We start from the raw sequence: 279,533 nt of genomic DNA, 5'->3' as shown, positions 1-279,533 counted from the left end.
AATAGGAAGTACTATGGGATTACGGTATCTGCTCTTTCAGATTATAGCAGCCACTTCGGCACTCTATTAGCTGGAGAAATGGGAGTCTGGCTGCGTGTCCGTCTTTCACACCCACTCTCCCCGCTGCCCTGCTATGGCTTCACCCTTTCCTCCTCCAACCCATGGATCTCTGTCCTAGGAGGTGGGAGTGGGGGCTCCCCCAAGGGAAGCACTCAATCTGAGATGCACGCTGAGAACAGGAACATCAAGATGGACAAGAGCTGATAGTCACTTATGACAGTTGGTGGGGATGGAAAACATTATCTGGGCAGGGTTTGTGAAGAAGACAAAAATAGTGTACATTTTGGGAGTTGGAAGAGAGGACCCCGGGGGAGATGGGGGCTTTTCACCAATGCTGGGGTCTCCTCCACCTCCCCAGACACTGAGCCCTCTGGACCCTGACTGGGGCTCTCGTCAACCCTGTGCCTTCCAAAGCACATGGAAAACCTGGGGGAGGTGTCAAAGCAGGGACACGGAGTTGGAGAAAGCACTGGAGACTCAGCTCAATGAGGAAAGGGAAAAGGAATTACAGACTGTGTCCAAGTCTACAAGAATTAATTACTCAGAGGGACCAGCTGTTCCCCATATTCAGTGAGGACAGAACAAGAGGAAACAGGCCCAGAGATTTAGATTTAGATACTCAGAGGATTTCCCAGCAGTGCGTGAAGCAAAGGCCTGGAGATCCTGGGAAGGGTGTGCAGGGTGATGCTTCACGGAGATCCTCACCTCTGGAAGGCAAGCACATGGAGTCTGGCATGAAGGCAGGGAAATGGACACCGTGACCTTTCAGGGTCAGCTATGAGTGTGCAGTTCAAGCTCACTTGATACCAGGACAGAGCTAGCTTCATGGGTGTGTGACCTGTGCAGATGCACAGGGCCCCATGTTAGTTTAATGCTCTGCTGTGGCCATCTTGAACTTCTTAATAATATTCTTAATGATGTTTGAACAGTGGACCCAGCATTTTCATTTTGCGTTGGGCTCTACAAATTATGTAGCCAGTTTGCACCAGGGTGAGTAGGGAGAAAAAGCAAGAGAGGAAAACCAGCAGGGGGTGAGCTGGGCTTTGCTCCTCTTAGATTGCAGAGGGGGAGAATTAAATTAGGCAGTTTAGGCATTTTTCAAACACAAGAGACATGAAAACAGTAGAGCAGGGTACCCCAGGAGAAAGAACTGTGGGTCTCCTTTAGGGGAGACAGGGGGAAGATACCTGTAAATTCCATGTATCCATCTGTTCAACACACAGAGGAGATGCCCAGTTCTGTGAGTGAAATGGAGTCTGGAGGAAGAGGGAGAAGAAATGACCCCACTAGGCCTTCTTCAGCTCAGGGCAGAAGGCACCATGGTGTCTGAAAAGAGAGTAGACTGTGGATCATGGGGCCTGGGTTCCAGGCCTGGATCACTTCTCTGGGTCTCAGTTTCTTCCCCTGTACACTGAGGGCTTTACACCAGGTAATCCTGAAGGTGCTTCCCAGCCTTATGTGATCTTCTTTGGCTCTAAGTCTCAGGAAACTACCTGGTCCCAGGCCTTGCCACTGTAACTCAGGTAAAAGAGCAGCTTGGCTGGTGCCTATGTTTGGGGAGGGTGGGGGTGGCCAGAGCTCTGCCCTGCACCTCAGGAAGAGGCTGGCAGACACAGGCCCGATTCCCAGACTTTGCGCCGCCAAGTCATCTTCCTCTTCCTCTCCAGTGCTTCCAGATTTCCTCTAGATGAGTTTGTCCACTCCTTGCCCAGCCCTGAGCCCTCAGGATGGCTCAGCTCAGGACGGAACCTCTTGAGGAAGGGATGGCATGCCTGGGCAGGAGAGTCTTGGGGTCAGAAGGTGTCCACACGATGACACAGGGGTGGGTAGGCATGAAGCCTGGTGTCCATTGAGAAGCTGTTTCAGTGTCACCTCCTCCCCGCAGTCCAGTGGGCTCTGCATTGCCCCTCCCCAGCTTCCCAGAGGCGCTCTCGCCCCCTGCACTGGCCGGCACTGGCTGCACAGAGGAAGAGGAGAGGTAGTGGCAAGGGCGAAAGCTTAAGAGTTGGAACACCTGTGTGTGAGCCTCAGTTTCCATACCCATAGGAAGGGGTTGATAATTCCTTCTGCACCACATTCTCAAACTAAAAGCAAAATATCTGTGAAAGCCCTCTGCGGCTGTGAAACCTACAGAAACATTTGGTTTGTTTGGAGGGAGGGGGCAGAGCTGATGGGGAGGAGAAAGAGCACTGAACCGGGAGTCAGGAGGCCTCAGGCGTGGCTGCACAGCGGTGGAGGAGCCTCTGTCTCCTTCCCTGCTCAGCGATGCGTATTGAGTGGTGCCTCTTCCACTAACGGCTTGTGAGGGCCATCACACAGGTGAATACGTAGCCACTGGAGAGGGCTGCAGAGGGGGAGGCAGCCATTTTGAAAAAACCCAAGAAATCCCAAATAAACATGGGGTAAAATAAATAAGTAAAATTTTGCAGAAGAGTTTTTTATGAAAAGCAACTGTGCCCATCCCCTGACCCTCTTGCGGGGGCCAACACTCTTCTCAAAGTTCCAGATATTTGTTTCTCTGACATTTGCTTCAGTAACTCTCAGTAATATGTGTACACTCTCTCTCGATTTGAAAGCTTTGTGATTTAGGCCATTTAGATTCTCTCCCTCTAATTATTGATCATTATATTAAATATTATTACTTTGTAAATTTAAATAATGTACCCAAACCTTTAGTTTCTGTTCTGTTGGTATTAGACAGTGTGTCTTGACTCCTCACTAATTAAGCATGTGCACCCCACACTTCCCCGGGGCTGCAGGGAGGGCAGACGTGTCACTTAGCTGTAGGGAGCAATCTTGCCGTTGGGGGGTGTGCAGCTGAAACTCCTGAAGGTAGAGCTGACTCGAGGGCCTTGCTGAGCTCGTGCTGGAGGGCACAGGAGTTCCTTGAGGCAGTGAGCCTTTTGCCCACCGTAATGAAGAGCAAGGCCTGAGTTTGCTTGGCTGGCAAGGGCGGGGAGGGCTGGCAGGCTCTTGGGTGGTGCTGAGGGGTCCCTTGCTGCCTGGGGAGAGAGTGTGAGGGGCTAAGATGACCATCTCCAGTGGGAAGGGCTTGGTATTTGGAGGGGTCCCCAGACTCTGAGAGTCGGTAATGGCCCTGGCTGGGAGAGAGTGTTTGGAAGAGGGGGCTGCGCAGCTGGACGAGGCCAGAGCCAGCGGGATTTCCTTCAACTCCAGCCGCTTGGGTGGGTGGGACCGGATTGCTCATGCTGGACACAGGAATCTGCCTTTGTTTCCAGCTGGAGGGGAAATGCCATAAATCCTGCCCCTTCCCTGCTCCTCCAGCATCCGTGCCCAGGCTCTGCCCCTCCCAGGACTAGAGGGCCAGGGACTGGGGGCACTCAGGCCAGCACTTGTCTCCAGCAGCCCCAAACCCACAGGCCTCTGCCCCTTGTGCCCCCAAGGCAGGGCATGTAGGAAATAGGGGCCAGGGGTTATCCAAGGCTGGTCTAGAGTAAACAGGCACCAAGACGGATTTAGGTTTAGACCTGCTCAACGCTCCCCTTTCCTTCAGAGAGACCGCGGCTCTTCACAGTTAGGGAAGACACCAGGCTGGAAGGGAGGACTTAAGGGCAGGGCTTGGGCCTCCCTCAGCGGCCCCAGCTCCTGCTGTAGATGGTTGGACAGACTCTGCAACTCCAACCACAGTCACACAGGCGAGGTACGCAGCTGGATGGCTGGGGCAATGGATGCAAATGTTTCGGGACAGAGGGGACAGAGAGCATGGGCCAGGAGGAGAGGTGGCCCTGTCTTTATTTTTTCTTGGTCAGGGAGACTATGTTTGTGTACCTGTGTGACCAAGTGTGTTGCCCCTCTGTGTGCGACAGGGAGTTTGTGGGCCAGTGGGGTTGTGTGTACATCTGTGCCTGTGAGCCTGAGGGTCCCACAGGCTGACGGTGTGTCTGCATGTGACACTGCCTGTGTGACTGTGGTCGAGATTTCAGAGTCTGTCTGACCCTCTGCAGTAGGAGTTCGCAGGGGCAGGGCTGTTGAGGAAGGCCCAAGCCTTGTCCTCAAGCCCCCCCTTCAGACCTGGGTATTTTCCTCAGTGATGAAAAGCCACGGACCCTTGAGGGAAAGGAGAGAGGAGAGCAGGTCTAAACGTCTGTGTGAGCCCTGGCCAGATGGCTTCTCCGCGTAGCCAGCTGAGATCTGATAGGCAAAAGGTACTGACAGGCCCGGGTGAGGAATGTCCTCCCCACATATTTATATACGTGCCTTCTCCTGACCTGACAGGGGTTTCCTGGATATGTCCTGGAATAACCGAGGACACTGCCGCTCCTAGGATAAAGGGCAGCCCCTGAGAGGAGGAGGGAGATGATAAAGTACCACCCCCCCACCCCCCCCAAAGCATCCCCGACCTTAGTGGAACCTGAACTCCATTCTTTCCTAGGCATGTGTATTGAGGCTTGCGTGGGCCAGGGGCCAGGGATACAGACATGGTCCCTTCCACACAGGAGTGAGTAGGGTTCCCCAGGAGTCCCCACGAGACTGGCTGATGCCCCAGTGTGTCAGGACAGCCAACCCTGCAGCCCAGGTATAGGAGCCCTCCCTGTCTGCCATAGTGGATGTGCACACACGTGCACACGCACACGCAGGGAGCACTGGCCAGCCGCCAGCCACCAGCCACCAGTGAGGGGCAGCAGGCTGGGAGTGGGCCTGGGCTGGGGGACACAGAGATGTGCAGCGGCTGGTCCGAGAAGGCTGTCTAGGATAAGTGTGTGTTTTCATTTTAGGGGCCACCAGAATGGTACCATAGAATCACAGGGGAGGCCATGGGGCCCCAGAGGACATATCCACCACCCTCCTCCATGGCACCCTTGGCTATTTCCTGCAGCACAGTAACAGCTGCTGCTGACCTACCATACGTGACCGTACGTGACCGTGTGCCAGGTGCTGCTCAATGCCTTGCATACCCTGCACAGCTTAAGCCACACAACAACCTGGGAAGTAGCTATTGTATGTTACTAACGAGGTGAGGGGCCTGGGAGAGGCCTGGCTCTGTGGGATTCCAAATGCAGCACCCTCGCCGTCACAAGGAGGCCTGGAGTGCCCTGCATTCTGCACAGCCTTGTCGTGGGTTTTCAGATTGGAAGCCTCAGGGGCTGGGATGAGGGTGGGAGAGCCAGGATGTTAGAGGAGGCACAGGCAGAGCAGCTCCAGGCCTTGAGGGTTCCCTGCCTCTGCTCAGCCTGAAAGGGTTTAGGGGGAGGAGGGAAGGCTGCTGCCAGGAGCCAGTAGAGAATTAGAGGGAGGGAGAATTGCGGGAGTGAAGTCCTGGGTCCCTCGCTGCCCTGGAGGTGGCCAGGGACCACAGGGGTGGGTCTTCTCCAAGGTGGAGCGGCTCCCTCTGCTGGACACTGTTGTCCGACCAGGGGCCCAGGCATCACTGTCCCTTCCAGCAGATGCCCAGGCCAGCCAGGACGGAGAGGCAGAGAGAACGGCAGAGTGTGAGCTCCCTGGCCTGGAAGGTGCAGCGGCCCCCCCAAGCAGGTTGGAGGTGGGAGGGAGGGGCTCAAAGAGTCAGAGGAGCCCTGGCTGTGGGCAGAGGCCACGTGCTGCGGTGGAACGAGCCCAGGCTTTGGAGTCTCACAGACTTGAGCTCCAAGCACCGCTTTGCCACTTATCGGCTGTTGACATTGGGCAAGTCGCATAAGCTTCGTAACCTCAGTTTCCTCAACAGTGAAAAAGGAAGGTTATGAAGATTAAATAAGAAAGTGATATTAATAAGGCCAGGTACAGTACTGAGGACTGCGTTATCTCACTTGGCTCTCACAGCAGCCGTGTGAGCGTGTTTTGCCTACCTCCATTCTACACACGGGGGCTGTGAGGCTCAGAGAGGTTGAGAGCTTGCCCAAGGTCACAGGCCAACTCCCAGGCTGAAGCATCCGGCCACCATGCTGTTCCAAGACTGCAGATGGAGTTTCTTTCCCCGTCTGTGATGCCCAATGCCAAGGCTGGCCTCCTGTGCCGCAATTTCAGCAGTGGGTGGGGAGGAAAGAACTCCCGCTCACCCTGGAGGCCTGGAAACCTCTCGGACTCGCTTCCCCAGGCCCTTCCTTAATACCCCACCTCTTTTTTTTTTTTTCCGAGACGGAGTTTCACTCTGTGGCCTGGGCTAGAGTGCCGTGGTGTCAGCCTAGCTCACAGCAACCTCAAACTCCTGGGGTCAAGCGATCCTCCTGTCTCAGCCTCCCAAGTAGCTGGGACTTTAGGTGCATGCCACCACACCCGTCCAGCTCATTTTCTTTTTCTCTATTTTTTTAGTAGACATGGAGGTCTCCCTCTTGCTCAGGCTGGTCTTGAACTCCTGAGCTCAAGCAATCCTCCTTCCTCTGCCTCCCAGAGTGCTAGGATTACAGCCATGAGCCACTGAGCCTGGCCAATACCCCACTTCTTGACAACATTGTACGGTCTGCAGAACCCTTGCACCCATATTATCTGAGGAATCCCTCCAACAGCCCTGTTTGCTCCATTTAACAGAGGTGAAAGCTGAGGCAAAGGAAACCAAAGTGTCTTATTCAGGATCAAACAGGTGGGAATTAGCAAGGATAGCCTTGAGCCCATTCCAGTCCTCCGTTATTGCCTTCAGGGCCCTCTGGGAGGAATCGCACATTAACCCTATTAGTCATTTTCACCTCAGAGTATATATGTGGGGGTGGGGGGTCCGCTATTAAAAGAGCAAATTTAGTTTTAAATTTTTCACAATACGGTAACACATAATTTAAAAGTCACCATGCTCCGTGCAGAATTCCAAATAATTTAATTACTCTATCCTCAAGGGGATGGAGTGTAATTCCCCACGCCTTTAGTATGGGCTTCACATAGTGACTTTCTTCCAAAGAGTGCAGTACAGAGTGGGGAAAAGAGGACTTCACAGTGGGGAAAACTGACAAACACTACCTCGGCTGCGTGATCAAGGCCAGCATCAACAGTGGTAAGTCACGCTCCTAGTGTGTGCCCTTGATGTCCCTTTGAAAGTGAAAACTTTACCTCTGTCTGTGCTCTTCCTGAAAACCCCTGACCGCAGACTAATCCTAAGAAAAACATCAGACAAATCCCGATTGAGGGACGTTCACAAAATACCCGACCAGTACTACTCAAAGCTGTCAAGAGCGTCAGAAGCAAGGGAAGTCTGAGAAACCGTCACAGTCAAGAGGAGGCTAAGGAGATGTAACAGCTAAATGTAATGTGGCACCCTGGATGGGATTCTGCAATAGAAACGGGACATTAGGTACAAACTAAGGAAATCTAATAAAGTATGGATATTAGTTAATAACAATACTGTATTAATATTGGTTCATTAATTGTAACAAATGTACTACACTCACATTAATAATAGGGGAAACTGGGTGTTGGATATGTGGGAATTCTGTGTATGATCTTCACAACTTTTCTGTAAATCTAAAACTATTCTAAGAAATTTTTTTTTTAAATCAAAAGTTTCAAAAAGATAATTTAGCGGAAAGTCTCTTTCCCACTCCTGCAGCTGTGCAGTCCTCTTCCGGAGAAATTCACTGTGTTTCTCTCCAGGGATGTTCCAGTGAGGCAGGATCGTGTAGTATTAAGAGCCTGGAGGCCACAGCTGGATGGCTGGGCCTCGATCTTGATCTCTGCCAGTTTCTAGCTGTGGGACCTGGGCAACTCCTTAGCTTCTCTGTGCCTTGTGTCCTCAAAGACAAAAATCCTCAGGATTATTTAAAGGGTTAAATATGTTAAAATATACAGTAAATATCTTATAAGTGGTTGCTATAATTATTATGAATATAAAAGCAAATATATTTATACAACAAATGTGTTCAGAAAAAATATCCAAAACTTGTAAATAAGGCCAAAAAAGTTACTAAGTGCCCTTTCAAAGATATTTTAGATCATTAGCTAGTAATCTTACCTATGAGTCATCTAGGGGAAGTTTATTTACTATTGATTAGGGCCCAGACTCACTAAAACCCGAGGTTAACCTGTTAAAGATCGATAAATAGCAAATTATTTTTGTCTGCTAGAAAAAGATAAAAACGTTTAAGATTTTACTGCCAGGTAGTAATTAACTTTTTTGTATCTAACTTTGCAATCTGATTCCAGCATTCTTTTCTCCACTGACTGTCATTTCTTTCTTTGATCTATCCTGCTAGTTCACTCATTAGGTAGTTAAAAAACTTGGTGCTCAGTGTGTATTTGCCTTAGTTATGTTTATCTTTGTGGAAGTTTTATTTTGACAAATAGGAACATACTGTTCCACCCTCAGTTATTTTCACTTAATACATCTAGAAGATAGTTTCATATCAGAATATAGGTTCTTTATTCCTATTTTATAATATGCTGCATAGAATATACTATATGGGTGTACAGTAATTACACACCTAATCAACTTAGCAGTCCCTCCCCTTTTTTCCTTTTAGAGTCTAGGTCACCCAGGCTGGAGTGCAGTAGCTAGATCATGGCTCAAGCAAATTGATTTTCCTACCTCAGCCTCCCCAGTAGCTAGGATTACAGGCATGCACCACCATGCCTGGCTATTTTTTAAAAATTTTTTTATAGGGACAGGGTCTCTCTATGTTGCCCAGGCCAGTCTCAAACTCCTGGGCTCAAGCGATCCTCCTGCCTCAGCCTCCCAAAATGCTGGGATTACAAGCATGACCCACTGAGCCTGTTGATGGACACTTAGGTTGTTTCCACCCCTTTACTGTTGCAAACAACGCTGTAATGAATGACCTTGTACATAGGTTGAGAGCAGATACACTTAGGCAGAGGTGGATGGGAAAGCAGAAGAGGCTCTAAAGGGAAAAAGAGCCTAGAGAGGGGCCTGTTTACCTGTTCCCAGCCTGGCCTAGCCCTCCTCCTGCCTCCTCCTCTCCATCCTGAGCTGCTGATACCGCCAGAGAGGAAGGGCCAGACATCGATGCCCCGTAGGACTGGGGTTCAGCTTGCGCTGGTGGGAGGATGAGGATGCCTTGGAGAGGAGGATCTTGGGGACTTGGGGCCTCGGGCTGCTACTGTCCCTGGGCTGTAGCCACTGAGGGCACACACTCAATATACCCTGAGGGCTCTGGTAGGGGACAAAGACACGGGAGCCAGAGACTACCAGGGGAGGAGAGGGGGCTGGGGGAGGGGGCGGGGCAGTACCTAGCAGCTCCGGCACCGACTTGCTTCGAGTGCCCAGTGTAGGCGGGTGGTCAGGGCACAGAGTGTGGCAGGCAGTGGTGACGAAGGGACTGGCCAGGCTGGTCGTGAGAGTCACAAGGTGGTCCAGGACACCCCCCTCTTGAGGAGACTGGACAAAAGGGAGGCTCAAGGCGCCCTGTAGCCGCTCTAGGAGGGATGGAGCAGCCTGGGCCTGGGCCTGGGCCTGGGCCACGAGCCCCGCCAAGGCCGGCCACTCGGGCTGGTAGTGCTGGCTGAGCTGCTCCACTTGTGGCCGCCGCAGCAGCTGCCGGATCCTCCACACTGTGTCGAAGCTGTCAGTCAGTACTGCCCACTCCAGGGCCGTCTTGCCCCTAACAGGATCCACTGCTGTCAGGTCAGCACCTGCGGGGCGGGAGGGCATAGGAGTGATGTGGGGTGGGATGGAGATTGGTGATTTGTGGAAGGGCAGATTCTTTAGCAGCAAGACTGACTTGGGTTACAGTCAAAACCATACAGTCCCATCCTGTTGAAGCTGCGATCTTGGAGGCCAGTATTGCAACCTCCTGTTTAAGAGACATGAGCAGACTTAACTCCAGAGAGGGGAAAAGACTTCATAGAGACCTACTATAAGTCTCCAACCTGGAGCAGAATAGGGACCTACTGAATGCAGGGAGCAGAGCAGAGGAGCGGTGTGCAGGTGACCCAGGACAGGTGGTGTCCTGAGCTGCACCTTCTGGAGCTTAAGGCGGTGTTCTGCTGGTTCCCTCTCCTGGTTCTCCTCTGCGTCACCACACTCCTCTAATGGGTGGCGGGCAGTTACTCGGAGACAAAGGAAGGGGTGTGGAGCTCCCTCCTTTCTTCCCCCAGACCCAGTCTGATGGGGTGGGGCAGGGAAAAGCTGGAGGCTGGGGTCCCCCAGAGTGACCAGCAGAGGACAGTCTCACCTTGGGGAGTAATGGGGGCCAACATCTCCATGGACAATGTGGACTTCACCCGCAACAACTCCACACAGCCACATGCCTCAGTGACAATTCACTGTGTCCCCTGGAAGCCTGGCTTGCGGGAAGCCATCTGCCCAGGGCCACTCCGACAGTGGCAGGGCCAGGACTAGAACCCAAGAGTCTGGTTCCAGACACCAGCCTTTTTTGTTTTAGGTTTTCCAGCTGGGCTAGGTCACCCTCCCGAGCTTTCCATTCTGGGCCCCCCACCCACAATGTAAAGAGAGCTAGCAAGCGCTGGGTTTTGTTGATTGTGAAGAGCCCCCTCCTCCAGGAAGCTGAATTAGGTTGATCCTCTAGCTCCACCTCTCTCCTCTCTGCAACTAAATGATAGCTGACTTACTGTGTGGTGGGGAGGCTTGGGGGAGGGACTGGAGGCCACACACCCTGCTCCAGGCCCCACACACCTGCCATGAGGAGGGCAGCCACGCATTCGGAGCGGTCCCGTATGGCAGCCTTCATCAGTGCCGTGAGCCCCCGCTGGTCCCGGCGCTCCAGGTCCAGCCCCGCGTAGTAGTTGACCAGGAGACTCACCAGAGGTACATGGCCTGCAGGGCACCAAGGGCAGAGCTTGGCCCCCCAGGAAAGGGGGTGATGAGGCTCCAAACCCACCCTCCACCCAGCATGACAAAGCCTGCACAGGAGAATGTTGTGCAATGAGTGTGGGGCTGTGGGGGGTGGGGGGCTGGAGGAGGGTGGAGCTCAGCAGCCTCGCACCTGCTTGGGCAGCCAGCATGAGCGCTGTGTTCCCATCTTTGTCCTGCTGGTTCACATCCAGGAAAGAACACCGGCTGAGCAGGGCCACAACATTCCCGAAGCCGTGGTAGCATGCGACCATGAGGCCTGTCTGAGGGCAGGGCAGCTCAGTCCCCTGATTTGCTCCAAGGGCTCCCCAGGCCCCTTGTACTCTCTAAACCCACATTTGTCCCAGAGGCTGTCCCAACCCCCATGAAGACCCACCCTCGCCCATTCCCTTCCTCCTAAGGACCGGCAGTAGGTCCCAAAACTCTTTCAGGGAGTCAGATCAGGCTGGCGTGGTGGGGAGACCAGGCTGCCCCTAGCTGTCCTGGGTAGCACGCGGGGCATCTCACCCTCCCATTGCGGTCCACCTGGGTGGCCTCCTCTGGGGAGACCCCTCCATCCAGTATGGCTTGGAGCTGAGTGGGGTCATTATGGACACAGGCCCAGTACAGGGCCCCCAGCCTGCAGCCTGGGGCAGGGGGCTTATTGCCGGGGCAGGACAGTGCCTCAGACATGTCCAGCCTTCCCCTGTGCAGTGGCCGCTCTTCCTCTTCCAATCTGGGGGCAAGAAGACAGGCAGCTGGCATCTAGAACATAGAATGGAGAGGAGCGTGTCTCCCTGAGTCCTGGGGGGACGGGGAGTCCCAGCAGCTGCAAATCGCCCAACCCTTGCCCCAGGGAAAGCCTTTATCCCAGCAGGTGTCTGGCCCCATCTATGGGGAGAGAGGACAGGCAGTGGGCCAGGAGACCTAAGCAGGCAGGGTAACTTCACTCTAGGTCAGGACCCCCGTGAGATTCACGAAGGTTGGGGTGGTCGTTTTTTCTTTCCCACCGGGCCTTACCTGGAGTTTGAAAGGTCTCTATGAGGCAGTCATCCTGGGGCACAGCCTTGGGCCAACAGCATCGCCCCAGACTTCTCAGAGGCAACCTGAGAGGCTTCCTTCCCAGGAAGCAACGCAGGTAACAGATGGTTGGACTTTGAGAAAAAGCTGCTGCAAACACCTCAGGGCTGAGCTGGATCAAGCCGGGTTAGGAAGGGATTGGGGGCCTGGAGGGGCGGGTGCTCCTGTCTCAGAGCTGACCAAGACCCGCCCCAAGATCCCGCAGAGTGGGCGGGGCCTGTGCCAGGAAGCCCCTCCCACTAGGGGCTCTCCGTCCTGGAAGGCAGCTAGCCTCACCACTATACCATCAACGCGGGCATGACTCCCCGCCCTGAACGCATGCACCTTAAACCTGTTGGGGACACCAGCTGAGCTCCCAAATGGAGCCTTAGAAGGTGGAAGGTTTATGAGGTCTCGAACCCAGCTCTGAGAACCTGAAGCTCTCCTCCCCCCACCTCCGCCTGCTTTGGAGGAGTGGAACTTGGGGAGGAGGTGATGGTAGGAGAGGGTATGAGTGAGTGCAGACAGTGCAGACATCTCACTAAATAGGGCTGGGACTCTCAAAACGACTGTGGGGTGGGGGCCTCCGGGGTCACCTGGACCGATCTTTTAGGGTTTTGGGGAAATCAAAACATGAAGAATTGTCAAATTAGGAGTACAGAAATTATGATATATTAAACTTCATAGATTAGTTTGGCATTGTAAATTAAATATGAAATATTTAAATTAAATTTTATTAATTTAATAATTATTATATTGATATTTAAATTAATATTAAATATTAAATTTAGTGGATTGGTTTTGGACCTCAGATGTAGAAAACCGAGCCAATAATATTCCTCCATTTGTATCACTCCCACCATCAGACTATACAAGACCTCTCATTTTATTTTACTTTATTTAGTTTCTCTCTTTCACCCCCACAGCCCATTCTCCTTTTCCCTTTGCTGGTTGGCACTTATATATCAATATCCTTGAAAATGTACATTTCATTGAAAAAGATAATGTCGATTTGTGTGTGTGTTTAACATGTTATGAATTGTGCTACAGAGCTCATTGTTTGTCTGTTTTCACTCAATACTGTGTTTTTAAGATCCACCCTTGTTGCTTTATGCACAGTGTATCAGCTAGGAGCGCATTTGGTGATAGACTGGCTGCTCAACATCAGTCCCAAACTCCTTTTAGTGTTTCTTCTGAACTGCAGAAACTGGAAAGCTAAAACAACACGTCCCAGATTCTTCTGAGCTAGGAATCTGTGGCTTAGGTTATGCTCTTGCGCAAGATAAAAATTTCGAACAGAGCTACATAACATGGGACATCCGTTTTGCTGTCACAGGTCATGACAGCTGCCGTGGGCCTCTAGTGTGCAGTTTCCTGATTCATCATCTTCCCTTAGTAGAGACTGTTGTTTTCCCACTCACGGGCGGAGGTCATGTGACTCTCAAAGCTGGGAGTTGTCCCTGGACCCAGAGCCTGCTTCTCCATCCCTTTCTGTTTAAACTAACCAGATTTATTTCTGTTGGCTGCAATGGAACTCTAACTGACACGCGTGGCTTCAACAGGGGTTTATTTTTTCACACGTGATAAAAAGTTCAGGGATAGGAAGCTATTGGTGTTGGTTAAGGAATTTGATGATGTCAGGGCCTTCTCTGGGATTCTCTTGACTTTTCCTCAAGATGACTGCCATATCTCTAGCCATCAAAGTAAAATGTGGTAGATGCACACTGTGGAATTCTGTGCAGCAGTTAGAAGAAATCTACCAGGTTATATGTCAGACATCTCTCATTAGCTGATACAAGCCTTATCCATAACCCCCCTTCTCTCTAGTCACCTTTTAGTTAGGTTTGATCATGCAACACAATTTTGGCCAATGAAATGCATACAGATGTCTGATGGGCAGGGCTCCGGGGAAAAACTTTGCTCTTTTGATAAAAAAATGTGGGGGGCACTATTTTGCTTCTTTCTTTCCCCTTCTTCCTGCTGCACAGAGTTCCATAGTGTGCATCTGCCACCTTGTACTGATCCATTCTTCCAGTGGTAGATGCCTAAGTTGCCTCCAACTTCCTGTCACCACAAATAATGCTGTAGTGAATGTCCTTGTACGTATCTAGTTGTTGACCTGGGCACAGGTCTCTGAGATTTCTGGGTTATAGGGCACATACATGCTTATTGACGGGATACTGTCAGATTGCACCCTGTTTTGCAGTGTGCCCACCAGCAGTGCACGAGAGTTTCCTACATCCTTGCCAACACTTGTCATTATTCAGCCATCTAAATTTTGTCAATCAGATAGTCCAGAAAGATAAAGTGATATTGCTATTTCACATTGAATTTTTCTGATTGTCAGCAAGGTGAGCATCTCTCCACATGCCCTGATACCCATGCTTCTTTCCTCTCCTGTGAATTGCCTGTTCATGGCCCTTGCCCAATGTTCCATTGGATTTTCCTGTCCTTTTCTTGTTGATTTTTCAGGACTGCCTTTTAATATTCTAGATAATAACCTGTTATCATATGAGTTTTAGATATGACAACTGTACTATAAACCTTTCTGTTAGCTTTATCTATGGTCACCTTCATTGAAAGAAATCCTAAATTTTGATATGGTTAAATTCATTAAACTTTCTCCTTATACTTTGTGCTTTGAGTCTCGTTTAAGAAGAATTTCTCATTCCAAGATCACAAAGATCTTCATTTTTTAAATTAATCTTGAACCTTTATTTTTACCATTTGGTCATTAATTTATCTGTAATTCACTTTTATAATATTGAAAAAGGTCTGGGCATGGTGGCTTGTACCTGTCATCCCAGCACTTTGGGAGGCTAAGGCTGGAGGATCACTTGAGGCCAGGAGTTCAAGACCAGCCTGAGCAAGAATGAGACTCCGTCTCATTTCTATCTAAAAAATAGAAAAATTAGCCAAGTGTTGTGGCGCATGCCTATAGTCCCAGCTACTTGGAGGCTGAGGCAGGAGGACCGCCTGAGCCCAGCAGTTTGAGGTTGCAGTGAGCTATGATGATGCCACTGTACTCTAGCCAGGGTGACAAATGAGACTGTGTCTCAAAAGAAAAACAAAAAAAAAAAAAAAAAAACCAAAACTCACCATGCAAAGATTCTATTGATGTTCAGAAGTAACCAAATTTGTAAATACCTGTTTTCTGTTATGAAAATGAATAAAACTAAATATTGTTCCCAGTTAAAGGATTAGAGTATGAATTCTGTACTGCATATTACTACACAAGATGTTAAGACCTGACACTGGTGTATCTCTGGGTGTATAAGATAAATAATCAGTTTCTTTATTCCAAATTAGATGACTAACCAATTATGAAAATTTTAATAATTAGATATATTTATTTTTCAAATTATGTTTTTCAATTTTGAATTTAAAGAAGAATCTCTGATATATATTGTTATTTTATCTGCTTTTTATCTGCTTACAACATATGAAAATAAAGTGGGAACAGAGTTCAATTATTTTGATTTTGATTTTTAGTATTTCCTTGTGGTGGTTAATAAATTAACAGTAAATGGTAAATTACTAGATTTCAATTATTTTACCTTTTCGTTTTTTTGTTCTTTGTCAAAAACTTCTTGGTCATTTTTTATAGTTTCCGATGACCTGTAGATATTTTCCAGCTTGATTCTTTTTTCTTTAAACATATGAAACATGGTTATTTTATATTCTGAATGTGATCACTCCTGTCTGAAGACCTTGCAAGTCTGTTTCTGCTGTTTATGATTTCTGCTAGATCTTGCTCATAGTCCTTTTTTTCCCCTTTTGTGTTTAGTGATTTATTTTTATTTATTTATTTATTTATTTATTTTACTGTGAGCTATTTACCTGGAAAATGATGTTGGAAATTTCTTGAGGTTAAGGATGAAGATGTCTTCCTTCAGAGAATGTGGGTTTTTTTTTCTGCCAGGCACTTAGAGGTACTACCAGTCCTGAGCCATCTTAAACTAAATACCTGACTTGGATAGTTTTGGACCACCCAAGGTAATGTGAACTTGGGCTGCAGATCAGCTCAAGGACGAGTTAGTAGTTACAGCTCAGGGAAGAGCCTCCCCATGAGTTTGGCAGTGAGGCAGCTTTCCTTAAAGTCCCCTAGCAGTGAGAGTGGGAAAGATTTATTTCAGGTTCAACCTCCCATTAACAGTGTACCCTTTGGAGTCACAGCTTTTTAGAGAAATCTCCTATAAGACTCCTTACTTTGGTTCCATCAGAAATAAAGGCTATGAAAATTGAAGCTCAAGTTTACCTAATTCAGCAAACGTCCTCAGATTAAAGCAGATTCCTTGTTCTGTTTCCGTGTCTCAGTTCCTGCCTTCCCTTAGATTATAACCTAATACTGTCTTACTATCTGGCCAGCTTGTCTATCCTTTAAAATAATTTCCATTTATATCTTAATGAGCATTTTTTACTTGTTTTACTCAGAAAGACCAGTCTAGAATCCAGCCAGTCATATTGTTGGAAATAGAACTTTCTCTAATCCTAATTAATTTTTTAAAAATCTCAATAGGAAAATGGGCAAAAGCATGGGCAATTAATTCATAGAAGAAATAAAAATGGCCAATAAATATATGAAAAGATGCTTAACTTCACAAGTAGGCAGGAAAAGGCAAATTAAAAGAATAATGAAATACTACTTTTGGCCCAACAGCTTAGCAAAAATTAAACATTAATAATATTAAGTGCTTACATTGTGGGGGAAATGTAAATTAGGGAAGTATTTTTGGAAAGCATTTTGACAGTATCTGTCAAAATACCAAATGTACATACACATTGACCCAAATAATCTGCTTTTAGAAATCTTTTCCAAAAGAGTACTTGCATATGTAAACAAAGATATACTAGATATACCTTGCAACATTGTTTGTAAAAATAATAAAAAAATTAGAAACAATTTAAACGTTCATCAATAGGGAAAGGGCTAGAGAAAGTGTGGCATATGAAGATTATGCTTGCATTAAAAGAGAATAAGATAGATCCACATGGACTGCTCTGAAAATATCCCTGAGCCATGTTGTGAATTGGTTGAAAAACAAAGCCAAATGTAACATACACATACACATAGGCACAAATATACTGTGTACATATACCTATATATGGTGTGTGTGTGCATGTGAGCAAGCGTGAGATTGACTACTTACATTTCTTTGTAAATGCATAGAAAAGGCTGGAACAGTTCTCAACATTGGCTGTGCAATGTAATCACTTAAGAACTTTTTAGAAATAGTGATCCCTGGAACCCACTCCAGAGATTCTGAAGTCTTGGCCTGGGGCACAACTCAGGCGAGAGGATTTTTTAAATCCTCCCATGTGGTTCTCATGTACAGCCAAGGTTGAGAACCATTGGACAGAATGATGCTCATTAAAACATGGTTAAATTAAGGAACGAAAGAATACGAGAAGGCTGGAAGGGGACCTTCATATTTTGTTTTTTAAACTTGTAAATGTTTGAATCTTCCACCAAGATAATTACTGCTTAGTAACAATAGAAAAAAAAGAAAAGAATCAGAAGGATTTCCCTGCCTGTTTCCTCCTCTTCCTCCCCAACATCTCCCACACACGGTTTATCATTGCATGGTGCTATCTCTAATTCATTCATTCAATAACTGTGAATGGGAAACTATTATGTGTCAGGCACATATTTCAGCTCTTGTGCTTTTCACACTAGTTATCATTAATTTTGTTCTTGGCTGTTTTCCTCGCCTTAGTCATCTCTGTGTCCCCTGCGTCTAGCACTGTGTCGGCCACTCAGTAAATGTGAGCTCCCTGCCAGACTCTCCTCGGGCCTGAAGAGCCCCCCAGCACTGCAGGAGTGACTGTCAAGGGATAGGGGGACTTGAACCTGTGCAGAGAGGCCCCAAGGACACCTAGCTAGGTGAAACGGGATTTCACATTTTGCTTTTCAAACTCTCTTTCCCCCAAGCCTAGAGAATCTACTCCTGGTCCATCACAGACCACACCCAGCTTCTGCCAGGGTCCGGTTTCTGCAGGGCCACTCGTAGCCAGCAGGTGGCAGCCCTGGGCAGGAGTTGAAAGAGCATCTCCCACCCACAGACTTGAGGCTATAACTGAAGGTTCTGGGGTCAGAGGCAGGGGCAGGGTCTTGGCAGAGCAGGTGCACAGGAGGAGGGTGGTGGGGTGCCAATTTGGGCCTAAAGGAAGGGGAGTTATTTCCGCAGTTATTTCTGTATACGAGCCCTAGCCAACCTGGCGGGGTACCCAGAAGGTGTGTGAGGTTTCTTTTACCTTCCATCTGCATTGGAGGTGCCGAGGTGCCCTGTTCAGGCCTCCCCGCTCAGGAGGACTCCATATGGATCCCTTCCCACCCTACGCCCAGTTCCCCAGGCTGGGTCTCGACCCTCCCGGTGTCTTTGCTACTAGAGACGACTGTGGTTGTGGAGGAGTGGAGGTTGCCGGCTAATGTGTAAAATAATGGATCACACCCTGGGTGATACAGGTACGTTCCAGTCAGGACTTCTGGAGTCTCAGTGTGGTAGCCTTAAGGATTAAAAGTAGAGGGACTTTATAGGTGATCTTTTAGCGGCTGGGGTTGGACAGATTCACCAGCATGCTCCTTCATCTGCCGCTCCAGCCTCTCCTCAACTTCTCCCCCTTCGGTGTCTGCTGCTGACACTCCTCTTTCTGTCTGTCTTCCCCTTTCTTCAACTTCTGATCTTTCTCATCTCACTGTCTGGCTCTTTCAATCTCTCTATCCCTGTATCTCTCTGATGCTCTCCTTTAAGCCCTGATAACACGCACTGTCTGGAGCCTGTCATGCCCTATCTTCAGCCATCTAATCCTTCGGGCTGGGCTCTGGCCCAGAGTCTCGACTTGCAGAATTCGGTCAGAAGAGAAGGGGGAGGTTTGGGGGAGCACAGTGGCAAATCTACTGAGAAGGAGCTCAGGAAACTTTTGAGTTTGGTTTGCAGCAGGGACCGATCACCTTTAGGGAACCAATGTACCAGCATCTCATTCTTTCCCTTTCTTCTGGGGTCTTTTTCCAGCAGAAGCCCCTCCACTCCCAGCCTCCAGATGTGATGACAGGTACAGCTGGGCCGGCAGTCAGTGGAGAAATGGCCCATCCCACCACTTAGCGGGGTGGGGCAGAGAATGGAGGAGGTGGCCTCTGACCCCAGCTCCGGCCCCTTCTGGGGGTCCAGTGTGACCTGCCATAGGTCATGCCCCGTAACCCCCAACCATGATCTACATCACAAAGCACACAGCTCATAACTCAGTGCCGGCCAGGAAGATCTGGGATTGATTTAGGGCCCTCTCTGACCAGCTCACCCTCACTGGACTATGGCCCCTGGGGTGGGGGTGGGGATGAGGGTCATGGGTGAAGTTCAGGCAGTGGGGGCCTGACCGCCACTACGTCATCATACCTGTTGCAGATCCTTCTGCACTCCTAGCGGATTGGAGGGGAGGTCCAGGCACATGAATTAAAGACTCACACCGACTAACCCATTCTCTCCATCTCAGCTCAGGGCCATGCTGAGGGAGCAGCGTTCATTGTCCGGTGGGTGTTTGGGGCCAGGCTCCTCAGGATTTCAGGCTCAAGGCATCTTACAAAGCAGAGAGCCTCAGTGCCTACGGAGAGGGCAGTCAGTTAAATGCTAAGTAAGCACCTCCACCCATCACCACCAAACTTAGTTACAGTGAGCTGCTCAGAGCCAGGTCTCCCCAGCCTGGGGTTCCACAGTCCCCCCGACCCACCCTTTCCATTTATGTTTAGCCTGGTACATTTCACATTGCTACTTTCCATGCATCCATCATTCCCTTCTGGAGATATCACTGAAGAATATCCTCTACTTTGGGCACTTCAAACGTTTTTGACCATGATCCACAGTAAATACATTTACATCTGGACCCAAGACACATGAACATATATATATATATATATATATATATAACTAAAAGCAAAGTTTTAGCAAACTCTGTGATGCACTGTGATGTTTTCTACTCTATTCTATTTTGTTGGAAGAAAAAAAGTTGTTAAAATGATTTTATGGACAACTACTGGGCTGGCACTTATAGTTTATAATAAGTACTCTCTTACCTTTTTATACCTTTGCAAATTTTAAAGCCCATTTTACAAACACAAAAAACAAATTATCTTCATAAAAGCCAATGAGAAAGGTAAGGCAGGACTTTTCATCAACCCATTTTATAGATGAGACTCAGAGGTTAATGGACCTGCTTAAGATCACCCAGCCAGTGAGTGGCAAGGATAGGATATCCCATCAGGTCGCTTATATGCCTGTCCACGGTCCCCTATGCCCTTCTCTTTCCCTCTCTTCTGATGCCCTTCCAATCCAGTTCATTGTCTTTTTCTAGTTTGAAGCCATCCCCTTCCGTGGGGAAGATGGAGGGACATAGCAGCTGAGTAATTCTGTTTTCCATGTCATCTGTTAACACTGCGCCATCTGTCAATTCCACCCTCAGCCTCCCACCCTCTACCCAAGAGGCCAGAGTGGGGGAGGAGGCCATTTGCCTGGAGTCTGGGCCTCCAGGCCCCCTCCTACCAAGGGACTCAGAACATCCACAGAAAGTTCATTTTCCTGCTCAGAACCAATAGCAGTGGACTAGAATTACAGGGGACAACCCGGGAGCAAGCTGGGACCAAGGACTTTCTGAGGTCAGCGGGATAAAACAACATGAGTCACCCCTCCCCTCTTGGGGTCTTCATGCCACCCGCCACCCGTGCTGCACCTTGGCGAGGCTCCAGAGCTATGAGGAGGGCAGCTGATCCCAGCAGCAGGAGCCCTGCAAGCCGCTGAGTGAGGCACAGTAAGTCCATCTTACAGGGGCCCAGGCAGATTTATGGGGCCTCGGGTGTGGCTGGCTGTTACTCAGCCTCTGACTTTTTAATTCCCCAGGCTCCTCACCCACCCCGCCCGCTCCCCAGAAGGCCTTTGTGCAGGACAATGAGGAATCTATAAATTCCGGGGGACAGGGATGTGGGGGAGGGGAACACCAGTCACTTCAGCTCCCCCTTCCACCCTGGGGCCCTGCATGGATAGCAAGGAGTGGCTTCCGAGGGCCTGCTCCATCTGATCCACCCTGGAGCCCTGGGAGAAGGGTGGGCCCAGCCTCCACACTGTCTTGACAGATGAAGAAACTGAGGCGCAGAGGCAGAGGGTGTCTCTAGTCCCTGTTTTGTTCCCTCTACCTTTCACTCATATATTTATCCTCCTCCTCTTACTTGTCCCCTGGTCATTCCCTCACTCAGGCAGTCACTTAACAAACACCAGTGGAGCTCTAGCTCTGTGCCTGGCCAAGTACAGAGGAGGCAATGACTGGTGAGGCCTGGGCCCCCTGCCCTGGAGGACCACACGGCAGTGGGCTGTGGTTCTAGAGGAGCCAAAACACAGCTTCCAGCCCCAGCTTTCCCAGCTGGTAACCTGCACCCTTTCCCTGGTCCCTGTTGTCGGCAAGGCCTCTGCAGCGGATAAAGCACTTTTGAGCAGTTTTGAGTTTAATCCTGAGGATGGCCCTGGGAGTTAGGTATTACATATGCCTCACCCACCATTTTGCTAATGCAGCCTCAAGAGGGTAAATGGTTGTCCCAGATCACCCTCTGGTGGGCTGCAGAGCTGAACCAGACCAGGCCCTTTCCTCTGCACCACGTTGAGTGCTGTGGGGACCCAGAGTACGCATGGGCCTGGCCTGTGGCTAACCTTCCTCTCCTGCCCCTTGCCCAAGCTAGCCCTGTGCCCACCCCTGCACTGATCCTTCCCTGGTGTAGTTACCTTCCTGCAGTAGTTACTACCACGTGCCCCACACTCACGCTTATATTTACCCATATATCTGTTGCACGGTAATATTAATAATTAATGAATTCAATGCTCACAATGCATGTGTGTGTTTGCTGTGTGTCCTGGTGTGAATCTGTGTGGGCAAGGTGTGTCTGCCTGTAAACTGGGGATATTAGTGTCTACTTCATAGGGGAGTTGTATGAATTAAATTAGTTAAACCACATAAAGAACTTAGAATGATGCCTGACACATACTAAGTGCTCAAAAAATGTTGGATGCCAAGGTTATTGTTATAGTAAACCACCAGCCTGCACCTGTGTGCAAAGCATGGGGGCGCTTCCCCAGGTGGACGTAGGTATTTGCAGCTGGCCCCACCCAGAGAGGTGACCAGATAGACTAGCATCCAGTTCCCCAGGGACTCCTTTCCTTCAATGTGTGGAGTATGTACCGAGTACCTCCTGGGTTTGCACCAAAGACAAGGTCCCGGCGCTCATTAAGCCGACAGTCTGGTAAGTGAAACAGACCACAAACCAAGCGAATAAGAAAGACAATTACAGAATGTGGTGAGTCCTGTGGAAGAAATACGTAAGACTAAGTGACATACTGGATCAGACATATGGGGCTGCTTTAGCATTGTGGTCAGGGATGATGGGAAGGTGACATTCCTGTGAAGGATCAGGATGGCAAAGGGACCAGCAAGGCCAAGGCCAGAGGTGAGGGAAAGCTTGTCAAGTTCAAGGAAGAGAAAGGCAGCCAGCATGAGTGGAGGGCAGAATGACAGGAAGAGAGGCCAGTGGAGGCAGGGGCCAGGGTAAAAATCTGGGGCTTTCTCCCCAGGGAAGCCATGGGTGGTTGTTAAGCAGGGAGTGACGTGCCAGGTTTTTTTCTGATTTGTATTTTTAAATGTCTGCCTGGCTGCTGCGTGAATTGATTGTTGGGGAGCCTGGGAGAGCAGACAGGAGCGTTGCGACTGCAAGGAAGTCACAGGGGTTTGGACAGTTGGGGGGAGGGGCTGATTTAAGATCTATCTTAGAGACAGAGGGACAAGATTGAGGGTGAAGGTGGCAAAGGAATTCAGGAAGGGAGAAAGGACCAGGGAGCCAAATTGGTTGTTTCTACCCTGGGCCAGGAGAGTCCTCCTGTCCTCTTTGGCCCTGCGTCCGACCCGCAGGGGCCAGCCCTAGCCATTTGCTCTCCGCGGCTCTGCGGTCAGCAGCCCTGAATCAAGGGCAGTCCAGGCTGGCTCATTCGGGCTCTTGGTGAGAAAAGGCGCCCCCTGCCCTCCTTCAGAACGAGTCAGCACCTGCCAATGGAACCCCATTCACCCACAGCCATGCCCTACCTCCTTGTTTAGGTCACAACCTGTACAACCGCACAGCTCCCCTCTCCCCAGTCTGGGCCGCCGGCTCAACCTGAAAATCTCTAGAGCTTTGAGAACCTGCAGGCCCGGCGCTTGTTGGGGCTCTGGCCTGAAAACAAACTTTGGGGGCAGGGGACAGAGGGAGGGGATTGGCCTTTCCAAAGCGACGGTTGTCCCGGGATAAGGAAGTGCCTCCACCTGGCACACACACCCCTTCCCCGAGAAGCTAGGGCGCCCGCGCACAGGCGGCCGGAGCCGCCCCTCCCGGACCCCTGCCCCCGCCCCTCCCTCCGGAGCGGGCTAACGAGCCGATCTTCCGGCCCCAGGCTACGGCGGGGGAGGGTCCGAGCCGTAATTGCTGCCATCTGCTCCTCCTCCCGCCCTCTTCCTCCCGCAGCCTGGGGGAGGGTCCGAGGCTCGCGCTAGCCGCGGCCCCACCTCGCCGAGCGCCCCGTCTCACGCGCACCCCAGCCGCGGAGGGGGCGGGAGCTCCGGGGCGGCCCGCGAGCCGTCCGCGGGGCAGTGCGGGTGAACCGAGAGCACCTCACCAGCCTCCCCTTGGTGGGGGGCGGGCCCCACTCGGAGTCACGCGGCGCTGCAAGACACGGAGTCCCAGCGCTCGGATTCTGCTCCTAGTGGACGCAGGACTGGGGGCAGGATGGGGGCTGTCCCTCGGCGCTCACAGCGCTGACGTACACACCGGTCCCTGGTTAGCGCTTGCCTTGGGATGGACGCGTCGGGGTGTGCGGGAGGGAGGACGCGACGCCAAAGCCCAGCCGGGGGCCGGTGGGGAGGAGCAGAACTTGGCTCTTCAGATAAAGCGGGCTGGAATCCCCAACGGCTGGGAGACCTTGAGCACCTCTCAGAGCCGGTGTCCTCGTCTGTAAGTTGAGGACCCAGTGCCTGCTTCTCGGGTGTGCCCGAGGATTGGATTTCACGGAGTCTGAGAAGCCAACACCTGCGGGGGAGCTGGGAGGGGGCAAGTTGCTAGTCCCGGGGAGATCTGGGACATCAGACCCACCCTAGCCTTGGGAAGTCCCTGGGGCTGGGGAATTGATGACAGGGTTGAGCTGGCACCCTGGAAGGTGCTGTGATAGAGCTGGGAACCCGGAGGAGGCGAAGCCTCTGCTGTGGATGAGGGAGTATGGGCTGGGACTAGGAGGCTGGTGCAAGACCATCTCCTGGAGGTCTCTGCAACCCCAGGGGACTCTATGTCTTGCAGAGCTGTGTGACTGCAGAGGTGAAGATGTCTGATGATCTGGGGTGCTCAAGGAATGTTTGTGGATCACCCCCCAGAGCCATCAGGGTTTCAAACAATCTGCCTCATTTTTCTCATAAGAATACTTGCCCAGCACTCTGAGTCCTGAGCTCCTTTTATTATTTCTTTTTTTTTCTTTTCTTAGAGATGAGATCTTAATATGTTGCCCAGGCTAGTCTCAAACTCCTGGAGTCAAACAGTCCTCCTGCTTCAGCCTCCTGAGTAGCTGGGGCTACAGGCACATGCCACCCCTGGCTTGCTCCTTTTTTTTCTTCTGAAATTCTGTTCACTGTAATACAGGGCAGAGGAGGGCATCCTGCTGCCCTGCTACAGGAAGCCACTCCCCCAGGTCCCCTGGTGACACAGATGTCAGTCCTGTCCAGATCCTAGAACCTCACCTTGTGGCACAGAATGCCTGCTGCCTTCCCCTCCTGCAGCCTTGCTGACTCCAACAAACCTGTTTGTCACAGAGGTCAGCTCTAAGCTACATCCCTCCCACAGCCATCACTGCCACTGGCCTTCTGGCCTGACCCCTCAGCACAGGTGAGCCTTAGGGGTGCCAAGCAGGCCTCCTCTCAACCCTGGAGGGGCCATCACTGGGGGTGGGGTACAGTGTGAGACGTTCTGGAATCATAGGCACCACTGGACAACCTGAGGGTAATTGCCTTCTGCAGGGGTCAGGTGGATGCCCCTGACTCTGGCTTCTGGGCTGAGGTTGGAAGAAGGAATAGAAGTTTGCCAGGGGCGGAAGAGGAGAAGTGCTGCTCCAGGCAGAAGGAACAGCCTGTGCAAAGACTTGCGACTGTGAAAGTCTAGCTGCATCTCTGGAAGAGTGACAAGTTTGATGTGCCTGGAGCAAGAGTGTTGGAAGGAAGGAGACACTGGGATAAGATGGGGACAGGTATGTGAAGGGAGTCTGAAGTGACACATGTACCAGGCCAAGGAATTTTGACTTGAGTTTGTCGTAGCAAATTGAAGTATCTGAACAGGAAGGGGCAGACAGGAACATTAATGGCCAAAGGAGTGGAGCTCACAGGAAGTAGAATAAAAAGGCCAGTGTCAGCCCAGTGATAAAAAGGCTATTCACTCACCTGGGCCTCAGACCTGGGAGACAATAGGGCCTGTTGGGGACCATGGTGCATAGGTAAGTCCCAGGCTGAAGCCAATTGTAGCCATGCAGGAATGCAAGCCTCATGTTGCCAGATATTTTCAAGAAAAATTAGAAATGTAGATTTTTGTGTTGCCTCCTGGCTTTTAAATGTTGACAACTATTTTTTAAAATTTTAAAATTCTATGAGTGCCCAAAATACACACAACACAAACATACTGGGGACCAGATTTGGCCCATTGGCTGCAGAGTTGCTGGAAGGCCATTGGAAGTTATGCAAGGAGGGAGATGATCTAACAAGCCTGAGTTTTAGGACGCCCGCTCAGGGGCAGTGTGGAGGAATGGCCTGGTAGCAGAAGGTCAGTGGGGGCAGTTGCAATCGTCCATGCCAGAGGGGCTGAGGCCTCAACAAAAGCAGCTGACCTGGAGAGGAGGGAAGACTTCCCCTGCAGTGTAGGGGTCTTCGGGGATTAGCCCAGTCTGGGGGTTTAAGGTTTAAAGTCTCCTATCCCTTCATCCCCTTTAAGGGTTGGCAAAAGGAAAAAAAAAAAAAATCATGTGGTGGGTGAAGAGGCCTAATTAGAATGGGATGACACTGAAAAGCCCCAAGGCTGGGTGCTGGCAGACCACCCCATGGGGCTGGGTAAGACATTCCAAACAGCCTGTCGAAGGAGGGGCCCTGCTGGGGGAGGGGCTCAGGAATCTGGCCTGGCCTTCAGGAAGACCCCAGCCAGCCCTAATGGGAACCACACACGAGGTGAGCTTGGAATCCCGGATTGCCTATGACGTTTGGATTTGGAATTGGACACTTGGCTGGGGTCACTCCTGACCTGCTTAAGTCTGAGGCCTCCCAGTCCTAGCTCCTTTCCTAATCGCTGCCAGACGCATTCTGTCCTGCACCCAGCCCTGGGGCCTGCCCAGATCCTGGAAAGGGGGTGCTTTTGGGGCCCCATTTTCTGCTGCTAGGAGAGCCTCTAAGCCCTGGGGGAGTATCGTGTTCAGAGAATTCAAGGCTTCCTGCTGGGTTGAGGGTTGACGCCATCAGAGATAGCAGACCAAGAAGTTCCTTCCAATGTCCCCCAAAACAGTGTTCCCTGAACTTACACCCCTGCTGGAGCCCTGAGCTGCTTCTGGCCTTGTAGAGACTGGTGCCCTCAGCCTCCAGCCCTTCCCTGCAGCATCTGTGGGGCACTCTGTGGCTCTGGCAGTCTTAGCCTGCTCCCATGCCCTACAGGGTTAATTTCTTGCACCATCCTCAGACATCAGGAGCAGGGGACAGTCCAAAGGGCAGGAGAAGAACCCTCCCAGCAGGTGGTTTGCTCCCAAGGATCCCCTGTAAAAACAGGGAAGGAAATGAGTCTCTCCTAGCATATTTCCTGATACTCTTTCCTCCCCCTAACCCAAACATCTTCTGGCCTAGGAACTGGAGCTGTGTGAAAAGATGTTTCAATGTACTGTAGGTGGGGACCTAGAATAACCCTCAGCCCTTGTTTGAGTGGGTCACCCAGTCTTAGGGCCATGGCTGTCATCACATCTGCTAAACCCTCTTCATAGCCCCCTGACTATGGTGGTGTTTGGAGGGGTGCACTTTCTGCTTAAGTCCCTGACGCTCCCAAAGTCTCCCCATCCAGGCCCTGGGGCCCAGCCCCCTTCCCTTTGGTACCTTCCTTGAGAACTTCCAGGCAGCCTGCTCAGCATCAGGCCAGGGGCCCAGGAGATGGGACAGGCTGCATTCCTGGGGGAAGGGAAGAGGAGAGGAGGACTGCAAGGAGCCCCCTCCCTTCCAGCACAGACCCCCTGCAGCCCAGACTGATGCTCTCCAGCCATGCTGAACATGGCCAGTGTAGCTCCAACAGAGCCCCTGGCAAAGGCAGCAGGGCCAGGGAAATAGGGGGCCCTCCTGGCCTCTGCTGAGGATTAAGCCTTCTGTACCCTGGAGCTATTCCACTCCTGCTGGGACCTAAGGTTCCAGCATTGATGGGAGCTCACAGTGGGCACTGCCTGTCTGTGAGGTGAAGTGACCAAACAGGGAGGAGACACAGGGGAGGGGACTAGGGCAACCCCTTGGCATGACTTAACACGACATTCCTTCTGCAGGGCAGCACCATCTCCCAAGTCTCTAGAGAGGGCTCGGGGACTTCCAGAGAGAGATCAGGCCAGCAGAATGGAAACAGGCAGCAGTTGTAGGAGAGAGTGCTGGGGAGGAGAACTCCTCCTCGGACCGGGGATTCGGGTAGTCCCTCTAACCCCACCCATCCCCATCCCCCAGCCCGGTTTCGGGAAGCTCTCCCAATGAATATTTAATAGCTCAGCGCTAGGCCTGATTGAATTTTAATGCAGGCGACCCGAGTCCGGAGCCCAAGTCCAGGCAATTAGTCAGGAGCCATTAACGCTGACGCCGCTGATTTATGGGCGGGCCCAGTCACGGGGCCAGGGCCGCCCAGGCTGTCCGGCGGCCCAGGATTGGGCGGACAGGATCTCCCGCATCAGCCAATCCCGACGGCTGTCTCGGCCCGCTTTGCATCTCATTTGCATGGCACTCCCAGTGGGCAGACCTGGGCGGTGGCCTGTGAGGGGGCCCGGGGGTAGGTGAGGGGCAATGGCTGGAGCGCCTCCCGGGGCCTGGCCAGGATTTATGGCTACGCCAGAAAAACTTCTCTCCGTTTTGCACGGGTAATTCTATCAGACAATCCCCCTATTCGAGGAGCCTCCCCAATACCCTAGTCCATTTCTGAGTGAAAATTCCAGAGGAAAAAAGAGCAGAGCAGAGACAAGGGCCAACCTGGAAACTGGACACAGCTGCTGCGACTGAGGACCTATCAAGGGCTCTACAATGAATAGAGACAGGAGCCTTATTGGGCCCCTACTGTGTGCCCCGCACTGCGCTTCAGTAGACCTCCCACCTTCCTGCTGGCTTCTCCTCCTCCCCCCTCTGCCCCTCCCCATCCCTCACCCCCTCGCCCCTCAGGCCTCTCGGGGGGAGGTTCTGCACTCGTGTGCAGGGGGCTGTGGGTTTTCAGGGTGCTGGATTATGCCCCAGAGGGGCAATGAGGCCACGGGGCTCTTGGAGGAGATGGCCCTCCTCCCCACCGCGCCCCTCATCCCCCTGACCTGTGTGCACGAGCTGGGACTCAGCCTGGAGTGCTCTATTGAACTATGCCCGACCCCTTAAATCATAGGTCAAGGATTTAGCCGGCCTGTCTGCTGCCACTCTGGCAGGTGGCCTCCTCCTCACCAGCTCCACCCCTTTCCAAGCCGTTATCCACTGGGGATGTGATGGAAGGCGGCATCTGTCCCTCACCAGGCAAGCTTCCCCAAGGGTCCCGGCTTTATCTGAGCTGGCATGGAGAAAGCTGTGGTCTTTACTGGGGGCATGAGCAATGGAGCGGGGTGGATAGAGCTCTGGGCTGGGAGGCCAGTTCCTACAGGTCGGCCATGGAGAGGTTGGCAGGGAATGGGAGACATTAGTCAAGGAAGGCTTCCTGGAAGAGGCAGGGCAGAGACTGGAAGGAAGGGAGGGGGCGGGTGTGTCAAAGAAAAATAAAAGGAGAGGAAATCCTCTGTAGGGGAACATCCTGTTTGAGGCAAGAGAGGGTAAAGTGAAAGCTCACAAAGCTCCATGCACGCCAGCTATGGCTAGTATGCTAGCACCGTAACTCAGCATGAGGCTGCCTGCCACGCGGCAGTGTGAAGGGATGATGAAAACTATTATCATTATTTAATGAGCACCTACTATGTGCCAGGCACTATGCTAAGCACTTTAAATATATCATTTCATCTACTAAATATTCTTAGAATTCCCATTTTACAGACGAGAATACTGGGGCTCCAAGAGAGGTGGATAGTTGACCAAGATCACATAGCCAGTGGGTGGCAGAGCCCTTGCTTTTGTCCACTACTCCATACTGTTCACAGGTACCTCAAACTCAACTTACACTTCTCTTTTTACCCCGAAAACCTATTCTTCTTCCTCTATCTCTTATCTCCTTCTACTAGTATCTACCTGGTGATAAAAACAGATAATGCACGTAATCTTTGCCAAAAGCCTGAGAAGTGATCCCATCCACATTTCCACCCATGCCTGAGTCCTTGGTGTCATCAATCTTTACAATCCCACATCTGCTTCCTGAAGGTTCCTAAAATTCTGTTCCCTCCTCTCCCCCTGCCTCTGCTTGGTTTATGAGCCCTTACTATGTGCCAGACACTGTGCTAGGAGCTTTCATGTGTTTTACCTTCACGAACCCTCACCAGAAGCCTGAGAGTAGGTCCTTTGATTACCAGGGTCTCCATTTCACAGATGGAGTGGGTGAAAGTCAGAAATCCCTGGCTGTACTGGGCATGATGTCGGGGCAGGGAGAAGAACATACCAGATCAAGCAGAACCTCTAGGTCTCTAGCCCTTCTCAGCTGTTTCTCGAAACCCACAGTTTCCTAGGCTGGATCTATGCCTCCACCCCTTCTCCTTTTTGACACAAAGGATTGTATTTGTCAGGGTGTTTTGGGCTTTGAGTTATGAAAGACCCAACTTAAAAATGGCTTATACAGTATTTATTATGTCACAAAACAAGAAGTCCTGAGGTGAGGCTGTTGGTTAATTAGCCCAACAATGTTATCAAGGCCCTAGGTTCCTTCCTTCCTTGTTTGCTTCTTGCCTATTTTCTTTCTCTCTTTTTGTTTCCGTCTTTCATCAGTTTTATTGAAATATAATTTATATGCCTGAGCAGCATAGCGAGACCTCGTTTCTGCAAGAAATAGAAAAATTAGCCAGGCATGATATTGCATGCCTGTAGTCCCAGCTACTCAGGAGGCTGAGGCAGGAGGACTGCTTGAGCCCCGGAGTTCGGAGCTGCAGTGAGCTATAATGACGCCACTGCACTCTAGCCCTGGTCACAGAACAAGACCCTGTCTGGAAAAAAAAAAGCAATATAATTTATAAGCAATAGAATGTATTATTTACCTGATAGCCACCATTCCAATCATGATGTAGAACATTGCCATCATGTCAGCAAGTTCATGTCCATAGGAGGTCGGTCAGTCCCTCCCTCACCCCCTGCCACAGGGAACCACTGATCTGAGTTCTGTCTCTCTACCAGTTTTGCATGTTCTAGACCTTCTTATGAATGGATGCATATTGTATGTACTCTTTTGTGTCTGGCTCCTTTGCTTTAGAAAATGTTTTTGAGATTCACCCATTTTGTTGTGTATATCAACAGTTCATTTTTATTGCTGAATAGAATTGCATTCTATAAATATTCTACCATATTTCTTTCTCTTTTCTCTGCCATCCTCATGATGTTGGTTTTTATCCTTATACCCTGACCTCTCTCAAAGTCACAAGGTAGATGCTGAAGCTTCAGACATCACATGCAGACAACACTCAGAGGCCAAGAAAAGCTGTTTCTCCTTCGGCCTCTGTGAAATCTTTCCAGAAGTCTCCTCCAAAAAACCCCCTTATGTCTCATAGGCCAAAATTATGTCACATGTCCATTCTTAAACACTAGCAAAGGGACTGGAATTCCCAGGGTTGCCTCAGACTAATTAAGATTCACCCCCTGGAGCTGACGAGGGGGCTCAGCCTCCCCTGAAGAACTTGGCAGACTGGCTCCCCAGCGAAATCAAGGTTGTGTTAGCAAGAAAGAAGGGCAATGGTTGTTGGTAAATAACCAACAGTGACTGTTCCATCTACTTGTTCCTCATTAATAGGTTTCAGATTTGGCATAAGCATCCAGCCCTTGAGGAATATAACCTGTGTCCAACCCAGTAGTAAATTATGATGCATCTAGATCAATCCGAGTAATCTGTTCCTCTAACTAGGGATTGGTTTAAGTGTGAGGACAGTGGAAGACACTGCCTGTGGCCACCTAACATCCATTCTCCTCTCTTCTTCCTTAGTGAAAGAATCAAATTTTATTTAGGGTTACACTGTGCCTAACTACACTAAAAAAAATGTTTCTTTTGTTTCTTGCAGGTAGGTATGGCCATGTGACCAAGTTCTGCCCAATAAGATGTAAACAAGTGTTCTGTGGGACATCTGAGAAGGCTGTTTAAGGGAGCTACTCTGCTGAGGAACAACCGTTTGCCCTTCTGCATTTGCTCCTTTTGGTCTATGACATGGATCTGACGGCTGGAACTCCAGCAGCCATTTTGGAATGTGAGGTGAATTTGAGAATGAAATCACATGAGCCAGGTGTGGTGGCTCACACCAGTCATCCCAGCAATTTGGGAGGCTGAAGCCAGAGGATTGCTTGAGACCAGGAGTTCAAGACCAGCCTGGGCAACATAGTGAGACCCTGTCTCTAAAAAAAAAGAAAAATTAGCCAGGTGTGGTGGCACACATCTATAGTCCCAGCTACCCTGGCGGCTGAGGCGAGAGATCCATGTGACACCAGGAGTTTGAAGCTGCAGTGAGCTCTTATCTTGCCACTGCACTCCAGCGTGGGCAGCACAGTGAGAGAATGTCTCAAAAAAAAAAAAGGAAAAAAGAAAAGACACTCCTGAGAGGAATTGTTGAGCCCACATGGGATGCTTAGAGGTGCACCAACTGCTTTGTGACCTTGAAGGAAACCATCCAGGGACACAGCAGATATACTGAGGGTGTTAGAGTACAAATAGGAAGGAACCTGGATCCTTGACGATAGTACAGAGCCTCTGAATTAATCAAATCCCCAGCCACCATTTCTCAAGACTTCTTATGTAACGTACTCTATTTCAACAATTCTAAATGCATATTTGGTTATATTTTAACATTTCTGAAATCAGTATACATCTTATAATCAATGTCATCTTCATCTCTTTCAACCAGATGGCAGCTTTGACTGAGCTGTCCTGCATGTGCGAACTTGGTGGCTTTTCTGGTGTCATGACAGGGCAACTCTAACCCCGTGATTTTTTTTTTTTTTTTTTTTTGAGACAGAGTCTAGCTCTGTTGCCCAGGCTAGAGTGAGTGCCATGGCATCAGCCTAGCTCACAGCAACCTCAAACTCCTGGGCTCAAGCAATCCTCCTGCCTCAGCCTCCCGAGTAGCTGGGACTACAGGCATGCGCCACCATGCCTGGATAATTTTTTCTATATATATTTTTAGTTGGCCAGATAATTTGTTTCTATTTTTTAGTAGAGACGGGGTCTCGCTCTTGCTCAGGCTGGTCTCGAACTCCTGACCTTGAGCGATCCACCTTCCTTGGCCTCCCAGAGTGCTAGGATTACAGGCGTGAGCCACCGTACCCAGTCCCCATGATGTTTTTTTTTTTTTTTTTTTTTTTTTTTTTTTGAGACAGAGTCTCACTCTGTTGCCCAGGCTAGAGTGAGTGCCGTGGCGTCAGCCTAGCTCACAGCAACCTCAAACTCCTGAGCTCAAGGGATCCTCCTGTCTCAGCCTCCCGAGTAGCTGGGACTACAGGCATGCACCACCATGCCCGGCTAATTTTTTCTATGTATATTTTTAGCTGTCCATATAATTTCTTTCTATTTTTAGTAGAGATGGGGTCTCGCTCTTGCTCAGGCTGGTCTCGAACTCCTGAGCTCAAACGATCCGCCCACCTCGGCCTCCCAGAGTGCTAGGATTACAGGCGTGAGCCACCACGCCCGGCCCCCCATGATGTTTTGATCCACAAACCATGCAGACTTTTTGAGTCCTGGCTGCTAGCTAGAAGCTTCTGATTGTCTGGCAAGGTTCAGAAGAAATCCTGGAGATTATAGTGGATGTGGTAGGCAGCTTGCAAAATGGCGCCCCATGGTCCTAACATCCTGCCATCCACACACTTGTATAACCCCTTCCCACATTGTTCTGGAGTTGGTCTGTGTGACCGTACCATACAGCAGATATCATGTATGTCACCTCTGATATTGGGTTGTAAAAAGACTGTGATTTGTGTCTTGAATGCTGATTTGTGCTCTCTCTTGGATCATTTGCTGTGGGGGAGGCCAGCTGCCCTGTCCTGAAGACAGTGAGGAGGTCTGTAGAGGTGCCCATATAGTGAAGAGCCGAGGTATCTGGCCAACAGCCAGCTAGGAGCTGAGGTCTGCCAACAGCCATGAGAGTGAACTTGGAAGTGGTCTGTCCAGCCCATGAGCCAGAGCCACCCAGCTAAGCCACTCCCAGATTCCTGACCCATAGAAAGTATAAGATAAATGTTGGTTGCTGAAAGCTACCTAGATTTGGGGTAATTTTTTTATGCAGCAATAGATAATTAATTCAGGAGAGCACTCTTTCAAGAAATGTTCTGTATCACCAGTACTCATGATGGCCCAGATGGTAATGATTCTGGGCGGAAAAGCAGACATTGACAGCTCGGAGTTGAAAAGTGATTCCAAGAATCAGACTCTGAAGGTAATAATGTTTTAAGAAAACCTTAACCAATTTATTTCACCCATGTTCTCCTTGTTATGTATGTACAGGAGTAGCTTATGTTAAAAATGTATTGCCACTTTTGGAGGCCAAGGCAGGAGGATTGCTTGAGGTCAGGAGTTGGAGACCGGCCTGAGCAAGAGCAAGACCCTGTTTCTACAAAAAGCAGAAAAATTAGCTGGTCATGGTGGTGCACACCTTAGTCCCAGCTACCTTGGAGGCTGAGGTGGGACTATCGCTTGAGCCTAGGAGTTTGAGGTTGCAGTGAGCTATGATGATGCCCCTGGCCAAAAGAATGAGACCCTGTCTCCAAAAAAAAAAAAAAAAAAAGTATTGCTATACAAGTCTAAAACAGCTTTTTCAATAAGTATAAAATAAACATCCTAAGTGATAAGAAATCATTGTCAATTTAATTGGCAATGTTTTTTTCCTTTCCAATGACACATAAAGCAGCAGTGCTTCTTAACAGTAATGGCATCTAAATTGGACCAAATATAATCATGTATTTTCCTTATTGTGCAAGCCATTGTGAGGGCCGTTCTCACAATGAGGATCTTAATTCAGGGGCATGTTGAAGAGGAGGTGAGAGAGGAGATGGAGAGATCAAGTGCATGAGGGAGAGTTGGCAGGGGGTTGTGGAAATAGTTCAAAAATATTTGTAGGAGTAGATTTGGGAATTGTTCACTGTGTAAGTGTGTTCATCCTGATCCTCCCATGGGTTATTAAGAGCCTGGAATCTTATGTCACCCATGGTGCCTAGCAATTGCTGGCTGTATTGGAAATGCCCGTATTTCCTGAATAAAAATAAGGACATGTGACCTGACACAAAAGTTTTCCTATATTTTAAATTTTATTTGCCCCCCAAAGCCTGTACAGTTTAGAGTTTAGGGCTAATATAAGGGGATATGGAAACATGCGGGAGAAGGGGTGCTTCCTCACGGGTATCAGGGGCCCCTCTTAGCTCCCAAGGGTGTGGCCAATTGCTGGGCAAATGTCCAGGAGCCAAAATCTGCCCTGGGCATGAGAGGGGACTGGGGTTGGGGATCCAGTTAGTATTTTGAGCAGTTAAGTGTGGATCAGGATTCATAGACTTCGACGTGTCAGCCACTGGTCTCATGGGCGTCTTCCCATGGGGAGGGAGTGCCTATCTATCAACAAACACACTTTACAGAGGGGGAAGCTGGGGCCCAGGGGGTTAAGTTCACAGGGTAAAGGGCAGAGGGAGATTTGAAACCGGGCAATCTGGCTCCAAAGCCTGTGCATGTCTTAGTCACTATATTTCAGCATTCGAGATCTGTGGGGAATTTGGCAACCACCGAATCCAAGGCCCTGATTTTACAGTTGAGGAAGCAGGGCCTGCAGAGGAAGCAGGACTAGCCCAAGGTCCACCGGGACAGGGCGGCTGGGCGGGACTGGCGGCCGCTGGGGATTAGCTTTGGTAAGGGGGGGCGGGGCTGCAGCTGCCCTCCCCCCCGCCCCCAGTGCAGAGTGCCCCTACTTTCCATTTTGGGAAAGGGCACACTTGATGGGGGATGGGGGGATGGAGGGGGGTAGATTCGGGAAGCCACTCGCCTCCTTCATTCTCCGGATTCCCGAGGCGGCCATTGTCCGGGAGGAATGTTCGGCGAGCAGCGCGGAGGGCGGGGCCTCTTCCTGTGCCCAGACAAACCTGCTTTGTGCTCTCCACCCCGGGCCCCTCCTGGCCTTACCAGCCAGGCCTTCCAGGGCAAGTCTTTAAGAGATGAAGCCACTCCGAGAGGCGTGGGCCATGGGAGATGTACTCCACCCTGGAAGGTCAGTCTGGGAGGCCTGCCTGGAGGAGATGTGAGAGCACCGTGCAGAGGCCTGGGCTAGCGGCTCCTCAAAGCTAAAAATGTGCACTCCTAGCCTCTTGTTACTAGGACTTTATCCCAAGGCAATAATTAGACGCGTGCACAAAGATGGATGTTACATGTTTTACATCAAGCTTTTATTTCTGGAAACATGTTAAATTAATTCTTGCATGTCCACATGATGGAATATTAAGCTGTCATTAACAAGTTGTGGTATAAATCTATTCTAGACACGAAAAGATGTTCAAAATATTTATCTATTGAACAAAGCAGATTGCAAACAGTGTGAAGTTCCCCCCCCCATATACATAATATGTAGACTAGTATCTAATGACTGCAAAATGTTACCAGTGGTTATCTCTAGATGGTCGGATTGAAGATGTTTGATTTTTAAATTTTTTGTTTTGTGCTTGTCTATATTTGCTAACTATTGTTAAAAGGTATTTTACTTGTGTAACAAAAGTGTGTGCGTGGACCCGAACCACCTGCTGCTCTGAGCTGGGCATTCTTCACCCTGCCAGAAGTTTCTCCAACATGGCTCCTGCCCTGGGTGGGTAGGCAGAGACAGCTGCTGAGTATCAGAAAGGCAGCCTCTGAGCTCAAATATAATAGCAACAACTCACTTAGCACTTTTTAAGGTGCTTCCACACACATTATCATATTTGAATCCCACCACATCCTGTGAGGTCACATCACCACCTTTTTCAGGTGAGGAGACAAGTTCCTGGAGGTTCAGTGGCCCCCCCAGGGACAGTGCAGAAAAGTGATGGAGCCGGGATTCAGCTCAAGGTCTCTGACCTTCGACCAGGGCGCCCCACTGCCTCCCCCTCTCATGTCTGCCACAAACAACATTAGCATTTGCTCATCCACTTGTCCCTCTCCCCCACTGACCGTGAGTTTCTTTAGGAAGCACTGGGGTCTTATTCAAGTCCAGTAGACTGAGGGATCAGGACATGCTATTGAATGGAAGAATGAACGAACATTCAAACCTGGAGCCCTGGCAGAGCTGGTCATGGCAGATCCACAAACTTTTCTTTGTAGCCTGTTTTTTTTTTTTTTTAAACACCCTCTGTCACCCAGGCTGGAGTGCAGTGGCCTATCATAGTTCACTGCAGCCTGCAACTCCTGGGCTTAAGCAGTCCTCCCACCTCAACCTCCCAAGTAGCGGGATTATGGGTGTGTGCCAGAACACCTGGCTGATTTTTTAATTTTTCTATAGAGACATGGTCTAGCTATGTTGCCCAGGCTGGTCTCAAACTCCTGGCTTCAAGTGATCCTCCTGTCTGAGTCTCCTAAAGTACTGCGATTACAGGAGTGAGCCACCACCACGCCCAGCCTGTAGCCCGTGTATTTTTATATTTGCTCTGTTTTCTGCATTTATTTCTCTTTTGTTCTTTAATATTTTGCAAAGCTTTTTGGAAAATGGCTGACAGCAAGAGTAGTCACAGGAATAGCTCTGACTGGATTTGAATCAAAGTATCAAAGGGGCCAGAATTTGTTCCTTCCCTACTGCATATACCAGTAATTGGAGGCAGCCACCCTTGCGATCAAGGGAGCAGAGAGGAGGCCCTTGGTCAGCTCGGTTCCCTACCTGAAGGGAGGGTTTCTATCTAGGACCAGTACTTGGGAAGGATGAGATTCCACATGCTGAGCCTTGCTGAGCACACACCCTCCCTTCCACAGCCTCACAGACCCCAAACCCAAAGAACTGGAGGTTCAAGGGGAGCTGTGGATACAGAGGCTGGGCGAGCTAGGGAGAGCACCCTGGCGGAGAGACCTGGAAGGCTGGTTCAGGAAGGGGAGGAGGCTAGGGCCAAGGGGAGAGAAGCAGGGGAACCTGCCCTGGTAGTCTGGTCCTGGATGATTTAAGTACAACCAGATGTGCTGGGAATCTCCGGTCAGTACCAGCCTCAGTGAAGGCAGAGTGGGGGTGGGGAGATCTCTGGGCCACTTGGATTTCCAATTCCCCATTCTGTCCTGGGTCTGTAAGTTTTAGGGAGGGGGTTCCATATGGGCTAGCATGTTAAAGGGTAGGTCTGCAGCATAAGGGAGAGTATTCTGCCTTTGGACAGGGTGGAATGGGCTCTAGGAAGCAGCGTTCCGGGCTCAATCCAGGAACCTAGGAAAAAAAGCATTAGAAGAGCTCTTGGGTGGAGATACTAGCTCCGTTGGGGGTGAGGGACAGCTAGAGAAGGCTTTATTGAGAAGCGCACACCTGGGTTGGGTTCTGAAGGATGAATAGGAGCTTACCAGGCAACGTGGGGAAATAAGATTCCAGGTAGAGAGATGTTGAGGTATTAAAATGGTGTGGGTGTTTAGTGAGAGGTTCTGTGGGACTATAAGGGACATGGTGGGATCAGTTTGGGGTGCTGGGCCAAAGGCTGTTTTGCAGGATGGGGATGCGGTGGATGTGTTTCTGCTTATAGACCAAACAGCAGGGTCAGGTGTGGGGTGAGGATTTTGGAAGTGGGGTATCAGGGTCCCCAAGTGTTGAGCTCCAGGGGGTAAGGTGGGGGGTGACAGCCAGCCCCAGCTCATCCTCCCAAGTCTTGTGTGGCTGGGCACAGAGCTGGGTCAGCACAGAGGAGGCAGCACTTTTTCTAATTTCCGTGGAGGCTCTTACGTAGGCTGCTGAGTGGGGATTGGACACAGCTTGCAGCATGGTGGAAAGGCAAACTGGTATAAACTCATAAACAGTAAGAGTAGGTGGGGGTTTGAGCAGGGTCGGTGAGGCATCGGGAACTAGACCTTGAGAGCCAGTCAACCAGAAAGAGAAGGGCTAGGGCTTCCATTTCTGGGGAGAGCAGCCAGCCAGGTCTGGTGTCCCCTGGGCACGCACCCCAATCCCACAGCCCGGACACACTTCCTTCCTTTCCTGCTCGGAATGACTCCTGAGTGGCTGATCAGAGAACCACAAAGAGAGGCCTCCCCGCCTTTTCCTCTTCCTCTCTTCCATTTCTTTCTCCCTTCCTCCCCCACCCCATCCTTCCCTGGGGCCCTTTTCTTTCCTTCCTCCTCACCCCACCTGCTCCTCCCTACCTCACGCCCTCTCTGGCTTCTACTTCCTCCTTTTAACTCTGCTCTCTCCCTCCAAAACCCTTAATGCTCATTCTCCCTAGGCCAGTGGAGTTATTTTTCTTAACGTTTTCAGAAAGCCCTTGTTGCAAGTCTCTGGACCAGGAAGGACACACATTCACACACAGCCCTACCCACCCACACGCCCACAGCAGGTGCTGCACCCAGCTGCACACCTAAGACAGCACCTGCCTCCCCTGGGGGCGGGGTGGGGGAGGGATTCTCCACCTTGGATGTGATACAGGAAAGGGCTGGGAGAGAAGGGAGGGCCCCCTGCGGAAGCCAGGCATTACCGCCATCATTACCACTATTATTATCCAATCCATTGCTGGGCACTTGACCTGCCTGGGGATGATCACAACGACCTCAGCCACCTCAGCCGGAGGCTCTCAGGGCACAGACCCCTTGACTGGGGACAGCCAGGAGAGGGGTCAGCCCAGAGTCCTCAGAGATCAGACCTCTAGGGCCCCACCCAGGAGGGCAGGAGGTAGAGATATGATGAAGGGCCATTTGCCAGGATTGAGTATTTGTCAGCCCAGGAGGCTGGATGATGAATTAACAGGACTTTAATGAGCTCAGGGAGGGGGAGCCACACTTCATTGCCTGAGCACTGGTGCAGGATGGGAGGTGGAGGGGAGAAGTGATCAACCTCACCCCCCTTAATGTGACCCACGGCAGTTTGCCCATCAGAAACAATTCAGTACTGCCAAGACGCTGACCTTACCTCGTGGAGTCCGGCAAAGGCCTTCCCCAGGGTGCTGACCCATCCTACTACCTTACTAGCAAGGCCTTCCTTAGTACCTTGTCCTTCCGACCAGCACAGGAAGGTCCTTTGCTCCTGGGCTCCTGGGGGATGAAGGAGAGTGAGATCCGTGCCCCAGGGGAGCACATGTCAATTCCTTCCTGTGGGGCCCCTCAGTCCAGCCCCACTCCTGTCATCCACCCCCACCCAGGCGCTTGGTGGAGTATGGTCCCTAGGGACACCCAACAGCAATGCCAGGCTTGGCCTCCTGGCACTTACTCTGCTGGCTGAGGTCACTCAGCTCATGTGGACATTGGTCTCTCCTGCACTCCTGTCTCTGGCCCTTGGGGAGCCTGACAGGTAGGGCGGAAAGAGTGCAGTGGATTCTAGATCCAGCTTTGCTGTGTGGTCTCAGGCATGTCACTTCTCCTAGAGAGGAGCCTCAGATGCTCCATCAGTAAAGAAATATTCAAGGAGTCCACTACAGCTCTGTTATCCTGGGATTGTCCCTCCAGCACAGGGTTAGCTATCCTAGGATGGTGGCTGTGGCTCCTTTTGTCTTGCCTTTCTGATTCTGAAGCCAGAGACTGCCCCTAGCACTCTAAGCCTCGGCACATCTCTCCCTTGTGCAAGGGTACGGTCCTGGGGTGTGGAGTGGACAAAAAGAGAATTCTGGGGGTGGAAAAGAACCTGACCTTCATGAGTTCCAGGACCTACTTGGATGCTGGTCTTGCTTCCAGATGTGGGCTGGGAAAGAAATGGGAGCTATTGAGGCCCTCCCCTTGCCTTTTCCTGAGTGGCACCTACAGGAGTGCCCCAGGTTTGTCAGACCCCAGAGCCTCCAGAAGAATCCTTGTTAGGAGAAGGGAGGGGTAGTGCTTAGAGGTCTGCAAAATGCTTTGCAGGCTGGGAGGTGAGGGGCACAGGGGCAATCTTGCCTTACACTCAGGCTGAGCAGCCACCCCAAAGGAAAAAGCACCTCAGAAGAGAGGACCCTTAAGCACTGCCCGTGGGTGGAAACACTGATGACCTTGGGACCCTCTGGACCCTCGACCATAAGCACAGCCCCTCCTCCTACAGCCTCCTGGGGCTGAGTGGCTTCTGAAGCCTGGAGTTTGTGTCTGCCAGAGTTCTGTCTACCCTCCGACTGGAAGCTCCAGGAGGGCAGGGCTGTGCCTTTGGACCCTCTTGGGTATCCCTGATGCCTAGCCCAATGTTTGGCACAAAGTAGACGCTCACTGTGGATCTTTTGAATGAGTGCAGCAATCAACGAATGCCTTTGACACCTCTAGGAGACAAGAGCTCTGGGACGCATCTCCATCTTTGCCTCCAGCCATTCGTCCTGCTTGGCCCAGTGTGAATGCTACCTTCGTGGGGAAGCCCTCCAGTGAAGCCCGCTGTCGGGAATACATATCTCATGGTCGTGCGCGGCTGGACCTCCTCCGTTGCCCCCACCCGAACTCGGAGTGGCAGCAGTGCCGCAGTGGACTTGCCGGGCTGTGGTCCTGCCCCTCCGCATCCAGGGCTGGCTGACACAGTCCTGCACGCAGTAGGTGCTCAGCTCACCTGGGGGCGGAGGAAGTAAGCCAGAGTCAACAAGGCTTTGGCCAGTGGGCCGAAGCAGCCCTGGGAGAGGGGGACTTGGGCGGCTAGCGGACGGGGCGGGCCAGGGCCGGCTGCCTTCCCCTTTGCCCTTCGACCCAGGAAGCCGCTCACACCCAGCGGACACGCTCGGCGAGCTGGGCTGCTCGATCCCGGCCTCTCCCCGCACCCCCCACCCCGTCCCCTGGTCGCCCCCCACCTCTACCAGCCGGCCCGGCCCCCACCCCCTCAACTTCCCTCTCCGACGGCCGGGCAGAGGCGGGGGCGGGCGGGCCTGAGAGTGGCGCAAGGACACTCTCCACACCAAGGGTCATTTGCTCTTTTTTCCCCCCTCTGTGGCTAATTTATTTTAGAGCTAGGGGAGGGAGAGGGGCGGGGCCATCCGGGAGGGCTGCGAGGAGGGGCTGGGCGAGCCCAGGGGAGGTGGGGGCGGGGCGGGGGCGAGGTGGGGGAGGGCGGGGAAGGAGCCAGGGGTGGAGAGGGCCGGAGAAGGGGCGGGAGTTGGGGGAAGGGAGGGGTACTAGGGGAGGGGAGGAGCAGGCTAGGGGAGGGGAGCGAGGGCCTGCGAGGGAGGGCTCTGGGGGCGGGCGAGGGGAGGCGGGGGTGGGGGTGGGGGTCCTGCCTGCGGGGGGAGCCGGGGCCGCCCCTTGTCCGGCCACCCCCACTGCCCAGTCCCGCTCCCGGCCGCGGCGGCCGCAGCAGCCGCAGCAGCAGCGGCCCCAGGATGGTCAGCGCCGCTGCCCCCCAGCCCCGGCCTGTCGCCCCCGGCCCGCGCCCCCGCCCCTGTCCCTGGGCCAGACGCCCCCCCAGGCCGCGCACACTCACCTAGGACCCGGCCGGGATGCCGAGGTACGGGGCCGCGGGCCGGGGCGGGGGCAGGCACGGGAGCGCGCGGGCAGGCCGGGGTCAGGGGGTGGTGACTGTTCGGTCCGGGTGTCCGGAGCTTTGTCCGCGGGCTCGGGGCTGTGCGAGGGCCGGAGAGGGCGGGGGCTGCAGGCCATGGGGTTCAACTAGGCGGGGGTCGGAGGGCAAGGCCGGCAAGAGACCCGAGCGGGTGCGTGGGAGCCGAGGGTCACTTCCCGGGGGGAAGGGTCGGCAGAGTAGGGATCGTCACTCGGCCGCCGACGGGCACCAGCTTCGTCGCCCCCTCTGGTGCGGAGGCTGCAGCAATAGCTAGCAGCTGACTCTGAGGGGAGTCTGCGGGATTGGGGGGTGGCGAGCCAGGATTTGCGGGTTCGGGTCCCAAAAGGATCCTGCATCTGGAGCCCGAGGGTCGGCCCGCAGGCCCCTCCCACTCCGTCAGGTCTTTGTCCAGCGGCCCCTGTGTGTGGGAGGGGGTGGGGGCTGGGTTACTGGCCTGGAGATTCCCCGGCATCGTGACGGGGCAGTGACAGGAGACTGAGGGTACTTCGGGTCCCTGCGTCCCTAACGCCCACTGCCTTCATTTCTTCTCTTCTGGCCTGGGAGAGCAGAGCCCCCATCTCAGAGTTGGGGTGTTGCTGGAAGCTGCACTTACTTACCTTCACCCTTGCCCTCCAGGCTGCAAGGGAGACCCCCTAGGCTCCCAGCTCTCTGGAGAGAGCCCATTAAACTTCCCCGCTGCAAGAGCCCTCTCCTGGTCTGCAGAGATTCCCATGCTAGGAACCCTCTCTGTAGAGGTTCCTCCGCAGTGTCGCGCACACAGTAGGTGCTCAGCAAGTTTGGCCCCCTTTGCGCCTCTGGTCCCCTTGCCCCTCCCGGCAGAGGGGGCCTGGGGAGGGGTCTGCGCGGGGGAGAGTGCGAGCGGCCTGGAGCCTGCGCCCGGCGGCGGCCCGGAGCGCAGGGGTGGGTGGACGGGTGGGTGGGCTGTTAAAGGGACGGTCACTAAATCAGGATTAGGCCGTAGGGCTGTCAGGCTGCCGGCCCTGTCTCCATGGATACCTAATTTGGAGGAGAATAGAGGACGGAAGAATGTTTGTGTTGTCCTCCGCACGGGCTGCGGCGGCCGGCCGACCGGGTTCCAACCCCACTCTGGGCTTAGGGCGTGGGGGCGGGGGGTGCTCCTCGGGTCCCGGGGCCTGGAGCCTTCCCTGTGGAGCCGCCAGGTCTCTGGAGTGGGCCAGGAGACGCCGGGTCCGAACACCTCTGCAGAGGGAGTCCCAGACCTTTCCAGAACTCAACCTGAACCCTCAGAGCATCCTGCTGGCAACGGCCCCCTCCGGAGCCTCCTAGTCCGGTAGCAGACGCTCTTCTCTGCTGTGCGGTGGCCCCCCACGGACAGGCGCGCCCGCAGCGCCGTGTCGCGGCGACTCAGCTGCCGGGCGCGGGTCCCTGGTGGCAGCGAGCGCCGCGGGGCAGGGGGCGGGGCGGGACTTCCTGGGATGGGCGAGGAAAGGGGCGGGGCCTGCTGGGCTGGCTGGGCCGGCCCGGGTGACTGGCCTCATAAATCCCCCTTCCCATATTTAGCACCATTTCATTTATTTCCACTTGATTCCATTGGTGTCCGCAGCAGACAAGAGCGACCCTTATGCCCTCGCTGTGGTATCTGCTGGGAGAAGCGCTCTTACGCCAAAGGGAATTTAGCTGTGTGGGGCGGTGGAGTTGCTCCTGCTGATGCCCGGGTAACCCCGCGTTCTTGGGGGATCCCCAGCTCCCCAGAAAAGGGGGCTGAGAGACACGGGGATGGGTTTGGCTCCCGAGGCTCTGCCCGATCCTCTGGCCGCGGCGTGGCGGTGAGCTGGGCTGGGGATCCCACGATTGGACAATTCCAGTGCACGGCGTGGAGGAAGGCTGGGGAGAGGGACCCAGACCCGAGTGTGGTGTTCCAGAGCTCTTTCCTGCCTTTCTCCTGGTCATCCATGGCCACAGCTTTTTATGGATCAAGAGTCCCCTCCCTCCCCTGCCCGGGCTGCGGCTTTATTGCTGAGATCTCAGACTCTCGCCACGCAATTTCACGCCTCTCTGCCTTTGCTCCTGCTGTTCCCTCAACCAAATGCCTTCCCCATTGTCCCTGTCTTTCCACAACCTCCTCATTCTTCAAGGCCCAACTTGGATGCCACACTTCCTACGTGCATCCTCCCCAAGCCCTCTTGTCACTTGCTCCTGCGTCCATGGTCGCCTTGCCCTGCACCTGTGCCTCCCTTCAGCCTTTGTGGTTGGCTCTACATGGGGCTTTGCCTCCCCAAGGACAGAGGTAGAGCAGATACTTCCCTGCCCCCTGCCCCCCCTGGGCTTGGCACAGGGCTTGGCACCTTGTGGGTGCCCCATAAGTTTTGGTTAGTTGAATAAAAGGGATTTTGTAAGAGCTTTTAGCTAGGCAGTCTGCAGAGCATGCAATCTGGCCACTTTCAGTCAAATAGCTCTGTGCTCTTGAGTGGTGGAGACCCCTGGGTGGGTCTCCTCTCCCTCCTCCTCTTCCTCCTTCTCCCTGGTGACCCTCCCCCACCCCCCAAGTCTGGGGAGGACTTTGCCCCTTCCTTTCCCCTCAGACCAGCATTCTTTCCCTGCCATTATCATCCTGTTAAACAGAGGGGCCAGTCAGGATCCATATGGATCACATTAACAATTGCTTATTATCTGGGCAAGACTCCCCCCACTCTCCACCCCTAGCTCCTACTGCTGCAGTTGCTGGACCTTGAGGAGCCCTCCTCCCCTTCCCCCACCATCGGTCAGTTGGGGAGGGCAAGGGACAGGCTGGACTCCCTTACCCTCCCTGTGCCTTTTAGCAGAACTTTGCTTCTTCTTGACTTGGCAGTTAATGACTCCTTTACCCGATTTAATGAAAACCAGGTTCCTCACAGGAGCACAGTTCAGGGAGGTTCCAGGGCTGCAGCAGGGAGAGGTGGACTTCAGACCCTGGTGCACCTGTGGTCTGCAACACTGAGAGCCCCTGCTGTCCAGTGGATGGAGGCTGTGTGTTGGGGGGAGCCACACTAGGCTGACTGTGGGGTGTCCTGGCATCTTCTGCTATCTTAGCTTTGGACTGGCCCTGCCTCCTTCTGGGAGTTGGCAGGCTAGTGGGGAGTGAAGGAGATCAGGACAGAAAGATCCTGCAAGGCTCTGTGGCATTGGGTCCCCAGCGTGTCCGTGCAGACAAAGCAGCAAGAAATCTGCTAGGGCTTCCTGGAGCGGCAGGAGTTGGCCTTGAAGGGTCAGGAGTTGGTCTTGAAGGATGGGGAGTGGAATTTATGTTTAAATGTGTATAGGCCAAGAATACCAGGGATGGAAGGGGCCTTCAAGATTACTCAGTCTTGGGGTCCATACTTTTTTGATTTACAGAGCCCTTGGAGGAACTGGTGAAAGGCATCCCCAGAAAGCTGCATTGCCCATTCATTGACACCAGGCTTTGTGTTCTGCTTTAGAACGTTCTTGGACCCCTACCCAAGCCCACTGGGGAGCTATACCAAGAAAGCTTCACCCTCATCCAGCCTCCTGTAATGTGCTGAAGGCAGGGTCAGGCATGTAGCCTGGGTTTCCTGACCTCCCCACTCAATGCTTGCACCCTGGCCTCATTACTGGCAGGGAGACAGCATGAGCCAAGGGGCCAGGGATAGGGGACCGAGGTGCAGGGCCAACCTTCGAGAGGGAAGGTTCGCACTGCCTGAGTTGGGGTCTGGGCTGGTCATCTCATCTCTGACTGTGTGGCCTGGAGAGGAGGCTGTCCAGGGACTTTATTGTTTTAGGGTCCACTTGTCCCCAGGCACAAGGATGAGTGGCAGGAAAGTGGAGCAGTTTCTTCAGAATCCTGGTGAATCAGTTAACACTTACAAAGCACTTATTAAACTCTACATCTCTTCTGGGAAATGGAGCTAAGAATGGCATAAGCATTATTGTGAGGATTAAATGAGGCAGGAGCTGGGAGCTGGGATCCCTGAGTCCTGGTCTTGAATGACTGTGGGTTTTCTAGGGCCTGTTCAGAAAAGCAGGTGAAAGTGCTCAGGGCCATGATTGCTGTCAATGCTGACATTTCTCTGGTTTGTCCAGCCAAGGAAAGGAGATTGCAGTGGGAACCACCAGGTGCCTTGCTGTCATTTCCTTTAGCACTGAGGTGTGGACAGTGTCAAACTTTGGCATTCATCTTGGGGGCTGGAGGTGGGGTGCGGAGTTCTTGGTGGATGGCAGAGCTGGGCAGTGGCCACGGGCCTGCCTCCACAGGGCTATGGCCCCAACCCCATGTTATGATGACCAGTCACAGCCCCCACTCTAGGGACACAGCCCTGAGCTGCAATGACCTTGCTGCTAATCAGGTGTAATCCTGGACAAGAAACTTCAACTGTTTGGGCCTCAATTTCTTCATTTGCAAAATGGGGATAAGATCCTCACATCATGGTGATTTGGGCCCTGGTTTCAAATAGTCTGCCCGTTTGTCTCCGAAGCACATGCCCCCCTCTGGTGACCTGCTCAGTGACTCAGGGCCCAGGGACTCCAGGGAACCACATCCCAGCATAAGGGAGAGGAGGAAAAGAGGACATGCATGTGAAAGTTCTGGCCCACGGCAGGGCTTGCCCAGGCCACCCTCGAAGCCCCCTCCGAAGTAGAGTCGGGGTTGGGGTATCAGGAGGTGAGTGGGAGGAGAGCCAGCGTGGCTGCCTGTGGAATCTGGGGGGTGGCAGGGTGCCTCCCTCCACCCCCCTCACTGCCTGTGCAGACTCAGGCCACCTGGTCCCCAGCCTACTGCTGTGATTAAATGGGGATGGATGGGAAGATGTGATGAAGAGGCTGCATTTTACTCTTAACAAACCTGTGGTGAGCATCTACACACTGTGTCCCAGCACCGTGCAAGGTCCCGTGTGTACCTTAGCTGGACCCCCGAGGGTGCCCAGCCAGGGTCAGCATTCCCGGACCCCTGAGACCCCCCAAAGACTCACCGGGCACCTATGGACCAGGCCCTGAACTGGGGCTTTCATACCTGGGATCTTCCTTAACAACCTTCTCCCCCACATGGCCAGGGAGAGCCAAAGGATGTCCCCAGCCCTGGCATTGCTTTGCCACAGGCACCTAGCATGAATCATGGCTGCCAGGCCCTCAGTATTTTTTCCAGGTAGCTGTTCATCTAGGAACCATTGTTTTCTGATGTGGTGTCACCTTCAGGGAGGTTGCAAGATGTTGGGGACCAGCAAAGAGGCAAAGGAACAGGCTACGCTTTCAGGACCACTGTCCCTGTATTCTGGGAGTAGAGGGGAGCCACTGAGGGCATTGAGCTGGGGAGCGGCAGGCCAGGAGCTGGGGAGAGTGTACAGGATGGCTTACAGCGGAGAGGCTGTAAGGGGAGGACCAGGGCCTTGCATGGGTGGAGTCCTGAGGAGACTGCGTTTTCCTGGGGGAGGCTGTGTCAGTGGGAATTAGAAAACTGGGACAAGGGCTACTTACTGCTCAGGGAGAATCCACTTGCTGCTGACTGCCCTGTTTGACCTTTGGATGCCCAAGAGCCTAGAGGTGTTTGTTCTTTCCAGGCCAGTGGGGAAAGAAAACTGATGGGAGTTAGGTTATACCTGAAAAAGGACCCTGGCCCCACCCCCACAGCCTGTGGCCCCCTCCCTACCCAGCCTGTCTGTCGGCTTCTGCTGGGCCAGAGGGGCTCCCTGGGAATTCCCTGGACACCAGGAGGAATTACCCCTTCCACCCAGCTCCTCCAAGCGATGGCATTTCATCAGGGCCCGGACTCTCACTCCTCTAGGAAGGGGCTTCTTTTCCGGGCAGACTGTGTCCCATGTGAGCTGGCCATTGTTTTATCACTGTCTTCCATACTGTAGCCCTCTTCAGGCATGAGTTTTGGGGTCTGAGCCCCTTGTTGAGAAAGATGGAGCTTCCTAAGTGGAGTGGGGAAGGCAGCTGGGGGACCAGGGGAGCAGAGGTCAGTTGAGTGGGGACCTGTTGAGTTTGCAGTGTCTGTTAGACATCCAAGTGGGGATGACCTGGGAAAACTGCTGAGAGAAGGGGAGGAGCACTTCCACCCGCCTGGGAGCACCCCTCCCTGTGAGGACAGCCTCTGACATTGAATGCCTCTGCTGCTGGGGAGCTCAGCACTTCTAGAGACAGCCTGCGTGCTCTCAGACAGAGCCAACTCCTGTTAAGCCAAAACTCTTTCATGGAGGATTTTCCACTTTCAAGGAGGGTAGGGAGCGTAGGGGAGGAGGGGAGGGGCTGCACAGAGCTGTACAGTCTGCCACCTGCCTGTCATCCAGACATCTGGTCCTCAGAGCCTTTCTCCTTCCCATTCCTCTAGACATGGTCTCCAGGCTCACTTCCCTGTCTCTCAGAGTGAGGCAGTGACCCTAACCAGGGTCTGGGGTCCTAGCCTTGAGGCCAGAGCTTCTCAGACTTGGGCAAGGACTTATTTGGTCCAATGAGAACAGCTTTGAAATGTGCTAAGCTCCAGGGCTTGTGGCTAAGTATGGGAGGGGGATCGAGGGAGGAGGGCTAAGTGGGGTAGGGGAGGTTGATGAGGACAGTGGGAATCAACTGATACCTCCATTTTCTTAGCTGTCAAATGGGAACATCTGCTTCTCATGTGGGAGGAAGAAAAACATCTGGAGCCAGACTGCCCAGGCAGATGGCACTCTGTCCTAGCTTGGTGACTTAGACAGGTTAGCCATGCCTCAGTTCCCTCATCTGCAACATGGGAGTTGCTTCCTAGGGTTCCAGTGAGGATGCACTGAACTAATGTGTGGAACACACTCGGAGCAGTGCTCGGCGCTTGTGTTGAGAATCCCATACCGGGGCAGATGGACGGAGGAGCGTTGTGCTTCTTTAGTCTCTTCCTAGCACCCTCCCCCAGTTTCTCTGTCTCTCTGTTCCTGTGGCCCTGCAGGTGTGGGGGCCACCCCCTGGAGGACAGCCCTGCCCACTCACACCCAGGTGGACTGGCCAGGCTGCATAGCTGGAGTTGCTCAGCTCAGCACCTCCAGGGCTGGGAAGAGGCTGGGAGGAGGCTGAGGCAGCCACTAGGTACACCCGGTGGGTTGCCTGGGCCTGTTTCCTCACCTTTGGTCAGGCTGGCCCTTGGGGGCGTGTCTCACACCCACCCGCATGCACAGGGAGGGGCCACATTTGGGGCCAGAGGACATAGGGGCACCCATACTTGAAAGCATAAGCCTTTTGGCCAGACGAGGTGGCTCATGTCTCTAATCCCAGCACTTGGGGAGGCTGAGACAGGAAGATTGCTTGAGGCCAGGAGGTCAAGACCAGCCTGGGCAACATAGTGAGACCCCACCTCTGCAAAAAATAAAAAAAAAACTGGTCAGGCGTGGTGACACATGCCTATAGTCCCAGCTACTCAGGAAGCCAAGGCAGAAAGATCCTTTGAGCCCAGGAGTTTGAGGCTGCAGTGAGCTATGATGACTCCACTGCACCCTGCTGCAAAAAAAAAAAAAAAAAAAAAAAAGAAAAGAAAAAGAAAAAAAAAGAAAAACAACAACAAAAAAGCTTAAGCCTTTGGGGGCTGTATACCACCCAAACTGACTCAAGTCAACCTCAGATCCTGCATGTGGCTGGGGGGACGGCAATTTGGGGCCCTGGAGGAAACTGGAGGCTCTTGGGCTGAGCCATGTGGTCCACAACCCCTAGGAGTTCACGGATAGAAGTATTAATATACGCTGGTGTTATTAGTGCCCTTTGTAGTCCCATGTACTTTTATTTTATGCATTGAAAAAGTAATTTTGGGAACAGGCCACGGGTTTTCCAGACTATGAAAGGGGCCTATAGCTTAAACTCGGTAAGGAGCCCTGACCACACCCTCCATCTCACGCACATGCGGGGCCAGGTCCCAAGGGAAGAGGAGCCCCTGGTGCAGACCCACGAGGAGATGAGCACTTTTGGAAGGGTCTTGTCCAGCCCCAGGTAACATTGGTGCCCCAAGTGGACAGCCAGCTGCCCACAGCCCCCTTCTCAAGCGCCTGCGCCCTGTAGCTGCCCAGGGAGTGTCCTGCAGCCCCCTGTGAGGCTCATTTCTGTCTCCACAAGGAGCTGACTCTAGGTGGGCAAGGCATAGGATTCAACTGCAAATCCCTCTACCTCCATGAAAAAGCAAGCAATCTTTTACAAAAGTAATTGCCAAAAAAAAAAAAAATCACTATTGTTAAAAAGTCCAGATCAGCCTTGCTCCAGGGGCCCTGCTCTTCCCTCCCCCATCGTATCAGGGCAGGTTTTCTGAGGGAGGGGACTTTGGGAGGGAAAAGGACAGGATGAGCCAGAGAACTGCAGTGCAAAGGCTCACAGACAGGGCTGGCTGAGCCGGACAGGACATGGGAGCCCAGTTTAACATGTGATGCCACCTCTAAATGAGGCATTGGAGTCGCAGGACAGAGATGCCCAAAGAGAGCCATCAACAGCCTCAGAATCCATGTGACGGCAAGGCCTGGGAACGCCCCAGCTGCAGAACTGGGGAGGGGCCATCTGGGCAGAGGGCCGGCTGGGCCAAGCCCAGGCAGTGTGAGTGAGCCGTGTGTGGCCTGGAGAATGGGCGGATGTGGCTGGAGGGGCTACACGGGCCTGAGGCAGGGGCTGAGGCTGGAAGGAAGGACAAACTGATCCACCTCTGGTGCCAGCCTAAGTGGTTCAGTGTCCACTCTGGTTGGTGGAAGGTTGCTTCTGTGTTTAGACAGAAGGACCCCTGTGGCAGCCATGCAGAAGGAGGATCAGGAAGGCAGAGAGCAGAAGCAGTGAGTTCCGATGTGGTGGGGGACGTGGGAGCTGTGGTCATTTCAGAGAATGTCGGCGGGACTCAGTGGCTGGCGGGATAGGTGGAGACAGGGGCTCCAAGGTTTTCAGCCACAGTGAACAGATGGACAGCAGAGAGGAAGCAGAGATGTTTTCCTTGGGCATGTTGAGTCCGAGGTCTCCGTGGACCCCTACAGATTCTTACACAGATTCCTCAATCTCCTCCTAAGATTGCCAGGGACAGTGAAAAATGTGGCTTAGGATGAAGCTGGATCTGGGCATCACAGGCTCTCAAGAGGGACCTGAGCAGGGGCAGGACACCCTGCCTGGGCAGTTTCAAGTGGCAGAGGGTGGGGGGTGGGGCTCATGGCAGGCCCTGGGGCCCCTCTTTCTGTTGGCAGAGGAGAAGCTGGTGACAGATATCCCAGGACACAGGTCAGAGGGCCAGGGGTCAGGCTAGAACATGCTGGGAAGCTGTGGTTTGGGGCTGCATTTTCAGTGAGGTCAGCCAGCCAGGGGCAGGACGGGGAGCTGGCTCCCACAGGGTGGTGCTCCTTTGGGCCCCAGCAGGCAGCTCGGGAGCTGTGCTTCTCCTTGGAGTCATCCTTCAAACCCACAGGATACTTCTGGCCCCAGAGTGCCACTCCCCCACCTTTTTGCAGGCTGAATCACCTAGCCAGCCTCTTAGGAGCTGAGTCGGAGCCTGCCCTGGGCTCTGTCCTGGTGTCCTGCCCCAGCCCCTGGTCCCCCTCTGGCTAGTATTCAAAGCACCGCTCTCCTTCACTGCCCTCAGGCTGGCCTGTGAGGGGGATGCTGGGTCCCCCCATTTCACACTGGAGGAAACAGATTGAGACACTTGTCCCATATCTTAGGCTGACTCTGAGGCCAATGCTCACTCCCTGTAACACCTGAGCCATGGGTGGGAAAGAGGGTTCACTAGAGGGGGCTCAGAGACCCCCAGTCCCGGGCCAGTCTTTCAGGCTGCCCTTGAGACACCTGTGTCACTCAAGTTGTTCATGGGTGCGGGCTGTATTGTGGGGAGGGGTGCTGGGAGCAGCCAGTGAACGGGTGGAGAGGGGAGAGAAAGGGGAGGCGTGTGGCCCACTATAGACCAGGCTCACACACTCATACCCCCCTGCAGCCTGCTGTGGGGACTGCAGGAGGCAGAGAGATCAGCCTCCAGCCCAGTACCAGTGGCCTCTGGGAGACAGCGCCTTGCCCTCTGGAGCCCCCTGGGAAGCATAATGATAAGGTTGCCCTCACTTCCTTTACTGCCCTTTCCCTAGGGCCCAGGAGTTGAAGTCCATCCCTGACCTACTCCAGCGTAGCTCACGTGCAGTGAGAAGGGGGTGTGGGGACCCTGTGCTGCCCCTGAAGCAATTCCCAGCCCCAAAGACTCACTTTACCTGGCCAGTTGCTCATGCAGCTCGTCTCGCTCAGCATGCAGGGGAAGGAAGATCAGCCTTGCTAATCCTCCTCTAGGGGCTGGTGGCTGATAGCCCCAAGCCTCCAGAGCTGTGATGTGGTTTAAAAGAGAATGCTTGTTAACCAGAATGGTTTTCTCTTGTTGAAATTTCAGCCTAACCAAGGGAAGTAAGCAAAATTTAGGCAAGATGTAGACATACTGTGTTTTCTTTGGGGGAAGGGACAGGGCAATTGGTCCCTCCAGGGAGATGGGTTTGGGATGGTGGAACAGCTCTGGAGCCACCTGGTTGGGGACGAGATGGGCTGGTGGAAGGAGAGGGCTCAGAGCATCCCTCAGCACGCCAAGGGGAAGACGAGAGAGGACACAGAGGGGCTGCTGGGAAGAAGGGGGTGGGGAGGAGAGTAGGGCTTCAGAGCTGGAAAAGTGATTAGCTGCTCTGATGAGGCTGGAGTCGGGCCTGGAGGCCCTGGGGCAGCACAAGAGAAAAAGAGCCATAATTCACAGAGGGCGACAAAGAGTGTCCCCCTCAAGGCAGCCAGATCACAGGGGTACTGCAGCCCCAAGCCCTAGGGATGGGTGTCCCTCACTGGGGTTGGGGGCTGCCCCAGGACCTCCTGTGAGAGCAGGGGAGAGCAGGGCAGAGCAGGGCGGCCCGGGAGCCGCCCCCAGCCTCCTGGGGGTAGTAGATGGGCTGTTTGATCAGTGAGTGTGTAAATCGGGATTTTATGGATCGCTTATTCACTGCTGGAGCTGGGGCCCCCAAATTCCTCTGTGCCCCAGAATGCTTAATCTAGTCCTGAGCCTCCCCTGGGAGGCGTAGGGGAGGAGAGCTCCCCACAGGCCCCCACCACTCCTGCTGTGTCTCCTCCCAAGGCCCCGGGCTTTGTCAGTTGCAGGTTGAGCAGTTCAAATGTGCTAATACACTCCCTGGGGGCCACGGGACAGTGGGACTTACTCTCCGGTGCTGTGATTGGCCAGAGAGACCAGGGAGGGGGCTCCTGGCAGCAGCTGGGAGTGTGTGTGCTGTGCTGGCGCACGCAAGTGTGCCTGTTTGAGGGGAGGGGTTGGGGGGCGTCCACACTGCTCAGACCACTGGGCAGAGACAAAGGATCTTCATCTAGCCTGGAAGGAGGATTAAACCCACAACAAGCCATGCCCCTACCTGGTCAAGCTGGTTAGGGAGCCCACCTGTCCATCTTTACACACTCCTGTTACATCGTGACATGGTGCGGGCTTATTCGATGTGTGCTGAATGGATGGATGGATGAGTGACCACAGAGTGATTGTATTTTTCGCTGGGGCTGTGTCTGCTGGGATAATCCAGCACCTACAGATTTCTCAATTTCCCCCTAAGGTTCCTAAGTATCCCCCCTCCCCTCGCAGAGGTTGGCTTTATCCCAGGCCTGGCCAGACATCAAGGCTGGACATGAGAGACTGACCAGGCCTCCAGGGACACAGCTGTGACCCCCGGACTCTGTTACCACTTGAGAGTGCTTTCTCTGTGGTCACGTTTCTCCCTCTCTGCTGGCCCCCATCTGTCCTTGGGATTTGATGAGGATGAGGATGGTAGGCAGGGTTGAGGAGGGGTGTTGAGTAGCTGATGGGGGAGGGAAGCACAGCCCGAGGGCCAGATGACAAACTGCCCTGTCCCACCTTCCTCCCCTCCTCTTCAGCCTGCCCCTCCTGTCCTGAGGCAGGCCAGCCAGGCAGGCTGGTGGCGAGGGGTTTGGTCCAGCTAACCCACCCTCCCTCCCGTGGTTCTGGGGAAAGCTGGAGTCCAGTGTAAAACTCCCTGGGAATCCTAATGAAAGAAGTCCAAGTCCTGAGGAAGTCTGCCGAAGGCCCTAAGCAGCGAGCTCCATCGCAGTAGGTGGGCGTCAGGAGGCAGCTGGCTGCAGAGCTGAGCCCTCGCTGGGGCTAGAGCAGCACTGTCCAGTAGAACTTTCTGTGATGAGGGGGAAGGGTTCCGTGTCTGCAATGTCCAGTATGGTAGCCGGTACCACACACGGCTGTCAAGCACTTAGAATGTGGCCAGTGCTATTGAGGAAGTGCATTTTTAATTTTATTACATTTTAGCGAATTTAAGTTTAAATAGTTACATGTGGCTAGTGGCTGCCATTTGGACAGTGCAGGATTAGAGGCTGTGGTCAGCGGTTTAAGCCAAGCCCTTGGGTGCGAATGCCAGCTCTGCTCCTCTCTGGCTGGGTGGCCCTGGTGAGACTCTTCCCACTACACTGTGCTCCTTCCCCAGCCTGCTGGGCTGCCCCAGAGGGAAATGCCATGTGGGTCACCTGCAGCGAGGGCACTCTGCTCCTATGTGTGGCTGAGCATCCCTTAAGAGGTCCTGGGCCACAGGAAAGATGAATACCCAGGGACAGCCTGACAGCCCATAGTGGGAAAGCAGTGACCATAGGAGGCTCTAGACTTTTAGGTATCTTAGGAAATTCCTTGGGATGTCAGTCCACGAAGGCTTCCTGGAAGAGGGGGAGTGTGGGGCAGGGTTGGGCTGGAGCTGGGCCAGGGGATGGGTGGGAGGCTGTGCCTGACAGCCTAGCCCTGGAAACCTGCTGATTTTGAGCCTGACGTGAGAGCCCTGTGCTTGGCACCCAGAGACCTTGGCCAGGGTTGGGGTAGGGAGGGGTTGACAGAATGGGCTGAAAGCACCACCTCCCCTCTTACTAGCTGTGTGACCTTGGGAGAATCACTTCCCCTCTCTGAGCTTCAATTTCCTCTTCTGTAAAATGGGAAGACTAATGCCCATCTGGCAGGGACATTGTGAGGATGAAACCGAATGATAACTATGAAAGTTCTTTGCAGACACTAGAAGGCTGGCGAATGGGAAGGTTTATTTTTCAAGGGTGCTGTGCCCCTGGCCTGGCCTCTCGAGATGACAACAGATGGTCACAGCTTGGCTGTGGCCCTGACCGCGGACAAGGCAGGGATTTCTGTGCTGCCCTTCCCCCCTCCCCCCAGTGCACGCGCGCGCGCACATATACACACACACACACACACACACACACACACTCTGAGCCCAGATGGGGGCTGCTTGGCCAGCTTTGCTCAGGCTGACCTCCTGCTGTTTGGCATTTGACATACGAGGAGGCCAGGGCCAGAGCACACCCCCACCACACCCCCGGCCCAGAGAGGAGCCAGACTGGCGGGGAGGCCGCACTACCTCCAGGAAGCAGGATCCCAAGGGCCCTGATCTCTTTACCATGTGTCCAGCAGCCTTTGATGGGAATTCCATCGCCCCTTCTGTCCTTCCCACAGAGGCCTGATGAGGGTGGGGCACAGAAGGAGGGAGATTTTAAAAGGAGGCCATGTGGGGTCCCTGGGGGGCTGAGGTGGGTGCCATTCGGGGCTGGGCAGTCTCCTCTGGTGTTTGCAGACACAAGCTCTCCTCCTGGGCACCCTTCCTCTGTCCTTTCCTCAGGTAAATCCCTGGCTTCCCTTCTTGCACGCTCACTGTTACCTGCGGGCTCAATTTAGTCACTCTGATGTTTTTCGTTATTTGAACACACAGGCAACTTCAAGCCCCTTTGCTCATCCATCCATCCTGTAGTCTCCTGTAGTCTATTAAGAACTTAACTGTGTGCTAGGCACTGTCCTAGGTGCTGGGGATATAACAGTGAACAAAACAAAGTTTCTGCTTCCATGGAACTTTCTAGCGGGTATGCAGACAATAAAGCAACAAACAGGTCAGATTGGGATCGGTGTTACAGAGGACTTCAGGTTGAGGGGGACAGTGTCTGAGGTAATGGTTGAGCAGAGACCTGAAGTATGGGTGGCTAGGAGCCATGGGCACGGGTGTTCCAGGCGTGGATCTCAGCAAGGACAAGGGCCCTGAGGAGTTGTGAGGAGGCTGGCGGGGGGAGGGGAGAGCTGTAGCAGGTGAGGCCGACAGGTAACCGGAAGCAGATTCTCAGGACCTGGTAGGCCAATGGGAGGACTTCAGCTTTTGTTCTGAGCGAGGTGGGAGCCACCAGAAGCTTTTGGGTGTAAGAATGCCAGGATCTCGAATGTTTTCAGGGGTCACCCTAGCTACTGTGCTGGGCCTAGCGAGTGGGGGACAATGTAGAAATGGGGGGCTGAGATGGGAGGCTGCTGCTGTCAGCAAGTGAGGAGGCCCTGGAGGTGGTGAGACATGGTTGTGTCCGGGGTAGATTCTGAAGCTGGGGCTAATCTGACTTGCTGGTCTACAGCGTGAAAGACGGAAGTTAAGGATGAGCCCAAGGTTTCTGGCCCGAGCGAGTGGGAAGGATGAAGCTGCCGTTTCCTGCCATGGGGAAGACTGAGGGAGGGGTAGGCTGGGGTGGAGAAGCCAGAAGTTTCATTTGGGGGCGTGTTAATTATGCCAATTGAATATTCTAGTGGAGGTGTCAGGAAGAAGGTTGAGTATGCCGGTGTGGGGTGCAGGGGAGAAATCTAGGCTGGAGAGCCATGTTAGGAAACGTCAGTACATGGGTACCCGGCAAAGCCGGGAAAATGGCTGAGATCACCTGAGGAGTTGCCATGGAGAGGGAAGAGAAGGCCGCAGGGCTGAGCCCCCACCTGCAAGGTGTTGAGGGGACGATGGCAGAAAGGCTGAGGAGGCGAGGGAGGTGGGGGCCAGGAGAGGGGGGTCCTGGCGCCCTTCGAAGGGGAGCACTGGGCTGAGTCTACGCTGCTGAGTCAGTGACGTGGGAGCTGACAGTGACCAGCAGATCCAACGATGCAGGTGCAATGCGGTTATAAGGCTCGGGTGGGTGGAGTGTTGGGCGTGAACGCCTGGTTGGAAGGGGTTCAAGAGGGAATGGAAGGACAGGAATCACAAATAGTAACACAGGCAGCTTTCAAACTGCTTTTTAACCCCCCAGGTGGGACTTTCTTCAGCTTCCCCAAGGATGCTAGGAGTCAGCGTGTGCTGGAGTGGCCAGGAAGATGCCGGAGTGAGTGGGCCTTGCCGCAGGCCTGGAGGGTTGGTCCAGGGAGGCATGACAGACGGGTGGAGCTGCGCGAGCAAGGGCCTGTCTCTGGTCCTGAGTGGGCAGGGCGGACTTTTCTAGTTATGTTGGCAGGGGTTCCTTTAGGCCCTCAGGGGGAGGAAAGCTGGCTTGCACTGTGTTGTTGGGCCGGTTCCCCTCCACACCCCCAAAGGATCAGGGAGGCTGTGATGGCCACAGACAGAGAACAGAGGACACGCAGCTTGCCCAGAGACACGGAGAGATTCACTCCAACAACGGCCACCCCTGTCCTCCCTGTTCCCACCCTCAGCTCTTGGCCTGTAGCCCCCATCCTCACCTTCACGTGCCCCTCCCTCACTCCCTCCAGCTCCGAGCTCATCCCTTCTCCAGCCCAGGGCTGGGTTTAGGGACAGAGAGGGTGTTCAGATCTCATGCTCTCCTCAGGGATCTGCTGCTCAGCTTGCGTCCTTGCTTTACAGAAATCTGTGGAGGTGGAAAAACGCTGGCTCCGAGGGCGGAGATCCCTTTTCTGGTCCCAGCTCAGCCTCCAGAGAGCTGTGATCTTGGGCCAGCCATGTCCCCTCCCTGGCACTCGGTTTTATCATCTGCTGGGCGCCAGCACTCCCTGCTCAGCCTGCCCCTTCCTGCTCCGTCTTCAGAGACCCATTTCAGATGCCCAATTCCCCCTCCAAAAAGCACCTCAGCTGTCTCTGAACCTCCGAATTCTCTTTCTTTTTTTCTCTTTTTAGCTATGTATATGACCTTTTATTTAAAAAAACTACCAACCCTATTTACTCCTGTGGTTCCTCATTCACACAGAAAATCAACAGTTGTCTATGTTTTAAGGGTAATACAATGAATTTTTTATTTTAAAACTTTATTTTTAAAAGAGTTAATGATTGTATGTATTTGTGGTATGCAACATGACGTTTCGAAATGTATATACACTGTGGAATAGCTAAATTGAGATAATTAACATATGCATTATTTCACATATTTATTTGTGGTGAGAACACTTAAAATCAACTCTCAGCCATTTTCAGGTATATGGTACATTGTTATTAACTATAGTCACCATGTTGTCCGATGGATCCCTTGAACTTGTTTCTCTGGTCTAACTGAAATTTTGTATCCTTTGACCCACCTCACCCCAGCCCTCTCTCTCTTTCCTTTTTTCCCTTTCCTTTCTTCTTTTCTTCTCTCTCTTCCCCTCCCTTCCTTCTTCCTTCCTTGTGCTGCTTTACCTCATCTTCCCTGTTAGCTGACCAAGCCTGTGAGTGGGGGTCACAGTCTGAGCCACCACTGACACTGTGGCTGGCACTGGGGTATCCGCAGTGCAGGTGTTTGCTGGTGGCTGCAAGGCCAGAAGGCAACAAGACAGTACACTTGCAGAAACTGGCTGCAGCCACCGAAATGCGAAGCTTTAGCCTCCTCTCTGGCATCCTTTGGCTCATTCCGAAACAGGCACCGAGCCCTACTCATGCTCGGCCCTATGCTGGGCCCCAGGGCACCCTCCCCCCCAGGCAGGGTTCTGGGGGTCCAGCTGTGCTAGGGGCTGTCTCTGGCCTAGGACTGGGGGAAGAGGTTCCTGTGTGGTGGATGCAGGGGCTGTAGCAGGTGACCGGTCCTCCAGAGTCCTCTTGTCACCCCTCCCTCCTTTCTGTTGCAGTAATGGAGGGTTGGCATGAGGGGGCAGGGCTCAGAGGAGGGGGCACAGTTCTGTTCAAGCTCTGCCAGGCAGCCAGAGACCCCCTGGGGCACCAGTTGTAAGCAGTAGACAAAAAGCCTGGGACAAAAGGCCTGTGGGAGCCTTGGTGAATAGATTAATGAGATTTCCATACGGAGGCCCGACAATGGGATTCTCCACTCCAGCCCCTTTGTCCCAGGCTGAGATAATGGAGCCCAGAGGAGGCTTGCCCAGAAGGGCGGCATCTCCACACAGGCATGGAGCCGCCACACAGCTGCCCCTTCTTCCCTACCCTGCCCCCAAGCCCTGCTTGGTCCAGTCCCCTCCCTCCCCATGGGTAACAGAATCCAGAATCAGAATTGCTCTAAGATCTGAAAGGGGTCTTAGGGGCCTCCTTAGGGAGTTGGAGAGAGGGTTGGGGGTGGCCTCCTGCCCCATCTTGTATAAAATTTAAATTGTTTCTAAATGAGAAAGAAAAGTTTGAGGTCTACCCATCTAAACCAACTGTCTCAATTGACAAAGGAATACAGTGAAGCTCAGAGATGTTCGGTGTCTTGCCCATGGTCACACTGTGACAGCTTAGGGTGCTTGTTGCCCCAGGAGGTCAGGTTCAGGGGAATATGTAAGGCTGGTGTTAGGCCCCATACACAGAGAGCCTGTGGTCCACAGGCACGGGAGAGGCACCCACAGGACACTTGGGCAGCAGGACCAGGGGTGAAATCGGCGCCTGAGCGTGTTGGCCAGTTAGCATGTTGGCCAGTTGTGAAGACTGAATCACGTCTCTCATCAATCCTGGAGGACTTCCTAAAAATGAGGGTAGGGGTTTTAGGAATTATTTTACTCTTCCTTCCAGTAATTCTTTCTGTAACTACTGATTGCCTATGAGTTTGAAGGGCTGTGCTCTGTGGGAAGAAGAATCAAGTGGGGTTCCAGCTTCCTGTGTGTACAATGGCTCTTCATGGTCAAGGGTCTGCAGAGAAAGCTGCTTCGGGAGCAAGACTTAGTTCTGTGAACGGGGCAGTGTCAGAAAGGGTTTTTTCTCCAGAGTCCTAGCAACCACCAGGGTAGGCCACAAGATCCAGATAAGGAACTATGTGCCCAGCCTAGGGGCGTGTATGGTCATCTGATAGCACTTTCACAGGGAAAGGGACAGCTCTCCTTGGGCTGTTTTACCAGGAGAAAACACAAATGCTCCTGCTTGGTTTGAAGGGTAAACATACAGCACTTGGGGCAGAGCCACATCACGGGCAAATACAGAAACTGTTTGCACAGGCCCAGGAAATGAGTGTTGGTGTGTGCTGTGCAGCGGCCTCAGGCGTCTCCGGCTGCAAGAACCAGAGAGGCAGTGCGGGCGTGTGGCTAAGGGCCTGCGCTTTGCAGTCAGCTCCTTGGGCTTTGAATCCCACCTCCACTGCATAACAGCTGTGCGACCCTGCAGAGGTATTAATCTCTCTGTACCTCGCGGTCTCCTCAGCTGTAGAATGGGGATGATGGGAATAGTGTTGATCTCAGGGCTGCCGTGAGGACTACATATGTAAAATATAGAACAGGGCCTGGTTCTGTCCCCAGTGCCTACATGCTGGCGACTGGCCTGTCATATCAAAGCTGGAAGGAACTTCCTTTCACAGAACATTCACCATGTTCCCCCAACCCCAAAGGGAAGTGATTTGTTGAGTCACTCAGCAAGGCTGGGGCACTGCTTGGGTTCTTAATTTGTATTACTTGTGCCCCACACTGGACTGGGTATTTTACAACATCTTTTTTAATCCTCACAGCCACTCTGTGCCTGGTATATGTTATGCCCTTTAATAAATGGAGAAATTGAGGTTCAGCAATGTCAGGCAGCCTGCCCAGGGCCACAGTGTGTGTCTTTGGCCTGTATTCAAATTAGGTCTCCCTGATTCAAAGCCTACCCTCTCCCCCAAGTCCTCAGGGCCTTTCTTCACCTCCAGTCTAGCTGATACAGGGGGCTGGAGTGTGTGGTCTGTGAACCTGGAGGGGAGGCAGGGGATCCCTCTCTGGGGAGATCTTTCCTGGAGGCGCCTGCAGGAGGCAAAGTGGCAGCAGTGGGGCAGTGGAGGGGAGAACGGTGGGTGTCTCTGTGTGAGAGCACGAGGGCTGGAACTGGTCTAGGGCTGGGGGCAGAAAGCCAGGCCTGGTGGGCCCGGGTCTGTCAGGAAGTACCCTACTGAGACTGCACTTGACGTGTGTGTGCGTCTACAGACATATGCACATGAGCCTGCAGTTGTGTGCTTGGCTCGTGTGAGCCAGCACTCTCAGCCTGTGTGCGGGTAAGGCAACCTCCCCTCCCTCTTTCTCAAACTTCTGCCCTCCTCCTGCCCTTGGGTTGAGCATGGTCCTTGGGCAGCTGAGCTCTGACCAGAACTTTGTTCTTTCCCTTGAAAGGAGTTAGAGGGAAATGTAGCGCTATGGAACTAAATTTAGCAGAAGTTGCTGACCTGGTCCTCTGCTTCCCAGTTAGACCACTTAAAGGACCTGTAGCAGATGCTATATCGCTGCATGTAGACAATGATGCCTCAAAGAAGAATGAAGGAGAAAAGAGAAAGGCTGGTTGCTAGTGGGGGACCCAGGATCAAGGGAGGTCATTTTGAAGATGGGAAAGAATTAAGCTTGCTGTGGGGAGGGAGCCAGTACAGAGTAGGGAGGAGGGATAGTTAATTGATGGTGCAAGGTCCGAGTCTTGGTCAGTATGGGTTCCAGGGCTGGGATGGATGGACCCTCAGCCTTCTGGCTGCAAGGTGGATACAGATGTAGAGAAAGGTAAAAACAGAGGGCCAGAGATCAGCAATGTTTGCCCAATGGCTTCATTTTTTTCCCCCCCTGGCTAAAATGGGAGAAATTTGCTTGGAATGGAAGAGCCAGCATCTGAGATTCAGTATAGAGATCAAGTGGTCTGGATGAAGTGTCATGGACAAGGTCCCCCTGGGGAAGGGCTAGAGAGAGGGGCTGAGCCCTGGAGTAGAAGAGATACAGTGGGTATGAAGCTGGGAGGACAGGGGTAGAGGACTGGAGGTGGCTTCCTGGAGTCTATTCCCAGGGACGACCAGGGCCAGAGTGTTTGGTGTGAGGGTGGGGATTTGAGTGAAGATTGCTGGGGGCCAGGGCAGGAGCTGGTGAGAGGGAGCCTGGACCAAGAGTCTTTGGGGGATGGGGGAAGGAGGACCCCACTGACAACATGAGAGAGGGCAGAGGGGCTAGCAGGAGGTGAAGGAAATGTGTGTGGACAAGTCTAGATCCAGAGCCTTCTTTAGTGTGTCTGTGTCCTTCAGAGGGGACAGCTTGCAGTTTAATATGCTCAGGGTAAATGCTGTCATCAAGGTCAAATCTTTTTCCATATTAATTAAGGAGCCAAAGCATAGATAACACTAAATAGAAAAAATAGGTTTGGGGTCCATGTAATAACAGAATACTTGCATTTGTATAACTTTGATGTTACCTCTTAAGACCCTGCAACAGAACAACTTGTGATTTTTGATGTTCCTGGAAATCGCCCTCTTTGGTACCAGGTAACTCATCTGATCTTTGCACATCTGCCCTCCACAGACCTCACACTTAGCTCTGTGAGTCTCCGTTTTTCCTTCCTGCCACTGGTGGCCACTATTGCCTTTCTCATGGGGGTGGAACAGCCTGGAGGATGCACCTTCCTTTTTAACATATTAACTGCCGTGTGAGTTGTATTTAACTCATGCTAGTTTTGAGCCCGGGGCCTCGTGAAGCAAAACCCGGACGAAACCCTGCAGTTGGTTTGTGAAAATCTTACTTGTTGATGTTCTTATTGTTACAATTAATATTGACAATTTAATTCTAAAAACGTGGATTAAAGTCGATAAATTGTTTTTCTATTTGTTTACCTTTAAATTACACTTAAGCCTGACAAGAAAAACTTTACCCTTATGAATTATTTTTCGAGTTTTCACATTACTTTTTACATTACTAATTCTCAAGTTTTTATATTACTTTTCTATTGAAAAAACACAGAAAAGAAAAAATAAATTTTTCATTAAATTAGAAAAGATCATGTTATTTTTGAAGTTGTAATACTATTTTCGTAATAAAATACCATGGAAAAAACATTTTTTTCCAGTGTGGCAGTCAATGTGTTAAGCTTTGGTATCTAAGGCTCATGCCTTCCCTAGGGCAGGAGGGATGAGAGTAAATAGTTTTATTTTCAAAGAGCGTCTTCTCCCATTGATGTCCGGTCACTGCCACAGGAAGTAGTGAGAATCAACAGAGGTGGGGGTGCTGTCAACAAGCTGCTGAAATAAGGCCAACTGTGGAGAACTGAGAATAGACTTGATTAATTTCAGTCACTTCACCACTCCCCAACTCACATTCCCTTTCAAGGCCCTAGTGACCCAATATTTCTTGGTGCCTTCTACGGACTCACAGTGTATGGTTATTCAGGTTGTGCACTGCACCAGGGCCCTACTCCTAAGGGGGCACAAATCACACTTTAGACACTATTGATTTGTAGATTTATGACGTTTTCCAGAAGGTGGCAGTAAAGTGCCTTGAGGAAAGGAATAGGGCATCTGAGCTAGCATGGTCCTGGCTTTCTGGATGCATTGTGCTTTGCGCCTTTAAAGGTGCTGTTCCTGTGATCTGGGATGACCTGCTCCGTGGCCTCTCCGGTCAACTCTGTCCCTCACCCTTCAAGGTCAAGTAAGGACACCACCTCCTTGGTGAGGTCTTCTCAACCAGGTGTGAGATGTTTCCCTGAGTCCCAGAGCCATTGACACACACCTCTATTTTCTCACTTCACAGAGGACGTTGTCTACCTGTCTCCTGCACCTGGCTGAACCATCCTATTCACCTTTCAGTCTGTCCCCATGCCTAGCAAAGCTTAGGGTTTGCTCAATAAAAATTTGTTGATAGTGCTATTCCCTAGGCCCCAAACCCCTTTTACCAGTGTTTGGCTAGTGACCTGACAGGTACTAAGGGACAGTGTAAGAACAGCTGTGGAAACTTTCTACTGTGTTACAACGCAGATGGCAATAAGGACATTGTTTATTACATCTCACAGATCTGCTTCCTGAGATCCATGAAAAAAAGTTCTATGATTTCAATGTCAGGAACATTTTTGCTTCTTTTGAGTAATGGTGATTTTTACTTTGCAAAGTGAGTGTGATCACATCTCCTTTATTTCATTACTGGGAAGTTCAGAGACAAATTTGTGATTTAGTTTCTATGATGTGCATTGTTGTATACCAACTTTCCCCCGTCTTCTCCAGAATGTCATCTGTTCTGTATCATATTTTTGTGCTGTGCTGAGACATACTGGGAATGAAGCAGGTGGCAGCACCTGCCCTGGGCACACAGCCGTTACCTACAGTTGGGTCTGGAACCCAGGTACTTCCATCAGGCAGGGGCTAAAAGAAACCAAGTGGAAAGGAAGGGAATGGCTCTGGGTGAGCCAAGGAGGTTTCCCAGGAATGAAAAGGGACACACATCCACATCTCTGATCTCAGGCCCAAAGGGGGTCTTGGCATCTCAGGGAAGGCTGAGGTGAACAGAGAATTTAGGAATATCAAACTGCTGGGTCACTAGTCAGGGACCCTAGACGGCCCTCAGTCATCTTTATATAACCCCAGTGCCTCTGTAGTGGCCAGCCCATAGTGGGTGAGCTGCAAATACGTCACTGAATGAGCCTCACCTGGGTTTGAGTAGGCCCAGAGCTGGGGTGTCCCAGCCACTGCCTGATCCTTCACTTCATTAGGTCTGAAAGTAAGGACTGTGTGGCCTACAGAGGACATGGCTGGTGCGGCCAGGACAAAACGATAACCACTGCCTACAAGGTGAAGTTAGGGCCAACCATGTCCTTTCCAGATCCCTCTTGGCTCTGAGGAAAATATTTTCAGATAACTTTAATCCTGAGACATAAAGGGTATTTGGTGCCTGGAGGGAGGGCCCCGGAGGGTGGGACGGTAGGTGGTGGATGCTGGAAGACCAGCCCGTCCCAGCTGCAGTCTAAGCGGGCTGGCCTATGGCTGGCGGGCAGTCGGTGGAGCTCTGCAGGACCTCACCAGCTGCTCCTCCCTCTTGCCTGCAGCTCTGTCGAAGATGCACTGGACACCGGAACACGCCCAGCCCCTCAACCAGTGGCCAGAGCAGCACTTGGACGTCTCCTCCACCACCCCGTCGCCGGCCCACAAGTTGGAGTTGCCCCCTGGGGGTCGCCAGCGCTGCCACTACGCTTGGGCACACGATGACATCTCCGCCCTCACTGCCTCCAACCTCCTCAAGCGCTACGCAGAGAAGTACTCAGGGGTCCTGGACTCGCCCTACGAGCGCCCCACCGTGGGCGGCTACGGCGACACCACCTTCCTCAACGGCGCCAAGGGGGACCCCGAGCCCTGGCCTGGGCCAGAGTCACCCTATCCCTTGGCCTCACTCCACGAGGGCCTCCCAGGAACCAAGTCGGGCAGTGGGAGCGGTTCTGGGGGTCTCGGGAGCTCCCCTGTTTTAGCCGGGAACCTGCCGGAACCCCTCTACGCCGGCAATGCATGCGGGGGCCCGTCGGCAGCGCCCGAGTACGCGGCGGGCTACGGTGGGGGGTACCTGGCGCAAGGTTACTGCGCGCAGACGGCCGCCGCGCTGCCCCCGCCGCCCCCGGCCGCGCTGCTGCAGCCCCCGCCGCCACCAGGGTACGGCCCCTCGGGGCCTCTGTACAACTACCCTGCGGGGGGTTACGCGGCGCAGCCCGGCTATGGCGCTCTCCCGCCGCCCCCGGGGCCGCCCCCGGCCCCCTACCTGACCTCGGGCCTGCCCGCGCCCACGCCCCTGCCCCTGCCCGCGCCCGCCCCGCCGCGGCCGGCGCCCACCTCCTACAGCTTCCAGACGGCCGCTCCGGGCGCGGAGGCCGGAGTGTCGCTGAAGCGCAAAGCCGCCGACGAGGGCGCAGAGGGCCGCTACCGCAAGTACGTTTACGAGCCCGCAAAGACGGCGGCCGACGGCGCCTCCTATCCCTCCGGGGACAACAGCGAGTGTCGGGGCAACGGGTTCCGGGCAAAGCCGCTGGGACCCGCGGAGGAGGCGTCGGGCAAGTACGGTGGCGGCGTCCCCCTCAAGGTGCTGGGCTCCCCAGCCTACGGCCCGCAACTCGAGCCCTTTGAAAAGTTCCCGGAGCGGGCCCCCGTGCCAGCTTCTCGTGGGGGCTTCGCGGTGCCGTCGGGGGAGCCACCCAAGGGTGTGGACCCGGGGACCCTAGAGCTGGTGACCAGCAAGATGGTGGACTGCGGGCCTCCAGTGCAGTGGGCGGATGTGGTAGGCCAGGGCGCGCTCAAGGCGGCGCTGGAAGAGGAGCTGGTGTGGCCCCTACTGAGGCCGCCCACCTACCCCGGCAACCCGCGTCCGCCGCGGACCGTCCTGCTCTTTGGGCCCCGGGGCGCGGGCAAAGCGCTGCTGGGCCGCTGTCTCGCCACGCAGCTGGGCGCCACGCTGCTGCGCCTGCGCGGTGTGACCCTGGCTGCACCCGGCGCCGCCGAGGGCGCGCGCCTCCTCCAGGCCGCCTTCGCGGCTGCGCGCTGCCGCCCGCCCGCGGTGCTCCTAATCAGCGAGCTGGATGCGCTGCTGCCCGCTCGGGACGACGGCGCGGCTGCCGCGGGCGCGCTGCAGGTGCAGCTCCTGGCCTGCCTGGACGGCAGCTGCGGCGCGGGGGCCGATGGTGTGCTGGTCGTGGGCACCACGTCGCGGCCGGTGGCTCTGGACGAGGCGACCCGCCGGCGCTTCGCTCTCCGCTTCTATGTGGCGCTACCCGACAGCCCGGCCCGCGGGCAGATCCTGCAGCGGGCGCTGGCCCAGCATGGCTGCGTGCTCAGCGAGCCGGAGCTCGCGGCCCTGGTGCAGGGCACCCAGGGCTTCTCTGGGGGCGAACTGGGGCAGCTGTGCCAGCAGGCAGCGGCCGGGGCGGGCCTCCCGGGGCTGCAGCGCCCCCTCTCCTACAAGGACTTAGAGGCGGCGCTAGCCAAGGTGGGCCCTAGGGCCTCCCCCAAGGAGCTGGACTCGTTCGTGGAGTGGGACAAAATGTACGGCTCTGGACACTGATGGCGCGCGGGGAGGCTGCGGGAGCCGCCGCTCCTCCCTCCCTGCCTCCTCCACTTAGGAGGGAGGTCATTGACTTAACCCGGCTGGGAGGGTGCCTGCCCGAGTGGTGAATGTGGGGCGGGGGACCGGAGGGCTCTGCCGGTGGATTTTTTTTTCTTGGGAGGGAAAAGGCTTCTGCCAGGCAGATACATGCCATATGCGCCGTGTACTCAGGTTTTTCCTATTTATTGTGGACGGGAAGCTCGCCATCTCCGCCCGGCAGACGGGGCAGTCCCGGCATAGGCTGGCACCCGGAGCCTCAGGAACTCCTGCTCTCTTGCCACAATTCTTTTGTCTCCTCACTATCTGAACGGCACCCTCCTCCTGGACCCCTCTCTCTCTACCCCTTTCTTTGCATTGGCTTAGTTTTTTCTCCCTGTTGCTTTGTCACTGCCCCCCACCCCCATGCCGGCCCTGTTTCTCTTTTGCTCCTTCCTCTCTGCCCATCTCTCCACCCCTGGCTCTCCAGAGTCCCTGTGCTTTCATGCCTGTCCCTGTCTTCTGTCCACCTTACTCAGACTGCAGCACCCCTTTGCAGGAGATCTGGAGGCCCAGGGGCTGAGGAGGAGGGGAGGAGGGGTTTCCCTTCCACCTGGTTGTCCCTCATCCAGCTGAAATTTGGGTGGGGGGATCTGGGTCAAGCAAAAAGGAAAACCCAAAGAAGGGGTTTTGCGGGGTTTGTTTTGAGGGAAAATCCCAGAAATGTAGCTTGTTTAATATTTTAGGCCTCTTATTTTTGTACGATTGTGTAGAATTTGCTGTTTTTTTTTTTTTTTCTTTTGACAACTCAGGAAGAAACTGACCTCAGAAAGAATGTTAGGCTTTTGCTGCTTTCCTGTGTGTTCCCCCCGCCCCACCCCGGGGAAGCAAATTCTCCCAGAAGACTCAGAAAGTGAGACGTGTGGCAAAGGGGAGAGGAAGACCCAGAGGCCTCACTCAAGCCCCAGCTATTCCTGGGACAGAAGCAGAATGTATTTTTAAGGGCTTCCTTCCTCCCCAGGTGCGAGGTTGTAGGCAGGGGTGTGGAGGAGTGGGTGGTGATTTGAGAGAGGGGATAGGTCTTCCTTTCCGCTGCTCTCCCCTCTGGGACCCACCCCTCAGTTTAGTGTTGTCTGTGAAGGGTTATCCAGAGTTGGGATGCCTGATTCCTGCCCCAGACCCAGACCAGACAGTAGGCTGGGAAGGCACAAATGGGAAGGTGATCTCAGCAGAAAGTCCTCAGAGAGGTCATCTCACCTGGCCCCTGCCTTGGCAGAGATCCCCAATAACTTCCGCTAAGGGAATCCCATCTGGGAAGACAGTCTGGCCACAAGTCTGGTTGGGCATAAAATCGACTACTAGGCCTCAGCCACCTTCTCTGTTGGGAGGCTCTGAGGAGGGTTGGGCATCCTCATAGGAGAAGGTTCCCCTAGAATCCTAGGCCTGGAGCCCTGGGAGCTGGGAGAGGGTGAAGGAGATGGGCAGGGTGTTTCCCTGACATGGGAAATCTCTGTCCTACCCACACTTTCCACCAGGCTAGAGTGCTTCTGTCTGGGAACCACATTCCTTTCCTTCCCACCAGTTTTCTTTTGATGGGGCTTTAGCAGTTTGCCCCGCCCCCCGCCCCCCCCCATATCACAGACCTGATCTTCGGTCCAAAGGGAGGGACACACCCTCCTGACCTCTTTTTCTCCTTCCCGCCTTGGCCTCCCTTCCCTTTCCCTGCCTGCCCCTCCATTTCCTAGAGTCTGCACCACCTCCCACTCCTGGCTGGGAGGGTGTCCATGGGGGACCTTTCAGGTGCCAAGGTGCTGAGGGCCTGTGCTGGCCTAGACATGCTACAGGAAAGCTGCTCTGTTTTTCTCCTTTCCCCCCTTGCTCTCTCTCTGACCCTCCTCTCCTTGGAGCCAGCTGATCACAGGGCTTTGGTGCCTCAGAAGCAGCAGGCCACAGGGTCTTGGCTGTGAAAGACGCACGGAGGGAGCATGGAGTGAGGGGGTTCTCTCTCAGGTGTGTGTATGTATGGGGCGGGGGGTGGAGGGTGTCGGGAAATGGGGTTGGGATCCCAGCCTTCCCTTCAAGGGGCAGGCAGCTCTGCCCGAGACCCTGAATCGCCACCGCTTCCTCTAATGGGCTCTTCTGTTCTCCAGGCCTGGGGAACTTTGCACAAGGAGATGGCCTCCAGGCTACTGGCACCTACCTCGTGGGCACTGGGGCAGGTAGGGGGAGGGCAGGTCCAGCTCTGGCAGTGTTGGGGGGGCATACCAAAGAATCCAGGGGCAGAGTGTGGGGAGGGCAGACTCGGCAAACTGGCCGCCTCCTTCCTCTACCCAAATTGGGGTTGGGATCCTCTCCTCCAGCTGTAACCATTTCTACCTCATTTTGCTGCGTGTTGTACATGGACGTATTTATCTCCTGTCTGACGATGCTCTGCAGTTGTGGTCTGTCTACCTCAGAAGAGACTGTATTTTAAAAGAAAGTATTACACAGTATTAAAGCGATGACATGTGGTTTCCAGAGGATTTCTTGGGGACAGTGGGATGTGGGGAGCCCTCTGAAAAATGCCAGGGCACCCAGGTCTGCTAATGCCCTGCGTGGGGCCCTGTGGGTGTTTCCATTCCTTCAGCAAAGAATTATCCTGGGATGCCTGTTGTTTGCTCTGGCACAGTGAGTGTCTGCCAGGAACTGGGAACTGAGGCTGCAGAGTGAAAAGCCTCCGCATAAGGACGCCCTCCTGCAATTCTGAACTCTAGAGGATCAGAACTGGGGTTGACTCATCATATTGAGGGGCGAGGAAGGGCTCACATGTTTGTTGAATGACTGAATGAATGGACAGATGAATGCCTGGAGGAAAGGGGGGCTAAAGAGGAGGAGGGGTCATCCAGAACCTGCAGCAGCCCTTGTTGAGCACAGCTAGGGCTAATACTTGTATTCCAGTCTTGGGTGCAGCGCAAGGAGCAGAGGGCAGGGTGTGGAGACAGCTGAATTCCAGTGTTTCAGGTCACATGAGATCCTTTGCCCACCACCCCACCATCTATCAGTCCCCAGACTCTACCTTGACAGCTTGTCATAACCCAGGAGACTGAGAAAACCAGGAAGGAACACTTGCTGAAAAGGCTGTGTGGAAACACCTGGGAGAGGTTTGGACCCACAACTTCCTAGGTCCTTGAATGCTCTCAGCACAATTGTTGAAGATGCACAAGAGCTCAAGGGAGGTGGTGCACCCGGGCTCCCTGCTTAGGGCTTACCACGGGCTTGCAGGAGGCCAAGCAGCACCAGGGTGACCCTGCTAAGCAACAACTGCTCTTCTCACAGGGACAGATATGGTATGTCTGGACATGGGGGCTCTAGGACACTGCCCCAGGGTTCAGTGACCCCAGCTCTCAGCCCGTGGATGTCCAGACTCACCCCCCAACTCCTCTAGCTTATTATGTACCTACTGTGCACAGACATTGTGCATGGCACTGAGAATACAGAAATGGTCAATCAAGCACAGTTTCTGGAGAGCCCACAACCCAGGTGGGAAAAGTGCAACAGTAGATCATTGAAAAATACAACTGGATAAAGCTGCTTGAAGTGAGAAGACCATATCAAATTAATCTTTACATTCATTCATCTGGCACGAATATCTGGTACATAGAAGACACTGGGTAAATGTTTGTTGAATAAATCCTCTAATTAATTTCCAGGTAAGTGTCCTGATGGAGGATGCACAGGTTCTCTCAAGAAAAGATCCTGACTCCTGGTGGGGTAGTGGTGGGGTGCCAGACTTCCTAGACAGGAGGGGGGATAGCTGGGTAAGGTAGGGAGGCTGGAATCAGCATCATACATGCAGGGTTGTGCCACGAGCAGTGATGTGTAACAAGACAAAGTGTGGGCAGGAGTGGGGGAAGTGAGGCTGGAGGAGTCACCTGGGATCTCTCCACGGAGGACCTTCCATGCCCCGTTACCACGGGGCTCCACAATGAAGCCTTTGTGGGGGTGAGGGGCTGGCTGATGTGCAAGTTGAGTTCACAGGTTGATTAAACACGTCTTTACTAAACACCTATTATGTACTAGTTGCCATGGGGACGGGGTGGACCTTACAGTCTAATGGGGGAGACAGTAAGAAGGCAGAGCTGCAGGGCGCTGTGGGAGCAGAAAGGAGGGTCTCTAATGGAGACACGGCTAAGGTGTGAGTCAGGGCGGGCTTCCCAGAGGCACGGGGCAGCAGGGGGCGCGGCCCAGCAGCCAGAGCGCAGGCCCGGATCCAAAGGAGGGACGGGGCCAAGCTTCCTTGCGGGAAAGGAAGCAAGTTTAGGTAAGGAAGGCCCTAGTGTGTGTGTGTGTGGGTGGGATGGGGACTGGAGGAGGTGCTGACCTTATCCAGACAAGAAAGGCTGAGGGTTTGGACTAGTGCAGGGGTGGTAGAACGGGAAGTGATGGAGTCATTTACTAAATACTACACGTGTAGTATTTGGTGGATAACGAGAATTTAGGAAATGGTTGGATATTGGGGATAATGGAGAGCAAGGGATCTAGGGCTTCTGGCGGAGGGTGAAGGGGTGGGCGGTAAATGAATTGGAAGAGATGTGGGGACAGCCAGGAGGCCTAGGGTAGGCGTGTCAATGTGAGGGCCCGGAATCCTAGCCTCCTCGGGGCTAAGAGGTTCACATACCCACCCCTGGGTATTGCAGATCCTCTTACTCCAGTTCCTGAGTTTTGTGCGACCCTCCTCCAACAAGTTCCATGATTTGGAGCCCCCCCATCCCTGTCCCTGGGTATTGGGAGCCCCTGTGTGCTGGGAGTACCCTCCTCCGCTTCCGTCCCAGCCCCGGAATGTTCGTCGCCGCCCCCACCCACAATCCGCGGGCGTTAGGAGCCCCTCCCCCACCGCGGGCGTTCTTCCCGCCCGGCCATGGCGGCGCGCGCTCTGGCGGGCGCCTTGGTCCTGGCGCTGTGGGGCTGGACGCCGGGGCCGGCCGGGGCCGTGGACGCCATGGGCCCCCACGCGGCCGTCCGTCTGGCGGAGCTGCTGACCCCGGAGGAGTGCGGCCACTTCCGGTCGCTCCTGGAGGCGCCCGCGCCCGACGTCGAGGCCGAGCTGGCCCGGCTTTCTGAGGACCAGCTGGCGCGGCCCGAGCCGCTGCCGACCACGTCGGCGTCGTCGGGCCGGCTGTGGAGGCGGCGGCGGAAGGCGGCCAAGGACCCGGCGGAGGGCACATCGGGCGGGTCGCCCGAGCCCGGGGACGTCTCCGACGGCTGCCGGGAGGCGTTGGCGGCCTGGCTGGCTGCCCAGGCCACGTCCCTGCCTTGGGACCGCGTGGCCCGGGCCTTGCGGCGCAGCGGACGCCCGGACGTGGCCAGGGAGCTGAGCAAGAACCTTCACCAGCAGGCGACGCTGCAGCTGCGCAAGTTCGGGCAGCGCTACCTGCCGCCGCCCGGCGCCGCGGCTCCCGGTGCGGCCCCCGCCCTGGCCCAGCGCCCCAGGCGCGCCTCGGCCCCCGAGCCGAATTGGGACGAGCTGGAGCTGATCGTGGAGCGCCTGCCCCAGCCCCCGTACGAGCGGAGCCCCACGGGCTGGGCCGGGCCGCTGGCGCTCGGTCTCCTCACCGGCTTCGTGGGGGCGCTGGGCACCGGGGCGCTGCTCATCCTGGTCACGCTGTGGATCACGGGCGGCGACGGCAACCAGCCCGCCACTCCCCGGCTCGGGCCCGCCGAGGCACAGGGCTGGTGGGAAACAAAGCCGCTTTTGACTAAACGGCTCACGTCCCGGGAGGCATGGGCTGCGGGTGGGCCGGCTTCTCCCGCGCCTCATGCCCTCCACTGTCAAATGGGAGCACAGTCCTGCTGGAGTGCTGCTTTGGACGGATTATAAAAGTTACGAAATACTGAAAGAAGGGACTAGTCGGTTTGTTAGTTTGTTGGAAATGAGCGGCACGGCCAGTGGGGCTGCCGATGGAAGAGGAGGGGCTCCAATGCCAGGGTCCCCGCGTGGGAGGCGGACCGCCCAGTTCTTGTGGGCACAGTTCCTTCTCATCTCGCGATGGTTCTTCCACTAAGAGCTACTACCACTTACTGGGCACTATGTGCCAGGCCCTGAAGCAGTCGCATACATTATCTGATAGACTCTTCTAAACCCAAGAGAAATATTATCTCCATCACGTGCCGAAACTGTGGTCACAACTAGTTAATGGCATAGTCAGGTTTTTGACACCAGGTTTTGACACCGTCTGACCTGCAAGTTTGAGCTCCAGAAGGAATGGTCTGTGTGCAGTAAGTCGGCCTGAGAAACACGATGGGGAACAGAACAAGATGTGCAGCGCCCCCTCGAGTATACTCTAGGGCCCTGCTGCAGTGTGAGCAGCTAGAGTGTGCCCACTTGCAGGGCACTGCCCCCAGTGTGCTCGCCCCACTCAGGCAAGGCCTCCTGATGTTCTAAGTGGAGCCCCAGACCTTCCCCACCTACCTCCGAGTGGCTGGGGCACTGCCCGCCCAGCCACAGGGCTGAACCTGGTGAGCCCTCATACAGTCTCTGCCACAGGGGACAGCAGATGAGAGCTGTGGGGTCGGTCCTGGGAGGAGGGAGTGCTTGACACCCGTCCACCCTGGACCAAGGGGCTTTGGGGTGAGAGCAATGACAGAATGACAGGCCAGTCCAAGAGGAGAGTTGAAAACAAGATTGACGTAACCCTTTATTGCAAATTCTAAAGTAAAAAGATGTACAGTACAAAGTAAAATTGAAATTTCATACTATAAACTTCCAATCCACTTATACATTCTCATTTCTCAAGCATTTCTGCCATTTCCGCATAAACAGAACAAGGAACAAGTCGAGGGGGTGAGGGAAGGAGATACAGCAAGGGAAAAAAATTGTCTAGAATCATCACAAACCCCAGAAGCAAGTGAAAGGAAAGACATTTTCTCGACCTGCTGTCCTGGTGATGAGAAGCGGGGGTGGTTGGAGCAGTGCAGTTTAAAATGGCTCTCAGAATAGCAGCATTTATGGTACCATTCAGCTTCCTGAAGTCCAAATAATACTTTGCCCTTCCCTAGTGCCTTTGCCTCTGTATCTCAAAACGCTTTACAAAACATTTAGTTAAAGCCTCACAACACCCCTGTGAGGTAGGTCAGTATTATTATCCCCATTTTACAGATGGGGAAACTGAGGCACAGAGAGGCTAAGTGACTTGCCCAAGGCCACACAGCGAGCCAGTGGTCAAGCTAGGGATAGAATACAGGAGTTCCGTCCCTTTTCTGGAACCACTGGACCACGCTCCCCTTTACCTATATACATTCTTCACACACACACACCACACGTGCACGCCCGCCCACCCATCCCCACTTAGCCTCTATGTACAGCAAACAGCAGTGGGGGGCAGGGGCAGGGGGTGCCTCAGGAGCAGTTTAATGGAGGAAATCTTGGTAATCTTGGAAAGGGAATCCAAGGAAGCACAGAGCTGAACGTGGACTCTGTTGCAAACCTTGGCCTCCCTCCCAATCCAGACTTCCTCTTCTCTCCTGACTTCCCCCTGGCTGGCTAGTTGCAGCCAATTCTTTAGGGGGTGGGGGGTACCTGAAAATGAACGAAGCTTTTTGCAAAACTTTGGGCAACATCTGAGAAAAGAAAGAGGCATCGTTATAGAAGATGCCCAGGACTCAAGTCACAAAGTCATAACCCATGGCAATCTCACCTCCACAGCAGGCCTGGAGGCTGGGGGCCGAGAGGAGGATGGGGACTGACCTACCAGCCATCTCTCTCCAGAGTGGAGCTACTGGAGCAGACTAGAGTGGGCACTTCAAGATCCTCCTGAGAGAGTGTTCCTGAACCAGGAGACATGGCCTAGGCCTAGAGAGGGATGTCCCAAAAGGGGACAGAGAGAGAAGGAAGGGGAAGGGTGCCCCCTCCCCTGTGCAGATGTGAAGGAGACCAGCCTGGTCTGCTGGTCTGTGGGGCGATGGAGGGAGGGCCCAGCGCTAGCTAGCAGAGTGGAGGTCATTGGGCATCGTGCTTGCCCTAGCTTTGGGGCATGAGGGTAGTTTTTTTTCCTTAACATACTAGTGAAAAATGCAGAAGTAAGGCCAGTCCAGCTGAGTTGGCTGACGGTATCTCTGGGGGCTCTGCCAGGTGGATTAGATGAGGAAGTGTTTTAGGCCTCTGAGCACCGGCCGGCGGTGGGGGCTGGGGGGGGGGTGCCACATGCAATGGGTGAGTGGGGACCTGGGGAGTCAGGACCTTGCTTTTCTTTCCGGTTTCTACTTCTCAGCCAGAACTTTGCGAGAGACCCTCTGATTTCTCTCCCTGCTATACCCCTCCTTTCCCCAAATGTGCTAAGGTCCCAATTGCCAGACCCCTCCTAGGACTCAAGAATTGGGATAGTCAAGCAACAAACACACACCAAGACAGGCTTCCCTTGTACAGTTAAAAGGGTCATTTTTATTTTGTTTCCTTTTGGCTTAGAGTAGTGATGTACTTTTTATCAGGTCTCATGTAGGGCAGCGTTGGCCTCCATGCATTCGTAATACACTAATCTTCACTACTGGTCTTTCACAGGTTTACATTGGTTGCAGCAAAAAGTAAAAGAACTCAGGGCACTGTCGCTCCAGGGGCTGTGACTGGGAGTTTCTGTTTATCTCTTCCCAGTCGACTTCTGATGCCAAAAGCGGCTCATTTAGAAAGGAGTGAGAGTAGGTCATGTTGACTGGAAAAGTTTTTCCTGCTCTCACCCTCTGCTTTAAATTACGGCATCGCCTCATCTTAAGCAACTAGGAGGTTACGGGAAGAAGAGGGGAAAAGTGTTTTTCACACACAAACCAGCAACCATGTCAGCTGCTGCTCAGTGGCTTTGGCTCTGCATTTTAAATTAACAGCATCACATGTCTTTTTGCTTTTTGTCCTTTTTTTTAAAGGTGGATTGTGGAGTATAAATACTGCACCAAGGACCTGGCTACAAAAAATAAATATTTATATTATATTTATATATCTATATATATATATGTGCAGTGATACTGTGGCTGCTGCAGCTTTTGATTGGCTTCATTAATATTTGGCAAAGCGTTGCCACTTACCCACTCAGTGAAGACGTACAAAAATGTCACCACTGATTCTCTCAGTTCAATGCCTGTTAACTGCGGGTGTAAACTGCTGGTGATGGTGTCATTTACTACCAAAGAAGTGTGGAGCAGGATGGGTGAGCGAGAGACTGAGTGAGTGAGCAGGTGGAGGACAGTGGGTGAGGGATAAGAAGGTGGGAAAGTTTTTTTAAAAAAAGTGAAACTTCAAATAGAGCGGAGGTGGCTTCTTTCCTATGAGGCTGGCTGATGGATGCCAGATACCAAGGCCCACGTGTTACCGAGGAGACAGCCTGCTGGGCTGGGATCGGGAGCTGGGGAAGGCAACAAGTCACATCTCAGAAAGTCTCGTCAGTATCTCTCCCAGCTTTATGACATCACTAGCATGAACACCGGGTGTACCCAGAGGGATCTTACAGCTCTGTTGCCCATCTCAAGACCTAAGAACAATTAGTAAGTTTAGCCAAATCTTGCATAGAAGTGGTTAGAATTTATTGCACATTGGAACAAAAATATATATTTTTTGTTGTTTTGGAAAAGACCATTAGCAATAAAAAATTTTTTGTCTGTCTGTCTGGTTTGGGGATGTACATTGGCTGACAGCATCTAAGTTCTAAGAAGAAAGAAAAGTATAAAAAATAAAAATAAACATGACAATGGCATAAGCCAGAAGCCATTTCCTATTTAATAAGTTAATAATTTGTATTTACAAAAAGGCATGCCAATAAAATAAAATTATATATTACAGTATTTATAATTCTCTTAAAAATAACCACACATGTCAGCTTCTGTTTTGTGCTGTTTACAATGTAGCCTGTACATGTTACTATACATTCATCCTAGCAGTTAGCAGGGGCACGGAAAGAAATGCCTTCCCAATCTGGCATCGGGTGTAGTACAAAAATTCTACAGATGCTGCTGCAGAAGCAGGCTTAAGAGAGCTGGACGGTTTCTAATGGTCCAACAAGCTAGAAAGCTCTGCTTACTGACTTTCTGTGGTTTGTTCTATGCAAAACTAGTCAAGTGGACTGTGAAATTACCTCCAAAGTGCATCTACTGCAAGGCAGATCGGTGTGTCTGATTATGGGTTGTTCCCCGCCCCCCCTCCCACCCCGTTGTATGGTTCAGGAAGAATTTATTTTGATTTGGTTGGCATGCTAAAGTCTCTCCTCATTCTTTGTACAGACTTCCTGACACATTCAACTGCAGCATCTTGGCTTTGAAATCTAGTCATCAGATGAGAAACCCCTGGACTAAAAACTGTCTTCCCTAAAGCAGGGGATGGAATGGAAGATATGACGCTCCCCTAGAAGCCACCCTCCAATGACAACGGGCAGGTCGCTAAGCAGATAGCAAAACTGGCTGCAAGGGAATGCGCTGGGGGAAACTGGAACGTCCTAAAGAATATTAAATTGCTTTCTCATGAAAACCAGTGCAGTAAAGAAACCAAGTGGGCTTAGTTCAGAGGCGGCTTCCTCTCTACCTCAGGTCCCACCAGTGACTATTATTCTAATAATAAATGAAAGAAATCATAGCCATAACCCCAGTGCTGCTGCCCTTACCCACCTCCGTGAGTAAGGGAAGCCCTGCTCAGTGAACGAATGTGATGGAGGCAGGAGGAATCATGCAGTGTATAAGCTTTCGACAACCCCTCTGCAGAAGAGAAAGGTCAGTTAAGAATATCTGAACCCCTCTCCATGTTGACCCAAGCCTGGGGAAAGCCACAATGCAGAGGAAATGATACTAAATGAAGTGGGCACCCCATAACTCCCAATGAAAGGTCATTTTAAGTTCCCCAAATTACCCCCTAGAGATAACAAGCTACTTTGAATAGCACTTTTATCTCTACCCCAAATAAGAGTCAATTTTCCAGTATGAAGGCTAAACAATCATCATAAATATTGCAAGATACAAATGAACTTTTTTTTTTTAGCCCTAGGATTTGGTTTTATAGTGACATTAATAGTACAAGCCATTCAGGATCAAAGTCTCCCCCATGTACTGGACACAGAGCAGCATTATATAGTTCATCTTGCAAAATGTGCAACAATGGCTGTATGTTAGAGATGTCTGTTAAACATATACACGCAACGGATCCATCTGCTTGTTGGATGGGGTTTGTTTTTTGTTGTTGGTGGTGGTAGTACCCTGCGTAGGGAAGCAGGTTTATGCTTCCCTACCCAGAGGGTATATGAAAGACTTTAAAGAACTCATAAAATTGTAGCCAGTATGGAACTCTTACCATTTTCTCCAAATACAGTGAACGGTGCAGGGCTGGGTCCTGTCCAAAGTCTGACCCAATGCAGGGGACAGGATTAGTAGTGTCCTGTGGTGTATGGATCTCATGCATGACTTCTGATCACAGCATGCCATCATGCAAATCATTTCTACGCATTGAACGAGCACAATGTTTGGAATTGGCCTGAGCAAGTCCTCCTCAGCCTGAAGAAACCTGATTGTTTTCCCCCACCCATCTCCAAACCACGTGAAGCCCATGTGCAGAAGATGCTGTTTATGTCAAAGAAACTGACAATTAAATGACATGGGCTAAATGTGAGTGTGTGTGTGTTTTCTTTTTGCTGCTTAGCTTAACTAATGTAAGAATGCAAATATAGTTTGCATGAACAAACAAACTTTTAAAGTGATGCTTTCTGCTTCTGAGAATCAACAAAATGAAAAAATAAAATCCATTTGGCTGCAACGGAAATATGCTGGTCCCGGCAGCCTCTCCTCTGTTTTTGTATCCTGTTAGTTTTGTCCTAAGTTGCATTGACTGATGTGGAACATGCAGTAACCACCTGCCCAAGCATTAGAAAATCTGTGAGTCCAGGGAGCAGGGTCCTTTGCCCTTGGCAGGTCACTGCTCAAGATGCAACTGTGTTTGTTACATGGTAAGCAGACTACGTTTGGTATAGATCTTCAGGTTAAAGTGTCTCCACAGCTGTTCTGCATTGATAATATTCAGGAAGTTTGTAAACAATCTTTCACTTGCAAGTTTTAAATCTGTATAATATTTAATTTTTGCTCTCCTCTAACACTTGGATTCTCTGACCTCTTTTTGTCTTTTGGCTCTTTCCCTTCTTCCTTCCTCTGCCCGCTGCTGTTTCTCCTTTTCGGGTTTAGTTACACTGTCATAGGACGGGAGGGAGGCTGTAGACGGGGTGCTCTCTTTTTTCTCCCGGTGTGTGCCTCCATTCTCCAGCTTATTGGAAGTTGTCTTTTTGCAGATGAAGCCCCGCCTTGCCAAATGTCCCCGGTAGGCACGCTGCAGGACCACAGCAGATACCTCCTCCTGCTTGCGCCGCAGTGTGGTTGTGATTGGCTCGTAAGACACTTTGGAAGGATTGGATGCCACGAACCGCTCTTCCATCTGCTGCCGCAGAATGTCCAACTCCCCACTATCTCCTAGGACCCGCTTGGTGAAGGCAAAAAGGATGTCCAAGCAGTGGATGCGATCCCCACTCACCATTGGCAGATCCATGGCAATGAGCTCAATGGTATTGGGCTTGGGCACTCGGAGAGGATGCTCCAAGGCATCTGCAAAGTCTGCCAGCTTACAGTACTCGATGAATTGGGTGGCATCGGGGTCAAACTTCTCCCAGATCTCATAGAAGGTCTCAAAGTCATCCTCACTCAGAGGGTCTGCACTTTCCTCTGTGGCTACACTGAAGTTCTCCAAGATGATGGCAATGTACATGTTCACAACAATTAGGAAGGAGATAATGATGTAGCTTACAAAGAAGAAGATGCCCACTGAGGGGTTCCCACAGTCTCCCTTAAAGCCACTCCCTGGGTGTTCCTTATCTAGACTGCAGTCAGGAGGGCGGTTTAGGATGGGCAGCAGCAGGCCATCCCAACCAGCCGAGGTTGTGATCTGAAACAGGCAGATCATGCTGTTGCCAAACGTCTCAAAGTTGAACATGTCATCAATGCCAGCCTCATGCTTCACATATGCAAAATTGGACATCCCAAAGATGGAGAAGATGAACATGACCAGGAAGAGCAGAAGCCCAATGTTGAACAGGGCAGGCAAGGACATCATTAAGGCAAAGAGCAGGGTACGAATCCCTTTGGCACCTTTGATCAGACGCAAGATGCGCCCAATTCGGGCCAATCGGATGACTCGGAATAGGGTTGGGGATACAAAGTATTTCTCAATTATATCAGCCAGGAACATTCCTAAGAAGAGGAATAGAAGAAGTTACGTTACTGAGATTGGAGATACCTTTCTCTTTGCTTCTTTTACCTGGCACTATGGAACCCTTAAGTTCAAAGGGCTTTGCAGAATGAGTGCCTTCCTATTCAATCTGAACTCTCATAATAAAAGTAATTACACATTTCAAACAGAGAGAAAAGTAAAGAAAACAATAGAATAGACACCTATGTGCCTAACACATAGATTTTTGTTGTTGTTTTTTGTTTGTTTGCATTTTGAGATGGGGTCTCACTATGTTTCCCATGCTGGTCCTGAACTCCTGGGCTCAAGCCATCCTCCTGTCTCAGACCTCCTGAGTAGCTGGGATTACAGGAATGAGCCACCATAGCTGACTAACACACAGATATAATAGAGGCTAGCATTTTATCAAATTTCCTTCCTCTTTCTCCATCTCCAGAAGCATCCACAATCCTGAAGATGGTATGTATCATTCTAGGGTGTGTCTTTACAGTTTTACTATGTATGAGTCCATACATAATATATCGCATCCTACTATGGTTAGGAAATTATACTGGATCTGTCTTTTTGGATCTTTTTATCTACTTAGATCTCTAACTTGTTTTTGAGAATTAACATTATGTTTGTGACATTGATCCCTCATGGTAAAATAATTTTAGATTATTTATTTGAACAGTTAAATGGTATTCCTTTTTATGAATAGGTCCTCATTTATGTGTTTTCCTACTCAAGGATAATAAATTTTTAATCAGATTTTTTTTTGAGACTGGGTCTTGTTCTGTCACCCTTAGCTAGAGTGCAGTGGCATCACCACAGCTCACTACAACCTCAAACTCCTGGGCTTAAGCCATTCTCCTGTCTCAGCTTCCTGAATAGCTGGGACTACAGGTGTCTGCCATGACTAAGTTTTTCTATTTTTAGTAGAGATGGGGTCTCATTCTTGCTCAGTCTGGTCTTGAACTCCTGACCTCAAGTGATCCTCTCCCCTTGGCCTCCCAAAGTACTGGGATTAGAGGCGTGAGCCACTGTGCCTGGCTGTTTTTTTTTTTTTTTTTTTCAGATTTGTGCATATTCAACTTTCCGAGGTGTTACTGATGCTTTCCACAATGATCCTGAATTTCTATATCGACAAACAATGAGTAAGAGAGCTTCCAGCTCACTCCATGACCTTGCTACCCTTTGACTTTGATATCTTATTCTGCTAATACCAACAATTTTCCAAGTATCTTCTTCTTGGCTCTGAAAAAACTCTTTGGTTTCTCATTGCCCCATCTCCCTACTCTACCAAACTAGCTAGAAAACTAGAGAGAACTCTCAGAAGTGACTTTCAACTCCAAGCTTCTAGATTTTGTGCTAAAAGCCATAAATTGGAAACCATTATCAACAGGTAAAAATGCCAAGGAATTAGCAGGATATCAAAGTAAAAGGTGAAAGTGTACAAATCAGAGGACCTTTTCTATTTACATTCATCCAGAGGTCCACTTCAACCAGCCCACTTACTTTAAAAACTGAAGAGCAACAAGGAGAGGTCCCCTTTCCCAGTTAAGTCATGAGCAGTAACTGAAGAAGTCACATGACATAATACATATTACAGTATATGCAATACTTGCATCCCACCATATATGGCGGGCAAGCAAGGCTTCAGAGAGAAGATGAGGTCTGAGTAAGGTTTTGAAGGATGAACGTGTATTTGTTCCCATAGAAAAGGGGCAAGAATTTGGGCAGTCAATAATCTAGGCAGTAGGAACACCATTTAAGGGGTACTCCAGGTGGTTCCAGGGCTACTTTTTACCCTAATTACTCTTAATTTATAAAGATAATTTCTATTCTTTTGTTTTGGAACAAAGTGATGATATTTAACAAAAATCCCAATCATCAGAAGTATCACTCTTCCTTCTCTTTATTTTAGAATACCATTTGAGAACAGGGGGCATGACTCGCTCTGTGGATTTTCTATCCCATTCAATGATGGGTGAGCAGAAAAAGCTGAAGAACAGTGAACAAGGGCAGCATTGTCCCAAGTGTGTTTTATGAGAAGTAAGGAGCATGGATTTGAGGCAGGGGCTGGGCTCGAACCCCACTTGCTCACTTACCACCCACATGTCTCAGTAACGTCTCTGTGCCTCAGTGCCTCATGATTTTTAGAAGGTTCTTGTGAGGATTATATGAATTAACACATGTAAAGCCCTTAGAACGGTGACTGGCACATAGTATATTCCACGAAAATGTGAGATATCATTATTACTACTTGAAAAAATGGTGTTGTAGTCTAATCACGGTGGGATGGCATGTTAAAGCTAAACAGAATTCTTTACTGCAGGACATCCAATAGACTTCAGGACCCTCCAAAGGGAAATCTATGTACAAGGGTACCTGAAGTAATTTCATTATGGGATTCTTTTCTTGGGGAGAAACATATGGTATCAGTGTTCTACATATCAACACACTTTTGGACATGCTGCTCTAGAGGACAGAACTAGAGGGTGGCACTGGCCAAGGGATGCCAGCCACCACCTCACTAGCCCAGCCTGGCCTCTACCACTCTGGCGCTGGCCCCCATGGGTCTTGAGCATGTTCTCTCTGCTGGATAAATGAGTCAAACCTGCCTGGAACCAAGACTGAGTTTTACCATTCGAGATGCCTTTCAGGAAGACAAGGAAAAATTTGGGGAGGGCAATCAATAGGCTGGCATTTCCTTCTGCCTGCCTGCCAGGACACCACCCTTCCATGTTTTTAGGATGAAGCAACACACAGTCACTGTTAAAAATATGGACTTTCTGGCCGGGTGTGGTGGCTCATGCCTGTAATCCTAGCACTCTGGGAGGCCGAGGCGGGAGGATCGCTCAAGGTCAGGAGTTTGAGACCAGCCTGAGCAAGAGCGAGACACAGTCTTTACTGAAAAATAGAAAGAAATTAACCTGACAACTAAAAATATATAGAAAAAATTAGCCAGGCATGGTGGTGCATGCCTGTAGTCCTAGCTACTCAGGAGGCTGAGGCAGAAGGATCGCTTGAGCCCAGGAGTTTGAGGTTGCTTTGAGCTAGGCTGATGCCACGGCACTCTAGCCAGGGTGACAGAGTGAGACTCTGTCTCAAAAAAAAAAAAAAAAAATAAAAAAATAAAAAATATGGACTTTCTGATCAACTTGAGTTCTGCCTCTGCTACCTTCTAGTTCACTGACCTTAGACATCTACACAGTAAAGACAATAAAATAGCCTGCTTCCTGGGCTGTCATAAGGAGCAAACACAGGTATCAAAAGGAGATAACACAGGTAAAGAAACTCTCAAACTGTACCTGGCCCATGGTAAAAGCTCAGTAAATAAGCATTGCCGTCGGCAGCAGCACTACCACAGCCATCACCTCTAGAATTTTTCTAGATTATTTCATTAATATTCAACTTAACAATCATCTCTTTTTCCATTTTATATTTGTTTTTGTATATATGTATGTATACATAATATATACGTATACACATGTATATATACATAGGTATATATCTGTAATATATAGATACATGTATGTGTATATATATAAAAATATTTTTTTAAGACACAGGGTCTCACTCTGTCACCTAGGCTGGAGTGTAGTGGCTTGATCACAGTTCACTGCACCCTCGAACTCCTAGGATCCTTCCACCTCAGCCTCCTGAGTAGCTGGGACTACAGATGCGTGCCACTGCACCCAGCTAATTTTTAAATTTTTTGTAGAGATGGGGTCTTGCTATGTTCCCCAGGTTGGTCTTGAACTCCTGGACTCAAGTGATCCTCCTGCCTCAGCCTCTCAAAGTGCTGGGATTACAGGCATGAGCCACCATGCCCAGCCTGTAGCTATATTTTTTAATGACAACTTTCTTTTACATTCCATTAGACTTTGAACTCTTTGAAAGCAAGAACCAAATCTAATCTTTATTTTTTTTCCTGAGCCACAGAATTTACAATCCAAGACTACTACTCTGAATACTTAGTAGAAACTCATTGATTTTGTAATGGCTAGGCAGGCCCATGAGACAACTTAGGGCACACAGGGGATTAAGCTATGAGGGTGACCTTCTTGCACTTCAGATCTCTGTGCCTCGATGCTCTCCCAGGAAATCTCATCCTCAAAACCAATCAGGTCCTTTTCCCTTCCCCTCCCGTCCCCATCCCACTCACCAACAATGGAGAGGATGACTACGACGAAGTCGAAGATGTTCCAGCCAATAGTGAAGTAGTAGTGCCTCAGGGCAAACATTTTGAGCACACACTCACAGGTGAAGAAGATCACGAAGACCAGGTTAATCCAGTAGAGGATATTCTCCATCTGCTTGCTCTGAGTATCTGTCTCTACCATCATTGTCACCATGTTAAGGCAGATGAGCATCATGATAACAATGTCAAAGGCTTGTTGAGTGACAAGATCAAAGACGATACCTTGGATTTTGTTCTGGGGAGGGAAGGAAAGATACAAAAAGATTTATGGAAGCCTTTCCAAGCAGACCTGTGGAAGCTGCCACCCGGTTAATTGAAGTTCTCTCTGCCTTGTGCTCTGTGACACTGGCCAGCTCTCTACTGCTGCTTCATCAAGAGCATGGATTGAGACCAACATCAGTATTACCTCACCAAGAGTTTACTAAAGTTGCCACACTTCTCCTTCTCTCTCTCTTTTTAGAGACAGGGTCTCACTCTGTCACACAGGCTAGAGTACAGTGGTGCAATCACTGCTCACTGAAGCCTCCTGGGCTCAGGAGATCTTCTTGCCTCAGCCTCCTGAGTAGCTGGGACTACAGACTCTCTTGTGTCTGCAACATCACACACTCTGAATGTCTTCCTACCTCCCCAGCTGCTCCTTTTTAGTCTCATCTGCCAGCCATTTCTTCTCTTAATCTTTTCTATGCTTGATCTTAGCCAAAAGGCTGAGAAGTGGTTCTCTTAATCTCTTCTTTGTCTACATTTTCACCCTAGGAGAGCTCATCTATTCCTACTGCTTATGAACATAAGCAGTAGGAATCTATGTACTTACACTTCTTAAGTTTTTCGTCTCAGCCCATACCTTTCCTCTGAACTCCTGAGCTGCTTACTCGCCATCTCTTCTTGATGACTCATAAGCGTCTCAAACTTACCATGTCCAAGCATCTCATACTTAAGACCAAAGCAGATCCAAGTTCTTTCTCCTGCCCCTCACCCAGCTTGTTCCTCTCTCAATTATTTATCCTGTCTCTCAAGCCAGAAATCTGAGAGTCATCCTTCTCTCTTTCTTCTCCCTCACATCCCCATCTGATCCACTGAAGATCCTTTGACTCTTCCTCCAGAAATATAACTTGAATTCATCCACTGCATTCCACTTCTATTGACCCTACTCTAACCACCATCTTTCACCTGGACTTTCTGAGTCTCTTAACTGGTCTCCCTGCTTCCTCTCGTGCACTCATCCAGTGCAGTCTCCGCACAGCAGCAAGTGTGATTATTTAAAACATAAACAAATCATGTCCTTCCCCTAACCTAAAACCTTTCAGTAGCTTCTCGTGGGGCCTGCACGCAATCCCTGTTGTTAACCTGTCACAGTCTGACCCTGCTCCTCTCACGCCGCTCCCCTGGCTCAATGCCACTGGCCACGCTCATGTTTCTTGCTTCTAGGGTCTCTTTGCTTTGCCTGGAAGCTCTTTCATCAGCTCTCTGGCTCCTCATGCACTCAAGTAGACCCTTCTTGGTGAGGCTTTCTTTCTGTGACTACTGTGTTGAAGCAGGTCTACCCCATAATCCCCAGTTAATTTTTTCCCCACAATATTCCACATTTTATTTTAGCTGTTTGCTTATTTATTATCTATTTCCCCACTATATTATACGCTCCATGATAGCAATGTCTACATTTTGTTCATCACATTATGCCTAATGCCTGAGGCATAGTAGGAGATATCTAAATAATGTTAATCACTCATTATTAGTGTTTCCTACCACACTAAGTTTTTATATTTTAATATGGAAGCAAATAGACTCAGGTTCCCATGTGCAAAGTACTGAACAGAACTTTAGAAATGTTAATCCTTTTCCATTCTCTTTAGTCCCATTTCTATTAAAAAATGGAAAGTCTTAACATCAAGGAAATAAAAAAAGAAATTCTCTTTCTTAAGATTCTCAATTTTTTTTTTTTTTGAGATAGGGTCTCACTCTATCACCCAGCCTCTCATTCCTGGGCTCAAGTAATCTCCCTGCCTTGGCCTCCCAGCGTGCTGGGATTATATGTGTGAGCCATCAGGCCTGGCCTCCCTTGATTTTTTTTTTTTTTTAAGTACCTAGGCACTTGGGCTGCTGCTCATTTTCAGGATTACTGTAATTTGGTGGTTTTCAAACTGTTCTACAAAACCCTAGGGTTTCTTTTCCCTTAGAAGTTGGTGAGGTTGGTGTGCCTGGAGTAGGGTATGGGAGTAAGTGGGAAAAACACTCTGGAACTCCAACTCTTGATTCAAACAAAGTAGCTCTACTTTTATTTCTATGAATTAGGCTGCCTGGTAAGCTTTTATTTTAAAGGTTCTATTGTTTTTTGTTTTTGTGTTTTAAAGTTGCTAAATTACAGTTACAGAAGGAACTTTGAGCCTGGCTTTTGAGGGTCATGTCCAGCTGGGTATGTGGCTTCAGAGCAAGGCATCTCTTCTGAAACAAAAGAACTACCACCAACAGAGCAGTAAAGCAGAATCTCAGCCCCTGAATCTGTTTTACAAAAGGCTCAGTTCAAGAGAGGAAATCCAGGCACCAGACTCTCCTAGTTTTACCCTTTTCTGCTCCCACAAATAGCCAGAAGCATTATTTTAGCTTCTAGACACAGCCTGCAAAGACATACCAGTGGAGTAGAGAAGCTGAAAAAATAACGAACAAATCCTATGGTAGAAGAGAGAGCACCTTTCTTTATGATTTTCCTTTGTTAACTTTTGATTGTCTCTCAAAACATCTCTCTACCAGGGCTAGAGCTAATGTGGTTAACATGCTGACTCCTGGCTGCTTCCCAAGGAAGGCTCAGAGGATAGGTCAAGGACTGATACATATTAATAAAAGCCATCCCATTCCTTAATCCCTGTTTTTCTGCTGTCTTGCTCAGATCTTTTGGACGGGTGGCTAGGAGAGGATTGGTGGGCACCAGGCAGAGATCACTTACTTCCCCTCCTTTGCAGTCGCTCTAGCAGTGCTTTCTCCATTTGGGTTCTCCCTACGTCCTCAGCCTACACAATGTACTTACCAGGGGACGGGGAATGGGTTTCTGCGGTTTCTTTGAGCCCAGCTTTTTCATTGCATTGTAGTACTTCTTTTGTTCCTCGGTCATGAAGATGTCCTGACCTCCGAAGTAAAGGAGGAAAAAAGAGAACAGACAATTACAACTGGCTCTCACATGCTATGGGTTTGGACCTAAGGTTCAACGCTGAGAACTGAGAGAGACCTATCCCCTTTCCTTTCCACAGGCCAGTTTAGCTAATGGCTGTCCCAGAGTGAGGCAGGCCTGGGACAATTATTCTAATTCAAAGAGATATCTGCCTTTGTTTTCGGCTCAGGATTTCTAAGATCTGATGGTCACCAATCTGATGGATTGTTCAACAACAGACCCTCATGGAAGGGAGCTGAGACTCTGAAGACAGTCATGTTTCACAGTCTCATAACATTTTTTGGGCCTGTTTTGCTGATAAATTCTAGAAAAACTATGTTAAAATAAAAGAATCTTCAAGTCCTGGCTAATGGCCCACTTACTTTAGACGATAGTCAAAACTGAGACATTCTGGTGCAAGAAAGCAATTTGGAGAGTTTCTTAGAGTTTGCTGGGACAGACCTGACTTATAAAATGAATAACAAGAGTAATCTTTTCAACTTGCTTGGGAAAAATTGTTTACCTCCCGGGACAAGCAAGGCAGTAAATTTTCCAGGGATGGTCTCTCAAATCCCAATTTGCTAGTGGTGCCCAGGGATTAGCACGGATAATGACAAGTCTAGACAATTTCTACTTCTCGCTATAGCTATTCGTCTGTTTCTTTTCTTTTCACATCTGTTACTAGAGGTACTCTCTGACCTTCCCTCCCTCCGGTGGGAGAACAAAGCCAGTCATAGGCCTCAGGAATAAACATTTACTAGTAAATGTGGTAAACCACATGCTGCAAAATCCAGCCCCAAACAGAACAAGTTGGTTAGGGCTAATGTACAGTGGGGCCAAGGCCAAAGTGAGGTGACGATATGGATTTTAGAGAAACACAGTGGGGCATTTTCTCTAGAGATAAGGACAGAAGTGCCTCTTCTGGGTTGACCACCGCAATGAGGGGAGGAGACCTATCTTTTTCTTTTGTTGATTGAAGTTATCAATGATGACACCAATGAACAGGTTCAGGGTGAAGAAGGAGCCGAAGATGATGAAGATCACAAAGTAGATGTACATGTAAATGTTGTCCTCATACTTAGGCTGCTCCTCAGGCTGTAAAAGGACAGGAAAAAAGGAAGGGAGTCAGCTTCCAGTATGGGGATCAGGTGGGTGATTCTGACATGCCAAGGACATCAGCCGTAACTCTGAGCACTTGAGCTGCTAAAGAAGCTGGGGTGGGAGCCCTAGATTATTTCTACCTGCCTCTTTCTCCACACTGGCACAGCTTGCCCTGAGAGGGCACAACTCCTGCCATGACTTATGTGGAGAACATGCAAGTCATGAGGCAAGGGGGAAGGAGAGCTGTTTGCTAGGAGCCACGTTGTTATTCCAAAGCAGGGCTGAAGCATAGACAGCTCCACTGAAGCCAAGTAGAAATCAACAGCCTAATCGTCTAGAGCCAGTGTAAGAGAGTGGTGACTTACTGAGAGGAGGAAAATGATCTATAATCAATAAGATAAGCAATAAAGGTTCCAAATAGAAACTACAACTCCTCCATTCCCACTGCTCCCTCCCTTTCTCTTCCTTGGTGGGATGCTGCCTGCTTTCTAACCATCTGAGGTCGTGTTTTCACCATGTACACCCTTACCTTGCGGGAATCTACAGCTGCATACATGATGTCCATCCAGCCTTTGAAGGTCGCCTGGCAAACAGAGTCAGTGATTAGACTGTGCCTGTTAGGGAGTGGGCGGGAGTCTGGGCAGGAGTCCCAAAGGCCAGTATCAGGTTTAGCGACAACACATGACAGGGAGTTTGGGCATGGCCTCACTTAGACATAGAATTTTCTGTTTATTAATACAGGTCCCAAGGGAGCTTTGTGTAAGTACCCGAAAAGAATATCAAAGTTTGGCAAAGAAACATGCTGATAGCTGAGCACAGTGGCTCACGCCTGTAATCCTACCACTCTCAGAAGCTGAAGTGGGAGGATCACTTGAGGTATGGAGTTCGAGACCAGCCTGAGCAAAAGAGTAAGATCACGTCTTTACTAAAAATAGAAATATTAGCCGAGCATTGTGGTGCACTCCTGTAGTCCCAGATGCTTGGGAGGCTGAGGCAGGAGAATCACTGGAGCCCAGGAGGTTGAGGTTGCAGTGAGCTATGATGATGCCACTGCACTCTGAGTGACAGAGCGAGACTTTGTCTCAAAAAAAAAAAAAAAAAAGAAAAAGAAAAAAAGAAACATGTTGATGATGGTCATTGGATTAATGCTTTACAAAAGGTCTTTAAAATGGGCCTGAGAAGGCTGCCTAAAGCTAGGGCAAACTCATATTTATGAATGAATGGCAGGAATTTACCGAAGGTGCTTAGAATTTGGCCCTCCACTGAGCAGTCATTTTTAAAATAGGTATTAAGCAATGGGGGTGTGAAAAAATTAACAGTTGCACTTATAAAAAAAAAAAAAACAAAGTCAGAACTTATCCCCTATGAATAGCCACCCACATATGTAACCATGTAATAGTGGCAATATGGGCTTCATCCTTGACAGTCCCTTCCCAATTCTACTCCTTTGGTCTACCATATCTAGCCTGATTTTGGGAACAAATATGGATGCCTAATTTACTATTCTTAGTATTTTATTTACTCAAGTAGATTCTAAGCTTTTTCAGGGTGTGGGAAGTTCTTTTTTCATCTGATGGCCCCAGTACTGTCCTGTCGAGCACAGTGCCGTGCACATGGTGGGACTCTGTGACTTCCATGTTTGACTGGTTTGTTGATGTGTACTGGTTTTCTGGAGCTGCTCCAATTCAGATTCCATTTGTGGGTCCAATTTCTTGAACTGAGATAGAATAGCAAAAGAGCTTTGGGGTGGAATAAACTACTGCTCATTCCGTGAACTTTGCTTTCTATTACTAGCTGATAGTGAGTGTTACTACGTGTAAATTTAGGTTGAGAGCTTCACCTGCATTATTGCATTTAGTACTCCCAAGAATTGTATGATACAGGCATGGTAATGACAGTAACAAATATACATAACAGCAATTTCCATTAATTGAGCACTGCTACGTGCTGGGCATTGTGCTAAGAAATTTAAAAAAATCATGAATCCTCTTAACAACCATAAAAGATATTATTATCTATATTTAATAGATGAAGAAACAAAGAGTCCGAGAGGCTGAATAATTTGTCCAAAGTTACATATCCAATAAATATCAGAGTGTAGCTCAAATCTGTCTCCGTCTGATTCCAAAGCTTATGAGCTTTCATTGCATTGTACTGTCTTGTCAAATATTCCAAACATTTGATGAGAGGAAGAGAAAACGAGGCATGAAGAAATGAAATTAGGCAAAAGAGAGTTATCTGCATAATTAAAATAAATCCCTTCTTACTGTGACATTAGTTTGAGGCCTTTCTCTGGGGAGGAGCTTATGTAAGTATGGCATCAACACACTGCTGTTTTCTTTTCTTTAGTTAACTTTAATGTAGCTAGTATGTAGGATTATTCTGGTCCATCAAAATTGTCATCGCTTTTTATTTTTGTCTATGCACTTATCTTCTTGATTTTTTTTGGTCTTTCTCTTTAATTACACACTCTGGGGAGAGAAAGCGATCTCACCACCATTTCATTACACTGCAGGACTCTTTATTTGTTGCTGAGTGGCACTCTGCTCCTAAGCACAGTGAGAGATTCCCTTTGAATGAGATCTTATAGAAGTCAGAGAATACTCAGGAAAGGTGTCTCTCTGAAACTGGATTGAGAAATAACACTGGTCTCTTGGACTTATTGAGAATGATCCTGATTCTGGAAGGAGGGTTGAGAAGAAGCCAAATGGGATTTTTGCTAGCTGCCTGAATTGCACAGAACTGAAAAAATAACAATACTTACCACTTGAAGAAGGGCCAGATATCCTGCCCCAACATTGTCAAAGTTGATCTTCACATTCTTCCATCTGATCTCTGTATTGTTTCCCTCCATGAGCTTTTCACACTCAGTTTTATTGTTGACCTCTTCGATTTCAAATCGGATTTCAGAAGACTCATTAAAGCAGTAGTGGTACTTTCCCGCAAACAGGTTAACTCCCATGATGCTGAAAATCAGCCAGAAGATGAGACACACCAGCAGCACATTCATGATGGAGGGGATGGCGCCCACCAAGGCATTCACCACCACCTGCATTGGAAGGGGGAGGTTGCTGAGTGTTGGGAGGAAATGGGGGCAGGCGCATTCTTTTGATTTCCAGGCGGGGAATGGCATTGTATGGCTTGTTCTGTTCTGGAAATAGTATGTTCCCTTTGGAATTAGAGTAACTGGACAGATCCGTAAGTTGGACCCCAAATTTCTAAGTCTAGGAACTGTATTTTAAGGAATTTTAGTAAGTTACATCTTTATTTCAACTAACAAAAATTCCTCTGCCCAAGTTGACCTAGATCTCTCCTATGCACCAACCTGGGACTAAAAAAATTATTTCTTAGTCCAGTCTCCTTCCTCCTCAATTCATAAAATATGGCCCATGGGAAAATCTGAGTAACTTTAAGTTTATTAGTTGCCTTTCAACAGACATTCCCCCTCTGAAAAACAAGGTATGATTATTCAAAATCACAGAGAACTACCCTTTGGGGATAGCAGAAAATCAGTCAAAAGTACATGACGTCTCTTAAGACTATGCAAGGCCAATTATCTTATTTCAGGCAATAGCCGAGCATGCATATTGTGCAGGCTCAAGAAAAAAAGCTATATTCCCTCTACCAAACAGTATAAAATAAAATCTGAACAAATGTGCTTTTCACTCAAGGTTCATTATTCTTTGTCAGCCTTTTTTTTTCTAACTTTGTGGGCTTCTGCATCTAAGAGTCACCCCCTGCTTGGCTAATACTGACACCTCTGCTCAATCCAGGGCTTGACTCCACTCTTCACAATATATTAGAAATAGGAATGATGGAAAGTTTTTTGGGAGGGTTTAGATTAGCCCATAACTGCTCTTGAAAGTCAAAAATTGGCATATTGTTAAAAGTCACTGATTACAGTAAGCTCAGGAATGAAAAAAAAATCAAAGGAAAAATTCCTTAGGAATTACAGTTTCTGGGTTGTTTTTTAACTTTGCTTTACACTGTAGGTGAGAGTAGCTGGACAACACTTCCACTGTTGTAGCAGTTTTCACCAGATTAGTTCAAAGTGCTTGCAGAAACATTTCAGGTGGTGGGACCGAAAACAAGGCTGGTTTTAATTTCTGACCTCTCACTTGCTGTTGTCTTAAGCAGGACTGCTAGGTCCAGAAAGGTTATCCTAACATGGGAGGAATGTTTCTTCCCTTTTCTAATATCCTAAGGGGATTAATGGAGCTAAAGTAAAGACACTAGATACAATGGAAGTTTGCCTTCTCCTGATGTTTTTTTCAAAGGAGGTGACAAATATCACCATGTCCCTGCATCAGTTTTTCAGTGCAGGCAAGAGACATGAGTGGCTGCCAACTAGCACAGCACAGAAAGGGTGGAAGGGTCAGGCTGTGCAAGAAACGCCAGGGGGCAGCTTTAGGTTTTAGGTTTGGGTTTTCCTTATCTTCGTTTTTGCTTTAGACTGCAATGTCACCCATGGGAACATGTGGTTGTAAAGAGCTACCTCTTCTGTCTTATATTAATATAAAAAAAGGCAATGATATTCTGCTAAGGAGTCACTCTTTCTTTCAGATTAAAATATTCATTTTGTGTTTCTCCAATTCATCTATGAAGGCCTTTAGATTGAGAGGCAGTTATTTCTTAATCCTCAGACCAAGAAATCTCTTCTAGATCTGATCGCTCTGTCATTAGTGTAAAATATTTATTACTTCGTTAATCATTTATTACTTTGAGCAAGAAAAGCCAGAATATCTGAAATCTGGAAAATCTTCAATGTTTTTTTGGAGAATGATATTCATATTTATTTATGACCAAATTTGTTACGTATTCAGATTTGAATTTACCTCCTCATTCTACAGTTGCTCACCCTTTGGCGGGAGCACTAAAAAGCAATGGAATGTGCAAAAGAACAGGCAAACGGAGGATGATCCACAAATGGAATAATCATTTCTCAAACAATAGAGAGTAGATTACGTGAAGATTCAAAAGCTCAAGTCTATGTGACAGCATTTTACAGCAGAGCTTGGTGAGAGATCATGACCTTCTGTTAAACCATCACAAATGTGCAATAGGGAGGTAGGTCCCCAAAGACTTGAAACCTAGAAATGTTGCTTTTTTATCTCAATTCAGAACCTACTTCCTCTAGGAACTCTTCTGATTGTACATAGAATAATCTTAAACTTGTACTCAAACCCGGTGGAAGCTGTCCTAGATAGTGTCTATGTATTACAGTTAAATGGGGTAATATTTACAGCACGGAAGAAAAATTAACTAACTGACTGTGTGATCTCTTTGATCTTTTATACTCATAGATCTCATCAAAGCGATCAATATACAACAGTATCTACTGAGCCTTGTTCTCTGAAATGACATAAAAATACTACAGATGTTATAGAATTTTTAAGACACTAATCATCTTTTACTAATCGTAACCAAAAAAAAACTTCTTACCTTAGTTTTATGAATAAAACAGAAAACAGAGTTGATGAAATTTACTAGTAATTCTTCCTTGCTGTGAACATTAGCTGCTATATGTTAAATAGAAATTGTTTAACCAGGCTCCATACAGAATTGTCATTGTGCTGTTATTCACAGCAACCAAAAGGAAAAAAACCAAACTTCTTGTTTTGAACTCTCACACTAAAGATATAAGTGATAATTCAAGTTTCCATTGATAGTCACTTAATAAATTGGATCTCCTCTCTACTAATTCTCTAGTTATCCTATTTTGCCTTTATGAAGAAATTCATTATTGTTAAAAACTAGATATGAAAATATTACTCAAAGCTAGGTTCTAGTAATTGATAAGTTATTTTTCAATGCAAGTTTATACTTAGCAATTGAAATAAATCCCACTTAACTGATGAGAAAATTCCAATGGATATAAATTCTTACAGTATTTTTGTCTTCTCTATGCCTAGGACATTATTGTTGCTCATTAAATACTATAAAATGTCAACTAGCTTTTAATATCTGGCAGAGGGAACATGGCTTTAATGGACAACTATATACTGACAATCAACAAAAATGCATGCATGTTTCATAGCAATAGTATTATATACCCTTAAAAATGTAATAGCACAGCAAAATCTTTAAATGAAGATTACTATGGAGGAGAGAAAAGCAAAGAACTACATTAAGTATTCCTTTGCCAATAGCATGAGTGCTTCAATTTTCTGGTCTTTAGTTTGAGGAAGGAGAGAGGAGACTGAAGTCAGTGTTCCAGGACAGGCTCAGGTCTATGCTCCCTCTCAAGTGGAAGGTCTGAGCCTGTAATTGGAGCAGCACAGTGACAGTTGAGCCCATCTGCATGGATGCTGTTCAGTTCATGAAGATTTCCTATTTAAAATTTCCTAAGGGTAATCTCTCAAATGGTGGCATGTAGAAGAACCCAAACCAAAGAATAAAAAACATGCCCCCACAGAAAAATGACATTTAAATAAAACATGTGTACCTATTTGTGATTTGTTACTAGGGAACTTACTAGAAGCTTAGCCAAATTCACTCTTTTCTTCCTGCAGTTATCCTTCCACAGAAGGGCTGGCTCCCTGAGCCCTCTCCGCCTGCCCAGCCGGCCATGGTCATACTGCTGGCTGACTGGAGTCAAGCAAATGAGGTGCCGCTACTGTACTAAACTTTCCCTTACTGACTGCTTATTGCTTTAAATTCCAGCTTTAGGTTCAAACTTGTTCTTGCCCATATTATCTTATTTGAAAAAACAAAAACAAAAACAAAAACCTTGATGTAGATGCTTTTCAAATAAAACTTTCTACTGTTCTGATCATTCATTCTGGACCTCTGGGCTTCTAAGCTACTTGGAAGTTGACAAGTAAACATTTTTGAGGGAATGGAAACTGACAGTCCAGGGAAGGTGGGGAGAGGAGGAGCAGCTAAAGGGAAAAGGTGTGGCTACTGAAAGGGCTCCCACATCCAGGTTATTCAAATAACTGCCGCATGAGCAAATCGGCCTCAGCCGATCAAGGAGAACTACTTCTGTCTGCTACAGGGACAGGACCGACAATAACGACATCTGCGTGGAAAAAGTAACAAGCATCAGATGGGCATTTTCTTTGTGGGGTGGGGGGTAAATGTGCTTTCTTCAGGTATTGCCAATCTCCTTTTAGGAGATCCAGCATCACTATTAGGGAATGTAATGTTTCAAGTATTGTCTTCAGCAGACTTTTAGTTGCATCTTGTCCTCAGTTTTTCAGTCGCCGAAGAGGATTATCAACTCTATAACAAAACTAGCATGATTTATTAAAAAGTTTAATCTCTTCTGAAAATTGTGCAAAGGTGGGGGGAGTAGGGAAGAGCATTTTAGCCGCATTTCCAATCACACCGCGGCCATCTACACCACTGAGCCCTGTGCTATACACTCTCTCTTCCTACATTTAGCCTGAGCATAACAATGACCTTAATGCACAGTCTAAAACCTCTCTTATCTGTGGGAGAAAGACTTAAAAATACCAAGTTAAAAAAAAATTAAATTTACACTGCTGTGGAACTGCCCTTCCTGCAGATGGTTTCAGGAGGGATGCAGAAAGCTCACATTTAGTAACCCAAACTGTGACTGTGCTACAGAAGAAACAGGAGTTTGTTGCAAAAAGCATTTGTCTAAATAAACTAAAATAATAGAATAAAATTCTCAAGTCCTAATGCAATTTCCATTTTCCCGTACAACTGTGGGTGGCCTCATGGCCGGGAATTATAGATGAGGAATGAATGAAGCAGCACTGTCCTGGTATCTAGTTTCTCCAATCAGTCTTTGTTTCATGTGGACTATTGCAACAGTTTAATTTTTATTCCTACCTTCTGATATTTGCACATTTAAAAACATATCCTCTGGTTTGCTCTCCTGCATGTATTCAACATCTGAATTGAAATGAGTTTTCTTGGTCTCGTTAAGTATAACAGACCTCTCTGATTATCATAGGACAACTATTACCACCAAAGCCAGTTGCCCACTTGATTTGAGGAAATTGACTTTGTGTGTGTGTGTGCATGTGCGCACATACACGTACACAAACACACAATTATTTAAACCAAAATAGGCAATAATAAGGCACCAACAGAGGGCACCTTGTTTCTAAGTTGGCAGGGTAACAACACCCTGTGCTAGTTGGATTTGGGTGGAGTATCACCAAAGCAGGAATAGGAGGTATCGAGAAATTTCAAGAGAACTAGCTCATATTCAGTTATCTAGCATCATACCTGGTTGTTGTTTTAACAGTGTTAGAATAGGGGACCATATAGCATGGGCAGAGGGGTGGGGTGAGGAGGAAAGCTTTGCTATCAGACAGAGGCTGCCAGTCCTCGTGGGACTGGGCTGAGAACAACAAGGTGCAATAAGAGGAATCAGAATAGAAAGAAAACCATTTCTTCTCCCAGGGTCATGCCAAATTCTGCTCCATCCCCAATTCCAGGCCTGCCATCATGTCTTCAAGCCCCTTCTCAGCCACTTTCTCAGTGACGCCAAGGCCACAGTCCCCACCTGGCTGACACCCCTGCACAGCACGCTCCCTGCCTGAAGCCTGTGCTTTTCAGTGGGTCTGTGGGTTACAATTCCCCTTCTTTGCACCTGGTGATTCTCCCTATTAAGTCAACAGCCCAGAAAGCCGCCCCAAGTGCTACAGGTAAGCCAGGCCAAATGAGAATAGCCAATGTTAACATGTTCTGCGATGGCATGTTGTGGGGGTGGGGCCAATATTAATGTGATGAGGCAGCTTAATGCAGCTCCCCTTTGCACAGGGCAGGTGCAGGGGAGAAAGAGTGGAGGATCAAATCAGCAGCTGCATCACAGAATTTGTGTTGGAATGATCTTTCCACCATGTGATCAGTTCTAGCATGCTTAAACAGTTTCCATTGGCATGCAGAAGGATCAGCTGCTCTTAGTATCTTACCCTCATCCCTTCAAATCGTGATAAGGCTCTTAAGGGTCTCAAAGCTCTTAGGGTCCTAAGGGACTTTATGGCACCTAGTTCCGAGTAGCCCAGGGCATTAGCTATAAGGCTGACTAAAGAGACCTACACGGAAACAGAAGAGAAAAACAAAAACAAAAAAGGAAACACACACACACATAAAAAAAAAAAAAAAAAAAAAGAAAGAAAAGAAAAAGAAAGAGGTTCCAGAGTGTTAGAATAAAGCCCCTAGCACTGATTACACAGGTTGGGCCCCCCAGGTAGAGGAAGTGGGTAACACCAGCTGCCTACTTCAACTTGACTCAAACGACCTGGAAGGAAAGGTGGTTGAGAGAGGCAGAAGAAAAAACACAAAGGGAAGAGAAGGCGGAAGAACATACATACAAGTTGGAAGAGGGAAGAGGCTGGAGGGAGAGGGAGAGCATGAGGAAGTTCCACTGGCAGGAGAGGAGCCTGAACAGATGACAAGAGCCTTACCCTCGCCCTTTACAGTCTCTGCAGCTCCCAGAAGTTCCCATTAAATTAAGGCAGACAAATTTAATGGTACCTATGGAAAAGAATACAGATAAATACACATACTCCACACAAGCTGCCCCCTCCTCAGCTCATTCACCATTGGATTTCCAACAGGACAAGCTCTCTTACTCCTGGTTGACAAAAAACCATTTGTTTGAGAATCTGATGAGTTACTGCATCAACAACAATTGAAATATATTCAATAAGTACCACAGCTGACTGCAGTCCCCAAGAAGAAAAGAACACAATGAGGAAAATTCTTGGCAGAATTTGGCTCCATGAGAACTCACTTAAGTCATTCTTCTATCTTTCACCTTTATCTATAATAATTCTTCCATCTTTAACTATAATCATAACCCCTTTGTGGCTATAAGAACCTGGGTGGGTCTGGAAAACTGAATCCATACTTTTCCTTATAATTCTCATCCTTTCCTTCCAGAATAGCCCAATATGGCCTCAGGTCTATCATTTCCAGAACAATCTTCTATAACTCTCATCAGTAGAATCATAGCTGGAAGACTTCGTGGAAAACATTTTTTTTTTCTTTCATTTTATAGATGAGGAAATTGAGACCCATACACGAGAATTTGCCCCGTGTCATGCCAGCAGTTCTGAAACCAGGATTAAAGGCCCGTGCTGCCTGACTCCTAGGCCAGTGTGCTCTCTTCCACTGACAGATCACATCATCAGCAGGCAGGCTACATGACAATATTCCAACAGAATTATCAGTGTCTGAACAATCCAGAGCTGCACAGATGGCCATAGTGGGGAGAAGAAGCCTGCAGGCCTCCAGGTCTAGTTTCATAGTCAAACACCTTCCTGCTCTTCCAGAGGCAAACTTACCTTGTTCTACCAGAGCTCTCAGAGCAGTTCTCATGATGATTCCTTAACACAATACTCACTACACCTAGGGCTGCCTAGGCCTGACCTGAGACAGAGAGCTCTCCAGACCAGAGGAATATTTGGGCTCTGAGTTTCTTAGAACAATCTTTTCTCTTATTTCACCACAAATTCTGAGCTAGGTTAAGATATCTCCATCAACAGCTCTTATTAATCAATTCCCTCTGCTGGGAAGTGGTGGTTACAGATCTGCCTAGCTTACATTGACGATATTTTGAAACAAATTTAGAGAGAGAAAAAAAGAAGCAATCTACAACTTAATTTCATCTGCTGCTTTTCATCTCTATCCTAAGCTTTAATTCTTTGATTCTATATTTCTAACTGCACACATACAATTTTTAAAATGAAGACATTTATAATTAAGCAGCAGGACTGGCAGGGGTAGAACTGGAAGGTCAATGACCTAGCAAGGGTCAGGGTAGAGCAGACTTAAAGGTAACAATTTTAAAAAGGGTATGAAGCTTGGTCTACGCATGTACTCATAATCCATCAGCTTAGGTATCTCCTGTGGAACCGTGGGCAGTGTCCAAAGCAAATCTGGAAGTAAATATTCCCCTATTAGGATACCCTAATGTTCTTTGAAGAGTGGATGGTCTGGAGTTCAATATCTTCCCAAAACAAGGGCCTCAAAAGCCTTATCTAGAACACAGGCGGCACCAACCAATCACTTTCCCTCCCTCCATCATTATCTGTAAGACTTTATATGGAAGTGTCTTTTGCCTACTATTGCCTAGTACAGCCAATTCTTAACCCCAAATAATCTAAAATTGCCAGATGCTTAGTGAGGCCTCAATAGGTACTGCAGGTAAGCAATCCCATCTCAACTAAGTACCTGAGTTCAAAACTTCCTTGTGTGAGCTTCACCTGTAAAACTTTGTCAGGTAAAGACTGCAAGAGACCAAGCTTTGCATGGCTATAGGCCCCATACAAGGCAAGAAGACCCAAGCTCTTCGGGGCAGGTGACTTGTCTGATAACAAAAGGCCTATCGAGGGGAGGAGGATGGAGAAGCTACAAAGGCCAATTCAAAGGCTGGCTGTAACCATTGCTGAGAGATAATCTGCTGCTCAGATGATTAATCTGGCTAACATCTCCCAAAACAGGATCAATACGGGTATTATCTGGGTTATTCCCGAGCAGTTGAGAGCTCTCTTATAATTGCCTGAGTCTCCATGTTAAGCCCTCCCTGGAGATAATCCCAACATTGCTTAAAGTACACTTTAAGGAAAGAATCAAACTTAAAAAAAAAAAGGAATTGAGATGTCAAAATTCAGGGCATCTACGGCTGTAGGCATGGAAAAAAAGGGGCAGAGACACTAGGTGACTTTTCAAAATGATGTGAACATTTTCAAGTGGAGAATGTTTTCAGTAGTCTGAATTCAGGACAAAGTGAGTGGTCTTTGAAATTTCCCATCCCTGGAACTGATACGCTGGCTAACCTCTGTATACATGGGATAAATTTCCCTGCAGAAATGATGACACAATCTCCAGTGCAGTCTAAGACCTGAGCAAAATAAAATGTCCCTGTTGGGGAACTCACATAGCTTATAAATAAAGAGAATTAACCTTGGAAGTTGTCTGAATTATCCCCGTAACTCTGAAAAGTACTCTCTGCAGATTTCAGGGGCAATAAGGAAATGAAAATCCATTAGGGAAACATGCATGGTGATGAATAACAGATTTGGACGTCACGTCACCAGGGGATGAAATGGGAGGAAGACACTCTCTCAGAGATGGTACTAAATTAGGACCTAAACTGTTGGGTGTTTCAAAATGCCGAAGGAACTAGACATTCTACTCAAATGGATGGCAAAAACCCTGAGAGTTCCAGCTGTTCAGGTGCTGGTCCAAGCCTTACTCTCCATCCACGACTCAAAAGTGACAAGCAGTGCAGCCACTGTGATGGGCTGGGAATGTCCCCACTTAGCACAAGCCTGCAATCAGACCGCAGCTGCCCTGGAAGCTAGCGTAAGCTCCCCAGGGGCTAGGACTTTGCCTGCCTATCCACCTGTGATTCCTTATGGCTTCTGTGGCAAGTCTACACAGAGAATGGCATCCAGTTTATATTGTTTACTAATAACTGGTACAGAGATGTTCACAGGAGCCAACGTTAGGCCCCATAGCAACTAATCCAGCAACCCCCAAAAGTTAGAGGGACTTGTGGATTATTGTCACTTGGCGATATGCCTGTCTTATGTGTTTTACCCCCTTCTACCTAGTATAAAAAGTCATTAAAATATGTGCTAAATAAATGGTGATGTATAGGATTGTTGATGCTTTCAGCAGCTTATTCGGGTACCAGAGACATATGGGATACCTGATCAATATCCTCAAATTCTGGGGTAGCTCACCCCATAGAGAAGAGGAAGAGCGATTCAAGTTAGGGAATAGTGGAGGGAAAGGTCATGGTGGGGAAGCTTTGTTCCACATCACAGCTTCCCTAGGGCAGCTAGGAGTGTGGTAATGGACATATCTGTCTGAGTGCAGGTGTCCCACCTGACTCTAGGTGGGCCTGAGGAGTTACTGTGAAATGAAGACTCTATGGCACTTCCCCTTTCTCTAGAAAGAAAGCTGGCCCAGTCTCACTTCCGTTCTCTGGGCCTTGTTATCCCAAGCCCATTCCTTAGGTCTTAGAGCTCCAGCTTTCTGTCCGTGTGGGAGCTAGAGGTGCTTCTACCACAGGTGGTATCAGCAGTTGCTGGAGGGAGTGCTAAAATCTCTTGCTGAAGGGTGTCACGCTGGGACCCTCTGAGGCTGTACCTATTTGGTTCACCTTAAGGGCACAGGGTGGCCTCATCACCTCATTTAGGTGTCTCCCAAAGGCTGTCTTTCTGAAGTGGGGGTACAGTGACAGCTCTGGGAAGGGTCCCTAACCATGGGAGTTGCAGATAATGTACTGAGAAAGGAACACATTTATAGAGGAGAGATTATTACTGGTGCAGAGTGCTGACCTCCTGTTACCTAAGAGAGTTCTGTGTTGCTCATTCCTAGATCCCAGAGGCACTCTATAGGTAGTTCAACACAAAGGCAATGAAACATATATTCTAAATGTACCAATCTAGCCTCTAACCACTCCACTTTCTTGGCACTTCTCAGCCCTTAGTAGAAGTGAATTTTCCACAGGCCCTGATCCTGCAATTCCCATTCACCCTTTCTTTAAAAAGGTTGATCTGGCTGAAAGAAAGAAACTTTAGTTGTTATACGGAATAAGAGAATAGCCATCATCATTAGTAAAGCCAACAAGGACAAGTGCTGGTGGGGTGAGAAATAGTTAGATGATGCAGCTTCCAACCTGAAAAATAACATGGGAGGTCGTGGCCAACAAGCCTTGGAGATGGTCTTGGAACCTGGAGGAAAAAAGGATTTCTCAAGTTTGATGATCACTGTAGAAATGGCAATGTGTGAGAAGACAGCGACTTTGTTTTGATGTGAACTCCCCTATCCCTGATAAACTGACTTGTTCAGATGAGTCTTGTATCAAGACTAGAGGTGGATAGAAGTGTCCATAGGAACAGCCAGTAGGAGAGTCCACAGAGATCCCACTGCCACCTCCATCCCAGCAGCCCCGACCTCATCCTCTTACCCCTTTTCCTGGCCATAGAAAGAGGACATCCTGCTGATTTGGGGAAAGAAACTTCCTGTCCTGAGGCCAATAAAAAGGGGCTTTGAGGCCAATGATCCCACTTCTTGCTCCTATTCTCTGAATCTAAATTAAGCCAAACCCACCACACTAAAGGGTTGGTTGGTCAGTCCCTGGAGCAAATGAAGGGACTTCAGAGTTCCCCTTCCCAAAATTAAGATCTAAGTGCTATAATAAAAGGAACTTTACCCAAACCTACACCCATGTCTTAATTTATAACCTGGGCCCCAGGCAGCTACAGCCATTTGAAAGAGATCCCAGTTTCTGTTTCCTGCTACAAGGGGTGGAAAATAGAAAGCAGGACACGTACAGCCACGATGAGGAAGTCCAGCCAGCACCAGGCATTGGTGAAGAACTTGACGAAGCCATAGGCTGTCCACTTGAGCAACATCTCCAGGATGAAGATATAGGTGAAGACCTTGTCAGCATATTCCAGGATGGTACGAATGGTCTTTCTCTGCTCAATGTAGATGTCCTCGAAGGCCTGCAAGAGAGGCAGCAGCTGCCTATCAAGGTGCCAAATGCAAGCAAGCAGCACTGGACGCACTGCCAACCTCAGGCAGCTCCTCCCCACCGCCGTGGCCTATCCACCAGCTCCCTGTCTCCTTCACTTTGCTCCCCTGCCACACAGGTTTTACATTTTTAATACTTTTATTGAGATATAATTCACATACTGTATAATTTAGCCATTTAAAAGGGCTTTTAGTATATTTAGAGTTATGTACCCATCACCGCAATCAATTTTAGAACATTTCGTTACCTCCAAAAGAACCTTACACACTTTAGCTGTCACCCTCCAGTCCCTCATCCCCCCATAGTCCTAGGCACCCACTAATCTACTTTCTGTCCCTGTAGGTTTTCCTTTTTATGGCTGAATAACATTCCACATTTTGTTTGTCCTGCATCAGCTGATAGACATTTGTGTTGTTTCTATTTTTTGGCTATTGTGAACAATGCTGCTGTGAACATCTGTGTATAAGTTTTTATGTGGACAAATGTTTTCATTTCTCTAGGGCCTATGTCCAGGAATAAAATTACTGGATCATACGGTAACTCTGTGTTTAATTTTTTCAGGAACTGCCAAACTATTTTCCAAAGTGGTTGCACCATTCCCACCAGCGACATATGAGTGTTCCAATTTCTCCATATCCTCACCAACATGATATATAAAAGACGTGACAAACTCTTTTCTCCTTCCAGCCCCTTGACACTACAGGTAAGGCTGGAAGGTCATAGGGGTGGGAGACATTCAGGTGAAGAAAATCTTAGTACTATTTTCTTTCTCTGGAATTCATGAATGAGGTAATTCCCTGATGCAAAGGTAAGAGCATTCCTATTTGCAGAGGCGTGGACTGCACAGGTGTGGTGCTAAGTGAAGGGAATTCCTAAAGCATGAGAAAAGACCGTGAGGTGGGAAAAAAGTCCCCCGTGATGCCAGGGGAAGTGCCTGCTCTGAACAGTTCCAGAAGGAAGAACAGAATTGGGCTGTCTGCAGCCTCATCTTCTAAAATGGAGGCACAGATATCAGGTGCTCCAGTTTCATCAGTGGTCAGTGGGGACAGAGGGCACGGGGTCCACAGTACTCTGGGTCTTGGTATAAATAGATCCCCTTTGCTCAATGAAGAAGCTTCCATGTCAGGCTTCCCCTTAACTCCATCTCACCTCCTGCTTGAATCTTGACACCTTCCTGTATAACCTTCCCCTTGTTTCCCATGATCCTCTTAGTGAAAGCTGTCCTCTTCGTCCTTGGGCTCATCTTCAATATATATCACTGCTTCTCTCAGCTTCTCTTATTGTCCTTCCTCAAGTCACTGAGACTTCCCAAGGCACTGTTGGGATCTTTATCACTGACTTTGGGGTTTCTCCTAAATGTTCTTCGCTTCCAGATTAAGCTTTGATTCCGTAACTACATGAATGTACCTACCTTCTTTAAAAACATTTCAAAATTTGACATTCTTCACCTTTCCCTTAATGAAACGAAGGAAAACGTGTGCTGTCTCTAGTCCCTGCTATCCTCAAATCTACTCAACTAGCAAAAGACTTCCTTGCACCAGACCCTGTCCAGGTGTCCTCAGTTATAACCCAGTTAAAATGAAAGCAAACCTCAAGACAATTCATCCCTGCGGGGGAGGAGCCTGTGTGTTCAGCACTCTGTGTGTCTCACTGATTAGTAAGAGGCACTTAGGACAACGTGAACATAAATAACCTTTGTAGCAGAGATCTGACTCTGAACATTTGCTAATGCCATGGGTTCTCCAAATCCACTAGGCTATGAAGGGAAATGAGTGGAGGAACGCTGCCTCCCTCCTATCCTGGGCAACTGAAGAGCAAAGAACAAGAGATTTTGAGTGTAAAGTGAGAGAGGGAAGTTCATTTTATGAAACTGCTTAGGATGGGGTAAACCAGGCAGTGAGGACACATGGTAATCTGTGTGCTCATCCTGATGATAAGGGGGTCTCAGGCTCGACAGGGATAGGGCTAAGTCTAAAGAAGATCAGGATGTGAACAAGTGTGGATTCTAATCCCAAAGGCTCTAAACACCAGCCAAGGCACTTTAATAGACTATTATCCTTGGGACCACAGCCCAATTGTGTTTTCAGAGAAACTGGGCTTGGGCCCGTTCAGTCTTTCCCCACTGGTTTCTCTAAACCCTTCCCCAGCCAATCCCTCATCATACTCTCCCCTGGACCTCACCAGGGCGCCACTGCTGAGCAGAATCATGAAGATGATGAAGGTCTCAAACCAATTGTGCTCCACGATGAGGAAGCAGGTTTTCCGCAGGATCCACCAAGACTTGCCTAGCCCTTCCTCAATGTTGACCTGGCAGCACTTGAACCGCTGGACACAACCTGGCACCAGCGGGAGAGGCAGGTCAGACTGTGGAAACGTGCCCCGCCCAGACCTGCCCTCTCCTCCATCTCCCAGGCCCCGCCAGGTGCTGCCCCACCACACAGCCGGGAGTACAGTGGCTGAGTCGGAGAGTCTGATTCAGAAATGGAGAAGGCTGAGGCCATGCTGCAAAGACTAAGAGGCAAGGCCCTCTGGAGTCAGGAAGATGCCCTACAAAGAAGCAGTGAGAGGGAGGAGAAAAGGGTAGTCGGGAGACAGGCACGGCCATGACAGAATAGGCCTTGCTAATGGAAACTTTTGGGTTGATGCCAAGAGAAAATGGACAATAATAAAAGTTTGGGAATGGAAACTTGTTATAGGTCAGAATCAAACAGGGGAAACAACATAAACGTCCTTCAAAATGGTGGGCTGGGGAACAAAGCTCTTAAAGACAGCCACTGTGCTGCCCCTCACCGACCACTAGCCCTGGCCGAAACGTGTCTGTAAGCACTGCAAGCATCACATGCTCATCCCTTCCTTGCCCCTGTTCACCTTCTGTGAAGCAGGCATCCGGATCCAAGTATTCCTCAGGCTGTTCCACAGGGACTTCTTCTACTTCTGGTTTGATATCGATGGTGCTTCCTTCGGAAGAGCTGGTATCATCCAGTTTCTAGATATGCAAGGAAAAGGGAGATCGAGCAACTCTGAAGCAAAACATCTGCTCTACACTGATAACTCACCTCTGGTAGGGATGAGGCACCAGTTATAATTCTGCCCTACAATTCCTATTACAACTATGAGGGGCAAACCATAACCACGGGGCCCCCGAAACTTTTGCTGGAATGGGGTATAAAATCAAAACTCGCTCACAGAAGACAGCGACCCACCCTAAACCAAATGGGCTGTAGGTTGGTTTCAGGGATATAGTCCAGATTAATGGCAGAGAAGTACTTGAGGGTTTATTCTAGCCTCTGACTCGGATGATCCAGAAGTGATAGTGCCAGGGCCAGGAATACCTTAGGAATCTATGTCATCTAGGAAAGGCCTAGGATGATACTGGGGGATGGGGCTGGTTCTCAAAGTGAATTAGCTACTCCAGGATTGCTCTACTAAGCTCACAGCTGAACTAATCCTTAGGGCTGTCAAAGCCCTGTTTGCTCTCACACAGCATCGAAGTTGGTTTCTAGGTTGGGACCTTACATCTTTGCTGCCTTCAGGATCCGACTCGCTGCTAACATCTTCCGTGTTGAGGTTCTCAAAATCAGACTCGCCTACAGCAATGGGCACCCGCACGGTCAAGTTGGGATTGTTGATGAAGGACATATGGTCCTCATCAATGATGTACTTCTCCACGCTGCTGCCAATGCCACTGGTTGTGCCATTGCCATTCTTCTGGAAGTCCCCATTCCTGTGGATGTCTGCACCAGTGTGGTTGGCAATACAATTGGCCTTCTTTTCATACAACTCATCCAGAGGCTTCACCTCATCAGCCTCACGCTGCTTAAAGTGGGCCTGCATGAAGGCATGCACTTTCAGTTTGGTCCAGGCCACACCCTTCTTGATGCGGATCACTGAGATCTGTAGGTTGTTCATTTCCCCATCATCGTCTGTGGCTGCCAGGTTGTCTGCACTGAAGGAGCTCAGGAGCAAGGCCAGGAACAAGTTCAGCACCTATGCCAGTAGCATTGGAAAAAAGGAGTAGAATGGTTATTAGGAAAAGTTATCCACTGACCTAGGTAGAACTGCAAACTGGAAGCCAACAGATTTTATGTGACAGACTCAAGAGGTTCTATGGTGTTGTGTTTGGCTCACATAGTATTTTAAATGCTCATGTCATCAGGTGGGAATTTTGTTTGGTTTCGGTTGTAATACAAGAAGTTTAGCACCTCTTTTCTTGGTTCTTTTATGGTTTTACATACATGTATATGTACTCCAAAATATATTACTTTTCTTATAATCAGAAAAAGCAAAGGCTATATCCATTTTGGAAGAAAATTCCCCAAAAATAAAAACAAAAAGGTAGATATGCACTATTGGGGAGGGTCACAGTGCATAGCCATGTGTTCATGAGCAACAGATGTCTCAGGGTACCCATGTTAGGGAAAATTAGGCTCAAAGAGGCATACAACAGATCATGCAGGCAGAACTAAAATATACTTCATGTCATCTTAGTTTAAGAATGAATTTTCTCTGTTTTCCTAACATTTATAAAAATAAAATAGCTTTATGGCCAGGCACAATGGCTCACGCCTGTAATCCCAACACTTTGGGAAGCTGAGGCAGGAGGATCACTTGAGGCCAGGAGCTTGAGATCAGCCTGGGCAACATAGAAATACACTGCCTCTACAAAAAAATAAAATAAAAAATTAGTGCCACTATAATCCAACCTGTCTCTAAAATAAATAAATAAATAAAAATAAAATAAAATAAAATAGCTTTAGCAAGACAGTGATGGTGACTTTCACATTCTGTTGTATAGCCAAATGTCAAGCCATCAGATAAAAGCTTTATTTTTGTTTTAATTTCCTATTTTACTACATTGAATACTAAGATTTATTAATTTATTTCTATTAAGACTTACTTTTGAGAAGTGGGAGAGGTGCTCACTTCTTGATTTACACTTGGTCCTTACTTTGTCATACTTTGGAAGAAGAGTAAGGCATACATTTTAGGTGGAGATAACAGTATGTGCAGAGTGGGAGGGTGGACACGATAAATGACTATATGTATTCAGATTATCTGGGGCATTTGTAAAATTAAAAAGGAATATGGTTGGTAAATTGGGGGCGAGCTGGAGAGGGCACTGAAGGGCAGACTGAGGGATTTGAATCTTATTTAATTAGATCCACTATTGGTTCTTGAGTAAAGGAGACACAGATGAGTACAGAGATTTGAGAAAGTCATTATTACAAGCTACATATAGAGGGGGAGGCTAGGAGTTGGGAGGATGTTATTAACACATGCATGAGTTAAGGGCCTGGACTGGGCCACAGAAATCCCAAACTCAGCATGCATAAGAATCTCAGGGGGAGAGGTGTACGCATGTTTCTTAAAAATACATATTGCCTTGGCCTACCCTGACGAGATTCTGATTCAGTAGATCTGGTTGTAGGGCTTTGAGACTTGGTCTTTTGTAATGAGTGAAACTCAGGTATTATGATGCAGATGGTCTTGAGACCACAGTATTAGAAATACTGAATGAATTACAGAAAATGCAAAGGAAGGGGCAGATCTTAGATACTATAAAGAAACATATGTCAAGAAAGATGTATTTAATATTGAAGACACATCAGATATTTTCTGGGAGTGGAGAGAAAAGAGATAGACAAGACTACAAAGTTGTAAGTTTCTAGAAACTAGATGGGCAGATGGACTGACCAAAGGGGAACCTGGAAAGGTGTCTAAAGCGGGTAGAGGTAATAGCTGAATTTTTAGAGCTAACAGCTATTACGTACTCAGGTATTTGGGACGACTGAGAATAGGACAGTGGATAAACAGTGGCGAGTTGGGCTTGGAAATGTTGAGCACACTACCTACCGGGAGGCAGTAGCTGCATTCATTGAAGGACCATGAGGACTAGAGGGATTAGGCCTGAGGGAGAGGCGGTCGGGTACGGAGAGCAGGAGGGGTTAAAGAAACACTACAGTAGCTATTTTTATAGATCAAATGAAAGAACAGGGTAGCCACGGCTGGTTCAGAGGCTGGTGAGTAGGAAACTTCTCCTGGCATGCTTGTTTATGGCAGAAAAGGGAAGAGAACTAATGTGGATGACCTTGTAAGGGATCATGTAAGCTTGGCTTCTTCCAGTCCTCCCTGCTCTATACTTGCAAGTAGGATCTGGAGGCATGATCTGTGAAGTTGTTATTTCTTAAACTTTAGTGTGTATATGAATCACCTGGGGAGCTTGCTAAAAATGCAGATTCTGACTCGGGGGGAGAGGGGTACGCATGTTTGTTAAAAATACATACTTCCTTGGCCTACCCTGAAGAGATTCTGACTCAATAGATCTGGTGTAGCGCTTTGGGACTTGGTCTTTTGTAATGAGTCAGCTGGGGTCTAAGATTCTGCATTTGTAATAAATACACTCTCAAGTGATCTTGGTGCTGCTAATCCTCAGAGAACACTATGAGGAACAACGTGTTAAAAGCTCTTCTATTACTACATATAGAGGCGGAAGAGAGCAGGTGGATAGATGAGAGTAAAGCAAGAAAATGATTTGGCATTTATACAAATTAAATAAACCCTAAGATGGTTTAGATCAGCGTTCTCAATAGAGGGCAATTTTGCCCCCCAGGGGACATCTGGCAACATCTGGAGACATTTTTGGTTGTCACAACTTGGGGGATGCTACTGGCATCTAGTGGGTGGAGACCAGGGATGCTGCTGAATCCTACAATGCACAGGACAGTCCACAACAAAGAATTATCTAGCCCAAGTTGTCAACAGTGCCAAGATGGAGAAATCCTGGTTCAGTAAAAGGAAGCTTTTTGTAGTTGAAAGAGCAAAGACTTTGAAGTCCAGGTTCAAATATAAGTCCTGATATTTACCAGCTGTGTGACCTTGGGAAAGTCACTTAACTTCGCTGAGTTTGTTTTCTTAACTATGAAAAGGGGTTGACAGGTTGTGGTGGGTCATGACTAAGTAGGCACTCTGCAAATATCAGTGTCTTCTCCCTAATTTGTACCTTAGGGTTCCTGGGCCAAGAAAGAATAAAAATCAACAGACATGGAAGGCAGCAGAAGGACTAAACAGATTGGGCTTCTGGGCCAAGGGCAGTATATTCAGGGCAAGGAACAAAAATATCTACAAATTAGTACTAACCACCAAGTTGCCAATCACCATGACCATCATAAAGACAATGAGGCACATGGCCTGGCCTGCCACCTCCATGCAGTCCCACATGGTTTCAATCCACTCCCCGCACAACACTCGAAAGACAATGAGGAAGGAATGGAAAAAGTCATGCATGTGCCAGCGAGGGAGTACACAGTCCTGGTTGATCTTGCAGACACACTCTTTGTAGCTTTTTCCAAAGAGCTGCATCCCCACCACGGCGAAGATGAAGACAATAATGGCCAGCACCAAGGTCAGGTTGCCCAGGGCACCCACTGAATTTCCAATAATCTTGATCAGCATGTTCAGGGTGGGCCAGGATTTGGCCAATTTGAAGACTCGGAGCTAAAGAAAAATAAAACACACAAACAAAAATTGATAATCAATCTATTTTCTCACCACATGGCTAAAATAAAAACATGTAAAATTAGTAAGTTCAGATTAAATTTATTGAGCACCCTTGGAAAATTCCCCAGACTTTGTAACAGTGTCTCAGACTAAAAGGGGAAAATCTGAGGCATAGATAAGGGAAAACTAATTAATTTTACAATAAATAAAAAATTTAGAACTAGCAACCAAGAATACTGCCTTAGTCTCTTGTATTAGACCCTGAGTCAATCTGCTTGATAAAAACCCATACATGAACACATCCCTTTTGTATTGATTTTTCCCTTGACTTCTCAAAGGACAAGTCAAAGAAAATGTCACTTGTAGGAAACCAAAAGTTCAGTATGGTAAGGACAGTGAAAAAAAATCTATCTCCTTAAAAAAGCAAACATTTAAAAATTCTAAGTATTTCTTTTGCTTGCCAGGAAATAATCAATGGCTAATATGAAACTTTGTGATATGCTTGGAATAACTTGGAGGAAAAGCACAACTCCCAAATCAGGGCAGTTGCACATATATCAAACAGCTTATGAAAAGGGTCTATATCATTATTAATTCAGAGGACAGAACTTTTAGTACCTGTCAATCATGAAATGTCTATATTCTGTAATAAATCATTACAAGGACTTGGCTAACAGCCTGAGGATTATTATGCATAAAGGTTATGACAGCTTGGCTGATGGACTTATAGCAATGAGATCAACATCAGATGTCATGAGCTAACAAATAACTAACATATAATAGAAAATTTGGTAGATGGCAACAGCACTGATTTGAACATTTTTTTCAGTTGAAAACTTCAGTCTTATCTGAGAGTTCAAGATTTACCAGGTGTTTCCCTATGCATATATATCTGGGCCACTCATATTTTTTCACTGACTTTTAATTTATTAAAAATATTAGTTCTAAGGCTTCTAACTCTCAATCTTTCCTTTTGTCATCTAGATAATAAGAACTATTCTCAAAAAAATCTACTGTGAGCTGGATCCCAGCCAAAGAGTAATAAGCAGAGGTTTTAGAAAGTTGGCAGATATTATTTGTGACTTGGACTGAGTGAAATTTCTGTTTTACAAATAGTTTTACTCTATTCCAATTCTCTTTCTTAGAACTGCTGAATATCCCAGTGGAAACCCCTTAAATCTTTTCAGGTGCAAGTGCTTAGGTATTTTCCCAATGGGGAGAGGAAAACTTAAGTCAGTTCTCATGCCAGGGTAGTAGTCGTGACCTTTGTCTGAGTGGGATACCCCCAAAGTAACTCAGTGTTTCAAGGAACTTAATTAGGACATCATTGATGCCTATGTTTCTGGGCAGCTGTTCTGAGGATATCATTATTCTTTCTGAGTTATTTTAGCAATTTAAACATTAACTTCTTCAAATACATTAATAAAAATTCCTTCTTAGCTAATAGTATGGAAAATAAAGCCAGTGCTTGACAACTAATTTTAAGATAATACAAATGCTCCTCAACTTATGATGAGGTTATTTCCCAATAAATCCATCCTAAGTTGAAAATATTCTAAGTCAAAAATGCATTTAATATACCTGACCTACCTAGCTTAGCCTAGCCTACCTTAAACGTGCTCAGAACACTTTTGTTAGCCCACAGTTGGGCAAAATCATCCAACACAACACCTATTTTATAATAAAGTGAGTATCTCAGGTAATTTACTGAATACTGTACTGAAAGTGAAAAACAGAATAGTTGTATGGGTACTTGAAGTACGGTTTCTACTGAATTCAGATGGCTTTCATACCATTGTAAAGTTGAAAAATCATGAGTTGAACCATTGTGTTGGGGACCATCTGTATTAAAAAGCATTATTTTACTTTCATTTTCTGGAGAGGGCCACCATGATGGAAGAAATGAAAAAAGCCATCTTTGAACAAAGAGAAATTCTTGCCATTTCTCTTTGGAGATGTTCAGATAAAAAAACAGGTTCTCTAGCCAAGCCAAATTAGACCTCAGAATGGTCCATGGGAGTCCTCTCTCTTCATCTTTTAGATTAAGCATTATTTTCTGAGGAGATTCCTGAAACTGATTTGTTTCTTGATTTAAAAAACTAACTTCTATATTAAATATTAGGTACTACATTAGGAACTTTAGGGAAGTTTTTAATATTTTAGGCTAACCAAATAAATTGCCAACTGAAATTGGGAGTGAAATACAGATAAGGATTTTTAAAAAAATCATCAAATTAAATTATGCAAAGCTCTTTCTAGTAGCTGCAAGACAGGAAATGTTAAAAGAAATTGGAGAAATATGGAATACCAATCGGAAAGATCGCAGCACCGAAAGCCCCTCCACGTCAGCTAGACCCAGTTCCATTAAACTGAGGGAGACAATAAATCCGTCAAAAATGTTCCAACCTTCTTGGAAATAATAGTAGGGATCCATGGCTATGAGCTTCAAGAACATTTCCGCTGTGAAAATTCCAGTGAAAACCTAAAGAGGGGGGTGCAGGGGGTAGAAAAAAAATAATAGAAAGAGAATGACCTTATCATTATCTCTGAATACAACATCTCCAAGAAGCTTCAAGAGCCAACCAACCTTAGTTAAATTCTGCATCTGAAGACATCAGTACCTGGATGTCCCATGGGCATTCCACACGAGGCAGGAAAATCTTCTTATTTTCCTTTTGAATGAAGTCCCCAGCCCCAATGTTCCCATCTTTGTTGTCAGACCCACTCAATTCACACTGTTCAAGAGTGCAGTTAAAAAAATATTTTCTAAGCAATGGCAATACCATATAAGGTGACTCCTTTTAAAGGGTCAGCAATTATTTGAATGTAAATGCTTGGGATGTATGCTTAAAAAAAAAAGATCACTGTGTTATGATTTGATTAGAAAAATATAGTATTATTCCTAATTTAATATGATGTGTATCATCAAACCTAGACATTTGCTACATTGTAAAAGCAGTAAAATATTGCCAAAAGTGTGCAAAATATAGGAATTAATATCTTCCATTTTATCACATTGTATACAACTATCATTTTTATGTATTCTCTTTCTGGGTTATTTTCAAATGCATATAGCTTGACAGAGTTGTAAAATCATAGAATCCATAATGTCTTGGGTCTTATTTTTCATTTATCATGACTCTATCCATGTTGCTACACAGTTTTCCTAATTCCCACTTTTACTGTCTGTATAAAATTCTATTGGGTGAATATATCCTCAAATTATTTTATTAGTGTTGGAAACTCTGGTGCTTCCTTTTGATTTTTCCAATATGATAATCAATGATGTAATAAATGTTTTAGATTTGTGGCTTATTGTGTGCAAGAATGACTTCTTTCCTGTCTCCCATTTTTCTGCCTGACAGAGCACCTGTGTTTCCCAATGCCTTCTGTATCCTGCAGGCTTTAGCAAGGTAATAGGCAGTATGAAAGTCAAATCCCATGAATGCCAGCCTTGACGAGACAAATACCCTCATTCCAGGCTAATGACATAACATCAGACTCTCACTGAATATTATATTTTTAGAGAGAAGACTTTTTTTTAACAATAGATATAAAACTATCATAATAAATTAGTACTTGTAACTACCTGTTTACCAAGTTTACGTATGAAGGAGTTTAAGGAAAACTTTGAAGACATAATCTGAGGACAGAATTAAAAATAGTAAAAAATGCTTAGATTATAGATGCTGTTTGGAAAGATACTGAATTAACGAATAGCAATAACAGAATGATGATGGAAATACAGCAAAATGGATAAGCTGTAAGTTTTTGGTGTCCATATGCTTTTCTGTGGTTCTCCATTTTTCTAAATTGAAGATACAGTATTCTAAAATTGCAAAGAATAATTCCCTAAAGAGATCCAGTTAAGCAAAATCAAAGTTCATAGTACAAGCTAAGCTACAAATGGAACACTCCTCTGAGTGAGTTCAGGGAAAGTAGGGGCAGCTTATCAAATCCTGACATGCATTTCATCCTTAGCGTAAACCCATTACAGGCTTCCACACATAAAAATGTTAGCCTGCTTAACATACACTAAGTAGAGACTCAATTTGTTGTCCCATTGGTTCTTGGTAAACATACAGGAAGTACTCAGTAATAAGCACTGGCTGACGGACCATGGAATATCTATACTGTAGGAACTGTGTGGTTCCTAAGGGAAATCAACACCGGCACAGTTATATGGTGTTATCTGTGACCAGGATGAATGGCCCCAGACACCTGGTAGGAATTCTCTGCGAAAGCGGTCAGCCACCAGGTTGCTTCAACACAAACTGTGCTGCCAGCAGTTGGGGTGTGTGTCAAAATACAGCTGTAACTGTTAGTTGTGTGAAGCAATTACTTTTTAAAAAATTAAGAAGAGTGCTGCTCTTATTTGCACTGTAATATGCCAAGCAGAAGAAAAGAGAATCATAAGGAATGTATCAGCAATTGTATATTAGTGTCTGCTATGGTTTGAATGTGCCCCCCAAAGTTCATGTCTTAGAAGTGTAATCCCCAATGTAACAGTATTGGGAGGAGGGGCCTGGTAAGAGGCAATTAACGATATCTCAGGAGTGGGTTAGTTATCTCCAGAGAGATATCTGTTATAAAAGTGAGTTAAGCCCCCTCTTGCTTCCTCACTCTCGCCTTCTTTTGCCCTTCTGCCTTCAACCCTGGGATGACACAGAATGAAGACCCTCACCACACACCAGGGCTATGCTGCTGTATTTCCCACCCTCCAGAACCGTGAGCTAAATAAATTTCTGTCCATCATGAATCACCCAGTCTATGATATTCTGTTATAGCACTGTTATAAGACAGTACCACTCTTGTGAATGTCATCAAATATTCACCTAAGTATTTATGTTCTCATGCAGCAGTTCTCAAAGTGTAGTCAAGTATCCTTGGGGTCCCTGAGACCCTACAAGGAGGCATGAGGCCTCCCTTTGCCAACATCAGTAGTCCCCCCTTATCCACGGTTTTGTTTTCCGTGGTTTCAGTTACTTGTAGGCATCTGTGGTCTGAAAATATTAAATGAAAAATTCGAGAAATAAACAATTCATAAGTTTTAAGTTGCATGCTGTTCTGAGTATCCTGATGCAATCTCAAGCTGTCCTGCTCTGACCCACTCAGGACATGAATCATCTCTTTGTCCAGCATATTTATGTTGTATACATTACCCACATAGTTAGTAACTTAGCGGCCGTCTTGGTTATCAGACTGACAAAACACAGTCCTATCATACGTTGCTTAATGATGGGGAAACATTCTGAAAAATGCCTTGCTAGGCAATTTTGTCATTGAGCAAACATCATAGAGTACTTATGTAAACCTAGATGGTATATACATTTTTATTTATATAAATTTTTTCATATGGAAAATCAAAGGTCCCAGCACCATTACTGAACATCAATCATTTCCCCTGCTTGATCTGTAATGCCAATATCAAAGGGTACATATCAAGTTTCCATATATGCTCCATTATAATCTAGGAGACCACCATCATACATGCGGTCCAGTATTGACCAAAACATCATTATACATATAGTGATTTGATATATATATATATATATATATATATATATATATATATAGGGTTCAGCACTATCTGAGATTTCAGGCATCCACTGGGGGTCTTGGAATATATCCCTCTTGGATAAGAGATGACTACTGTACATGTCTGTGTCAGGCCAGCTTTTCTTCCCATACTTGAACCAAAATAACATATCACAACAGATTGAATGCAGATGCAGATAAGAGAATCTAGCCATCTTCTATTAAGCTAGACATGAAATAGATTTGCAAAAATGTCAAACGATGTCATTCTTCTATTTTTTTCTTAGAAAATGTAGTTATTTCCCATAAATTGTTATCTATTTAACACGTAATAGGTATATTATTGTGATTTTTAAATTAAAAAAATGAATATTTTAAAATTTTGTTTTACTTTCAAATGTGGTAAATATCAATAGCGATAACCCACAAAAAAGTTCTTTAGTACTTTTTAAGACTATAATGGGGCTCTTGGCCCAAAAAATGATTAAGAACTATTATTACAGTTTATCCTGAATTCACAGTCAGCTTATCTTTCTATTAACAGTTTGGATAAGCCACTGGGCAAAGGCCTGAGAATTGGTAATGCCTGGTCGCCATGTAAAGCCTATGATGTCCAAAGATTGGGGTGTTTCACTTGGAGGTCACGGTAGGGCTTGGGAAGGGTTGGGGGGAAGTCACACACCTCCTCCTGCTGTAATTGCTTCTGCAGACAAAGTTTAGGCTCATTTGAAAGTGACAAGGGCTTGGCATGTGCCTCTCTTTATTCTCGGAAGGGGTGAATCAGTGCCTGTTCTGTAGTATAACAGACCCTCCCTCAAAGTTAATCAAATTCAGTTTGATAAAAGCTTACACCTACTGCAATGGAGACATGAAAAAAACCAATATTTGACCATAAAAATAATGGTTCCTTAGGTACTCAGTCACCAAGAGGTAGGGTAACCAACTTATCCTGTTTGTCTGAGACTTTCCTGGCTCTCACACTGAAAGTCCTATGTCTTGGGGTGATCAACTTGTACCAGTTTGCCAAGGACTGCCCCAGTTTTAAAACTGAAAGTTCTACATCCCAGGAACTTCTTCAGACCCCTGCAAATTGGAATGATTGGTTACTCAACCGGGAGGAGACATGTAAAAAATAAATAAATCATGTGATAAGCATTTAAAAAGAGGTATGCATAAAGGGCTATAGGGACACAGATAAATGAAAAATTAAAATCTGAAAAGAATTCCTGTTGGCTGAAAATGTAGCTAAGCTATAGTTAAGAAATGGTAATATTCATGTATGTTTGGTAAAGGAGGAAAATAACTTTCTGGGTTTTTTCTTTTGCTTATAATTCCAGAAATTAAACTTAAATGTCAGACTAACCCCTAGCTCTTCTTTCTATACCCTCTCTCCCTGAACGATTCAGTCCTAAAGGCCTTAGGTAGGCATCCATGTGAAGGGAGGCCTGGTGCCGGGTGTTAGAGCCCCAGCAGGGTGGCATTTATGCAGAGAGCAGCCCAGATGGGGAGGAGACACTGAGGGGAGTGAGGAGGTCCAGGTAGAGAGCAGCCTGACATGGGCTGTCAGAGCCTACGCAGGCCTAGAAGAGGTGTCCACTTTGGCAAACAATCCAGTCTGGGCTATTGGAGATGGGATGAGAAAGGTATTTTTGTAAGATGGCCATCCCACACAGGCGTTGAGGTTCAAGTGGGATGGGAGGGTGTCAGCATTGGAGGGGCTGGGGGATCTAGCAGAGAGAGATGGACGTTAAGTCATATAAAGGTGGCATCCCCAGGGGAGGATCCCTGAGTAAGCTGAGGAGGGACTCTCTGCAGGGGAAGGTCCAGTGTGGGGTGTCAGAGCGAGTGGGCTGAGGAGGGACTCCCTGCAGGGGAAGGCCTGATGTGGGGTATCACATCCTACAGCCCAAGTAGGGTGAAGGTGTCTCAACAGGGAGGTGGGCAGTGAGGGGTATGAGAGCCTACAGGGTGAGGAGGATGTGGCGTTGTTTGGGATACAGCCACTGTGCTGGGCAAGAACTTCACGGGAGAATGATGACATGGGGTTAAGGAGACTGTCCATGCAGACAGTCGGCAGCCTTAGCAGGGTGAGGAGGGGTGGCCTGCTGTGGGGTGAGGAGTGTGTCCATGCAAGGAAGGCCCCCTGAAAGGCATCAGAGTCCAAGTGGAGCAGGGCAAACAAGGATGTGTGTGTGGTCTGGTGTGGGGTGTTAGAGCTTGAGAAGTGAGAGGAGGCGTCCACACGGAGGACACGGTGTGGATGCGTGGGTGGAAGGCATCCACGGGTGTGTATCGAGGGCACCCAGCATGGGGAGTCAGAGCCTGAACAGGGTGAGGAGGGTATTCACATTGTAAGAGCTAAGAGTGGCTTTTTGGTCAAATAAGGATATCAAAGACAGTGGCAACCAGGCTTCTCATTGTTGGAGAAGGAGTTACAAATATAGAAAAGGGAGAAAACTAGAAAGAATCCTGCAATGCTGGATTACCATTGGAAGTGACAGGATCAACAAAACCAACTCCTGTTTTTCAACATATAGCTAGCTTGATATAAACTTCTACTCCTGTCCTTAGAGGGGTGCATATTGCTCCAATAGCAATATGCATACCTAGATCCCGGATCTTGACTCCTAAATGCCATTTTCCACGAAAAGAATCAGGGCTTCTTGAGAAATGGCTGATTCCAAGCCTGATGCAGGAAAAATACAAAATTAGCCTGGAATATCCTGTGGTACCAGAAAGCAAGGAAGTGATGGGACATGTCAAAAGGACGTAGAAGCCAGCGTGAAGGGACTCCCACTGGCCAAATCAGGGATAGTTTAAACATCAAAATAAATGACAGTAATAGATTATAACTCACTGGATAAAATTGAAAATGATGAGTCCATACTGATATTAATAAAGGAAGAAATCAAAAGCTGAAGGAACAGGAAATTTAAATAGTTTCAAGGTATCTTCCTCATAAATACTTATTAATTATACAGTAAGTTATCACTTAACATCATCGATAGGTTCTTGGAGACCAACTTTAAGCAAAATGAAGTACTGTATAACAAAACCAATTTTACCATAGGCTAACTGATATAAACAAGAGTTAAGTTCCTTTGGCATACAGTACATCATTTTCCTTAAAGTCCAAGAATCTATTAGCAACATTAAGTGTGGACTTAGTAGAAATGGAAAAAGAGTAACTTTATAGGTGAGAAGCCTGGCAGAGCCCTCCTTAATCAAGTGATGAAATGAACATCGCAAGTAAAGGCATGCCTCACGAGCACTGCACGCCAATTGGTACATACAATCAGAAGAAAACAGCCTCAGCTGTCTGATATTCCTACCAAAATGCACAACCTGTGTCTAATCATGAGGAAGCATCAGACAAACCCAAATTGAGGGACTTCTACAAAATATGTGGCCTGTAATCTTCAGTGTCAAGATCATGAAAGTCAAGGAAAGACTGAGGAACTCCTCCAGGCTGAAGACGATTAGAGAGATACGACAACTGAATGCAACGGGTCATTCTGGAACTGCACCCTGTTGCTCTAAAGGACATCACTGGGATCATTGGCAAAACTTGAGCAGGGCCTGAGAATTAGGTGGCTGTCACATATCAGTGTTAATTTCCTGATTTTGACAGTTATACTTTGGTTATGTAGGTGAATGTATTTGTTTATAAAAAACACACATCATAAGGCTATGCTGGCAACTTATTCTCAAAAAAAAAGTTTTTTATACTGTTCTTGAAACTTTTAAGATTCAGATTGTTTAAAAAAACCACCTCATAAACTTACTGTTGTGTCCAATTAGTTGCAAAAAAAGGCAACAAATCATTACTTTTAGCTATTACATAATACAAAAACTGTATAGTCACACAACTTCCCTGGGCTTCAATTTCCTCTATAAAATAGAGAGGTTGGATCAAATTATCTCTTATGTTCCTTCCATTATCATTTTCTCTTTCAGGAAGGGTGGAAGAGGTGGAAATCTTCAATTTGCAAAAGACTGTTCTCATCTTCCCTCAAAAACATCTGCATTTCTATGGATAAACAAAACTTAATTCACTGTCTGAGCTGTGGAAAAAGCCTCATACTCCAACCATAAGAAAAGGCTGTGCTCTATTTCACAAGGTAGTCAATCTCATTTCTTTCCCATCCTTTTATCCTCAGGTTCAGTCAAAGGCTCTATTTAAATCTCCAAACCTTTGAAAATTCTCCTACTGAATTAGACTAATACAGTTCCTAAGACTTACAAGGCACTTTTAACTATTCCAAAAACTTCTGTATAGGTTCTCATTTTATCCTCCCCAACACTGATGACATGATATTATCCTAACTTTACAGATTCAATACATTTCTGGACAGAAATCAATGGCTTATTTAGGGTTACACTGTATCTAATAGGAACAAAAACCAAAATCTTCTGACTTCTAATTCTGTGTTCCTTTTGCCAAACTCAGCACTTGCGTTGACTGGCAGCAAAGTTTATCTTTGAGTTTCTGGTATTGTCCAGAACACACTCATGATGTGAGTTTCCCTGAGGTCTCGCACATATCCGACTGCCTTCCTTGCTATCTCCACTCGGCGAATAGACACACTTAGTATATCCAAAACAGAATTCTTGATTTTAAACTTCAGATGTGTTCTTTCTGCAGTCATTCCCATTTTCCCCTCAGTTACTAAACCCCAAATCTGGGCACCATTCTTGATTTTTCCCTTTGCCCTCACATCCGGTTCAAAGTATGTTGGACCATTCACTATTCTCCATCTCCATTGCTAATTATACATTTACTTTCCCCTTGAAAACTCTTGCCAGCACAGTGCTTTATTATTTTAGAATTTGGTTGTCTTGTCTTATGGAGTCCCTGAATATCAGCTGCCAACCTTCTCTTCTCTCCTCTTTCTTTACTGATGGTTCTGAACAAAGTCTTCTGAATGCTCACGACTCTAATTTAGGTGTCCCCTTTAATCTTTGTAGATTTTTAAGAATGGGAAAAATAACATTATTTGCCAGCCTGGTCTGAGAGGAGTTCTGCTCGTGGTAGGTGAAAAGACCTCTCAAAATCCCTTGGAAATCAAGGATTGACTCTGTAAAAAGGAGAGAAAAATAAAGACTTCGAGAAAAAAATTCTACAGGGAAAACATGACCACCAACATCAGTAACAAAAATTATCAAGCTGTATTTCTCATTACTTAACTCTTGGCTACTAAAATAAAGCTTTTATCTATATAATATTATTGATTGGCTTAAAATTCTGCTTGATGGCCAAGGTCTTGTGTCAGCTAGTCACATGTGACTCATAGGCACCTTTCACAGCCAGGTATTTCACTGGGCTGCACACAGTCTACATTACAGCAATGAGCCTGGTGTGTCACTCACCCCAGATATGGAGAGACCACAGAATCGCCTTGGATGTACACCAGGGACCACGATAGGTGACACGGCCTAACCGATAAAGGATCCCTTTGCCATGTGTTTTCAGAATAAGAATTAAAAATGATATTATAATGCTTTAGCAGTATATCAATAGGACTAAAGGTTGAAAGTGTGTGTGTGAGAGAGAGCGTGCACATGTGGGTGTGTGCAAGAAACACTGGGCAAAGATCATGACTCAAATTAAATGGTTACAGCTAGATTTGAACATGCCTGTGGTGCAACTCCTAAGGAATCATGAGGCCTAGATGACCTAGAAGGTTCTTTCCAAATACTTCTTTACTATCTATCAAAATTTAGGAGCTTCTGGGTAGCTGAACACGTGGAGGATCCTGGAGAGTGATGCACCCAGGAAGGGCATGGAAGTTCCTTGCCCCTTCCCCTCAAAAGAAAACAAACAAACAAAAAACCAAAATTCAACCAACTCCTGATTTTTGTAGTAAAGCAGATAATCATCAAACAACAACTATATCATGACTTCAGATTATACTATGTAATCTATTTTTTAAAACTACATACTTATCTTTAAATAATACAATAAATTAAACATATGACTTAAGTTAACATTAAAATAAATTTGGCACAGATCAACTAATGGCAGAAACTGGATGATGGCCCAGAAGTAGATTGGAGGGGGAAACCAGCCTAGAATTAAAAATTTCGCATACATGGTTCCCATATGGATAATTAAGACCTGACAACGCAGGCAAATTTATAGTTACATTTAATGTTCTAAAAGAGCTCCGCTATTTTGTGGTGGTTGTTACTTAAGGTGAAAGGTGAAGTGATTTGCTGGAGCAATGCAAGAGTCAATGTGAGAAACAAAATGAGAAAAAAATCCAGAAGTCCTTGGCTCAGGTTGCTGAAACCAACCCACTGTACCATGCCTCCCATTCTGTCACCATGGTTGCTTTTCTGCCAATAGCTCCTAAATGACGTCTTCAGAGTTCTGCAGAAAGAGGAAACAGCCAAGGGATCACAACAGTGAGCAGAAGCGGCTGGTGCCGCGACATATGTGGAAGCATTTGTCTTCCAATTAACTATTACTTTCTTTTCAACTAAACTCCAGCTTCCAGTACCAGAAAAAGATGTCCTACAGGCAAAACACATTCAAATCATAATACCAGGAGACAGTGCTCCATCTTACCAGATTTCCTACAGCCAAGACATTTTCAAAGTGTGGTGTCATAGGATGGTGCTCCATTGCCATAAACAGTGTATTCAGGACAATGCAGATGGTGATGGCTAAGTCCACGAAAGGGTCCATAACTATCAAGTTAACGATCTCTTTCAGTTTTATCCAGTAGGGGTGACACTCCCAGATGAGGAAAGTGTTGGCAAATTTATACCAGCATGGCGGGCACTTTCTCTGAGACTCTTCCAGTTCTGCAGTAAGTAAAGAACAAAGATGGCCCCTGAAGCACAGAGAGAAAATGAAGGGGACACACTACTAATCCTCATAGGTCGTTATCACTGTTATTGATATGAGAATAAAGGCGCTTAAGTGCTGACATTCCTAAGTGTTTCCCTTCTCTTTAAGATAGAGAGGAGGCATAATCAGTACAAGTCACTTCCCCATTAATGATCTAGTTATAAATAAAACTCAATACGGGAGTAGAGCACAGTGGTCAGGAGTCCGGCCTCTCCGATCTGGCTCCTTGACTGCAGCTGGCTTCAGCGCTCACAAGGTAAGTAATGTGTGACCTCAGGCAAGGTGACTGACTTCCCTGCCTAAGATGACTCGGCTGTAAAACAGGGTACCTACTTTATAGACTATAGGACTAAATGAATCCGATAACCTCATTTAATGAACTTATATGAGTTTGATTAAAGATTAAATGTTGATGCATGTAGAGCAGTCAGCACAGTGCCTGGCACAAGCAGGCCACACAAATCAGGTTCAAATACCAGCTCAGACACTTGCTAACTGTGGGACTTTGGGCAAGTTACTTTAATTTGCTGTGAGAATTAAATGAGCTAAAATATATAATCAAGTGCCTCAGAACACCCTAGCATATAGTAAGTGCTATGGAACTATTTGCTATTATTATCAGCAGAATCAGTGTCCTTAGCCAAGTCACCCTGTGAAATACCTCTATTATGTTCTCAAAGAAGCACAAGTCACTGTCCCTGCCTTGAGTTCACAACTCACAACTGAGTTAGGAACACAAGTTGCATAACTTCCCCCTTTGACCCTTCCTCCCTCATCATCCTCTCTCTCCTCTCCCTTCCTTTCTTCTTCTCTCTTGCCCTTTCCTACTCTCATCCTTTATGTCTCTCTTTCTTTCTGTGGCTTTTTCCTCTTTCCCTCCCTAGGTCGTTGTTGTCTTTTCTTTTTCTTTCTCTCCTTTTCTTTCTTATCTTTGCTGTTTCTTTTAGAAACAGAACCTGTCTTTTCCAAACAAGAACTCAGGTGAGCCTCAAGACATAAAACAAACCAGAAAATGCTCTAGTTAAAGCGGGAACAGGAGCATGGAGCCCGGTCCGATTGTTGTCTTCCTTCCCTGAGGTACCCCCCGGAACCCTAGGACTCTGGTGCAGACTGAAAAATCACTGGACTAGAAGATTTCCAAGGTCAGTTACAAAGCAAAGATTAAAAAGAATGATTAGACATAAAAGGCAGAAAGCAACTCACCTGGTAGCTATAACAATCTAGGCATGAGGCCCTAGGCGACAAAGCTCTCAAGTAAGGATTATGAAATAACAAGGACCTTGATCTAAGAGGCGTATTTTTGAAAACTGGTCAGAATGATAATCCTTAGAAGTGAGATATTGATTCCACAGGGTTGGCTGTAACAGCTAGCCACCCCCCGCCCCCAACCAATGCTGCTGACAATATCAAAACATTTAGGGGATAAAAAAAGTTCCCCAACATTTCACCAAAACCAAGATGGCTCCCTTAAATCAGTCTGCCTCTCCTTTTCCCACCAACTGGATGTGCCTGTGGTGATGGCTTTATTTTAGATGGGGTGGTTTTTGTTGGGTTTCTGATTGGCTCCTTGGTTGCTAAGAAAATGGTTGCCTTGGTTTTTCAGATTTAAGGGCCACAGCAAGCGCCACGTGGGAGTTTGCGTGGGAAAGGAAGTCTGTGAAGAAAATTTGCTTTGGCTTCTTCCTCATAGAACTCCCTCCCTTCCTAAGGTAAATTTAGTTTTCTTCCCCAAAAAAGTAATTGAAAAGGTTCTCTTATTTCCATAAATTCTTATAGTACATATTTGGAAATTTGGTTCCGTTCCTTTTTTTATCCTCTCCCTTCTCCAAATGTCTGCTGCTTGCTGGCACGTGGAGGTTGAAGCCATGACTGTTCACAATTCTGACAGTTGACACAATTGTAATGTTTTACAATGAACTAGGTGTCTAGTTTTGCCAGACAGCAAAGAGGGGTTTTCCTACCCTATAGGGCACCAAGAAGATTCCCACAGGGATACCAGATATCTCTTATTCAAATTTGCTGAGAAAGGAAGAGCCTTTTCGCTCCCACAAAAAGTAACACAATGTGGAGCAGCAGGAGCTAGATAAGACCATTAGTGAATAAGGGTTATAAAGTGATTTGCAACTCTGCAAATTGTTACTGGCCCTATACGCCTGAAATGGCTAAGTATTTGGTCTGTGGGAATGGGTTAACATATCGGGGTGAGATGTCCAAAGGTTTGTGGGGTCTCCCTTTGCTTCTGGACATTTTCACAGAGGCTGCTATAGGTCTTAACCTCAGGGGTACCAGAAATTGTTTTTAGAGAGGACCTCATAATTCCACCAAAACAATGGCTTTGGTAGGCCGTGAGGTTTCTGAAGGCAGAGGCGTCTCTCAATTCAATTCAACAACTTTTAAGCACCTACTATATGCTGTGCAGAGGGGACACACTGATGAAGAAGACCCTCCACCTTACCAAGCTGATAGCTGCAGAGGAAAGGCAGATGCCAGACAAGCAATTGTACTGACACTCGCTGCTTGTCGGTTGAGTAAAAGAATAAATAGGCTGGGGAGTGGTGGCTCACGCCTGTGATCCCAGCTACTGGGCAGGCTGAGGCAGGAGGAGCACTTGAGCCCAAGAGGTTGAGGTTACAGTGAGTTACGATCAGGCCACTGCACTCCGGCCTGGGTGACAGGGTGAGACCCTGTCTAAAAAATAATAATAATAATAAAAAGAATAAATAAATAGTGGCAGCAACAGCTGTGGCCAAGGAGTTTTTGAAACTATTTTACCGGAGAATCAATAATGCCAAGTACCATCACTGCTTCCTCATTCTTACGTCACCAACTATCTCCCCTTCTCCCACAGCGCTGCTGCTTTGAGAGGTGAGACTACAGTTCTTTCTGCCTGCACCCTATGCCCAGTCCTCTGAATGTCCCCAAAGCTTATGGCTCTGCTCGTGGTGAACTCTGCTGAACTCACTGGATCCTGGTGAGCATGTTTGCAACAAGATGGGGTGAGACAGTGCAGGCAATTCTGTCTCATTGTGGGCAGAATTCTGGAATTCACTGTGGTTTCTTTAAATTAAAATAATGTCAGAGTTTCCTAACTGAAAGTAGGAACAATTACTCATCCATGCTGGCTTTTATCGTTGTAGCAAACGTTAAATACAGAGGAACCAATGGTTAAGTACACATGGATCTTTCATTCCCTCTTATATTATTCAGGTCCAGCCATTCATTGCTCTTCGCTTGTTGCAGTTCTGTCCCATCAGCTTTAACAAAGGAGCCAAATGCAAGGCGAGGGGACAGGAGGAATGTCTGACCAGGAAACGCAGGACAGGTACAGGACATGTGAACATCAGGGCTTAGGAGAGGGGACAAAGATCTGGAATGGTTTCTTTCTACTCATGAACACAACTCCAGCTGTCGCTCTGTTCCCTGAGCTACCCTTAACAGCTCTTTATAAAAACTGTTTGTGTGATGGTCAGTGGAGGGTAGAGAACGAGTATAGCCAGACAAAAAGAGAAAGCAGACGACAGGGAGAAGAGGAAGGAAAGAGAATAAAAAATGCTTCAACTCAGTAAAGGGATGGCAGCTCTAAGGTGCCCAAAAGAACCTTGGAGCACCAACGCTCCCCACCATTCCAAGCACAGCAAAATTCAGTTTGACAAACTTTCTTTGTGCATCTACTTTTGCTGGAACCTGTGCTAAGCCACTGTAGTAATCAATAAACAACTGTTGCACTGCACTGATGGTTCCCCTGTTCTGATGTCTCTGCCAATAATAAAGTGTGTCTGTTGGAGGCTGTTAGTTTTTCTTTCCTAATTGCCATGGATACTCGGAGAAATCCTGTCTTGGTCTCCAATTGAATAATAAAATTAGCCAAAGTTCTTAAGCTAGCATTTCTTCGCTTGGAATTCTTATTATAGCTGTAGTTATTTGCCTGCAATCTCAAAATTTAAGCTGCAAAGCTTAAAGATATTCTATCAGACAATGACCTCAATGATAATTAAAGAAAACAGGAATGAATAGAGGTTGTTCAGGCAGCTGAAAGCAGTTAGTTCAATATTCTTTCTACTTGATACATTCTCAAGATCAGTCTAGTCACGGTCTAACTCCTTGCACATATGTGGGGGGAAGTAAACACCCTCAGGGAGTTCTTTTCCAGAGATTCTCCCTCCACTGTAACCTCCTCCCCAACACACACACACACACACACACGCACAGGACAGAAGTGGGTGTAAATGACTCAAAAAATAACTTGTCCCAAGGACACCAGGATAATTTTGAGTTTCCCTATCTCAGGGACTCGGGTTATTGGCAGGTTAAGCCTGAGTGTCTGAACTCTGAAGAACGGCAATCTGAGGCCTCAAGGATAGTCTGGACCTATAATGGGACAACTCAGCTAAATCAACAGGAATCAAAAGAAGAAGACACATGCAGAATCAATCAGAATCTTGTGAGAGAAAACCTGTCACTGAATTTACCTCCAAAGAAAGCAAGAGGAGCCTGGAATGCAGACCACAATCGTAGAGAGAGCCAACACTCGCTAGGGGGACTGTGATCTAATGGGAAATATTCCTCAGCATGACAGGTTGTATCAGAGAACGATCTGATACAGAGACTTCAGGCACTGACAGCAACATTACTGTAGACGTGCTATGATTCAACAGTGGTTGCTCTTTCCCTGTGGCACAGAGTGCCTGAAGTAAGAAGGGTTTCAGCTTACCTAGTCACACATCAAATATATTTAAGGATATGTGGGGGTGTTTGAAGAGAGACAGAATTAGGTGCAATCAAAATGCACAGTACATTCTTCCGTAAGGGAAAACCAAAAGGGCTATAAGTAGTTAAAAAGGAAAAGAGGAAGATACGTTTTGGGGTAGAGGCCATGAGGGGGATTCCACATTTTATGTCTCTGCAGTTCGTCAACCTACGTTCCTTTATTTCTTACGACACCTCGCTGGCTGCCCAGGATGATGATTACAGAGGCTTGTGGAGATCCTCTAGCTCACACATGTAGCTCCTCCACACTTCGTACCTATCTGTGTACAATGCTGGCAGCAGATACAAAGTCCTTATTTGATTCTCTGCATGTAGACTTGGGAAGAGAATTTGTGATCCTGGTTTCTAAAACCAGTAGGCTCTATCCCTAAAGCTTAGAGGCAGTTTTTGCAAAACTCAGACCAAGGGACAGGGATTATATTTACCATGCACACTACATATTTATATCTCAACAGCTTGGAGTGACATCATAGGGCACATACCTTCTACTAGTGTATTTGTAACAACACTCATTATACTGTTGATTCTGTCCTTCCGCCCATAGGAGGCCAGTTGGTCCATGGAAACTAAAAGGGATCCAGGGCCTTTCTTCTTAATTTCCACCTCAGTTGTAGCCTAAAAAAAAATAGCAAATAGGGTGAGTAAAGTCTTAAAAACACAAAGTTGGGCCTTACTGGGTAGAAAGTCCAGAGTGTGGTCTTCATTATATTTTTGTACTTTGATCCTATAGTCCTATTCACTTCAAGATGTAGAATGAAACAGACTGGCCGTGAATTATCCTTAGTTCTGCAGGTGATAAGATGAAGTCATTTAAGTTTGTACAAATCTACAACAACCCCAAGAATCTGGCTGAGACTCAAACACCACACCTGGTTAATTCCAAGCATAGAGTAGAAAGAACAGATTCCCTAGGGGTACTACCATGAGAAGTAGATCCTGAGTTTTCTTGTCCTAATCTCATATCCACAGCTTGTGGTTAGAATTGGTCCAGAGGATAAAATATGTCAAATTCACCTTCTATTTGAAATTTTATTAAGGCCAAGTCCCTGATCACACCGAGTATTATAGATGCTGTTTCTTCCCTGCATACAAGCACTATTACTCTAATCAACTGCCCCTTCCAAATGCCAAACCTGGGCCTGAACGGTAGTAAATTGAAGTTCTACTCCAAATCTCCCCCAAGCCACTATAAGGAAGTATGGTAAGATTTTGCTATCTTAATTAAACATACTGCATCATAGTATGTCTATCTTGCCCCTTTTCAATTTTATTTCATGAGTTAATTTGCAAAGATCAAATTTCCAACCAAATAAAAATGGCAGAAAACATAATCATATTTTTACAAAAAATATTGTTACATGCCCTACCCTGGGCAATACTGGTATGGTAGATTACAGCGAAAGGTTTCTTAACACATTGACTGCCATGCTAGAAAAAAAATTTTTTTCCTTGGGGCCATGGTACTTTATTAGGAAAATAGAATAAAAATTTCAAAAACAAAACGATCCTTTCTAATTTAGTGAAAAATTTGTTGTTAGTGTTTTCTGTGTGAGTTATATGCAACTTGAAAAATAGTTCTCGCGGCTCCCAAGGTGAAGAGACATATGAGTTACATATGCTTCACGAGGCCCTGGGCTCAAAACTAGTGTGAGTTAAACACAACTCACATGGCAGTTAATGTCCTCTGCTTATGATCTTTGTGAATATTCTACACCAGATCGGGCTTAATGGGGTGACTTAAAACCTAGCTCTCTAGTAACCATATTGTCCACTATGCCGTGTCATCCACGTAAACTTGACTGCTCTCCCACAGTGAGGTAAGAAAGATGGCAGAGACAGTCACCAACCACCCTGAGAGGACAGGGAGGAGCCACATTTGTATGTGGCTAGAGAAGTATATGTCTGATCAGCACCAGAATGATCCTCGCTATTTTGAAAAGGAAATAATTACCTCCAGAGAATCACATCAAAAAGCCTTCCTATCTCTACTCGTGTTTAGATTCTAGGGACTGAACAGAAGAAAGTTCTTAGCAGATTATCAGATTTATTTTATCAAAATGTTTTATCAGACTGTTTCACTGATTCAGACATTTAGTTCACCTTAAGGTCTTGATTGTTTTGCTTTGTTTGTTTGGCAGAGATACAGAAGAAGTGGAAAGGAAAAATAACTGACTTTCTTGGGAATTCCTGGATGCATTATTGTACAAATATCTGTATATGTAAGGATGACCTGTTAATCATTATTTCAGATAAGATATAGTTTTTTGAGGAGCCATTTTTTGTTACAATTCCCAGCCTAACATTCTGTTTAATAAATCAGATTAAACTACTACATTTAAAAAATGACAATCATCTAAAAACACAGAAAGGCCCCATACAATAGACATTTATTTCTGTCATTGTATTGATCCTAGATTGTTACTGAGCTGCCTTTCTATAAATTTAGAGTACACGGTTGATAATTTTCATAATGCTGACCCCAAGGTGCTATAAGATCTGATAGACCAGCTGCCTCATCAAGAAATATGAAATTGCATTTTAGATGGCTTTGGTACTAGGTGTACCTTACTGTTTTCTGAGTTTGCTAGATATAACAAGATATAAATTCTTCAGACTTTAATAACATCAGCCTTAAGAAACAAAGTTAATGAAAACAAAGTTAATGAAAATAGAGTCTAAAAGACCTAGTCAAATCATTAGATTGTCATTTGTTAATCCCTATTTTAAAGTTAAAATAATTTTTAGCCTGGGTTTAAAAAAATCCACATATATTAAAGAAAAATTCACCCCCAAACTTAATATTAAGATAGAACAATTATTATTTATATCTTTCTATATAAAATGAAAGTAAACTATGGCAGGGATATGTAGGGGCAACTTCTATAACAGTAAAATTTATTCTATAACTTCTTTATTATAGAATACATCTTAATTTTCAAAGAAGAAATAAATAAGACATCAAGAAATAAAAATTTCAATTAGCTGGACAACTAAAAATATATAGAAAAAATTAGCTGGACATGGTGGTGCATGCCTGTAGTTCCAGCAACTCGGGAGGCTGAGGCAGAAGGATTGCTTGAGCCCAGGAGTTTAAGGTTGCTGTGAGCTAGGCTGATGCCACGGCATTCTAGCCTGGGCAACAGAGTGAGAACCTGTCTCAAAAAAAATAAATAAATAAATAAATAAAAAATAAAAATTTCAAAGCCCACACTTAGGGAATTCTAGAGGGTAAAAAGAGTAATCTCTCTTTTTTTATGCAGGCAAGAGCATTTAGCATAGATCCAAATAACTGGTTCTATCAAAATGTCTTGTGGTAACGATAAGATACTCAGAAAAATCCCCACATATTTGTAAATTAAACAACAGACTTCTAAAAATCCATGGGTCAAAGAGAAAATCACAAGGGAAATTAGAAAATATTTTCAGTGAATGATAATGAAAACTCAATATATCAAGATTTATGGGATTAAGGTAAACCTATGGTTAGAGGAAATTTTATAGCTTTAAATGCTTATATTAGAAAATAAAAAATATATAAAAATCAGTGCTCTAAGTTCCCACCTTAAGAAACCAGAAAAAGATCAAATTAAACTCTAGGGCCGGGCGCGGTGGCTCACGCCTGTAATCCTAGCACTCTGGGAGGCCGAGGCGGGTGGATTGCTCAAGGTCAGGAGTTCGAGACCAGCCTGAGCGAGACCCCGTCTCTACTAAAAATAGAAAGACATTATATGGACAACTAAAAATCTATATAGAAAAAATTAGCCGGGCATAGTGGCGCATGCCTGTAGTCCCAGCTACTTGGGAGGCTGAGGCAGTAGGATCGCTTAAGCCCAGGAGTCTGAGGTTGCTGTGAGCTAAGCTGACGCCACGGCACTCACTCTAGCCTGGGCAACAAAGTGAGACTCTGTCTCAACAAAAAAAAAAAAAAAACAAAAAAAAACAAAAAAAAAAACAAATTAAACTCTAGGTAAGTAGACGAAAGAAAATAAAAATAAAAGTGGAAATTAATGAAATAGTAAATAGACAAACAATAGAGACAATCAACAACATCAAATGTTGGTTCTTTAGAAAGATTAGTGAAATTATAATTCCTCTAGCAAGACTGATCAAGAAACAGAAAACACAAATTATCATTTTCAGGAATGAAAAAGGGGACATCACTATAAATTCTATAGACATTAATAAGATAATAAGGATATACTGGGAATGGCTGTCTGTCATTTCATCTTAGATGAAATGGACAAACTTATCAAAGTACAACTTATAAAAACTGACAGAATAAAAAATACAAAATCTTAATAGCTCATATTAATTAAAGAAATTGTAATGAAAAAAATCTGACCATAAAGAAAACTTCAGGCCTAGATAGTTTCACAAATGAATTGTATCAAATATTTAAGGAAGAAATAACACCAATATTACACAAATTCTTTCAGAAAACAGAGGATAAGGGAATATTTCTTAACTTGCTTTATAAAAACTAACATAACCCTGACACCAAACTTGACAAAAACATTAACAAGAAAGAAAATTAGATACCAGTATCTCTAACGTGCAAAATCCTTAACAAAATATAAGCAAATAGGATCTAGCAATATATACAAAGGATAATATATTATGACCAAGAACAGAGTTTAACCCAGGAAAGCAAGGTTAGTTAACATTAGGGATAAAGTCAAGGTCATCTATCCCATTAACAGAATAAAAAAGAAAAAGCATATGATCATCTCATAGATGCAGAAAAACATTTAACAAAATTCAACACCACTGCATAGTAAAATCTCTCAGCAAACCACAAATGGAACATAGCAGTTTCAATCTGATAAAAGACATCTATGAAAACCTACAGCCAACATCATAATTCTTGATGAAATATTAAATTCTTTTCCACTAATATTGGAAACAAGGAAGAATATCTGCTTTCATCACTTCTATTCAATTTTATATCTTAAAGTCCTAGGTAGTGCAATAAAGAAAATAAATAAATAAATAAATAAAAGGCGTAAGGACTGCAGTTGCTGTTATTCACAGAGAATATTGTATATGTAGAAAGCCCTATGGAATTTTCCAAAAAAACCTCCAAACCTAATAGAACCAATATGTTCATTTATCAAGGTCATAGGATGCAAGGTCAATATAAAAAAATCAACTGTGTTTCTATATTCTGGCATCAAATACTTGAAAAATAAAAAGTTAAAAATTATACCTTTTACTATAGCATCAAAAAAATATCAAATACCTAGGAATAAATCTAATGAAAGATATGCAAGCCCCACCCCCCGCCAAACTATACAAGTTTGTTGAGAGAAGCTTAAAAAGACCTAAATAAATGAAGAATTATACCATAGTCATAGACTGTAAGATTTATTATAATTAAGATGCTCACCTTCCCCAGACTGATCTGTAGAGTCAATGCAATCCCTACCAAAATTCTAGGCTTTTTGAAAGAAACTGACAAGATGATTCTACAATTTATAAGGACATGCAAAGGCTCTAGAATAACTTTTTTTTTTTTTTTTGAGACAGAGTCTCTGTTGCCCTGGGTTGAGTGCAGTGGCATCACTGTAGCTTACTGCAACTTCAAACTTCTGGGCTCAAGCAATCCCGTTTCAGCCTCCTGAGTAGCTGGACTATAGGCCTGTGCCACAACTAATTTTTCTATTTTTAGTAGAGATGCGGTCTCACTCTTGCTCAGGGTGGTGTCAAACTCCTGAGCTCAAGCAACTGTCCCGCTTTGGCCTCCCAGAGTGCTAGGATTATAGGCGTGAGCCACTGTGCCTGGCCTACAATAATCTTTTAAAAAGATCTAGAATAGCAAAATAATCTCTTGAAACATTATTTAATAATCTTTAAAAATATTATTTTTTGTTCAGAGTGTTTATGCTATTTCATTTCAAGGATATTAAGTTACAATAATCAAGAGAAATGTATATTGGCATGAGCACAGACAAACAGATCAAGGGAAAAGAACGGAGTTCAGAAATAGACCCACACATATACATCAATTGATTTCAGCCAAGGGTCCAAGTCAATTCAACAGAGAAAGAAAAGTCTTTTTAACAAATGGTGCTAAAAGACTGGATATTCATTCAGGTTGACCCCTATCTCATTTGACATGGAAACTTAATTTCAGATTGATGAGACCTAAATGTAAAACTCAGAACCACGAAGCTTATAGACTTAAAGTATCTTCATGCCCTTGCAGGTAGGCAAAGAGTTCTTGAACAGGATGTCAAAAACAGTATCATAGAAGAAAAAAATGGTTACATTGGACTTCAGCAAAATTAAAAATTTAAATATCTGATAAAGGACTTGTATCCAAAACATATAAAAAACAAATCAATAATAAAAAAGATAACTCAGTTAAAAATGAGCAAAAGATTTGAATAAACAATTCACTAAAGAAGACATATAAGCAGCCAATAAGCACAGGAAAAGATGCTCATCATCATTAGTCATCAGGGAAATGCAAATTAAAGGCACAATGAGATAACATTTCATACCCATTAAAATGCTAAAATCAAAGACTAACAACACCAAATGCTGGGTAGGATGTCAAGCAACAGAACCCTAAGGCATTGTTGGTGGGATAAAAAAACAAAAACAAAAAACTGTGTAACTATTCTGGAGAACTGTTTGGTAATTTCTTATAAAGTTAAACACATTTACCACATGACCCAGGAATTTCACTGTAATGTATTTACCCAACATAAATGAAAACATTTACCTACAAAAGAGGTGTATAGTAATGCCGATAGTAAGCATATTCACACTAGCTGCAAATTGGAAGCAACCTGAATACCCATCAACTGGAGAGAATGGATAAACAAATTGGGGTATATTTACACAACGAAATACTACTCAACAATAACAAGAAATGAACTACTGATACACAAAATAACATGAATGTATCTCAAAAACAAAAATATCTTGTTGAGTGAAAGAAGCCAAATAAAAAATATATAATGTATAAGTTCACAAATATGAAAGAAAACTAATCTACAGGGATACAAGTCAGAAGTGGTTCCCTGGAGTGGAGGGAACTGACTAGAAAGAGGTAGCAGGGTACTTTTTGGGAGAGTCGTGTGGTAATGAAGAGTTTAGGGGACAATCCTCAACTGGTCAGAGAGCTCCTTCTCCACCCTCTTTACGCACAACTTGGGTGAGGGTTACCCAATGTACTACTGCAATTTGATTATGCAGTGGAATTCTTTGAGGAGGAATATGGAATGCAGAGTGTATAGCTATGTATAAAATGTTACCTTATTGTGGAAATAAACAAAGATGGACCAAATGAGAAGAGGAAAGGCTATTTATCAAGGGAGTCAGCTACCTTCACTGCCACTTGTGGCAGGCCGAGGAGTGGGAAGGCTTCAGGTGTGCCCTACTAGAGGCTGTTGGCATGGGGAAGCGTTGGAGGCTAGCTAGAAGCGGGACATCCCATGTGATTAGTTACCGGTGCATATTTGGCTTTTTCTGGTTGGACCTAAATTGGAAATGGGAACGAAAATTAGGGAAGTAGTCAGTTATTAATCAAGTCCTGGCCATTTTGGGACTACTGTTATGGAAGTTATTATTTAGCTTCCTGGATTATCACTACAGATAGAAATCTAGCTTCCTGGATTGTTTATTACAGGTAAGGGGGTTGGTTTCTTGGGCAGGTTGTGGGTCAAATTTCTATCTTTATTCAACTATTCATTGTCCCTTTGTAGATGCAGTCTCTTCGTAGTCAACAAATCAGACCGATTTATGGAGAGACAGAGAGCAAACATATATTCACTACTCTTAACTACCCAAGGTGACATAAACTAAAACTACCTATGAAGCAGATCACTTAAAAGCGCTAAGAACGAGTAGAGGCTAAGATCAGTGTCCAAAGAGTAATACAGTTTTACTACTAAGGAAATTAAAATTAGGGTACACAGAGTACCAAAATGGGTAGGCAGTCCCTCTTCCCTTGGTGAGGTTTTGAAAGCCAGAATTAAAAGACCAGGTTCTTGGCTATTCTGCTTTTTTCTTTTGCCATTAAAAAAACCGAGATAAAATGCACATAATATAAAATTCATTTTAACCATTTTAAAGTGTAGAATTCAGTGGTTTCAAAGCATATTCACAATGATGCACAACCATCACCACTATCAAATTCCAGAACATTTCCATCACACCAAGGGGAAACACAGTACCTGTTAGTTGTTACTCACAATTCCCCTTTCTGCCTAGCTCCTCACAATCAATAACCTGATTTCTGTCTCTGTGGATTTGCCTCTTGTAGACATTTCCTATAAATGGAATCTTCCTTCTTTCACTGACCGTAATGTTTTCAAGTTCCTCCATGTTGAACCTTGCATTTATCAATATTTCATTCCTTTTTATGGGTGAATAATATTCCATTGTAGCCATGTAAAACATTGTGTTTATTCCTCAGTTGATAGGCATTTGGGTTGTTTCTACTTTTTGTCTATTGTGAATAATGATTTTATGAATATTCATGTACAAGTTTTTGTGTGACCACATGTTTTCAATTCTCTTGGGTATATACCTTGGAGTAGAATTGCTGGGTCATATGTTAACTATATGTATAATTTTCGAGGAACTGCCAAACTATTTTCCAAAGTGGCTGCACTATCTTACTTTCCTAACGGCAATGTTGGCTACTGTTTCTTGTGTCAGAGCACAAACTGAAGGGAAGAAAACCTGGCACAGACTCTCTCCCAGGTAAAGCAGCTACATACTCAGCTTCCAGCCAGAATTCCTCTAGGGCTGGGGTGAGATGTAGCTCTGCTATGGGCTCAGCTGCTCAACTGTCATCACATGGGAGTGGGGGCTTCTTCCTTCAGCCATGCTGAGACCCAAGGCCCAGAGGGGAAAAACCACATGCCCTTTCCTTCCCTTTCCCTATCTTTTCAGGTTTTCTTGTTTTTATTTTTTTGTTTTGTTTTGTTTGTAAATGGTAGTGTATGGTTTTTTGTTTTGTTTCATGTTGGGGAGTGGGGAGGAGAATTAACCGTTCAAAGTCAGGAGCCTCTGCCTGTTTTGAATTCAGCCTGTAATGAGCCTTGAAGTAAAACTGTCAGTAACAGTGAAAGCAACTGAGAACCTTAAGTAAGTTCTTTGAAAGTTAAACTCAGTACGAGTTTGTTCGATTTCTCTTAACCCAAATGCAAAGTTTGTTACGGCATTTAGCCACTGACTTCCAATCTCCTAAATTGTAGCAATCCTCTCAAAGAGATATCCCACAGCACCTGCAGATGGCAGATTCTGCACACATTTCTATAGATTTGCCCAAGGAAGCTCAACTTCTTATTGATTCTAAATTGCTTTCCATAGAAATACATAACTGGAAATTAATCAGTCAGTCACCTGTCTTGGAACTAAAATTTACAGCATTTTGTAAGTGTCCTTGGAACCTAGCCACTAATCAATCCCCTATTCAAGCTTTTCTTCACTTTTTGTAGTGTTTTGCTTTAAAATAATTGTACAATTATTCCTCCTTCTCAAACAAAGGCTCTTCAGAATCTTAGAAGGAGCCAAATCAAGCAATTCAGTACTGTCCATTCCTCAGGGTTAAAAAGGCCAACAAAGTAGAAGCAAAGGAATGGAAATTGGCTTTCTGAACACCAAGAACAGGCCACAGGATATGCTTCACATTTTATGTATGTTGTCATGTTTAATCTTTACAATAGCTCCATAACAGAGATCATTTTATCTTTTTTACAGAGAAGAAAATGGGGTTAGAGAGGCTAATTTCATAGGATCACATGAGTAAATAAAGAACTTGGGCTTTTGAGTTAGTATAGTATAATGGCTAATGGTTGAAGTGAGATTGCTTGGATTCAAATCCTAACTCTACTGTTTACTGCGCAATATTGGACAAGTTACTTTATTCCTCTAAGCCTTGGATTCCTCCTGAGTAAAATGCAGAGAATAGCAGTATCTATCTCATAAGGTGAGGGCTATGAGCGTTAAGTGAGATAATGCCTGTATAATTGCAAGCTACCTCAACATGATTTCTGAATTACATGTGATTTCTTCATTGCCAGGGCACCTGTTTTATCAGTGAAGAGCAATGATTCTCACCTGCTTTCCCAGCTCAGAGATGGAGACACCGGGAAAAGTCCTTTTATTCTCTGCTTCAGCAAAAAGCAAAAGTGAAAATTCCCAAGCTATCAAAAAATCATTACCACTCAATTACAACTGAATAACTAATGAAGATGTGAAATAGTTTTTGATGAGACTCTAAGGTGGTGATGTCTGGATGCCTTTTTTTCTTATGGCCTAGTATATTTCTTAATTTGAGCCTGATGAAAAAAATACAGATATGGTATTGTCTACACATGAATATTGTGCAAGACCAGCTTATAGACCATTAGTGGCTCCTATACCAGTCTATGAATAACGAGTATACATAACTGAAAGCATTCTAATAGTTCAGGTTAATCTTTGGCTGTGGACGCATCCAAAATGTTTGACAGTGAGAATCACTATATCCTGGCCCAAAGAGTTATTAATTTTCAACTGGCCTGGGCTGCCAGATGAGCAATTAATGCCCCTTAAATTTTATAATATTAAATTAATATATAAGTATTAATATATTGTGTCCAGTTAAGATAAATGATTGTTTTCCCAACTTTTTGAAGGAACTAATATTTAAGCTGTCAGGAAATTCTTTTTAGCATCAAGGAGACCTTGGTTTAAGTTCCACTTTCCTAAGTCACTAAATATTTCCTTGAGACTCATCTGTTGACAAGATAAAACCCCCTACTGAATAGGGTGGTTATAAGAATTAAATGAGATCATGTATATGAAGTACTTGGCAAAGTATAAGGACTCAATATTTGGTAGCTATAATTATTGTGCCCATTATAGAAAACTGGAAAGGGCAGAAAAGTGTAAGGAAGAAAAAAAGTCACCAATAATTTCTCCTTAAAGGCAACTACTAACTTTTAGCCAGCTCTCTTTTTTCTCCATGTATCACAGTAAGTATATGCATCCTGTTTTACTTGTTTTGCTCTTTTTGGCCTATTAATGTAACTTAGGCATTTACCTATACTATTAATATTTATAAGACATAACAGCTTCTTTATGGCTTCTAATAAAATAAGATAAAATAAATAGCTTTTTTTGGTTATGAGGAAGCCCTTGGGAATGATACAGTCTTGTCTACCTCATCTTCCTGCCACTTTGGGATCTGACCTCTTGGCTTTGGGAATCCTTAAGTCTGTTACCACCATTACTTGGGGCCACAGGAGAGAATCCCCTCAGTGCTTACAGGGCACTGGGTATGCAGGCCCCCCAAAATCTCAAGGTGGAGCTCCGCAGACCCACAGTGGAAGGTGGTACAGAAAGCCTTACACTCCACAGCCATATGCTCAACTGACTCTGAAATTTTTCTCCCACACAGTACAACAGAAGCTGCTAAAAAAGCAAAAACAAAACCCCCAAACCCAATCATCTGCCTTAAGCTGAAGTTCAAGCTCCTTCTTTCTGGACACCAACCTTCTCTAATACCTTCTCTTCAGAGAAAAAGCAAACTGTATTATTTGGCTTAAGTATTTTTTTAAAACTGCTGGGATGTCAAAATTTGATTTGGTTCCAAACATTTGAATTGCCCCACCTGTAGTGACCATGCTGATCTGACCCATCCTCATTCTCCACTGACATTATCTCTTATTTTTTCAGAAAATATAATTATCTCACTGGGGAGCCCCAAATTTACCCCTAGACACACAGTTAGTGAAAAATCAAATAAAAATCACATGTGAAGATAATTATCTACAACATTCATTTTGGCCAACTCTCTGGTCTTGGGGAAACTTTGGAGCCACTGTTTATTATTTGTTTGAGACACAGTCTCCCTCTGTTGCCCTGGCTAGAATGCAGTGACACAATCTAGCTCACTGCACCTCCAACTCCTGGGCTCAAGCAATCCTCCTGCCTTGGCCTCCTAGAGTGCTAGGATTACAGGTGTGAGCCACTGCGCCTAGCCTGTTTGTTATTATTATTATTGTTGTTGTTCCTATAGCTGTTGATCTTAAATAAACAGGACTCCAGAAGAGCAATGGCCAAGTGACTACACAGAGAAGACATTAAAATTAACTGGGAAACAGAAGATTAGGGTTTCTGAAGGGTCTACTATTCTGGCTCTACCACAGATGAGCTAGCTGTATCACCTAAAGGAACACAAATTCTTTGAGCCTGCTCCCCATCTCAAAAACAGGAATAGTAACTTTCACTTTGTCAGCCTTACATAATTTTACTCAGAAGAAATTAAATAATTCAAGTAAAAGTAATTTGTAGCTTAGAAAAAGCAATACAAACATACGGAGGAAAATATTTTGCTTTTAAATAAAAGGGTAGGGAGAAATGAGATAATCTCAAACACAAACAAACTGCCTTTTGAAAATTTTATATGTACAGTCAATAACTGCCCTAAAATGCTAAAAACAGATCATTCTGAAAAATTTCACCATGATTGTCCAGTTTTCCTCCACACATGCATCATGCTAATTAAAGGTTTGGCTATCTTCATGCTGTGTTAGAGGAAACTGAAGTGTTAGAACAAAATAGACTGACATGCTATCTCAAGGAGCTTGTATCAGCTAAGGAGGGATTCAGGAAAGTTAAGGAATTAGAGGTAGGAAGGATTAGGATCACTGAGGTTATAAGAATTTAAAACTTAAAAAAAAAGATATAAACAGCTTAGAATTTAAAGAAATGCTAAGAGATGGCTTTTCCCAAAGAGGGGCACCATTATTCAAACCCCTAGACAAGTGATTTCATGAAGCTATTATACGCAACTCCTCCAGAACCTGACATCTGATTACATTTAAAATTCATCTTTGCTTCCCTTTTCCTTCCTCCCCCATACACCATGTGTTCTTGCCCCAACCTCCCACTTTTTCCTCCTTTGATTTATTTCCATTTCAATCCCCTTTAAAAGCCTGGGTCCAGTAACCTCTCGTTGCCTGGCTCTCCTGGTACATAACCACCCACCCTGACATGTATGAACATTGCTCTTTGGAAAAATCATACTTTGTTTTTGCAGAGGAGACTTAGAAAATTATTCAAAACTATTATTACTTTTTTAAAATAGAAAGAATAAAATCTTTAAATTCCAAGCTGTTTCCCTAGGAGGAGAGAGGAAGTGGGGGAAGAGAAGCAATGGTAGTTTCAAACCCGCTCAGACTTGGTCATTGGTGGTGGCACGGTGGCATTCTCATTCCATCCGGGCAGGCTCCGCTGGCCAGGGGCATTCAGTCAAAGCAGGTGGGGAGGGAAACATGGGCAGACTTGCAAAGATGGAGAGAAAGAAAAAGGTAAAATAAAGGAAGGAGTTTAACGAGGGGAGAAGGAGAGGCAGAAACAAGGAAGGAAGATGGGGGAAATGGAATAAAGGAAAGGAGAAAACAGGGTGAGTAATAGGGGACGGCTGAAGAGAGAAACAGAAACAAACCAGGAGGGAGAAAGCAGAAATGGCTGGGGTGTTCACAAGAGAAGGGGCCAGAGAGACCCAGTAGGACGGGCAGAGCAGGGGAGAAGAGGGGAAGGGAGCGGGAGAGACTGCCATGCCTAGCCTCTATCTATTTGTGTACTTCCTTACACTGTCCTCGGTAGCTGCCTTATCTATTTTCACCTCTGGCAGGAGCCGCCCGCCGATGTGGGAGCCGGGGCCGATGAGGGACACCACGCCGTTGCAGTCCACCGTGCTGTTGCGCTTCACGCTGCGCCGCAGGCTGGGGAAGATGCGCGAGGAGCGGCTGCCCTGGCTGTAGCCGCTGTAGCCGCTGTAGCTGCTGCGGCGCTCGCGGGCCCGGATGGGGATGAAGAGGGAGTCCCGGCGGCCCTCGCTCTCCTCCACCGTGCTGTGCTCGTCGTCTGCGAACTCGTTCTCCGAGCCCGGGTCTCGGAACCGCCCAGGACCGCGGAAACTGAAGATGCTGCTTTTGCTGTTGTGGCGGGAGAGGAAGGGCGAGCCTGGGATGCTGAGCAGGGACTGCAGGGGCAGGGGGAAGAGACAGAGAGAGAAGAGAGCGGCATGAGACCAGCGTGGACCCTACAGGCTGAGCAAAAGTTAGGCTAGGCTTCCCCGACATGGCCCCACCCTTGCAGCCCAGGTACCAGAACACATGTTTCTAGAAAGCACGCCTGGCTGTTGACTACTACCGTTCATCACGCACTATTACACATTTACCCTTCCCCGTACACTTGAGATATACCTGTGTTTGGCTAGTTAAGGATTCAAAAATTCCACTCACTGTTCACTCATGCATCCATAGATGCTTTTATCTCATGTTCTGTGTAACATCCGCAGGGAAGCACGTCACTGTGTGTGCATCTTATTATGGGCTCACAGGGAGTGTGCCTTTAACTTACTGAAGTCTCTGTGCCACACTTGGCAAAAAGAGAGAATTTTAAAAGTGCCCATATCATTTGCCATTCTCTCCATGAGTATATTTCTTGGAGATCGAATATTATTCCAACAGTGCTCTTCAAGCTTTTAGTTCAGTTGAAAATTATGTATGGCCTCTTCCACCTCATTTTAAAGTCAACATAAACTTTTTTTCACCAAAAGTTTAAATAGTTGTAAACTCTATAATTCCCAGTTTAAACACCTGTAAATTATATAATTCCCAGCACTGACATTTTTAAATAAACCTTTTCTTTGCCACTTAGAAATTTTTCCTGATTTCTTTTTCTCTTTCAACTCATACTTCCATTACATGTTCCCTAGAGCAATTTATGTAAATGTATACTTTTTATGTTTTAATGTAGTTTATTGATCACCCTTGAACGCTTCTCTGGAATAAAAAATTATAAACTGTATTTAATATTTAAAAAATTTCCTATGACCATCATTCTCTAAGAAATTTTAAAAATTCTCCCAGATTGAGTTTCTATTATAATTCCTAGGAATACAGTTGACCAAGCTACATAAATTTATTACACATTTTATAAGCAATAAGCTTAAAAATGACAATTTTATTAAAATGCATTTTAATGAGATAGATTTTATCAGTTAGTGCTTAAATATTTGTTGACAGTATTACTTATTATTAGAATGAGACATGACTCCAAATCAATCCCTTCCTTTCTACTGATAGATTTTAAGTGCTGAGAAACCTTATTCGTATAAATGTTATCTTGGAATGGAAAAACTGTGTTATACAAATGTCAGTCAATTCTTTGAACTCTCTCCAAATTATATGCCAAAAATCACATAGTAAGCTATAAGCAAAATTTATTTTAATGATCTATTGGCTGACAAATTAGGTCTTTCAATTTTGTTAAAAGCAAAGAACTGAAAATGCAACTTGCCAAGGGATTTGTCACCTAATTATTAGAAGGATGCCCTTTCTTGATTTCTGAGGATACCAAAAAGGCTTTATTATTTATTAATATTTATATGGGTTATTCTTACATGAGTTACTTTTACCTAAAGGAACCTGTTCAACACAACAGAAGGTTGGAATAATCAAAATATTGTTAACTTCTTTACATCATTGCCAACACTTATTTTTTAATATGATTTTATCTCATCACATGCTTTAAATACATTTTTGACAAAACCTTAAAGCAACAGATTTAGCTCATTTATGAGAATGTCCACCACATGATCTAATTAGCAAAGTCAGTCCTCAATGTCAAAGCAATTGACCAAATCAGACTTATTTTCATTTTAAAAAAGTATGACCTCATTTTTCATTTTTAATAAATGTATTAATCTGTACTCCAGGGACAACCATCCCACTCCTGAACTTACAAACATCTCGACAACCCAATTATAACTCTGTTTCACTCTTAACAGAAATAAAAAAGAAATAAGTTCAGAAAGCCTTACAATGGATTTAAGGTTCCTGGATTAAAGAAAACTTTGTAGACACTAACATTTTCAATTGTCCTTTTGTTTGGCATCCCAAAGATTTTTATACCTTAAGGCAATGCACCACTTAAGATTTGGGATGACAGAGGTATGCCTTCCTTTTGTCAAGTGGGAGGAGGGTGACTGAAAAGGCAAGTAGGAAAGAAGTGGTGCAACTTTGGATCACAGAGCTGATCTCATGCACAGGTGTATGTAGGTTAAAGATCTGGAACTGGATTCCTTAAAACTGTGCTGGGAAAGTCTTCAAGTACGCCAAGGGAATACAACCCCAGTTTGAAGACCACTGCTCTAAGAGAAAGAAACTGACAAATGACTAACCTTAAACAATCTTCCTTGCTACCCTGTGATATTTAGTTTGCCTCGTTGTGACTTTGAACTTTCAAAATAATTTTTAACTATGTGAAATTTTTGCCTTAGAGTTCAGGTGTTAAACCTCTAATAAAATGATTGCACTTGTTCTTCATGGGCTGGGACCATGCCATGCCAATACAATGCATACGTTATATGCACTAAAGAAACCTTTTCTGGTAATGCTTTTTTTTTTTTTTTTTTAAAGGGATAGTGTCTTGCTCTAAGGAGTGCAGTGAGTGGTGTGATCATAGCTCACTGCAGCCTCAAACTCCTAGGCTCAAGTCATCCTCTTGCTTCAGCCTCCCAAATAGCTGGGACTACAAATGTGTGTCATTGCACCTGGCTAATTTAAAAAAATTTTTTTTTTGTAGAGATAGGGTCTCACTATGTTGTTCAGACTGGTCTTGAATTCCTGGCCTCAAGTGATCTTCCTGCCTTGGCCTCCCAAAGTGCTGGGATTACAGGCATGAGCAGCCCACCGTGCCTGGCTTGGTAATACTTTTGATCATAATTCCAGAAAGGCTATGGGTCTCCTCTTTAATCTTTCTGCCTTATATTTTTGTTGATCAGAATTCCATTTCTGGTTCTATACTCCAGTTCCTGTCTCTTCCTTTAATGTACACAGGCCCTGTCCTGAGAATGGCACATTTTCTTTAGATAATTCTAGTTCCATCATATTCCATTCTCTCACCTGTGTCTTTTACTTGTGTATTCTTTTCCTGTCTTGGCTTCAAGCAATTTATAAACTTCTGAGACAATAAATAAATTTGATCACTGGGGACCACATCAAGAAGATCACCAATCACAGATCATTTTATATAACTGTCTTTAAGGACATGCCATATGGTATATATAGGCCTCTAGAAAAGAGGATGCAACATCTCTGATCATGCTGACTTACTCTGTTCTACCCCATCCTTGTATCATAGAGAAGAAGCTGCATTAGACTCCAGAATGTTGACTGGGCTTTGTATATGAGCAGATGTTGTCACTGAAAGTTACAAGGGCACATACGTGCCCAGCTCTTATGCTTTCTTCTTCCATGTTGTTTGATTGGTAAACTTACTATTCCTCTTCTTACATGTTTGGGCACCCCCATTAAATCATCGATTCATTCCCCTGAACCAGTTCTAAACCAAGTGTGATTCATGAACCAATGCTAATACATAAGTTGTTATTGGTTTACAACGAGATAAGTACAGAAACCGAGAGAAGCATTTAGAAACTTGTATAGCAATCAGACATTAGTTATAGTCATAACATGTAAGAATATGATAATTTTTATAGAAATTCATTGTTACTATATTTTACAACAGTATTAGTTCATGAAGAATTGGAAAAAATAGAAACTAGTCCTTTACCACCAATAGTCTGAGAAATACTGCTCTTAACAACATTGCTGTGTCTTAAAATGTACCTGGGATTTTGTTTTAATCATATAATACAGAGACAACTGCCTCTGAAAGAAGAGTTTATTACATTAGTTCCCAAGAGAAGTGGGCATGTCTTGCCACAGAGGGCCACGTGGGGTTAGTACCAGGGTTGGTCAGGAGGCAGAAAGAGTGAGGGGGAAATTGTGGTCCAGAGCCTCATTGTGTGGTTTCCCTGGGGAGGAATGGGTGTGGCAGGAAAGGCAAGTTTCAGCAAGTTTAGGACTGAATAATCTGAATTAATTTCAGAGGGTTCTGGGCGATAGAGGCTGTACATAGGTGTCCAGAACCTGGTCCTGCGGTGATTTAGGGAAATAGGGCTTGGTAGGTGAATTAGACAAAGGAGGAGGTTGAGGATTTCAGGTATGGATTGCTTGATTTGTATGTGAAAGGTAACACAGAATACTGAGGTTCAGGGTCTGAGCCTAGATGTTAATAACCTGTGCCTTGGGTGCATATAGCTCCTTTGGGGGCTTCACTGGAAAGAAACATGACCAGGAAAAGACAGAACTCAGGCACTCCTGGGCTCCTTTGCTAAATCCCAGTCTTTTTGGTTGTGTCCTGGACTGGCTAGGGGTGATGCTTACTTTGTAGAATGACTTAAGGAGGTTTCCCTCCTCCTCAATTTTTTGGAATAGTTTTATTAGGATTGGTACCGGTTCTTTGTAAGTCTGGTTAGAAATCAGCTGTGAATCCATCTGGTCCTGGGCTTTTTTTTTGTTGGGCACAAACTAATGGAAAAACATCCCATGCTCATGGATTCGAAGGATCAATATTATTAAAATGACCATATTGCCCAAAGCAATCTATGGATTCAATACCAATGTCATTTTTCACAGAATTAGAAAAAATGATCCTACAATTCACATGAAACCAAAAAGAGCCAGAATAGCAAAAGCAATCCTAAGCAAAAAGAACAAATCTGGAGGCATCACATTACCTGACTACAAATTATACTACAAGGCTACAGTAACCAAAACAGCATGGTACTGGTATAAGAACAGACACATAGTTCAATGGAACAGAATAGACAACCCAGAGATAAAGCCACATACCTACAACCAACTGATCTTAGCCAAAGTAGCCAAAAACATATACTGCAGAAAGGATTCGATAAATGGTGCTGGGAAAATTGGATAGCCATATGCAGAAGAATGAAACTGGACCCATATTTCTCACCATATACAAAAATTGACTCAACATGGATTAAAGACTTAAATGTAACACCTGAAACTAAAAAGTCTAGGGAAAAAAAAAACTAGGAAAAATTCTTCTGGACATCCTAGGCAAAGAATTTATGACTAAGACCTCAAAAGTAAATGTAATAAAAACCAAAACAGTCAAATGGGACTTAATTAAACTAAAAATTTTCTGCCCAGCAAAAGAATCCACAGAGCAAATAGACAATCTAAAGAATGGGAGAAAATATTCACAAACTATGCATCCAATGAATGACTATTATCCAGAATCTATGAGAAACTCAAACAAGAAAAAAACCCAAATAACCCCTTTAAAAATTTGACAAAAGACATGAACATTTTTCAAAAGAAGACATACAAATGGCCAACAAACATATGAAAAAATGCTCAACATCACTAATCATCAAAGAAATTCAAATTATAAGCACAATGGGATACCATCTTACACCAGTCAGAACAGCCATTATTAAAAACTCAAAAAACAACAGATGTTGGTGAAGGTGCAGAGAAAAGGGAACACTTGTACACTGTTGGTGGGAATGTAAATTACTACAACCTCTACGGAAAATAGTATGGAGATTTCTCAAAGAGCTAAAACTAGAACTACTATTTGACCCAGCAATCCCACAACTGGGTATCTACCCAAAGGAAAAGAAACCATTTTGTCAAAAAGATACCAGCACTTGCATGTTTATGACAGCACTATCCACAATGGCAAAGATATGGAATCAATCTAAGGGTCCATCAACCGATGACTGGATAAAAAAAATGTAGGGGTGTGTGTGCATGTATGTGTATATATATATATATATGTATGTGTGTGTGTGTATATATATTCCACACAACATGGAATACTACACAACCATAAAAAAGAATGAAATCATGTCTTTTGCAGCAATATGGGTGGAACTGGAGGCCACTATTGTTAAGTGAAATAAGTCATAATCAGAAAGTTAAACATCACATGTTCTCACTTGTGAGAGCTAAATAATGAGTACACATGGACATAGAGAGTGGAATAACAAACACTGGAGACTCAGAAGGGCAGGAGGGCAGGAGAGGGGCATGGGATGAGAAATTACCTAATGGGTACTATGTACACTAATTGGGTGAGGGTTACACAAAAAGCCAACTTAACCACTATGCAAAAATATCTATGTAACAAGTCTGCACATGCACCTCCTAAATCTATAAAAATAAACAAATAAATAAATCCCATATCACTCTTAACACCATCACTCCATGTCCTAAGAATGGCATTCAAGACCCTCCCAGCTTTTCCAGATGGGTTCACACCTGAATTTTACCATACATACAAAGAAGAACTGGTGCCCATCCTACATAAACTATTCTCCAATATTGAGAAGGATGGAATTCTCCCCAACACGTTCTACCAAGCCAATATAACATTGATACCAAAACCAGGAAAGGACGCAACAAAAATAGAGAACTACAGACCAATTTCTCTCATGAATATAGATGCAAAAATTTTCAATAAAATACTAGCAAATCGAATCCAAGTACTTATCAAAAAAATAATCCACCACGACCAAGTGGGCTTCATCCCAGAGATGCAGGGGTGGTTCAACATACGTAAATCTATAAATGTAATTCACCACATAAATAGAAGCAAAAACAAAAACCATATGATACTCTCATTAGATGCAGAAAAAGCATTTGACAAAATTCAACACCCTTTTATGATAAAAACGCTTAACAAAATAGGCATTGATGGAACCTACCTAAAAATGATACGCGCCATATATGACAAACCCACAGCCAACATCATTCTGAATGGGGAAAAACTGAAAGCACTCCCACTTAGAACTGGAACCAGACAGGGCTGCCCACTGTCTCCATTACTTTTCAACATAGTATTGGAAGTCCTTGCGAGAGCTATCAGGCAAGAGAGCAGAATCAAGGGAGTCCAAATAGGGAAGGAAGAGATCAAACTCTCACTTTATGCTGATGATATGATGTTATATCTGGAAAACCCCCAGGATTCAACCATGAGACTTCTGGAATTGATTAAAGAATATAGCAAAGTCTCAGGCTACAAAATTAATATACACAAATCAGAGGCATTTATATATGTCAATAACAGTCAATCGGAAAACCAAATTAAAGACTCAATACCCTTCAAAATAGCAACAAAGAAAATAAAATATCTAGGTATATACCTAACTAAAGAGGTAAAGGACCTCTATAAGGAAAACTATGAAACACTGAGAAAACAAATAGCAGAACTTGCAAATAGATGGAAAAATATACCATGCTCGTGGATCGGAAGAATCAACATTATTAAAATGTCTATACTACCCAAAGTGATCTACAGATTCAATGCAATCCCTATTAAATTACCAACATCATTCTTTACAGATGTAGAGAAAATAATTATACACTTTGTATGGAATCAAAGAAGACCCCGTATAGCAAAAACAATTTTAAGCAACAAAAACAAAATGGGAGGTATTAATTTGCCAGACCTCAAACTATACTACAAGGCCGTGGTTCTTAAAACAGCCTGGTATTGGCACAAGTTCAGGGACACAGACCAGTGGAACACAACAGAAAATCCAAATATAGAACCATCCTCATATAGTCACCTAATTTTTGACAAAGCAGGAAAGAATATACTCTGGGGACAAGAATCCCTATTCAATAAATGGTGCTGGGAGAATTGGTTAGCCACTTGTAGAAGACTGAAACAGGACCCACAGCTTTCACCTCTCACAAAAATCAAATCACGGTGGATAACAGACTTACACCTTAGGCGTGATACAATCAGAATTCTAGAAGAAAATGTAGGAAAGACTCTTACAGACATTGGCCTAGGCAAAGAATTTATGAAGAAGACCCCTAAAGCCATCACAGCAGCAACAAAAATAAATGAATGGGACATGATTAAATTAAAAAGCTTCTGCACAGCCAAAGAAACAGTCAAGAGAATAAACAGACCACCTACAGAATGGGAAAAAATTTTTGCATACTACACATCAGATAAAGGACTGATAACAAGAATCTATTTAGAACTCAGGAAAATCAGCAAGAAAAAATCAAGCAACCCTATCAAAAAGTGGGCAAAGGACATGAATAGAAACTTCTCGAAAGAAGATATAAGAATGGCTAACAAACATATGAAAAAATGCTCAACATCCCTAATCATCAGAGAAATGCAAATCAAAACCACAATGAGATATCACTTAACCCCAATGAGAATGGCCTTTATCAAAAAACCCCAAAACAACACATGTTGGCGTGGGTGCGGAGAGACAGGAACACTAATACACTGCTGGTGGGACTGCAAACTAGTGCAACCCCTGTGGAAAGCATTATGGAGGTATCTTAAACAGATTCAAGTAGACCTGCCATTTGACCCAGCAATCCCATTACTGGGCATATACCCAAAGGAAAAAAAGTCATTCTGTAACAAAGACACATGTACCCGAATGTTTATAGCAGCACAATTCACAATCGCAAAGATGTGGAAACAACCCAAATGCCCATCAATACATGATTGGATTAGTAAGCTGTGGTATATGTATACCATGGAATATTACTCAGCTATAAGGAATAATGAAGATACGACATCTCTATGGTTCTCCCGGAGAGAGTTGGAACCCATTATATTAAGTGAAGTATCCCAAGAATGGAAAAACAAGCATCACATGTACTCACTAGAAAATTGGTTTCCCTGAACATCACCTAAATACACATCTAGGAACGACACCAATCTGATATCAGACTGAGGTGGGGGGTGGGGGAGGGGATGGGGGTATGCCTACACAATGAGTGCATTGCACACCGTTTGGGGAATGGTAACACTTGAAGGTGCTGACTCGAGAAGGTGGGGTGGGGGGGGAGGCATATATACCTACCTGATGGGTGCAATGCGCACTACCTGGGGAACGGACACGCCTGGAGCTCTGACTTGGGGGGAAAGGCGGTACATGGGCAACGTATGTAACCTGCAATTCTGTATCCCCCATAACAATAAGATGAAATTAAAAAAAAAAAAAAAAAAAAAGACCCTCCCAGCTTTGACTCTAATTTACTTACTCCATTTTATCTTTCACTGTTTGCCCTCATACCCCCTACCATGAAGCACCCTGCCTTCAGGTCTTTATTTTCTCTATTTCCAGTGCACACTCCATTTTCAGCTGGGGAAATCCTCTCCATTTTCCATGGTCCAGCCCTTCTGCTTCTTCCTCTACTAACTTCCTTAATCCTTCCATAGCACCCTTTCAGAGAAATTACACTCTACTTTTCACAATAGCGCTTTTTTTTTTTTTTTTTTGAGACAGAGTCTCACTCTGTTGCCCAGGCTAGAGTGAGTGCCGTGGCGTTAGCCTAGCTCACAGCAACCTCAGACTCCGGAGCTCAAACGATCCTCCTGTCTCAGCCTCCCGAGTAGCTGGGACTACAGGCATGCACCACCATGCCCGGCTAATTTTTTCTATATATATTTTTAGCTGTCCATATAATTTCTTTCTATTTTTAGTAGAGATGGGGTCTCGCTCTTGCTCAGGCTGGTCTCGAACTCCTGAGCTCAAATGATCCGCCCACCTCGGCCTCCCAGAGTGCTAGGATTACAGGCGTGAGCCACCACGCCCGGCCTCACAATAGTGATTTATATACATGTTCTATCTCTCCTTCTTAACCAACTACGAACTCCTTAAGTGCACAGTGGCTGATTCATCTTTCTAGCTCCTGAAGTGCTTTGTATATACACAGTAAATACAATGTTTAACTTAATTAACATGTATTTATTTAGGTTATTAAGTATGAAATATCCAATTTCCTTAAGTACTAAGTTAGACAGTTGATATCTCTGACATTTCACTTTGACACTTCTTGTTTTATTTTTATTGTTAAGGTACATCCTCATTCTTTCAAATGCATGGTTTGGCTTGTGATTATCTTTCAAATTTTTTTTAAGCAATTTTTGTGAAACCATGGATAAGTAAAAACTTTTCTGTTATTTTCAAATATGAGTTCCATCATGGAACCAATGAAGCACAGACAGCTCGAAATATCAACAAAATGTTTGGGAAGGATGTGGCTAATGAACACACAGTACATCAATGGTTTGAGAAGTTCTGTTTTGGTGATTTTAATCTTGAAGATGAGCCATGTGGGTGACCTGAGACCAAGGTTGATAATGATAAACTGTAGTGGAAGTGAATCCATCTCAACTTACGTGTGAATTAGCAGCTAGGTTTGACATTATTACTCCAACAATATCAGACCATTTGAAACAAATGAGCAAGGTAAAGAAGCTGGATAGATAGGTACCACATGAATTAAATGAGCATCAGAAGAGAAATTGTCTCGAAGCTTGCCTTTCTTTGTTGTCATGACATAAAGGTGAACCATTTCTACACCATGTTGTTACATGTGATGAAAAATGGATTATTTTTGACAATCACACGTATTCGGCACAATGGTTGGATAAAGATGAAGTGCCGAAACACAGTCCAAAACTAAATATTCATCAAAAAAAAGCTAATGGTGTCTGTTTGGTGGTCCAGCACTGGTATTATCCACTACAGCTTCATGAAACCTGGTCAATTGATTACAGTGGATGTCTACTGCATCCAATTGGATGAAATGATGAGGATGCTTGCGATGAAGTAGCCAAGATTGGTCAATAGAGATAGGCCAATCCTCTTGCAAAACAATGCTGACCACATGTCACCCAAACAACGCTGCTCAAACTACAGGCTGGACTTGGAAAAACTCTGTCATCTACTGTATTCACCAGACCTTGCACCAACCGACTACCACTTCTGCCAGGTTTTGGACCACTTCTTGCAAGGAAAAATATTCAATTCTCAACAAGCTGTGGAAATGCCTTTTGCGATTTCATTGTCACTCACTCTCCAAGCCTCTTCACTGCTGGCATAAACAAGCTACTGTTAAGATGGCAAAACTGTGTTGATAGTTTAGGTACATACTGTGATTAATTGTACTGCTTCTTGTTTGAGATATAATAAACTAAACTTTTGATTCAAAATGAGACGTTTCATATTTAATAATCTAATAGGTTATATATTGCAAATTGGTCACCCATTTCAGTCTTGTCCCCTACTTGCATTGGGTCACTGCTTTGTTTCTCACAGAAAGTTAAATTGGACGGAATTCACGATTTTGCATTAGGCCAATGCTGGGTGCTGACACTACCTGGTACATTAGGTCTCACATTAGGACTGAGATTTTATTTATCTGACAATAAAATTTAATTTTATTTAATGAAATATCTATTGAGTGCTAAGTGATACAGATATAGTGGTGAATAAGACATACAACACAGTTTCTGCCCTCTTGGAACTTGTAGCACAGCAGAAAATATTATATGCTACATAAGATCTAATACATCAGGCTATTCTTTACCTTATTGAAAGTGGTAAGGATGATAGGAAGGTGATAAAGAAGATAATAATCAATTCAGTGATCTATGAACAGTTAAAAATCAAGATCCTGAAATAATATACAAAACAAGGAACTAATTTACCTATTGTTCTTTAATTCCTTCTTTCACTTTTGACAAAAGAGTTGACTCTGCAATGAATGTGAAAGGGGAAAAGATGACTTGACCTATTTCTCCTTGTACCCAGTATCCAATTCTGACCTAGCCCGTTCCCTGAGGTGCTACATCCCAAAGGCAGCAACACCAAGCCCTCCCCAGTCTCAGTTTCCCTGTACTGTAGCTTTCAGTGATGACTCAGGGCCCATGACTCTGTTAACTCCCGGGATCCAGTCTAGTTTAAGAGCTGGATAGGCCTTACTTCCTGTTTTCAAAATCTTCCTGTCAATCAACCAGGAACTTCTGGACCTTTTCAGGCAGTCACATCACATTAACTAAAAATATGACCTTAGTTCTAGATGTTTGCTTAGGAGAATGACTCTGGGATGTTCTGGATTTGAGGGAATGGACCTCACATTCCACAGAAAAATTATCTGTGGGGATTTCAGGGCATTCATGTCAGCTGTCTGTCAAGATGAGGCTTACAATGACTAGGATGTTTGGAATGTGACAAATGATTGAGTTTAAGCGTTCTACTTCCATGTCATATTTCACTTTTTCTTTCTAATACAGCAGTGGTTCTGAAAGTATGGTCTAGGGACCCCGAGGGTCCCTGAGACCCTTTTAAAGGAGGCTCATGAGGTCAAAACTATTTCATAATAATATGAAGATGACATCTGCCTTCATTGCTCTCATTTTCTCACAAGCTTACAGTGGACACTGTGAACCTGACAGCTTTGTAATATTTAAATACTTTTCTGATGAGATTGGTGGTAATAACGAATATGATTGTTTAACATTGTGTGTCAGTATTTGGAAGATCTGCATAACTTAGTGACTCAAAATTTCCCAAATGATCAACACATGATGCTACAAATTATTCATAGGTTAAAGATCTATGGTGCAAAACAGAGCAAAAGATTTTATTATAAGAGAGTATGAAGTTACTGATATATAAATAGTTTCAGATTCTACACTAAAACTAACCATTAAAAAAATTGTCACTGTTGTGTTTTGGAATAGCACCAAAGAGGAACGAACATTCATAATTATCTGAAAAGGCTATTAAATTAGTCTTTCACTTTCCAACTACATATCTGTACAAAACCGGATTTTCCTCAAATACTTTAACAAAAAAACCATATTGCAACCTTTTGAATGCATGTATAAGCAGGTATATATTCCAGCTGTTTCCTATTAAACCAGAGATTAAGGAGATTAGAAGAAATGTAAGCAATATCACTTTTCCCCCTAATTATTTTATTTTGGAAAATAGTTCATTTTAATAAAAAATATATCATTTGTGTTAATCATGGAATGGGTTTATCATTATTTTTAAAGAAATTAGTAAATATTTGCAAAATTTTTTTTTTTTTTTTTTGAGACAGAGTCTCACTCTGTTGCCCAGGCTAGAGTGAGTGCCGTGGCGTCAGCCTAGCTCACAGCAACCTCAAACTCCTGAGCTCAAGCGATCCTCCTGTCTCAGCCTCCCGAGTAGCTGGGATTACAGGCATGAGCCACCATGCCCGGCTAATTTTTTCTATATATATTTTTAGCTGTCCATATAATTTCTTTCTATTTTTAGTAGAGATGGGGTCTCGCTCTTGCTCAGGCTGGTCTCGAACTCCTGAGCTCAAATGATCCACCCACCTCGGCCTCCCAGAGTGCTAGGATTACAGGCGTGAGCCACCACGCCCGGCCGCAAAATTTCTTAATTATAATTTCTAATATGATAAATTAAAGGCACATTTTTAAAAAGCTCTTCAGGTCCTCACTAACTTTTCAGGATTATAAAGGGGTCCTAAGATTGAAAAGTCTGAGAACTGCTGCAGTAGAACAATTAAAATACTTTGCAAAAATGGACTCAACTTAATAATTATAAACTGTCCTGAGCCTTAAAAATGTAGAGAAATGGATAGGAGATGGGTGGGCGGATGTCTCAAGGTGATCCCAGAAGATGCGCAAGTAAAGGAAATTGACACATTACCTGAACTATGCTGTGGGCAAACCGAAGCCACATTTGTTATTAAGCCAACAGAAGAGATGACCATGTATGTGTGTAGGGAAGTAGAGAAGGGGTGGCTAGCAGCACAAGCTCTGGAGTCAGATGGACCTGGGTTAAAATCTTGGCTCAAACACCTACTAGCTATATAACCTTGGATAAGTTAATCTCTCTAGTTGTCAGTTTCTTCAGCTATTCTTCCAAAGAAACTGCAGGAAAGTCCTGGGACAAAGAGTATTACTACCATGTGGAGTACCTAAGCAAGTCTTGGCAGTCAGCCACAGTCTCTAGGAATCTATAATTTTTTTCTACCTGGGGAAAATAGAGGAAGTGAATATTTTCATGCAAAGCAGAACATCTCAGAAGCCCAGTTTTATTTTTTGAGCTATGGAACAGTCAGTGAAACTCTGCACTAAAGCCTACAGAATAATCAGAGACCATTCAATAGCAAAGCATTAACAGCACTAAGGTATTCATTAACTAGCTCAGTGATGGCTCTCAAGACAGGGGCAGTATTACAACCAAGCTGCAATCACACTTTTCCCCAAAAGAGGCTGAACTAGGAGAAAGGTGAGGTGAAAGTTAGATAGAGATGGCCTCAGGCTGTAAAGAAGTCCCAGAAGGGGTTAAATCAGATTTCTAAAAGTCTTGCATTTATTGCCCAACAATATCTGAATGCTAGTCTTATGCAAAGAAGCAGACCTTGACTTTAGTACCTTATCCAAGAGAGGAGATACGAACATAAATAAATATGCACATAAAAGAGAAAAAGATACCAAAAACATTGCCATAAGCTATAATCCATTCTATACCTACAAACTTGCCAGCATTTCTTTAAAATGAGGAATTAAATGGCCTAAGAAGGGGATTCTGGTGGTGTTCTTTGAAATCCAAAGATACCTATCATGTGATGATATTTACAGCAATAGAATGCTCAATAATTATCCCTAAGTCCTCGTCCCTCTCTCTTAGTTTCCCCATTTATAAAAGTTGGGAAAAACTGGAGGCTTTCAATCTACTATAGGCTTACTTATCACCATGACACTGTGTATCCAAAATAAGTAATTAGTAGAAATTACCATGCTCAAATAAGAAATCCTAAAAGTTCCCTGACTCCTATTATTATTATTACTTACGATTATATACAATTTTTAAACAAAGATGTTTGAGCTAAATTCTGATGTCCAGATACTCAGAGGAGAAAAGTTCTTCCTGATGTTTTATAACATTAGGCTTGCTGGTGTGACATATACTTTAAGAATGCCACAGGGGATCATGCAGTCCTAGGGCTGACTTTTACATCAGAGAAGGGAGGGCAGGATTAGAGCGGAGGATGTTCCAAATATGCCAGCAATGCTTCCTCCTAGAGGAGAACAATAAGGAGCACAGAGAGGTAGGACCGAGGATGCAGCCATGGGCCTGCAAGATGCAGGGCCAAAGGAGAAAATCAAAATCAAGCAGGATTAGCAAAACCAGAATTTCTTAGGCTTATTTGACCCAATGTGAAGAGTTTACCTGATTCATGATGGAAAACTTCCTCCCTATTCTGTTGTCTGGCAGCCGAAAGCCCTTCCTCCTCATACCATCTTCTGATTCTGACTTAAACACCTTCTCAGGATCCCCCTTCTCCTCTCCTTCAGAAAGTTCCTTTTGCTTCCTCTTCTTTCTCCTGTTACGTCTTTCCTTGGCACTCTTTGAACTGAGTTTAGAAAGTTCAGATGAGCTCCGAGGAGAGCCCCCTCCTTCTTCACCTTCTTCCTCTATGGCATCTTCTGAGACGGTTCCTGCTGAAGTGGCCATGGCTGCAGCCTAGAATAGGAGGCACAGGAACAGACCAGACCAGGAGCATGTAACTAGAGCCACCCAAAGCCAACCAGTTAGTACAGAGCACTGCCTTCCCACAGACAGAGAAGGGAGGAAGCAAACCCAGCCTGTTAGAGGAGGGTGCCCAGCTGTGCCCAGGGCCTGGCTGCCTCTACATTCTAGTTAAATCTGTATTCTGGCCAACAGCCCTAAGTGATCAGAACAGAACCCAGTGGTGAGAACTTTGGGATTTATTTTCCTGATTATCTCAAACAAGAACTTGCTTGCCTCCTTGGTACCAGAGAATCCCTTCTGAGCAAGTCTGAAAATGAATGTTAAGAAACTATATTATGGGCCCAGCGACGTAAAAATACATGTATATTTGGATGAGGATTAGAAAGTTAAGTGTTAGGGTGATGAGATCACAAGTGTTTTCCAAATTTTACTTTCATATTTTGCCTGTATCTTTTTAATTAGAAACAATACTTTTTAGAATCACAGGGATCCTAATTTTTCTCAGCAAAATGCTATGCTTATGGGAAGCACTGTAGAAACTGCTTTGGTCACTTTTTTCTTTCCAGTCATCATTAGCAGTTAAACACTTTACAGCTGAGAAATTCAGCAACTGTTCATATTAACAAGCAATGTAGCCATTAAGACAAATGAAATAATTGGATCAACCATCTGCAGTTGTTACTTGGGTTACTGTAATCAGATTAATGACCTCTATTTGAAAATGTGCCCAGAAAAGATCAATTGCAGTGGCAATCAGATGGGGCCTTAGTCACCATGATCAGGTGGGATGTAAAGAATTCATCACCAACCTGTGCCTCTTCCTGTTGCTTTTTAAGTTGCTCCAACATTGCTTTGAACTCAGCCTCTTTTTGCTCTGCCTCTTCCAGTGTTGCCTGATTCTGCTCTTCATAAGCCATGGCCACCACAGCCAAGATCAAGTTCACCAGATAGAAAGAACCCACGAAAATGACCAAAACGAAGAAGATCATGTATGTTTTCCCAGCTGCTCGTAAGGTCTGCAAAGACAAAGACCATTTTCTGAGTTACCTCCATTAAACGAACTGGGCTGAAAACAACCTGTGGGCCTAGTTTCTCTGCAGGGGCACTGTTTGCATTTTGAACACTAAAATGGCGGTGGTATATCCCATCCATTGGAACAAAAAAAATCGCCTCCCATTTCCAAATATTCTCTACATACTTCTTTCATAGAAAAATGCTTGCTTTTTTTTAAAGGAAAAAAATGCTCTGGGCTAAAAATTTTTTTTTTTTTTTTTTTTTTTGAGACAGAGTCTCGCTTTGTTGCCCGGGCTAAAGTGAGTGCCGTGGCGTCAGCCTAGCTCACAGCAACCTCAAACTCCTGGGCTTAAGCGATCCTACCGCCTCAGCCTCCCGGGTAGCTGGGACTACAGGCATGCGCCACCATGCCCGGCTAATTTTTTCTATATATATTTTAGTTGTCCATATAATTTCTTTCTATTTTTTTTAGTAGAGATGGGGTCTCGCTCTTGCTCAGGCTGGTCTCGAACTCCTGACCTTGAGCGATCCACCCGCCTCGGCCTCCCAGAGTGCTAGGATTACAGGCGTGAGCCACCGCGCCCGGCCTGGGCTAAAAATTATATTCGACTTTGTTGGTTGATTCTAAAACAAGTATAAAGAAAAGAATATAAGACTTCAGCTCATTTATCTACTGGTCCTCAAAGAGTATTAACAGAAAAATTTCATCTTTGAAATCCAGTCCAAGTCACAGAAGTCTCCATCTTGAGTGACATTCTACCTTATCCTTTTGCAACAGAATGGGTTTTAAAAGAGGGATATGACAATATGACATAAAGGATAGTGAGGAGGAAAAAAATAGGAAGGAGGATCCTAGGCCTATTCTTTTCACTAAACCGTGAGCAAATGGATATCAAAGAACAAATAGGTTTTAGGTTATGTATATACCAGCCACTATTACTGAATTTCCACTTTTATTCTTTCAACCACAAATATTTAATGCAACTTAGCATCAATCACAAATATTTCACAAGAAAGATTCAAACCTGAGGGAACTCTACTCTGTCTAACTGAAAAGAATTAATTCAGGGCTTTGAACTAGAAGTTTCCCTTAAAGAGGTTCCTTCATGCATGAAGAGGACATGTTTCTTATTCTCAAAGTAACTGGCATCACCCAATGCCAGAGTCAAAGAGAAAACAATGACTTCTCATAAAATTTCTATGCTGGAAGACCCTTAGCATCACCTACACTAACTTCTCCATCACAACCAGCAGAGTTATATGACTTGTCCTCAGTCACCAGTGTAGCCCAACAGAATGGTGCTGACCTTACTTCCGTACAACCTGCTTGAACAAGTCCAAATGTGTTATGAATTTCAAAAATTTTGATATATTTAGATTCTAAGGTCCTTGTGGATAGAAATCCCATCTTTACAATTCTAGTATAGTGCCTTGCACAAAGAGGCATCTAATATTTTTTAAACAGATATCCTAAGCCCACAAATCCAAAAGGAAACATGCTGCAGATAGTGACACAATAGGAAGTAGGTAGAGACGGTAGATTCCCAGGCCAGGAAAGAGGTTGTCAAAGCTTTAAGCTTCTATAATTATACAGGGATGATTAAACAGGGGTGATTCCCTAGCAAGTAAACTCGAGGGGAGAGGCAGGGGAGGCGGATGGGAAGAGGGAGAGGGAGAGCGAGAGGGAGAGGAGAAAGGGAAGGGAAGGAAAGGGAAGGGAAGGGGAGGGGGGGAAGGCGAAGGGGAAAGCAAAGCAAAGCAAAGCAAAGCAGGGAGAGCTGGGAGAATTCACTTAATATTTAAGCCAGGTAACTGTGGGAAATATTAATACCATCCTTAGATCCTATAAAATGTCTTTACTAAAGGTCTCTCACACAGAAAGTCCTGGCCCCCACATATCCTCATACAAAGTCTATCACCAAAGAAATAGTAGTATTACTCACCAACTGATACAAGTTTTCCCAATAGTCCTGGGTCATCAGGCGGAATAATGCCAAGAAGGCCCAGCTGAAAGTGTCAAAGCTTGTGTAACCATAGTTGGGGTTCCTTCCTGCTTTCATGCACTGGTATCCCTCTGGGCATTGTCTGAAGAGAGAAAGGGAAGTTCAGGACTCTTCAACATAATTGCACTCAGTCATGACCTTGGAGATAATAAATAACATAATTCCACCCACTCCATGACCTCAGAGATAGTAACAAACCATCTATAAAGCCAGGCCAACAAATCGGAAGAAGGGAAAAAAGAACGAAAAAGAGAAAGGAAATAAGTAGCTAGCCCACTGTTGGGGACAGCATCATCTGGCATGCCCCTTAAAAATGCAGATTCCTATGTCCTACCTGAAACCTAGGAATTAAAAGTTCTGGATATGCGATCTGTGAATATGCTTTTTCTTTCTTTGTTTCTTTTTTTTTTTTTTTAAGAGATGGGGTCTTGCTCTGTCACCTAGGCTGGAGTGCTGTGGCACACTCATAGCTCACTGCAGTCTTGAACTTCTGGGCTTAACTGATCCTCCCACCTTAGTCTACCGAGTAGCTGGGACTACAGGTATATGCCACTACACTCAGCTAATTTTTTTTTCTTTTTTGTAACTAGGCTGTCTCGAACTCCTGGTCTCAAGCGATCCTCCCAACTCAGCCTCCTGAGTAGCTGGGATTAAAGGTGTGAGCTACTGTGCCTGGCTTTGAATCTGCATTTTTAAGAGGTACGCCAGGTGATCCTTATGCATGCCAAAGCATGAGAACCACTGTCCCAGACTCATATCAATGTACAATTCCATCAAATTCAACTTAGCTACTATCCAAATGGCACAAGGCTAGAGGTTCCTCTTAACTGTTTTTGCTCTCTTAGCACTCATTGTGACAACATAAGTCACAATGGGGATTTCAGTGACCTCAGTTATACCATTTCTTCTGCTTTTAGACTCCCCTCATACTTCTTTCAATGTAATCTCTAGTATCTGCTTTAATGAAGAAATTAAATGGACCTATAGTTGTCATGATATTAAAACACCAATTCCTAGAGGACCAATATACTTTGAATAATGATACTACTACCCTACATTTATATAGCCCTGTTTACAAAGCACTTTCATGTATGTTGTGTAATTGGGTCCTTACACTAACTCTATGAGGAACAAAGAACATGGCTTATTAAATCCATTTTATGGATGAAGAAATTGAGGGTCAGATAAGTTAAATGTCTTACCAAAGGTCTTAGAGCTAGAAGTAGCAAAATCAGGACTCAAATATTACGTTGCTACACTTTTACCTCCCCCATGCTGTCAGGCCTAACACATTTTGGGTCATCCTTGGATGCTAAACTATCACCAAGACAGTGTCTGTACTCTCTGTTGTATTAATCGTGCTAAGATAGGATGAGGCAGGTAAGCTATCTGGTGTTACTGATTCTATCCTTAGCCTTTTACATCTTTCTTTGATTTTGGCTTGAGACTACAGGCACATTCACTTACTGGTGAAACGTCAACTTTAGATAGACAAATATGAAACAGAAAGAAAATCTATGTCAACCAATAGATCAGACCCAATTGTAGGGTCTACTACATGAGCACAAAGTAAAAATATTGCCCATTTTGATCCAATTAGTAATAGGAACATATTTTAAGGAAGGAGAATAAAGTTAGGTGAGCTACTTACCCAGCATCAGAACTGTTCCCACAGAGTAAGGGTTCTAGCATGCCAGCAACCGTGTAAAAATTTGCTAAAAGTTTGAAGAGGCAGGAAATGAATAGGCAGATTTAAGTGAATGAGAGAATAAGGCTGCACTGTTCCTAACTAGCTCCAGCAGAAACAGTTACTGATTTTAGCTCATATAAATCTTTTCCGACAGCAGTGAAAACTGAGAAGAATTCTTTCCCATTAATGATTTTCCTATATATTTACAAATTAGAAGTGCTACCCTGAAGCCCTGATGCAGTGTTCTTCTCACAGTTACCTGGCTTCCATTCGTACTTCAAATCTATATGCAGGTTCTGGTATTTAAATCAAAGGGGTCTAAAAGTAAGTTTTCTGAGTTTTACACCCTTTTATACAACTTTATTCTTCTATCCTTGTAACTTCTCTATCAAAGATATTCTAGAACTCCTCACTGGTCACTAGTCACCATGTCCTCTTTTTTTTTTTTTTTGAGACAGAGTCTTGCTGTCACCCTGGGTAGAGTGCAGTGGCACCATCATAGCTCACTGCAACCTGAAACTCCCAGCTCAAGCGATCCCCCTGGCTCAGCCTCCTGAATAGCTGGGACCACAGGTGTGCACCACCATGCCCAGCTAATTTTTTCTATTTTTTGTAGGGACAGGGTCTTGCTCTTGTTCAGGCCGGTCTCGAACTTCTGGTCTCAAGCAATCTTCCCACCTCAGCCTCCTAAAGTGTTAGGATTACAGGCATGAGCCACCAGGCCTGGCCACCATGTCCTCTTTTAAATTAGAAGTCATGTTTCCCTTTCCTGCATGTGTCCCTAAAATCTCCTTTGCAACATATTCTTATAGCTACTTAACTGACCTTATTTCCTCATAAGTAATAGTGATATTGCTAACTTTTTTTCATTAGTTTATAAAGGACCACTACACCAAATCCTCCTTAACGTAAGACACAAGGGCTTTGGTTTCTCAAATAAAATTACTAAAACTCCTTAACTGTAACAGGATAGAATGGTGCCTTCGAGACTACATGATCCCCTAGACCAGATCAATCACTAAGGTCTTAGGAGTATTAAGAAAACTTAGGTTCCATAGGTATAATCTGGACTAAATGTTTAAATGTCCCAGGTAACTCAGCTAGGGAAAAAAGAATTTTTATCAAGCTTCTAAGCCTGAACTTCAAATCAAAAGTTTAGGGGTATATAAAAAGAAACTATAAAGTTTCATTTGGTTTTAAAGGGGGAGAAAATAGAGAGAAGGGTGATGTTTGAGAGATTCTGAATATAATCCTACCTCGAGGAAAGGTAATAACTCCACAAAACTACTTCCATGAGCACTGCCACTCCTTTCTGGCCCCAACTACTTTTTTAATACCAGTGGTGGCTTCTGACCATGTAAACTAGGGATAGACTTTTCCTTCTCCTCTTGCAGAGAAGGGGCCACCTACTTTTATTGTTGATATACTCTTCCCAATCAAAGCCTTTGGTGCCATTTTCAAGATAGCTCTCATTGAAGTTTATGGGCCACACGACACACTTGTTCCGAAGGTTCCCCATGAACAGCTGCAGTCCGATCAGGGCAAAAACACTCAGGCAGAACACTGTCAGGATCATCACATCTGACAGCTTCTTCACAGACTGAATCAGGGCACCCACAATTGTCTTCAGGCCTGAGGAGACAGAACCCCCAGAATCAGAGTCACCTCAAAGCCCTCCCCCCTCCCCTCCCTCTTAGCCATTGGCTTCTACTACTTCCCACAGCACCACCCTTGCAATGTGGCAGCTTTATCTTTATACCAAGAGAATAAAAATGAGTCAGCAAAATCATCAATTTTCCAGAATTATCCATTTTAAATTCAGTATTTCTTAAAAAGCAAAAGAAAGCTCCTGCTACCAATATGTAGCTCATTTCTTCCTGGGAACATTTTCCTGTTTCTGACTACTTTTTAGTTCCCCAAACGAGCCAACCTCTTACTTGCCTCAGGGCCTTCATGCATGCCAAGAGTGCTCCCTTCCATTCATTACCTTGTCCTCTGTGCCTAACTCCTACTCACCCTCTAAGTCTCAGTCTAAACATCAATTCCTCCAGAAAGCCTTTCCTGACTTTGCAATTCTTCTTCCTTCCCCATTGTTACCAGTATCTTAATAGCACCTTATACTTTCCTCTGTCGCATTTATCATGGTTATAATCAATTTTTTATGTCTGTCTTGTTCACAGCGGTATCTATAGTGCCTAGCCTACAGCAGGCACTCAGTAATATTTGCCGAAGAAACAAATGAAAAAAATCAGGGATTGAGGAGGCTTCTAGGTTGGAAAGAAAACCACTGAAAAGTTTAAAAGCCAATTAGTAATATCATTAAGGTACAATAATATTTTCCCAAGAGCTCTGGAAATGCCAATGGATTGAAAAGGACAATTATTATCAATCCAGTATTTATAGCTTGCCTTTCCATTTACAAATACACCTCTGTATCACATATATGCCTTGCTTTCTACAATGACCTGTTTTCTGTCCTAGATTAAAAACAAAAACACTTATCATGCATTTTAATTTGAGATTTAAATGCAAGACACTGGTTCAAATTTAGACCTGAAAGTAGATATCTTAATTCCAGAGGGAGAGATCAGTGATGGGAGACACAGGAAAAATATGGTTGTGGTTCACACTGTTTGGGCCAAAACGAGTTAACATGTGGCTCTCCATGGCATGGCTAGACATCAGGCTATCCACAGGACACAGCGAACAGAGCACTGAGCACCCCTGGTGGCCAGTGCACCAGGATGAGCCAGGGGCTGGCACTGAGCCTTGACACGAGGCCCCAGGAGGGATCTTACCCCTGACCCACTTCAGAAGGCAAGAGGGTTGGAACGAAATTCAAGGGAATCCTAACGCTGGCTTTGAAGTGGACAGCTGTACAGTCACTAACCTTAACCAAGTTATGCCACTTACTTGTGTGACCTAAGCAATATAACTAACCTCTTGGAATCTCAGTTTTTTATCTTTAAAATGGGGATAATTATAGTTGAATATTATAGAGCTGTTGATTAAGCAGGATTCATATAAAACACTTAACAAAGCACCTAGTACACAGTAAATGAGTCAAATATTAACAATTATTGTCTGAACAATTATTATTCATCTATAAAAAGGGATCTACAATACCAACTTCACTAGGTTGTTGTGAAGTTCAAATAAGATATTTTACATTTATTAATGTAAAATAACTAGTATGCTGCCGGGCATATAGCTGGCACTCAACACTTGTTAGTTACCACTGTTATACATACACTGCTTTCCTCCAAGGGACATAACTGAGACAATGACACTGCTCAGGGTTAAGCTCATCTGATGTTGATCTGATGGGTGGTACGGACATGACTCTTCTTTTGCTGTATTTTACAAGTAAACACTTAGAATTTTCAAAGTTGAGCCCAGTAGAATTTTTTGTGTGAATCCAATAGTAGCAATAGATGCTGTGCCTAGCATAGGACCTGGCACAAAGTGGGCACTTAATAAATTGTTATTAGAAGAGTAAATGAAGGAGAAATGTCTCTCTTCTTACACAGACATCCTAAAAGAGATCTATGGGGAATTAAAGAACAACGAGCCAAGACTTAGATGGTGGTGACGCGGAAGTGTGCAGCGGTCTGTACTTTTATACGGAGTGGGCCTTCCATGGAGACTGTGGCCACCAAGGGATTAAGAAGAGCTTGCCTGGGCTCAAGGAAATAAGACATTTCTAATCTGATTCCTTTTCTCCTCACTGGGCTGTGCAGAAAGAACATCAAGAGAGGTGATCAGAAAGCATGCTGATGACCCACTGTGTTTCAGATCAAATTTAAGGTCACCTCACAGGGTCTCATTTTCTCGTCTACAGTGGGTAAACAGCGCTACATGGCAGTGAGCCATGGAGAAGAAGCCGAAGAATCTTCTCTACAAGCTTTTAAAAACAGGGCAGAGATATTTGTTTAGGTTTAAGCAGTTGAAATTTCAAACTATCCTGTAGACCTAAGGCCCTGAGAAATCATGTCATAATTATATAGCTAGGTTAAAAGGTATTGGTTGTATAAAACAGAAGGCAGCCATGAAGAAGTAAAAATTGTTCGAGTGCTATGGAACTTATTTGCACACAGTTGCTGAGGAATAGAAAAGTCCTCATCATATTTTGACTAGGTTGAGGTGGGTCTGTATTGGGTCAATAATTCAATTCTAGGCTTCTAAAATTATGCAGACCTGTTGTTTTCAAAGTCAAAGAGTGATTTAAAAATCTACTTGAATGGCCCACTGAAGACTGGTTGTGGAGTTTCTTTTCCCGGTTTTCTTTATGAAGAACTTGTACAGCCATCTCTCCTGATGGTTCACACAATCACCTGTCTGAATGTGGGATGATCGGTCATTCAAGCCCTTTTCTATTGCTAATTTAACCAAATTGAGAAATGAGCCGTAAGCTGTTATTTGTATTTGTAACAAGAATATAATACTACAAAATAGTCAAACCAACGAGTCTGCATTATTAATTAATTAAAAAGCATACAATTTTAATATGAGTACAATCTGATTTTCCTGGGCTGGGAACTCCTTAGACAGTTCCAAGCCCATATAACTGGAAATTCCAGGCTGTGAGCTCCAACTATCCCCTGTTCCATAAAGGTGGGCTCTCAGCAGCCATGTTTGTACAAGGTCACCTTCTCTCAGTAGTTACAAATGTCCGGGGGGACATCTGACCTAAATCCAGATCCCTTCCTACAGGAATGTGGAAGAGGACAAGAGACAGTTGAGTAATCTTCTCATATGGTGGAAATGGTAATAAATAAATTTGGAAGCTAAGCAGTAGCCATATTCTGTCATTGTATTAAGATGTGTGGGAGAAGTAAAGGAAGTTAGTACGCTCAGAGAGAGAAAAAGGAAGTAGACACATAGAGAGAAGAGAGACGGAGACAAAGTATTTCCTGCTACCTGGGGCTTTCTGGTTCTGTATTCTGGTTTTTACTGGCTTCCAGAAGCCCAAGAGCATTCCAGCCCTTGGGTTCCCTGAATTACTCCTGTGTCCTTTTATTTGCAACCAGAGACACTCTACTAATCTAATATACCAACTATGCATGGGACTCATCACTTTCCTAGGGATGAACCTGAACGCTCATAGTCAGTTGGTTTAACATCTCTTCTCTTCTCCACAAACCAGATGTCATTGCTGAAGAAATCTGCGAACATGAGCCCAGAAAGCTAAAGAAAAAAAAATTTTTCTTCAAGAGTTTTACTTTAAGTCTGAGGCTTAGATCATCTTGTTGGTGAGAGTTCTTTTATAGTACCTTTCAAGAAGTTTAAAGTATTAGTAAAAAATTAGTCATAAATGGTATTCAGCTGCTTATACTTCACAGTAGCTCAGAGAAACAAATCTTAATTAAGCAAGAATAACCACTAAATAACATTAACTACAGCCATCTAAAAAGTTTACTCTCCAAGACTCTCATTCAGCTTGCTAAAGGAAAGTTACAAGGCAAAGGAAAAAGAAAGGTGATTGGCTTAATGTCTGTAGGTGAAGGAAGGCACACAATTACGTAGCAATATTAAATGTAAATAGTCACTGCACCATACACTAGTCTCAGCCAAGACTTTCTCCTTCCATTAGGGTCCATAATTGCCAATGACCGTATTTACAGACTTCAATGCCAATTTATGGAGATGATGCTATCAATGCATTTCCTAAGCTCAAGTTCTACAGTCTTGCCAGCAGTGGTTGCCCAACATACTAGCAAACCCAGCAAAATGCTCCCTGGCATCATCAACACAGGTCAGTAAAGGCAGGAAGTTGCTGGTAGAATTTCTGCCTTGACGCAAGCAAGAATGGAGAACGCCCCTGTTCTGGCTGTGCAGAGAGGCTGTCTTGCTGCTTCTATTGGCTCACACCACCACATGCCAGAACAAGCAAGATACTGACTGAAAACCGATTATCCAAAACAGAGCAGAATGCTCCTTCAAACGACTCCTACACAACAGAGTGTGCAACAGAAGCCACGTGGGGGCTAATTGGACAGTGAGAACTCTTGGAAAAGACTAACATTAACTAGCATTGGTATGTGTCTGAGCAGAAGCAGTTAATATATTTACTACAGACCAAGAAAAGACAGCTGGATCCAATGTACAAAAAGGTCAGCTACCAGAGAGGAAGTTGATATTTAAGGAATTTTAAGAAGCAGGTGAAGCCACTGCTATAGAATTCTACTCCACTCTATGTTCAAAGGCACCTCTGAACCTCCCTGTCACCTTTCATAATACCCAGCAATCCCCTGTACAAATGAACAAAGCCTGCCTATTTGTTACATCCAGAGAAATCAGTCATGCATATTGGGATCAAAATCTTCTGCTGTGACGACCAGATTATAAATAAAGTTAATTGATATTCCCTAGTTTGTAGCTCAGGTTGAGAAATTTAAGTGGTTTGAAGCAACATGAGCTAATTCCCCTACAAAATTAATATTGGTACAAGCCTCCGTCCGTAGCAGTAACAAGCAGTTCTCAACCCAGGGGAAAGAACAACTCCCTAGTTCCCAGAGTTAGGCTTGGGTCCAGACAAGTCCTGGGGGTAAAGTAATGCCCTGTCAGCTTTTCTGCTGCAAACGTAATCCTTAAATTGATAGTTCTTGAAGGTTCTTCAGGTCAAGAGTAATTTGGGAGAGATTGAGGATCGTATATTTATTTACTTGAGATCAGATTCACATCACAAAGTGTGTCCTAAACTAAACTGGCCCTCAAAGGTCGGTCAGTGGGATCCTGTGTTTGTCCACTTAGGACCGTTGTTTAACTTTAGTTATCTTTCTCAAGAAGCAATGTGGAAAAAGGAGAAATATGAAAGCAAGATTAATAATTAGAATATTTTAAAAGAAACAAGTCTGAATACAGCCTTAAAATACTTTGTGTCTCCCTTCACTCTGCAGCAGAAACTGCCACATTCACAACATACGTTAAAGAAAATGCTTTCTTTTTGAACACTGGAATGGGAAGGAGAAGGGTTCATCATTTTCCCTGCTTCCTATCTGATTTCACCAGTTAGGAGTGAAAGTAACAGAAATGAAAGCAAATAAATAAAATATCCAAGAGAAAAACAATCAAGAAAGTACAACTCTAAAGAGAACAGAATGATATTAAGTAAGTGCTAATGAGCAGCAAAGTAGTGCTTTGGGGAAGCCACTTAAATGATGATGGAAATGAAAAGGAACTGACAAGTGAGGCTCTGGCAACCAGTTCTACTTTTCCCATTAAGTGCTGCTCTCCAAGAAAAACCAGAATTTTGAGAATTAAAAACCCTCCTTTGAGATCCCTACCCTCTCTTTGGGCATGTCAGCCCTGTGGCGTGTGATCACAGTATGCAGAAGATGATGAAGCTTCTGTCAGAGTCACTTAGAAGTTCATTTCTGTGCCCAGGCCCCAGATAAATACAAAGTGACAACAAGGTTTTAAGACATATAAACTTTTGGACAGAATATTTCAATGTCAAGTTGAAGCTGGCAGACCCTTGCATGCACTGACTGTTCTCCAACTTGATGCCTCTGAAGCAAAAGGCAAACCATGAATGATACGTATTCAGGTCTCGAGTTAGCAATAAAAAGCATTAGGATGTGGATTTGATCTTTTCTAAGCTATAAGAAGGCTCTAAAGTAAAGTATTTCTTATACAAAAGGCTGGAGCTCACTAATGCACTCTACCCTCCAATATTCCAGAGTCTTGGCAGCCTTGATACATTCAGAATATCTACCAAAGATGTGAAGAGGGAGGACAGTGTCATCCCAGGTGAAGTGAGTGCTCTAGGAAAGGAAAAACTCTCATAAAGGGAATTGGGACTTGAAGAGCTTTGTGAGATCTTGCAGGTTCCATTGTAAGTTCTGTGGTTGCTCTCACTTCCATTTTGTTTTTGGCAGCTTTGGCAAAAACCTGTAACCAAACTGGGAACAGGATAAGGCAAAGACAGCAATAGTTCCACGGATGTGATCCATGAAGAAACTTGGTACACAAAACAATGGTTTTCCTAAGGGGAAATTATGGTCCAGCTCTACAACCCCGGAGTCAAAATGACTTAGATTTCAAAGCAAGAATTGGCTCCCGATCCACTGACTCATACGCTGGTGCTCCTGCCTTCGAAGGAGACCTGGGTAGTGGGCAGGTAGGAGTAGACAACAGCCCTCCATGGGAGAAGGCAAGACAGAAAAGTTTAGAATTTCACATGGGATGAAAGAAGACTCTCCCTGAGGAGATATCATGTCATTTACCGGATTTCTCTTACTAAATCTAAAAGGTAGAATGGGAGCAGCAAAAGGACTGGGATCAAAAATCACACTTCAATTCAAGATCCAAATAGACCACTCTTGCTGACAGTGATCTAGTATTGGCTTTACTATCCCTTAAGGTTATTTTCCATAGCAGTTAGCCTCCCAAAGCCAGCTCAATTGGGGGCGCTTCTGGAAATAGGAATCTGGGAATCTATTTCAAACTGTGAAGTTGAAGTCTAAATCTTGACACAAACCCTTTCTTTGGGCTTAGATTTCTTCTTTATAATAACTGCTACTACCTACTACAATCACTTATGGAGCACTGCTATGGGCCAGGCACTGTTAGACACTATATATATATATATATATAGAGAGAGAGAGAGAGAGAGAGAGAATGTATATGTATTCCTGGAGTATTAAATTAAGGATAAATAATGGACATCAGCCAAGAGTTATCGTGCAGAAATGCAGTGGTCAAAAGTTAACAGACAGAGACAGAAGCTACGAGCTAGACTAGAGATAGCATCTGCTGCCCTAGTTAGTGAACAGAATACAGCTTTCGAATTTAATTCTGGAAGAGAAGTTTTGAGATCACAGGAACATAAAGAGACAGATGCCTTGCAGAGTACGCTGGGGGAAGTGAGCAGAAAACACGGGATCATATTTAAAAGGGGCCAGAGGAGGACACAGACCAAAGGAAAAAATGAAAGTGAAGATCTGGCCCTCTAGATACCTTAAAAAATAAGACAAGGCCTGCCTAAGGATTAGACCACCATCAATGAACAGTGTGGGGTTGCCTGGAGAATGAGCTGGGCTTGCTGTTACATGGATTTAAACTGGCCAGGAACTAAATCTTGATAAGTCAGGGTTGTAGTTTTTTCTTGCCAAGAAGGATATATTCCAACTGACATCCAGCCTCTGGTTGATAAGGAGGCAGCTACCATTGCTAAAAATAAAAGAATTCATCTTTAACAGGGCACTAATTTATTGGCACACTCCATGGCCCAAATGTGTAAATGGAGAAACTGAGGTTTACCTTCCTTGAGGTTCTTGGTCAACCACATTCCAAGTCTGCCCTCTCCAGGATTCTACCTTTGTGCTTCCCCCCAACCCCTATCTGATATTTAGATGATGTTGAAAAGGGGAAAATAAATATTTCTGAGTCAGTCACAAGGGGAAGAACTATGTGATGCCAAGAATAGGAGAGCTCTGTTCTGTGTGTCCCTATTTCCTGTAGAACTGCTGTGGAAAGCCTGGTCTCTAGGAAAACCTATGAACACAGCTAAAGTCCAAAGAGCAAAACAGTATTGACCTCTGCCAAGTTACTGCCAGTATACCTTAGGCTCACAAAACTAACTAAAGTATCTTCCCTTCTAGATTTCAAGACTGGTCTTTAGAAAAATAAGTATTACCCAGTTGCAATGATTTAAATTAAATTAAGGAATCTTAACCTGAGGTCCATGGATGGGCTTCAGGGGGAATCTGTGAACTTTCATCTGATTCTCAAAGGATCCAAAACCTTCAAAAGGTTAAGAACCACTGGGCTAGCTCAACCAGGACCAAAAAGAAAAAGGCAAAAATTTTAAAGAGATTGTCAATCAACTACGTCTCAACCCACCCATTGATTCCTCTTTTTCCCCCTCAAGTTTCTGTACTTTTTATTTGCCCATACCTTTAGTTGTAGCTTATCTTACCTTTGATTTTTTTTTTTAACAGCACCTGTATAAGTTTTCATTGGGATTTATGTTTGAGAATGATCCCTGAATATATGTACAGATGTCTACTGGTTCTTATTCTAGTGAAACAGACAGCAGTAGAACATGATAGTGATGATTAAAGTTCAGTTTGCTAACTTAAATTTGTCTATAACATTGGATTAATTAACTGGGTAGGTCTCTTCTGTGATTAAATAATTCCATTAACACAGTAAAAGTATAATTCTTTGAATAACATCCAATCAACAAACCATGCGAAAGGAAGCCTAGAAATCACAAGCAATGGAATGAAGGCAAATGTTAAAATTACTGTAATTCCATGAGATCAGGAAGCAAATGATTTATGTACAAAGAGATAGCTAGCTTTGTGACAATTTTTCCAGATATTGTAAGATCCAAGTGATTCATAAGCACGTGCTTTTTCAACAGCATGGATGGAATAGGGGCTGCATGCCTGGCAAGCACTGTCAGAGAAAACTGCCTAAGGACCAAGGGGCCATTCCAGAGAATGTCTCCCAGGAAAAACATGCAGAATGCAAGGCCATATCAACTGTACTGACGTTGGTTTTGAATGTGGTGGACAAAAATGAATGAAGAGAAAAGAGAAGATGCGGCAAAGTCACTCTTATGTACAAATTTTCTCACCTGGAATTACAGAGATAGTTTTCAAAGCTCGGAGAACCCTGAATGTTCTCAGCGCTGAGACATTGCCCAGGTCCACAAACTCTGTCACATATCTGTAGTAAGGGAGGTCACACACAGACACAAATGACAAACACAGACACAAACACAAACACCAAAGGAAGAAAACAAAACCACAACAAAACAAAAAGTACAATACGTCACGTCAGCGCCCTAACCCAACACCTAACACCAACCCCGGACCATCTTACCTGGGATTACCGAAATAGTTTTCAAAGCCCTCAGTACCCTGAAAGTGCGTAGAGCTGAAACATTGCCTAGGTTTACAAACTCTGTTATATACCTGCAGAATCAAACCAAAGTTAACTTGTAATGATACCACTGGGCGAGGGTTTGAGAATGGGGGGGAAGAAAGGGTCTCATATATACAAGCTATAATTTCATTTTTTTCTTTGAAAAAGAAGTTTCAAAATATAAACATTTAAGGAACACTTTTTTTAATTGGACAAGGAGAATTCAAAAGTATATTTGAAAGAATTGATACATCCAGGAGGTTCTTGGAATTTATTCTCTTGATCAGCAGAGCAATGTGCTGATCTGAATCAGAATGGCTTTACTGGCAGCCCATTTACAGTTTTTAGTAAAAACGGAGGCCAGAATGTAGCAAAGGCTTATGTCCCCAAGTTTTGCGGACAATTTCTTAGGAAAGGAAGACCAATTTTGGCAGCAGGAGCCATGTAGACAAGTCTACATTAAAGTAACTCCCTAGAAGATAATGGCAAAAATGACTAAATGTCTGTATGTATGACTTATCCAAGGTTTGCAATCATATGACTGCGATCATGTCTAAAGATAAAGTTCTGGCCTGTAACATAAAACAGCAGAACTCAGGAAAATTCAGATCATGGGATCAGAGCAAATATTGTGCTAAGTGCTCATTTTATTGCCAGCCCTGTGCCTGGCAAGGAAACTTAAAATTTTAAATGAACACCAATGTGTATTCCTAATGCTAGAAAGCGAGAAATTGCCTTTATATAACAGAAAGTCAAAGTTCCAGTTTCAAATATTTGATGCATATCATTCATTCACATTTTACAGTTGAAATAAATCTATCTGATGCTCACACCTATACATATTTAAATGCATTCTCTCTCTTACACATCTTCATGCACACACACAAAACCTATTCACCATCCCCATTACACCCCCAGAATGATCAAGTGCTTTCCCAACTTGGAAATAAAATAATAAGCCTGCTAAAACTTTTGTATCATCAGCTAAGTCTCTCAAAGATACATATCATTGCTAAAACAACACAAACTACCGAGAGCAGCTAGCACACCAATGTGGAGTTACATCGATCTCTAGCAACAGTTCAAAATTCTGGTAACCCTTCAGAAAGCGCCAGTTTAGATACCTTGGCTCACGTTTTGACTCTAAAATCTGCTCTAAAATCTGCAATACCTGGCCAGCCCCATTAAATTACATGTGATAAAACATATACCTAGGAAACTCATTTTTAGCTGAAGGTTTACACCTAAAAAATTCCAAGTCTTCAGAGAAGCCCTCTAGTCATGGGTATGCAAACCTTGGTCAATATTATAAGGGGGAATAAAATACAAGGGAGCTTCAATAGGAAATCACTCCCTACTTTCTCTCCTGGCTATAAAGCCTGTTTACTTTCTTCTCCATAAACAGGATATGCTATCATTGCCTGGGCACAAGAGGCCCTCACAAGTAGTAATCATAGGCATAGGCCCAAAGGGCCTTATGTGACTTTCCATTAATTCCTCATACAGCTGTGTCCACAAACTCACACTTACAAACACTGTCATACAAATACACCCAGTAGTACAACTCCACACACAAAATCACACCCAGAATACCAATAAAGTAAGCAGAGAACTTACGCCATCATGATGACACTGAAATCTAACCAGTTCCATGGATCCCGTAAAAAGGTAAAGCCATCTATGCAGAAACCTCTTGCAATGATTTTCACCAGTGATTCAAATGTATAAATCCCTGTGAACGTGTACCTGTCAAAGAAATGGATAGCTTGAGGTAATTTCTGACAGATAGAAATTATAAATGAAACTTTTAAGATAATATTTGCTTGAAGTGTGGCTTCAACTAACAAAGACAAAACAGAAAGTGCTCAGCCAATGCAACAGGAAGGAAGGATGAAAAAGGAATGCTTTAAATGAAACTTACTGAAATGCACACACCAAGAACTTTGGAGTGTTGTTTTGGGTCCTGAATGATACTCCAAGGAAACAACTCTGTACTGCCATCTAGTTTTTATTATTTTAGAGACGGGGTCTTGCTATGTCACCCAGGCTGGTCTCAAATTCTTGGCCTCAAGTAACCCTCCTGCCTCAGCCTCCTGAGTAGCTGGGACTATAGGCATGCACCACCACGTCCAGCTAGTGCATGATCATTTTTTTTTTTTTTTTTTTTGAGACAGAGTCTCACTCTATTGCCCGGGCTAGAGTGAGTGCCGTGGCGGCAGTCTAGCTCACAGCAACCTCAAACTCCTGGGCTCAGGCAATCCTACTGCCTCAGCCTCCCGAGTAGCTGGGACTACAGGCATGCGCCACCATGCCCGGCTAATTTTTTTGTATATATATATTTTAGCTGTCCATATAATTTCTTTCTATTTTTAGTAGAGACGGGGTCTCACTCTTGCTCAGGTTGGTCTCGAACTCCTGACCTCAAGCGATCCACCCGCCTCGGCCTCCCAGAGTGCTAGGATTACAGGCGTGAGCCACCGCGCCCGGCCCCTGCATGATCATTTTGAAGCAGGTAGGAGGCCCCAGAGCTATTTTTATTTAACCTCAGAGGAGGCAAAAAGAAAGGGAAACCTAAAGTGGAGAAGACCATACCGTTAGGAACTGAGGACATGAGATGGAGATGGGGCTACAAGGCACAGGTACCAGCTAGCACGGGGGGAGGAGAGGGTGTAAAAGGTCATAATTTCCAGTGCATACTTTCTGTGTCTAGAGTTAAGTTCTAGGGATATTCCTTAAATTTCACGTTTTTTCAGCCCTCTCTGTGAAATAAAGAGTTGTAGTAACTAATATTTTTTTCCTTGATGGATAAATTGTGGCAAAACAAGACTTAGCGATTAAAAATGTTTAAAACAAACAAGGAAATAAATAAGTGAGCTACTTACTCCACATTCTTCGACCAGTCAGGAGGGTTACTAAAAGTCATGAATACACAGTTGGTCAAAATAGTGCACATAATGATCATGCTAAATACTGTAGAGAAGAGTCAAGGGGGAATATATAAAATCTGGCCTGTTTTTTCCTCTGAAAACACACACATTTCACATTGGGTATCCGGAGATCTATAATCAATAACTTGAAAGGAATCAAAGCACAGAAGAGTAGAAAAAGGCAAAGGCAAAGGCAAGGCGATAATGAAATCTATGGTTTTCACTATCAACACAGAATGCTACTATGTGTATCCAACACCTGGCCAGAGAACTGTAGATGGATGGGGCAGGATGGCTATCCTCCTTCTTTCAAAAAGGCTGTTACTGTTCTCCTTTGGGATAAAACATTTCCCCATTACCGCTTTGCATCTCAACTATGGAATACCCTTGCACGTAGTAACAAAAGTTGTCAGGTAAGAAGATCAATTAAATCTATATTATTTAGTCCTTATTTATTGTTAAGTTAATTATCCTGCATAACAAGTTATTTGAAAACCTACATGTAATGATTCACTTTTTCCCCCAGTCCTTCTAAAGGGTGGAATTGTCTCTGGGAGCAAGGCACCAGTCAGTGCAGCCGATGTGCACGGAATTATGTCCAACGTGGGAAACCAGCTGTGGCATGTTAAGTAAGGATTTCAAAGACATCTGCACCACCATACTCCTGAGAATTACATAATGGGGCAAACCCATTCTAAAGTGCCCAGGAATGTTTATGGATAACAAACCATACTGTCATTTCAGTTCGATCCAGGGTCTTTCTCAGCCGTTTCTGTTCTTGTTTATTGAGAAAAATTAAACTGTTTTAGGTCAGTATGAGTTACTCAAACTCTAACTGTCACTTTAACAAGCATGGGAGCCATGTCTCATTTGTTGCTAACTCATTCTCTCTTTTAATGGCATTCACCATCTTTATTCTACTAGTGGAGTTTTAAAAAGAGATAATATTTCTTACAGCGGATTTTTTACATCACTACAGCTGGATTTTTTTCTTCATGCTCTTTGGAACCCGAAGAGAAAAAGCTCTCATCCTCTGATCCAACAGAAAGGGAAGAAGTCCATCGTGAATTATTTATTTCCTTGTAAATCTTCAGATTTCAGAACTATGTTGCTTGTGAACTACAGATTTCAGGACCAGTTTGCTAACTTCTTAGAGTTAATAAAATATGATAAAAGCTTACAAAACTGATTTACTAAGTTGCCATTGCTGGTTTCCTCAACTCACTTGGAGGATACAATACTCTTTGAAGCATGGGACTAAGTGCTATTAAATTAAATGCCAACCATGAAAGTTTAAAGTCACTATGCAATGTTGGTAAACCCATCACGTAATTTTTCATTTGGCACATACTCTCCTATGTTAATAAGATGTGAAAGTCAGGCCAGATGAATAAATTGACATTTTTTTATTGAAGGGGAATAAAAGATTCAAATCTATCCTACCAGCTGCACCAAACCTCTGTAACAAGGAGTCTATTTCATCTGAGAACTATCTCAGACACTTTCTAAACTCACTGCTCAATAAATAAAAAAGAATTCAAGACAGATATCTAAAGCATTCATTCAACTATTTGTAACTCAAGAATTAGCTTTCAAAAAATTCTACTATTGGATCTTAATATATCAACAAGCTGAACAGTCTACCATGCAATGTGATCACTAAAGTCTGAGCACTTAAAAAAGTTAAGACTTCAATAAAAGATTATCATCTTAATTTGTTCCTCATAGTGATACCAACAAAACTCCAGATTCCCATGATACCATCCTAAGAAAAAAAAATTTGCCAAAGCTGAGCTTGGGATTTGGCAGGTGTTCACTCTTAAACCTCTGACTAGTGGGAGAGTCAAATACAATATTAGTAAAAAACTTAATATACAATTCAGTTGTCAAATATCAGAAACATATACAAGTATCATGCAATTGCGGCACTCACTCCATGTTTGTAGAAAAGGATATGAATGTATCAAAATTTTAATAGCTATTCTTCTTATCAGGTTAAAAGGACTTAAAATGTACAAGGCAGGCGTGGCACTAAATCTGAAGAGAGTTTTCCCTCTGTTTAATACTACAAAGGTCTGTGGAGAAAGAAAAAGAGAGAATTTATTAAAGCATGGGTATGAATCACCACATGAAACATTTTTCTAGGCAAGGAATAAACTCAAAGGTCCTTAAAATTTTTATTTCCCAACTTGATTTTTAAGGCAAGAAATCTTAACACAATATAACTCCCTTTCCCCCACCTCTCTCCCCCCTGCCCTGCCCCAGATTATATTACAAACAGCTGGCATGATCTGAGCAATTTTATAGAATAACTTCTTTCTTTCAAAAATAAACCATATGAATCATACCTAAGCTACCTATGCCAGTTAATTAATTTAGAATTCAAATATTGACTAAGCACCTACTATGAGCCAGACAATGTTCTAGGCACTTGGGAATTAATTACCAGTGAACAAGACAGTCACGGCCTGGAGAGCCTATATACTAATGGGGAAGACAGACAATAAATAAAAAACATAATGAATAAGTAAATTATATAGCATGTCATACCCAGAAGGTTAGAAGTACTATGGAAAAAGGAGGAAGACCAGGGAAAGGAAAATCAATAGGCTGGGTGCAGTGGCTCAAGCCTATAATCCTAGCACTTTGGGAGAGACCCCAAGGTGGGAGGATCACTTCAGGCCAGGAGTTTGAGATCAGCCTGAGCAACATAATGAGACCTCATCCCTATAAAAAATAGAAAAATTAGCCAGGTGTGGTGGTGTATGCCTGTAATCCTAGCCACCTGGGAGGCTGAGGTGGGAAGATCACTTGAGCCCAGGAGTTTGAAGCTACAATGCATTACGATTGCACCACTGCACTCCAGCCTGAACGACAGAGCAAGACCCTGTCTCTTAAAAAAAAAAAAAAAATATTGGGGTTAAGATGGGAGAATGGAGAAATGGAGATGGTGGTTTTAAAGCAGGTGGTCAGGATAAGCCTACTGAAGAGAGATTTGAGCAAAGGCCAGAAGGAAGTGAGAAGTGTTCTTCATTCAACTGATATTTACCTATCAAGTTTGCTCTATCTGGCTTTTAAGAGCCTCCAACATCAGCCTTGCCAAAATCATCCAATCCTCTTTCCCAGCATGCATCTTCCTATTTAGCCAAACTAGTTCATGCACCCAGAACAGGTTAGAGTAATTCATAACTTTGGCCTTTGTTCACATTGCTCATTCTACCCAGAAAGCCCTGTCTCCTGAATTCAACTGAATTAAAATATTTTTGAGCAACTCTTCTGTGCCAAGCATTGTGCTAACCTCCCGAGTGACACAAAACTAAATAAAACTGTACTTTTAGGGAAGAAAGACATATATGTGAACTAGTGATTATGACACAGAGTAAGCACAAAGCTCAATAACGAAAATATGAAAGGTAGCAGGAGGGGGAGATTTTCTTTCCCCTTGGGTGGGGAATAAAAAGGAGAATGAGCTGAGAGGTGCTCACAAAAGAAGGCAACTAATATTTAGAAGGGATTTTAAAGGATAAAGAAGAATTAAGAGATATTAACTGTGCAGATAAAGGGGGAAGGGATGGCAGGGAAAGGGAACAACACAGCATGTACAAAAGAACCAGAGCACGTAACTACCGGCTGTTTTCATGGAACTGACAAGTGATTTAGTGTTGATGGAGAACAGAATAGGGAAGAGGGAAAGCAGACTGTGACGCTGGAGAGGGACACAGGGGCCTACTAGGCTGTGGGTCCCTCGGGAGACAGGACAGTGGCGAATACACAGCTCTAGTACCTCCTGTGTAAGTGAGAGCAAATGGCCATTTAAAAATAGTCATTTTAAGTTTTTAATTTTTAAAATTTAGAGTAATATACACTTTTTTTTTTAAAATAAGGAACATAAGACTTAGTTCCACCCCATTACCCAGTGATAACCTTTGATGCTAGTTTTTTGTGTATCCTTCCAGAAATTTTCTTTGTAAATACAGGCATACATACGTCCTTAAAAAGTCTCTCTCTCAAATGGGATTGTTCTATAAATACTTTTCTATACCTTGTATTAAAAAAATGAGCCCCCACAAAGAAAAGCCCAGGACCAGATGGTTTTACTAATGAATTCTACCAAATGTTTAAAGATGAATTAAACAAACTCTCCCACAAAATAGAAGGGAACATTTCTCAACTCATTCTATAAGGCCGGTATTACCGTGATACAAAACCAGACAAAGATATCACAAGAAAAGAAAACTCTAGACTAATATCCCTTATGAATATAGGCACAAAAAAACCTCAAAAAAAAAAAAATACCAGCAAACCAAATCCAGCAGCATATAAAAAGGATTTTAGACCATGACCAAGTGGGATTTACCCCAGAAATGCAAAGATGGCTTAGCATAAAAACCAACCAATGTAATACAACGTATTAATAAAATAAGGGAGAAAACCCATATGACCATCTTAAAAGGTACGGAAAAAGCATTTGACAAAATCCAACATCTTTTAATAATAAATAAAAACACACAAGAACTACAAATATTAATAGAAGAGAGCTTCCGTAATCTGACAAAGGTCCTCTATGAAAACCCCACAGCTAACACCATACTTTTTTAACCTCCATCCTCTACAACCAGATTTTAAGTTATTTGAAGGAAGAAACCACTCTTACACTTCCTCTCACAGTTCCAACATAATCCTCAGCTCCCGTGCTTCCAATAAATAGTTGTCTGCAGATTTTTTTTTTTAAGTTCTTTTCTCCTTATCTTCTATACCTTTCTTTCCTAATCTTCCAGAGTCATGTTATTCTCTTCCCAGTGGAAAAGCAATGCTGGTATTGAGCCCTATACATTCTGGAAACACACACTGCACCATCCCTAGTGTTTCACATTGTGCTGTGCTGATATTCTCCCTGTACTAGAGTGCACTGGTTCTGGTGGGGAATGCTGCAGAGGATACCTAATCCTAAAAGCAAGAGGAAGTAGTAGACCTGAGATTAGCCTGAAACAAGTTAAGGGCCAACCTTTGGCCCTTCCATATCTTGACTTCCTGAAGAAACAAACAGCCCAAGATTTCCCCAAAACTCCCTCTCTGAAGTACTTGTACCCCTCTGTGTTTCTATAGCAACTCCCTCTATGAAAATGCCAGGCCTTTTAAATAACCTCCTCATTCAACCTCATAAGATTCCGGTGAAGTGTGGGTGAAGGAGGGATTATTATCCTCTATGCATTTTACAAAAGCTCAGGAGAGGGACCCCACCTATCAAAGGTCATGTAGCAAAGAGTAGGGGAATATTATGCTGAGCTTACAGCCTCTCTACAGCTTCTACTGTGCCAGACTGGGATGCAGTTTACCGGCAACATGGCAGAGAATGAAGCTGGTGTGGGGGATGGATTCTCTGGTGAATGAGAAATTTGAGCCTCTGGGGTACACTACAGAAAGCAACAATGAAACAAGCACTGGCCCATGTCTCAGGACCTAAAAACCACCAGACCAGGCCTTTACAAAATCACCTACCTGCCTTAGGATATGGGCAATGGGATTTTAAAAAGTAAGGTACTCTGTATCTTCCATTTCTCTTGTCTTAGTTTGGTCATGATGGAAATATAGGTTGAGAGCTACCATGGGGGGTATTTCCTATCACTGACTCAGTACCTGCAGCGCCTGGCATATGGCAGGTGCTCAATAAATGTCTGTTGATTGATTAATGAACAAATATTCATGTTGACTGAAGCGAGGGAAAAGGAGAAGAGGAAAAAGAAAAGGAAGACATTAGGAAATTGAAATTGTTACACCTTGGTTGAAGAAAAACTAAGCAGTAGCTAAGATTCTGAATTAGTATCAGTGATGGGCTGGCAAGTGGGAGACCAATGATCCTGAGGGAAACTAAGTACCTTTAGTGTATTTTAAAACTATGATTTTGTAAGTAGAAAGGCTCTATTAGAGATATTTTATGTGTGAAGTAGAAATGTCATAATTAATTTGGGTACTAAATGCTGCACATAGAATAAAAATCATTTATCATCATCTCTCTCTAAATATTTATATCCTATATCTTCATCAAATATAAAAACAGGGGATCATTTTTTCTATTCAAAGAGAAGTACCTAGTCCACACTAAATCTCCTGAAATGAAGGTGAATCCCCTATACTTTTAGTAGAAAGTTGCATTACCACAAACCATACTTTATTGTTAAAATAGATTTACAGATAATTTACATGCAGATTTTCATAAATCTTTTGCATTAAGCAAGATGGTGTCTGGACCAACACAAGTACTTAAAGTTTAGGGATTTTGCTTCTAACACTGGTGTCTGCAGTGCTTATATGAGAGAGAGAGTAATGTATGCCCAGCGCCAGCAAGCCTTATCTGTAGAGGAACATGTAGTAAACAGTAGCAAATGTTGGGGACTTTGTAGGCTTTGTGGATTTTGTACAGTCTCTGTTAAAACCTCTCAACTCTGTCACCATGGTGCAAAAGTAGCCACACACAACATGTAAATAAGAGTGGCTGTGTTCTAATAAAACTTTATGGACACAGAAATTTAAATTTCATACAATTTCCACATGTCTAACCATTAAGAATGTAAAAACCATTCTTAGCCTGCGGGCCATACAAAAACAGACGGCAGAGCTGATCTGGCCCAGAGGATACACTAATACTAGTTCCCGACTAAGGCCAGACTAGCCACATAACAATCACCTGAGTAGCTTTTTAAAAAAATGCAGATTCATAAGTCCCACCTCTAGAGGTTCTGATTAAATAAGTCTGCAGAGGAATCCAGGAATCTGTGCTCGCCAGGCTTTGGGAGCCACCAGATCATCTCTGAGGTCACGTCCTAAAGCATTGGGTTCTCCTTCACCTGCCTCTACCTAGCCTGTGGCCTAATGAGCCAATGCATCTCTCTGGATCTCATTTTCCTCATCTATAAAATAAGAGAGGGCTGCCTGATGGATGTGCCCTGAATCTTTCCAGCTCTGATACCTGTAGTTCTATGATCTAGAAAATTCACAGAGCATCCAAGATTAAGTACAACAAAGCAGCAAATCATACTTTCAAGGGGAAAGCCTATTATTATTATTTATTCTTTCACATTATATCTTGGTAGAACTCTCCTGAATTAGTTATTTCGCTCCCTCAAGTTAAAAACTGTGAAGTCCAATGTCCACAGTACTTGACAGTAACTACCTGGCAACTGTACTGACGTCAGCAGGGGGCAGCATGGAGCAGTCCCATGCAGAACTGTATCATATAATGCTTTGCACCCCCACCCTCAGCACTGTCTCCCCCTACTTTTATCCCATTCTCAGGAGAACAGTGAATATGGGAGAGAAAATGAGTAGGGATGACTGGTGATAGGGTGGCTTTTTAAATATATATATATAAATAAATTTTTTGAATGGCTGATTAAACCTCTATAATCCCAGTTAAACTGCTGGTGGGAATCCACAAAATGACATTCACTGTCTCTTTTCTTTTTTTGAGACAGAGTCTCACTCTCTTGTCTGGGCTAGAGTGCGGTGGCGTCAGCCTAGCTCACAGCAACCTGAAGCTCCTAGGCTTAAGCAATCCTCCTGTCTCAGCCTCCCGGGTAGCTAGGACTACAGGCATGCACCACAATTCCCAGCTAATTTTTTCTATTTTTAGTTGTTTGGCTAATTTCTTTCTATTTTTAGTAGAGACGGGGTCTTGCTCTTGCTCAGGCTGGTCTCGAACTCCTGAGCTCAAGCAATCCTCCCCCCTTGGCCTCCCAGAGTGCTAGGATCACGCCACACCGGGCCTGGCCTCACTGTCTCTTGTTCAACACTGTGCTCCAATGCCAGATCTTTCAAAGCCCAAATGGAGTAGGAAGGACAGCAAGCTTTGGATTTTTATGAGACTACTTCTTAAATAACAATCACTTGGTGCTCATGAAATCCAATAATATTTCACCTAATCTGTCTTAAATTAGATCTTTGTGAAGTAAATGAGTTAAAAGGGAAGGGGAAATATTAGGTTACAACAGCCTCTGAATGTGTTTGAGCACAAGGCCCATTAAGAGTGGTAGAACAGCTCTTAACGAGATATGGCATGGAGTATTAATAAATGTGTCATGCCGGCATAAAATGAGCCTCCTGAAAAGCACAGGCTTTTCATTTCTAATTAGCAGTGTGGGGCTTGGAGCACACAATGTGGGAGTAGCGCCATTACTAACTCAGGGTAAGATGTCTTCTCTTTGGGGCCCACAATTCAGGGGAAGGGACATTGTACAAGGCCAAGTATAGGCACATTCATATACATATCAAACAAATCCTAGCATACTGCAAATGCAATACAATAAACCACAGTTATCACAGTACTGCAGTGCAGCCAACTTATGAGCATATCCCCACCCCCACCCCAAGATTAGAATAATTTTTTTAGCCATGCAAAAAGTATAAATTAAAATAAAGGAAGTGTAAATATGAAAGAACATTACATAGAAGAGTACTCAGTGCAGGGATGGAGTATATCACAGAGCAGAAAGCTTCTTAGAGAAATGTTTATTATTATAGCCTCTGCTTTGCTGTGGGACACTCTGGTTTATTAACCAGCCCTTGGTTTGCTGTGGGACACTCTGGTTTATTATCCAGCCCTTGGTTTGCTGTGGCACACTCAACCAGGTCCTCCCGCTCCTGAGAGGTCATCATCTCAATTAGGACAAAGGTAATCTGCAGGCATCTGATGACCTTCTGGCTATAATGAACACCGAGGGGCTCAGAGATTTAGCTAATCTACAAGAAGGTAGTTGGGAACCAATATCCTTTGAGTCCATCTGGTTATAACTGTTATTGGCACTGATTCATGACCGTCGTCCCCAAGTCTGACCCTAAATCTTAACTGTTTTGATCTCTGGAACTATCTGACTCTCTTGTTTTCAGCTGACTTCTCTGGCCTTAAATTCTTGCCTGCCTAAACCTAATATATATACCTATTCTCCCAGACCTATGTACCTCTTCTGAACTAGGCAACCGGCCAGTTGTCCACTAATCAACAGCAATTTGGTATTCACTTCTGAATTACTATGTATACAGCCAATATAGCAGGCAACAAACAAGTGACTTTTTAAAATTTTCCTGTTTTAATAAAGGAAAATATAACGCAGAATCTAAAAAGATCAGGCTAGGAAGTTGTTCAGAAATAAATGACTACACCACGTTAAAGAGTCCTGATGTCTTTAACGCTAATCTGCCTAATGGATTTCTCAAGTAAAATCACAATACAAGTTATAGATCCCTAATATGTCCCAGGAAAGGCTCCAGCAAAGGCACAACTGGATTGCATTTCTAGAGTACCTGTATCCTGGTACCACCCAGCTGCTCTTAGAAATACTGAATGAATGCAGGACATGAGGACACAGGCAAAAATTTTTTCCCTAGGCTTGTACTTCTGTTTGAACAGTATGAATACTTAGAGCCATTATCTTCTAAGACTCTATGCTACTATACTGAGAACTGAGCAAAAGAGATCTCTACATCCCGTATTTTAAAAATTCCTTTTTAGTCACTGATAATTTTATTTATGAGTCTATTTGAAGAAATAATATTCAACATTTACTATGCATTTACTATGTGGCAGGCACCCTACTGAGACGCTTTATACAACAATGGTCTCATAGCAACCACTTTACCAGGTAGGTACTATTTTATAGATGATAGAATTGAGGGAGAGAGGTTAAATAACTTCCCCAAGACTACACAGCTGTTAAATAGAGAAATTTAGCATTGGACAAAGGCAGTCTAACTACAAAGCCTATACTCTTAATTATTGTGCCATATTGCAAATTTTAAAAGCTTCAAAACTATTAATCAAATCTAACTCTTCATTTTACAGGCAAGAAACCAAGCACAGAGTATTCTGCCTAAACTAAGGTCACAGAGCTAGGGAGCAGGAGGAGTGGGAGAGTTACTACGGTCTAGTCCTGAACTCTTTTTACCACACCAGGTTATCTGGTCCAACCCTCAGATCAATGAAGAGTCTCTTCTACTTAATCCCTTTAACTCTCACAAAAAAGAAAACCCCCTGCACGTGCCTTCGAGATCACAGCAGCTGTTGATGGTCTTTTTCCTCAAGTGAAGCTTGATGAAGATAATGCTAGCACCACGTGTGTCTGTGGCTTTAGTTTTCCAGGTACTTCTGCATACACTTTCTCATTTGGTTTGACCTTGTAACCCCATGCCCTCCAACCCACATTTGGAGCAGCTGACATCCTTCCCGCCCACATCGTGGTCACAGGAAGCCACACCTGGCAGAACAGCAGCACCATGCACCTGCTTCGCCGCTGAGCCAGCACGATGCTGCTCCCCAGGGCAGAGCAGGTCTGAACCTCCTCCACGGCTACTCTTCCTCACTGTCCTTCAATATGAATTTGCCTTTGATCCTCCTTCTCTTTACCCTTTTAGGGAGCTCAGACTGCAGCTGCTCTAGGGTAGAGCAAAATGCAGGCTTATCATGTAAAGCACTTTAACCCCTCTGTTTACTGAATTCATATTCTATAATCTACTCTCACTCTTCTCTCTTAGAAAGCAGCAGAGCAGAGTGGTTTAGAGCCTTTGAGGCCAGAGAGACGTGGGTTCAAGACCCAGCTCTGCTGCTTATTAGCCATCATGATCTTAGACAACTTACTTAAGGTTACTAAGGTTCAGTTTTCTTATTGCTAAGATAGGAATAATGATGAATAGTACCTACTTTATCAGGTTGTTGTGAGGATTAAATGAGAGATCACAAGAAGTCCTTTACACAGTGGCTGGCACAGAAAAAACACTCAATAAATGTGGTTATGATGCTGTCGCTGCCACCACACACTACGGCTGCTCCTGCTCTTTGGCTCTAAACATGGGGTGGCCATTAGAAGACTCTAAGGGCTGACATTCATGTTAATTAGCATTCACACACTTGGCACAAGCCAGCAGGACACTTGTACACAAGCCAGAGCAAGAGTCCAGAGTAGCTGCCAGGCTGCACTGGCTCAAAATGGGTCCCAGAGGTTATTTTAGACCTGAGAACTCTGAAAGTGGGAGAAAACAAAGACTCCTTAGTATGCAGATACTGGGCTCCAACGTGCCTCTCAAGCTTTATCTCCTGTCTTACCAAACCACACTCCCCTATGCTCTGGTCACAACTAAAGTCACTATTTTAAACAGTTCAGACTTTGTTTCACATTTCTCAGCCTTTGTATGTATTGTTCTTCATACCTGAACATACATACCTGTGTGTATTGTTTCTTCTCTTCTCTGACAGGTGAAAATTTTTTTAAGGTCCAGCTCAAACATTTAAGGGAAAGGTGTCTCCTCTCTGAAGACAGCCCTACTCAACTCTCTCAAACAGGATTAGCCTGACCCCCTATATATCCCCACAACACTTGTGCTTACTTCTATTAGTGCAGTTAACACAGAATATTGTCATCTTTGTTTACATATCAGTCTCTCTCACTGGACCCTGGATCCATAAAGGGCAGGAGTTTACCTTCCATCTACTGTGATTGTCTCAGCTTAGCAAGCACACTATATAGTATGATGCCTATCTGGCACAAGGTAGATAGTTCATACATGTTTGATGAATGTACGAATGAATCTCTTAGACATGAAGAAATGATATAGCTAAAATTAACCTATAACTATTATACGTATAATATATCCAGCTTTCTGCTAGGTGCCCAACTGAAACTATATAGTCACTTTTTCTATCCCTTAGCTCATCTACCCATAAAAATTCATTAATTTTAGTTTGAAAAGTCCTCTCACTCTTTCTATGTCACAGATACCATGCTGAAGATATGATATGAAACAAATGAACTAAAAAAAAAACAAAACCCCAATATACAGTTGTTTCTCAATATCCAGGGGGATTGGTTCTAGGATTCCCACAAATACCAAAATCTACAGGTGCTCAATCCCTGATAAAAATGGTTTAATATTTGCATATTACCTATGCACATCCTTCCATATACTTAATTAATTTATTTATTTTTGAGACAGAGTCTCACTCTGTCACCCTGGGTAGAATGCAGTGGCATCATCATAGCTCACTGCAACCTCAATCTCCTGGGCTCAAGTGATACTCCTTGCCTCAGTCTCCCGAGTAGCTGAGACAGCTATGACACCTGGCTAATTTTTCTATTTTTACTAGAGATGGGGTCTCACTCTTTTTCGCTCAGGCTGGTCTCAAACTGCTGAGCTCAAGTGATCCTCCCACCTCAGCCTCCCAGAGTGCTAGGATTACAGGCATGAGCCACTAAGCCTGGCTCCTTCCATATACTTTAAATCATCTCCAGATTACTTATAATACCTAATACAAATGTATTTTTGTAAACATGTAAATGCTATTTAAATTCCTGTTGTAATGTTTTGGGAATGACAAGAAAAAAAGTCCGTACATGTTCAGTACAGACATGTTTCTTTTTTTCCTAAACATTTTCAAGCTGAGGTTGGTTGACTCCATGAATGCAGAATGCACAGATACAGAGAGCTGACTGTACTCATTCTGTATTGAGGCAAAGCAAAATGACAGAAAACTCTCTAAAAATAATAGTGGGAAACAAAAACAAAAAACCATTCTGCAATCATTCTGCAATAAAGTCTACAGAGACAGCATGGCATGGGAGAAAGACCACAAAGGCGGCATTCAAACATTCCTGGAACTGAAACCTGGCTGTACTGAGATTTCCCTAATACTAGATCCTCAGGGACTGTGGAAAATGGGAAGTCAATAATGATACCCAGAATTTTGGTGATGCCATCAACTAAGATAGCAGAGAAAAGAGGATAAGCAAGTTTAAGGGGGAGAAAATGAGTTCAATTTTGAACACACTGAGTTACCTGTGGGAAATCCAGAGAGAGAAGACTGCCAATGTGTTGAATATTTAAGGAACATTCCAGGCTGGAGCTATAGAGTCAGGAGTCCTGGTACAGAGAGCTTGGATGAAATCACCCAGGGACAGCATGCCAAATGAGAGGAACATGGGCCAAGGATTGAGTGAGGGGGAATATTAACATTTAAGAGAAAGGTGGAGGAAATGAAAGAGAAAGAGAAGGAAGAATCTGAGATATAAGGAAAATTAGACCAAGGAAGTAAAGAGCTGCAAGAATCGGCACAATTCACAGTGTCAAATACAGCAGAGAAGGTTAGTGAGGTAAGAACTTAAAAAATATCTTAGACTTGGCAATTTGAGATGTTATTGGGAGTATCTTAAGAATGTCATGAGAGGCCGGGCGCGGTGGCTCACGCCTGTAATCCTAGCCCTCTGGGAGGCCGAGGTGGGTGGATTGCTCAAAGTCAGGAGTTCGAGACCAGCCTGAGCAAGAGCGAGACCCTGTCTCTACTAAAAATAGAAAGAAATTATCTGGCCAACTAAAATAAATATAGAAAAAATTAGCCGGGCATGGTGGCGCATGCCTGTAGTCCCAGCTACTCGGGAGGCTGAGGCAGTAGGATCTCTTAAGCCCAGGAGTCTGAGGTTGCTGTGAGCTAGGCTGACGCCACGGCACTCACTCTAGCCCGGGCAACAAAGCGAGACTCTGTCTCAAAAAAAAAAAAAAAAAAAAAGAATGTCATGAGAGAGGTGAGGATGCAGTCAGGGTGCAAGGTTGAAGGAGCAGGGTGGGAGATATGTAGGTGGTAAGTAAAGGCTCCCCTTTACAAGTTTCAATGGCATGAGAAGAGATTAGACTAGCTGGGGATATGAAGTCAAGGCTCTGAGTATGTTTACAGGCTGAGGGAAAGGAACAAATATGGGAAGGAAAAGAGAAAGGATAACCCAAAGCGTGAAGTTCCAGAGGAGGCAGAAAGGCGCAGGGGAGAGGGATTGATCTCGAACAGTAGACAGGGCACCCCGTCCTCTGAAATTGGAGGAATCTTTTATTCCAACTTGGTTCCATAGGCCAAACTTTGTAGCCTCAACAAAGTGTCTGGAATAGGAGTGCATCTTCAGAGCTTATATCAAAAATTCTACTGGTAGAATCAGAGTTCGCAGAAATTGTCATACAGTGGGACAATTCTAATCTTAAATTGTGTCAGACAGGGTTATATGTGAAGAAATATTTACAACTCGTTTGTGAATTTTGAAATAGTAAGAGAAATATTCCTGTTTAGTGATGACACAGTCTTATTCTCCTTAAAGGACATAAAATATGTTTAATTATTCTCAGAAGATGATCAATATCATTGTAATCCTGAGACACTCTCTAACATTTAAAAGGTCATTAACCCCCATTCAAGAGGTCAATTTTTATTAGGATAAGAAGATTTCACAACTCATACTCTGGGGAAACCAACAGAGACTAGTTCCTACAATTACCGATCAGTGGAATTTAATGGCTGAGGTGATTAGCTAATAACACACATCCTAGAATACAGGTAAAAGCTGTCTCTTACATACTACGTGGCTCAGAACTGTGGAATCACAACTTAGTACTTGTATGAGGAGTTAAGAACACCCGAGGCTCTTTCTGGAGAAAATGCTGGGTTTATCTTTAGGCACCCCTATAGCTCACACTAATGCTAAAATATATTGGACTCCTGCCTATGTAAAAATCCAACGCTGGCCAACTCTCTTAACAGAGCGACAACACAGGCTTTTAAGCAACTGAGAATATCTTCATTATGGGTCCTTTTAAAGATTATAATTTAGTACTTGCTAAAGACCTATTTAAGATACTAAATATTTGAGAGAACATGTAACCTTTGAGTCTTCTAGATTCTCCAAGTTTGGTCTCTGTACCAAGTTAGAACATCATAAACCTCTAAACTATTAATAGCTGGACCATATTATCTCCATTAATGCATGCATCATTATCTGTAATGATTTTATGTGTTTATTATCTGTCTCCCCAACAAAACCTAAGTTCCAAGAGTTTATAAGCCTTTTCTGTTTTGTTCCCAAGGGCATGGAACAGAGCCTGGGCATATAGAAAACACTTAGTAACAATCAAATGAATGAGTACAAGCTCAATTCCTTCCTTAGCCCTCCATAATCAATCACAAAATCCAATCAGTTCATCTCTATAATAACTCTTGAATTCATCCATTCCCCTTAATTTCCACTCCCACCACTACAATTCAGACCATCATTACTTCACAGCTGGTCTCTCTGTCCCAGTTCTCTTTCCCTTTGGTCTATCCTACACATGGCTGCCACATTCATCTCCCTAAGGCACAGCTATAATCCCATATCCTTACTCCCATTCAAAAATCTTCAGTAGTTCTCTGTTGCTTATTAAGTAAAGACCAAACTTCTAGCAGTCTAAGCCCCCTCTGCCTTGGCTCCAGCTCCCCCCTCCCAGCCACACCTCCCTCTGCTCCTTGGCTACTTTCCCACATTGCAAGCAAACTAGGTGAGCTGGCTTTTTCTTTCATGTCCTACGCCCTTCCCTCTGAGCCCCTGTTCATGCATACTTTCTGCCTAGAATGTGAGTCTGTCCCTCCTTTCTAAAATACCACTCTCTAAAGTCTAGGGGCCGTTATAAAAAATTTAAAAAAATAGGCCGGGCGCGGTGCTCACGCCTGTAATCCTAGCTCTCTGGGAGGCCGAGGCGGGTGGATCGCTTGAGGTCAGGAGTTCGAGACCAGCCTGAGCAAGAGCGAGACCCCGTCTCTACTAAAAATAGAAAGAAATTATATGGACAACTAAAAATATATATAGAAAAAATTAGCCGGGCATAGTGGCGCATGCCTGTAGTCCCAGCTACTCGGGAGGCTGAGGCAGTAGGATCGCTTAAGCCGAGGAGTCTGAGGTTGCTGTGAGCTAAGCTGACGCCACGGCACTCACTCTAGCCTGGGCAACAAAGTGAGACTCTGTCTCAACAAAAAAAAAAAAAAAAAAAAAAAATTTAAAAAAATAAAATAAAATCCAAGGCCTCGGGCCAGGCGAGGTGGCTCATGCCTGTAATCCTAGCACTCTGGGAGGCCGAGGCCGGCGGATCGTTTGAGCTCAGGAGTTCGAGACCAGCCTGAGCAAGAGCGAGACCCCATCTCTACTAAAAATAGAAAGAAATTAGCTGGACAACTAAAAATATATATGGAAAAAATTAGCCAGGCATGGTGGTGCATGCCTTTAGTCCCAGCTACTCGGGAGGCTGAGGCAGGAGGATTGCTTGAACCCAGGAGTTGGAGGTTGCTGTGAGCTAGGCTGACGCCACGGCACTCTAGCCGGGGCAGAAGAGTGAGACTCTGTCTCAAAAAAAAAAAAAAAAAAAAAAAAAAAAATCCAAGGCCTAATTCAAATACTACTCTTATTATGAAATCATCCTGGGGCCCTCTTGTCAAAAGTGATATCACACTATATGCTACCATGTTATAAGTTACATAGGGGTAAAGAATGGACTTTATTAATCTTTGTTTCCTGCAAAAGAACAGAATGCCTCACATACAGGAAGTACTCAAGAAATATTTGTTGAATAAAGTAATCACATTTTATATGAGGCGACCCAAACTGGTACATATTCTATACCAGTTTCTCTCATTTCCCTTAAAGTCAGTTCATATAGGGAGGGCAACACAATTGACACAGCCGAGAAAAATCAAAACACTTAGTAACAATGGACATGACCGAAGGACTTAGAATACTGAGGAAATAACATCTTTTGTATGATACTCACTTGTCATCAATAAATTAGGAAGAGATTCAAGCAGTAGGTAGAAGTTGCTACCTAATGACCTTTTATAAAGTCCTTTCTAATTCTAAGGTTTCACAAGAGGAGTGACAAGACTGCTGGCACTTAACAACGGTTACCCAGTCCTCTGAAAATATCTCTAAAATATCAGAAAACCTATTTCCTGATCCAACTCCTCAGCTCTTAAATCAAACTAATTCTTTGGAAAAGGAAGAAATATTGGTAATCAGTCTTTTTTCCCCTAGAGTTTAGTTCATTTTGGAAGACAGGAAAATGTTTCATTGGGAAAAAAATCATAACGTCACCTTTCATGTCCACAGCACTTAGAAAAGCAATATTTTCATAAGCATTATCTCAGAAGATTAATTAATTCATTCAACAGATACTGATTGTGTGCTTACTACAGGGCAGGCACTGCTTCAGCTGATGATACAAGAAGATGAATAATAAACAAATGAGTATATTATACGTCAGGTGTTAAGTGCTACAGAGAAAAATGAAGTAGGGTTGGGGCAACAGGCTGTTTTGTTTTACATAGTCAAGAAATGGTCTTTACGACAACTCTGTAAAATAGGTCTGATACTAGCTATTAGCATAATTTTAATTTTCTAGATTGGGGAAATTAAAACCCTGAATGGTGAAATGGCATGCCTTGAGATCACCTGGAATTAGATGGGGATGGGATCGGAAAAAAGATTTCCCAACTCTTGATCTATTGCTAGGATTATGAAAAGAGGAATCTGATTAAGGAATGCTTAATTAAATCCCTTTCCCTCTAGGTAACCATACTTGGAACATGAATAAGAACCCATACATGCCCATCAGTAATCCATCCCCCGCCCCCCAATGGCTCACAAGCATTTTGCCTCAATTTGATTTCGTAAAAAAAATAACCGAAACACCATTTTGTTTTCTTATATCGTTGGGAAAAAAAATTTTAACAAAATAAATCAAAGTATTAAAATATGTAGTTTTTATTTAAAAGAGAAAGCAGCGTCTAGGCTTATTGTGCAAAAGCAGGTAACAACTGATTAGTGGTCACACCTAATGAACACAAATCTTCCTTTAACAGACTATCTCTATCTTGCATACCTGTTGAAAGTGTGTCAAAATAGACTTGGCAAGGATTTTCTGCCAGGAGCTCATAGGAGAGTGAGAGATAGAGATAGAGATAAATATACATATATATATACAGAGAGAGAGAGAGAGAGAGAGAGAATCACTCAAAAGTTCTTCATTTGAGGAAGCTGATGGCACTAATATAGTGAGTAAGGAGAAAATAAACATTGTTGGGGACAGAGGTGCACTCTCACACCTAACCTGAGTAAAACCTGAAACCAACTTCTTATCCTAGCTGGAACTGAAGATCTTACTGTATTATAAAAATTCAGGAGAAGGAATCAGTTCTGGTATAAGAGACTCAAGTTAGGCTACAAGGCAAAGGAGGCTTCTGGGCTGGGCCTAGACAAATGGGTAGAATATCAAAAGGTCAAGAGGGGATAAAGATCAGAGGGGAGGGGTATGACACTAAGGAAACAAAGCAGTGTGCCACAGCTAAAACACAATATGTGATAGGCAAAAGTGGGAAATACAACTAGAAAGATATATTATAGATACAGGTCCAATTCTATTTTGCAAATATTATATGTAAGGAAATTGAAGTAATTTGACCAAGGGACAACAAGAGGCAAAGCTGGAACTAAAATCAAGGTTTTATATTCCCAGTTAGGTGCTTTTTCCACTACAGTCATGCCCCGCATAATGATGTTTTGGTCAAAGATGGACTGCATATTTGACAGTAGTCCCATAAGATTACAATGGGGCTGAAAAATTCCTATCACTTAGTGACCTTGTAAGCCATTGTAATGTCATGGCTGTGATGCAATGCACTACCTTTTCCATGCTTAGATATATTTAGATACCAAATACTTAGCATTACAATTGCCTACAGCACTCAGTACAGTAACACGCTGTACAGGTGTGTAGCCTAGGAGCAATAGGCTATACCATACAACCTAGATGTGTAGTGGTCTATACCATCTAGGTTTGTGTAAGTGCACTCTGTGATGCTCTCATACGAGAACAAAATGGCCTGACAACACATTTCTCAGAATGGATCCTGTTGTTAAGTGATACATGACTGTATATCATTCTGCTGTTGGCTGGGGATGGATTGTGGCAGGTGGGAAGTAATCTTTTTTTAAAAAGTAACAATAGGTGGAGAGGTTAAGTAAATTGCCTCAAGATCACATGTCCAGTTGAACGATTGCAGCACACAGACAATGAGCCCAGGTACCTGGGATAGCTTGTCTAGGGCTACTTGACAACTTGGAGCTCCTTCACTGGAGAAGATACAATACTGGGGCTAACATGAATACCATCCTCCCCCCAGAAGCACTGTACTTTTAGGACCTGTCCTGTAAACCACAGGGATTATTAGGGATGTAAATGAAAAAGGAGCTTATTTTTCTTTCTATATGTTGCCTGCCCAGTTTCAGAAGAACTGAGCCAATTGAGGCTAAAGATTAATTAATGAAAACTGAGAAAAGGGGAACTAGAAATACGTTCTAATGAATATAGAGTTCGGAGACAAGAGTTCTAGTCTTGGTTCTATCACCAATGGTGTTGGCTTTTGACAAAGTATGTACTTCACCTCATAAAATTTATAAAATGAAGAGGCTGAACTAGATGATGTCTGAGGCTACCAAATTATAATTTTCTACAATCCTAAATGGATTCCACTTTGTAGGAAAAGGTACATATGAAAAGTTGAAGGTAAACTGAACTTTGGGAAGCCATATATAATTTTTTAATGCAATACGAATGTGCCCTATTTAAAGACACATCAATCAATCCTGTAATCTGGATTTCTGTTTATAGGACTTTCTCATAGGAGGGTATACCCATTAAACAAAAGGGACACATATATCACTTAACAGTTCTAAGAAATAGGAAAGGGATAGAAGTCAACTCTGAAGGCCTTCTTTCATCTTAATCCACAGAGTTGCTTGCTGCCTACTTAAGTAATTGTACCAGGAATATATATGGCCATTTAAAATTCAACAAAATTAATTTAAAATTAAGCACTGGAGACTAATTTTTGTAGTGAAGATAAAGAAACACTTTCAGCAATACAGAAAAAGTCCTTAATTTTCCACTAAAAATCACTTAAAAAGTAGGGAAGGGGGAGAAATGAACTGACAATTGACATTGATAAAACTTAAGATTCCAGAGTATAAAAGAAGAAAAATAAATAACAAAATTAAGACTTCAATAGGCTTAAGAAAACAGTAGGAAGAAAACCAAGAATAAAGGTTTTTAGGAGAGTTCAAGTTCCTTAAAATACATTTTTGTTTGCTTGCATATACATAAACTCTGGAAGATACTACTATCAGTGGTTACCTGTGTAGGAGACAGGAAGTGGGCAGATGTAAAAGGGAAACTTTTTACCAAATACTTTTAAATTTTTAACTATGAAAATGTATTACCTATTTTATAAATTAAATAAATAAAAATTTTAAATGTTCCTTAAATTCCATTATTTGTAACAAATAGTTGAAAAATAAGAAAGCTAACAAAAGGAGACATTAGAACGAAATATCAAGAGTCAAAGAAAATGTAAAGTTGTAGCACTAAGAGGTCTGAGGCAATTCAGAGAGGATGATCCAGGTTGTTTGCAGCGACCAGCTGGAGAGATCACTGTGAAACCCAACAAGGACTTCAAGCTTATGAGAACTAAACTAGCACCAGCTGGAATAAACAACAGTATCTTGAAAATGGGATATGTAATTTTTAGGGCCCTATGTCCCTTGGGAGTGTGAAATCCACAATGGGATGAAACCAGAACTTTACTAACAGAAAACTAGTTCTCTCTTACCCCAAAAAAGAAAGAGGGAAGGAAATGAGAAACAAATTTCTATGATAGTCACAAAGATGATTAATCACTTGGAAAACAAGACCTATGAGGAAAAGATAAAGGATTCCACTTGTACCATTTAACAAAGAAAAGAGATTCTATTTTGCCAGGAATTATTTAAGGCAGCCCTTGAAAAACAAACAGTAAGGAATGTCCTCTTAAAGTCATCACTACCCTTATAATTTTTTGATTTGTGGGTTAATTCCCAGTGTGCTTTCTTGAAGGAGAGGCCTTGCTAATTTAGCCCAGTAAAAAGCCTAGTTAGTAAGAAGTCAAAGGGTTAAAATATACTATTCTGGCATACGGACTATTTAAGTTAAGACATTTGAAAAACAGCAGGTACAAAAAAATCATTTTGACCTTCTTGTTGTTTCTTAAGAGCAGAAGATGAAATTCCCATGTGAAAGACACTCTCTGTATTAGAAGGAAAAGCAACATCTTTATCTTCAAGGACTAGAAGGTGAGACTGAGAGAATACTGTATTCTAATACCTTGTTAGAATATCTCTGATCTTTAAAGCCCCCTCAAGTACTTTAGTTGCTTCTTCACAATTTATGATTTTTTGTCCAATTCAGTATATAAGACACTGACTATAACTGCTTCTTCTTTGGATCTTCACTTCTTTATAAGGGCTCCCATGCCACGTAAAACTTGTACTACGCTTTTCTCCTGTTAATCTATGCTATGTCAATTTAATTCCCAGACTCAACTGGGACCCTAAGAGGGTGGTGGCGGAGTTTTTCCAACCCTACAGAAGTATTAGGAATGCCAGTGAAGATCTACAAGTAAACTTGAGCAAGCATATTATTTTTAATCAACTGAAGAATCCTTCATTTAAAAGTATAATTAATATTTCTGAAATGCTAGCAATGCTCTTTCTTGACATGGTGTTAGTCTGTGATCATTTATGTTTTATGAACTTTTCTGGATAGTGGTATATTAAAATTTTTTTAAAAAGATTACAAACCAAAATACAATTAAGGTTACCCTTTTCAGGAACAATTTACCCTTGTGGTGAGGCCAAAGGCTAAAGTCAGAGTTTCCAACATGAAGAGCCAGTCTCCTAATGGAACTCCATCAACAATAATTTGGCCTATCCAGGAACGACACCCATAAGGGCCAGAGGCCTGCTCTCTTTGATGAGTCCTCACTCCCCAGCCAGGCCACTAGGATCTGATGCACTGGGAATGGAAAGAAGCTGTCTATAGGGCAGGAACCAGGGGAAAAGGTGTATAGAGGAAAAGTGGGCTCTGACAACTAATACTTCTATATATTTTTCATATCTTAAGTCAGGCTTAATAAAATGAAATTTAATTTGCATTTGAGTAAAAAAAAAAAAATAGTTTAGGCCCAGAGAGATGAAGCGACTTGCTAAAAGTTATTAATTAGTTTTGAGAAGGTTTTTTTTCCTTTATTTATTTCCCCATAAATTATTTGTGGTAGCCTGGGCAATACATTTACTAAAAAAGAAAAACAAATAATAAACATGGTGAGTTATGATAGAGTCAGGATTTCTTACTTCCAATCTACTGCTCTTTATATCACATCATGTTTTGTTCCATAGACTTTCTAGATTTCACCATGGAAGATAAAGACTATAGGTTCTACTTTTTCCTATTATGTCTCTATCCTGAGCTGCAACAGAAGTACATGGATAAAGGACCATTTAGTGTATAGAATGTCTTAATTGCTTTTGTCATCCTGAACTAAAAATGCCTCCACAACTATAGCTAAGTTAAGAGATCTACTGGCCTGGTCTTACTTCCGTTCCATTATTAAGCCAAAGAAGACGAAATTTCTTACAAAATTGAAAGAATGGAAGGCAATTTAGTTAAGGGAAGTTTTGTTAACAAAAGCAGTTTAGTTAAGCTTTGTATTTGTAAATATATAATTACACAAAGCCATTTCCCCCCTCATCCAGAAAAACTTGTCTATCTAATTCTTTAAATGGTATCTGTCAATGAGGGGTCCCCTAAAACTGTGTCTGATGTCAGTCCTCAGGATTCAATGGCTAACTAGTAGCTGGCAGATCTTCCAGGAGGCTTTGTTTCTCCATTTGTTGCCTTGTTTCAGAAGATAATCATGAGAAAGAAACCAAGATTTGCTCAAATATTTGTTCAGGAAGTTTGAAACCCTTGGCCAAATGAAGATTAATATTTCCTTTACTTGTGCTCCCTACTTGCAGGAATAACAGAACTGACTCTATTGTAAGAATCAGTGTCGCAAGAATCAACCCAGACAACTATGTAACAAGGCCAATGACCTGGAGTCTCTCTTACTGGCCCAGTTTTGTACTCTATTCTATTCCTATCCCCAATAGCTATGATCCAGTGTCACAAAGGGGGCTAGACGAGAACAAATCCATCTTCTCTACCATATTATCAAAAGGCTCTGCTCATGTCACAATAGTAATATCATCTTCATATTTAAAGATAGAATTTTGAATGTGTGTTTGAGAGAGATTCTGCAAGGCTGTCCCACCCTTTGCTATCCCATCTTTTTTAGACTCTATCAAACAGCCCTATTTCATTTATGTCCTCTTTTTCTGATCTGGCCTAGAGCCAAAAACAGAAGTCTTATTAATAGAGTTGACAATTGCCAAGACCCACAAACGACCCTCAGTAGCAATTAAAATGAAAATAATCCCCATAAACCAGAACTGAAACAAAAGGTTAGCTACTTATCCAAACTTTGGCAAAGAGACAGTTCTTTCTCTCCCATCTCCCCCAAGCCTCTTAGGAAACCGGTATCTGCAGCTGCTGCTCCTCCTCCAACTCACTTTCTGTGTCAAATAGTATGGGTCAAAGTCCTCCAGGGGAACTGCAACCAGGCCTTGGGGGATGTCCCCGTAGATGAAAGGCAAACTCTTCCCTGCTTCCAGGTCACTGTTTGGCTTGGGCTTGCTGTCCTCATCGTCCTCCCGATGACTGCCATCAGCCTTTGGCGGTTTCTTGAGCTTGCTCTCAGCAATGCGCCTCTCGATGTTTGCCAGCGACTCAGGGGTGAAAGGCTTGAAACTATCAGGGCCTGGTGGTGCGAGCAGCCGCGCTGCCATCTTCTCATCCTGCAGCAGCTTCGTTAGTTATGCTGCGTCCAGGACAGGTCAGCTCTGGAAGAAACAGCAACACAGACAGCATTAATCAATCACTGCTCTAAAAAGAGGCCAGACTAAACCATCTCACTTGCAACCTTTTATTCAGAACCTTTGCAACACATAGTTTCTCCCATGACATGGTTATTTTTCTTTTCAGAAAATCTGTGGCATGAATGGACTAGGTGACGTTCACAGCTACCCCTCAGGGGAATGGTCTGTGAGGCAGATGAAAAAAAGATAGGAGTCTCCTGAGTGGCCAGGATTTATTATATGTTTACTTAGATACAACTCACTGTTAGGAACCTCATACAACAAAAAAGATACATTCCATCCCCTCAAGGAACTTCTAAACAAATAAGTCATACTTAATGTTACCCAGTTAGCTCTGCAGTCTTTATATGCTCAAGCCACCTTCCTTTCCCAGAGCTCACTCCCCAAAGGAATACTCTTCCTTTCAAGGGCAACACAAGGATAAAGTGTCACTCTTCTCAAATTTCAGTTTCTGAAAACAAAATAAACCCTTCAAAACTTTGGAGGCACAAAACATAGATAAAATAGCTTCCATATGCTTCAGTTCTTCCATTTCAAGTTATTTTTCAATTCACCAAGTTGTGTAAAATCTATACAGCACAGAAGTCCAGAAGTATCTTCAACGATGAAGGCGCCTACCAGGGACAAACACAAAGGACTTCCTCTGTGAAGAGGGCAGACACTGCTCTAAGTACCTCCCTTTTAGCAGAGAGAAAAAGCTAACGGGAGTGGAAACCCAAGGAATGTCCTGTGATGCAACGGCACTGCAGCGCACACTGCAGGCTGCACAGCCGCAGAAAGGCTGTGTGTGACCCCCGAGGGGCTCAAACCAGGAAGCACCAGCACAGAACAGAGTCACAAACCAATGCCCTTCTCAAAGGAAAACCGAAGTAACGGCATATGACAGCCAGTGATTCCTAAGCACGGTATTTGAAAAGCCCGTTTCCATTTGTGTTTACACAGTTTTGGGTTATTTAAATATACACCCTGAAAAGGAGTGTCAAAAGTAGCAGTGTTCAGTTACGCCCACAAAAGGGCCTGAGCCGGTAGTCTACTGTGAAAGTCTTAGGGCTTTGCGGGCAGTTCTTCGGGTGCTCATGGTGCTGCTTTTTTTCCTTTAGTTTTGTGAGCGCCACAGGAACAATAAGGAAAAATTTTTGAAGAGCTAAAGATTAGCCCTCAGGGTCCACTTCAAGGCAAGTACCGATAAAACTTGAGGCTACTCAAGAGAACAGTAGTAGAATTAACTCTAAATAATTTGGGAGTGAAATGCCCAAGGGGTCCTTCCACACATCCACCTGCTGAGATTCCAGATCTCTCAGTGGTGGTGATTACGGAGTGCGGAGAGCCTGTGTACGGTGTCTGCACGCGGGCTGGTCAGCTCACTCACCTACAGCATGGGCTAATGAGGCCAGAACCACAAGTCTGCCCCACGCAATGTGAAGCAAAGAAAAACACCGTTCCACAGACAGTGGGGTCAGAGAAATCACTTCCACATAAGAAGCACAGGATTTCAGAGCTGTGGGGGATTTTACAAATCCAATCCATTTCATTTTATGGATAAGGAAACTTGGAGTCCTAAGAGACTGGACAACTTCCCCAAAGTCACAGGGCGAGGATAAAAATCCCAATCAAAGACCCCTGCTGCCCCAACTCATACTTCTTCTATTATTAACAGATACCAATTACGCATCCTCCTTTCCCATCTTCCACTACTCCCCAACACAGGCATAGTAGGGCTATTAGATACATCACATAGAAATGCTATGGCTTTACTGATCCAACAGTTTATTTACCATTTCCCCCAACTTAGAATTCCTTTTCTGCTCTGTTGCACAGGCAGAAAAAAAAAAAAAAAAAAAGGAATTCCTTTTCCCTCATTCCTTTCCTCCCATCTATTCCTGAATTGTCCTCCAATAAATCCCTACTCCTCCACACAGGCCTCCCACCAACTCCAGCCTCTACTAATTATTTCCCCTTTTGCACTCCTAGAGCATCCATCATGATCTTAGCTAATATTTATCACATGCTACGTTTCACACACTGTTCCATGCACCTTTCTTATATTAACTCATTTAATCTCTGGAAAAACATATGAGGTAGACATTAGTATCACCATTTACCAGATGAAGAAACAAAAGCACAGAGAACTAATGTAGCTTGCCTAAAGTTATACAGCCAGAAAATGACAAAATCAAGATGCAAAATACTCTCTATATATTTGTTTTGGCACTTAATCATCACTAAATTGTACCACAGAGAGAATAAATTCTAAGAAGTCTTAAACTTTTTTGTATCCCTTTCACAGAGAATAGGATCATGCATGGAATCTATAAGGCCAAGTACCTGGGACTCCTTGGTTCCCACATCCACACTCATTTTCAATCCGAGGTCACCCTCTTTTCCTACTTAGAGGACAAAGAATACTGCAAGAGTAAGTCACTGAAGATGCTGACAAATTCTTATGATCTAATTGCAGGCACCTGAGTTCTTCACAGCAGTTCACAGCTAAGTCCTCTGCCTTTGCTTTCAGATCCTGTTTCCGCCTGCCTTCTGCAAGACTGTGTCCCCCGCAATTATTCCTGCTCTCCATCCCATTTTCAATTGTTCCTTTTCCTTCTTTTATCTTCTCCCTTTACATCTTCACCCTGCACTCTCTCTTTGGCTTAAGTGACTCTATGTTTTCCTGGTCCTAACCACGGCTGCAGTCTCCTCTTCTCCTACCTCCACCTCTCCCTACTCCAAGGGCTGGCCTTCTGAAATTTCTCTGTTACACTCTACAATCTGTACAGTACTTTTCAGATTTCTATCACCAGCCATGACTGCTCTCCTGAGTCCCACCAGGGGATCAAGGGGGCCCGCCACCATTTCAAAATTGAAGCATTTAAAACCACTCATCTTACTCCAGAACTGATTTTTCCTTCTAGCATTCTTTTATTTCTGTTATTGGGACTCTGGCTTTTCCAGCCATCTAACATGTAACCTCAGTCATCTCTGCCCAGTACTCCTTTGCTGTCCATCCTCAACCAGTCACCAGGCTGATCAATTCCTCTTCCTTCAGAGCTCCCATTGTCAACAGTACTGCCCTAATCCAGATCCCACTGCAATAGCCTCCCCACCGGTGGACCAGCCCTCGGTCCACAGGCACATTTCCAAAGATCCATTTCCCTAAAAATCTGCTTTCATTGCATCCTTTCTCTCTCTCAAACCTACCAGAGTTACACAACAGATTCCAAATTTCTGCCACTTCACTGTCACTCAAGGCCTTCTACCACCTTTCATGTCTCACTCTCTGCTATTGCTTTTCTGTAAGAACACCTGCTCTGGGAACTGTTTTTTGTTTTTTCTACATAAAAAAATTTTTTTAAGGTATAATATAATAAGGTACACAAACCTTAAATGCACAGCTTGTTTTGTACATATGTATACACCTGAGTAACCACCACTCAGATCAAGATGCAGAAGATTTATTTCCAGCACCACAGATGATTCTTGTGAGCTCCTTATCAATAACCACCCCCAGCAACGGCTATTCTATCACCATAGATTAGTTTTGCTTCTTCTTGAACTTCATATAAGTAGAATATAAACATAATTTTTGGAATCTGGCTACTTTGAGTCGACACTATTTCTGTGAAATTCATCTTGTTTTGTGTGTAGCAATAATTCATTATTTTTATTGCTGTTTTATAGTATTCTTTGTATGAATGTAGCACAATTTATCCATTTTACTTCGATTTAGGCTGTTTATAGTTTTAAGCTATTATGACTAAAAGCTGCTAAGAACCGTCTTGTACATGTCTTTTGGTGGCCATACATTTACTTCTTTTTGGCATATAGCTAGGAGTGGAACGCTGGGTCAGAAGGTGGCATATACTTAGCTTAAGTGATAGTCTAAATCACTAGGAACTAGGTTCCAGTGCGCCACATCCTCATCAGTACTTGGAAATGACAGTCTATCTTCTTAATTTTACCCATTCTGGTGGGTATACATACATAGTTGCATCCCATCATTATTTTAAAAAAATAATTTATTAAGATGAAATTCACATAACATAAAATTAGCCATTTTAAAGTGAACAATTCAGTGGCAATTAGCATATTCACAACCACGACCACTACCTAGTTCTAAAACATAAACGGTTTCTCTCCATTCCCAACCTCCTCGTGCCCCGGCTCTTGGTAACCACCTGTCTGTATTCTGTATTGATTTATCTATTCTGGATATTTCATATGAATGGAGTCATACAATATGTGAGCATTTGTGTCTGGCTTTTTTCACTTAGCATACTGTTTTCAAGGCTCATCCACATTATAGCATGTGCCTCATTCCTTTCTATGGATTAATAATTCACACAGGTCAAAATTAACATACAAAAATCAGTAGCTTTCAAATATACCAATAATGAACTAGCAGAAAAAGAAATCAAGAAAGCAATTCCATTTACAATAGCCAAAAAAAAAAAAAAGAAAAAAGAAATACCTAGAAATAAATTTAACCAAGGAGGTGAAAGATCTCTACAAGGAAAACTATAAAACACTGATGCAAGAAATTAAAGACACCAAAAAATGGAAAGACATCCCATGTTCATGCTTAGAAAAATTAATAGTGTGAAAATAACTGTACTATCAAAAGTGACCTATAGATTCAAAACAATTCCTATCAAAATACCAATGACATTCTTCATAGAAATAGAAAAAACAACCCTAAAATTCATATAGAACTTAAAAAGACCCCAAATAGCCACAGCAATTCTGAGCAAAAAGAACAAAGCTGGAGGCATCATACTACTGGATGTCAAAATATACTACAGAGCTATAATAACCAGAACAGCATGGTACTGGCATAAAACCAGACACATAGACTAGTGGAACAAAATAAATAACCCAGAAATAAATCCACATATTTATAGCCAAATGACTTTTGACAAAGGCACCAAGAACATTCATTGGGGAAGGGACATTCTCTTCAATAAATGGCACTGGGAAAACTGGATATCCATATGCACAAAAATGAAACTAGAGCCCTACCTATCTCTCACCATATACAAAAATCAACTCAAAATGGATTAAAGACATTTAAACGTAAGACCTGAAACTATGAAATACTAAAAGAAAACAGAGGAAATGATTCAGGACATTGGAGTAGGCAAAGATTTTATGGAGAAGACTTCAAAAACATAGGTCACAAAAGCAAAAATAGACAGATGAGATTATATCAAACTAAAAAGCTTTTGCACAGCAAAGAAACAATCAACAGAGTGAAGAGACAACCTGGAGAATGCAAAAAAAAAAGATTTGTAAACTATTTATCTGGCAAGGATTAATATCCAGAATATATAAGGAAGGAACACAACTCAATAGCCAAAAACAAACAAACAATAAAACACCAAGTAATTTGATGTAAAAACGGGCAAAGGGGCTGAATAGGCATCTTGCAAAAGAAGACATACAAATGGTCAACAGATATATGCAAAAATGTTCAACGTCACTAATAATCCTTAGGGAAATGCAAAACAAAACCACAATGACGTATCTCACCCCAGTTAAAATGGCTATTACAAAAAAGACAAAAAATAACAAATGTTGACAACAATACAGAGAAAAAAGAATTCTTAAACACTATTATGGAAATGTAAACTAGTACAGCCATTATGGAAAAGAGTATGGAGGTTCCTTGAAAAACTAAAAATAGAACTATTATATGATTCCCCCAATACTACTACTAGGTATGTTTCCAAAGGAAAGGAAATCAGTATGTTAAAGAGAGATCTGTACTCCCTTGTTTACTGCAGTACTATTCACAATAGCCAAGATATGGAATCAACCTAAGTGTCCATCAACAGATGAATGGATAAGGAAAATGTGATATGTATATACAATGGAATACTACTCAGTCATAAAAAAGGAAAGAAATTCTGTCATTTGCTGCATGGATGAGCTTGGAAGGCATTATGTTAAATGAAAGAAGCAAAGCACAGAAAGAGAAACACCACACGCACTCATGTGGAAGCTTAAAAAGTTGATCTCATAGAAGTAGACAGTAGAATAGTGGTTACTAAAGGTGGGGAAGGGTTGCAGAGAGGGGCTGATAGCCAAAGGTAGGTTAACAGATATAAAAGTACAGCTAGATAGAAGAAATAATTTCTAGTGTTCTATAGCACCATAGGGTGACTATAATTAACAACAATTTATTATATATTTTCAAATAGCTAGAAGTATGGATTTTACTTTTTTTTTCCTTTTTCTTCTTTTTCCAGGAAACTGCCTACAAGAAGTATGGATTTTAAATGTTCCCAACACAAAGAAATGATAAATGTTTGAGATGATAGATATGGTAATTACTCTGATTTGATTATATACATTGTATATATGTATCAAAATATCATAGTTTTTTCATAAATATATACATTATGTATCAACTAAAAATAACAACAAAAGCAAAAAATATGTAAATAAAAAATTAACCAAAAAATGTATACACCACAGTTTGTTTATTCATTCATCTGTTGATGGACATTAGGTTCTTTCTACCTTTTGGCTATTATGAATAGTGGTGAATGCACATGTACTTGTTTTCAATTCTTTTGAGTCTAGGAATGGAATTGCAGGGTCATATGGTAATTCTATGATCAACTTTTATAAGGAACTGCCAAACTTTTCCACAGTGGCTGAACCACTTTGCATTCCCACCAGCAAAGTAATAAGATTACAATTTCTCCACATTCTTGCAAACACTTGTTATTTTCCCTTTTCTTTCCTTTCTCTTTTTCAATTACAGCCATCTTAATGGGTATAAAAGTGGTACCTCTGTGGTTTTCATCTGCATTACCCTAATGATTGCATTTTTTCATGTGTTTGTTGGTTCACTATAGTTTTAATTTGCACTTTCTGATGTTGTTGAGCACCTTTTCATAGGTTGATTGGCCGTTTAGATATCCCCCTTTGTGAAGTGCTGATTTAAGTCTTTGCCCACTTTTTTCTATTATCTGTATTTTTCTTACTGGTTTGTGGGAGTTCTTTTTATATTTTCAAGTGGTCTGCCAAATATATTTCAAATATTTCTCCCCTTTTTACTTTCTTAATGATGTCTTTTGATAAACAGTAGTTCTTAATTTAACTGAAATCCAATCTATCAATCTTTTCTTTTGTTAGTACTTTTTGTTCTGTGTAAGAAATTGTTGCCTATCCCAAGGCCATGCAAGTATTCTCCTTTGTTTTCTTCTAGAAGCTTTATTGCTTTACTTTCCTTATTTAGATTTGCAAACCATATAGAAAATTGATTTTTGTATATGGTGTGAGGTAGAGGTCCACGTAATTTTTTTCCTTCCATGGACATACAATTGACCCAGTATCACTTAATAAAATGTCTGGTCACTTATTTTCACTGACTACTAAATATACTTTCATTTTCTTGCTTTAAACCTCCCAAAGTTATTCTTTGTTTTTTACCTAAGTTCTCTTTATTCACTAAAATCACCTTAAATGCCTTCTCCTTCTGAGGAAATTGCCTTGTAAAATGTACAAATAAACTTTTTAGATTCAGAATGAACTTAGAGACCATCTAGTTCTATTTTCCTTTTCTGTAAGACAGCCTAAGTTGTCTAATGACCAATTAGTGATAGCTGTAGAGCTAGGATCCAGGTTTCTTGGCCTCCAGTATAATGCTTTTTTCACTAAACTACACAGTCTCTTAGTCAATGCACCTCATCCATCATACGACTACTATCCCACTATTCATCCTCCCACAGTGCTAAAGATGACATGGCCAGCCCAGATGATAAAGGAAAAGTAAAAGCAACTTTTGACCCTTTCGACCCCAAAGAGATTGAACTAGACTCAAAGTTGGGGGCAATGGATGGCTAGGGCTCTCTTGGTTGTGCAGGAGGATTAAGACTTTAAAATGTCAGTTGTGGCCTAGACATACACAAATAAAGAAGAACCCAAATTAAGGGATATGGGGTAGAAGAAGGAAAGAAAACCGATATTGAAATGAGGTTATAACAGGAATGAAAGGAAGAGAAGTCATCTAGGAGGAGGTGTTAAAGGAAACACTCTAGGCAAGGGTACACAAGAAAATATGCTGGGAGAAAGAGCAAATAAAAAGTAGCAAGTAGTATTAAAATCTTCTCTGACTTGAAAAAGAACAACAAAGTTGGAGGACTCACACTTCTGATATAAAAACTCACTATAAATCTACAATAATCAAAACAGTGTGGTACTGGCATAAAGACAGATATGCAGACCAATGGAATACATTAGAGAGCTCAGAAATAAACCTTCACATATGTGGTCAAATGATTTTGACAGGGGTGCCAAGACCACTTAATGGGGGGAAAAAACAATCTTTCCAACAAATGGTGCTGGGAAAACTAGATATCCACACGCAAAAGAATGAAGTTGGATCCTTACCTTTTACTATATACAAAAATTAATTCAAAATGGATCAAAGACCTAAATATAAGTGCTAAAACTATAAAACTCTTAGAAGAAAACATAGAGGAAAAGCTTAATGATACTGGATTTGGCAATGATTTCTTGCATATCATGCCAAAAGCATAGGCAACAAAAGAAAAAATAGATAAACTGGGTATTATCAAAGCAAAAAACTTTTGTGCATCAAAAAGATATACTATCAAGAGAGTGTAAAAGCAATCCACAGAATGAGAAAATAATTGCAAATCACCTATCATCTGATAAAGAATTAATACCCAGAATACATAAAGAACTCCTACAACTCAACAAAACACCCAATTAAAAAATAGACAAATGATTTGAATAGACTCTTCTCCAAAGAAGATATACAAATGGACAATAAGCACATGAACATATGTTCAACATCACTAATCATGAGGTAAATGTGAATCAAAATCACGATCAGATACCACTTCACACCCATTAGGATGGCAATTATATTAAAAAATAAGTAAGATTTCTTACCTAAGAAAAACAAAACAGAAAATAACAAGTATTGGTGAGGATGTCGAGAAACTGGAACCCTAGTGCACTGCTGGTGGGAGAGTAAAATGACACAGCTGCTATGGAAAACAGTATGGTAGTTCCTCAAAAAAATTAAACATAAGATCAACATAAGGATTACCATAAGATCAAGCAATTCCAAAAGAATTGAAAGCAGGAACTCAAACAGATATTTGTACAACCATGTTCCTATCATCATTATTCACAACTGCCAGAAGGTGGAAACAACCCAAATGCCCACAAATGGATAAATGGATGAATGGGTAAACAAAATGTAGTATATACATGAGATAAAATATTATACAGCCTTAAAACAATAGGAAATCATGATCATGCTAGAACATGGACGAACCTTGAAAACATTATGCTAAGTGAAGTAAATCAGACACAAAAGGACCAATATTGTATGATTCCACTCACATGAGGGACCAAAGACAAATGCAGAAGTGGAATTGTTATCGGGGCTGGATGGGAAGGAGCAATGAGGAGTTACCGTTTAACTGGTACAGAGTTTCAGTTTGGGATGATAAAAAAGTTCTAGAGATGGACAGTGGTGATGCTTGAACAACAATGTGAATGTCACAATGCCACTGAATTATACACTTAAAAATGGTTAAAATGGTACATTTTAACACAATTTTTTTAAAAACAAAGAAAAAAATTTACTATGTCACACCCTATATGCCAGAAACTATACTCTGATGAACAAGATAGCTCACTGCTGCCTTTGGGGACCTTATAGTCTTCTGGGGTAGCAGACAAGTAAACAAAGTACAGTATGATAAATCCTCCAATAAAGAAAAATAGGCTTTCACAGAATACACAAGCAAGACACCTAACCTAGTTTGGAGAGATCAGGGAAGGCCTCCTGGAGAAAGCGAAATCTGACCTAAATCCTGAAGGATGGCTGACGGGGTGGGGGATGGTAAGAAAATGGGTAGAGCTTTGCAGGAAGAAGAAATAGCATACTCAAGAGACCACAGACAAGAGATCAAGCCACTTGCATACTGCAAACAGTTCAGTGTAAGTGAACTTCAGAAAATTAGCTAAAACAGGTAAGTAGGTACCACATCAGGAAGGCAAAACCCTGCTATCATGGGAAAGAGTTTTGATTTTATCCTCAAGGCTGTCTGTGAATAAATGAGAACCTAAAAGAGCCAATCTTTCAAGATGGATCCTGAGTGGCAAACTGGGCCTAAATTTAGAATAGCACCAAGCAGCCATTTGTTGACTGGAGGTCACATGTGTACTCTTAGTTCCCTGAAAGCCCAGGTCTCTGTTCAACTTTGGGACTCCAGAGCTCACCTGCACCAACCGAGCTCATCTGTCTCAGCTAATCAGGGCTCAGCTGTATCAACCAGTCAGCACTTAGCTGGGCCAACCAATCAGTACTAAGTGAGTTGCAATCCTTCATTTACATACACAGACCTGATTGGGAACCTGGGCAGGAACTTTTGCTTAAAAATCCAAATCTTCCCTTTGTTCCCTTTAACACACCTTCATTTTACACTGAAGGCTGCAACTCCCTGGTGTGCCACTGGAATAAGGTCTCTTTCCCCCAAATTCCTTTTCAGCACACTGTTTGGGGAATAGACACGCTTGGAGCTCTGACTCGGGGGGATAGGCGGTACATGGGCAACGTATGTAATTTGAACTTTTGTACCCCCATAATAAGCTGAAATAAAAAAAAGAAAAAGAAAAAAGAAAAGTTTTGTTCACAAGGCAATAAGGAGATTCTTTTAAATAGGAAAGGACTTTATCAAAGTTATATGATTCCAGCTACAGTATACAGAACTAATGGGGGTTGAGATGAGAGAGGAGTAAGATCAGAGTGAGGAACACTAGGTAGAAGGTTGTTGTGGCAATTCAGTTGAGAGATAATGATGGCTTGAACCACACAGCAGCAGTAGGGATGACGTACTGAACAGTCTCGTTGACTACCTGGAGGTGAGAGGTAAGGTAGATGGAAAATCAAGGAAGATGCCCAAATTTTTGTCATGGGCAAATGGATGGAAGGTAGTGAAATCCACTGAGACAAAGAATAAGATGCAATGCACAACTCTTGGGGCAGACAGACTGAAAGCGAATGAAACTGGATGGTTGCTATGGTAACTATACAAGAAGTGACAAGAGACTAGGGTATGGGTAAGCAGACATTTTCTGGAAAGGGTCGACAGTAAATATTTCAGGCTTTGTGGGCCATACAGTCTGTGTTGCGACTATTCAACTCTGCCACTGTAGCAGAAGAGCAGCCACAGGTAATGTGTAAACAAATCTGTGTTCCAGTAAGACTTGACTCATAGAGCTTCAGTATGGGATGATGACAAAGTTCTGGAGATGGATGTATGATTGTACAACAATGTGAATATACTTAATGCTATTGAACTGTACTTACAAATGGCTAAAATGGTAAATTTTACGTTATGTATATTTTACCACAATAAAAAATGAAACTTTTTAATTACAGAAAAATGGGCATGAAAAATTATTTGCATCATAACTCGAATCAAGGAGACTGGTGAAAAAAATGAAAATAGATGTGGAGGCAACAACTAGAGTCTACAAAGAGTTTAATGTGTGGGATATAAAGGGGAGAGGCTCTTGTGCCTTGTGAAAGAAATAAAAGAAACCTGGAAAGCAAGTTAAATTTGAAGAAAAGAAAATTGGTGATGTGGGGGAGAGTGATAAAATAGAGGACAGTTTTGACTTGAGTGTCTGCAGGGCCAGAGAGATGGAAGTCCAGTGACATCTTGACTGGGCTGTGTGTTGGGAGGCAGACAGAAGAACAGACGTGGTAGTTGTGTGGATACATAGACAAGGTAGAAGACTGGCTTCATTTTGGGCTGATGTAACCTACTCAGAGAAACCTCTGGACACATTTCTAATAGCTATAATTGTTAGTTTTTACTTCATTTAAATAGAATAAATTCTTACCTAAGAACCTTTCTTAGCATTTTTAGATCAAAATGTCCAAGTACTCAAAGTATAAGCACTTCCCAAGTATCTCCTGATAGAGTTACTTATCATTGTTAATCTTACATTTATTTCCAAAGTAGGCCTCTTTCAAAGTATTCTATAAACAGACCAAGAGTGACTATCACAAAAGGATCAGGAAGAGACCAGTTATTGAGAATCAGAGGCAAATAGCTCAGCTTTGGGTAAATTTGGTGGCTGTGAGGCTTAGGAAGGACAAACTCCAGAAGTGGCCTCACTAGGTGGAAAGCCAGTGAGACAGATGGATGCACGGGGTGGCTCTCTGTTAGCATGGATGCTGAGAGTCACCAGGGAGGAGGGCATAAGACCTGCTAGGAGGGAGAGCCAGATCTTAATGTTCTGAAGAGAGACTTAAGACTGCAGTTTTTCATGTTTAAAATGATTAAAATTCAGGTTTGACAAAATTGTTTTTATTTCAATTTCTAGAACTGTTATAGATTTTCCAAAATGAAATCTGTAAGTGACAAAGTAGAAAATTGGCAACCTAGCATCTAGTTGTCATTGGAGGAAGAGGCGCCCAGGGAGTGGGGACAGTGTAAACTATCCATCTGGCTGCGTTTCTCTCTTCTCCTATGATAAGAGCCACCCACCTTCCTCCCAGTGCAGAGCTGCTCCTCTGGCTAATTCTAAATGAGCTATATATCAACATGCGAAGAGCTGGCTTGCAGTCCTCAGAGCCTAGCTATAGTTCTATACCAAGCTTCTTCTCTTCTCTTGGTTCTTGTTATTAAATCTTTCCCTTGAACTTCAGAACCACATATCCTCCTGCCTATGTGATGCCTCCATTTGGAGGCCAAAACAAAAGCCCAGTACTATTCAGACTCTTACCCCAACCATGACCAAGAATTCATTCATTCAATAAGTACTTCTTGAATGTCTACTATATGTTCCAAGCACTAGAAGGCTTAGAATTCAGAAACTGATATTAGGATACACTCTCCTAAGTCATTATCTGTCAGTCACGTTGTACAGCAGATTTTTACATTGGATGGGCAGAAAGTTGGATTGAAATTTTAAAGCTTTTTTGTTTTCAATCAGTGGAAGTCTTTTTCAAACAAAATCTTACATGAAATGTCAATTTATAAAACAGACAAAAGCATTTCTGCTCAGGTTGAAGCAGGGATAAGCCTAAAGCCCACCTCATGGCCCTCAGGAAGCCCTGAAGACATTCCTGCAGCGTGTCAGGACGGCTCTAAACTAGTACACAAAATATCAATGGGTGGCTTACAACTTCAGAATTCAATGGGCTACTCTTTCAACAATAGATCTGTGGTTGATTACTAATAAAGTTCCCTTGAAATGGACATGCAAAAATACATGAAAGTGAAAAAAAAATACAGGAAGTAGTTATGGGCCTGTCTACAAACTGGTGTAATACCTATGAATGTTATGAAAATATGTATCGTCAGGTACTCTATAAACATTATCTTTAATCTTTATAACAACCTAATTAAGCAGGTATTGACAGCTTCATTTTACAAGTGAGGAAAAAAAGCAGGACTTGAAGAAAAACTAGGAATTCCCAAGGTCATATCAGAAGCAGCCTCTCTCCAAAGCCCACGTTTTCCCCAAACCATGATGTCTCTGACAATGACTAAGAACAAGTACTTGTCTACTCCAAAGAAACTCTACAAATAGGATGAAGACTTTTAATGACAACAAAAGAACTCCTCTAACATGAAGTTTTGCTACTCAGGCAACATTCAGGTTGTTTCACTGGTCAAAACAGAGGACACCAAAACTGGGTCAAACCACAGGGCATTAAAGCAGCATCAAGCTCCAAATCAAAAGCTGTGAGGCCACCGAGCCGTCAGTGTGGCTAAGAGGTCTGGAAACAGGCACCATAAAAGACCATGTCAGGCTTGTATTGGTTTTGCTCTTCATTTGCTGACTCAACCACTAATGGACAGAAAGACAGACCCACCAAATGGCTACTAGTGGATATCCTGCTGACCAAATTCAGAAGCATCCTTCACACTATCAGGCTGTTCAGGGGAAGAGCAGATAGGTCACACAAGTAGCTGCTGTGGTACTCAGACAAGGTGACTGCAAACAGGAGAGAGAAAAACAATGCAGAGCCCGAGGTACAGTTTCAACCATGGGGGCAATCATCTTCCTCACAGGGTTACTGTGAGAATCAGATGAGAGAATATGTGTCAGGAGCTCTGCAAACACAAATACAAAAAGACATGGTAGCCTGGCTATGAATTGCTAGGAAATCACTGCAGCAACGATCCAGTGTGGTCAGCCATGATAAAAACAGGGTAGATCATTCCTAAACATGATTTTAGACTTGCTAGGATCTTAGGAAATTGAGTTGACAGAGTGACAAATTCTGCAAACAGCTGCTGAGGCTACAAATTAATGCAACCTCATATTTGTATAGTGCTTTAACATTTACAGAGCATTTTCCTATCCTTTACCTCATCCCATCCTTACTTGTGAGTTTAAAGGAGCAAATATTGCTAGATCCAACTCCACAAAAAAGGTGTTTGGGGTTAAAGAGGTTAACTGACTTGCTTTATATCAGCCAGTGACACTGGCACAAAATATAAGCGGTCCTTGTCCATTTTTTAAGAAGGGAGACTTTCTTTCCTGTTGAAACTAGCTATCTTCCTTATGCTGAATAGAACAATGGGTAGGGAGAGAAGGTGGGAAACTCTCTAAATAGTAATAATGATAATGATGGCAATGATAAAGAGGCCAGGAAGGAAAAATCTAGGAATGTGGCTGATCCTGGAGAGCATGGCCCAGGAGATATCTGGGAGGTTTGTTTGGGGTCAGAAAGGAGAAATAAAACTATTATATGGTGTGGTTAAAAAGTACTCTTTATGAAGTCCAGTAGTATAATGTCCAATGTATCTTTTCTTCAAGAATCCCCCAGTAAAGATCTGTATTATTCATTAAGTCTTTTGGAATTGAATTTGAGTGTGTATGAGTGCGTGTGTGTGTGTATTTGTGTGCGTGTTTTGTTTATGTTTTTCTTGCTCTTCTATTTTATTTTATGAATGCAGGGTCACTTACAAAGTTCTAGTTAGATCTGAGTTACACCTGCAAATGGCAGGATGTGAGTAGGAATTCAGTGTTTCTACTCTCTACCCCAGTGATTTTCTGTAACACACTGCCTCATGCACTGTGACCATGATGTAGGACATGCCCTGGTCTTTTCAGAAGCACCCATAAACAATGTCAGCTATGCCTGTATGAAACATCATCTCCAAACATAAAGCAAAGCAGTGTGCATCCCAATACTGTTAAGGCTTTCACAGCTATTTTCCAACTGGAATCGCCTAACTACCTCATAGAGGTCAAGTACCTTGCTCAGGGTCACAAACACAGTAAGCAGCAGAGGCAGGGACTTAAACTCAGGACTGGACTCTTGTCTTACATGCTTTTCTGTACAGTATGATGTTCCTCATTCAAGAAAAGAAATTTAAAATGGGACAAACACAGTAGCATTGTAACCAGCCCTGTGAACAAACGCAGGATGAACTCCCATGCATGTTTTCCCTGTAGCTTTCTTATTCTTTGGATTCACAGGCCAGTAGGGCTTAGTGACCAGAACCTTGTAACTTTTAACTAACTACTAGACCTTTTGAGTTGTTTCCCAGAAACAGTGGAATTTCTACAAGATAAAGGGAATACTGGGAAGAAATGTGAGAAGGGCATGGAGATCTGATCCCCAGTGTTAGAGGTGGGGCTGGTGGGAGGCACACGGATCATGAGGGCAGATCCCTCATGAATGGCTGGGTGCCCTCCCGCAACAATGAGTGAGTTCTCCCTCTGTTAGTTCATGCGCTATTAGTTCATGCCAGAGCAGGTTGTTTAAAGGAGGCTGACACTTCCTCCTCCCTCTCTCACACCTTCTCTTGCAGTGTGACACCCCTGATCCCCCTTTGCCTTCTGCCTTGATTGGAAGCTCCTGGAAGTCCTCACCAGAAGCAAATACTGGCACCATGCTTCTTGTACGGTCTGCAGAACCATGAGCCAAATAAACCTCTTTTCTTTATGAATTACCCAGCCCAGGTATTCCTTTGTAGCAATGAAAAACGGGATCAACACAAAAAACTGGTGCTGAGGAGTGGGGCACTGCTATAAAGGTAGCTGAAAACGTGGAAACGGCTTTGGAACCGGGTAACTGGCAGAGGTTGGAAGAGTGTGGAGGGCTCAGAAGGAGAGAGGAAGATGGGGGAAAGTGTGGAACTTCTTAGAGATTTGTTAAGTGGGCAAGACCAAAATACTGATAGAAGTATGGACGATAAAGTCCAGGCTGATGAGGTCTCAGAAATGAGGAATTTATTGGGAACTGAAGCAAACGTCACCCTTGATATGCCTTAGCAAAGAACTTGGCTGCACTGTGTCTGTTTTAAACTTCATGGAAGACTGAACTTAAGAGTGATGACCTAAGGTACCTGGTGGAAGAAATTTCTCAGCAGCAAAGCATTCGAGAAGGGGCATGGCTACTTCTAACAGCTTACAATCAGACACAGGAGCAAAGGATGAATTAAAATTGTAATTTATAATAAAAAGGGAAGCAGAGCACAAAAATTTGGAAAATTCACAGCTTGGCCACGTGATAGAGAAGGAAAGAGCATTTTCAGGGGAGGAATCCAAGTGGGCTGCAGAGCACCCACTTGCTAAAGAGATCAACATGACTCCACCCTCCCATCGCAGACCCAGAGGCCTAGGAGCACTGAATGGTTTCAGGGCCCGGCCCAGGGCACCACCACCTTGTGCCACTTCAGAGGCTGCTCCCTGCATCTCCACTGCTCTGGCTCCAGTCTTGGCTCAAAGGGCACCCGGTATAGCTCCAGCTTCTGCTCCAGAGGACACAAGCCATATAAGCTTTGGTGGCATCCACATGCTCTTAAGTTTGTAGGCGCAAAAGCCTGGGTGCCCAGGCAGAAGCCTACTGCAGGGGTGGAATCTTTGTAGAGACTAGGGCAGTGCCGAGGGGAAATGTGGGATTGGAGCCCCCACATGGAGTCTCCACCAGGGCACTGGTTATTGAAGCTGTAGGAATAGGGCCACCACCCTCCAGACCCTAGAATGGTGAAGCCACTAGCAGCGTGCACTCTCAGCCTGCAAAAGCCACAGGCACCAGACTCCAGTCCGTGAGAGCAGCCATGTGAGGCAGGGCTGCCCAAGACTTTTGGGTCCACCCCTTACACGAGTGTGCTAGGGATGCAAGACATGCCGTCCCTTTTTTTGGGGGGAGGGGTGATTTCTCCTTTTTGGAATGGGAATGTTTACCCAATGTCTGCACCACCATTGTATCTTAGATGCACATAACTTGTTTTTGATCTTATAAGCTCATAGGTGGCAGGAACTACTCTCTCTTGGTTGGGAAGATGTTATTTCAGCACCTGCACCCCATGCCATGTGTCATTCATATTAAAAATTCCTTCCTTCCTTGGTAATCCTCATTATCTCAGTAATTGGCTTTCTGTGCATCATACAAATGGATGTAAGCCAGAATCCCCTTGAGGTTTTGGTAACAGCAGTAAGATGAGAAATATACAATTGTCCCTTGTATCCATGGGGGATTTGTTCAAGGAAACCCACTCCCTTCCCCCTGCAGATACTAAAATCCATGGATGCTCAAGTCCCTGACAAAATGGTGCAATATTTGTATATAACCTACCCACATCCTTCCATATACTTTAAATCATCTCTACATTACTTAAAATACCTAATTCAATGTAAATGCAATGTAAATAGTTGTTATACTGTATTTTTAAAATTTATATTATTTTTATTGTTGTATTGTTATTTGGTTTTTTCCATGGATATTTCTGATGTGGAGTTGGTTGATTCTGTGGATGTGGCACGCACAGATATGCGGGGGGGGGGGGGGACTGTATTTCTAATCTCATTGGTATTGTATTAACAAAACTTAATCTTTTATTTTTCCCTCAGATGTTCAAAGTTCTCTCTCTTATCTACTCAGAGAAGAATGAACTAGCAAAAGATCCTCTAGGAAAAATTAAAGCACAAAATGGTCCGTGATTGCTACAGTGCCTTAACTGTTGTTAACTACTTCACGGATAGCAAATATGAGTAACCCTCAAAGCTGGCACAACCCACGCAACCTCAAGGACAGCACGGTAAGCTTAACTGGTGGACACAACTGGAAACTGGTATGAAATCTGGGTTTGACAGCAATGGGTCCTTTCTCCTCAAAACCTTCAGACTCTCCTCTGCTGGTTGAATAAAGTCCCAAATCTCCAATGAGAACTCAGGGCCCTTTCCAGCCTATTAATAAACATTCTTTGCTTGTGCCTAATGCTTCACAAAAACATTCCTCACTCCTACTGTACTTTTCCACTCCTACACTTTGGCTGTGCCATTCTTTTTAATTAGAATGCTACTTTACCTAATCCTTGCTTGGGATAGCTGTTCCCATTCCCCTGGTCAAAAACAACCTCTCCCTCCCTCTCAGTATTTTATGTCACTTCTAAAATACTACTTTAAAGTGTAGGCATACCTCAGAAATACCGTGGGTTCAGATGCAGATCACCCCAACAAAGCAAATATTGCAATAAAGCAAGTCACACAGATTTTTTTGGTTTCCCAGTGCATATAAAAGTTATGTTTACACTATACTATAGCCTGTTAAGTATGCAATTGTATTATGTCTAAAAACAGTACATACTTCAGTTAAAAAATACTTTATTGATAAAAAAATGCTGACGATTCTGAGTCTTCAGTGAGTCATCACCTTTTTTGCTGGTGGAGGGTCTTGCCCCTATGTTGATGGCTGCTGACTGATCAGGGTGGTGGCTGCAGAAGGGTGGGGTGGCTGTGGCAATTTCTTAAAATAAGACAACAGTGAAGTTTGCTGGATCAACAGACTCTTTCTTTCATTAAAGATTTTTCCGTAGCAAGCAATGCTTTTTGGCAGCATTTTACCCACAGTAGAACTTCTTTCAAAGTTGGAGATAGTCCCTTCAAACCCAGCCACTGCTTTGTCAATCAAGTTTATGGAATATTCTGAATCCTTTGTTGTCATTTCAACAATGTTCACAGCACATTCACCAGGAGTAAATTCCATCTCAAGAACCATTTTCTTTGCTGACCCATAAGAAGCAATTCTTCATCCGTTCAAGTTTTATCATGAGATTGCAGCAAGGCTCCACTTCTAATTCTACTTCTCTTGCTATTTCCACCACATCTGTAGTTACTTCCTCCACGGAAGTCTTGAACCCCTCAAAGTCATCCATAAGGGTTGAAATCAACCTCTTCAAAACTCCTGTTGACGGTGGTATTTTGACTTCCTCCCATGAATCACGAATGTTCCTAACGGCTTCTAGAATGGCGAATCTTTTTCAGAAGATTTTCAATTTCCTTTGCCCAGATCCATCAGGGAAATCACTATTTATAATAGCTATAGCCTTATAAAATGTATTTCTTAAATAGTTAAGACTTGAAAGTCAAAATTAGTCACTGAACAGTGGGCTACAGAATGGATATTGTTAGCAGGCATAAAAACATTAATCTCCTTATACATCTCAATCACAGCTCTTGGGTGACCAGGTACATTGTCAATAAGAAGTAATATTTTGAAAGGAATCTTTATTTCTGAGCAGTAGGTCTCAACAGTGGGCTGAAAATATTTAGTCAACTATGCTATAAACAGATGTGCTATCATCCAGGCTTTGTTGTTCCATTGACAGAGCACAGGCAGAGTAGCTTTAGCAGAACTCTTAAGGGCCCTAGGATTTTCAGAACGGTCAATGAGTACTGGCTTCCGCTTAAAGTCACCAGCTGCATTAGTCCCTAACAAGAGAGTCAGCCTATCCTTTGAAGCTTTGAAGCCAGGCACTGACTTCTCTCTAGCCATGAAAGTCCTAGATGACATCTTCTTCCACTAGAAGGCTGTTTTGTCTACACTGAAAATCTGTTGTTCAGTGTAGCAACCTTCACCTATTATCTTAGTTAGCTCTTCTGGATAACTTGCTGAAGCTTCTACATCAGCACTTGCTGCTTCACCTTGCATTTTTATGTTCTGGAGATGACTTCTTTCCTTAAACCTAACGAACCAACCTCTGCTAGCTTCCAACTTTTCTTCTGCAGCTTCCTTGCCTCTCTCATCCTTCATAGAATTGAAGAGAATTAAGGCTTTGCTTTGGATTAGGCTTTGCTTTGGATTAGGCTTTGGCTTAATGTAATGTTGTGGCCTGTTTGATCTTCTGTCTGGACCACTCAAACTTTCTTCACATCAGCAATAGGGCTCTTTCACACTCTTATCGCTTGTGTGTTCACTGGCGTAGCACTTTTAATTTCCTTCAAGAACATTTCCTTCGCATTTACAACTTGGCTAACCGCTCGGTACAAGAGGCCTAGCTTTTGGCCTATCTCAGCTTTCAACATGGCTTCCTTATTAAGCTTAGTCAGTTCTAACTTTTGATTTAAAGTGAGAAATCTTCCCTTCACTTGAATATTTAGAGGCCATTGCAGGATTATTAATTGGCCTAATTTCAATATTGTTGTGTCTCAGGAATAGGGAGGCCCAAGGAGAGGGAGATGGGGAATGGCCAGTTGGTGGAGCACACAACATTTATTGATTAAGTTTGCTATCTTATATGGATGCAGTTTGTAGTACCCAAAACAATTTCAACAGTAACATCAAAAATCACTGATCATTGATCACCATGAAAGATATAAAAATAATGAAAAAGTCCAAAACATTGTGATAATTACCAAAATGTGACACAGAGACACGAAGTGAACACATGCTGTTGGAAAAATGGCCTCAACAGACTGACTAGCTTGACATACGGTTGTCATAAAGCTTCAATTTATAAAAAATGTAGTATCTGTGAAGCCCAATAAAATAAGGTATGCCTGTATGGTTTTATGTTTATGTGTTTCATTTTCCCTACCTGATTATAAGTGCTTTAAGTGCAAAAAGTGTGCTTACTAATCACTGTGTCCTTCACAATGCCTTGCATTGCACAGTGCTTTGCCCACAAAGAGAAACACATTTGGCATAAATGACAGAATGGTATCCAGCTGTTGTCTTAAGTAAGACAATGGCCATACTGGGAAGCAAACTGACTCTAATATCTCTTAAATAATTTAACCAGCAGTTTTGAGATCTTCAATACCCAAGAGAACCAAGGCTCACGCCAACTACACTGTATAAGTAAATTTCTGTTCTTCACCTTCTCACACACCCATAGACTAAGATCTCTGTGATAAAAATTAAATTATTTGAGAGTGTGACATTTGTTTTCAGTAGAATGGAGCAGTCCCTTTGGGCTAAAGTTGTCATACCTTCATTCAGATCACTAGGTGGAAGACGGCATCTGGCCTAGCAGGCTGACTTAACTCCTGATATAAATAGGGGTACAACAGGTTGAGGCATTCTATAAAAACTGTATTATTAAAAAACAAATACTCAGGATATAGTGGTTACCTGTGGAGAAAGATAGTAATTAGGAGAAGTAGAGGGGAGGCTTCTGGGTTGTGCTGTTCGCTGAAAATTTACTGAGCTGTACAGTCATGATTTCTGCATTTTTCTATATGCATATTAAAAGACAAATACTGACAAAACTTATCTAATATTAAGAAATCATACCATTTAAAGTAAGCTTTTAAAATAACACTTAGAATGAAAGAGAAACCAACGTAAACTTTTTAAAATCAGTATTTATCTCAATCTTGGGTGTACTTCTTCATTTCCCCATTTCCTCATTCATTAAATTCCTAGCAAGGCACGGCATTTAAAGCTCTGGCTTTTCATTTCTCCACATAAGAGTTCCAATGAGAATTACTCACATCTTATTACTCAACCTAATTACCCTTCCTGTCCCTATGAGTGGAAGGCCTAGTTTAATGTTTCCCATCAAATGGCTCAGTTTCCAGAATGTCCCCTTCAGTCATGACCTTTTCATGCATGCATTCATTCAAGCATTATTTATCAGTGCTTTCTATGTGCCAGACATTGTGTACTAGGTACTGGAGATTGATTCACTGACGAACAAAATACCTGTATTCCATCCTTGTACAGCTTAAACTCCAGTGGAAGTAGGTGGATTACCATCCAATCACAATACAGTGACACAAGAGCACTAAGGATAAGGTACTAGAGATTCACATAACCCAGAATTAGGGGGAGGGGGAGGATAGTTTCCTATGAAACTAATTCCTATGCTGAGAAGAAACAAAGTCTGTTCCATGAACATGTGAAGTGTGTGAAGTCCTAGGAATAAGACAAACAGAAAAGAATGACAAATCAAAATTAAGTTTATTTCTCTGTAGTTTAATCAGTCTGTCTCTAACCTCATGAAAACTTCTTCTAACTGGGAAGTGATTAACTTATTGACCATGCTGTCAGTCTTTGAAAATCACTATTTGTCTTAACATGATTTTATAATACTAAATATCATTCTTTGGCTTTAAAAATTCTAGCAGTTTTTCCCTCTATGCCTATTTTTTAAAAACAAAAATTTTTAAATGCAAAGAGTCAAGCATTCATCAAATTAAAGTATTTGAAAATTATAGCCAGTTAAGGTAATTATAAAATATTCTCAGGTCTTGGTTGGAGAGAAAACTCTTTGAGTAGCTGTCAGTACTATTTTATTGCCTTATTTTGATCTCTTTCTTTCTTAAACGCCTATTGCCAATTTTCCTGGTTATAAAAATAGTAAATATTTTACTACAGAAAACTTGGAAAATATAAAAAATAAAAACCGTCTATGAGCCCAATACCCAGAGAACTACTGTTAAATCCATCCATGTTCTTTCCTTTACCTATAATTATAAAAAACTGGGGATCATATTCCACATACACTTTTAATTCTTCTTACTACAGTTGGTTTATGAAATATTTCCGGTATTAAAAAAAAAAAAAACAAACCAATAGTAATAGTCACCTGTGTATTCTTTCCATACAGTTCCTCTCCACTCTTCTCAAAAGCAACCACTATCCTGAAATAGATGTGGTTGTCACTTTCTTGCAAGTCCTTTTTATTATTACTACATAAATAACCCATCTATATACAATACAAAGGATTGTTTTTTGCATATTTTGAAACTCTACATAAATGCAACATGTTGATCCTATCTTCAAACCTGCATTTTTCTGTTCCACATCATTTAACATTTATTTTTTGGTCACATTTTCCCTACTTCATGCATTTTCACATAAGAGTAGTTCATTGTTTGACTCTATCATAATGTATCCATTCTCCTATTGATGAACCTTTGATTCCAACAACTGTGTGCTATTATCAACAATGCTACCAAAAACATTCTTGTCCAGGTTGCCATGTGCCCACAAGAGTAAGTTTCTCTGGGGTGGATACCTAGGAGTATAATTTCTGGGTTCCAGAATATAAGCATCTTCGATTTCTACACTTGACCTTAAAAGATTTCCTCTTGAATATTAAACATTTTAAATAACAAAACTGAATAGTTCTTAAATGCAATTATACAGAGATATCTTCACTAAAGTATCCCTTCTCTTGTCTGGGCCAGATACCATAATTAAATGAAATGCAAATGATTAATATGGAATGCTAAGAGACAACAACCAGCAACCAGGATGTCTTTAGAGAACCTACACATAGTGGCACAGAAATAATCAAACTATCTTCAAGTTTAATGTGCTATAGAGGAAGTGCTGAGGAATCCCTGGCCTTACACAATAGGAGAACACGCTTTAGAACACATGCAGTAGGAGAGTCATAGCACAAAGAAGAGAAAGACACTTTCTGGGCTAAAAGAATTGGTGGTAAGAATTTTGCAAAGCATATTGGTGAAAGCAAACCTCCTTTAGCCAAATAATTGATGAATATGAAAATCTGAACTTTGAGCAAACAGAAACTAAGAAATTAATTTTTTTAAATGGCCATTCCAGCCCAAGCACTGTGGCTCACGACTGTAATCCTAGCACTCTGGGAGACCAAGGTGGGAGGATCACTTGAGGTCAGGAGTTCAAGACCATCCTAAGCAAGAGGGAGACCTCATCTCTACTAAAATAGAAAAAATTAGCCAGGTGTGGTGGCACACGCCTATAGGCCCAGCTACTCAGAGACTGAGCAGGAGGATCACTTGAGCCCAGGAGTTTGAGGTTGCTGTGAGACAGGCTGCTGCCACAGCACTCTAGCCCGGGCAACAGAGTGAGACTATGTCTCAAGAAAAATAAAATAAAATGGCCATTCCAGACTAAAACCATGTGGGAACAGAATAGGTCAGAAAATAACATAGAACTTTGAAACTGATGGAAGAAGGGAATTTAGATAGAGATGATTTCCCTTGGTTCCTACTTTCAAAGTATTTTTAATTGTTATGTGTGTAAATGTATATGTGTGTATACATGTACACTCCCCACCTCCCCACCCCCACACACCCCAGTGCCAGGTAGATACGTAGCAGTTTGAAAAAGCCCCCGGGGATTCTGATCCACCACTTCCCTTGGCAACTCCTCTCCCCTCAGCACCTTCTCCACAGCCTGGAAAACCCTACCGTAGGATCTCTACATAGACGACACACAGAGGATCGATGCCACGTGTAACACAGAGCTCTACCAAGTACTTCCACATATTACCACATTTGATTCTCAAAATAACCTGGAGCAGGCAGGTGTTGTTATTCTCATTTTACAGATGAGAAATATAAAGCTCAGAGAGGTAAAGCAATTTGCCCGAAGTCACAGTGAGGGGCGGGAGGGGGACTGTGAAAGCACTGAGGAAACAGCATCGTGAATATAGGTCATGGAAGGCAGCCCTCCTACGGGGAAGCTAAGCTATGTTGCAATGTGCCTTGGACAAAAAAGGTTTGTTCAAAAGAGCTGGGGAGGGGGTGGACATGGTGTCTCTGGCTTCAAATGTACCCATAATGATTTCTTTTGTTGAAAAAAAAAATCTCAAGTAAACATTATACTATTCTCTATACTTTTCTGTATGCTTAAAATATTACATATTAAAAATAAAAGAATCCTGTGAGCAAAGTTTAGAGATGCTACCACATTAAGGTTCAGATGACAGCAAAAAGAACTGTTATGATATGAACCTAGGGAATAAACAGTACTTGAGGCCTAGGTAGATAAGATTTTACCTCTCAAGGGATCAGAAGAGGTGAAAGGTACAATTACATCAAGGACCGTGGTGGGACATAAGAGTACACCAGCAAGGGAGGGCGGACTTATGCAAACACTAGACCAAGAGGGGAACTACGGAGGTCCCACAGAAACCAGAAACACCTTACACTGAGACAAGCTGATTTCAGCACCCTGAGATCACATATCTAAGACTACTTATACTGTAAATTGTTCTGAACTATTTCCCCCACTTGGCAAAAGATCATTTGTGCTTTTTAAAATAATGTACCCAAGCACAATGCAATGAGTACTGTGGGGAAAAGGCATTATAGGTTCGAAAAAGAACAAAGATTAGGAATGCCAGGGTTTCTCTCTGGAGGAGAAATTCCTCTTTATTTCACCAGTGGAAGCTATGGTAAATTACTTAAACAAGTAGTGGCAACAAAACCTGACCAGCGAGGGGAACATGGGTTTGGGAGCCTTATCTCTTCACGACTGCGCTGGGAAAAGCATTTCTTAAAACTCTTCTGTTCTTATCTGTCTTGGTTTTACTTATTTCCCTGATCCTTCCATATCAACTGGGGGCTGGGTGGGGACGTATCTTGCTGAAGGTGCATAGCTGGGCCAAGAATAGAACTCCAGCATCCTGTCTCTCGGCTTACTTCTGGACCATGCTACCTCAGGAAGGAACGTTTGAAAATAGTAATTCTCTCCCACCTTGCCACCAAGCTGTGCACAAGCACATGATCAATGAATGAAGTTGGCTAAATGACTCAGCACTGGGCTGGCTCTCCTGTGAGTCAGGCCCAGAATCCTAAGTGGTTGGAAGCACAGGCTCTTTAAATAAGACTCTCAAACCACCTGAGATCATCAAAAGACTTCAGGGGTATTTTATTTTGAACAAAGGGTAAGGATCACCTCTAGCGTCTTAAACATGAACCAGGATGAGTAACTGTATCATTCATAATTTTCATGGATGTTGTTTTCTTGGTACACTGTAAGCTGCTTCAGGTAATGGTCTCAGAGTCCAGAACCAGTTGGGGTACATAGAGACAAGGGCATAGACAGGACAGGTGATAAGTGGCTAGACTGGACCACAAGAATAAATCAACAATTTAGGATCACATCAGCATCTTCTCCTCTTTAATCCAGAAAAAGGCCCCCAAGTAAGGCTATTTCCTGTTCCTCTGAAGGTAACAACTATGCGTACAGGTTGCGGGGCATATTGGTAAGCCGCCCGAAACTGACCCTGTCAATAGCCATTGGTTTTGACCACCTGCTCCCAGCAGGCAAGAAACCAGCCTCTAAGCAATGACCCCTGTGACAGATGGCACAGCATAGACATAAAAGAGCCAGCCAAAAATACGCCTTCCCACAGAGGGAGGGAGCCTGGGTGTTTAAAGGCAGAAGTCAAAGGAACAAAGCAGCGAATTCGCCAAGTGTATCTAAAACTTGCCCTCAGGATATCAATAGTCTTTTGAATGACAGATGAACCAAAACCCTTGATGATGGGACCTCAGGACCCCAGGCACAGCAAGCTGCCATTAGCAGGGCTTTGGAACAAATTATCTTAGGGGAAAGTGTGACAATGAGATTTAGTGAGCCATTAAAGAGAACCTGAACACACAAAGCAACATTAGAATAAACGCAAACTTCCAAAGAGATTGACTAGTCCTGAAATAACACAAACAGTTCAGAGAACATTGATTACAAAATGTCAGTCCTGGAATGGACTTGAATTGGCAGAGAAAAAAAAGATCCATTAGTCCTGCATGAGTTTGATTACTTATACTAGGTAAGACATGTAAAAGCAGCAAAAGTGCAAGAAACTGGCACAAAAAAAAGGTGAGGAAAGGAAGTGTCACTTATCATGAGCCAGTGCCCAGCACTCTGCAAGAAGCCTTTCCAGACGTGCTGCCAGAATTCTATGAAGAAAGCATTATTTTTTGTCATTTTAAAATGAAAACAAAAAAAACCACTACAGCAGCATTATTCACAATAGCCAAAAGGTGGACGTAACCCAAAGTGTCCATCAACAGATAAATGGATAAACAAAATATGGTATATGCTTACAGTGGAATCATATACCATTTCAGCTTTTGAAAGGAAGGAGATCTTGATACATACTATAACATAGATGGACTTTGAAGACATTATGCTAAGTAAAATAAGCCAGTTACCAAAAAGACAATATATGATTCTTCTGATATGAGGTATCTAGATAGCTAGAGTAGTCAGGCAATCCACAGAGACACAAAGTAGAATGGTGATTGTCAGGGGCTTGGAGAGAGGGAGGAATGCGGAGTTATTGTTTAATAGGTACAGAGTTTTAAGGTAGGGAAGATTAAAACATTCTGGAGATGGATGGTTGTGATGCTTGTAAAACAATATGAATATACTCAATACCACTAAGCTGCACACTTAAAAATGGTTAAATTTTACATTATATATATTTTACCATAATTAAAAAAAAAAGGCATAGTGAGGTTAAGAAACTTGGCCAGGTCAAAACTAGGATATGAAGGAGACAAAATTCTAGTAAAGATTAAGAGAGGAGGTTGGGCAGAGTGGCTCACGCCTATAATCCTAGCACTCTGGGAGGCTGAGGCAGGAGGATTGCTTGAGCTCAGGAGTTCGAGATCAGCCTGAGCAAGAGCAAGACTCCTTCTCTACCAAAAAAATAGAAAAAAATTATCTGGGCATGGTGGTGTATGTCTGTAGTCCCACCTACTTGGGAGGCTGAGGCAGGATGATTGCTTGAGCTCAGGAGTTTGAGGTTGCAGTGAGCTATGATGATGCCACTGCACTCCACCCAGGGTGACAGAGCAAGACTCTGTCTCAACAAAAACCAAAGATTAAGAGAGGAGAGAGATTAAGGGACAGAAGGATAAAGACAGCCACTAGGCTCTGCATGACCATAGCCTGACTTGGCTAGAATGACTAATTCACACCTCCCCTCTCTCCTCTCTCCTTCTTCCTTATGCTAGGTCATTCCAGGAGTCCTCATTCAAACCTTGTCTAATCTCATTTTCATCTCTTAACCCTCCCCTGAGAGTAAGCCATATGGAATGTCCTGAAAATTCCAAGCTTACCAATATCACTCAAAAGATTGTGAGAAGCTTCCAGTCCCAGAAAGCCGCTCTGAATTGGGAGGTAACAGAACACCACCACTCCAATTATGTAAGTCCTCTAAACCAGCAGTTCCCAACCTTTTTGGCACCAGGGACCAGTTTCATGGAAGACAATTTTTCCACAGATAGGGAGGGGAGAGTGTGGACATGGTTTCAGGATGATTCAAGTGCATTACATTTATTGTACAGTCAAACCTCTCTGCTGATGATAATCTGTAGTTGTAGCCGCTCCCCAGTGCTAGCATCACCACCTCAGCTCCACTGCAAATCATCAGCCTTAGATTCTCATAAGGAATGGGCACCCTAGATCCCTCACAGGCGCAGTTTACAGTAGGGTCCGTGCTCCTAAGAGAATCTAATGCTGCCGCTGATCTGACAGGAGGCAGAGCTTACACAGTGATGCGAGCAATGGGGAGCAGCTGTAAATACAGAAATACAGGTGAAGCGTCACTCACTGGCTTGCTCCTGGCCGCCCCTCACCTCCTGCTGTGCAGCACAGTTCCTAACAGGCCACATGGACAGGTACCAGTCCATGGCCTGGGGGTTGGGGACTGTAGCTCTAAACCATTCTTACTTGCTATAAAAAGGGAAAAAATTCTGCAGAATTCACTTGCAAGACAAAAAAGTATAAATTGCCAGAATTCTTAGGCACTTTAATTTCACCTAGCCCAATAGTTCTATACCTGGGTGATTTTGTCCCTCCAGCAACATCTGGCAACGTCTGGGGACATTTTCGAGTGTCACAACTTGGGGTTGGCGTGACTACTGGCATCTAGCAGTGGAAACCAGAGATGTTGTTAAATGTCTTGCAATGCACAGAATAGCCCACCACAATGAAGAATTATCTGGTTCAAAACGTCAATAGTGCCAAAACTGAGACATCCTAATAGCCCAACCACTCACCTGACACTTGTACTTCCTTTACAAATTACCAAGAAAAAACAGCCTCTGCTACAATAGCTATGACAGACTGCGAATGGTGACCTCCTGAAGCAGCTTATTTCATGTACTAACAAATAAATCTATTTCTCAAGTTCTGTCAGAATTTGCCGCTATGAACTTTCACCCATCAGTCCTACTGCTAGTTTTTGAGGTCAAATGGTAGTCAAATCCCTATTCCACACAGCAGTTCTTCAAAATCAGAAGACAACCACATCTTATATTATAAACACACTAGATGGACATTCAGACAATTGTCTATGCATGCTCATATCTAGGTTTAAGAGTCCTGGACTGAAATTCTCAAGAGCAGGTATCATGTCTACATTGTGTTCCCTATGTCATCAGCAAAAATATCATTCAGACTAGTATCTCATAATATGTAACTAGTACTTACTAATATGTAACTAGATTGATGATGAACACGAAGGAGGTAGATACCTGCCAACATGCTATAATTCTTGCTTAAGAAAGATGCCCTTATTTCCGGGGAGAAGTGCCAATTCACTAGCCCACACAAACATAGGCCTATTGATACTAATATTCAATTCTTCTTTCCACTTGCAACAGTCTCTACCAGCCTTCTACAGCTGGGACCAGCATGCAGCCACCATTCCCAGCTTGTGAAAACCCCTACACAGTAGGAATCCTCTTCACTCTCCAGAAGGAAAGTAACCCAAACTTTGGCACATCTCCATAAAAGGTTGCTAATTCCTGCCCTATCTGCTTAGCCAGGCTACAAAACTGCTTAAAAAACGTCTGACACTCTACGTGGATCATATTACTAGTGACATCAGCAGCCTAAGAGATTTCTTCCGCAAAAGCAAGGGCCTTTGTAAGCATTAAGTCTCAACCTTGAAGGGCTAGTCTATACAAAGGACAATGACTCACTTCTGAACAAAGTTTGAAGGTCACTTGTTTGACTATGATAAATGTATAGCCACAATGAATAATTACAATTTAAAAAATATTCTTAAAACCTCACCAATTTGACCTTTACTACTGTTCCACCATTCATCTTCTAATATGACATTCTCATTCCTGCCTCTAATCCTCCATCTGGCATACCCTTCTTCTGTTTCTCAAACTAAACCTATAGGGCCTTTAAGGTCTGCATCAAGATTTCCCTCAAACCTTCTATCAAGTCTTTTTAACTCCATTCCATGATGATCTTTCCCAGTCTGTATGCCAACTTCTCATTCACTTGCATATATCCTGCTTTAGAATTAGTCCCTAAAAGTTTTATTTGGATACAATCAATCAACAAATGAGTAACCATAATGCACACTGCACTCTAGGTTCTGTAGGAGGTAGAAAATATGTATACTCCTTAGCTGCTGCCCTTGAAGTGCCTAGACTAACTCATTCAAAACAATTACTGAATACAAGAAAGCACATAATTACTAAATTACAGCTATAGATTATTAATACTAGAGAAGTTCAGAAAAGAAGATCAAAGTCTCCTAGATCTCATTTCTTGGAGTCAATGTCAGAAACAAAAGAAAAAACAGACACTTATTCGTTCCCTCATTCCCTCAGTATTTTCTGAGGCTTTTATGTATGGTATTGTAACATACTTTACATTTATATTATATTTTAAGTTTTATATTTATTACCTCATTTCATCATTAACAGCAATATAAGATAGAGCAAGCTGTAATCATGAACCTGTTCTCTAAATTAAGAAACTGAGGCTTCAGAAAGAGGAAGATACCTAACCCAAATGGGCATGTTAACAAAACCAACCCTAGCACAAACCTCCTGACTCCTCGTCCCAGGTCTCTAGCTGGCTCCTTGCAGTCCTAGTAGTCCCCCGTGCCCCGTCATCACCGCGCTCCTTCAGCCACACACACAGGACTATGCTACTTCCCCTGTTACTGCTTGTTAGAGGCAATAGTAAGAAGTAGACAACTAACTAGATGAAAGCTTTCTGGGTTTTTTAAAATATCCGCCCCAGATTCTTAAAAGAAAATCTGTCAATCATATACTTTTGCTTGTATTTTCATGAACCTGAAAACTCAAATCTATAATCTAAGCTCCTCTAAATCTAAAAGTATATCTAAAAGTATATATAAAAGTAAAATAACTGGACAGCAGGTGGAGGGTGTGGAGGGAGATAGGAAACAGCAAAACCAGAAAATGTATTTTTGTCAGAACCTGCAACCGTGGGGCCACATGTGGCCTTCTGGATTCTTAAGTGTGGCCTTTCGACTGAATCCAAATTTTATAGAACAAATACTTTTAATAAAGGGATTTGTTCTGTGAAGTTTGGATCCGGTGGAGGGGCCACACTTGGGGATCTGGAGGGCCACAAGTGTCCTTGAGGCCGCAGGTTCCCCAACCCTTTACTGGTAGACGGGGGAGCCCTATGCAGGAAGTCTGTCTTGGATAGTCTGTGTTTTCGTAGATTCTGTATTTGTCTATTTGGTAGACATTGATCACAAGGCCAAACTAATGGCCAAAGTTGTTTGAACATTCCCTGAGATCCAAAGCCCATACTCTGAACCACCTTCTTTATCTAAACACCAAGCCAGTATTTCATCTGCCCTAAATCAACCCAGCGCCAGGTACCAGACAATGACAGTCCCTATACCCTAAAGCCTGCTGGAATTATCCAAACTCTCCAGTCCTAACCTGTTTTCCCTGCCTTGCTTTTCCCCAGAAAAACATAATAAAAACTCTGGGCCAGGCCGGGTGCGGTGGCTCATCATTTGAGCTCATGAGTTCGAGACCAGCCTGAGCAAGAGCGAGACCCCGTGTCTACTAAAAATAGAAAGAAATTATATGGACAGCTAAAAATATATATAGAAAAAATTAGCCAGGCATGGTGGCACATGCCTGTAGTCCCAGCGACTCGGGAGGCTGAGGCAGGAGGATTGCTTAAGTCCAGGAGTTTGAAGTTGCTGTGAGCTAGGCTGATGCCACAGCACTCTAGCCTGGGCAACAGAGTGAGACCTGTCTCAAAAAAAAAAAAAAAAAAAAAACCCAAACTCTGGGCCATGCTTTCCCCTAGCTCCTTCTGCCTCCTCCCTGAACCTGGTGCTTCCTTCTGTGGCCCTGTGTGGTGTGGCATACCTCTTTCTCTTGGGAAATGTACATAATAAACTTTTCTTTCAATGGCATTGACCACTCTCTGTTGTCACTCAGTCACCTTTAGATATTAAGGTTCTGGGCAAATCAGCTGGATATCACATTACCATTGCTATCAGACATGAAGAACCAGAACCCAACCAGCTTAATCCTAAATGCTGGCTTATACCACTGCTTACAAATTCTTATCTTCCCTATTAGATGGTAAACACCTTTCAAGACTTAACCAGATCTTCTCTTGTATCCACTACTCTCCAAATTTAATGCTATGTACACAGCAGTCACTTGATAAGCTAAATTTTACATAGATATATAAATAATCAGTTGACTTTTCTTTTGGCTTGAATCACATCAATTGTTTAATTATCCCCTCTGTCCTCAAAAACAAAACAAAACAAGACAAAACAAAACAAACAAAAAAATGGGTGGTTAAACTCTAATGCTACACAGTTTGGCAATTTCCTATAAAGTTAAATATAAATTTACAATATGACCCAGCAATCACACGCCTAGTTATTTACCTAAGTGAACTGAAAACGATGTTCATACAAAAACCTGTATGCGAATGTTTATAGCAGCTTTATCTGTAAGTGCCCCAAACTGGAAGCAACCAAGATGTCTTTCAACAGGTGAATGAATAAACAAACTGGTATATCCATAAAATAGAATATTATTCAACTACAAAAAGGAACAAGTTATTGCTTCTCACAACAATATGGATGAATCTTAAATGCATTTTGCTAAGTGAAAGACTATGTATTATATGATTCCATGCATATGACATTCTGGAAAAGGCAAAACTATAGGGATGGAAATAGATTAATGGCCACCAGGGTTTGCAGTAGAAGGCCGCTGACTATAAGGGGATGCACAGGGTAATTTTTAGGGTAATAGAACATTTCTATATGATACTGGAGTGGAATATACATGACTCTATGCATGTTAAAACACATAGAACTGTACCTTACAGAGAGTAAATTTTAACGTATGAAAAATTTTAAATAGTCAACCACGCTGTCAGGGAATCCCAGGATAGAATACAGACTGTGACAAAGGAATCTAACGTATTATAAATGTATGATATGAACTCCCTGAAGCGGGTAGCGGAAAAAAGGAGCTGACTTAAGTAACCTTGGAAAACATTGCTTTGACTCACAGCTACGGGATAAAGACAAAAGAATCTATACATAAACACTGTACTCTAGTTGGTAAATTTTTTGCTCAAGGGGGTATGAGTTAACAATTCTGAACCTGCTTTACAGGTATACAGGTTTGAACAAATAAGTAAATCCACCATCTACCACGGTGGATGATGAGAGGCAAGTTTCTCACTGTCAGAGAAGAAAATGCAGGTAAGCAAGGGGAAAGGCTTGAATGAATGAACTCTGCGGTCCTGGGTTACAGTCAGAGATATCAGTGTGAACCATGTTTAGCTTAATATGTATACAGATCAATAGATACAAAAATAATTACAAAGGTATGTATACAAGGGCTAGTAGACATATGTATATTTCCTAGCTTCATCCACTGAGAGGGCCTAGTAGCAATGTGCAATCCAATGCTCAGATCTTGGTTTCTTCTATAAAAAGAACCAGGACTCCTTAGGAAAAGAGCTGGAACAGGGAAAATACAAGATGAGCCTGGAACATCTTCTAGTTCCAGAAAATAGGGAGGTGCTCAAATAGCAAAAGCATGAGGGCACGTCAAAGTGACATAGAACCCAAGCAGGAAGAGAGCCCAGTAGCCAAGGCTGGAACAATTTGAGCAACAAAATAAACAGCATGGTATTGTATTATAACCCAGAGTATAAAATAAATACATGAGCCCATACTGATATAAATTAATGATTTGACAAATAAATATATGGGTAGAAGGGGCAAATCTTCCTTTACAGAAGAATTCCAAGTAATATAAGTAGATACTACCTCCTCACCCTTCTTCCCCCAAGTGTGGGCTGAACTTAGTGACTCATTTCCAAAGAATACAGTATGGGATGGGAAAAAAATAGTAACTAGGTACAGCGGAGAAACCTAGCAAACACTAACATAACCAAATGATCAAGGTTAACATCACCAGTGGTAAGTCATGTTAAATCATATCATCCCGATATGATGAGGAAGGCACTTCAACTCTGTGATAGTCTTCCCCAACACCCATAACCCCAGTCTAATCATGAGAAAACCTCAAACCTAAACTGAGGACCATTCTACAAAATACCTCACCAGTACTACTTAACCCTATTAAGGTCATAAAAACAAGGGACATCTGAGAAACTTGCAGTCACAGACCAGAGGAAACTAAGGAGACATGATGACTAAATGCAATGTGGTACCCTGGATTGGATCCTGGAACAGAAAAAGGACATCAGTGTGAAAACTGATGAAGTCTGGAATTTAGCTAACAGTAATATATCAATGTTGGTTTCTTAGTTTTGACAAATATACCATGGTAATATATTAACATTATGGGAAACTAGGTGAGACATATACAGGAACTCTCTGTATTATCTTTGCAACTTTTCTGTAAACACAAAATTATTACAAAATAAAATGTTGATTAAAAAAATCTTTCCTACCTGGATTGGGTTGTTGAAAAAAAGATCTAATGCTGGTTTAGGGTCAAGTTAGTGAAAAAAATTAACTCTGCATAACTAATTAAAAATTAGCTTGCAACATTTCTATGGGACAGAAGCATAGGATCACATTATCGGGCACATCTTTTTACAGAGAACAAACAACGTGCACTTGACATACGAACTTGTGAACTGAACCCACCATAATGATATTTCTATTAAGGGAGTAAATGAATTCCATGGCACATTCACGGTTAGATGCCTCTTTACCAGAGGTAGAAATAATCCTGAAAACACAGGAGTACACATTCTTTTCTTTCTTTCTTTTTTTTTTTAAGACAGTGTCTTGCTTCTTGCCTGGGCTAGAATGCAGTGGCTTCATCAGAGCTCACTACAACCTTAAACTTCTGGGCTGAAGTGATCCTCCTGCCTCAGCCTCTTGAGTAGCTGGGAATACAGGTGCATACCACCATGCCTGGCTCATTTTTCTAATATTTTGTAGAGATGGGGGTCTTGCTATGTTGTTCAGGCTGGTCTTGAACTCCTGGGCTCAAGTGATCCTCCTGCCTCAGCCTCCCAAAATACAGGTGTGAGCCACCACACCTGGCCCACATTCTTTTCTTGATGGGAATTCCTTCCTTCCTGCCCGTGCCCCTCAGTGAAACAAACTGGGTTTCTCTGGCCATTCTGCCTATGTAGCATAACTCTGGCCTCTCTCAGAACCCTCACCTTGTCTGGTCTGGACCTTGGCCTACCTGTAAAAGGCCTATATCTGTAGCTAACACTCTGCCCCTTCCTCCTTACATACTACTGTCTCTGACACAGAATTAAAGAAATCAGGATTGCCCCAGTCTCTCCCATTCAGATTAAATTATTTCTAGAATCATCACCGTGTACATGAACAGATAATATACTAGCAATGTCCTAGTCTGTAGCAAATAGCTACATAGGCTCTGCATAAGACATCAAAACTAATGAGTAACACCTGATGTCCGCCCCATTCTCTAAGGGGTCATCAATACAATGCATTTTGTATTCCTAAATTCAAATTAGCACTTTTTTAAGATAATGATTTAAAATTCTAAGAATTCATTGGCTATCCTTTGGAAGATGTATACTGATCACATAAACCCTGATCTCTCAATCCAAATTCAGGAAATAGCAATCAAGGGGAATCTCTAGACCCAAGCGACATAAGTTTATAGTTGGCAAGGACCACACTTGCTCACCTTGCTTTACATACTAAGCAGAGAAGACCACAAAACTTTATGAAGTTAAAAAGTAAAAGACAGAGCATCTAAGTAATAAATTTCTTGACAGTTTTTCCTCTACTGCATTACTCTGTAAAGCCATTAACTGAGGAAAGACCAAGGATAAATACCTGAGTAGCTTCCAGTAAACTTGCACCACTCAGACTATTATAAGAACTGTCATATTTTTCCTTCCCAGTCTGCCCCATAGTGTTATCCGATCCTATTGAGGCTTTTCTTTTTTATTTGACTGATGTGGAGCAGGTTCAGCAGGCAAATTCAAACAAGAAATTCCAATTACGTTTTATGCAACGATTGCCTCATCATATTAAGTGCACAGCCTTCCAAGATAGCAGTTTTTCTTTCTTTTGTATTTTCCAGCATTGTATTTCTTTATAAGATGAATACATGCTCATCCCAATTTTATAAACAGCACAGGGTTATATAAAGAAAAAATAAAAACCAAGATGATTATTTGAATAGCCATCAAACCAGTTTTATTACTTAATAGTCTGCCCAAGTAGAGTCCTCTCATACAAAGAACACATCGTTCACTTTTATTTTTCAATTTTTCAATTAATTTTATAGCTAATTTAAGATTTATTAATATTAAAATTAAGTGACGCAGATACCAATACAATCATAATCAAGTAAAAATGAAAAATTTTAAGCACCTACTGATCACATTTTTGGTCACAAGTATAATGTCAAAATGATTGTTATTAGGAAAATGCTCCATTGTATTGACAAATCTATATCTCAGATTTTCCAAGAAAGCTTTGATTTCAAATAATCACCATAAACCATCAAAACCACCCTGAATACCAACTCTTTGGTCTTTATAATATTAAATACTTCTCTAAGACTGCTTTTTGCACAGAACTTTTTCATTTTAAATGTGCTAAGCTAGGTTTCACAAAAAAATGACCATTACTTTTACGGGGCTTCTCTTGCACCACCAGTACAGTAAATGAACAACTTTCACCTGCCCTCTCTACTTACATAGACATGGTTGCATAAGTGAGAATACATGATAGGAAAAAATACTCCTTAGAGGAAAAGCTTTAATCGGAACCAACACCTGAGGATTAGGAACTGACTATTCAATCAACTGGTCATTCAACTTCTCTTCACTGTCATATCCTTCCCATTGGCTGTTCACTACTTAGTCGTTTTACAATATTCCTTTCATAGCTTGTCAACACATCCCTTACTACAATTAGAAGGGGAAGGAGAGAAGGAAAATGTCAATTAATTCATTTTAATTTTTTTCCACATGATTTTGGTAAAAGACTTGGCAGGACCAGAGGTAGATGTTAACTTGAGTTAGAAAAAAGTTTAAGGTTATATGAAGGGTTCCATTACCTATTCTAATATTCCTTACCCTATTAAGGCTTAAAAGTTTATGGATTATTTGCAGTTATATGAAATAATATACCAATTTCCTATTAACAATTTTAAATGGACATACACCTTTAGGCTTGCAATTCCACTCCCAAGTATGTAGCCCCACATCTGCAAAATACATATACAAGGATATTCAATGTAACTTTCCTGTAATAAAGAAGGATCGAAATTGATGGAATAAATATTTCTCTATTTACTGAATATACATTTATGGATAGAAAAAATGCTCATCAATAAAGTGCACATCCATTTGATGGCACCCTGTACAGCTGCTAAAAAGAATGAGGCCTTCCATAGGCACGGATATGGAAAGGTCTCTAGGGCATATTAAGTGAAAATGCAAGGCACAGAACCATATGTACAGTACACTCCCATTTTTGTTAATATATGCAAACTCATCCATAGGCTATGTCTGGTAATGTGAAGAATATCTCTGTACGTATACATGACAAATGGGTAAGTGGATGCCTCCATGGAAAGGAACTGGGTAGCCAGGGGATAGGTAAGTGAAGCAGACTTGCCTCTCTCACTTTGTTCCCTTTAGACCGTTCAAATTTGATACTAAGTGGAGATATTATATATTTTTAAAAACTTTTAATTTAAATTTAAACATTAAAAAGGATGAGAAGAGAGCACTCTGCATCAAAAATGCTGGAGTCCTTGGCCGGGCATGGTGGCTCACACCTGTAATCCTAGCACTCTGGGAGGCCAAGGCAGGAGGATCGCTCAAAGTCAGTTAAAGACTAGCCTGAGCAAGAGCGAGACCCCGTCTCTACTAAAAATAGAAAGAAATTAGCTGGACAACTAAAAAATATATAGAAAAAATTAGCCGGGCATGGTGGAGCATGCCTGTAGTCCCAGCTACTCGGGAGGCTGAGGCAGAAGGGTCTCTTGAGCCCAGGAGTTTGAGGTTGCCATGAGCTAGGCTGATGCCATGGCACTCGTCGCCCGGGCAACAGAGCAAGACTCTGTCTCAAAAAAAAAAAAAAAAAAAAATGCTGGAGTCCTTCCTTGGGGTATCTCTTCCTGCAGGGACCCTAAGGCCTGTCAGTCCAGTCACTTGATCTCTCAGGGTTGATAACCTGCCTCAAGGCCACCATATTTCTCATGACTGTCAGCCTCGCTCCTCTAGGAGTACGTGTTTAATAAATAACCGAAGTTTCTGGGTCCAGATAAGATGGAGCAAGTCCATTCCACCCTGTACTTCCCATTGTGTTCAACTAAAATCTCTGGACAGAACTGCTCCACCCATTACCTGATAACTCTGAAAAGTAACTGACAGCAGGTAGACTGGGAAAAGAAACCAAAATTCAAAGTATCATGAAACCAGCAGAGTTTTTCAATTTTTTTTTCTTCTGGTATCTCCTGACCTGGACTCAAGGGCAGCCCAAACCCAGAACTGTGCACCAGGAACAGACACAAAAAGCTCCAAAAGAAGACTTCATTTCTGGTCCAAGAAACAGGAAAGGGAGCCCCTAAACATCAAAGGGTTAAAGGGAATAGAGGAAATTCAATTGTTTGTTTCTTTTGTTCTCTCTGCCCTACTTCAGGGCAATCAGGCAGTAATGGCAGCCAGATGAGAAAAGTTTTTCTCTGACCAGGAGAACTAGGAGACCAGGAGCACAGGAAGAGTTCATTACTTTATTTTCTCTCCTTATCTTCTTGTTATTTAGTTCCCAAGGGAGATGTGGTCACAGGAAGTACAAGACAGAGAATAGAAACTAAAGTCCCAGATTTCCAGGCAGAGGAGCAAGAAGGGGAACACTTTAGATCTGGGAAGTTCGGAAAACAACAGAAAGAAGAAGAAGCTCAATAAAGCTGTACAGGGCTCAACCCCAAGCTGCACATACATGTATCTGACCCTAAACAGCATAGCAAAGATTCTGACAACTCATCTCTGGGGTATACCACTGCCCAAGTCTGAGACTGGCTACTAGCTGGTATATACATGGGACCAACAGAAATAGTATGGCAAATACTTTGAAAACTGTACTAATACTGGACCCCAGCCCACCGAAGGCGGGAAAGAATCCGCAGCCTGAACCTAACTGGACTGACTGCCTGTTAAAACAAACATGAAACATTCTCTATATGATTTTAACAAGATTCAAAGTCTCATAACAATATTCAGAATGTCCAGGATGCAAATCCGCAATGGCATACAAAGAAACTTGAGGCCGGGCGCGGTGGCTCACGCCTGTAATCCTAGCACTCTGGGAGGCCGAGGCGGGTGGATCGCTCGAGGTCAGGAGTTCGAGACCAGCCTGAGCAAGAGTGAGACCCCGTCTCTACTAAAAATAGAAAGAAATTATATGGACAACTAAAAATATATATATATACAAAAAATTAGCCGGGCATGGTGACACATGCCTGTAGTCCCAGTTACTCGGGAGGCTGAGGCAGTAGGATCGCTTAAGCCCAGGAGTTTGAGGTTGCTGTGAGCTAGACTGACGCCACGGCACTCACTCTAGCCCGGGCAACAGAGTGAGACTCTGTCTCAAAAAAAAAAAAAAAAGAAACTTGAAAATCTCAACATCTCATTAAAAAAAAAAAAAAAAAAGAACCAAATGGAAAATTTTAAACTAAAAAATACAATAATAGAAATTTTAAAGTTCACTGGAGGGCTTAAAAGTATAACAGAGATGACAGAAAAGTCAATGAACTTGAAAACAGACAAACAAAAATTATCCAAACTGAACAACAGAGAAAGACAGAGAGAGAAAGAGAGAGAGAGAGAGAGAGAAAGAAATAAACCAGAGGTCTCGAGGACCCATGGAACAATATGAAAAGGGTTAACATTTGTATAATCGAAGACCCAAAAGGTAAGGAGGAAGAGTGTGGTGCACAAAAAATATTTGAAGAAACAATGGCTGAAAACTTCCCAAATTTGGTAGAAGGCATAAACTTACAGATTTAAGAAACTCAGTGAACACTAAATAGAATAAACTCGAAGAAATCCTTGCCCAAATACATCATAATCAATGAATACTAAAACAAATCTTGAAAACAGAGAAAAAGGGTGCATTACACCTAGGGAAACAATAATTTGAATGACTGTGCATTTCTCATCAGAAACCATGGAGGACAAAAGGCAGTGAAACAACATTAAGTGCTGGGGGTTGGGGGGAAAAAGAAACAACTGTCAACCCAGAATTCTACATCCAGTGAAAATATCCTTCAAAAATGATGATGAAATAAAGAAATTCAAGATGAAAACCAAAATAATTTATCACCAGCAGACTACTCTAAAAAAAAAAAAAGTTAAAAGGAAATTCTTCAGATGGAAGGAAAATGATAGTACAGGGAAACTTAGAACTTCAGGAAAGAAGGAAGAGTAACAGAAATGGTAAATATCTAGGTAAATGTAATAGCCTATTTTACTCCTCCTAACTTCTGTAAAATATGAATTATGGTTGAAGGCACAAATTATAACATTGTCAATGGGAGTTTTCAATGTATGTAGATGCATTATATATAAAAATTACAACATAACGGAGAAGGTAAAGGTATAACATTTCTACATTCCACTTCAAATGGCAATACATTAACTCTAAGTAGACTGAACCCTTAAGTATGTATATTGTAATCACTAGTGTAACACTAAAATAATTATATAATGGAACAGTAAAAATATAGATAAATTAAAATAGTATACTAAAAAGTATTCAAATATTCCAAAAGAAGGAAGGGGAAGCAAATAGAAAACAATAAAATGGTAGACCTAAATCCAAGCATGTCAATAACTATACTAAACATAAATGATCTAAACACACCAATTAGAATAGAGACCGTCATGGGGAGTTAATAATCAAAGAGGGATGGGTGTATACCTACATGATGAGTGCGTTGTGCACCGTCTGGGGAATGGTCATGCTTGAATGTGCTGACTCGGGGGGGGGGGGGGGGGATGGGGTATAACTACATGATGAGTGCAATGTGCACTGTCTGGGGAATGGACACGCTTGACTCTGACTCAGGGGGATGGGCGGTACATGGGCAATATATATAACCTGAAATTTTGTACCCCCATAATAAGCTGAAATAAAAAAACAAAAATAAAAAAGAGCATAAAGCTTCAGTTATGTAAGATTAATAAATTCTAGGGATCTGCTATACAACATTGTACATATAGTTAAAATTTGTTAAGAGGGTAGATCTCGTGTAAAGTGTTCTTGCCACAATACAATTAAAAAAAAGGAAGAAGAAGAAGAAAGATTGTCAGAATGGATTTAAAAAAAAAGACATACTCTGCTGTCTATCAGAAACTCACATTAAATATAATGATAACTGTAGATTAAAAATAAAAGGATGCTAAATGCAATATGGTAGCCTGGACAGGATCCTGAAACAGAAAAAGGACATTAGTGGAAAATTTAGTGAAATCCAAAAGAAAAAGTCTGTAGCTTACTTAATAGAGTATTATACCAATGTAAATGTCTTAGTTTTAATAAATGTATCATCATTACATAAGATGTTAACATTAGACACAGCTGGGTGAAGAGCATACAGGAACTCTCTTTACTATTTTTGCAATACTTCCATAAAACTGAAATTATTTCAAAATAAAAATCTTTTTAAGTAAAAGGAGAGGAAAACAAATGTCATAAAAATATGAATCAACAAAAAGCTAGGATGGCTATACTAATATCAAATAAAGTACACTTCAAAGCAAGCAAAATTACCAGGCATTAAATAATGATAAAAGGCCGGGCCCAGTGGCTCACGCCTGTAATCCTAGCACTCTGGGAGGCCGAGACGTGCAGATTATTTGAGCTCAGGAGTTCGAAACCAGCCTGAGCAAGAGCAAGACCCAGTCTCTACTAAAAAAATAGAAAGAAATTATCTGGACAACTAAAAATATATATAGAAAAAATTAGCTGGGCATGGTGGCGCATGTCTGTAGTCCCAACTATTCGGGAGGCTGAGGCAGGAGGATTGCTTGAGCCCAGGAGTTTGAGGTTGCTGTGAGCTAGGCTGAAGACACAGCACTCTAGCCCAGGCAACAGAGTGAGACTCTGTCTCAAAAAAGATAAAAAATTAAAATAATGATAATAATAATGATAAAAGGGTGAATGCCTGGAAAGCCAAGGCAGGAGGACTACTTGAGGCCACGAGTTCGACACCATCCTGAGCAAGAGTGAGACCCCATCTCTACCAAAAATAGAAAAATTAGCCAGGTGTAGTGGTGCATGCCTGTAGTCCCAGATACTCGGGATGCTGAGGCAGGACAATCGCTTGAGCCTAGGAGTTTGAGGTTATAGTGAGCTATGATGATGCCACTGCACTTTAGCTTAGGTGACAGAGGGAGACTCTGTCTCAAAAAAAAAAAAAGTGTCAATTCACTAAAAGATATAACAATCCTGAATGTATATATGTACCTAACAAAAGAACCTCAAAATATATGAACGAAAAACTGATTAAGGGACAAAATGAACAAATCCATAATTAGGGTTAGAGACTTCAATTTGCCTTTCTCAGTAATCAATATAGCAAGTAGACAGAAAATAATCAAAGATATAGAGTAACTAAACATCACCATCAATCAACTAGATATTCATAGAACATTCCACCTAACAACAGAATATACATTCCTTTCAAGTACACATAGAACAGTCACCAAGCTAGATAATACCTGGGGTCATAAAACAAACCCTAAAAAATTTTAAAATATTGAAATCATACAAAGTATATTCTGTAATCATAATGGAATAAACTAGAAATCAATAAAACAAAGGCACTGAAAAGATCTCTCAACATTCCAAACAACACACTTCTAAAATAATCCCTAGATCAAAAGAAAGTCTCAAGGGAAATAAAAAGTCAACATATCAAAATTTTTAAAATGCAGCCACAGCAGTACTTAGAGGGAAATTGATAGCATTAAAAGCTTATATTAAAATTAGAAAAGAAGAAAAGTCTCAAATCAACAACCTAAGTTGCCACCTTAGAAAAACAGCAAAAGAAGAGTAACTGAAAACAAGCAGAAGGAAAATAAAGATAAGAACAGAAATCAAATACACTGAAACAGAAAAACAATAGAGGAAAATCAATATAGTCAAAAGCTCATTCTTTGTAAAGATGAATAACATGGATAAGCCTCTGGCCAAACAAAGAAAAAAAAAGAATGAATATACACATTATCTATATCAGGAAGGAAAGAAAGGAATCACTACAGACCTTATAGACCTACCCTCCAAACCCTTAATAACCATTACTCTACTTTCTGTCTATGAATTTGACTATTCTAGGTACCTGACATAAGTGGAATCACGCAATATTTGTCTTTTAGTGTTATAAATTCTTTTTTGTTTTTTTGGATTTTTACCTTCACTTTTTTTTAAGTGACACATAATAATTGTACATACTGTGGGGCACATAGTACTGTTTCCATACATACAATGAATAGTGATCAGATCAACATAATCAACATATCCATTACCTCAAACATTTAGCACTTCTTTATGTTAACCCATACTTTGAACTCTACAGATTTATACTGGATTTTTATAATGCTCACAAAAGTCGGCATTCAATTCTCACAAATAAGAGTTCTTACTGGTTCTGTAATTAAACCATAAAAGAAAAAAACAACTGGAAAGGCCTGACAACTCAACCACTAGTAAACAGAAGCAGTACCTATAAGCTGCGAATGGCTCTGGAATCCTGGCTGGAAATGTGACACAAACACTCCTTGCTTTCTGGGGATGATTTTTTTCCTTAAGATTTTGCAACAGATTGTACTGAGTGATAAATGCATTGCTCTAAAAATAAATAAATAAATAAAAATTAAACAAAAAAACCAACATCCTCCTCTGAGCACCAGCCTGGGCAAAACGTGGGGCCCCAGAGTAGAGCCCAAGTGGGGTATATAAGTCACACTCCCTGCTTGATTGCTATTCCTCCCCACGGGAAACCAGCAAGGCAGCCTGTGGAGGCGGGGGAGGTAGAAGACTGGCAACTGCTACAATCTACAAGGGACAATATAAACCAAAGACTTACTAACAACCAGGAAGGTGCATGTGCCAAGGAACAAAGCACATCAGCCCCAGTCAGGCTGGATATAGTCTAATTAAAATTAAAGATGGAAAACACTCATTTAATTAATAGCAAGTCTTTGGTATCTATTCATCACTCAAAGATGGACTTATTTTCTTTGACCTATAAGGCTTTTGAGTAATTTCTAAATGTTAGGAGTTTACCTTAAGACCCTAAAATAAAAGAAATCTTATACCCTTGGGCACCTATGGCTAAAGTTTCCTGTGTGAGTCAGAACAAAAAAAGGCCTTGTAAGGTAAGTGAAATACTCATAACATTATTGTACTTTGTTTCCCTACTACACTACTTAGTCATTCAATCTGTGCATTTACTAAAACCCTTCTTGGATTTTATACAACCCCCTCCCCCATTTCTAGAGACAAGGAAGAAGAAATATTATAAACAGTTAAAAAATAAAAAAAAAAAATCTACAGATCTACTAAAATATCACTTGCACTAGAACATCCAGATTAATAAAATAGATTGCCAACATTCAGCCAGGCAGCCTTTATGGACTTTCCTCATCCCTTAAGAATGCCTCCCCAAGAGACTATTGTTTAATACTTCTTAATCAGTAAATTTGAGCATTCAAACTAGGAGACAGGTACAAACTTACAAAATGATTGCACTGACAGAATTACTGTAACTGTGCTTTGCATCCCTAAATACAGTGCTAAATTTATTAACATCTTGTACACGTACTCTGTCTGCTCTACTGGTTCTACAGCAAACCATGGGGTCTTTTGCCAACTGAATGCAAACTGTGATAAATGTAATGGAATTTGTAAGAACTCAGTAACTTTAGTGGTAAGAAGAAAAATAATTGTAACAAATTAAATAAGATTTTTTTAGCTACATTAAATTTCTGATGTGATTTTCTTTAGGTGTATTCTATTATTTTGATGTATATGTTTTGATATTCCAATCACCCCTCATTTTTCTTATCCAAAGGTCTATACTGACCAGAGAAGGCAGGAACAGACTCAGTTCAGCCTTCGCTCTAAATTATCACTATACACTGAAGTTGTATGTTAGAGCCCACTGGCCAGTCTTGTACCCCAGCTACACCAAGAAGTTCATGCAAGTCAAGTCTAACATTTTTCATCCACACCCCAAGATTCAGTACCTAAAATAGAAAGCAACAGCAGTGGCCGATAAGGCCTTTTCTTCTTTTCCCCTACTTTCACCTATTAGAATTCTTTCAGTTGCTACCTTTAACACAGCCTGCAATTTCAAATACTATGGCTACCGTGAAGTACGTGGAATATAAGCAAATGATCAAAAAATGAAATCCACTGAGTTTCAGTAAGGACAAAATAGTCATCTACCAAGTCAATGAAAAGGTGCATAACTCTTGCCCCTTTATCCTCCAAACTGAAGGTTAGTTGAGAATGTCAGGGAGAATGACGAGTTATGTGTCTATAAATGGATTGAAAGACTCCAAAATAAGGTTAGAGATCCACAAACAAAGATTAAATAATCTTTATAAGTGACAGCGTAGAAGTTCAGAAGACAGGTTTTCCTGCAAGAAATAACATTAAAAACTCAAGGGGGAAAAACCCCTCTGCAGAGAAATAATTAGAAAACTAGAAACAGGGCCCAGCGTGGTGGCTCACACCTATAATTCTAGCACTTTGGGAGGCCGAGGTGGGAGCATCGCTTAAGGCCAGGAATTCAAGACCAGTCTGAGGAAAAACGAGATCTTATCTCTGCAAAAAATAGAAAAATTAGCTGGGCATGGTGGCACACGCCTGTAGTCCCAGCTACTTGGGATGTTGAGGCAGGAGGATCGCTTGAGCTCAGGAGTTTGAGGTTGCAGTGAGCTATGATGATGCCATGCACTCTAGCCTGGGTGACAGAGTAAGACCCTGTCTGAAAAAGAAAAGAAAAGAAAACAAAATTAGAAATAAAGAGAGCTTGTCAATCAAAACGCTGTGCACTAGACTGCCAACATGTATTATGGAACATATTTCCTCAAATTTTCAAAATAGGAGATTCTCTGTCTCTAAACTTTAAAACAGCAAAATAATCTTTTAACTACTTCCTCTCCCTTTTCCCTAAGTTCTACTGAGTCTTCCTATAAACTATTTCTTACATTAGAAAAATATTACTTAAACACACACATCCATGTGACACACATATACAAAATTATATTTACTTTCCTTCCTTCCCCTCCTTATCACCACTACATTAGTCCAAGCCTTCATCACTACCCAGCTAGGACAAATCAAACAGCCAACTAACTAGATTTCCATTCCTCACTCTATTCCATCCTATTAGACACTGCTGACCAATATTCCTAAAACATTTCACCACAGCCTTGACCATCTGTCATTCTATATTCCCTCAAAAATTTTCTACAACATTCTCTGTCGCCATGAACAAAACTGCAAAAAGCCCTTAATGTTTGGCTAACTCTACCCTATCTCTGCAATCTGCTACAGGGGGATTCTACCCCAGCCCAACTGATTCATTCACTGTTCCCCCAAACCACTTTGTACATTCTCACCTTGGCTCACAGTGATCGACCCAACCATTCTGTAAAGCCCAGCTCGAATCGTACTTCTTCCATCAACCTGTCTCCAATCATATAAGCTTGAATAACTATACCATTTATTTGGCAACTAAACTCTTTTCAATTTTTTAATCATGAACCATTATAAAAACCTTTTCTTATTTAACACTTTGTGTTTATGACTTATTTTGCCAAATAAGTTCCTAGAACATAAAGTCTATCTTTACATATATATCTCTCTCAATACCTGTCACAATGCCTCACCCGTAGTTGCTACTAAGTATTTGTTGACTGGTGTGGTCAGGACAAGTGATTTAAAGTTCCCTATAGAAAGCAAAGGACCAATAGTTCTCAAGGCCATGTCTTCCTCTACACTTTTATTTTTAATAGATAATTCTCTAATGGAAATCGTAAAAAGGAATGTAGTTAGTAGAAAAGGCTGCTTCAGCCCAAACTAACATTTTACAGTAAATAAGCTGAGAAATTAGAATGTAAGTTTCACTAAGAAAAATAAAACATAGAGGGATTATGTATAACATTAAGAAAAGGGGGAATTAACTGATCTAAGATGATCTAGAACAAGCTCAAATTCCCAGCTATTTTAATAGTGTTTCTTAAAAGACAATGGCAACTGTGTAGGGGTCCGGGGTAGATAACGTGTACATGTGCGTAAATGTATGCAGGAAAGTTTACAAGAGAAATTAGCAACAGTAGTTGCCATTATGGAGTGCACACTAGATGGCTGGGAGACAGTAAAAGAAGACTCAACTTGGAACCTTCTAATTTTTGAACTCTGTGCCTCTGTTAACTATTCAAATAAATAAATATAAAAGATATATTTTGAGACACAGAGTGGGAGAAAAATCGACAAGAGTCTTTTGAAAAAATATTTTTGTATTTAAGGACTAAAAATCCTTTTTTTAAAAAAAAGAGAAAATGAAAGAAACATTTAAGAATGTTACTACATTTTTTTGCCATAAAGCCAAGATAATATCCTCATTTTCCCAATGCAGAGATCAGATAAATAAGGCAATCGACAGCAAAGTTCTAGCAGAGCTAAATAAAACTAAAAACAACAAAAACCACCTTCCTAAGGTTCTGTGCCCTGTCCAGATGATGAGAATCACTCTAGTTCAGGAATACCCAAAGTAGTCTTCAGAGGGGCATGAACACCTCTTCTTAAAATATGAGCAGTTCCCCATGTTCACATTGAAATGCCCTTGTCTGTTTTCACTTTTCTTATTCACTTTTTCTCACTTTCTCCCTCTGACAATTCCTCACACTCCCAACGCTTTCTTCCCTCCCTATCATGATACCTATCTTTAAAAATGCCTTGTTATCTTTAAGCCATCTTTCCTAGAAACAACACATTATGCCTCTTTTAGGATTCACCAAATCGTAGGAAATCCAATTAAGAATTCTGTAGCAAATGAGATTTCTGGGTATTCTGACCTCTGAGAAAGTTCTACCAGTCTCATTTGCAGCCTGCTTAATTTCTTTCTGCAATTTAATCATAATGCATCAATTCATTTTTATTTAAAAGCCTTTTATTCAGCTTCTTGCTAAGACACAAAGACAGTAGTGAATGTAACACAAAAGCATTATCCTTAATTGAAGAATTCCTCCTGAAATAAGGAGCTAACCATATAATAAATTAAGCCCTATTTGTTTACAGGGCTGTTGCTCAGTAAAATGAAGGAAAAATGTTATTCTGAACTGGCTTGCAGTGAACATCAAGCTTTTAGAGGCTCACCCTTCAACTGTCTGTACTATTAAAATAAGGAGAGAATAAGAACAGATGAACTATGAAGTGCTTTTTCACTGATAAAATAGTTGCCATCTCTTCCATTATCAATCATTATCTAAAAATTAAAAGCAACATTTTCATTTTGACTTTTTCTCCCTTCCCAAGGTCACTCTGGTGGAAACACTAATGATCAGTTAAATACCCAAAATGTAGGGAAAAGGAGGAAAATAAATGACTCTATAATTCACAAGCTTGATAATCTATCCCCAGATAAATAAGCATTCACTATACTTCTCTAATGTTCTTACTCCCCAGGAACTCAAAAGATTTTACAGCATAAAAACTGCACTAATCAGCTGAACATGAAAGGAGCCTGTTAATATGTCTTTTGAGGGATTTTAGTGCTTTCCATTTCCAGATCCTGGGACAAGCCCAATGAACACAGGATGCCTACCACCAATAATGAATACAAAGTGCGCCTCCCCACCTAATATTTTAGTCATCCCACCCCAATCAACTCCTTCCAGAACAATAGAGCTTCAGTCCCAAACTAATAAAAACTACCTCTTAGATTCTCAGGCTGCCAGCTTTTATTTCATTCTACTCTCCTCCATACGACACATCTCCATATGCCTAAGGAAAATCTTAAATATTATCCTCTTTCACCTTTGCACTTGCTAGCCCAAAGTCCTCCAGAACAACTGCTCCAACTCACTGCCCCCTCCCAGCACTAATCCCCCGTATAGTCTGTTCTCTGAGTCCCACGCCAATTTCAGCCTTGCATAAGCAAAGACATCCAGGTGATAGTGGTCATAATCCCCTACAGTCCCAGTTACAATCTAGGTTGGCAATGTGAGAGCATTTATGAGCAGCCAAGTGTATGTGTTTGCATGCAGGAGACATGAGTAAAGGTAAGCAGACACCAAGACATGATGACCTTTTTAAAAGTAGCTAGGATCAATGCCTCCTATTTCATCCATATTCTATTTATTGATGTATCTTCTGTTCATTTCCCCTCATCCTTCCTGCTTCTAAAATGCTCTACTTCAAAGATACTTTTGCCCTCCCTTTGCCTATCCCAGAATCTTTCATTATGCCCACTCACTAAGATATGTTTAGCTACGTAGGGTAATGATAATTTCTTAAAATAAAACTAAAATTGTTCACATTACTTGGTTATATGAACATCAGAATATAACACCATTTAATGGGAAAAATCTTTAAGCGTGAGTCGACCAACGTGGGTACCAGTCTCCACTATACCATGTAAATATTTAACCCTCAACAATTCCCTTAAGCTCTCGGATGCTCAGTTTCTTCAGCTATAAAATGGGTAGAGTAAAATTTGCCTTACCTAGCTCAAACAATCAACTGATAGAAGGATTTTAAAAGTTTTTGTAAACAAACATAGAGTAATAATGATCAAAGGTGGATGGTTACCTGTGAGAACTAAATGTATGAGATCATTCAAATAAGGCAGCTCAAGGACTATATAATAGGAAAACCTAAAATGGTGCTGAAGACAAAAGCAACTCCAAACTCATATAATCACTAACTACAATTTAAAAATCCAGCTCAAGTCAGAATAAAGGCAGGCCTCAGTTTTTGCATCCATTCCACCTTCAGATCCCAGGCCATAGCTAAGAACAGCCCAGTTGCCAGCTGGTAACCGCCAAAGTGTTACTTTTGGGTAAAGAGTCCCATTCTAGCATAGTTTGGGAATGAACAAGTAAAGAGTTACTTTGGTAACTGAACTTGTACTGTGGTGGTGGAGGAAAGCACAGCAATTACACAGTAAAACTTTCCTCCTTTTAGATCAGCAGTGTCCATCCAAGTTAGGGTATCTACAGATCCTATCCTCTACGCCAGACTGAAGATACAGCAACTGTCTGCTTTTGAGACTACTGAAATTTAACACAGTACATACATACTATATCAAATACACATATAAATATACACTAAGCTGCTAAATCCCTAGAGGAAAGGAGCTAATATATATTGAGCTCTATGTGTCAGAAACCATAAGGAAACAGAGATTTCATTTAATCCCCACAAACACCCTACAGCGTAGGTATTATTATTCCTATTTTTATAGATGAGAACACGGAAGCTCAGATTAAATAATTTGCCCAAGGTCACAAAGCTAGTAAGTAGCAGAGTCAGGATTTGAACTTAGTTTTGTCTGACTCCAAAGCCCATACTGCTTCTGACTTTTTCTTCTCAATGGTGTAACTATAGCAACCTTCTTGGGTCTCATTTCACCTTAATCCCTGACACAGTACTTAACTGTGTGTCTCTATAACTTCACAAAGAGACAGTGAAAATTTTTCCAGAAACCTTTTTTTTGTCTTTTCTTTTCCTGCATTTACTTCGTATTCTTGCACAAACTTTTTTTTTTTTAAGGTTAAATCACTGGGCTAGACCTAAGAGACTGCCATCAACATTTCAGCAATTAATAAATCCAAAGTGTGAAAGTTCTGTTTCCTTTAACACTTTAATAGCAATAGTTTTTGAGCATGGTATTATTTTCTAAGCTGGTGCTTACCATTTAATAAGAGTGTTAGTGCCTACTACAATGCCTTACACATAGTAGGTGCAAAGTGAGACTATTGATTGATTCATTGAGAAAAGCTTTCTTTATTCCTCTAATTAATACGCTAAATTTAAACCACGAGACTTTACAGGAGTCCAATTTTATGAGTGAATTATTTCACATTAAAGATGGTTTTCTGGAAAATTTAAAAATGATTAAGAAAAAGGTAAATTAGGGCTGGGTGCAGTGGCTCATGCCTATAATCCTAGCACTTTGGGAGGATCACTTGAGCCCAGGAGTTCAAGATCAGCCTGGGCAATAGCAAGACTCAGTCTCTACAAAAAATACAAAAATTAGCCAGGCATGGTGGCACAAGCCTGTAGTCCCAACTACTCAGGAGGCTGAGCCAGGAGGATTACTTGAGCCCAAGAGTTGGAGGTTGCAGTGAGCTGTGATGGTACCACTGCATTCTAGCCCAGACAACAGAGCAAGACCCTGTCTCAGGGGAAAAAAAAAAAGGAAAAAGGTAAACTGAAATGTAACAATCTAGTGTTTAAATCTCTAAACAACCAAGTACAGGATGATTAAATTAAGAGCTTAAACAGTGTGGTTTAAAATATTGTCATTCTGAATAACTTTTACAAGTGCTTCCTGCCTTCTCTATGGAAAAAAAAGACTGAAAAAACACAATGAAACTTGGAAAAACTTGGATAATTGTTTTGCTTAAGATGGTAAGACTAAGGATGACTTTTTCTTTCTGTTTTTACATACATTAAAATTAATAAGTATGTATTTTTATAATAATGGTAACTGATCTCACTCTGGATAAACTTTGTATTTTTAACACTGTCTATATAGTGTAGGTTTGTTGTCTTTAGATATAATCCATACAAATTAAGTATTCATTAATTCAAACACGTGCCTTCCAGAACTGTTATATAATATCAGCACATTAAAGATAATTATTTTTCTTTCCATTCACAGGTTTTTCTTGCTTTAGGTAGACATGTCTCTATCTTTGTATTCTTTTCAAGTAAGTATAGGTTTCTTATACAATCTCTATAGAATGTTGATTCTCATTCTTTTCTTGGTAACAAGCACAAGAATAACATTTGCCCCTGATATAGCCCCAGTTTACACACCTTTCAACTTTATGTATGTTACCTTCTCAATGAGATTAAAATACTTCAATCACTGTGGAATCTGAATAGAATGAGCTACTTTATATGGTAGTAAATTCCCTACCAATGGCGGTATTCAAAGTAGAGATCTCCCATAAAGGGGATTCCTGTGTTGGGTGGGAAGTTGTACAAGGTGGATCTTATGGCCCCTTTCCTATTCTATTTTGAAATAGTTTTGAGGACAAATCTACTTTAGTAATACAATGGATCATATACTGGTCTCTGCTGTGTCAAGTCCCTTTCCCAGCTCATCTTCTCAACCCTGAGAAGATGCCCTTCTGATCCAGCTTAACTTAGCGAGCTATCAAATTACTTCTTGTGGAGACCGAATTTCCATACTATTAAAAGTTTCTTGCTATTTAAAATGATTGAAACAAGCTGAAATAATGCAGTCAGCAAAATGTCACTGTATAACTTACATATGGATCTGTTGCAGCCTGTAAAGCACTGTCTCCACGAGGGACAGCCAAAATGAATTTATGTGGGAGTTATAAAATAACTAGGTCTTCAACCTCAAGTATAAACTCAGCTGCGCATGTACATACACATCCACAGGAAAGCCTACTAATAATAAAAAGCAAAGAAAAACCCAATCATGTCCTGCATATGTGCACCTCACGGCAGGACTGGCCAGGGAACTGTCCTTTCAGCACCACATCGAGAAACCCTAGTACGAGCCTAAACAAGGCAACCCAAAACTGAACCATGAGAAAAATTTGTTAAGGGTCCTACTAGGAAAGCAACAAGCAACTGCATGGTTGTTTTTAAGTATGCTGTATTCCACTTCATTATCCTTCATTAATTTAAAATAAAATCCTCCAAATATTTTGATAAAAGTTGACAAAACCACAAATGAAAACCAAAGCCACTCAAATGAAACCCAAGAAACCAGTAACTGTCTTGCACCATTATTGCTTTGCAACACCAGCTCTGCTAAGAAACACAACACATTTACATATACCCTAAATCAGATGTTCGGAGAACATGGAACATGCTTTCAGCCCTCCCCAGGGAGGGCCTCAATTTCTAGGACAGAGAATGCTCGCTGAACACCAAACCATCACTACCACCCCCCCTCCCAAGCAATCAAATCCTCTTTCAGGGAGAACTGAAGGCCTTATAGGTCATGAGTTCCAAAGAAAAAAGGCTGCAGTATTTCAAGAACCAGGTTACAGGCAATGTGCTACAAAGCTTTCAGCATTTTAAGTATGATTCCTCCAAGATTCCTACCAGGGTGGTACTGGGTGATAATGTTATCCAGCCATTTGCATTACATATAAAAGAATTTTTTTTTTTTGAGGAAAGACCCCCCCCTCCATATCTTCTAATGCACGTGGAGAAAAGAGAACTACAGAAAGATGGTGAGCCAGGGAAAAATCTACCACACCTGAAATCTCCCTTGGAAAGCTAAAACATCCCCCAGATCTAACACACCACTACCTCTCTAAAGGCTCTCCAGGTTCAAACTTGAGAAAACATTTATAAAAAGCTCTCTCCCCCTTTGCCCCCAAGGTCCTCACCCACACTTCCTGCTTCCATCCCTGACTCTCTGGTGCCCACTGTGCATTAAAAGCAGTTTTCCTTGTGTGGCAGAGCCAGCTCCATGCTAATTATTTCTCCCTCCCCCTGAATTTAGCCAGATGCAATGCAAAGTTTCTTCTACCCTCCCCCCAAGCAGATGACATCCATTTATTATGAACACTGATGCGAATCTTGGAATCTCCAGATACAAAATGTATTCCCCCATGCTTCAAAAACTGCAGTGTAAGTGTGAAGAGGGCATAGGGTGGAGTAGTTGGAAGGAATGCATGGTTTGAAGAATCCTATTTATCAGGCTGAAAAATGGTTCCCACTCCATCCCAACTCGAAGCTGGGGCCCCTGAAGGGGTCTCACAGCCCTCGCAAGCCCCCGGAAAGTTAGCTGCCAAGTCTTTCAGGCGGCGGTTGCTGCTGGCAATGGAGGGGATGGAGCTGAGCTCTCAGGAGAAATGCAGAGGCTTTGCAGTCCCCTAAGGCACCATGAGAACTAGAGGAGGGTCCAAGCCTGTGGAGCTGGGCAAACAGTCCTGTACCCCAACGCTAACAAGAAGCCAAGGGTGCTGCTGGTGGTGGTAAGGTGGGGGAGGGAAGGGAGAGAGGAGGAGAGGAACAAGCTCTGCATCGGGTGGCGTAGGGGTGGGGGTGGGGGAAGGGGATATTCTGAAAGTGATGTGCTCCCTAATGCAGGAATCCCAGCCGGCCGAAAAAGGTCCCGGGAGCCCCCAACACCGTCCCAGAGCACACGGTTGGGTGGGGGACGGACGCATCTGAGCAAAGGACAGGGTCAGTCTTTGCTGCCCAAAGAACCCAGGAGCCCCAGGCTTCTGCAATTGGTAGCAATCTGTAGCCCGAAGAGGGAGAAGGATGCAGTAAGACATGGGGGAGGGGGTAGAGCTGAGGGGCTGCTGTAGGAAGATCCCGACAGCGCTGTCCTTCCCAGTGCAGCCCGGCGAAGGGCCCAGACTCTGCCCCGGTTCTGGGGGAAAAGTGGGGGGCTGCACCATGGAAGGGGCGCCGAGGGCAGGCCCGTGTCCCTCAATGTAGCCAAGGGACGAAGGGAGCGAGGGTGTCCGGGGTGGGGGCCGGTGGTTCTCAATTCTCCTAAGGGACCCCCTGTAAACACCGTAGAAGGAAGCAAGACTTCCAAACACCTGTCCAAAACAGAGAGGGCAGAAACCCGGCTCCTTGGCCCCTCGAGCCCCGCCGCGCACTCTGCGGCAAAGCCCCTGACCGGGTATGGGCGAGCCCCGCTCAAGGGTCCCGAGGTAAGCAGGGGAACGCGGCGGGCAAGGAGCTGCGCCGGAGCGGGGGCTCTGGGGCGACTTACGGCAGCGGCGGCGGCGAAGGAGGCAGCGGCGGCCCTAGTGCGGGGCCCAGGAGGCGCGGCCGGACTGCAGAGGCGCCGAGGCTGCTGCGGGCGGGACTGCGGTGGGCGCCATCTTGGAGCGCTCCCCGCGCCCGCCCCCCGCGCCGCCCGAGTCCTTGCATAATTGATGACTCGCGCCCGCCGCGCGCCGCCGCGCGCGCGCCCCGCCCGCCCCGCCCCCGCGCCGACCCCTCAGCGCGCGCCCCCCGCCCGGGCCGCCCCCTCTCACCTCCCTCCCCGCGCCCGCCCGCGCCCCCGCGCCCCACCTACCCCTGCGGGGCGCACCTGCTCGCCCGCAGCGCGCCGCGCCGCCCGCCCGCCCGCTGGCTCTCAGGCTCGCGTCCCCGCGCCGCCGGGACCGGATCCGGGGCGAGGGAGCAGGGCGCCGGCAGGGGGCGCCGTGCCCGAGCGCCAGCGAGCGTCCCCGACCCGCCCCCACGACGCCCCCGCCGAGCCGCGTGGGGGGCGGGGACTGGCCGCGAGACGCCGGCTGGCTGCCCGCCAGTCCCGGGCATTGGAACCCAAAAGGTATTATTTTGATTCGTGTGCTCCGTGGCCCTTGTCAACGCTAAGTCTTGTCTTTTTTCCGAGCATACCCAGCAATAGTGCAATGCTCAGTTGTCGGAGTTTCTGACATCTTTAAACACAAGAAACTCAATTTACGTGATCTTTGGCCAACTGAAAAAAACGCAGAAGTCTATCAACAGCAGGTGGAGGCTTGTGTTTCAGCCAACAGGGGCCTGGTACGAGGAGTGGGGAGACTCTGCTTTCTTGAGAGCCCCCAGGTCTGAAAGTGTGTAGAGGTCATCATCATCTTTCTGAACCTCAGTTTGTCCGTCTGTGAAGTAGGCATGAACATTTGAACTGCTTATTGCACACTTTCTTATGAAGACAATGAATGCAAGAACTCTTAGCACTTTATTGTGCCTTTTCTCTACATATTTCTTTCTACCACCAATCACAATTAAGAGTGAAAGAGGATCGTCAGGCTGCCTTGGACATGTAACAACCTCTCTAGACCTCAGTGTTCTGTCTGTAAAAGGAAAAAATAATCACATTACCAAACTAATAGACTCATGAAGACTAAAGGAAAGAATGTATTTCACACATTGCTAACACAACCTGGCACTCAGTATACCTATCACATAGTGTGCCCTCTACATTTTAAAATAGTTTTATTGGGGTGTATTTGGCATACAATAAACTGTGCATGTTTAGAGTGTACAATTTTGACTTAGGTATACGTTCATGAAACCATCACCACCCAGGTAACGAACATACTCATTACCTCCAAAAATTTCCCCTTGCTTCTTTGTAATCACTCCCTGCATTGCTCGCCCCCACACACCCTCTCCAGGCAACCACTGATCTTCTTTCTATTACTGTACATAAGTTTGCATTTTCCAGAATTTTAAATAAATGGAATCATACAGTACAAATTCTTTATTTTTTTTCTTTCTTTCTTTCTTTTTTTTTGGTATGGCTTCTTCCACTCAGCATAATTATTTTGAGATTATTCAGTTGTTGCCTATCAATAGTTCGTACCTTTTTATTGCTTGGTAGTATTCATTACAAGGATGGATATACCACAAGTAAGAGATGTGTGACTCTTTCACTTGAACATTTAGAGTCCATTGTGGGATTATGAATTAGCCTAATTTCAATATTATTGTTTCCTGGGGAACAGGGAGGAGAAGGAGAGAGATGGGAGAATGTCCAGTTGGGGGAGCAGTCAGAACATACGCAACATTTATCGATAAGTTTGCCATCTTATTTGGGTGCAGTTCGTGTTGCCCCAGAACAATTACAATAGTAACATCAAAGATCATTGATCACAGATCACTGTAACAGATAAAATAATAATGAAAAATCTGACATATTGTGAGAATTACCAAAATATGACACAAGACATGATGCTGGAAAAATGGTGCTGATAGTTTTGCTTGACGCAGAGTTGCCATAAAACTTCAGTTTATGGAAATGCAGTACCTGTGAAGCAGAATATAATGAGGTATTCCTGTACTTGAAAATTTCTAAGAGAGTAGATTTTAAGTGTTCTCATCACAAAAAAAATAAGTACGTGAAGTAATGCGTATGTTAATTAATTTGATTTAACCATTTCACAATGTATGCATATTTTAAAACATCATGTTGTACACCATAAATATACACAATTTTTATTTGTCAATTTTAAAATCCTCCCCAAAATTGTATTTTTTTTCCTGGCAACATATGGTTGGGTCTTATTTTATTTTTCAGCCCGACAGTATCTTTTTTTTTCATTGGGGTAGTTAGACAAGTTATAGTTCATGTGATTATTCACATGATTGGGTTTAAATCTAATATTGTGCTATTTGTTGCCTATTTGTTCCCATCCATTCTTTTTAATCCTCTCTTCTCTTTTTCTGCCTTATTTTAATTAATTGGAATATATTTTCCAATTACAATATATTCTATTTTATTTACATTTTGGCTTATTAGCTATACTCTTCATTGTGTTATGTTACTGCTACATTAATTTAAATATTTGCCTTAACTTGGATACTAAACCAAACTGTAAGTCCTTTGACTCCTGGACTTTGTGTGCTTTGCATGCAGTAGATTTTCAATACATACTCAGTGAATGAATGAGCATTTGTTTCTTCCCATCTTACATCAACAAGCATTTACTGATTACCTGCGAAGGGTGCTCTGGATAACTGAACTAGTAGTTAGCTTCAATTGGCGCAGCCTCATACTAGACAAGGAGATGGAGCATTGATTTCCAGTGTGGTAACCAAATCAAGGAGATTGTAACAGAAGGAAAAGAAGAGAAATCCACAAATATGGTTACAAGAGATCTACTAAAGGCTTTCAGTAGAAGAATTTATAAGAAAGCCAGTGTGTAAATAAGCTTAAAAGAGAAGTTTGAAGTCATGGATTTTTTTCAAAAACTTCAATCCCGTGACATAGAGAAATTCTTTCTTCGTAATAGATTTGTTTTTATAAATAGTTTTTATTTTGCATTTCGTGAAGCTCTATGATTGTTACAATCAGAATGTATGTTTTGCTTATTACAGCTTCTTTTCCTGAAACTACGACCCTTTGGAGCCATTATTAAGCATTGTCTGCCAAACAGTGAGAAAGGACAGAATTCTGTGTGTGTTCTCCAGTATTTTAACAAACATGGAAACTTCACTTCATGGTATTATATGGGGTTCAAGTAGTAATAGAATCTGTTACCTTTAAATTCCATATAACTAAACTTATAAACTTTTCAAAATATAAGAATATTTTCTGACTTCATGAAGATCTTTAAAAGCATCAAAAATGTCAAAGATTTCCTTTAACAACTAAGCTCATATCAGGAAAAAAAAAATTCAATACACTGAGAAGGGAGTTTCCATTTAGAAAGACGAAAGAGGGATTAGACTTACCCAGTGTAGCTCCAGAGGGCAAAGCAGAACTGGGGGTGGCAGTTCCTAGAGGATAGATGCCAGCTCGGTGTGAGGAAGGATGTTCTAATAGAGCCCATGAGCAACAAAACAGGCCCTCGCTGAGGAAAGGAGCCAGCAGTGTTTGTTCAAGGAAAAACTCTACAATCAGTTGTCCTGGACATTTGCAGGACCAAGAACCCCTTTGAAAATTGGATTAAAATTATGGATCTTTTATCTTCCCAGAAAAATGCTCAGATCCATGCACATATACTTACATGTGCATGCACACACACATACACACACTCACACATATACTGACCTACAATTTTGCATTCAATTGGTAAACCCACCATTGAACCCCAGGTTAACAATGCCTGGTGTATACAGATGTTTAAAGCATGGGGAAGACTGTCCACCTTCCACCTCTGAGAGCCTGGGAGAGTTCTATCCCCATCCTCACCACTAACTTTAGCGGTTATCTAAGGCTTCCTGATGGATGTCCTGCAGAAAAAATACTTTCCTTCCTTGGATGTTCTGCCGCACTCACTTCTCCTTTCTACTTTTTTACCCAACAATAGTTTACTTAATCTTCTATCCTCGTTCCAGACATTATTGCTTCCTCTAAATTTACTGTTCTCTTCCATGAAGACAGATTTTAATCCTTTAGCTTTCTGTGATGCCAGCAGACTCCAGTCTGAAGATTTTATCTCTGGGATTACTCCTAATCTCCTCCCACAGCAGCAGGCCCTGCAGAAATATTGGCAATGTAGAAGATATCACTCACTCTGTCCCTCCTTTCCACTGCAGCCAGGGTGAAATCCCCTATGACAATATGCCTCCTGTGGACTTTCCTCGGTTTATCCTACTTTTGGATTATTGTGGCTTTACAAATAATTTACCAATTAATTTGGTCAAACTGCATCTATAAGATCATACCTCATGTCTCAAGGTCAGCATCTGGAATCACATTGCTGTCACTGCTATGTATCATAGTAAGTACACTCTTTGATAAGCACAGTTGAGAGACAGTGCTCATTGTGGCCGGCCATGTGGACTGTGGAGCTACCCATCACAGGTTCAAATTCACACTTCGCCATGTTGAATCTTGGACAGTTATCTAACTACTGAGCTTTGGATTCCTTATCTGCAAAATGAAGATTAGAATAGCTCCTATGTCATCAGGTTGTTATGACAAGATTACACTAGTCAGTGTACATATGCACTTAGAATGGTGCTAGCACCTACTAACCTGCTAAGCACCTTGTAAGTATTAGTTTATTATCCATATGCTCAAGATAGAGACCTCACTTCTAATGAACCCTAAGTCCTAGGAGCTCTTGCTTCTTAATACCTTTTATTCTGTATCCTCCTCTTCACTGTTATTGCCCTAATTATCTCTTGCCACTGCTACAGTGACAGAAGTATTGTTAATGGAGTATTGTTAATTCTTTCTTCCCTCTCCTTGCAGTGTCCTGAAGTATGCAGAGCATATGTTTCTGCCTCATTGAACTTGGATTTAGCCACGTGACTTGCTTAGTTCAATAGAGTTAGTAGACATGCTACAAGTAAGGGCTTTACATGTGCCTTTGCACCATTTGGCTTAGTCTCTTGCACTAAGATCCACAGTGAGAAAAGCATGCCCCCAAGTAGTCTCTGGTCCAGAACTAATGTAGAGAAGCATGCAACAGACTTGGACCCACCCTGCAGCCTGGCCAACCCGAAAACCCATGAGTGAGAAATGCTTGGCGTGAGAAACATTTACTTTTTCAGCAATAGCTGATTAATACAGCCATCTTTCTAGATAATCTTCCTACCTCTCATCTCTTCCTGTTCTAGTTCATCTCCATGCTGCCAGATTTGTCTTTCTAAAACACAAAGCTAATCAAATCAGTCACCTCTTAGAATTCTTTGACGGCTCCTTTCAGTTCTCAGAATAAAGTCTAAACTCCACAGTATTGCATTTAAAGCTATTCACAGTTAGGTCCCGGATGACTTTTCATTCTGACCCCTTGCAGTGTTTTGCTTTTTTTTTTTTTTTTTTTTTTTTCTGAGACAGTGTCTCACTCTGTTGCCCAGGCTAGAGTGCCGTGGCATCAGCCTAGCTCACAGCAACCTCAAACTCCTGGGCTCAAGCAATCCTCCTGCCTCAGCCTCCCAAGTAGCTGGGACTGCAGGCATGCATCACCATGCCTGGCTAATTTTTTCTACATATATTTTTAGTTGTCCAGCTAATTCCTTTCTATTTTTAGTAGAGACGGGGTCTCGCACTTGCTCAGGCTGGTCTCAAACTCCTGAGCTCAAACGATCCATCCGCCTTGGCCTCCCAGAGTGCTAGGATTACAGGCGTGAGCCACCGCACCCGGCCCTTCCTGCAGTGTTAATTTATTGGCCATACCAGCCCTGCACAGTCCACAAATATGTCGTGCACTATCACATCTGTTCATTTGCTCGTGCAGTTGACTCTGTCTTCCCTTGGTCAATTTTTCTTCATTCTTCAAGGACCATCCTATATGTTCTCTGATTCATAAAGCTTTCTCTAACTGCCTCCCAAGTCAAAATCAATCGTTTCATATATATTTTTATAGAGGGATAATCACAATGTATTGCACGTATGTGTGTGTGCGCACACATATCTGCCTATATCTGTCTTCTCAGCTATAATGTGCATTTCCAGAGACTAAGACTGTGCATTTTTGGTGCTCCATTGGCCTGTGGAAAACTTAACATGACATACAATGTCTTGCACAGGTTGCCCCATGCCTAATAGTTTGGCTTCATTTTCTCTCACTCTCGCCTGCACAAGCATGTTATCTCCTAACACTGAAATGCTGTTAGTTCCACCAAACGCCCAAGGCCTGCAGGTCCCAAAGTGTGCATCAAGTCATCTCAGGACACTTAACTCACAGGGGCTTTGAAAGATATTTTAACTTTTCAAGGAAAATGCATCGATATCCAACATCTGTCAGATATCATACCACCTTTAACTTGAGGTAGTTCACAATGTCAACATTAGAAGACAAGCATTATTTTCAATGACATTATCTCTTTGCAAAGCTGGATTTTCAAGAGTTGCTATAATAGAAAGCAAATACCATGTGAAAAGCAACGTGGAACAGAAATTATGGTGGTGTCCAATCAGATTCCAACATCTAGAAACTGATTAGTGCCCAACACGTGCACATATCCCATTAGTATTCCATTGTAGTTATTTAAGAATAAAATTAAAATATTATTTTATTTCGATTTATCTGTATTATTTTTTTCAAGCAGCTACTTAGTTGTTAAGACATAAATATTTATTAAGTCATTCGGACCTAATCAGTCGATAATGGAACTGTTAGGCATCACTTTTGGCTAGACGTGCCACAAAAAAGTCACCAAGACATTAAGGGCTCAGTAAACTGAAAAAGTTTGGAAATGTCTGCCCCATGATGTTTTACTCTCCCAGACTTTTACCCATGCCATTCCCAAGCTTGAAATGTCCAGGGTTCATCTGGCAAACTCTCATCTGTCCTTCAAAAAAAAAAAAAAACTAGCTTGAATTCAGCCTCCTCCAAGGAGTCTTTCTTGACTTTCATAGACGGAGGTGGTGGTGGACCAGCACCTGCATCCTGGTGAAGTTCCTGTTCTCTGTCTGTGAGCAGTCTGTGCATAGAAATGCTCATCAAATAACAAAGACTTCATTCCTTTGTGGAAAATGTCCCTGAGAAGAAATCCTGGAGTCATCCTTGACTTCTGTCTTGCTCTCGAACCTCACATCAAGTCTGTCAGCAAATCCAGAATGCAACCTCTTTCACCATGGCTACCTCCCTGGGCCAAGGCACCATCACATTTCTCCTGAGTTGTTTCAACAGCCTCCTGGCTGATCTTCCTGTTTCCACCCTGACCCCTCTTCAGTCTCTTCTCAACTCAACATCCAGAGGGATTCTTTTAAATATAGGTCCGATCAAGTTACTCTACTCAAACCCCTCTAACTGCAGTAAAAGTAAAATCCTTACAGTCTGACTTCACGTCCTTGTGTCATCTCACACCACACATGCTCACCGGCCAAGCCCATGACTCACACCAGGTGCAGTCCCTTCTCAGGGCTTTTGCACTTGCGCATCCTCCTGCCCCAGCTCTCTTCCTCCAGATAGCCGTGGGGTGCCCTCTCACTTCCCTTAGATATTAGCACTAGTATCTCTTTCTCAATGAGTCCTTCCCTGACCATCCTATCCACAATTTCAGCCCCAACCTCAACACTTCCTATTCCCCATCCCTGCTTTATTTTTCTCCTTAGCAGGTATTGTTATGTAACATACTGTGTATTTTATTTATTTATCGTCTGACTCTCACTAGAACATAAACTCTGGGAGGGCAGGGATTTGTGTCCTCTTTATTGACTACTTTATTCTCAGCACCTAGAATGGTGTCTATTAAGCACTCATAATAACTGTGTTAAACGAATCCAGAAAAGAAAACTGGAGTGGGGAAAAAAACACATGGTATTGTCACAGAGTTAAACAAATAGTTCAATGGGGCAGAATAGAAACCTCAGAAATGGACTCCCGCACACGTGAACTCTTGATGCGTGACCTCACGTGGCATTGCCGATCAATGGAGAAATGACAGACTTTCCCATAAATGGTGTTCAGATGATTGGGTAACCACATGGAAAATAATGAAATTAGACCCCAAGTTCCAGGTGAAATAAAGATCTAAATGGGAAAGCCAGAACTACAAAGCCTTTGAATAGAATACTGGAAAACAACTTTATGCGTCAAGGAAAAGGATTTCTTAAACAAGACACCAAAAGCACTATCTATAAAGGAAAACATAAATTGAGACCTGGTAAAATTAAGAATGTCTATTTTCCAAAAGGCACTATAAACAGGGTGAAAAGACAAGGCATAAGGTAGGGAAAATATTTGAAACACAACTGGCACGAGTCTAGGATTAAGAACTTCTACAATCAAGAGTAAAACAACCATTAGCAAATGGGCAAAATACTTAAATAGGCACTTCACATAAGAGGAAACCCAAATGGTCAATAAATCTTTAAAGAGGTGTTCAACTTTATTAATGGTAAAAAAAAAAAAATCAAAATTACAACCAGAAGGAAATGCCTACTAGATTGACAAAAAGGTTTAAAGCTGATAACACCAAATGTTGGCATAGATGAAGAACAAGGGGAACATGCATATGCCACTGGTGGGCACATAACATGGTACAACAACTTGCAAAACAGTATGGGATTCTCCAGGAAAACCAAGATAGGCATAGTCCACACGCCAGTAAGTTCACTCCTAGGTGTGCACCTTAGGGAAATGCATGCTCCCTTGCACCAGGACACATGTAAAAGAAGAATCATAAAAGCAATGCTTACAATAGTCAAATGCCCTTCAAAAGTAGAAAAAATATGGGAAATGTAGTATAGTCATAGAAAGGACAACTCTACCACAATGAAAATGAAGTAACGAGCTCTATGCAAATGTCATGGATGACTTTCACAAATACAAAGTGAAATACAGAAACAAGGTACAAAATAGATAGGGCTCATTACTCCCTTAATATAAAGCTCAAAAACAGATAGACTACGTTACATCATTTAAGGACCATACATAGGTGGTAAAACTATAAAGAAAAGCAAGGAAGTGATTCTCAGAAAGGTCAGGATAGTGGCTACCTAGTTGGGGAAGGAAGGAAATTGTAATTGGGAAGGGACAGCTGGAGCATTTCTTGGGGGCTGGCAAACTGCTGTTTCTTGACTTGCATGCTGATTATCAAGTCTCCATTTTGTACTTCTTAAACACTCTATTCTATGTTTTATACACTCTCCTGTATGTATGATGCGTCTCATAATAAAGCAAATTTTTTTTAAAAGAAGAGAAGAGTTGGAAGCTATTAACAGTATAGACAGAAATTAAAGGTCTGAGAAAATATAGTTCTTATAAGAAAATGGAAATATTGGCACACTTGCAAGGTGAGATGTCACATATGCCTGTGGCATAGCTTTGTGATATGGATGATCCTGCCATAGGCCATTGGGTAAAAATTAAAAGCAATCTGTGAAACTGTCTCAGCAAGTGCTCTAGCCCATATGCAAAACTATGCTCGTCAGGTGAGGTAAGCCATTGAGAGTCTGATGGAGTGACTTAAAATTTTACTTTAAGATGAAAATTGTATGCTAGAGTGGTGTCTTAGTGAAGGCAATGCAAACTGCAATAACAGATAAGCACTGCCATTTCAGCGGCAAAACACGATAGAATTTTATTTCCCGGGTAAAGCCCACTGGGCAGCAGCGGGAAGGAGAGTAAAGTGGCTTTGCTCCACAATCGTTCAGGAGCATCCTGGCATCAACACCCAGCTAGCAGGTGCGAGCAGAGAGAGCCTACAGATCCCACAGGAAGTTTTCATGGTTAGGCTTAGAAGTGGTCACATCACTGCAGCCCACGTTCCATGGGCTAGAACCAGTCACATTGCACCACATGCAAGAGGGCTGGGAAACATAGTCCTTTTCTATAAGCCATTTCCCATATTCTACATTTTGGAAGAGGAGCATAAGACTTCATTAAATAGCTGGCCTTCACTGCCACAGTGATATGCATTATTTTAGGGATTTGTAAAGGTTTCAGAATATGCGTTTTTTTCAAAGTCAAGTTTCCATTTTACATCAGTTATAGCACTTACTATTGTATATTGCCTATATTACAAACTTCATAATGATGAGGACTGGGTCTTTTTTCTTTAACAAGTAAAAACACACACAAAAAAATCTTAATCCTCCCTCATATTTTACACAAAAGGTAGCATAGTATACAATGTCTTCTGGGCCTCACTTTTATTCATTTAACAATATATCTTGGAAATCTTTCCACGTCCGTATATAAAGAGCCATCTTAGTCTTTGTTACAGCTGCATAGTATTTTGCTAAATGAGTGTTTTGTAATTTATTTAACCAAGGACTGGTCCTGTATCCCAAATGCCTACTATTGCACCTGATACATAGGGAAGACACCTTATAATATTTTATAAATAAATACCTCTACCCTCAATGGTACTAGGGTAAAGCATATGGAATAGACATGAAAAAAGCCAAGTACACAATATATTAACATATAAATGTTGTGCATGCTCTGATTGCTCCACCAACCAGCCGTTCCCCATCTCTCTCTCTTCTCAGGCCTCCCTATTTCCTGAGACACAACAGCATCTAAATTAGGCAAATTAATAACTCTACACTGGCCTCTAAGTGTTCGGGTGAGAGGAATAGTCACATGTCTCTCACTTTAATTCAAAAGCTAGAAATTATTAAGCTTAGTGAGGAAGGCATGTCGAAAGCTGAGATAGGCCAAAAGCTTGTGCTAAACAGTTGGCCAAGTTGTTAATGCAAAGGAAAAATTCTTGAAGGAAATTAAGAGTGCTACTCCAGTGAACACATGAATGATAAGAAAGCAAAACCACCTTATTACTGATGTGGAGAAAGTTTGAGTGGTCTGTACAGAAGATCAAACCACCTACGACATTCCCTTAAGCCAAAACCTAATCCAGAGCAAGGCCCTAACTCTTTTTAATTCTATGCAGGCTCAGAGAGGTGAGGAAGCTGCAGAAGACAAGATTGAAGCTAGCAGAGGTTGGTTCATGAGGTTTAAGGGAGGAAGCCATTTTTATAATGTAAAAGTGCAAGGTGAAGCAGCAGGTGTTGATGTAGAAGCCTCAGCAAGTTCTCCAGAAGATCTAGCTAAGATAATTGATGAATGTGGCTGCACTGAATGATGGGTTTCCAATGTAGATGACACAGATTTCTATTGGAAGAAGATGCCAGTGTCAACTAAAGGAAAAAAATTAAGATTTTAAAGAATTAAAGTTAGTTTTATTCAGAAGTCTTACTGAGAACTATAGATCAAGGCCTGTAGCCCAGGAGGAGTCTTTCAGAGAAGTTCTGTCAGCCTCCTCCAATGCAGTATTTCAGTTCAGAGTTTATATACAGGTGGTGAAGATTAAGTACACGCAAAATCATATCAAAGATTGGACGTAAGAGCACGTTCGGTTATAGATTACAGAAGCATAATCACTAACCTCGTCAGACATTATCTTATGAGTAAGAAAAGACAAGGACCAGGGTCATTTATTTTTAAGGAATATAGTGACTCAAGTAAGAGACATAGGGGGCTGTGTGCTCTATCCTGTTTTGTCTTCAAAGCATCTTTCTGGAGAGCTGCATGTCACCACAAAGAGGAGGTCTGGGGCCTTGTGAAATGATGCTGGCAAGCAGAAATGAGCAAATGTGGTTTCTTACTTCCGCTACTTTGTCTCATACCACCTAGGACTTTCATAGCTAGAGAGAAGAAGTCAATGCCTAGCTTCAAAGGACAGGGTGACTCTCTTGTTAGGGGCTAATACAACTGGTGACTTTAAGTTGAAGCCAATGCTCACTGACCATGCTGAAAATCCTAGGGCCCTTAAAAATTATGCTAAATCTACTCTGCCTGTGCTCTATCAATGGAACAGTAAAGCCCAGATGACAGCACATCTGTTTACAGCTGGGTTTACTGAATATCTTCAGCCTACTGTTAAGACCTACTGCTCAGAATTAAAGATTCCTTTCAAAATATTAGGGCTCATTGACAATGTACCTGATCACCCAAGAGCTGTGATGAAGATGTACAAGGAGATTAATATTTTCATGTCAGCTAACAACATCGATTCTGTAGCTCATGGTTCAAGGAGTAATTTTGACTTTTAAGTCTCATTATTTAAGAATTACGTTTTGTGAGGCTATAGCCGTTATCAATAGTGATTCCTCTGATGGATCTGGGCAAAGGAAATTGAAAAAGATTCTGAAAAAGATCCATCATTCTAGATGCCATTAGAAACATTCATGTTTTATGGGAGGAGGTCAAAATATCAACATCAACAGGAGTTTGGAAGAAGTTGATTTCAACCCTCATGGATGACTTTGAGGGGTTCAAGACTTCAGTGGAGGAAGTAACTGCAGTTGTGGTGGAGGTAGAAAGAGAAGTAGAGTTAGAAGTGGCGCTTGAAGATGTGACTGAATTACTGAAACTTCATGAAAGAACTTGAACAGATAAAGAGTTTCTTTTATGGATCAGCAAAGAAACTGGTTTCTTGAGATGGAATGAAAGAAACCTGGTGAAGATGCTGTGAACATTGTTGAAATGACAACAAAAGATTCAGAATTTTCCATAAACTTAGTTCATAAAGCAGCGGCAGGAGTTGACTCCAATTTTGAAAGAAATTCTACTGTGAGTAAAATGCTATCGAACAGCATCACATGCTACAGAGAAATCTTTTGTGAAAAGAAGTCGATTGGTGTGGCAAACTTCATTGTTGTCATATTTTTAGAAATGGCCACAGTCACCCAAACCTTCAACAACCACCACCCTGATCATTCAGCAGCCATCAACTTCGAGGCAAGACCCTCCACCAGCAAGAAGATTAGGACTCGTTGAAAGCTCAGATGATTGTTAGCCTTTTTTAGCAATAAATTATTTTTAAATTCAGTACATACATTGGATTTTTAGACATATACTGTTGCACACTTAATAGACTACAATATAATGGGAACATAACATTTATATGCACTGGGAAACCAAAAAATTTGTGTGAATTGCTTTGTTGCAATATTCACTTTATTCTGGTGGTCTGGAACTGAACTTGAAATATCTTTAAGGCATGCCTGTATTTATTAATATCTGTAAATTGTGTTTACACATACTTTATATCAGTAAAATTTGTAAGTAACATATGTTAAATTTGCTCCTGGGGGGAAAAACCTTATAATAAACTGGCTGTCTGAAAAAAATGTGTCTATCTGCATATTTGCTAAACATTTACGGCACTCACTATTCTAAGTTATCCTATCACCTGACCTCCCAAGCAGGGAGGGAGAGCAGCCACGCTTCTCCATATCAAGTTAATTAATACCAACCTCCATCAAGCATAGTATATTTATTTTTGGCAGGCTATGTTATTTTCATTTGACCTATTCCCTGATTTTCTTCTAGGTCCTTGAAATACATCACTGCTTATTTTCAGCCCAAATTATGCAAGTATGTAAGACTTCCTCTAACTCTGTAAATAGTAATTTTCTGACTTTGCCTTTTCCTTCAACACACTGATTCATCGATTCTAGAATGCATATTTTTTCACATTTTAACATCTCTGAAATTGAGAAGCCTCTTCCAGCCACTGTTGGCCAGGCAGCAGCTGTGTCATTGCCTTCCCACGTGTGAACTTGGCTGTGGCTGTTATATTGGCATCACTGTCGATGAGTTTGATTGCTGCTTAAGATTTCTTTAAAAAGATTGCTCATTGAAACAAAAGGTTACTATAGTCACAGAAAAGCAGGGAAATGGAGCAGCAGGAGGAAATTGACAGCAATAAAGCAAACATTTCACCTTGGAGGAATGGCCAAAATTCCAAATTCTCTTATATGGTCCAACAAAGCTCTACAGGACCTATGAAAGGGAGAGACCCACAATTAGATGAAGTCATACTCCAATTCATCCCCAAAATATATGCAAAAGCAATGTCTATCATAAGCCAAGCAAATGAGGCAACTAAAGGTGAGAAAAACTGCCAAATCCCTTGAAATAAATCAAAGAAATTTCAAAGCAATAAGAAGCTGATATGATCAATTTATGCATCACCCAAGACCATGGGTAAGGCCTTGCTTCATATTTGGTTGGCAGCAATTTTTTCCTCTCTTACTGGTTTATAAAATAACAGTGCATTTTATGGTCAGTGATATTTGAGAATTGCTTAAATCGGACCACTAGTTACATTCAGCATTTTATATAAAATATCCTACATTGTTTTGCATGTATATAATATATCTTGTATGTTTTGGTGCTTCGCTTGAGAAATGCAATAGCTACATGAAACCAAAACAATCCCTCCATATATGATCTGTCCGAACTACATCACGCCTCTCTGCAGTTTTACTTCCTTAAGAACATAACATAAGACTCAAATTCTTTTTAAAATTACTTTTTGATTGAAATATACATATAAAAAACACAAACTTTATAACTGTACAGTTCAATGAATTATCACAAAGTGAACACCATCCGTGTTGTACACTGGAACATCAACAACACTTCTGAAACTCTGTGGGTCCCTTCCAGTCACTAACTCCACTCTGATCCCCAAAGATAACCACTGTCCTGACTTCTAACATGACAGATTAGTTTTGCCCATTTTAAAACTTTGTGTAAATAAAATAATACATATTATTTTACTTTTCGCTTCTTTAACTCAATAATATGTTTGTGAAATTTATTGAAGTTATTGTGTAGCTTTAGCTCACTTGTTTTCATTGCTGTAGGTTATTTTATTTCACGAATATACCACAATTCCTTTATCTATCCTACTGCAGATAGACATTTGAGCTGTTTCCATTTTAGGGCTATTTTGAATAGTGCTGCTATAAACATTCTTGAATCTATCTCTTTGTGCATAAATGAATACATTTCTGTTAGGTATATAGTAGGAGTGGTATTAGTGGATCAGAGGATATGCACAGGTTCAATTTTAGTAGATACTACCAAATGCCTTTGATTTATGACAAAGATATCACCATAGAGCAATAGGAAAATAATTGCCTAAAAACAACTGAAACTTTGTCCTTACCTCGTACTATATATAAAAATCAATTCTGGGTGAATTTCAAAACCAGATGTGAATAAAAGAATGTTAAATCTTCTATAATTTAGGGAAATATACATGAAATATTTGAGAAAACACTTCATTTTTTTAAAGTGAATGATACCTCTAGCCTCCCAGCCATTAATGGGAGAAACACACTGAGTTTGAATCTCGCGCTGAAAACTGCAGGAGTGAAAAGGAAGAGTCAGGCTTGTCTCGAATCCCGTGTGACCCTACCCTTAACAGACTTCGGGATTATTTTAATTGCGCTCTCCTCTTCTTCCTCCCTCTGTAAAACTAGTGAAAACATTTACCTTGCCTTACACTGTTTCCATCTGAAGCTTCCCTTTCCTTGCATTGTTTGAGTTGGGTTCACTCTCCCACGGCTCTCAGCATCAGCAGGACGCAGATGCTTCACGGGAGACCCCAGACAGCACCCCCATCTCCACAGCCGCTGCCCCAGGGAAGAGGTCTACTGCTGGTTCTTGCAGTGGTTCGCATAGCAGTCCAGGGCTGCTGTTGGTGGCTCGTAGGGAGACATCCAGAAGCCCAGAAGTTTCCTTCTATCTTGTTGCTCTGTCATCTTTGGGGTGCTGCCTCGTCCCCTTGTTCCACGATGGGCAGCACAGCACCCACATTGTAAGCAGTGGGATGGAGGAAGGGGGAGGGAAGGGGGCCTGCCCACTTTCTTTAGGGACACAGCCGGGGACTTGCACAAATCACTTCTTCCTATAACAGACCACAGATAAGAACCTCGTCACACGGCCACGACAAACAGCAAGGGGCAGTAAAAAGTATCATCTTATTTCTGGAAGACCATAGGCCCAAGCATAGAAGGAGGAGAAAATGGATATTGGGGAACAACCGGCACTCGCTGCTACCCCACCCTTGAAGGCTCAGCTGAAATGCCACCATCTTCCTAAGGCCCCTGCCGCCCTCCAGCCCGAGGACTGAATTCCGCCCAGCCCTGCCCCTCAGCAGCCACGGTCCTCTGAGCGTGCCCACGGTCCTTTGCACCTCTCAGCGTCTCTCACCACTTCTGTCTCATGTCTTATCCCCCTGCCTCCGTGGGAAGCTCCTTGAGGGCAGGATCCGTGTGTGACTCAATTTTTATTTTCCGTGCTAGGAAACCAATTCTTGTGCTGAAAATTGGTAAAAACAGGGAAAGGCATTTATGCTGTCTTTCCTCTGGGAACTATAAGTATAGATAACCAAATAGCTAATGAGAAGTTTCTCTTTGTGGAAATAGTCCAGTTAATAAATAAGGAAGGAATGATAAAATTAAAATATGACCATTTTGGATCCCATAAAGAACTAATAGTGGATTGAACGTGACTGCTGACATCCCAAAAGGAAAGACAACCAAACATATTATCTTGTCTGAAAGAGTCCTGCCCCCTCCCCAATCAAAAAGGAACTTAAAAGAAATATAGGGTATGGAGGAACATTTTACATAATAACACAGGCATGTGATCATAAAAATCCCGATAGGACAAAGGACCTGGTTTCCTCAGCATACAAATTGAAGGAAAAAGAGAGAGAGAAAGGGGAGAAGCTGTAGATTAAAAGAAATTTGAGAGACATATAAATCCATCGCAACATAGTGACCTGATTTGGATCTTGGTTAGAACAAACTGTAAAAACAAATAAACATGCAAAGCTGAGTGAATACTTGCTATTAAGCAATTATTGTTAATTTTTAAGGTATGATAATAATATTATGATTAAGTTTGTATAGTCACGAGTCTCTGTCTTTTGGGATTCATGCTAAAATATTTACAGATGAAATGGTTTAAAGCCACAAGGAGGGAGGCAGGTGGTATATAGACTTAAAAAATGGAAGTGAGTTGATAGTTGTTGTACTTGGATGATGAGTCCATGGAGTTTCATTAAATATTTTCTCTACATTTGTGTATGTTTGAAATGTTCCATAACATGTTTTTAATACCAAAAAAAATGCCTCTTCTGTTGTGCCTAGATCAGTACTTTATACATTGTAGGTACTCAAAAATTATGTGTTCAGTGAAGGAATTGTCAGACAGCAGCCTTAGCAGAACGGCCATCTTGGTTCCAACACACGTTTCAGCACTGATATTCACTCGGCATCTTTGACACAGTCAATGCTCCGTCCACACCGTCTTCTGAGAATTCCCTCAACCGCCCATCCCCTACCACTGCACAGGCCTAGACAGCTGATCAGAGCTGAATGAACCTGGGCTACCAACTAATTCACAGACAGGTGGGGGCCGTCGGATTTTCTCTCAGAGAGAGACTAAGGCTCGGACAGACAAGAATGGGCTCCACAAATGAAAAATTTTCTAGGACAGGAGCAAGAGTCTGCACCATATCCGTTTACATGAAAAGATGCTTAACAGCATTCATAATAAGAGAAATGCAAGTTGAAACTACACTGAGATTCCATTACTCACCCATAATATTAGCAAAAATGCCAAAGCTTAACAACACACATGATTGGCAAGGTCATGGGGGGCAGGCACTCTCATGCATGGCTGGTAAAATTTCAAAATAGCACAATACTATGGAGAGGAAGCTGGCCAGATCTAACAGAACTACACACACAGGTAACTTTTGTTCCAGCAGTCCCACTTCTAGGAATTTAAATTTCAGAGACACCCCCAGCAATACAAAACTACATAGGCACAGGGTTATTCATTGCAGAATTATATGTAACTGCAAAATACTGGGAATCACTTAAATGCCCAAAAGCAGGAGACTGGTTGAATAAAATATGTTATAGTCACACATGGAATTCTATGCAGCTGTAGAAAGAATGGACATGATCTCCACGAATTGAATTGCAAAATGCCAAAGAGCAATATGGGACACCAGCTTTTGTGTTAAAAAAAAAAAAAATGCTGTGGATGAATAAGAAAACAAATACTTACCTGCTTATTTTTACAAAAGACACAGGCAGAGTAAACCAGAAACCAGTGAAATGGGTTACCTCCAAGGGATGGGGAGTAGATAAGGTAGAGGGAGCGGTGGGCTGGGAAATCAGCTCTCCACAAAAAAAAAAAAAAAAGAGAGAGAGCTACAAAAGTCCTGGTTTGTAACATTTGCATTTCCTCGGTGTAAAAACTCCCACGGTATTCAATCAAGCCTGCATTGATGTACAAGATTGGCTCTTGCAAGCAAGGACAAGCTGGCTCCAGCACAACAGTGAGTGAAAAGGTTAGGGAAGGAAGTGACTCTTCTCTGTGTGTACTTTTTTGTGTAGTTTTTTTTTATCAACTTTATTGAAATGTAATTTACTTATAATAAAATGAACTCACTCTAAGTGTACAGTTTGATGAGCTTTGATGAATGCACACACCCTTGTAACCATCACCCCCCACACCCAAATCAAAAGGTAGAACAATTCCATTACCCCAATAGACTCCCTCACAATGCTCCTTCCCGGTCAAGCCCCACACATCCCACCAGCTCTGGCAACCACTTAACTGCTTCTATCACCATAGATTAGATGTATCTTCTTTAGGGTTTCGTACAAATGGAATTGTACAATATACTCTTTTGTGTCTGGCTTCTTCGGCTCAGCATAACGTGTTTGACGTTAATCCATGTTATAGTGCATATCAGCAGTTCATTTCTATCTATTGCAAAGCAGTAGTCCATGGTATGGCTACAGCACAATTTATTGATCCAATCACCTGTTAATGGATATTTGAATTGTTTCCAGTTTTTTACTATCATGAATAAAGTGGTTATGAACATTCATGAACAAGTCTTTGGGTGGACATATATTTTCATTTCTCTTAGGTTAATATATAGGATTAAAGTTTCTAGGTCACATAAATATAAAACTTTATAAGTGCATCTTTATAAAAAACTGATACTTTTTTTTACAAAGTGATTCCAACAGCAGTGGGTGAGCACTTTAGTGATCCGCATCTTTGTCAATGTTTTTTATTGTCACTTTTAATTTTAGTCACTCTTGTGAGTATATAGTGGCATATCATTGTGGTTTTAATATGAATTTCCTGATGATTAATAATGTTGACATCTTTTTATGTGCTTGTTAGCCAGAGTATATCTTCTTTTGTGAACCAAAGCTCCTTGGAGAAATTGTTGATTCCAGAGCTGGAGCAGGAAAGGCAGAAGATGAGCCAGGAATGCCTCGACATGCCAGAGGGTGAGGAAGTGCTTGAAAAACGTGATGAGAGTGTGTCAGAAAGACACAGGGGCCTTGGCTAGAGTGGCTGGAATGTCTGGGTCGGCCGTGCCTCTCTCCGCCGGGGCTCATATCCTGCACTTGTCTCTGCATGCTGGTCTCAGGACAGAATCCCGACAGGACCAAAGTGGAAACTGCGGGGTCTCCCGAGCCTTGCTTGGAAGTCTTACAGCATCACTTCTGCTGTGTTCTACTGGCCAAAGCAAATCAAAACACCAGATCAGATTCAAGGGGCAAGAGTTCCACTGACAAAATCTGTGCCATAAAAATTTTAAATTTAAAAATAATTAAGGAGAATTGGATATTGTAACCCACTGAATAAAATAAAAATCCAAGAGTCCATAGTAATAAAAAAGATAAACAATAGATAAATACTGACTAATAAATATGAAAGGAATGAAGTTTTAAAAGTAATCATTTTGCAACCATCATAGTAAAAATTGATTTGGGCAAGTGCCATCAATACGTGCAAAATCAAGGCAAACGTTGGGGAGGCAGTTTGGTGGACAATACAATATTTATATAGTTTCAAAACATCCACCCACAAATGAGTTATTAACTGCAGAAGGAAAGGTAGTAAATGTGCAGTGGAAAAACCAAGCAACATTATCATCAATAAGGGACAAATGAATATCACAAACTTCCAGATGTGATTTCCCGAGGAAGAATATATAACTTATGTATTGTTCCAGCCAAATATGCATAATGTGCATCTAATCATGAGGCCGCATCAGAGAAATCTACAGTGAAGGGCATCCTATAAAATGACTTATCTATATTTTTCAAAAATATTAATGACTTGAAAAACAAAGACAGACTGAGTTTCTTCCAGAAGAAAGATGACCAAAAAGGGATGAGAACCAAGTGCGGTGCTTCTTTTGGGTTGGATCCTATATAGGGGAAAAATGGCCATGAAAAATATCATTGGGTCAGTTGAAGAATCTGAAATATGTACTGTAGATTGCATGAAAGTAATATGTCAATATTAAATTTCCTGAGTGTGATCACTGTAACATGGAAATTTAAGAGTGTATCCCCATTTAGGAAATGCACATTGATTTAGGAGCAAAGCAACATGGTGTATGAAATCTGCTTTCATGTTGTTTAGAAAAATATTATACGTGTATATATGTACAGTATATATGATACATAACATATGTATATATGTGCATACATATGGGCAGAGGGAGTGATAAAACAAACATGGCAAAATGTTAAAAATTGGTAAATACAAGTAAAGCATATACAGAAGTCTCTGTACCATTTTTGCAACTTTTCTGCAAGTCTGAAATTATTTCAAATAACAAGTTTTCTAAGAACTCAAGAAATAAAATACCACGGCAAGTCAAAGTCATTGCAAATCAGTTATACAGGAGTGAAGTGAGGGCTCTGTTAATGAGGAGGAGATTGGTGTGAACTCGTCAAGGGACAAGAGAAAGGGTGTACCCTGAGCACCTGACAGTCCAGCCCCCAGAGCTAGCCCAGGAGGCACTTGGCCTCTCCCAGCTACTTTGAACGATTTCTGCTTCTTGTGTGGTGAGGTGAGCACCTGGGCTGTGATAACATGGAAACAACTGTTTTGTTTTCTCCCTTCCATTGTTGCACTAGACACATGGGGGTCTGAATCTAGCATCTGGGGATCTGTGACTTGAATGGGAAAAAATCTTTTTTTTTTTTTCTGATTACTAACTGAAAAATTAACATTTTCTTCAATTATGCATGTAGGCAATAAACCCCAGTAGAATTGAATTAGCAGTACTTGTGACTTGTCACCAATAAAACCCACAGAAATGGTCCTATCCCATCACAGCTGCTGCAGACAAACTGAAATATTTACACTCATTGCTACTTGCAACCAAGGCATCTGGATTTGAACAACTCTGAACTGACCCACTGGAGGGCAGACACCATGTTGTTTCAACTCTCTGCATCCCTGTGCACAGGGTGTGGCCCTTAATAGGTGCTCAGACTTGTTTGTTGGAATGAATTGATTTCTATGACTCAGCTAATGTCTCACTATCTGGAAATCCAAAGACCAAAAAAAGATATTTTAAAAAAAGCAAAAAAAAAAAAACAAAACACACCCTTGTTGGAAGCGGAAGTTATTCTGTTCCTTTCTTGACTCCACCAGAGAGGCTGCCACTTGGCCTCTCCCATCTGCCACTGTGCTTCCCTCTGGCTTGCTAACTTCCTCCCTCCCGGCATCAGGCAGCGAGATAGCAGCCACTGAAGAACACGCTATTCTTTGGTGTTTCAGACATCCTGTTTTTCTATGACAACTTTCATTTTAAACAGGGGTCTAGTTTTCCAGCTTGGGCAGCTTATCCCCAAGCTGGGCACACACATTCTATCAGTGGCATAGCTGATTGGCAAAATGGGATAGCTGGACTCTCTCCCCCCATGGCAGGGGTCCCTGAGTGGAGGACACCTGGAAAGAGAAGGTCAGTAGATAAATATTTCACTATAGCAAGAGAAAAAAAAAAAAAAACCCTCTGGGTAAGTGTAGAGCAAAAGCACTTGATAAAATGACTTCTACTGTAAACATATCTGCTATATATTTTTGCGTAATAAACTACCCAAAATTCAGTAGCTTAAAACATTAACAATATTATTATTTCTTATCATTCTGTAGGTTGAAACAGGAGTTCTGCTGGTCTCTCCTGGCCCTACTCCTGAGGCTGCATTCTGGGCTGGATGGTTTAGAACAGCCTCACTCGTGTGTTTGGGGCCCTGGCTAGAGTGGCTGGAATGTCTGGGATGGCCGCGCCTCTCTCTCCGCCGGGTCTCACATCCTGCACTTCTCTCTGCACGCTGGTCTCAGGACAGAATCCCGACAGGACCAAAGTGGAAACTGCGGGTCTCCCGAGCCTTGCTTGGAAGTCTTACAGCATCACTTCTGCCGTGTTCTATTGGCCAAAGCAAATCAAAAGGCCAGCCCAGATTCAAGGGGTGGAGAAATAGTTTCCACCTCTTGATGGGAAAAGAAGCGAAGAATTTGTGACCGTTTTTAATCCACCACATTGTATGAAAAAAGTAGCATCCCAAAACAGTGGGATGCCAACAGTATAAGAAGATGTCAGCATAGCCACAAAAAGTGGACAGGGAACACACATGAATTAAAAGTTATTTTGTTTTTCTGGCTGTGGGGTATCTCCATTGTTTTATTTCTTTTTTCTAGAAAGCGAAGGTCAAGGGCAGAATCGTGAGGATGGTGAAGGGAGTGCAGAAGGAATCACTGAGACACAACAGGGACGAGCAGGCTCAGAGGGGATGGGAAACCGATCTGAAATGCCCAGAACACAAACATGTGCTACCAGAACGAGGGCCAGTGGGTGGACATTCCAGGAAAGCAGATTTTCCGTAATCTAAGGAGACCTTACATTAAGGATGTACGTCAATGAAATGAACCACCGTGAGAGATGAGCCACCTTCCGCCAGGGTGGGCAAGCAGACGTCTCTGACCGCTTTTCCAGAATGCGGAAGCTATTCTCCATCTGGCAGGGCCTCTGGGATTCCTCTCGGCCCTGAGACCTCATGATGCCGTCTCTCTCTATGTATCCTCAGCGTCTGTGATGCTGGGATTACCCAACTGCCAAGCCACCGGGCAGTTTCCGGAGCCTCCATGCCACCAGCCACTGCCCGAAGGATGCCAAACCCCAAATGCCGGTTGAGTGACACCACCTGTACCCATCCTTCCCCAAAGCCTCTGACAGGACAGTCTTGCTCCTTCACTCTGGTTTTGTTCTGAGATTTTCTTCTAAGTTTTTCCAAGAGGAGCTTCCCTTGCCCTGTCCTGAGGTGGGGTGTGTTTCTTTCGGCACAGAGACGACAGCCAGCGTCCACTTCTTTGCACCGGCTTATGGTGGAGTCGTGGACGCCTCTGCACGGCAGCATCCATCTGACCTCACCTGGCACCTGGCTCACAGGTAGGACCAGAAAGGTCCCTGCCGCGTTCATTGTCATGTAGCACCTCCACTTTTCTCTCACTCTCCTCAGGAGTGCCCGGGGCATTAACCTAACCTCTTGTCACTGCCATCCTAGGGGCGGAAGGCGGGCTTCCCTGGTTTGGAGCCACTCCCACCACACCAACAACACGGGGTGTTCCCTATGGGCCAGTGCGTTACACGGATGGCCTCACTTACTCCTGATGACACGATCCTATGAGGCAGGTACAGAAGAGAAAGTGGAGACAGAGAGGTTAGGTAACTTGCTCAGGATTGCACAGCTACCAAGTGGCACAACTGACTCCCAGAGCCCGAGAACTCAACCATGCTCTGTGATAGCCACCACTGACTGAGGGCATGATCTACGCCTGGCAACTTCGTCAGTGTTTTACATAAACTCTCTGATTTAATCCTCATTGCAACAATTCCATGAGGTTTGTATCATCTCCATTGTTACAGATGAAGAAACTGAAGCTCAGAGAAGTTAAGGACATGCTCAAGGACACAGTCTTATGAGTCACAGCGACTGATGAAAAGTGGCCACAAGCTGTTTGGCATGACACAGAGATCTGAGGCCTCTTCTCCCTCCTTCTGAATCTGGGCAGGCCTTTGGCTGCCCTGACCTATTATAGAGGACGCAGAGTAGGGACTGTGTGAAGTCCAGACCTGGCCTTTAAGAGCACTGGCAGCTTGGTCTCTGGGAACGCTGGCAGCTGTGTAGGTCTGGAGAGACTGTGTGGACAGGCCCTGAGGCCACACGGCAGAGAGAGGGGCCGGCTGAGCCCGGCCTTGCAGCTCACCCCCTAATGCACCAGATGTGCAAGTGAAACCTCCTCGGGCCCTTCAGACCAGCGCAGCTGTCAGCCGAATACCACCAAGTGACCTCACTGGATGCCAGATGGACAAAAGAATCGTCTACCCGGCCCTGTCTGAATTCCTGACCCACAAAATCATGTGATATATAACGGGTGCCACTACATTTTGAGGTCGTTTTTACAGAGCCACAGACGACCGGGATAGCAGCAAGGTTTGGAGTTGAACCCAGGCTGTGTGACTCAGAAGTTCATACATTAAGCACCTGACTACTCAGACGATGTTAGCAGCCACCATCAGGCAAAATAAAAACCACAAGCATTCTACTTGTTTTCGTAGAACCGCCTGAACTTGTCCTACACTGCCCGGCAGTGACTCTGTGGCTTCTGTTCAGGAGCCCCTGCCTACAGCTCTTACCTCCGTGACAACGTGGGAAGAACCCGGTTGGACTCCTGGGCTGTGGGATGGGACACACGCCACCAATGGAGGTCCAGTGTCACAGCAGGGACAGTCCATCCTGATTGCCCAGAAGAAAGGGAGCCACATTGGATGACAGGGCTCTTATGCTGGGTTCCAACAAATAACCCCTCCAGAAAGAACAAAGCTAAGTAGCAAAATACAAGATGTGCAGCAAGCACCCAAGCACCAAGGGAGACACAGAGATGACAGGGTAAGAGAAAGAGCTGGGCACAGGCAGCCTTGAAATCTAATCCCAGTTCTGCCAATTTCCTGCTGTGCAACCTTGGGAAAGTTACTTAACCTTTCTGACCACCTTCTTCCTTTTAACAGAGATAAAATATTTATCTTTCAGTATTGCTATGAGGAGTAACATAATCCGCGTGGCATACAGCAGGAACTCGGTGAATGTTAGTTTCCCTTGATCCTCACTCAGGGATTCAGAATACCATTTAACCCCTTTTAGTCTTCAAACATTTCACGGTTTCTGCTCATTAAGCATTTACGATAATTAAAAGGGAGTAGGGAAGAGGGAGAGAGCAAAGTGAAATCAGAACCATATCCGCTTTCTGCAACTGACAGTGAGGAGCTGAGCTCAGACCTCCGTCTGGCCTTGTGAGCCGAGGGTCTGAGTCCCACGTCTCTGCCCCGCCACCTTGGGAGACAGTGGGGCGGGCTGGGGCCAGGGGGCTCACTGCCTGCTCATGCAGGGCATCTCCTCTCTCCCTAGTACGTTTTCCCGAGCCCTGTTTTTAGCAGGCTGCCCACCTGTGCTCCATTTCAGTAGTGATGTCCACTCTCTGATAGTGTTGTCTGTCTGTCTGTCCTGCCTGTGTGGTACTGTGAAGTCTCCTAGGGGCGGAGAAGAGGTTGGGAGACTCCCTCGGTCCAGCTGCCGGAGAAGCACTACCCAACAAGG

At 43.8% G+C, this 279,533-nt stretch overlaps 4 protein-coding genes across 14 annotated transcripts; 2 read left to right on the top strand and 2 right to left on the bottom strand.

The window, feature by feature from the left end:
- Positions 1-8,887: 8,887 nt before the first annotated feature.
- On the bottom strand, positions 8,888-11,019 carry ANKRD33 (ankyrin repeat domain 33). Its single transcript, XM_069491223.1, has 4 exons — positions 10,899-11,019; positions 10,589-10,729; positions 9,684-9,746; positions 8,888-9,585 (listed from the first exon to the last, which is right to left on the bottom strand). The coding sequence occupies exons 1-4, from the start codon at positions 11,017-11,019 to the stop codon at positions 8,888-8,890; spliced, it is 1,023 nt and encodes a 340-aa protein (XP_069347324.1).
- A 30,682-nt stretch (positions 11,020-41,701) lies between these two features.
- On the top strand, positions 41,702-67,066 carry FIGNL2 (fidgetin like 2). Its single transcript, XM_069490216.1, has 3 exons — positions 41,702-41,736; positions 56,806-56,906; positions 64,650-67,066. The coding sequence occupies exon 3, from the start codon at positions 64,661-64,663 to the stop codon at positions 66,641-66,643; it is 1,983 nt and encodes a 660-aa protein (XP_069346317.1). The 5' UTR covers positions 41,702-41,736; positions 56,806-56,906; positions 64,650-64,660; the 3' UTR covers positions 66,644-67,066.
- Positions 67,067-71,558: 4,492 nt separating this feature from the next.
- TMDD1 (transmembrane and death domain 1) lies at positions 71,559-72,518 on the top strand. Its single transcript, XM_069490953.1, has one exon. It carries the CDS (start codon positions 71,559-71,561, stop codon positions 72,516-72,518), a length of 960 nt encoding a protein of 319 aa, XP_069347054.1.
- Positions 72,519-73,305: 787 nt separating this feature from the next.
- On the bottom strand, positions 73,306-254,232 carry SCN8A (sodium voltage-gated channel alpha subunit 8). Of its 11 annotated transcripts, none has more exons than XM_069491136.1 (27): positions 254,106-254,232; positions 198,474-198,803; positions 177,124-177,242; positions 175,123-175,212; positions 173,858-173,986; positions 172,199-172,290; positions 162,773-162,994; positions 161,324-161,387; positions 159,613-159,754; positions 157,465-157,671; positions 156,353-156,646; positions 141,083-141,442; positions 127,932-128,064; positions 122,398-122,636; positions 112,597-112,770; positions 109,929-110,285; positions 106,308-106,778; positions 105,660-105,777; positions 104,973-105,127; positions 102,589-102,762; positions 97,207-97,329; positions 91,080-91,364; positions 88,845-88,898; positions 88,172-88,309; positions 87,095-87,199; positions 84,040-84,310; positions 73,306-79,891 (listed from the first exon to the last, which is right to left on the bottom strand). In XM_069491136.1, exons 2-27 carry the CDS (start codon positions 198,747-198,749, stop codon positions 78,744-78,746), a joined length of 5,940 nt encoding a protein of 1,979 aa, XP_069347237.1. In that variant the 5' UTR covers positions 198,750-198,803; positions 254,106-254,232; the 3' UTR covers positions 73,306-78,743. The 11 variants fall into 11 exon arrangements, with proteins under 11 accessions (XP_069347237.1, XP_069347236.1, XP_069347243.1 ...); XM_069491135.1 differs by lacking the exon at positions 172,199-172,290 and adding an exon at positions 171,951-172,042; XM_069491145.1 differs by lacking the exon at positions 254,106-254,232 and adding an exon at positions 140,248-140,258 and having other exon boundaries at positions 77,688-79,891; positions 88,172-88,303; positions 88,839-88,898; ... (2 more) ...; positions 157,461-157,671; positions 198,474-198,749.
- Positions 254,233-279,533: the final 25,301 nt, after the last annotated feature.

This window comes from Eulemur rufifrons, chromosome 16, assembly GCF_041146395.1.
Source record: "Eulemur rufifrons isolate Redbay chromosome 16, OSU_ERuf_1, whole genome shotgun sequence".
NCBI lineage: Eukaryota > Metazoa > Chordata > Mammalia > Primates > Lemuridae > Eulemur > Eulemur rufifrons.
The sequence above is the reverse complement of the archived record's forward strand: the minus strand, read 5'-3'. Positions and strand labels throughout refer to the sequence as shown.

Bases quoted from the DNA above. Each gene is read 5' to 3' on its own strand.
- TMDD1 (XM_069490953.1), top strand. From the start codon at position 71,559: ATGGCGGCGCGCGCTCTGGCGGGCGCCTTGGTCCTGGCGCTGTGGGGC.
- FIGNL2 (XM_069490216.1), top strand. From the start codon at position 64,661: ATGCACTGGACACCGGAACACGCCCAGCCCCTCAACCAGTGGCCAGAG.
- SCN8A (XM_069491137.1), bottom strand. From the start codon at position 198,749: ATGGCAGCGCGGCTGCTCGCACCACCAGGCCCTGATAGTTTCAAGCCT. The intron at 175,213-177,123 runs ATATCCTTTTCT...ACTCTTCTCTAC, and splicing joins ATTAAAATTTTGATACATTC to AGTATTTAGCATGATCATTA. The intron at 106,779-109,928 runs GTTAGTACTAAT...CTACTGGCATAG, and splicing joins TGGTGATTGGCAACTTGGTG to GTGCTGAACTTGTTCCTGGC.
- ANKRD33 (XM_069491223.1), bottom strand. From the start codon at position 11,019: ATGGTCGCATGCTACCACGGCTTCGGGAATGTTGTGGCCCTGCTCAGC. The intron at 9,747-10,588 runs GTGTGTGGGGCC...TCTCTTAAACAG, and splicing joins GGCTGCCCTCCTCATGGCAG to GAGGTTGCAATACTGGCCTC. The intron at 9,586-9,683 runs GTAACCCAAGTC...CCCGCCCCGCAG, and splicing joins GGGACTGTATGGTTTTGACT to GTGCTGACCTGACAGCAGTG.